The 228,025-nt window shown below is 34.2% G+C and overlaps 1 protein-coding gene and 1 long non-coding RNA gene across 2 annotated transcripts; one reads left to right on the top strand and one right to left on the bottom strand.

Moving 5' to 3' along the window:
* Nucleotides 1–52,477: 52,477 nt before the first annotated feature.
* LOC141416452 (uncharacterized) lies at nucleotides 52,478–58,175 on the bottom strand. Its single transcript, XR_012441174.1, has 3 exons — nucleotides 56,904–58,175; nucleotides 54,097–54,182; nucleotides 52,478–53,477 (listed from the first exon to the last, which is right to left on the bottom strand). It is a non-coding gene; the product is annotated as an uncharacterized lncRNA (long non-coding RNA).
* Nucleotides 58,176–58,967: 792 nt separating this feature from the next.
* On the top strand, nucleotides 58,968–171,166 carry Vegfc (vascular endothelial growth factor C). The gene is made up of 7 exons (XM_020153148.2): nucleotides 58,968–59,247; nucleotides 135,128–135,341; nucleotides 136,775–136,965; nucleotides 146,670–146,821; nucleotides 164,486–164,592; nucleotides 164,872–165,205; nucleotides 167,878–171,166. The coding sequence occupies exons 1-7, from the start codon at nucleotides 59,101–59,103 to the stop codon at nucleotides 167,990–167,992; spliced, it is 1,260 nt and encodes a 419-aa protein (XP_020008737.1). The 5' UTR covers nucleotides 58,968–59,100; the 3' UTR covers nucleotides 167,993–171,166.
* The last annotated feature ends 56,859 nt before the right edge of the window (nucleotides 171,167–228,025 follow it).

Below are 228,025 nucleotides of genomic sequence, written 5' to 3' on the forward strand. Positions count from 1 at the left end.
CTCTCCCCACTCCTATTCAACATGATCCTAGAATTCCTAGCCAAAGCAATAAGGCAATAAGAAATAAAAGGAATACAAATAGGTAAAGAAACAGTTAAAGACAAAGATTTTAATAAACTTTTTTATATAGTCAAAAGTGAAATATAATTAACTACACATACCCAAATAAACAAGTTGATATATTTTGAAAAATTTGATGCAAATTGTAGTATAGAAACAGAAGATATATGAAAATACAAGATAATATGACTTCTCAAAAAAGCTTATAATTCCTTAATAATTGAACCCAAACAAACTGAATTGGTTGGAATACCAGACAAAGAATTGAAAAAATCTAGTTTTGTAAACAGATGAATGAAGTAAGAAATTCAATTAAATGCCTGGACAATAAAGCCAGCAATATGGATGTGAAATTCAACTAAGATTCTGAAAAAAATTGGAAGTGTTGAAAATTTAAAACTCAAAACTAAAAACACAATGGTAATCATGACCTATAGACTAGATCAAGTAGCAGGAAAAAAAAATCAAGTATTCAAGAATAGGTCAAAGAACTGTTATCTTCAGATAATAATAAAGAAAAAAATATGAGTATAACTTTCAAGAACTCTGGAACATGATCCAGAGATCAAACCTAATAATCCATGGGGTAGAAGAAAAAGCTGACATATAAACTAAAGGTAAAGAAAACTTATTTAATGAAATTATAGCAAAAAATTTACCAAATCTAGGGACAGATATGATAGCCAAGTACAAGAGGCATTTAGAGCCTCAAAGAGATAAGCCTATAAAAGAATCTCTTAATGTCACATTACAGTTAAAATATCAAGACTATAGAACAAAGAAAAATATTAAAAGCAGCAAGGGAATATGCCAATTTACTTAAAAGAGATGAAGAAGGGTCACCACATACAATGAAGGGAACAATCCCTAGAAAAATATAAGTATTTATGCACAATGTTGGTGCACCAAATTTCATAAACCAAATGTTACTGGTCATAAAGTGACAGGTCCAGATGCAATAATGGTCAGTGACTTCAATACCCAGGTCATCAATACAGAGGTCATCCAGACAAAAATCTTAGCAAAGAAACTGCAGAGGTAAACTGTACCATCGATCAAATGAAATTAATAGACATCTACAAAATATTCCATCTAAGAGCTGCAAAATACACATTATTCCCAGAAGCCATTGGAACTTTCTGAAAAATAGATCTCAATTTAGGCCATAAATTAAATCTTAAATAATAAAAAAGAAATGATTTATTGCATTGTATTAGATAATAATGGAATAAAATTAGAAATCCATTGCAGGAAAAACTACATACACTATAAAAAAACATCAAGAGTAAGCAAAATACTATACCTCCAGGTCTTAGAAAAACAAGAATAAGCCAAAACTCAGATAAGTATATGGAAAGAAAATATGAATGTCAGGGCAAAAATCAATGAAAAAAGGAGAGTAAAGAATAATAAAAGAATCAAAAATACACATAGTTGATTCTTTGAAAAGATAAATACGCTTGACAAACCTTTAGTCAAACTAACTAAAAGAAAGAGAGCGGCAAAACCCAAATTAATAGAATTAGAGATGAAAAAAGACTAAGACAAATACTATTGTAATCCAGAGGATCACTAGGGTATATTTTGAAGCTTAAATTCCAATAAACTGGGAAATATAGAAGAAATGTGTTAATATCTGGGCACATGAGACCTACCAAAAATTAAAAGAAGCAGACACAAACAACATACACATATCTAGAATGAGCAGTGAGATTGAAGCACTAATAAAGGGTTCCAAACAAAGAATAACCCGGGACTGGGGTTCACACCTAAATTGTACAAGACCTTTAAGTAAGATCCAACACTGATGCCCCTCAAAATAAGTCATAGCATGAACAGGGAATAAAAAGCTACTACTCTGATACCAAAAGTGGACACGGCAATAAGAAAACTATAGACGGCTTTACTTGATGAACATTGATGCAAAAAATTCTTAGTAAATAAAGTACTTACAAACTGAATTCAACTAAATTTGAAAAGAACAGGTTCCATATTCATGTTACATTCATTCAAGAAATGCAAGTACACTTCAACATACTCAGTTCAACACATATCATACAGCACATAAATAGAATCAAGAATAAAAATCACATGGTTATCTCAATAGATGTAGAAAATTTCTGTGATGAAATTCAATATCTTGATGCAAGGTGTGGTGGTACTTAGGAAGATTAAACCAACCCTGACATAGTTAGTGTGAAATGCTATCCATAAAACAAATTAAAAGCAAAAGAGCTGAGTGCCTGGCAGAACACTTGTATAGTGAGCACAAGGGTAAGAGTTCATATAACTTCAAAAGTTCTGAAGAAAGTTTCTGTTGAAACTATTCTAGGAAGAGGAGGGGAGATAAAAGAAAATGATGGAAGGGTGAATATAACTAAGATAAATTGTAAACATTTCCATAAATGTAATAATGTACCAACATTACAACAAAAATATAATAAAAATAAAATTAAAAAGAATTCCTTCTTAAGAAAGAACAGGAATGTAAAACAGGTCATATTAAGGGGAGGGCCTTAGTGGGATGGACAGAGTAAACAAAGAGGGTAAAGGAGGATGAATATGGTTGATGTATTTTCTACACATGTATGAATATGGGATATTGAAACCTGTAGAAGTTATTTAAGAAGGGGAACGGGAATGAAACAAACTTGAGTACATCATAGGTACATGTGGAAATGTCACAATGAAACCCTCTGTACAGCTATTATATACTAATAAAAACATTTTTTAAAGCTAGGACTAAACCTAAACATACTAAAATATGAAAAGACCTCCCATGTTCATGGATCGACTGAATCAGTGTTGTGAAAATGTCTGTATCACTGAAAGTGACTACATATTTAATGCAATCCCCAACAAAATTCCAGTGATATTCTTCACAGAACCAGAAAAAAAATCCTAAAATTTATGTGGACCCACAAGAGATCACAAATAACCAAAGCAATCCTGAGCAAAGAACAGAATACCAAAGATATCATAGTACCAAATTATGCTACAGAGCCATAGTAACAAAAAGCATGGTATTGTCACAAAAATAGATATGTAGAACAATGAAATAGAACAGAAGATCCAGAAATACACCCACACAGTTACAGTCATCTGATTCTTGATAAAGATTCTGAAAAACATGTTGGCAAAAAGACTGCCTTCTAAACAAATGATGCTGTAAAAACTGGATATCCACATGTAAAAAAATGAAAGTAGATCCCTATTACCCTGGACAAAAGTCAGTTCAAAACAGAATAAAGACCTTAATGAAAGAAACAAAATTCAAAAGTACTAGAAAATATTTCAAGATACAGGCAGAGGAAATAACTTTTTGAATAAGACTCAAATAGCTCAGAAATAATAGCAATAATTGACAAATGGGATTGAATTAAATTAAAAAGCTTCCGTGCAGCAATGGAAACAATTACCAGAGTGAAGAGATAGCTTGCAGAATTGGAGAATATTTTTGTTACCTATTCGTCTGACAAGGGATTAAAATCTAGAACATATAAAGAACCTAAAAAGTAAGCATCCAAAGAACAATTAATCCAGGCAGTAAATGGAACAAAGATCTGGACAGTTCTCAAAAGATGTACAAGTGGCCAATTAATACATAAAAAAAAGTGTTCAACATCTTAGCCATCATGGAAATGGAAATCACAACTATATTGAAATTGTATCTCATCTCATTCTTCTGACTAGCCATTCTTCACTATCATCAAAGAAACAAACAATCACAAATGCTGCCAAGGATGTCAGCAAAAAGGAATCCTATATACTGCTGGTGGGAATTCAACTCAGTCCAGCCAGTTTGAGTTTTTTTTCCTCAAAAAAAGGAAACTCACAATTACCATATGATACTGCTGAACCATTCTTGGTGTAAACTTGAAGGATTTAAAGTTGTTTGAAGGAATCAAGCAATAGAAATACCTGAATACCCAAGTTTATTACAGCTTTATTCAAATAACCAAGTAATGGAATTAGCCTAAGTGCTTAGCAATGAATGAATACATAAAGAAAATATTATATATATATATAATGAAATTATGTAATTTGCAGGAAAATAGATAAAACTGGAGATCTTCATGTTAAGTGAAAGGAGCCATAGAGCCATACCCAGAAAGACAAATATAACATGTTTTTTCTCATATGCAGAATCTAGATTTTTATAAAAAGACATGAGAATAGTAGGAAGACCACTGGGGAACTGGGCACTAGCAGGAGGGGATAGGGGACAAGAGAGGGTGATGGGGTTGAATATGGTGAAATACCTTGCATACATGTATGAAAATTTCATAATGAAATCCATTGTTTTATACAAGTAATACATGCTTCTAAAAAGAATAGAATAAAAATTCTTCTTTATCTAACTGTTTCATTTAGCATCAACATTTCAACCACTTTAAGAGAAGAAAGAACACTAATTCCCATTCAATTAAACAAAAAGTAGAGCAGTTTAATACTAAATTTATGTATAATAGTTCTGATGATTTTATTATTGAAAATATTGTGTTATCTATATTGTAAGAAAAACACCTTACACATTTAAAGGAATATTCAAATAGGAGTTTCACTAATATTTTTGTTATTACTTTGTGCTGCAGTTTAATCATATTACCTGTAAAATTACTGCTCAAGCTGAGTTAGACTTCTCTGAGATGGTCATTCCCATTCTAATCGCATGTGCAATTACATCCTTTCACCCTACTGGGAATTCCTATTTGGACAGGTAAACCTCTGTTGTTTATGAAGTCTCCATTGTAAGTAATTTACTGAAAGACTTCATCAATTGTATGGAGGTCAAAGACCTTGGTAGTACTTGACCCAGAAAAATACAAATGTTTTCTTTAAAGTTATTAAATTGAATAGAAATTTCCTCCCTAATATTTTGCCTCTTATGCCTCATTTTAGCTACTTAGTATCTGAAAAACTGTAACAAATGAACCAAACAGACAAACAAACAACAACAAAGCAGGAACTAGGAAAAAATCCAGTATAAGGGAAACTAGAACTCATATGCCAAAGTGTGTTACAGTGATCAAAAGTACAACAGGAAGCAAACCTGCATCAGAATAAAATTACATGCAGAATCATCAAATTCAAGTAAAGAGGGTACCATTAGGTAAAAAGAAAGGTTACTGTGATGTTTAATCAATTTGACATTGAGACACTGTAGACTTCCTTGTACTCCTGTGACAAGTGCTACTTCGGTGGTCCTTATTTCTCCTAACTTTGAATACATACACTATAGAACTAGAAAGTTATAATAATTAGAGTAAGAAAACTAAAGTGAAAGTTATAGTTAGGACGTGTTATTTACATATGTTATCAGTCCTCATACTACATCCTCAGGTAGGTGTGTGTCATTATCTCCATTTTCTACTTGAGGAAACTGATCCTGAAAGGGGCTAGTTAATTCCCTTCTGGTTTACCCAAATGAAAACTAGAGTTAACTCCCAGGTCTGTTTAGTTTCAAAACTTTCTCTTCAGCTATACACAAAGCAATGTCAGGAAAGGATGCTTATATGCTGTTTCATGATTCATGTTGCATTCTAAAGAACTGTGGAAATTCAATAAGATGACTTTGAAAACTAATTGACTAATACTTTTTAAAAGCCTGTCTAATTTGCTGTAAAGCCATTTCATCAACGTTTACATTATTTGGATACTGGACCAATATAATGCTGTTTTTACATTGTGCATTTTGATTTCCTTGTAAATGTTTGGAATTATATACACATGGTGAGGGACTGGAGTTCCTAATTTTTGTTTCCACTTTATAAAAGACTGCATGTGGTTGAAGAAATTTTTTGATATATTCTAAAGATAAATTTTAGTTAATTAAGTCTTCATTAATCATATTCAGTGATAAACCAGAATGACCACCATACTTCTTTTTATGGGAGTATTCCCAGAACAAACTTGAGAAATTAATCTACTATAAAAGATTGAGAGTAGTTCTATTGTTGGATGTTTTGAAACTTCTGTGAATTCTGTCCTTACACTTTCTAAATATGAACTACAATGAAGTAATTGATAGTATTAGGATTTTTTTATCAGTTAGTGCTCTCCTAAGAAACAGAAATAAGGAATTGGCTCATATGATTTTGTGACTTGAAAATCTACAATTTGTAAGACAAGTGGTGATAATAATAAGAATAAATATACATATTGACATTTGCTCCCAGTCCCTGGCACAGAGCTCCTAAAACCTTTGCAATTTCCTGAGTTTTGGGGGTGCTAAGAGAATCTTTTGTTCTAATATTAAGTCTTTGGTCACTGTTTCTGACAAAAGGGCCCCTAAATCCCCAGGAATTTCCTGGGCGGTGCTGTTGGTCTAACGAAGTGACCCTTGGTGGGCTCCTGGAAGGGAGTGGTCACCAGAAATACCACAGCATGATTATAAGTTTAGAGCTTTCAGCCCCACCCCAATCTCTAGAAAGGGAGAGTGCCTGAAAATGGAGTTAATATTCCATCACACCTATTTGACAAAGCCTCCATAAAAAGCCCTGACCTGTCAGGCTCAAAAAACTTCCAGGTTGGCAAACACTTCACCATGCTGCAAAGGTTGCAAACTAACTCTACCAGGATAAAAGCTCTTCTGCTCAAGGTCTTTCTAGAAATCTCCATAAATATCTTTATCTGTCTTTTAATCTGTTCCCTTTCACATAAATAGTTTCCTTGATTTTGTGACACACTCTACCAAGTTAAACGATCAGAGGAAGGGGGTAGTAGAAGCCCCTATTTGTAGCTAGTCAGTCAGAAATATGGCTTCCTACTACTTGCAATTAACATCTAAAGTGTGGGGGGCGTGGCAGTCTATGGGACTGAATGCTAAACCTTAAGATCTGATGCTACCACCAGGTTGGTTGTACAAGGATTGAACGAATTATAAGGCATTCAGCTGGTGACCCCAGAGAAATGCCTGATATATGAGGAAATACTCCCACATATCTGATATCTAAAGTGTACTGAATATTGTGTGTATAGAAGTGGGTAAAGTTTGAGAATTTTTTTGTTTTGTAGAAAGTTAGCAGACTATAAACTCAGTCAAGAATTGATCTTGTAGTTTTGAAGTGGAATTTCTTCTTCCCCAGGAAACCTCAGTTTTTGTTGTTTAAAGCTTTAGATGATTGAATTAGGCCTATCCAAGTTACCTAGAGTAATCTCCTTTATTTTACAAATTTATTTTATTCTGCATTGGTTTTACTCCTACAAGCTGTTGGAATCAAAATGCTGAGAGGTTCTAAATTTAATTACAAGTACCAGAGGATGGGGAAGGGTAGAGATAAGGAAAGCTAATCTGTTCACAACTACAATCAAAATCAACAAAACTATTTCATATTCCCATGACATAAACCACAACCAACCTCTAGGGTCACCATACCTTGTTTATATATAAATTTCTGGTCTGTGAACACCAATTGTCCAGAAGCAGCAATTACTTCTACTTGTGGACACCCCTACTTTTTCAAGCTTTCCCTGATCTCTATTACCTCATCCCTCTTATCTACGCCCAAGATAGGTTCAAAGTAAACATTTATGCTTTCATTCCCCAAATTTTATAAAAATGCCCTGCCTTGTAGATTGGCAGACATTTTTCACCTGCTAACTGGCCTTGCTACTGGAAATTACTGGAACTTGCCCCAGGAATTGGCCCTTTTATCTGGCTAATATATATAATCACTCAATAAACTCTTTTAACTTTTAGATCCTTGGTTTCAAGAATTTTGGCTAATCAAATATATGATTTTCCTTCTTTTATTATATAAGGTCCATATATCCTCATATAAAGCCATCAAGCTTTCTCTTTTCCATGCTCTACAATGATACAATAAGATTTTTTGACATTAATTAAAAAAACGAAAAGACATCCTACTTCATGATATGTAGTCCTTTCTCAATTCTCACTATATTAGACTTAATATTCTTGTGAATATAGTTGTATTGTTTTTACATTATGTAATGTGAGCTTGAGGGGGAGAGAAAAAGAAATGTTTAATGCTGAAGTACAGTTTTCAATGAAAATCTCAGGTGTGATATGTAATACTTCATTTCCTCTTTAGGGAGAGATAAAATCTTCTTCTCCTTCTCCTTCTTCTCCTCCTCTTCTTCCTCCTCCACCACCACTTGAGCTAAAACCATAGCTTTTTACTTTGGTTATTTTTGGAATAAGTTCTCACTTTATGCCCAGGCTGGCCTGGACTGATTCTATTTATGCCTCTCACATAGCTGGGATGACAGGTTGGTTACCACCATGTCCAAGTTTTATTGATTGAGATGGGTTCTTGAGAACTTTTTGCCTTGACTGTCCGAGAACTGTGATCCTCTTGAGCTCCATAGGCTTGAGCCACCTTGCTCATTCTGGTGTTCTTTTTGAAATGTTAATTGGCCAAATACTAACAATATAGCCAAATTCAATGGCTTTGTATCTTGGTCAGTGCAAAGCCAAAACAATCAGAGCCAAGAAGTAAGAGTGGAAAAAGATTAATTACCTGAAGCAGGTAAGGAGATCTTGAGAGTATTTTCAAAAGAAATGCCCTCCCAGAACAAATGAAGCATGTGGATTTTATTCAGGAAGCCTATATATAAAGGAAAGCACTTTAGGGGCAGGCACAGCCCCAAGCATATTCATTTAAGGAGCACATTCCTAAGCATGCTCAGTTTAAGGTCATAGTTCAAGAAGGTATGCTTATTCAAGGTTATGATGCACATGTTTCAAAGGTTAAAATGGTGAATAGGAACTCCTCTGGGCATGCTCAACTTTCTCCAAAAAGTTTTAAAACAGGAAAGGGCACTTTGAAGGTGCATAATAGTAGTTGAGCCTTAAATGTGCTTGCCTTGCTTAGTGGCTAAAAACAATACTTTCATGATTACCATACGGTGTAGTCCACCTGGGAATAAAGGGTTCCCAGCAAACATTTTTGTATTTCTTGTATAAGGAATAGATCTGGTCTGTGACCTGGTTCCCAGAGTAGAACTACTAAATACCAGAGCTTCCTGAGTGCTGGGAGTATCTTCTGTGATTCATAAGCAGCCTCTTTTAATCATACCTGAGTTTATGCTGGTGAGGTGACAAATAGCCTCAGGGTGGCACTGGTCACCAGAAAGACCAAGTGATTAGAAGCTGGGGACATTTAGTCACTCCTCTGACTTCTAGGGAGGGAAGAGCATCTAGAGACTGAGCTGTATAAAACCTCGTAATGAGATGTGATCAACATAACAAGTGACCAGAGGATGGCATACCCCAACTCCTCAAAGATAAGAGCTCTTGTGATTGTGGACACCTCCAGACCTTATCTTGTGTACCCCCCTAGCTGGTTGTTCATTTATATCATCTATAATAAACCAGACAATATAAGGAAGGTGTCTTCCTGAGTTCTGTGAGCCATTCAAGCAGATTATCAAACCTTAGAAAGGGATATAAAACTCCTTAATTTTTACAGCCAGGTAGAGAGAGGCCCAGGATTTGTTACTGGCACCTAAAGTGGTGATAAACTTGTGAGACTGAGCCCTTAAGCTATGGGGTCTGCATTATCTCCAGAGAATTGAATTGAATTTTTATATATTCAGTTGGTATCCAGAAAGTCAGAAAATGGGTTGTTGATGTGGGAGAAGATCTCAAACTTCCCAAGTTTCTCTTTGTACATTTTTTAACCTGTTACTCAAACTTATGGGAAAAGAAATAGCTTCATTGATAGCAAAAATGTTGCAAACTCCTATTACTGCTCCATGTGTATCTTCAGACAACTGATTTACGTTTAGTGAATAGCATTTGGAACCTCATAAGTATAAGGCAATAGCCAAGATATGCTGGAAAATTATACATCTGACAAACAAAACAATGAATTAATCCTATATCACCTTAAGTTGGTAGTTAAGAATAGCATGACTTAGTCTACCCAAAATTCCTAGACACCATAAACAGCTATAGCAAGGTGGCAGGACACAAAATCAATTTACAGAAATCATTAGCTTTTCTATACACCAATAATGAACAAACTGAGAAAGAATATATGGAAACAATTCCATTTACAATAGCCTAAAAAAAAAATCAAATACTTAGGAATAAACTTAACAAAGGATGTGAATGACCTCTACAAGGAGAACTACAACTCCTGAAGAAAGAGATCGAGGAAGACTACAGAAGATGGAGATCTCCTGTGCTCATGGATTGGTAGAAGCAACATAGTAAAAATGGCTATACTACCAAAAGCAATCTACATGTTTAATGCAATTCTTATCAAAATCCCAATGACATTCATCACAAAGATTGAAAAATCTGCCCTAAAATTCATTTGGAAACACAAGAGACCACGAATAGCCAAGGCAATACTCAGAAAAAAGAGTGATGCTGGAGGTATCAAAATACCTGACTTCAAACTATATTACAAAGCTACAGCAATAAAACAGCATGGTACTGGCACAAGAATAGACATGAAGACCGTGAAACAGAATAGAGGACCCAGATATGAATCTACACAGCTATGCCCACCTTATTTTTGACAAAGGCACCAAAAATATCCGATGGAGAAAAGACAGCCTCTTCAACAAATGTTGCTGGGAAAAGTGGTTATCTGTCTGCAAACAACTAAAACTAGATCCATGTTTATCACCCTATACTAGTATCAACTCAAAATGGATTAAGGACTTAATATCAGACCCAAAGCTCTGAAGTTAGTACAGGACAGAGAAGAGAGTACTCTAGAAGTAATAGGTATAGGCAAGGACTTCCTCAATAGAACCACAGCAGCCCAGCAACTAAGAGAAAGGATGGACAAATAGGACTTCATAAAATTAAAAAGCTTCTGCACAACAAAAGAAATGGTGTCTAAAATGAAGAGACTACCCACAGTGGGGGAAAATATTTGCCAGCTATATATAAGAGAAAGGACTGATAACCAGAATATACAGGGAACTTAAAACACCAAACTCTCCCAAACTGAATAAAGAAATGGGCAACTGAACTAAACAGAACTTTCTCAAAAGAAGAAATTCAAATGCCCAAAAGATACATGAAAAAATGCTCACCATCTCTAGCCATAAAGGAAATGCAAATCAAAACCACACCAAGATTCCATCTCATCCCTGTTAGAATAGCCATCATCAAAAACATAACCAACAACAGGTGTTGGCGAGGATATGGAGAAAAAGGAGCACTTGCACACTGCTGGTGAGAATGCAAGCTAGTGCAACCACTCTGGAAAAAAATATGGAGGCTTTTTAAAAAATCTAAACATAGATCTTCCATATGATCCAGCAATCCCACTCCTGAGGATATACCCAAAGGAATGCGACACAGGTTACTCCAGAGGCACCTGCACACCCATGTTTATTGCAGTGCTATTCACAATAGCCAAGATGCCCCAATACTGATGAATGGACTAAGAAAATGTGGTATTTATACACAATGGAATTTTATGCAGCCATGAAGAAGAATGAAATCTTATCATTTGCTAGTAAATGGATGGAGCTGGAGAACATTATTCTGAGCAAGGTTAGTCAGCCTCAGAAGGCCAAAAATCATATGTTCTCCCTCATATGTGGACTTTAGATCTAGGGCAAATGCAGCAGTGTTGTAGGACTTGGGTCACATACTAAGGGGAGAGCACAAAGGGAAGGTATGGAGATAGGTAGGAAACAAAAAACAGAAGTGTGTTTGATGTCCCCACTCCAGAGGAGGTAATACAGAAACCTTAAAGCGATAGAGGTCAATATGGGAAGGGAATCAGGAACTAGTGAAAAGGTCAGGTAGAGATGAATCAACTTGGGTTGTAACACATTTGTACACGGAAGCAATGCTAGGAATCTCTCTGTATAGCTATCCTTAATTCAACTAACAAAAATGCTTTGTCTTTCTTATTATTGCTTATGTCTTCTCTTCAACAAAATTAGAGATAATGACAGAACAGGTTCTGCCTGGAGCAAGGAGAGTAGGAGGTAGAGAGAGGGGGTAGGGCCAGAAGGGAGGCATGGCCCAAACAATGTATGCATAAGTGAATAAATGAATAAAAAATTAAAAAAATAAAGAATAGCATGATTTTAAGGTTATTCTCTCTAGTATTGTGTTAAGTAGATTTTTCATTGACCTTGGTTTAGACACTTTTTGTACATGCCTTTTTTCCCAGGCTCTTCAGTTAAAATATTTAAGCTTTCCTTCTAAATCATTTCCTTCACTTTCTTTTTAGTGACTATTTTTTGGAATTATTTCCAGAGTTTTAGGGATCTAGTCGTGTCCAAGTTTATGTTGGTAACAATATACTACAAATCCTTCAATTCCTAGTGGGATTAGATAATTGCAAATCATTGTTGGCATGGCCTTTTAAAAATTGTAATGTTGGTAGGGCATGGAGGCACACGTCTCTGATCCCAGCTCTCTGGAGGTGGAGATAGGGGCATCATTAGAGACCTTATATGAGAAACAAACTAAAAGCAAAATGAATGGTGCATGGCTTGTGCTTGAGGCCCTGAGTTCAATTCCCAGAAATGCCAAAAAAAAAGGAAGAAATATATTATAATACTATGGTAGAATCATTCGAAAATTAATGATTGCAGTTTATTTATCATATCCTATAGATCTGAACTGGCATTGTTTTTAAATGATGATGTTACTCTTCCATTTGAAAGATAAGTAGGGAAATAACACATGCAACATGTCCTCATGGACAGAATATTTTTTTGTGAATAGAAAAGACTATTTGTTAAAAACCTCCTTTATACTAAGTATTATTAAGTAATATTCATTACTTTCTGGCTCAGCAAATCAACCCTCATACTTTGTATGACAGTCCCATAATGCCTTCTATGAATTCCCTGAGGCTAAATGTGTCCCAAATGCAGAAATCTTCAGGTTTTAGGGTTTGAGGTATCCTGTGATAAACTTGAATACTTTCTCAATGAAATGTGTGAGTATCTACACAGAATGAAATAAGCAAACTCTATAAATAGCTTCATATCAGTTGGATTCAGTTTTAGAGGCAATGAGTTCAGTCATGTCAGGTTTTTCCGCCAATTTAGAAACAAAATTGTTTCCAATGGTTTGGGGTTTCAGATTATGAATAAGAGATAGCGTGACTCTATCAACCATGTTTTATGGGAGGAAATTGGCTTTTACAGTGATTAATCTGAGTTCCAAGACCTATTTTGAGTCAGAGGTTGTGTTGCTGTTACTAACCTAAAGTAAGAATTTGAAGAATTGTATTCATTAAGTATAGTTGGAGAAGTGGGTTTTCCAAGGACTGCAAATAAAAGCTTTTGATGGTTATCCATTATTGAATAATTATTTTTGATATTTTTGGATAGTTTTTCAATGTGTTCACCAATCACAAAATCATGGGGAAGATTATTTTTCTGTTTCAGAAGTTAACTTATTCTTAATGACAGGAAAATTTATATGTTTTTTCATTTATATAAGTCAAGTGGCTGTTAAGAGATTGCTATGAGGTGGAAAGTTTGAAGCTAGATTAGATTTGAAGCACCCATAATACTATTGTTTTCATGGCAGTCCACATGGGCTGTTAATTAATTATGATTTATGTTCTTGTCTATTCCTGGCCATCAAAGACATCTCTTTTTTAAGCCTATAGAGTATGTAGGTTATTAACAGGTATTAACTAGACACCGCTGGCATGATGACAATGTAGTTTTGCTTGGGCAAAAAGAAAAAAGCTGGCAAAAGTACCACAAATACTCTGAGATGCTATTCTGCCAGAAGTTGGAGTTGGGTTTTTAGAAAAACATGATGTTATCCTGAATACCAGATGGTGCGTGCTAAAACTTTTGGACTAAGTAATTCTTTATTGGAAAGCCAAATACAGTTCCTGTGTGTTGCAATAAGCCAGAATTTTCTACACTTACCACTCTACCCTTAGGTGAACTTCCCATGATTATACCACAAACAAGCAGAGTAATTATAGTGGAATGCTTTAAACTAGAAATAAGTGATGATACTGTTACTATGCTTAATGCAAGATTGGGTGCAATTCACACTATATGTTCTAAGAAATGGACTCTTAAAAAAAATCACTAAAATTTTTACTCTCTTTTGCTGCTATCCTTAGTTATGTAAGATCATCCATTAAATAAGATTTTAATCTGCCATCAAACTTGTTTAATATCTGATAAATAAGTTTCTATCGTATCTACAAATTTTTTTCTTTTATCATTTTTACACTTACTCACATATGTATACATTGTTTGGGTCACCTCTCCCCTGCCACTTCCAGGCAAAACCTATTCCACCCTCTTGTATACAAATTTGATATAATAAATATATGCAGCCTAAAATTGCAAAAGCATCAGTACAGGGGTTTAAATTCAGAGTCTTACATTTTCTAGACAGGAGGGCTACCACTGGAACCATGCTCCCAGAATCTTTTTTGCTTTTAGTTATTTTTTTAGGCAGTGTCTCATGTTTTTGCCCACTGTTGGCCTCAGACCGTGATCATCTTACCTATGGCCTCCTTTGCACCTGGGATCACACCCAACATACTGATTGAGAGTGGTCTTGCTAACATTTTGCCTAGGCTGGTCTTGAACCATGTTTCTCTCAATCTCACATCCCAAGGAGTATCTGGGTTTATAAGTATGAACCACTGAGCCCAGCCATAAAAGTAATTTTTAATTAACCACAAAAAGTTACAACTGGAAACTGTGTAAACTGATCTAAAACTTGGCTTATCTAAGTAAGAGAATTGCTAAATTAAAAAAAGCCGGTCAATCACTTAGATTTCTTTTGGAGTAATTTATGATGTACTTATCATATTGGTTGAAAATATAAACACCATAGGATATTTAGCATAAAAAAATCCAATGATAGGTTTTAAATTAAAATAAGCAGTTCTCTACATACATTGGTGAATCAAGCTTCTAAAATAATACTTTTCACTAGATTCAGTGAAATATTTATTTTCAGTTGCTGACAAAATCACTTTGGTTAAAAATCACTGAAAACATCCTCTCATAAGCAATTAATGATACCCATGGTATTCATAGAATATTTTCATTTAATTTCCTCTTCTAATAACCAAAACAATTTATATCACTAATGACTTTTAGCCTTGTCAAATATTCTGTAAAATGTTACTCAACATGTTTTCATGGCTGCTTATGTATGGGTACTCATACAAAAAGTTTATTTAGGAACTTTTCTCACTAACAAGTTATAACTTCATTACCACATCACAAAATTTATCCTCACAAGGAAATTATATCATTGCATTTAGATATGTGTGTCCTTCTCACTGCTTATATTTATAGCTAAGACTGTTTGTTATGGTACTCAGAATAGGAAATGAAGCACAGTTGTCCCTGTGTGTCTGTGAAGGATTGGTTCCAGTACCACCTGCAGAAATCAAAATTGAAAGATGCTCATGTCTCTTATATAAAATACCTTAGTATTTCATATAGTATTTCTAGATTGCTTATAATAGTTAATACAATGTAAACTACATAAGTATTTGTTATACTGTTATTAAGGGAATCATGACAGGGAAGACATCTGTACATATTCAATATAGAAGCAATTTTTAAAAAAAATTTCATTTGTACTTGGTTGAAACCCTGGATACAGAAACCACAGATATGAGATGTCAACTGTGTAATGAGAAGAGACATCAAAATACACAAAAAGAAGTTGAAAAATGACAATTTGTCATTTGTTTTTCTGGCTGAAATAAAAGTAAAAAGAAAGATTAATCACAGATTAATCACAATAGCCCTCCTTTCCTTTCAGTTTTGTCTTGACATATAACATTTGGATGGCCAAAAAAGTTAAAGAGATGGAAATATAGTCAAATATTTTCAAAGTAAATTGAATAAAGAAGTTTTGATATTTCTTTTAAAATTACATCCTAAGTGCAAGAATGACTTTGAAGGCACTGAGAATTTATCAGAGGTTGCATTAGATAGAAAGAAAGGTATGAATGGACTGGACCCCCAATATTCCCTTCAAGGATACCTCCTCCCTCAATGACTGGAACTCTTCCCACTAGTCACCACCCCTTAAAGGTTTCACTACCTCCTAATAGTGTCACAGGCTGGTGATCAAGTCTTTAACACATGGACTTTTGAGGGATACCTACCCAAATGATAGCAGAGATCATGCATGTCAAAAGGAAGAGGATCTAGTTCCTTGTTAATATCACTCCATATATATTTATAGATTTTCATTTTAAATACATATAAATTCATAAAATGACTTTCCTCTCTATTATTCTAATTCCTTATTTCATGGAAAATTTAAAAGCATAAATATCAAAGATGTAAAGATCAGATTGTACAGCAGATATGCACCATGCATGAGCAGTCACTTTCCAAAGACAAGAAGATTATTAGTAAGAAGAAAAAAATTGAAAATTTCCTATTTGGATGACTTGTTGCTTATTGTAGAGAAGATATCTAGAGAAATCCCATACCTATGTGCAGTATTAATGTCTTGATAACTATATAGAGCCAGTATCTAGTCCTCAGATTTTCAGGTTGAGAACGTGAGTTACTTTGGTTCAACAGGAGGTAATTAAGTACTGAAAACCCTATCTTGTTATTGGAGCAATCACACCAAAAAAAAATAAATAAATATAGAAGCCAGAAGATGAATTTATTAATTTTCCAAGGGCGATTTGTAGGGATTGAGAAAACAATAGAGACTTGATCAATTACATATCAGAATATATTTTCTTTAATGATTTTCTATAGCCCTCTTAATTTATAGTTTATTTACCCTCAATTTAAGGCCAAACAACACATTTTTACTTTTTTTTGGAAGAAGTAAAATTATATTTATTACCAAATTACACCATCATATAAGGAGAAAACACAAAAAATCCACTAAAATTTTATAAATAAAAAATCAATTAAAGTTGCAGGATATAAAATCAAAATTCAGAAATCATTTATATTTCTGTACATGAATGTTACGTTATTCCAAAATGAAATCAAGAAAATAATTCCATTCACAACAGCAAAAAAAAAAAGAATGAAATACTTCAGAATTAAGTTTAAAAAAATGAAATACCTGTTGAAACTATTTCTTTTTCTTAATTTTATTTTATCGTCCTTTAAATGAATCATTTTTGTTCACTAAGCTCAAATTATTCTTTCAAGCTTGACTGACTCCATTGCTTAAGATATTTTCTTACTGAGTAAGATGTCTGACACAGTAGTCTATGTTTGATTCAAATGATCTACCTTGGGCTTTCTCTTACAGTTTAATTCAAATAAATTAAATATATGTTTGCTGCAATTCCACTGTGCAGAACAAATGAATATTATCTGGTCTGTCATTTTTAAATGTGATAGAACGGAAAGAGCAATGAGCTCTGAATCTGAAGTATCGCATTACTAGGCTGTTTCTGCTGCTCAGTGTCTGTCAGACATTGGGCAATTTACTCACCTTCTGTTTCTTCAGCTATGAATTGGAGAGCTCTATATAATATTTCTTACGGATTTGTTTCAAGGATCATGTCATATGAGTAACTCATATAAAGTGAGTTGCATAAAAATTTTTTAAAGTAAAATTTCTTGGGCAACAGAAGATCATGTAATAAAAGACAAAAGAAGAGCTTGACCTGAAAACCTGTCTAGGGGAATGTGGCTATTTTCCAGAGTCAACTTTTGATGAATGCCCTGGGTTTCATCATAGAAATGGTAATTGTAGGCTGAAATCTGCTAGTCAGGCAATATGAGACAATCTGTGTTCCTTGATCTGAAGTGACCTCATTTAAATGAGACCAAGGAATTAGAGCTTCTCTCCCTAATACTAAAGCAAAGAGAGTGGAAACCCAGAAAATAATTTCAGTTTCCTAGAAGATCAATTCTGAAGAATATTAACTTGTTAGGCTTGCCATAACAAATGCAGATAATCCCTGATTTATGATGGTTCAGCTTATAAACTTTTTGGCTTCACAATGGTGTGAAAAAGAAACACGCATAGAGTAGAAATCATATTTTGATTTTTTAATTTTGCTTTTTATTCCAGACTATTGATGTGCAGTGTGATATTTCCTTCAGATGCTGGGCACTGGCAGTGAGCCATCTGATCACAAAGATAAACAACCACACCGTCAGTGTATGGTGTAATGGGAGGCAAGGTGTATTAATTAGATATCAAACTATGATATCTTTAATTTATAATAGGATTGTAAGTCAAGGGGCATCTGTACCACAGATTAACAAGATTAGATAATATAAATTTTTTTCTCACAGTTCTAGAGGTGGGCAGTCCAGTATCAAGGTGTGGGCAGATGTAGTTTCTTCTGAGGTCCCTGCTAGGCTCTCGAATAGCCATTTTTTTCTCTGTCCTCACATGGCCCTGTGTGTGCATCCATCATGTTTTTTACTCTTCTTATAAGGATTTCTGTCATGCTCATGATTCTATACTTATTAGTGTGGTTATAAAGGTATTATAGTAAATAGTTATGTGTAAACCCAGAAAGAGAGAGCATGCTCTAAGTACTTTTTCTTTTTTTGAGACAGAGTCTCACTATGTAGCTGAGGCTGGCCTAGAACTTAAGATCTTCCTGCTTCAACTCATGGAGTTCTGGAATTATAGCTGTGTACCACCACACCTTGATATATATGTTATTGTAAATAACATTTTACTGGCTTTTTATTTAATGCCATACTCTCATATATTTACATGTAAATTAACTCACTGAAGGCTTTACTCAACATACAGTCACATTGGAAGACAAGGCACCAATATAAAATTTTTTAGGGGTATACAATTTAGTCCATAACAAGATCTTACACAAATGTTGTGTCAATGGGAATAAAGAGAAGTAAAATTTGAAAGACATTTTAAAGAGTGAATTGACAAAATTATTTGATAAAATGAGTGCAAGAAGCAAAGTGAACAGCCTAAGAAAGGAGTTTAAAAGCCTTCAGTGGGTATTTAATATATGTCAGACATTTTGTTATGTGCTGGCAATGAAAAGGCAAACATAAAAAACACAGCCCCTATATACAAAGAATAGATGCTTTTTAGAAATAAAAGAGGGAATTCTTATATTCTAGAATGATCTAAGTTAGTTAACCTGAGCCTCAAAAAACACAAATTTAATGATTTACTTTTGAAAGAATGTAATCATTGAAATTTGTCAGACTTGATTTTGAGTCATGAACTGTATCTCATTAACTTTTTGATCTTGGAACACTTAACATGTCTGAACCTTAATTTCTTCATCTGCATCACACAACTAAGACCATCCACCTTCCATGACTGTTGCAAGAATAAAATGAGCTGATTTATATAAGGTGTACAGCACATTGTTGGAACCAAAATAGATATTCAATAAATATTTTAAGTAAAAAAATGTGGGTAGCTTCCAGGAAATAAAAATCATAGTTTCCTGCTCCCCTCCCCATTAGCAGAGAGAAGATAGAGGCTACAGATGAGAGTGTGACAGATGGGACTAAAGGTTACAAGAAAGCAAAAGAAACTTTGCTTTCACCATTGAAAGTTCATTTCATCATAATTATGATCAGTCCTTTCCTTTTCCTCAGCTTATTTGTGACCTAGAGCTCCCAGTCATGATTTAGTACAGTGATTCCCAACATTTTTTAGTATAAAGATTCCTTTTTAACATTGAAAAGCAATCCAGACACAAGGTAATAATTTGATCTTTAGTAATCATTTCTTAAAATGTATAATGATAAAAATTTATTCTGACTCTAGTAACAAAATCAATTTCTTACTTTATCATAGCGAAAAATACTCATGATACCATTGCAAAATTGACTTAGTTTACAGATATATGTATGGGATATGAACCTCATTGTAATGAATCTACAGAGCCCTGAAGGTCCATGCATGACCTGATGACCTGTACATTTGGACTCACTGATCATTTGTAGATGACAAGTGTAGAAATCAGTAGATTTCTGCTACTTACCTAGTAAACTTGATTAGTTACTTAATTTAATATCTCAGAGCCTCTGTTGAAATGTTATTGATAATGCTTACTATACTTTTATGCAATTATGAGGAGTAAATGGAACAAGGTATAAAGCATTCCACAATGAAAGATTTCTCTTCTGACATATTGTGAGCAATAGAAGCTAACAGAAAAGAAACTATCTAAACAGAGGGCATTAAGAACATGTGAAATTGTAACGGCAGTAATTAGTAGTTGGTAATAGTAGTATTTTCCAGGGAAATGGCCAGGTTATTTTCTGTACCCTATCTTTTTTAGGAACTACAAACCCTGCATATCCTATCTCCAAATCGCATATGTTCTCCAGACAACAAATGAAAAACAATTCTTAAATTAACAAAAATTTTCAGAACACTTTTCTACTAGTGGGAATAACCTATTAATATTGGTGAAATGAAGTTTCTCATAAAAAATAAAGCTCATAAATGTTTAATGAAGGAGTACTGATAATACTGATCTTTCAGTAACATCAGGAAATGAATTGAAAATTCGGTGGTGGGTAGCCATGGTACTGAATGGATAGTGGAGAAAAATTTATAGTATCTTTACAATGAAGAAACAGACAATTTGAAATGTGAGTTCCTAGCTTCTTCTTTGTACTTACAAATAATTTGATAAGAAGCTATAGAAACACAAACAAGCCTTACTTAATGTTACACATTTATTTTAAGTGACTAAGTGAAATAATTTGTATTTTGGACAATAGTGTTCTCCAAGGATAGAATCAATGCTCAGGAAGGCATAGCCTTAAAAAACTTTTCAATAATGAAGACTGTGATATAAAAGTTAGTGGTTTTTTTTTTTAAATAAAAGACCTAAAGCAGCTGCAGAGTTATTTGAAACTCTCTACAGAAAAAGCCATAAGATTAAAAGGCCATAAACTATTAGACACCTTATAACAGAAGAGAAAAAGGAAGAGACAGCCTGGCTGATCCCAAGGAGAGATAACAAGACTAGAAAAGAATTCCCAGCAGGAAAGCAAAATTGGTGTCGGAAGTGGGGAAAGGCAATAATAATACTGCAGAGGAAGAGAAAGGGGGAGAAGGCTAAATATGTGTGAAAGTCTCAACAACTTTACTCACGCTTTCCAAAGCCCAAGTTGATATATCTAAGCAAGTTTTACATCTAATTTGTCTTCTTTTGAGCTTGATATTAAAGTTTTGCTTACAACGTGTTACCAAATGTTATCTTTTCAATCAATCTGGAGAGTTTTATTTTCTAAAGATTTGCTCAGCATTTTCCTCAGAGACACATTTCCAGACAGTCTGTTTCTCATTAGCTGGAATAAACAGGAGTGTGTTTACAGCACAGCGCCAGACTTAAAAGAATAACCTTGCCTAGGGATGCTGGTCAGGGAATTAGCTGTGCTGGAACTTAAAGGAGTGAATTTCAGTACCCAGCTGTGACATAACACAGAGTCCTAGTTCATTAATATAGGCTTTCAAAGCAAACTGAATAATTCTTTGTGACTCAAAGAATTTTGTTGTGAACACAGTTTTAAGCAGTTCTAACACATGAAAACCTATTTATGTCAAAAAGATGTTATGCAGTGATTATAAAATATGCAACTTCTGCTCTACAAATATTGACTGCCTACTGTTGGCAATACAAAGAATAAAAAGATGTGAAAGACATTTTCTTAATGACTGAAAATCTCATGACCAATTCATTTTATTGCAAAAATAAAATCATAGAAATCGCTTATTAGTACTATAGGAGTGGTTAGAAAATAAAGACCCTAAAATCAGTTACAAATGTATAAGGATTTATCAATGGACAGGTCAATAATTTTATCATTGATATAAGAGAATTTTGCACAACTTTTTACCATTGTAAAATGCAACTCCAATATCTTGGCTAGAAAAGTCAATAATCAAAAGCAAGGGAAAATGTACTTATACTTATGAAATAAAATTATATAATTTGATTCACCTTCCTTTTGTGTGGATAATTTTGTTGTCATTGTGGCCCCAGTCAATCAAGACCTTAAAGTACAGTAAGAGTGAGAAATTTAGACAAAAGACAATGTAGATAATTTATAGACAAATAATTGAGAGTGTGGTATTCAATAAAGAGCCAATAGAACATTACTTACTGTAGTATATATATAGGTCTTGATTTCTCCAGGTTTATACATAATTAATTACTTACTGTAATAGTCCTACAACTACAGTAGTAAGTAGAAAATATTTTAAAAATTGTCTAATGCAGCTCATTTAAATAAATCACATAGATTTTTTTAAATAATACATTTTTATTACTGGCACATTCAACATTATGTAAAATTCTACCCTCTAGATATTTTCAGCAGTATTCTGGTACGCCTGTGCATCAAGTACAAAAAATTGCTTTTGCATTAATACAAAAGAGAACATTTAATTTAGTCTAAAATGTTTACTTTTTGTAAGAGTTCACTAATTGTTTGTGGTATGCCTACATGTTCAAGTGACATTTAATATTATTATTTGTGTTACTATGTTATAAATTAAATTTTAAATAAAAACAAGCTATCTTCCTTCTCCATAAAATGATTTTTTTCTTTTCTCCTTTTATTTTATTGTTTTTACATTTACTTACTTGTGTATACATTGTTTGTACCACCTTCCCCTTCCCTCCCATAAAATGATTTTTAAAAGAATTTGCACTTGCTTTTTTTTTTCATGGTTGGAATCAGTAACAAAAAGGATGTTTGTTGTTAATGTTCAAAATTTTATATAAACTATTTCTTGATGTCTCGATATATTTCTTTCTGGGATTCAAAATATACATGCCTTTTGCATGGGGTAAAGAAACTGCTGTGGCTATACAGTTTAAGAGGAAAGATTTTATATCACCCATTTGATTTGGTGACTAAAATATTTTATACTAATCACTATAATTATCACTTTTTCTAACTATTGAGAAAACTACATTACAAATCTACATTTTTAATGGAAATCTACTTCAAATGGTGACAGTTGTAGCTCAGTGGGGAAAAAAATATCCTGCAGAATCTTTTGGTATATGAGACAGTGCAAAGAAAATAAAGAAATGACATAAAGGTAAGCCCCAGAGAGTAATTCATTTTGTTAGAACTAAAGTATCATCTCAGTGGACATGAGATGTGACTCTGGAAGCCACACAGTACAAACTGCTGACTCTCGTAGTGAATACTGTGGGAAGGGATCTACTGGCTAACGTTCAAATGGCCAACTACTTGGAATGCAACTTTTTTTTTTTTTTTTGAGGAAGGAAGATTTTGTATTTTTATTACTATTATCTGGCAAAATGTTGGTTTTAGAATTTTTTTTCATTTATTCATATGTGCATACATTGTTTGGGCCATTTCTTCCCCCCTACCCTCCTTCCCCCTCCCTCTACCCACCCCCCCCCCTTGCTTTTTTTAACATAACCACTAGAGGATGACAAGATCTCAGTGACATTCCAGAGGGGAAGGTGTGCTGGAGAAGGCACAGGCAATGCTGTTGAATGTTGTCAAGTGAAGTGCTTTGATCAAAGAATGGAAGGGGGGTGACTCACAAGAAGAAACGTTGAGAAAGTTATAGTATATAAATAGATGGTGTGACAGCCTTCACAAAGAATAGCTTATGTGGATCTCAGTTAGTAGTTCATTATTTTACCCACACATAACCAAAAACAAGGTTATTCTTTTATGTTAATTTATTCTGAATTATTCAAATTTAGTTAACCTTCATGATATATCTTAAGTTGATGAAAAGGAAAACATGAAACTGTGATTTCTGAAATTTTTAACAGAGTGATGTTTGGAAAAGTAACAGCTATTTCTCAAAAGTTATTACTAGGAAAGTGTAAAATATTGAGGAGAGAAGATGGTGGGTGTCTTGGGTAAAGGTTGCAGAGAGAATACCTTAAGCAATGGTCTTCCTTATAAGCTGAATATTTTTGAGATAAAATTCACATTCTTTGAGCATTTTAAAATATATGATTTCAGTGGTTTATGGTACATTCACAATGCACCACTCTCTTACTCCAAAAAGAAATCACATATCTATCAGCAGTCAATTCCCCCATTTCCCCTTCTCAGCCCTTCAGAATGACTATGAACTTTCTTATTTCTACATTTACCTATCTCTGGGCTTTTCTATTTTGGATGTTTCATATGAATAAAATTATGCATTACATTACCTTTTTGTATCTGCTTTCTTTTACTTAGTACAAGTAAAAGTTTTCAATGATCACTGTTATAGTGCATGCAGTACTCACCCTTTCTATGCTTAAATAGCATCCCACTGCATAGGTATATCACACTTTTTTTAGTCCATTTATGATTTGGTGACTATTTGGGTTGTTTCACCTGTCAGCTACTGTGAATAGTGCTGCTTTGAACATTCACATGTAAGTATTTGTTTTCAGTTCTCTTGGACTATACTTAGTAGTGAAATTGCTAGGTTACATGGTAACCCTTCATTTAACTTTTTAAAAAACCGCAAACTGTTTTCCATAGTCTAGCACTGTCTTTTTTTTTTAGGTTTGGTCAGTACAGGTAAGGTATACTGGAGTCACAGAGCAATATGCACTAACAGGATACAACAGTTCATAAAAACTGAGTAACTATGCACACAAATTCTTAAACATTCAGTCACCTAAAGATAAATGCACAGATGTATGGTGGAAAAACTGTATCTAACATTGAAACTACTATAGGACTCCATCAACAAGTCCAACTTTTAGTGATAAAAACTACTGTACTGGCAAACTGGTAGTCATAAACCCACATCTACTCTAACAAGTCTGAATGGTGTGTTATGTATATACATATAACAGCATGGATAAGAATACCCTCACACAGCACAGGTTCTAGATAGACACAGATATATACAGATATCATTGTTATACTTTATGGAAAGATTCCCATTTACAACTTCACACTAACGCATATAAAAATAACTTGACCCTACACAAAATGTCCTTTTAGCAACATTCAAAGTAATTAACTGTTACAATTTTCAAAGTGGCAGAGGTATTGAAGCAGGGGTGGGAAAAAAAAAAAAGAACCAAATAAAACAAAAACACACACCCACGAAAAGGCAAATTGTGACAAAAGTATGCATAAATTTTCTGGACAGTATCCTCTCTCAAACTAAAGACACTGTATAAAATTTGTTGGAAAAATATTACAAAACTGAACCCTATACATTTACACTTGAGTCCAAGCCATTCTGAACGTGGTGGGAACCAACAGTTCGGTTACCTTTCCCACTCACTGCTTTCTCCTCTTGAGGGTCAGGATTGGAGTCTGTGTCATTTGAGTGGTGTGTGAGAGAATGTTCACTGCCCGTGGGAGAGTCTACACTTTCATACCCCACACTGAGTTGGTTTATGTAACTACTACCTCCTCTGCTAGTTCTCTCCTCTGAGCTGTTGGAGGCCTTATTACCATTCCCTGGAGAAGAAGGAAAATCATCCTTGGTTGACTTTTTAAAAAACCGCAAACTGTTTTCCATAGTCTAGCACTGTCTTATATACATTCTCACCCAGCAATGTCTGAACTTTTCTACCTCTCCACTTCCTCACCAACACCAACATCTGTTGATTCCTGTAGTTTTAAGATGCATTTCTGTGATGACTAATGATGTGTGCTTTTCTGTGTGCTTATTGGCTATTTGTAGAATTTCTTAGGAGAAATATCTGTTCAAGTCTTTGCTCATTTTTCAATTTAGTTGTGTGTCTATTTGTTATTGAGTTGTAAGAATTCTTTTCATATTTTGGGTTCTAAATCCAAATGGATATAAAATTGGCAAATATTTTCATTTGTTCTGAAGGTAGCCACTTCGCTTTCTTCAAAATGTCCAATGTTGAACAAAGTATTTTATTTTTTGTCCTTAAAATACTTTTGTTATTATTATTGTGCTGGTGGTACATTGTGACATTTACAAAAGTCTTTACTATGTATCGTAGTTGAATTCACCTCCTCTACCATTCTCCTTACATCCAATTTACTTACTTCTCTTTCCTTTTGCTGTCTATAATTTTGGTATCATATTTTTATGAAAACATTGACTAATCTAAGGTCACAAAGATTTATATCTATCCTCCTTCTAATAGTTTCATGATTTTAACTCTTACATTTAGATCTTTAGTTCATTTGGGGTTAATGTTTGTAAATGATGTGAGGTAGAGGTCCAAATTCATGCTTAGGCATGTGAACAAATTATCCCAACAAAATTTTTTGAAAATACCATTTTTCCTCATTTGACAGTACCAAAGTTTGAACTCAGGGCCTTGTGTTTGTTAGGCAAGCGGTCTGCCACTTGAGCCACACCTCTGGCCCTTTTTGCTTTAGTTATTTTTTTAATAGAGTCTCCTGCTTTTTGCCCTGGCTGGCCTGAACCATGATTCTCCTACCTATGGCCTCCTTCATAAATGGAACTCACAGGACTGTACCAACACACCTGGCTTATTGGTTGAGATGGAGTCTCACTAACGTTTTGTCTGGGCTGGCCTTGAAAAGCAATCATCTCTGCCTCCCATACAGCTGGGACCTCTTTGTTCTTTATAAAGATTATTTTGTCTATTCAGAATCCCTTGGAATTCCACGTGAATTTTAGGATCAGTTTATATCTATTTCTATAAAAAATGCTGCTGGAATTTTAATAGTGACTGTAATGATTATCTAGATTAATTTGAGGAGCATTGTTATTTTAACAATATTAAGTTATCTACCAATAAACATGAGATTTCTTTTTCCTTTTTATAACTTTTAAACTTCTTGTAGCTATGTTTTATAATTATAGTATATGAACCTGAAATTTCTTGTTTAACTTTATTAAGTATTTTATTCATTTTGGTGGTATTATAAATGGAATTGGTTCTTAAGTTTATTTTCAAATTCTTAATCACTAGCATATAGGAATGCACTGAATTTTCTGTAATGGGTTTATATTCTGCAACCTCATTGGATTTATTTTTTAGCCCTGAGTGTGTGTGTGTAAAACTTTTTTTTCACTTACTCAATTATACTGGATTAAATATTTAGTACAATAAAGTGGCAAGTATTGGCATTCTTGTCTTGTGCCAAATCATAGGGGTAGGTTTTCAAATATGTTGTTAGTCTATTTTAATAGATGTTGTTGTATGTCTTTCATCAATATCCTTTTCTCAGATAGAGGAAGATTCTTCTATTCCTACTTTGAGTGTTTTTATTTTAAGAGGGCATTAGATTTTGGCAATTTGTGTGTATGTGTGTGTGTGTGTGTGTGTGTGTGTGGAGAGAGAGAGATGACCATGTTTTTTCTTCATTGTATTAATATGGTATATTACATTGGTTGCTTTTCTTATGTTGCACAACATAAATTCAAGTGATAAATTCTACTTGGCCATGATGTATGTAATCCTTTCTATATGTTGATGGATTCAGTTTGCTAGTATTTTGTTGAGGGAGTGTGCCATAATATTTCTGTAGGAAATTGATCTGTCATCTTCCTTTCTTGTGATGTCTCAACTGGCTTTGAGACCTTTCCTGAATTTATGACTTTTCATCTTTCCCTTTTTTGTTTTCCTGAGTAAGTCTAGCTGAAGGTTTGTCAATTTTGTTGATCTTTCAAAGAGCCAACTGTTGATTTCTTTCTACTGCTTTTCTTTTCTCCATTTCATTTATCACCACCATAATCTTTTTTATTTGCTTCCTTCTATTTGCTTTCTTTTTCTAGTTTCTTAAGGTAGAAAATTAGATTGCTAATATAAATTCTTTCTTTTTCTTCTTTTGTTTGGGGGTATTGTTGTTTGTTTGCTCTGAGACAATAATCTTGCTGTATAGTCCAGGTTTCCCTCAAACTCATGATTCTTCTTCTTCAGTTTCCCAAGTGCTTTGATTACAGACATGTTTCACCATATCTAGTTTCTTTCTTCTCTTTAAATAACATCAATGTTTCTGGTGAGCACAGTATACGATTCCAATAGTCTACCCCCACCAAAACTCATACTAAGGCTTGCTCCCTAATGAAACAATGAAAACAGCTGGTGAGGTCTTTAAGAAGCATTTGAGATCATGAGAATATCTGCCCTCATAAAGGGATTAATGCAGTTCTCCAAGGCTAGGTCAGTTATGAAAGTAGTTCTGGTCTGTTTAGTGAAGCTTGAGATGTAACAGGGGAAGAATATCTTCCCTACATCATAATGTTTGTTACTCAGTATCCGAGGCTAATACTATCTACCTCTGCAACTTTTCTATGTGAGTAAATTACTCTTTGTGTTGCTGTTGTTATTGCTTCTGTTTTTGCTTTTTGATATATGCAATAAAATGTGATGCTAATTAATACAGATATAGTAATAGTACTTATAGGGTTGTTGTGATGATTTCACTCACAGACATATAGAGGCAAATGAAACTACACTTACCATGTTGCACTTTTCTGTAAGTTTCAGTTATTCTATTATCAAGTTCTCTCCTTTGTTTTAGTATCTTGCATGAAGGAAAGAAGTTAGATCTTACCAGAAAAAGCAGAAGTAAAAAAGAGAGTGTTATAGTCAATTATTATAAGAAACTGTTAATAGAAATAAGATACATATTGAACCAATTTCTTCAGTTCATAGATTTTAATAGGATAAGGCTGTACTATGAGGAATTTGCTTGGTCTTTGCCTCCAGTTGCTTGGAACCTTAAATATCATTGGGGTTTCCCAAATGATAAGAGTGTCTTATGGTAGATCACTCAGATCATCTCTGATAATTTATGCTTACAAGGTGACTCCTGCTAGACCCTCCACACAGTTTGTGTTAATGATATGAATTAAGATTACCAGAATGATCAAACATGTAGTTAGAGGGTTGGGGGGTTTGAGTTGTGTGAAATTAGCATAATCTTCAAGGAGGGACAGAGGCTGGGGACTGAAGAGCAAGACCAATGACTCAGTCAACTGGGCCTGTGTGATGGAGTCCCAATAAAATCTATGAGCACTGAAGCACAGGTAAGTTTCCCTAGTTGCCGGTGCTTTTAAGTATTGCCATATATTGAAGTGCCCAGAAGAGGGAATGCCATTTAAGACTTCACAGAGGAAACATTGGAAGTTTCATGTTTGGCCACCTCCCTTTGGATGGCTCTGATTTCCCTTGGTGATAACAAAACTGTAATCATAAAGTACAGCACTTTCCTAAGTTTCGGTGAGTCATTGTAGCAAATCAAAGTGAAGGACAGTAGGAACTCTCACATTTGCAGTCAGCCAGCCAGAAATGAAGGTGTCCTAGGGAACCCTAAATTTGCAGTTCGTGCCTGAGTGAAGGAGGACTGTGTCCTCAAGTTGTGAAATTTGGTTCAACCCTGGGTAGTTGGTGTCAGAGTCATTGCAAGGACAAAGGAAATGTAATTGTTTCGCTCTTCATTTTTTCCATGACATCGGCTGTGAGCGGCAGTGATTTTGCTCTGGGCTTGAATTCTTCCTGCATTCAGCCCAAACTGGTGAGCCATGCCCACATCACATTTATCTCTTCATCTCTTTGGCATCATGTAGTAAAACTGAAAAACAAACTTGTAATAAATATCAGAATTTTGAAATTTTAAATTGGAAAGGAAATATAGCAGTAGCTTAATTTGATTTGGGATTATATTAGTTGTGTAGCAGATAAAAAAACTCATTTTAAATAGTAAGGATCTAAAATAACAATGTGAACAATCAAATGAATGATGTTAACTCAGAATAAAAATTTTGCAAGTTTTGAAACAGCTGTATTTTTGTCAACATAAATCATAATTTTCAAGAGTAAAATACTAAATTCATTTTAAGCCAAATTCTTAGTTAGGACTAAGGTGTTAGAGAATAAGACTTACAAAAAAGTAAGGTACTTGTTTGTAGAGTAAATATAGCTATGACTTGCTAACTCAGTTCAATTATTTTTGTGGATGGTTAGTTTATATATAATATTGTTTAATTTTATATAGTTAGATATACAATTAAATATATATAATATATAATAAACATATAAATATATATATTTATATATACTTTAAATATATATAATTCTATACATTATTAATTATATTAATATTAATTGTGCTTTATACATTTATCTATTTTTCTCTTATAATACATTCACATGAAAGCTTTCTTTGATCTTTAGGAAATCAAATTATTTGTATAACTTAGAAAATATTTATTAAACTGATTGCAAAATTATCTGCTAGTGAGTTTACCAGTATATAAGAATATTTATGGTCTATTTCAGATATTGCTTACATTTTACTTCCAAGTATTCTTAAGCATAATTACCACAAAACCCATTTCTCTGACAAGACATAGGTTGAGGTGTCATTAGTAATGGGAAACAAACAAGCAAGGGCAAAGTCCCTAATTGGAGGAACTTGGGTATCCTTTTCAAATTTTATCTCATACCATGGGTTCCTGCCAGGAACACCTGGTAGAGAGAGTATTGTTTGATTCACAGTTTAGGGTGACCTTTAAATCTAAAATAGGCAATGCAAGATATGAACAGCCAGGTTGTAAAATATGAGCTGCTGGACTATATTAAACCAAAACAGTTTCAAGGATCCAAACATGAAAGCAAATACAGAGCTATGGCAGGGTTCTACCTATGCTCTTATCCCAAATGCAGGAATCTGCTCAGTGGTAGCCATGCAGTTTCAGTCCCCAAGACCATGTAATCAACTTCATAAACTCTTCTTGCTCAGTTTTAAATGGTGTAGCTTTGTGTCATGTCCTGACTCTGAATTTCTCTCTGATCAGCTGATACATCCCAAATTACTGAACTATTACTGTCTATTTCACACTCAGAGTTTGGGGCCAACCCACCCTCAACACAAATCTAATCCCAGGGATCAAGGGAAAGAATTAAGACCTTTATATAAGTAAGATGGAGACTGACGGGTATTTTAAGTAAGTTATTGCCAATCTCATTATCATTTTCAAAATTTACCTTGCCTTCAGTGTGAAGAAATTTTATACATGGTCATTTAAACTGACCTAAACGTTTGATGCCCCCTCCCCACATCTTCTAAGGAGAAGAAAAAAATAACACCACAAATATACAAAGCCAGTCAGAGGCAAATCTCTGATTCATGTACATTTATGTTTTATCCAAAGCTTCTGATCTTTGATAAAAGACCTCTTAACCTTCCTTAAACTAACTGCTTATTCTACTTTTACAATTCAGTTTTAAGATAAAGGTATCATTTTATACAAGGCACTTTCCTATAATCCCAGCATTTGGAATGCCAAGGTAAGAAGATCAAGAGTTTGAGGCCAGCCTGAACCACACAGTGATAACCCTTTTAAAAAAGTAAACAAACAAACAAAAAATGGCATTTATATATTATGATAGTTCATTCCATAAGGAAATAGCAATTGTTGTGTGTGTGTATGTTGATTTTTTTCCTACTCTTAATTTGCTTATCTACTCATCTCATGAGATTTATTTATTCCCATACTTTCATGGTTATGTTTATCTTCATCTTCTGTGTGTTAGATTTCTTTGAGTATCTTCTGGAATACCAGTTTAGTGGTCATAAATTGCTTTAATTCCTGTTTATCATGTAAGGTTTTGATTTCTCCCTCAATTATGAAGATAGCTTTGCTGGGTAGAATAGTCTAGGTTTGGAATTATTTTCTTTCAGTGCTTGAAATACCTCATTCCATGCCCTCCTTGCTCTTTGCTTTTAAGGTTACAGTTGAGAAATCTGTTATTCTGATGGGTTTTCCTTTATAGGTGATTTGACATTTGTCCATTGCAGATTTCAATATTCTTCCCTTTGTTTTCTATACTTAGTGCTTTAACTATAACATGCCATGGAGAGATCCTATTTTGATCCTATCTAGTGTCCTAAAGGCCTCCTGCATTTGGAAAAGCATATCTTTCACAAGATTTGGGAAGTTTTCAGCTGTTCTTTTGTTGAATATGTTTCCTATGCATATGGGTTGCACCTCTTCCTCTTCTTTAATGCCCATGATTCATTAATTTGGTCTTTTAATGGACTCCAAGAGTTCTTGCACATTCCATTCATATTTCTTCAGTCTTCTTTCTATGTATTCACTTTTTTTCCCCCTCTTATTTCTACTTTGTCTCTAACTCCTAAAATTCTGACTTCTACGTGTTTCAGTCTACTGGAGTAACTTTTGACTGTATTTTTTATTTAACTTAGGGAGTTTTTTATTTTCAGAGTTTCAATTTGATTTTTTTTTAAAGTCTTACCTCTTTTGTGTCTTGCATTTTCTTCCTTATTTCATTTATCTTTTTGTATCTTCCTGGAATTCATTCAGATATTTGTATCATCTTTTAGTTCATTTAGTGGTTTTTTTTATTTCATTGGCTTGTTTTTGCATGTCTTCTTTCATCTCCTTAATCATTCTTATCTTCATTCTTTTCAGCTTTCACTACCCATTAGATCCTTTGTTGTATAATTGCTGACCTTTTGAGGATTATAGTCCCCTGCCTTATCATATTTCTTATGCTTCTATTTTGAGATTTGCTCATCTGTAGCCAATTAGTTGGTTGGGGGTTTTAATCACCTGAAATCTTTCCTTTGAATTAATTCCTATGTTATTGCAGGACTGGTTATTGACTAGATTATTGTGTAATTTCTGACCACTGGTTTAGGGATAGAATTGAGTAGTAATAAATTTACCTATTCAATACCAAACCAGATATTTACATGGAGTATAATACCTTTGGTGGTATTATCTACAAACAGAGCGGGGTTAGAAAAATGAAACTTGTTTGAATAGAAATTAAAACTTAGGTAGTAAAAATAATGGTTGTGGGAAAGATGGGGAAAAGGGAAGAAGGTGTGTGAAGTGTGAGGGCTGCAGATAAACAATACTTTACTGTGTAAAGATGCAATTCAGTTGTGGAGAAGTGTGCTGCTTTCAAGGATTATAGAAAGATAGAAGGTTGAGAGTAATATCAGAAGGAGATGACTAAACCACTCTATAAATTGTTAGTAAATAAGTGATAAGAAAATTGAGAAAAAGAAAAGAAGAAGAACAGTAACAACAACAAGGGAGGAGAAATGAAAAAGGAGAAAAAAACCCTGGCAATATGATAAGAATAGATAAATTAAAAGTTAAAAAAAATTGTTTTTTGTTTTTAGGTTCAAATTTCTTTCTTGTTGAGGAAAATTGTGGTTATCTTTTGTGCTCTATCAGTACACTGGATGCTCCTTTCCAATCTCTGGTCCTCATGTTTTTGTCTGTAGTTCACATGTTTTATTAACTCATGTGTTTCCCCAGGGCCCTGGATTTCCCAGGTGTAACCTTGTGGGAAAGGGAGGCTCTGCATTAGGGCAGCTGTTGGAGTGGGCTGGGGCAGCTCTGACTATATGAACTACCTATTGGGGGTCAGTTGTGGGTTCTCTGAGCACAGCTGGTGGATTAGAAAGCACTCTGCCCCTTTCAGATCCTGTGACTTTCCCTGTTCAGGGAATTCAGCAGTTACTTTGGCTTGTCCACAGTACATTTTCCAGGTTAACATTTTTGGGGGAAGTGAACCACAAAAAAGCTCTTGTCACGTGTGTGTATGCATATGAGGCTGTGCATACGCGTACAGCCTCAAACCTGAGGTTTTCTCTCAAGTTTGTGAGGACTTAGTTGTGGTGATGGTCAGTAATCCTCCTTCTTCCCTAACTCGCAAGCTGCTTTTCTTTCAACAAAAAGCCCAATTTGATGGTTATTAATCCCATGACTATATACTGTATACTATAGACTATTAATTCCTAGGTTTTTTGGTTTTTTTCCTTACATTCCTTCTTCTTTTTAAGTTCTTATCTTTGAATACTTCCTACTCCCTGGTCAGTCTTATCTCAGTGTCAGGTGGGAATCAGGACTCTATCTGGAGCTGGACTAGAGGCCATTTATGTTACATTGTGGTAAAGGATGCAGCTACACTTTGCCTGGGTCCTGAGACTGTGGGAGACTGAGTTTAAAGTGACTGACTAGTTAATCTGAGGGAGAAAATTTCAGTACAGTGCAGCACAAAGGCTGTGGCATGGTTATTGCTAGATGCTTTTACCTAATTTTACAAGGAGGAGTGTGAGGAAAATTGAAGTATGAGTTACAATTGTACGTGAAGAGTAGTGTACGTGATTGCTGCCCACGATCGTGTAATTCTGACACTCACACTGATGACCTAGTACAACCTTTAGAAAATAATCCTAAGAAAAAGAAAAGGGACATAATTTCCTTGTACTTCCTTTCCAAAGTTACTCCATAGTTTTAGATATTTTGCTCTTACTTTAATGCTAAAATATTTTATTTTGGGTGGGGGTAAGTAAGTTTGCATGCCTAGCATGCAAACACTCTGGGTTCAGTCCCAAGCACAACAAAAAAATTACTTGTGCTTGACTGTTAGGCATAAAATATGATTTGAACATTGGGCAAGTGGATTAGGGATGGGATAGACACAGATTTCTGGCCTCAGAAATATTGATTCTACACTTGGTTCGTCTCTACAACAATCTGGACCCTGGCATTGTGCCTGGTTGCCAGTATGAATTCCCTCTCTGTCAGGATAACAGGTCCCATGAGAAAACTGTAACCTTTCCTGACTTCTAATCTCTGTTGGTATTTCCTCAAAAGAAAGAGGAAATGGGGTCTTGATCACTTTCACAGTCAATTTTTTTGCTCTTTACAATTTTTCCCAGCTCTGTTCTAGCAAATCTTAAGTTGTTCTGTATGCCAGGAAGAAATGGGGTGAAACAGTCAACAACCTTTGTCAACCCCTAAAATTTGTTCCTCTGGCTAACTGGTTACAGGCACTAAAAAAGAGCAACTTTAAATCAAGGAATTTTGTTTTATATTTTCAAAATGAAATATCAGGGAAAGCAAATATGTTTTTTTAGAAAGGCTACTCCTCTACTTTTCTGTATCATTTTTTTCCAAGAACATTTCAGGAGAATTTAAACTCTTCCCCGAATAATTCTACATTCACAATCTCTCATTTTCCTTATATTAAATACATTGAACATAATTGAAACTGTTAAGAAAGATTAATAATGCTACTTAGAAATTAGCATGAATTTCCAATAAAATGTAAACCTTTAAAATATGGAAATATATATATATTTGGTTCAACCTCTATAACATATAGAGTATTTTCTTTAAGTTTTAGCTACTTGAGGATATATATTTGGACTCTTAATTTTTTATTTGAAAAGATTTCTTATTTGAATATCTTCTCTTTTAATATTTTTGAATAATTCTGCAAAGGTAAATCCTAAACTGATTATATAGCCTACTTCACAATTGTTGAGGCCATTTTAATAGTTCAGTCAGCAAAATCAATCCATTTCAGCAAAAAAGTTTAAAATATTGTGCCGAAAGATAAAAATCACACTAAATTTTTAAGAATCTGTGACTTTCCTACTCTGCATAAACTTAGAACAGCTGTTTATGAAAATGTTCTTAAAGAATAAGCAAAGCTTCAAATAATCTCACACTATTAGGAGATTAAAATCATCCTCATGATTACAAAAAAAAAAATTGAGAAATTAAACAAAAGATGGGTCCAGATTGCTCCAGTACCTGCACCTCAAGCAACTGTTCCCTATTAGCCCCAACAATCCACTTAGGAGGGAGTCATATTTTCCTTTTGCACCACAGAGTACAAAATGTCTATTTTTATGAAAATAGGTCCATGCACTGTGCACTCACCTTTTTAAATTCAGCTCCCTTTTACTCATTCCAGGATCCCTGTTGCTGCCCTCTGTTGGAAAGCAACAACAGAATACTTCCAACTGGCCAAAGACATTTTTGAGCAAAATCTGTCTGCAAAATGGTACAAGAAGATATTTTCATGAACTTACTTTCTGGTGGGGCTCCTTGTATACTCATTTTCTTTTGCATATTGAGAATCACTGCTAATTTCACTTCTAAAAATTATTCTGCTCTATGATTCACATGCAATCCTCTCATAAAGGCAAAGGAGAGCTAATTAAATGTTTTAAAGAATGATGGTAAGATAATTGCATTTATAATTTATAAAGTATGTTAGTAGTAGCATGGCAAATAGTTTGCAATCTAGACCCAGGGTGACCACTACTGATGTTATTTATAATAGTCTAGAAGAAAGAACCTGAGCTGAGAGACTATGTACAGAGAGAAGTTCAAAAGAAATTTCTAAAGTAGAATTTTCAGGATTTGATGATTGATTAGATCTATGAGGTGAAAGGATAAAGTTGGTAAAGAATAATCCCCAGTTTTCTATTTGCTGAGTTTGATAGGTTTTAGAAAGAATAGAAATGCAAGAACAAGAGGAAGAAGGCAATAACAACTGGAGAAATAAAGTAAAAGATAAGAGATGAGTGCACTAAAGAGACAGGATAGGATGAGAAATGATGGTACTGGAGCTAGCATGTTATTTAAAACTATGGAAACTGGTGCAGTCACTGAGGAAGAGTGTACAGACATGTGTAGCATTGATGATCTTTGAAACTAAGTGGACCTGCCCCTAGAATGCCTATATGTCTGAGCACCTTTGAAGTAGAGTAGTGTGGCTCAGATCTATTACAGGTCTACTGAAGGAGGAAACAAAAAGAAACTGCAAAACATCCTTTCTAAGGGAATATGCATTTTATATGGATTTCAGGATGAAACGAAAACGTTTTGGATATATTGGGTAAAATAAAACATACAATAAAAAGTAATTCCACCTGCTTTTGTTTTTTACTTTTCTTTAAGATGATTACAAGAAAATTTAAAATTTCCTTTGTGAGCTGGGAATGGTGGCACACACTCAGAACTCGGGAGACAGAAGCAAGATGGTTATAACTTTGAGTCTAGCCTGAGCTACATACAAAACAATTAACTAACTAAATTTAAAAAATTACATAAATACCTTTGTGACCTGTATTTGTGGATTATACTTCTGTGGACTAGACTACAAAGAAATTTAAAGGATTTCAGATAATCACTATTTGTCCTTCATTTTGCTTTGCAGCATTGGTGCATGAAAAAGGCAGGGCTAAGTATTGTTGTGGTTTTGATATGTAGCATTACAATACAGTACCAAAAATGAAAATATTTAAGGTAGAGAAGTTGTGGCTGGAAGAGATTATTTGGAATAAACTTTAACCCCAACTCTTCCCAGATTCTGGATTTGAGTTGACATAAAATTACAAAAATTGTAGTGAAACAAGAATTTACATTATTCTGCTACCCCCAGTTACTGTTCTCCACCTCCCCAAGTGTGTTCTAATTTAGATTCTTTCTCAAGAGGAAATGAGGGTGTCAGGCTGAGTATAGAACATGTTATAGGAAATATCACACACTAGCTTAAAATAAAAATTTTAAAAAGCTAAAAATTTAAATAATATATATTACTAAATAAACAGTCTTAAATCTACTCTGATGTAATTGAATTGACATATCAGCAATGTAGGACATGAACCAATTTAAGCAGCTACCTCCAATACATTGAGTCTTTTCAGATAACTCTCCTAATAGTTGCTAATGGCTTGCAGTCACAAGGGATAATAAAACATTTCTCCCCTTTCAATCACACAAACTTGGTTTTTGTTGTTGTTGTTGTTTTATATCCTTTCCCATATCAAAATAAAAAATTATGGTACTAAAAATAATTTCATCACATTTTCTCTGTGATCATATAAAGACTAACTAGTCTTTATGATGACTACTGATAAAAATAAAGCATACTGAATTCAGTAAAAGAAAACCTAAGTTTAAAAGCAGGCCAAGGAAGACAAGGGGCCAAAGAGAAAACATAGTAGTGAAACAGTATGAATTTAAGGAAAAACCTGGTTAAATGATACACAATTTATTTCATTCTTGCTAGAGCCAGGGCAAATATTTGGCAGTGGGCTTCATAGCAGTCAGAGGGAAAAAAAGGGAAACACATTCTGATAAAAATATTCAGAAATATTTAAGAAAAGATTAAACCAGTTACTTTGGCAAAATATATCTTTTCCTATAATGAGCCAAAAGAAAAATTCCTGTTGTGGTTCCTTAAAAAAAAAAAAAAAAAAAAAAAAACTTACTATGTGATGTTGTTTCTTCAGTTCAAGAGGGAATTTAACTTTAAAAAAAAATCTGTAATATAATATCTGCTGGCATAAAAACAGACACAAAGACCAAAGGAACAGAACAGAGAACCCAGAAATAAACTCTTGGATATATGGTCAATTAATTTTTGAATGTACAACAGGGAAACTCTCTTCAAGTATTGGTCCTGGGAAAACTGAATAGCCACATGCAAGAGAAGGAAACTGAACCCTTGTCTTACACATATACAAAATTAACTTGAAATTGAATTTTGTAAAAGAATAACATTCATAGGAAAAATAAAGAGGAAAAACTCCTTGACATTTGTTCTTGGCAAAGGTTTTTTTGGACATGGTACCAAAATCTCAGGCAAATACAGGAAAAACAGACAAATGTGAATGCATAAAGCTAAAAGACTTATTGATCACAAAGGAAACAATCAGCAACATGAAAAGGCAACCTAAGTAAAAGAGTAAAATTTTTGAAACCCTTATATCTGATAGGGAGAATTGCAAATCAAAGCCAGAATGAATTATTCCTCTGCCTGTTGGCTACAGTCAAGTGCAAAACCATAAAAAGATATTATCTCACACCTGATAGAATGCTTAAAAATGAACAAAAAATAAATAAATAAATATAAGAAGAGATAAGTGTTCGTGAGGGTGTGGAGATAAAATAACCCTTATATGAATATAAATTGTTATAACTATCATGGAAAACAGTATGGCTATACCACCAAAATATTAAAGAAAAAATAAAAATAGAACTAGCAAACAATTCAGCAAGCCCACTTTTGGTTATTTATCTGCAACCCTGTGTTCACTACCATTATTCACAATGTTCAAGATATGCAAAAAGTCTAAGTATTCATCAAGGGATAAGGTGATAAAGAAAATGTCACACACATGCACAGGAATATTGTAAGGTCATAAGATAAAGAAATTCTGCCATTTCTGACATGGATGAATCTGGAGAACATCGTGGTAGTAAGATAAGTCAGACACAGGAACATAAACATGATATGCAGAATCTAAAAATGTCAAACTCATTGAAACAGTAGAACAGTGATTGCAAAAGATTGGAAGAGGGGGCAGAAATGAAGAGGTATTGATCAGAATTGAAAGAGGAACACATTCTGAGGACCTAATATGCAGTGTGGATGGTAATAGATGTGTTCATTAATTTGATTATAACAATCATTACACAATGTATAAGAATATCAAATAAAATTAAAAATAGAAAGAGTATAATCATATATACTGTTTTTTTATTCCAAGAACGAATTTATGTTCTTTTTAACTTGTGTTAATATATCTGTATCAAACTTTATCTATATCTTTATATTGACACGTATATAAGTATATAGTCCTTTTCTGTTTGTTTGAGATAAGATCTCACTATATACCCCCAAATTATACTTGAGCTCACTATGTATATGAAGCTGGCCTTGAACTCTGAATCATCCTACCTAAGAGTCCTAAGGGCTGAAATTACAGGTATGTGACACCACACCCATCTAATAGTCTTTTTAATCAATTAGTTTCTACCATTACCGGATACCATGAATGCTTTTTTATTGTCTAAATTCCCCATTATAGTTCAGTCAGGCTAATCAAGGCTTTTGACATTAAAAAATTAGCTTTCAAATACCAATTTTTTCACACCTTCATCTCTCAAAGTAATTAATCTGATAACCGATTAACTCCCAGAAGCAATACATGAAAAAACATTATCAATTCTTCTAAATCCTTTCCAAAAATATAGAGAAGGAAACATTTTATCACTCACTCTGTGAGGCTAGTTCTACCCTGATACCAAAGGCAAACAAACTATAAGTAAAGTACAAACCAATATTCTTTATAAACTTTGGTACAAAAATCCTCAAGAGAATACTAGCAAACCCAATTAAGCACCATGTTGAAAAGATTATGTAACATGACCCAATGGAATTTATTCATGGAATTCAAGGATGTTTCAACATATGACACTGAATCAACATAATATACTTTAGTAATAAAATGAAGGAAACATAACATTATGATTGAAATTGATACAGAGAAAACATTTGAGAAAATTCAACATCTCTTCTTGTCCTCTGTTTTGGGCACAGTATACAAAGTAAGTAGGAGTTAGCTCTCTCACTAGCTTAAAAGGAACAGGAGAAGGGTGAGGAGGAGGAGGGAATGGAGCTTTGGGGAGAATGAAAAGCAAATAGTTCTGAAGAGAAAAACTATGTGAAATCTATTTAATAGACTTAAGCAAAAGAGAAAAATCAGATATGGATTATAGAAAGACCAATGATATGAATGAAGAAATTGACAAAGTAAAATCTATGGGTAAGAAGATCAGCGGCAATACTTGTACCTATTTGGGGGGTTGGAGAACAGGGCAGAAATGAGAGATGGGAAGTAGAAATTGGGAACTGATTTGGGTACTGAGACTAAATCAGGACAGCTTGACAGTATTCTTGATTCCAAGTTTGACCATTCAAAAAACCAACTTAAGTCCTAAATATATATATCTTCTAAATTTGCTGATGCAGGTATAAAGATACTAGTGTCAATTCTTGAAATACATAGCAAGAACTCCTGTCATTGGGACAGAAGATACACAATAAATAGAAGTCAGACATCACACTGATCGGAAGCCCAGAATCAGGGACTTTAGATTTTTTTTTCTAACAGAGTGGATAAGCAAAAGTATCAAAGAAGTTTTTTAAAAAATTAAAGGTTTAACTCAAGAGATCCTGACATAATTGGTCTTCGGTCTGGCTCAGTTGCTGGTAGTTTTATAGCAATGGTTCTTGAACTTTTTATGCTTCAGTATCATGAGAGTTTCTGATTTAGGAGTCCTAGGCGAGGGCCTGAGAAATTATACTTTAATTTATTTCTCTTGCTGTTGCTGGTCTGCAATCACATTTTGAGAACCAATATCCTAGAGAAAATCAGAAATTCCAACAGAAAGTTAAATATTAAATAATGACATAAGTGGCAAGATATTAGAAGTAAAGATTGTTTTGATTGATATGAAATAAAAAAGAATCAATTTTGATCCAATTGGTAACATCCTAAATGATATATAAGCCAAAAGGACAAAAAAAGTCCAACAAGGACACAGGAAGACTGACTAATGATAAATTCAAGAGACCACAATAAATGAATTTTTTAAGGTAATCTATCCAAATGCTTTAGAGAAGATTGATAAACTACTATCTTTATAAGAATAAGACTCAGTGCTTATCTTCTAAAAAGGTTAGTTCAAGGTGGAACCTGTTTTGAATGCTACATGAGTGGTTTAGACAAATGTACAATTCTTTTCAGGATGGTGGTCATCAAAGCCTGTGAAGGTTGCTTTGGAAGCAGGAAATTTTAGAATGGTTTTGATACAGACTTTCCCAGAATGTATACATCTGCCTGACATCTTCATTTTCCTCTTATATTTTTGCTCACCACTCGCTCATTTTTGTACTTAAACTACTTTGGGTGCACAGATCATATAGAAAAAGAAGTGAGGAAGACCATACTAAAAATTCATAAAGTGTACAATTCACAGCATATTTTTAATATGGAACTTTCTTTACCAGCTTAACTTTTTTTCACACTAGTTTACAGACATTCAGAATCATTAGTAGCTTTTTAGATTTGTTCACTATTTTAAAGCACTGCAGCATTGTGTGAATTTCTCTGAAAATAAATGTCATTTTTATTAAACAATAGATTACTGTAGAAAAATATAAGATAACTATTATTATTCATGTATTCTGTCAACTCTAAGTGACCTATTCAACACAAATAGCAAGCGATGTTATCTATAGAGCTTTATGGTGTTCTTTTAGAAAAGAGGCATTTCCTGTTATTTCTTTTGCAGCTTATCTGCATCCTTAAACATAATAACTATGGATGAATTCATTCTAATTTTAAAGCAAGTATATATGCATGTCATTTTGCTATAATGAAATTCTTACAAAAACCTTGTTTTCTTTAATGCTTAAAAAATAACTTGCTAAAAAGCAAATGCATCAAGCACTCAGGATTGTCTTTAAGCATGAATAACCTTTAAATTGATTATAAATGACAATATTAATAATGATAATTGACAAATTGATATTTATTTCACATATTTTATTTATTCCTTGTTAGTCATTCTTCATCTTATTTCTCTAAATTTATTTTCTTAAGGGATTTTAATTTTTATACTATATATAGAAAGTTACCATAAATTTTCTTGGTAAAAAGTGAGAAAAATAGGCAATAGATGGATAAATCTATTACCACATTGGCTGGCATACATATAGGTAAATAAGATGAGTTATACAAGAAGGAAAGAAGATGGAAGGGGAAAGGAGGGTAAGAAAGAAGAAAATGAGGAAAGATAGGAAGAAATGAAGAAGGAAAGGGAGGAAAGAAAGAATTTCCATCTGTATTTTTGAGTAATGAAATTTTTGGATTTGGTCCTGGACAAAACCATAACCAAAACAATAAAAAAGACTTAAATAAGACCCAGAAGTATTGCTGTACTATCATGTGCCACTGTACTCTGTTATGTGGTAAGTATTGAATTCAGCAGCTCCAAAACTTAACCTCTTTGCCCTATTTCCCGGTTTTTTATGCAGTTTTTCTGTCTTAATTGTCTCCTACATAATGTAGTAAGGAGAAAAATAAGACATATTTTAGAGATAGACATAAGCAGTCTGAACTCAAACAAAAGAATATTTTCCATTTTTCTCATCCATAAAAACAGGAGTAGTACCTCTTCCTCCCACCCCCAACCCCATCATTACACTGTTAGAATAAACTGATTCTTGTGAAAATGATGTTTCACACAGTAGATATCTCTTCTACATGTAGATTTCTATAAATAAAAGCAACTTCACTTACTCTCAAACTTATTAGCATATGATTTTTATGTTCAAACTTACATAATCAACTTAGCTTACTTTCTTATCACCTGTCCCCTATGTTGGAAGGGAAAAAATTTATTGTTTCTTTGCCATCAATTTCATTTTCTCTATCTGCTTACATATCTCTATTCTATTCTATACTATGATAAAAAAATTCATTCTCCAAGGACATTCCTTATCATGTTACTTTGCTGTAAAACACATCTCTGTGTTACCAAACTTACACTCAACCTCAAGTTCCTTTTCAGTTCCAGCTACCTCTAATTTGGATTCTGTTTTTGCAGCAATTTCATTTTACCTTCCTCTCATCTACACTTTTGCATGTCTACTCAAATGCACTATTAATTCTGTCTTTGTTCCTTTTCTTGATGACTCCATTCCAACCCCTTTGGCCAGAACATGTAGAATGCTTTTTTTCTGAGCTGTTGTTTTTCCAATTCCCTAAGAGACCTTCAGAACCTTGCTTTTGTGTTCTCCTTGATTGTTTCCTTCTCAATCTCCTCCAATCTTGACTGCTTCCTGCAAAATTACTATAGCTTTTATTATGTCATTGCTCATTTAGGAACTTATGTAAAACTTTACATTAATTCCTGTTCTTTTATGCTAGCAATTATATATATATATTTATTGTCTCAGAAAAAAGTTTTTATATATGTGAAAGCAATATACATTTTATACTAGTTATAATGTGAACTACATAAAAAGCAATACAAAATATGTCATACTTCACTACCTCCAAGAAATAAACTGTTAAAATCTAGTGTTTTCTTAGTTGTTTTTCTTACTTATATAATTAACAACTAGCATATTATTCATATATGTATATCTGAATTTGCCCCTATTTCTTTCTCATTTTAACTGGAGTATGTCTGTGATGTCCATATTCTTTGAAAACATAAGTTTAATGCATCCATAATATTTAATTAAAGAAAAACTTTATGATATTGACTTCATCTCCCATTCCATTTAGCCCTTAATTCTCTCTTCCCATTCATACCCAAAATTCCGAAACATTTTCTATGTTGATTGTCTCCATGTTTTGTTTTTTCCTTCTCTTCTGAAATACTGAAATATAACTTATATCTCCAACATTGTGAGAAAATACTTTAATCAGGTCAGGAAAGAAATCCAGTAAGTGTTCATTAGAGCTCATTTGTCCATATTGTATGGCTTCATTTATATAAAACTCTATAGAATGCAAACATATTCATAGGTTGGAAAACAGATCAATGCTTGGCTGGATATGGTGGCAGGGAGGAGCAGGAGAGTAATAATGGGGAACTTGTGAAAACGATGGATACATTCACAGTATTGATTGTGATGATTGTTTTCTAGGTAGGCACATATGTCAAAATCCATCAAGTTCCATAATTTAGATATGTGCAGTTTACTGTATGTAAATTATACATCAAGAAATCTGTTAAGGGCTGGTGGAGTGGCTAAAGTGTTAAGAGCACCAGGTAACAAGCATGAAGCCCTGAGTTCAAGCCCCAGTGCCACCAAAAAACCAAAAATTTGTTGAAATAATAAATGAGGCAATAAATTTTAGCTTCAAATGTCTTGCTCACTTTTAATTAAATTCAATAAACTATGAAGCTATTTGCTAAGAGGAAAATGAATGATAAGTGAGATCATATATGTACATGCATATATACATGCTGTTTATAGTTAAACACAAAGGCTAAGAAAGATAGGTACAGATATAATTTGGGGAGATGAGAGAGAGAAAAGAAAAATTGAGCTTTCACTGTTCAAGCATTTATTAGGTGCTATAGTACTATGGTTTAGTTATGGTTTTAGTGTGACACATAAGGCTTCATGTGTTGAAATTTAATCCTAATATAAGATTTTAAGGGTAGAAAAAAAACCTTTAATCTATAGTATTTAAAAGTGGGAGCCTTTAGGAAGTGATTAAGATTAGATAAGGTCCATCATAGGATGAACCTTCATGATTGATTTCTGCTGCATTTATAAGAGAAGGATAAAAAGAGAGAACAGAAAATACACAAATTAAACACTTGTGCTCCCTGTCTCCTGCCTGTGATGTCCTGCAGCACCTTGAGTCTCGGTCAGCATGAAAGCCATTACAAGATGTGGCCTCTAAACCTTGAATCTCCAGAATTATGGGCCTGAATCAACTTCTTTTCTTTAAAACAAACCCAGTCTGCAGTACCATATTATTGACAAAAGAAAAATACACTAAATATAGGATGCACGGCACTAAGCTCGTCACTGAGAAAATGCCCTTAAGAAGTGGGTGATTTACCATGGCATAAATGTACATATAAAGCATGAATCACACAAAAGTATCATACCTTGGGGGACAGTAGCAGGAAAAAATTCATTCTGATGTATTTCAAAGAGAGAATTTGATCTTGACTTAAAACTATAAAAATATGCATTTCAACAAATATGAAGACTGGAAAGGATTATTCTACTTATGAAAATGCATGAAAACTTTCCAGAAGTGAGAGTTTGTCCAGTGTGATTAGAGGGTGAAAACTGCTCTATCATGCATGGTAGATAGGACACATGGTAGAAAGTAATGTGAGATGAAGGTTGCCATCATGTTGTGAAAGAAAAACCTTGAGTACTATAGTCAACATTTTTTAATCAATTCCATAAGCACATGGATATTTACAAGAGTAATATGACTACCCATTGTTCTAATCAGTTATGAGATGGATTGAAAATAATTTGTTGATCCAGAAATGGTAGTGTATACCTATAATTCCAGATGTATGGTAAGTGGAAATAGGAGGATCATAGTCTAAGGCCAGCCCAGAGAAAGTTAGCATGAGACCCTATCTGAAACACAAACTTAAAAACAAAAGGACTGGAGCTGTGGATCAAGTTGTAAAGCATCTGAGGCCCTGAATTCAATCTCCAGAATAGCCAAAAAAAAAAAAAATTAATTATAACAATATTGCCATCCATGTTTATAAATATGCATGTAATATACTTAAAAAATTGATCAAGATCTTCCCCATAATGGCATCATGCTTAGTAACTGATTTTTCTAGTATTCTTTCTTAAAAGTGAGGGTTGGTTGTAAAATCACGATGAGTTACATAATTTCAATAATTTCTGGAATAATCACAGAAATATGTCAAAAGTGAGTTATTTACCATTATGTATTTTATGGCAGAAAATTATACATAGAGAAGAAGAAGAAGAGCAATTGATACAAGCAATGGGAAGTAAATTCAAATTAGGAGAAAAAATTCTGGAATACATTAGGTAAGGACAGACAGATGGAAAAATACACAAAAAACTTAACACCTATGAAAATAAAGGTAAAATGTCACTATACAAGGAGTTCTAGGAAAATATAATATGAAAACTAGTTTGTATAAATTATCTGAAGACATATACTAATGATTTCAAAGAAGTTACACACGTGCAGGTACACACCGACATGATCTCAGACTAAAAGGACCCAAAGTATTCCAAAGAGGTTACAAATAAATTAATATGGACATGTAACACTAAAATCAAAAAACATTAGAAGCACAGGAAATATTCTAAAATTTTCCAACAAGAAATTACAGATTAGGTAGGAAATAAAAAACATTATATTAATATTCTTCAAAAGCAAGTAGGGTGTTGTTTAATCCCTTGAATGAAGGGTTATCAAACACTGGCTCTAGAAGATTAAACAAGGTATTTAAACTCTCCAATGTTCAGTTACCTCATTTATGTAATATAGACACAATAATTTCTACACCATAAGATTTTTTAGGAGTGTTGAATACACTAGAATATATAAACCCATAAAAATATGACTAGATATGTAATGGGCACTATATGGTTATAAACTTGACAGTGATATTTGAAGGAGGAATACAAAGGAATACATTTTCAAAGGGCTTAAGAAAAAGTTGATGTTTACATTTTATATCCATTCGGAAAATCACCTAAATGTAGAACTAAAAAATAGAAGAAATAAATATAAGGAAGAAACAAAAATTAATATATGAGATATTAATAACACAATTATATATTAACTAGTAATTATTAGTAATATTCTACCTAAAATTTATTGAGAGATTGAAATATCAAGTATTATTTGAATTCATTCCCACATTAACTAAATTAGTGCTTACATAAATCCCATGTGGCAAAGAGGAGTTCACCAAAGGTCATCAGAGGGAGATCTGATAGACCATCAGTTACCTATATAGTAAGCCTACTTTGTAAGGTTTTTAAATTAACTGTGCCACTGGCCTTAAATCCAAACCATCTGTTCCTGATCCCTTTCTGAGTCTTTTCTTGTGAAAGTTTGTTTACAGATGTTATCTCTGAGCAAGGGTCCTTGAGCAAGTTTTCATTGGCAGCAGAAGCCTTTTTTCTAGAGAGCTTTGATTTTGGTTACCTGTCCTGTTGTGTCCTCTTTCGTGTAAAACATCAATTAGTGACTGATTTCAAATATGAGTGAAATCAAATAGTTTATAGCAAATAATTGACACTTGCTGTTTAGTGCTCAGGAAAATGCACACAAAACAAAGAGTTGATGGTTTGTGTTGGCCACATGGTGCACACATCTCTTCCAGTGCTTCAGTGGCATAGCAAAAAGGAAAAATATACAGAAAGTAATGCTAAAGATAGAGAGACCTTGGATTTTAACTTATGATGAAATAACAATCATTGGCCAACTACCCAGAACCTTAGGTTTACAACAATGAAAGAAAATAGGTTAAGGAGAAAAATGAAAAAAAAAAAGAAAAAGAAAAAAGAACATGTGCATTCATGTGTGACCACTGTGGCTCCAGTCTTTTAGATACAGTTGTGTAGCTGTAGGGTGGAAGCTGTCTATCTCCTGCAGGCACCCTCTTTTTGGTGGAAGCTGTCTCTATGCAAAGATCATATGCTTCTGAAGAATTCTCAAGAATTTCTAATTTTAAATCTCCTCATAGAATGTCCATCTCATTGCCAGAGAATTAAACCTTGTGTTTCTTTAGCTGGGAAATATGAGTCCAGGTATGTATACATTCAGAATTAACTTGCTCTAGTCAAAATTTCTATTTCTTCCGAATGATGTTCCCCTAGGGAGTTTTTCTGTGCTGTCTTTTCCAGATGACAAAGACTATGTTTTTCAGGTCATGTAGACACTGCTTAGAAGAATATGAAGAAAATGCAATTTGTGTCTGTTGAGGATGAAATTGTGTATGTCACATGAAATTGTGTATGTCACATGAAGACTTTGGGAAGTAATTAGGCTTGCGAGAGGTCATGAGGGTAGGAGCCCCATGATGTCATTAGTGGTATTCTAAGAAGAGGAAGAGAAAGCTGGGTTAGCAAGTTGTTCTGGCCATCTGATGGCCTCCACTATGTACTAGAAGGTGCTCACCAGATATCAGTGGTGTTATACTTTGGGCATTTCCCAGCTTCCAGAACCATGGGCTAAATATGTCTCTTTTCTTTATAAATTATCCAGTCTATGGTATTTAGCTACAGCATAGTAATAGAAAATGGACTAAGACGGATCCCAAAATTGAGGGAGAAATAAATATTCAGCTTTAACAGCAGATCTGTGACATATTCTAGTGGTAAGCATCAGTGAAAGCCAATTTGATTTTTCAAATACCATTTGCTTGCTAAGATCTCTAGTAACTATGCCAATACTGCCAAAATAGACTGGCAACAGTGACTAGATATTCAAAATTCATAGCAAGGGGATAATTGTATGAAGCAAAGACACTGTGCCCGTTAGAGGAGGTTTCTTATGAAACTTCAGAGCTTCACAAGAAATATGTTTGTGCAGATGAGGCACACCACCATAGACACTCCTATCAACCTTAGTAAATATTTCCCACCAATACTGATAAATACACAGAGATCAATTTGTCTTCTTTTGGGTAGGTAATTTCACGCAAAACATTTGCAAGATTTCAATTGAGGGCTTCTGGTGACAGCAAAAAGCCATTCTGAAAGTGATCCAAATTAATCTCATGTAATTATTTCCTTTTTTTAATTATTATTTTATTATTCATATGTGCATACAAGGCTTGGGTCATTTCTCCCCCCTGCCCCCACCCTCTCCCTTACCACCCACTCCACCCCCTCCCTCTCACCCCCACCCCCTCAATACCCAGCAGAAACTATTTTGCCCTTATCTCTAATTTTGTTGAAGAGAGAGTATAGGCAATAATAGGAAGGAACAAGTGTTCCTGGTTGAGATAAGGATAGCTATACAGGGAATTGACTCACATTAATTTCCTGTGCATTGGTGTTACCTTCTAGGTTAATTCTTTTTGATCTAACCTTTTCTCTAGTTCCTGGTCCCCTTTTCCTATTGGCCTCAGTTGCTTTTAAGGTATCTGCTTTAGTTTCTCTGTGTTAAGGGCAACAGATGCTAGCTAATTTTTTAGGTGTCTTACCTATCCTCACCCCTCCCTTGTGTGCTCTCGCTTTTATCATGTGCTCAAAGTCCAATCCCTTTGTTGTGTTTGCCCTTGATCTAATGTCCACATATGAGGGAGAACATACAATTTTTAGTCTTTGGGGCCAGGCTAACTTCACTCAGAATGATGTTCTCCAATTCCATCCATTTACCAGCGAATGATAACATTTCATTCTTCTTCATGGCTGCATAAAATTCCATTGTGTGTAGATACCACATTTTCTTAATCCATTCATCAGTGGTAGGGCGTTTGGCTGCTTCCATAACTTGGCTATTGTGAATAGTGCCGCAATAAACATGGATGTGCAGGTGCCTCTGGAGTAACAGTCTTTTGGGTATATCCCCAAGAGTGGTATTGCTGGATCAAATGGTAGATCGATGTCCAGCTTTTTAAGTAGCCTCCAAATTTTTTTCCAGAGTGGTTGTACTAGTTTACATTCCCACCAACAGTGTATGAAGGTTCCTTTATCCCCCACATCCTCGCCAACACCTGTTGTTGGTGGTGTTGCTGATGATGGCTATTCTAACAGGGGTGAGGTGGAATCTTAGCATGGTTTTAATTTGCATTTCCTTTATTGCTAGAGATGGTGAGCATTTTTTCATTTGTTTTTTGGCCATTTGAATTTCTTCTTTTGAGAAAGTTCTGTTTAGTTCACTTGCCCATTTCTTTATTGGTTCATTAGTTTTGGGAGAATTTAGTTTTTTAAGCTCCCTATATATTCTGGTTATCAGTCCTTTGTCTGATGTATAGCTGGCACATATTTTCTCCCACTCTGTGGGTGTTCTCTTCAGTTTAGAGACCATTTCTTTTGATGAGCAGAAGCTTTTTAGTTTTATGAGGTCCCTTTTATCTATGCTATCTCTTAGTTGCTGTGCTGCTGGGGTTTCATTGAGAAAGTTCTTAACTATACCTACTAACTCCAGAGTATTTCCTACTCTTTCCTGTATCAACTTTAGAGTTTGGGGTCTGATATTAAGATCCTTGATCCATTTTGAGTTAATATTAGTATAGGGTGATACACATGGATCTAGTTTCAATTTTTTGCAGATTGCTAACCAGTTTTCCCAGCAATTTTTGTTGAAGAGGCTGCTATTTCTCTATCGTATATTTTTAGCTCCTTTGTCAAAGACAAGTTGGTTATAGTTGTGTGGCTTCATATCTGGGTCCTCTATTCTGTTCCACTGGTCTTCATGTCTGTTTTTATGCCAGTACCATGCTGTTTTTATTGTTATTGCTTTGTAATATAGTTTGAAGTCAGGTATTGTGATACCTCCAGCATTGTTCTTTTGACTGAGTATTGCGTTGGCTATTCATGGCCTCTTGTGTTCCACATAAATTTCACGGTAGATTTTTCAATCTCTTTAATGAATGTCATTGGAATTTTGATGGGAATTGCATTAAACATGCAGATTACTTTTGGGAGTATAGACATTTTTACTATGTTGATTCTACCAATCCATGAGCATGGGAGATCTCTCCACTTTCTATAGTCTTCCTCAATCTCTTTCTTCAGAAGTTTATAGTTTTCCTTGTAGAGGTCATTCACATCTTTTGTTAGGTTTATACCTAGGTATTTGATTTTTTTTGAGGCTATTGTAAATGGAATTGTTTTCATACATTCTTTTTCAGTTTGCTCATTGTTAGTGTATAGAAATGCTAATGATTTTTCTATGGTGATTTTATATCCTGCTACCTTGCTGTAGCTATTGATGATATCTAGGAGCTTCTGAGTTGAGGTTTTTGGGTCTTTCAGGTATAGGATCATGTCGTCTGCAAATAGGGATATTTTGACAGTTTCTTTACCTATTTGTATTCCTTTTATTCCTTCTTCTTGCCTAATTGCTCTGGCTAGGAATTCCAGTACTATGTTGAATAGGAGTGGAGATAGTGGGCATCCTTGTCTGGTTCCTGATTTTAGAGGGAATGGTTTTAATTTTTCTCCATTAAGTATAATGCTGGCTGTAGGTTTGTCATATATAGCTTTTATAATGTTGAGGAGCTTTCCTTCTATTACTAGTTTTCTTAGAGCTTTTATCATGAAATGATGTTGGATCTTATCAAAGGCTTTTTCTGCATCTATTGAGATGATCAAGTGGTTTTTGTCTTTGCTTCTGTTAATGTGGTTTATTATGTTTATTGATTTTCGTATGTTGAACCACCCCTGCATCCCTGGGATGAAGCCTACTTGGTCATGGTGAATAATCTTTTTGATGTGTTGCTGAATTCGGTTTGCCATTATTTTGTTGAGGATTTTTGCATCAATGTTCATTAAGGAGATTGGACTATAGTTCTCCTTTTTGGAGGTGTCTTTGCCTGGTTTTGGGATAAGTGTAATACTGGCTTCATAAAATGTGTTTGGCAGTTTCCATGTAATTAAAAAAGAAAAAAACAAAACACTAAATACAGGTAGTCACACCAAAAAAAAAAAAAAAAAAAAAAACAACTGAAAAAGAAAGAAAATTTCCAGTAAGGGTTTGAAAATGGCAGATCCAAGATGAAACAGGGGAGGTCTGTGGATTATAAGACATAACTGCCACTTGAGAAGGTTAACTTTGAGGAAAAGCTCATGTGCCAGTGCAGGGGTTTTGGGTGATAGTATAGTGCCAGTATTAAACAAAAATTTGCAAGGCCACTTATTAATATTTAGATTGTCCTTGGGAGTTTAAAAGTAAATGGAAAACAGTGTTTCATACTCACCTGGAGCAACTGCATTGATTACCTGTTTCCTTTTATCAGTTTAGTTGTGCTCAATGAATGTTTGGAGATCTGGCAGTGGACTATTTTCCATTCTAACTTTTGCTTGTTTATTGAAATTAAATCCCCTGTGTCCCTTCTTTAAGTCCATTCAGAGAATGTGTAGCAAGAGCTGGATTTCATCAACTCCAATATCTACATCTGGTTGTTTTCTAATGGTATGAAATCATCTTTTGCCTAAGTTCTCCACTGTAGCTATTCCTTTGTTTGTGTGTTTGCTTTGGTATATGGCCTCCAAAAAGTTTGTCTAACATTTAAAAAATTTCTAAATTCTTCTGATTTTTCAATGGAATGTGGAGCCTCCATTGTCATAATTCAGGTATTTACACTGTCTTTTTAATTTCACTTTATTGCATATGAATGTCCTAATCAAATATAAATCAATTCATATAGACCTAGGAACCCTGAAAAACATGTTCTTAGAACCAGTGAAAATTGCTCTTTAAATTCATACCTACCCCTTATAGGCTTTGAAAATTACTCTTAGCTCAGAGAGAGGCATGGTGTATACACCAGGACTTAAAATCCACCCTAAAGGGCTTATTCTAACTTGGCTAATTTTAAAAGATGTTCGAACTTTCAGAGGTTTTGGTTGGCTGTGAGGAAAGGGAAGCTAGTCAGAAAGACTGTTGGGGCAATGACTGGCCATAACATGGAAGAAAAATTGTAAGGTTTAAGTTGAGATTTTGGGCAGATCTAAAGCAGAAAATGTCTTTTACACTTTTCATTTTTTTTTCTTTCAAGGAAGAAACATATATGCATGTGGAATCTGTTTTAAACTTTCTCAGACAAATCATAAAATATAGTATATTGGATGGATGTGTGGAATTTTACTCTTTCTATTCTAAGATACCTTTCAAATGAACAATTTGTACTTATGAAAGGTCTGAATTGGCCACTAATATTCTAAATTACTGGCAAAATTATGCCATTTAAAGAGTCATATGTATTAGTTACAGTGTAAATACATGTGGGAGGCAGGAAGCTAGCCTGAAGGAGACATGAACATGGTTTTAGATTAAGACAAATACATCAACAGCCTGGCAGTGGTTGGTCAAATGAGTTGCTTTTTCCCTCATGAGCTGGGATCCCCCAAGAAATGACTATGCACTCTCCAATGGCAAGTCTGGTAAATCTGTGGCTATTATAAGGGAGAAAGTTTAGACAAGAGGTTTCTTTCAAAATCAGTGTCCCATAAACAAAACAAGATGGCAGAAAATTTTATAAGCTTTTGACAAAGTTCATCCAGGAATGTCAGTCTGAGGAGGTAACTTCTGATCATCTAGTCCCCAGGGATGGCTCAAGGAATTAATTTAACAGAGTCTATGCTTATCTTCTCTCTTCTGAACTTCCTGTTGTTGACTCTCAAAGGAATGAAAAATGAAAAGAGTAGTGGCAAAAAGCAATGTTTTAAATAATGTGGCAGATTTCTACCAGGGATGTTTCAAATCCAATCAAGTAAATCAGAGTATCCCTGAAAGAGAATCAGAGAGGACAAATAAACTGAGCATTTCATACTTGATGAAAAGAAATGTAGACTAAAATCTAATGTAAGATGTAGCCCATTATTACAAGTCAAAGAGGTCCCAAGCAAGGACACTCAAAGGGTGTTAGTGGTTTGCATTATTTCTGAATTGAAGGCCATGGGCTTGAGCAATAAGAGAAGTATCAATAGGATCTCAGTGGGTCCATAGGTTGTAGAAAATAATAGTATAAAATTCTTCAACAAACAAAAGTTACATTTAGTATAACTTATTGTCGTGATGGAGAATACCAAGCTAACAGAGTTTTATCCGTATCTCAGAGTCAGTCCGAAGTAGAATAACTAAAGGGCTTTGGGTCTGGACTCAAGCAAATTTAAGGTGGGTCTTTCAAAGTAGTGTACTAAGTAGGAGTAGACAAAGTTTATGGTATAGCTGTTTAGGGTTGGTTGTCAAAGTTAAGTGAAGGTAATGACAAGTAAACTTATTGATAAGCAAACTGTCAGAGTGAGAATATTATTTTCATTTTACATTGATTTACTGGCATTTCTTAAAGAAAACAGTGAATTTAATTAACTGCTTGCAATCCCATCTTTCCAAGACTAAAGTTACCTAGAAGAAGCAACAAAGTCATGTTGACACAAGTGGTCCATAGTTCTATCCACGTCAAACTCATAGATGTTCTCAATTCTTAAAAACTACAATTTAAATATGAGAAAAAAAATTTTCAAAACTGTTATATTGTTGAATAACAATAAAAGTAAAATTATAAATTATCAAGGGAAACAAAATTATAATTTGAGACTTATAAAATATCAATCCCATACAAGACTTGAATATTAATTACACTGAATAAGTGTATACTCACCAAAGAGTACACACACAATGAGTTGAAATATTCAACCATGTACATAGCCACAAAGAAAACCTCAGTGTATTTCTAAAATCTACATCATTTACAGTTTAGTTAAATTAATAAAATTATACATTACTAACAAAATACCAAATCTGAAAAATAGAAAAATGTAATTAAATAACTTTTCAGATAAAGAGAAATACCATAAAGAGGTTAATACATATTTACAACTGCCTGCCAAAGAGAGCATTTTAGGGCAAACCTGACAAACACAGGTAAAGTGAGAATTTAGACCAAAACTTTTATTCCAAAATGTGTTCCTCAGATGAAACACAAATGATTTGAACATTCAACTAAAAAAGTCTGAATTACATCAACAAGGTAAAATTAAAGATGCAAGAAGGAAAAAAATAACTGAAATCAGAAATCAGTAAGAGTTGGAGGTATAGCTCAGTGGTAAAGTGCTTGCCTAGCAGGTGTGAGATGCTGGGTTTGGTTCCCAGAACTACAAAATTTAAAAAAAATCAATAAACTAAAGGAGATGGTCAGAATGGATATCAGAGAATGCAATGTGTAATAGGGACCAAAAGGGTGCTTTTGCTAAAAGAATTGACTCTTTATTTGGGCTTGTGGTTGTCTCTGTAAACTTTTCAGTTCTGCACATAGACATGTTAACAACTTAAGAGGTATTAATCTAAAACTGTTAATACATGAATGATTTGTCTTAAACTTATTTAATTTCTCTCATTCCCCTTCAAGGCCAAAGACACCAAGAAAAGATATTTCCAAGGGTCTAGGACCAGTAAGTCTTACAGGCAGATGAGAAATGTCATGACTGTCCCATGTAGGATGGCAATCTAGACTAATTCACCTGCAGCCTAGAAAAATAACTTCATGACAGGAACTGAATGGGAACCAAATTGCCCTTCAAGGAATAACCATGTTCCCAGAGCCAACAGGAGCTGACAGAACCAGACTGAGATCGTGATCAACCAGATCACAGATTGACTAAGACTGACTGCTTGACTATGCATATCCTCCCCTCCCCTTCCCCCACCCCACTCCATGGTTTGGTCTTCCTGTACATAATCCTGACATTCTTATCAGTATGCCAAATACAGGCCTTAGGATGCTGGTGCCCCATGTCTTCCCAGAGTGGCCATACTGACCACCACTAGTCTTAGATTGGACTCTTGAAGTAACAGGTAGCTGAATTTGGGTTGTTGGGTCCCAAATCTGATCTGTTGGACCCACAGACTCCATTAACAAATGAACATATTATTATTTGCTATCAAAGAAAATAGAAACCTAATAGGTAAAACAGGCAAGAGGTGTTATTTTGGCTGCTACCTAACTCTCTTTTTTCAGTTTCCACTGACTGACGAGTACTTTCTAAAAAAAAAAAAAAAATCCCCAAACTGAAAAACACTTTTTACAAAGACTTTTGTAAAATAGATCTTGCATGAATCCAGTGAAAGATTCACATCACTTTGCATATTCAAAAGTAAAAGGGGCTTTTTAACTTTCAAAACCTGTTGGTGGTACAAATAATTTTCTACAGTTTAAGGAAGAAAAAAGAAAAGTCCTGAGCAAATCCCTTACCCATTTAACTTTGAAAACATTTCTTGGCTGGGCTCTGTGGCTTGTATCTGCAATCCTAGCTACTCAGGAGGCAGATATCCAGGGGATCGTGGTTGGATGCCAGCCTAGGCCAAAAGGTAGCAAGATCCCATCTCAACAAAAAAGCTAGTCATGGTGGTGAGTGACTGTCATGCTAGCTATGTGCTAAGCATAAATTGGAGGATCATGGCCTATGCTGCCCTCAGGAAAAAAAAAAAAAAAAAAAAAAAAAAAGAGAGAGAGACCCTACCTGAAAAATAACTAAAGCAAAAAGGGCTAGGGGCATGACTCAAGTGGTAGCGCACCTGCTAGCAAGCACAAAGTCCTGAGTTCAACCCTAGTACTACACACACACACACACACACACACACACACACAGAACAAAATCTAATGCACTAATGTTTTCAAGGACTGCCAATATTATTCTTCTTGTACCTTTTGCCTGCATTTTCTTTACTTAACATAATGATAGTAGTAGTAAAATAACATTTTTAAAGGAAGTACATTAGCATGTACTTAATATTCTATTCAAATAATACAATATTTAACACATTGTGAGACATGTTCACTTTATTTTTTTTTTTTCAGTCTTCAAGCAATGCTCGGCTTCATGGGTACTGGAAATGCACGAGGTTCTCAATTTTGGCTGTCTATTTGGATTCTGATGTCCAAGTCTTACTCCAGACCAGTTAAGCCAGAATTTTAATGGTGTGTTCAAGCATCTGCTTTTGAAATCACCTTCTGTGACTCCAAGTGCAATCAAAGTTGAGAATCATTTTACTGGGACAAGGTTACAAGGGAACTCCTACTTCCACCTAAATTTTATCTCAGTCTGTCCCTAACTCATCTCTCCTCACAGCTTTGTCATGGTCTGAAGACAAATGTGGCAAACAGGTTGAATACCTTTATAGCAGGATGATGGAAAGAAGAGCAATACACTGACCTTGTGGAGATCCCAAAGTATGTGAGCAAGCTGTGAAAGACTGACTGCCAGGAGAGAATTTCATAAAGACAAATAAAAACATTCCAAACTTGGGCACAGTAAACCAACCCACAAATGCAGAGTAACCTAGATGTGACAAAATAACAGTACACATGAAAAAATTAGTGAGGAATTTAGTTTAAGAGTAGTTCGAGTTAACACACTGATTTGGCTGCCAGAAAATAAGCTTCATCCAAGGCTATATCAACAAATATGTGCTGTCTGGACAAGGAATATCCTTTTCTGCATGCTTGTTAGAACATTCTAAATATTGAGCCATTTTCTGAGCAGTATACTTTATGAACATAAACTTACAGTATGACTGATGAAGGAAACTGGTGGTGTCATATGGGGAAGAAAGACGTTTCATTGAGAGGAAAACTAGTACAGGGAGAACCTGACATTTTCTAAATATTTGATGAACTTATATGTGGAAATTAGATTAGATTCATGCTGTAAAACTCCAAAAGTCAAAAGCAAATGCTTTTGATATGGAAGGAAATGCTTTTCAGCAATGCTGACCTCAATAAAGGGACTGGGATGCCACAGAGTGGAGAGTCCCTTGTCTTTGGAGATATTTAAGCCTTCAAGTAAACATGGAGAGCTCCAATTCTTCTAAAGATCTGAATCCTATAAGAAAGTCTCTTGCCTATTTACCATTTTACAAACCTGTAAGATCAGTGTATTTAAAGTAGCTTGGGAGCAAATGTGAGACTTTTCATGTTCTGCACGCTATCCAAACTCCTTGGCTGAATCCTCTAAAACCTATTCATCCTGCCCCAAAGAGGGAGACTAGGAAGGGAGATAGCTAATGCCATCAGCAACACAACACAGCTGTTACAATGGGGGAAATGCAGTCATTTTCTGCCAGTATCACCTCATTCCTGGAATATGCTTAACAGACTTTGGTCCCTGTTTATCACCCTCTTTCTCTTGTAAACCCAACTTTTTGTGGAAACGGACCCTGACCCTAGGTTTCTTTAATCTCCGTGAAGATTTTGGCTCTTCTCTCCCTGTACTGGAAGTTCAAGGCTTCAAAAGGTCATTAGCATCTATCTCAATGGACTGCACTGCATTTTGAGAAGTCCTGTACTACCTACTTGCTTCATCAGGCAACTCCATGTTATACAGAGGGAGGGAAAGAGGTCTCCTGGAAGAGGGAGAGGGGGTGTCCACTTTTAGAACTTTTAGAACTCCCCAGCAGTTTCTAAACTGCAAGGAATAGGACAAGAGCCAGAGGCTTCCAAAGACAAAGGGTTGCCTCCCTCCTACCCACTATACCTACATTCTCCCTGCTCCAACTTTGCCAAGCTTGGAAAGGTCGCCCCTAAAGCTAGTCCTGTTAGTCCCAGGATTGAACTTGTACCTCTGGCCGCCCACTCCCTGGGGGGGGGATGGGAGCGGGAGAGGGAAGCGCGAGGGAGGTGGGGCTGCTGGGGAAGAGGCGAGGGAAGTGGGAGCTGGAGGGAGAGCTTCCGAGGGAAAGTAAGAGGGGAGGGCAGCCGGGCTCGGCACGCTCCCTCCCTCGGCCGCTTTCTCTCACATAAGCGCAGGCAGAGGGCGCATCAGTCATGCCCTGCCCCTGCGCCCGCCGCCGCTCAGCCCCGCGCGCACAGGAGGCTCCAGCGCCGCGGAGCTGCCGGGCCTCGCCTCCGCCACCACCGGGCGCCCCACCGCCCTCCTCCCGCCCCAGGCACCTCCGCCACCGCCTCTGCCGCAGCTCCCGTAGCCCGGCTCCTTTCACTTCAGGGAAGGGGAGGGAGGAGGGGACCCGGGCTCTGGTGGCTCTAGACCAGTTGAACCTAGAGGGGCATTTGGGCTTTCCCCTCCTCTTTGCAAAGAGCAAAACCAAAACCGCGAACCGTGGAGCCTTCCTCCCTCGCCCTCGCTTCACCTCGCCGGCTGCGAACCAGGGGAGCTCGGATGTCCGGTTTCCTGTAAGGCTTTTACCTGACACCGGTCGCCTTTCCCAGGCACTGGCTGGAAGGGCGACTTGCAAAGTTGGGAACGCAGAGCCCCGGACCCGCTCTCGCCGCCTCCGGCTTGCACAGGGGGGTCACCGGGAGGAAATTAGGAGTAAAAGGGACGAGGAGGGGCGCTCACGCCCCCACCCTGCCCCCTCCAGAGGACCGGCCTCCCCACTCCCGGTCCTTCCACCATGCACTTGCTGGGCTTCTTGTCTCTGGCGTGTTCCCTGCTCGCCGCTGCGCTGCTCCCGGGTCCGCGAAAGGCGCCCGCCACCGCCGCCGCCTTCGAGTCCGGACTCGGCTTCTCCGACGCAGAGCCGGACGCGGCCGAGGTCAAGGTAGGTGCCGGCATCGCGCGGTTCTAGGGACCCAGGCCAGGGCGGAGTGGGGTGGCGGGCTGGCCAGGGACTGCAGTGTGTAGGTCTACTGAAGACTTGAGCGAAGAGCGTACGTATGTCTTCGACCCTGGGTACACTGGATTCAAAGTTACTGAGCTCAGCGCTTCTTTGCAACAAAGTTTTTCTTTCTTTCTTTTTCATTCAGTACAAAGTTGTTACTAGATAGCAAAGCAAGTTACACGAGGGACGGGCCCAGAGAGGCGCCTAGTGATGCAGGCGGATCCAGTCTCTTTTGGAGTGATTCTCAGTTGGTGCAAAGAGGGGAGCTTGAACCCTGCCCTGTTAGTGTGGCTCTGGGACCATTTTATTCTGGTCGGCAAATGCTCTTTTCTTTCCCAGGCTGATTCCTGGGATTCCAAACAGTTTCTGAGGCAAGAATGATGAATCAACCCAGGCTTCTTTTCCTGAAGCTTTCATAGTGTGCAGAGCACCCGGTGCTGTGCGCTGTTCTGGAAAAAGTGTAAGGGAGTTTAATAACGGGGCTAGAGGGCTTCAGACTGCACGGTTCACTTGATGCTGGTCAAACTTAAGAGGTTAGAGTCATTTAAATCATCATCAAACAGGTTTGGTTATTTTTTCCTCCAACTTTATGAATGCTGCATTTGTAAAGTCTGATTATGGCAGACTAAAAAAAAATTAAGGTGTCTTTTTCTTGTTTATGTTACTTTGTTTTAAAATAAGAGGTGTTTAATTCTTTGCCTGAAGATGGTGTTAAGATGCATTTGAAGGCATTCTGATTTTCACAAATAAGTTTTCTACCCAGTTTATGCCTACTTCTTACTGGATTCTTCTGAAGAGTATATATTTACTTTAAAAGTTCATGCCTCACATAACAATAGAGTATGCTTAGCAAAGTTTCTGAACTCCTGGAGAAGTTTTATATTTAACACACTGTGAGGCATCTCAGTTCACACACTTGCAGGCCCCCTGGCTGCAACTAGACTGCAGTGGTTTATTTCAACTGATGGCAAGTGGAGAAGTTCCAGTGGTGTGTGACTCTACACTTTCAGTTGACTTTCTGATGAACATATACTGAATGTTTGCAAATCAAGTTGCCTTCCCAATTTTATTTTGAGATACACTCTAGGACTGAGAAGACTAAAAAACTGCTTTTGTACTTAAATTTTGGGAAATAACTCTTGGGATTTGTAGTTCAGTATAGGGGGTCAAGAAAAAAGTTCTGGTAAAAACGATGTATGTTAAGTAGTAGAAAATTGTGCATAGTACAGGGTGCCAGTGGCTCACACCTGTGATCCTAGGTTCTCAAGAGGCAGAGATCAGGAGGTTCACAAGACCCTATCTAAAAAACAAAACAACAACAAAAAACCTTCACAAAAAAGGGCTGGTGGAGTGGCTCAAGGTGTAGGCTGAGTTCAAGTCCCAGCACCACAAACCAAACAAAAACATAGCATTGTGCATAGTCGCTTTGAACCCAATACTACTTACTGTAATTTGAGTTCTTCAATTTTGTCATGCCTATTCACTTTGTGTTGCTGCGAAGTCAAACTAGTATGCCTTAGTAAGGCAACATGTCTATTATCTGTGGTAACTTACTTTGATTTACAATAAAAAAAATGTAAAGCATTAAGAAAATGAGAATCATTTCCTGATTAAGCCAATATCTTATGCAAGAGTCACTCACTGCTGGGTCAATCCTGAATGAATGTGCCCATGTGTGTGTGTGTGTATGTGTGACAGAAAGAGAGAGAGAGAGAGAGGTCATGTGTACACACCCCATGCTTTTATCATCTACAAGCATGGAATTGAAGGATTAGAAAAAAAGTTTTAGTTTTCTAAACTGTCATCACTGGTGATGTAATCAAAATTTCCCTCTGCTGTGAAAGTCTGTGAATTTTTGTTTGCAAACGTTGTTTTTCATATTTAGCTGTCTTTTCTGTATGGTGAATATGAGTTGATATTCTTTATGAGACATAGGTTATTGTCCTATGTGGCAAAATATTAAATCTCTGAGCTCCATAGACTACAAGGCAGTGTATTACTATTATATTAAACAGATCCCTAGTGGATGAATATAACTTTGACAGGGAATGTGTCAGATTCCTTCAGTAAAACTGCTGTGTCCTTGCTGTGAAACTTGCATGCAACTGACTCAAAGACTGATCCAAAGACTCCATGTCTCTCTCTAGTGGTTTATACCAGCATTTCATTTCCATGTGAGCATTTATTGGGTTCCACTTTCTAATTATTGATGGTTATATGATTTAATGAAAAATCCTAAAATGTTACTCTGAAGGATAGTGGTATAAACAAATCAATGTCAGACAAGTACAGCAGGCAAAAGTAAAATTAACTGGGCATGATGGGAAAGAAGAGAAAATATTTAAAATTGTCACCAAAGTTAACTGCAAAACTTAGGAGAAGCATTAGGTTTCTAAATCCATAATTTGCAGTACAAATTTTTGTAGTGTTCACACTGGTTGGTTGGAGTTGAAGAGTTTTATTTTAAGTGAGTACTTGATTTATGACACGAAATAAATAAAAAGGAAGAATTACTTTATATGAAATATAGTTATGAAACTTTTTTCTAAAAAGTGGGTTATGACAGGGACTATAAATACCTGGATCCTTATATAATTTAGCTTACTGGATTTTTTGTCCACCATTAATAATTCTGTATAGTTTTCTACATGATTTATTTTTTATTTGTCATTTCTACGTAATCACTAACAGTGTGTCTCAAATGTGTGTGTCAACTGCATCAAAACTCTCTAGAGGCCTTTAATTTATTTTCCCCCTAAGATCAACTACATCTCTGAACTTGGGTCTAGAATACATTTAAATTAGCATCTTACGTAAGATGAGAGTATTGGATGAACTAATCTATGATGTACACCAATGACTAATTTCCTTTGTTTTATCATCTTTTTTATATAATTGTTGAGCTTGGAGAATAATTTATTAGGCATGGAGCATTTTGAAAGACATATGCAATTTTTCCTCTCAGGAGTTTATAACTCAGTTGAAAAAGTTATGACTGATAAATAGAAATACTACAAAATTTAATTTCTCTATTGTTAAGAAGTTATAGCAAAGCATTGTGTGTTCTCAAGTTTGTGTGAGAAACTCTTTTGTGTGGCCTGTTGGATCTGAGAGCAGAGCTTGAATTGTCACTTGGATGTGAATTTCTAGCAGATGAAGTCATCAAAACCAGAAGTCCACTTACACTCTTGGATGGGAAAGGAAGATGAAAAGGCAAGAAGAACAGTCTGGAGCTGAGGGGCTATGTAGAGTAACAGTGAATTACCTTAGGCAAGAGTAAGTTTCCAGAGATAGAGTGCTACCAATTATGGCCTGAACCATTTTAAGGAGTTTAAATGTTATGCTGCTGTAGGTTTTGGAGGGTTATCATAATCCTAGCAGCTGAATAAAATAAGCAATAAGAAAACCATTGAAACTGTTCATAAGATGGGTTTAACATCTAAAGGACTTTTACCAGAGAGGGGATCCTACTTAAGAAGTTTAGATGAAAAGTGATGAATAGCCTGAGCAGAGTATTGACACTGGGAACAGATTAAGGAGATTGAGCTGTTACAGAGAAAGGACCCATGGATCTTGAGATGGAGTAATGTAAGAGTTAAGGGGAGTGGGAGTAAATCCCTGGATTCAACATTTTTTAACAATAGGAAAAATGTTGAATTTTCTTGTAGGATTAGGGTAATTCAGAGAAGAGACTGTAATTCATGGATAGTTAGTGGATGATGACAACATTTATTCCATAGGCCACTTAAGATTTTACTAGACATAGGACATCTTTGAAGAAGCAAAATAAGCTTTATGAATTTATATCCCATTAAAGTGGAATAAGTGTCTGTGGTCAACAGACTTAACCTGTGTAATATTCTTAAAATACTTAAGTTAAATGCTTAAGTGTCAGCATTTGACTGCTGACACTGCAATCCAAATGGGAAAATTTAAAGTATGTATAAACTATAACTATGAAATAAAAACTTGAATGATTTTTATTCAAATATAGTAGGCCATAAATGTGGCTATAATTTTAAATCATTTACTTGGAGTTTTCTCTGTGCTTTGTATTATAATACTCATACATGTTGGTAGGAGCTCCAACCTTAACACTCTATAGGAAGACGGTTCAAGATTAGGTAGAGGAAACCTGTAAACTCTTCTTCACTTTACCTGCATCAATTTATGTTAGCAGCTCAGAGTCTGACTTCCCAGTAACTCCTCTCTGAATGGGGCAAAGTTTGCATAACCAAAGAATTCAATCTTTATCCCCTTTTCCTGAGTTATTCAGTTCCATCATAGCAAGCCTATAACTGTTATGCTCACAGATTTCCTCAGAGAATATGACTTCTTTTGTGAACTTCCTCTCTTAAATTTCTGATATTACTCTGAGTGATTCCAGCTATCTATGGATTTTGACATGAAAAGATCAATTCATCTTTCCTTCTGGTTGCTGCTTCTTTCTTTTTTTTTTTCTACTGAACTATGATTTCCTCATTTTTTTTCTGGAGACTCTGGGGTTTGAACTCAGAGTCTTATGCTTGCTAGATAAGCATTCTACCATTTGAGCCAAGCTCCCAACTTTTTTTGCTTTATTTATTTTTCAAATAGGGTCTCATGCTTTCATCCTGGCCTGCCTGGGATCTCAATTGTCTTACCTCTGTTTCCCCCATAGCTGGGACCACAGGCATGTGCCACCATAGCAGGCTTGTTCTTTGAGACAAAGTCTCACTAGTGTTTTGCACAGGCTGGCTTCAAATGTTTTCCTTTCTTCAGTTTTTCCTTTTATTTATTTATGTTTATATTTACTCACATGTGTATACATTGTTTTGACCACCTCCCCTCCCCTCCCACTTATGAGCAGAACAACTCCTGCCCTCTTGTTCTCCAATTTTGTTGAAGAGAAAACATAAAAGATAATAAGAAAGACAAAGTGTTTTTGCTAGTTTGAGATAAAGATAGTTATACAGAGAGATTCCTAGTGTTGTTTCCATGCACTTGTGTGTTGCAACCCACATTGATTCATGTCTACCAGACTTCTTCACTACTTCCTGGTCCCCTTCCCATAGTGGCCTCTGCCAGTTTCAGATTGCTTTATTCACTCCTCCACAGTAAGCACATCAACCACACTCATGTTTTAGGTCCCCTTCCCTTTCCCTATTCTTCCTGTGTGTGTTCTCCCCTTAATGTATGACCCATGTCCAGTATTATTACTGCATTTGTTTTAAGTCTAAAATCTTCATGTGAAGGAGCACATGTGAATTTTGATCTTCTAAGCCTGGCTGACTTGACTTAAGATGATGTCAGGTACTAGAGAAAAGTTTAGATCAAAAAGAATTAACCTAGAAGGTAACACCCATGCACAGGAAATCAATGTGAGTCAATGCCCTGTATAGCTATCCTTATCTCAACCAGCAAAAACCCTTGTTCCTTCCTATTATTGCTTATACTCTCTCTACAACAAAATTAGAGATAAGGGTAAAATAGTTTCTGCTGGGTATTGGGGTGGGGAGAGGGAGGGGGCGGAGTGGGTGGTAAGGGAGTGGGTGGGGGCAGGGGGGAGAAATGAACCAAGCCTTGTATGCACATATGAATAATAAAAGAAAAATGAAAAAAAAAAAAGATGATGTTCTACAGTTCCATCTATTGTAATGACAAAATTTCATTCTTCTTTGTGGCTGAGTAAAATTCCATTGTGTATAAATACCACATTTTCTTAATCCATTTGTCAGTAGTGAGGCATCTTAGCTGTTTCCATAGCTTGGCTATTATGAATAGACCTGCAGTAAACATGGGTGTGCAGATGATTTTGTAATAACCTGAGCTGCTTTCCTTTGCATGTATCCCTAGGAGTGGTATTGTTGGATCACATGGCAGATCTATGTTTAGTTTTTTAAGAAGCCTCTGTATTGTTTTCAAAAGTGGTTGTACTAGCTTACATTCCCATCAGCAGTATGAGGGTTCCTTTTTCCCCTGCATCCTTGACAACATTTGTTGGTGGTGTTCTTGATGATGGCTATTCTAACAGGAGTGAGGTGGCATCTTAGTGTGGCTTTGATTTGCATTTCCTTTATGGCCAGGGATGATGAACATTTTTTCATGTGTTTTTTGACCATTTGGACTTCTTCCTTTGAAAAAGTTCTATTTAGTTCAGTTGCCCACTTCTTAATTGGTTCATTGATTTTTGGGGGGAGTTTAGTTTTTTGAGCGTCCTACATATTCTGATTATCAGTCCTTTCTGCTTATATACCCTTTGTCTGATATACCTAGCAAATATTTTCTCCCACTTTGTGGGTGATCTCTTTAATTTAGAGAACATTTCTTTTGTTGTGCAGAAGCTTTTTAATTTCATGTCATCCCATTTGTCAATCCTGTCTCTTAGTTGCTGGCCTCTGGAGTTCTACTAAGGATGTCCTTGCTTATTACTATCGCTTCCAGAGTATTCCCTGCGCTTTCCTGTACTAATTGCAAGGTTTGGGGACTGATATTAAGGTTCTTAATCCACTTTGAGTTGATACTAGTACAGGGTGATAGGCATGGATCTAGTTTCAGTTTTCTGCAGGCAAATAACCACTTTTCCCAGCAACATTTATTGAAGAGGTTGTTTTGTTTTGTTTTCCATCATATGTTTTTCTTGCCTTTGTCAAACATAATGTGGGTGTAGCTGTGTGGATTCACATCTGGGTCCTCTATTCTGTTCCACTAGTCTTCATATCTATTTTTGTGTTGGTACCCTGCCGTTTTTTATTGCTATGGCTCTGTAGTATAGTTTGAATTCAGCATTACTCTTTTTACTCAGTATTGTCTTGGCTATTACCTGTCTTTAGTGTTTCCAAATGAACTTTTGAGTAGATTTTTCAACTCTGTGATGAATGTCATTGGCATTTTGATGGGAATTGTGCTGAACATGTAGATTGCTCTTGGTAGTAGAGCCATTTTTACCGTGTTGATTCTGCCAATCCATGAGCACGGGAGATCTTTCCATCTTCTGTAGTCTTCTTTGATCTCTTTCTTCAGTGTTTTGTAGCTCTCCTTGCAGAGGTCATTCACATCCTTTGTTAAGTTTATTCCTAGGTATCTGACTTCTTTTAAGGCTATCGTAAATGGAATTGTTTCCCTATATTCTTTCTCAATTTATTCATTGTTGGTTTATAGAAAGGTACTGATTTTTGTAAATTGATTTTATATCCTGCTACATTGCTGTACCTGTTAATGTTGTGTAGGAGTTTTTGGGTATAGTTTTTTGGGTCTTTGAGGTATAGGATCATGTCGTCTGCAAATAGGGATACTTTTTTTCCCCTCATATCTCCCTTGTGTGCTCTTGTTTTTATCTTGTGATCAAAGTCCTATCCCCTTGCGTTTGCCCTTGATCTAATGTCTGCATATGAGGGAGAACATATGATATTTGGTCTTTTGGGCCAGGCTAACTTCACTCAGAATGATGTTCTCCAATTCCAACAGGGATACTTTGACTATTTCTTTATCTATTTGTATTCTGTTTATGTCTTCATCTTGCCTTACTGCTCTGGCTAGCAATTCCAGGACTATGTTGAATAGAAGTGGGGAGAGTGGGCATCCTTGTTTTGTTCCTGACTTTAGGGGAAATGGTTTCAGTTTTTTCACCATTAAGTATTATGTTCACTGTAGGTTTGTCATAAGTAGCTGGCTTCAAATCTTGATCCTTCTGTTTCTGCCCCGCCAAGTAGCTGAGATTACAGATGTAACCCACCATACCCGACACATGATTTCTTGATTTATAGACAATTTTTCATAAGATGGCATCAACACTGCTTTAGGAAGGAGATAATTACTGACTTGTCTCAGTGGCATTTCTTTAACACCAGAGAGTCTCTTTGTCCTTCTAAGTAGATTTGAGAAGGGTGAGAGTGATAGATTTGGGAGATTTCAAAATAATGATCCAGGACATCCTGATCATCTATGTGTGCCCTGCACTTTGTTCGAGACTTACAGTGTAATTTTATTTTAGTTTCACTACCTGCATGAGATAGGTGTTGTATTTCATTAAAGATGGTGACACCCCTGTTAGAATAGCCATCATCAGCAACACCACCAACAACAGGTGTTGGCGAGGATGTGGGGGATAAAGGAACCCTCTTACACTGTTGGTGGGAATGTAGACTAGTACAACCACTCTGGAAAAAAATTTGGAGGCTACTTAAAAAGCTGGACATCGATCTACCATTTGATCCAGCAATACCACTCTTGGGGATATACCCAAAAGACTGTTACTCCAGAGGCACCTGCACATCCATGTTTATTGCGGCACTATTCACAATAGCCAAGTTATGGAAACAGCCAAGATGCCCCAGCACTGACGAATGGATTAAGAAAATGTGGTATCTACACACAATGGAATTTTATGCAGCCATGAAGAACAAAATGTTATCATTCGCTGGTAAATGGATAGAATTGGAGAACATCATTCTGAGTGAGGTTAGCCTGGCTCAAAAAACCAAAAATCGTATTTTCTCCCTCATATGTGGACATTAGATCAAGGGCAAACACAACAAGGGGATTGGACTATGAGCACATGATAAAAGCGAGAGCACACAAGGGAGGGGTGAGGATAGGTAAGACACCTAAAAAACTAGCTAGCATTTGTTGCCCTTAATGCAGAGAAACTAAAGCAGATACCTTAAAGCAACTGAGGCCAATAGGAAAAGGGGAACAGGTACTAGAGAAAAGGTTAGATCAAAAAGAATTAACCTAGAAGGTAACACCCACGCACAGGAAATCAATGTGAGTCAATGCCCTGTATAGCTATCCTTATCTCAACCAGCAAAAACCCTTGTTCCTTCCTATTATTGCTTATACTCCCTCTACAACAAAATTAGAAATAAGGGCAAAATAGTTTCTGCTGGGTATTGAGGGGGGGGAGAGGGAGGGGGCGGAGTGGGTGGTAAGGGAGGGGGTGGGTGCAGGGGGGAGAAATGAACCAAGCCTTGTATGCACATATGAATAATAAAAGAAAAATGAAAAAAAAAAAAAAAAAAGGATGGTGAACATAAAACTCAATTGACTTAACCAGGAACAAGAATAGGGTTTTTTTCTTTAGAAAGAAAAACCTTTGTAAAATATATTTTGGAGAAATATGACAATGAGTTTGTGTCTTTTGAACTTGTGAAAGACTCATGATCAATTCTCTTTTCAGTAGTGTGCAAGAAGGCAAAGAAAAACATATTACTCTGCAGTAATTAGGCCAACTTGTTGCATTTATGTAGATCCTAATTCTCCACAATCAGACATACTGAAATAAACATAAACTGTTTTCCAAGATTTAAAGGTAAAATGAGATAAAGTTCCTTTGACTAAAGATCTGTCATGATCTGTAGGAGTATTGATCCTACAGATTAGGTCTGGGGGCCTAATGAGAACTCCTAACAGTTATTAGACAGTTTTTCTAGGTTTGTGCTAATGTAATAACTTCAGTGAAAGATTGCAACTTTTTACCTATGCCAAATGCCTTGTCACAAATAATTGAATTAGGAAAAACAAAGTTTAGCTGGCAAAGTCATTATACCACCTTTGACTTCTGAGTATAAATTATTTCATCTTTCATCAGTTAAATTGTTCCTGGCCAATAGCCACTTTATATGGGCTTACCTTTGGTTAAAAATACCTATTTATACGTTCTTATTTGTGTAAATTATGAATTACAGTATCATTGATTTTTTAAGTTGCAAAATAACAAATGGTGCAAAACTTTAAACAAAGGATGCTAATGAGTTTGATTTATAATGTAATTCTGACAATTACTCTAAATATTTTATGTTTGTCTACATAATTGTTTCTTCTGAAATTACTCTTATAAATTGTTCAGGTGTTTCCGATCCAAGATTTATTTTTCTTTCAGAGTTTAGAGTTTAAGAGAGCAGAGATTCTATTGATTTAAGTTGGTATATTGAGAATCCTTGGTAAAATTAAATAGGTACCTTAAAATACCTTTTGCTTATGGATTCTTATTGTTTCCTTATACTGATAAGTGCTTTGATTGCTTTCAAATGTTGAAGGGGATTATGATCTTTTTATTGTGATTCTGAAATCCAAAGCTCATTTTCATAAATAATTTGGTGCTATAACCCTAATATGATCTGACATATATTTATAGTTACTATTCATTCTCTAAGTTTAAATATCTCTAAACTTTATTGAAAAAATAGCAGTGTACTTTTTATGAGATGTTGCCATAGATGCTACTTATTGAGGAGTGGTGAATAATAAAGTGCAAATATACTGGGTTTCCTGAAAATTCCTGGCACCTGAGACTCATGCACTTCCAAGGGCTTAGGACATGTGAATTGTAGGACTGTTCTTTTCCAAAGGCCTTCTTCAGTTGTCCCATTGCCTCAGGAACTGTTGAGAAGAGGCTGGGAAAGGAAATTGAGGACCTCAAGAAGGAGACTCTTACTTTCTTACCCATTTGCACCAGGATTATGTCTTTCTAATCCAAATTCTCAGATGTAAATCTACCTCAACTCAGGATCATTTTAATCAATTCTCATTAGTGTTGGCTTCAGTTCTAAGCAGGGAATGAGTGCTGCAAAAAATGTGGAGTGAGTGATTCTTGCTTATAATAAATGTATAATCACTTTTGAGGGACACTAAATTTACTCATGAAAATTAAATAACAGAATTGAGTTAAACTCTAAATACAGACAATATAAGAGATTTCTGTGCAAGTCTCCTCCATTATCACTGGTTGTTGGTTGAGTTTCTGGGGGTTGCATGGGCAGGCCTGGGAGAAGAGGGGTGATAGGAGACCAAATGTGAAAAACAAGAAGATGCTAATTACAGAAATAGGAGATGGAGAGATATTTTGGAAATTGAGTAGTGATAGCAAAGCACAGAGATAGGAATGGTCAGGGAAAGTGGGAGGGGTTTTACTGAAGAGTTAAGAGTTTTAAGGGAAACAGGGTGTGAGAAGCCAAAAAGCAAGTCTGAGTTGGGAGTTTGGGTTGAAAGCAACACAAGCTGCCAGAGATTTCTGAAAGTGGGGATTTAGGAAGTTTAATCTATTCAAAAGTGTTTAAAGAAACTGATACAGAAGTCACTTCAACTGCATGGCTTTTTAAGGAGCCCATATGTGGTACTTGATCTTGTCTTATGCTTCTGATTTCCAATGACAGAGGTGACCAATTTAGAATTATGTAATCACCCACTACTGTGCAATTTGAATATATTTATAAAGTATATTAATAACAGACGAGTCTGCTATTATGGCTTGCATTACAGAGTAAGCAGTGTAAACAGTGTCATGCATATTCTCTTTCTCTTCTCTCCTTCCCTCCTTCTCTCTCTCTTCTAAATAGTTCTTTTTGTATTCTTTTTTTACTGTATAAGTATTTGTATACAACCCATTAAAGTAGATCATTAAAGAAAAATTGCATGCATGCAAGATTGAACTTTCCATACTGATTTGTAGGTCAGCTGGCAATTAAAAAAGAGAAAGAGATAATAGTAAAGTATCTTAGAAATTCCTTCCTATGGTACTGGTTCATGAATTCAGGGCCTCACACTTGCTAGGCTGGTGCTCTACCACTTGAGCCACACCCCAGCTCTTTTTGCTTTTTGTTATTTTTCAGATAGGACCTAGCATTTTTGTTCCAAGGCTGGCCTCAAACTGTGATCCTCCTACCTATGACTTCCCTTGTAGCTGGGATGACTGATGTTCACTACCACATCTAGCTTAGGTTAATATGGGGTCTCACTAATTTATTATGACTGTCCTCAAACCATGATCCTCCCAATCTTCTCCTGCTAGTAGCTGGGATTACATGCATGAGTCACTACTTCATTCTGAAATCCTCTCTTTTTAAAAAATCCTTGTAAAAGTATTCTTGCTAATTTTAAGATTAGAAAGCTTGTGAGGAGAGGGGGACAACTAAATAAATAGTATGAATACTTTGTGGCTGCTGCTATAAAAACTTTTTTAAAGTGGAAAGTTTACTCAAAGTCAAAAGATTTGAAAATGGACATACTGAAAGAGGAAATATTCAGAAGTGCAACTTCATTCAAATAGCAATTCTGATGTATTTAAAAGAAGAATTTTGAACAAGTTTAGCTTCAGTACTCTCCTTGTTTGGACAGGTGGGGAGGAAATAAATATTTTTGGATAGATCTGCAACATGTGGTTAATGACTTCTATAGTTTTAAAGATGTTTCATTAGACATTTATTTTGTGGTGTATTTTTCCTAAAAATTTAGTCCCCAAATGATCATTTTCCTTTCTGGCAGTAAGAAAGCATGCAGTTGTAAGTGTTGAGGTCTGGAGTCAAGGCTGGGCCTTCTTCTGACTGCAGAATCGCTAAATTTCCTTTGCTCTAGGTCCTCGAAGGGCTCATAGTCAATGTTTCTGCTTGTTTCAGTCACATAGCTGCCACTCAGTGCATAGCTATGACCAATGTAAACTGTTTAGGTAGAGATTTCATGTGGTGGGAAAGAGTGGAGGCTCTGAATACTTCCTGTGTTCATATCTTGGTGATGTAAATTTTACCAGTGACACGTAATGAAGATAATCATTAATGACTACTTCATAAGGTTGTATTGTCAATTAAAGAGAAAATATGTGTGTTTATATACAAACATATATAAGTAGAACTGTGACTGGCACATAGTTAGCTTTCTGTAACTTTTTAAAAACATTATTCATTTATATTATTATTATTACTGTTACTATCTTGGGGGGTAGGACCGAAGTTTGAACTAAGAGCCTCACTGTTGTTAGACAGGCACTCTAACACTTGAGCTGTTCCTCTAGCCCAGCTTTCTATAAATGCTTGTGCAGTGAGTGGTTTGGCTCCATGATTAGAAAAAAAATAATAGCATGAGCCATGTCCTAAGCATACAAAATGACTGTGATTCTATACCACCTGGAAAAACTAATTTATTACATATTTTATTATAAGCTTACTGACAATTTTCCCAATGTCTAAAACATTATAAGAACATATAATATTGGCACTTCATTTTGAGAACATTGGAGGAAATACAGGGAGTTTAGTCATCAGCGAGCAGAGGCAATGTACATTTTGTAGTTCTGTGTACCACATATTTGTACATCTTAAGGGTTTGTGCTCATTCTAGAAGGTTCCAGCCCATGCTGGCCTTGAACACCAACCCAAGAAATCTAGGATGATAGGTATCACCTATATTGTCTTACCTTAGGTTATTTGGGTTAAAGGACTTTGGTACACACAGGATCTTTATAATGCCATATAATTTCAAATGAATTCATCTTGAATACATTCAAAGCTTAAACATTTTCAAGTTCAAAATCTTTATTAATGAAACATGCTAATATTGTTTCTTCAATGTGTAAACATCTCAAGTCTTCACAAAAGGAATATATACAGTCTAAATCTAAAATGAAATCATTGCAGACTGTCTATAATTTTAAAAATGTACCTTACTGAAGAAAATGTAAGAAAAACTTAATGGTGGAGAGTTATATGCAAGAGTTAAACTTTTGTGAATTTGTTTAGAAAAATGTGTTAGCACTGCTCCTTTGGGACCCTCTTCCTGAATGGCAATGGTATGTGCCATTTGTGTTGTCATTGAGATGAAAGTGGAGCAGATACTTTCCTTCTCTGAGGGTAAGTCTGGTTTGCTTGGATGCTCTCATTTGCTCAGAATGCTGTGGTTGGTTTTGGTTGACAGTTCTATTTGCCAGTCAGTGAATGCTGTGAACTGCATGGTCTCCGTGTGTTGAATAGTGCTGGGCATTCAGGCATGTGAGCAGACAGGAAGAAGGAATTAAAATAAAAGATGTATGCAGTTCTCAGCTCTTGAAGAGCTGACAGCATATCTTTTATTAAGTAACATCTTGAAAGTTATTCACTTCCTTGGAATTCCAATATTAATCGGTATATTTAGGAACTTTTGACCAGTTACCTTTTTTTTTTGGTGGTATTATTGTCTGAACTCAGGGCCTCATGTTTTGCTATACAGGTACTCTACTACTTGAACCATGTATCCCTATTTTTTGTTCAGTTATGTTTTGGGTAGAGTCTTGCAACTTTGCCTGGAGCTGGCCTCAGTCCACAATCTTCTTATTTATGCCTCCCAAGTAGTTATGGTTACAGGAGTGCACCACCACGTCCAGGTTGTTTGTTGAGATGGAATCTTACTAACTTCATGCTTGGCTGGCCACAAACTCAGTCCTCCTGATCTTTGTCACCCCAGTAGCTGGGAATACAAGTGTGAGCCACCAAGCCAGGCCAGATTCTGTAATTTCTAAACAAAGAATTTCTTTTTCTCACTGAATCTGGAACGAAGGACTAAACACTAACGGACATGGAGACAATAATGTGAATGGACATACTGTCTTATCTATAGATATCTACATGCAGATGCTATTAATTTTCTTATTTTAACTGACCAGAACTGTGTACAATTTATGTTAGTAAACCTTTATATCGACATGCTGTTGTACTTCCCCAGTTAAATAAAATTCAGATTAAATACTTATGGAAAATAATTTTCTTCACAGTGTTTTTCCATTCTCATACTAATTTTCTTTTCTAATAAAAGTGTGCTTTTATTTTCATTTGAATTTTTAGTTTTTGCTCAGAAACAGGATTAAACTAACACCACTTACTTAATATTATTTTATATGTAGTAGAAATGTTCATGAAATTGATAATACTTTTGACTCCAACTTGCTAAGATACTAGAAAAGGACAAAACATTTATGAAAAAAAAATCCATGTTATGAGTGCATGCCATTCACAAACAGCAGCACATTTTCCCCCTGAGAATTGGCAGGGAATATAGTAAGTTTACTAAATCTATGTCTCCTCAAACAAGGAATGCTCAAAAGTTTAATGTGGACTGACTAACATAATTACCTTACTTAAAAAGATGTCTTGGTAGCAGCCTATAACCAACCTTTCAGTAGGAAAATAGTTTAAGTTCTCTTTTTTTGTTTAAATTTAAGCCAGGTTAATCCTCATCCCCAAATCCTTCCCCTACTAAAAAAAAGAATGGGCAATTTGGAAAATTAAATTAGACTGAAATCTTAAAGAAAATATCTTGATTTTCTTTTAGCTGCAGTGGCCACACATCTGCCATGAATCCTGTGATTGAATTCCTATAATCTGTAAAAAGCCATTGTGATTTCTGCTCATCCAAAGTTGCTTAGAAGTAGCCAGTTAATATCAAATACCAGATGTGGGTCTGTTTTAAACCACTATGGTTTACTTTACTACAGTATCATTGCCTGCATGGAATATTTTTAATTCTTTCTCTTTGTTTGTATCTTGTGTGTATTTAGTTACTTTATCCTTTTTAAAGTCCTCTTCCAAGTTTATGTTTTGAAAAATAGAACACTTATTTAGATTCATGTTTGCTTATGGGTCATGACATTAATGACATCCCTAAAAAACAAACTAATCCTTTTGCCCCAGAGCCAAATTTTAGTTCTGAGATGTTAGTGATTCATTGTTTGTTCTTTTGGAGTCTTCTGATTTTCTTTTAATTTTGGTGCTTATCCATGCCAAAATTATTCATGAGTCATGACTATCACACTTAAAATTGGGTAATTTGAAGCTGCCTTAGATATACAAATTAACCAAATAATGATGTCATAAATTTTAATGCAAGATTTTTCCTCCTCGTCAGTGGAAGTAGTGAGGCCTGCTCTGTTGGAGATCAATTCTTATTTTATTTAAGAAAAATGTACATTTGTGCCATGTTCACATGAGCACAGCATTATTATTATTATATTACTGTTATTAATGAATTAGAGATAAAATATTTAAATTTGGTATGACTCTTTGATGCCATACTTGATTGATATTTCAAGTTCTTCTATAGTCTTAAATTTAGGGCAATGTTTGTATGACTGCTCAAGTCACATTAAGAGAACTCTTGTGGTTTCAAACTCTTTTTATTTTTTCTTGCTTCTCAAGGTTTAACTGGATCTTAAATGTCCCTCAAAGGGCCATCCATATGCTAAAGTACTAATGGTTTGGTTCTCAGTCTGTGGACTACTAAGAGGTCATGGAATCTTTAGAATCTATGGCCAAGTCAAAGGAAGTTAGGTCATTAGGGATGTGCCCTTGAAGGAGATATTGAGACTGTGGTCTTTACTTTTTCTCTTTCTCATTGCTTCCTGACATCTATGACATAGTGAGTTTTCTTACCATGTGCTTCCTACCACAGTGCTCTGCTTCATCAGAGGCCCAAAATAACAGAATGAAGTGTCCTTGGATTGAAACCTCTGAAGCTATGATCCCAAATAAATCTTTCCTCCTTGTAAGGTGGTTATCTCAGGTATCTTGTCACAGTACGGAAAGCTGACTCACACAAGGACATACTTAGACAACCTTCAGGATTCCTGTAACAGACAACATCTGAAATTCAGTTTTGCCTCTGTGTGCCATTTTTCGAAATGAAAAGTACCCTTGGTGTTGGTTTTATCACACCCTGCAAAATGTCTGCAGTGTAGTGGGAAGTAGGAAGTCATGCATGCATATTACACATCCCTTAATACCTCCACCCCTCACATGGCTGGGCTTCCTCCCTCTATGACTGATTTAAACTAATATAAGCTTAAGTATATAAATATAATTAACTTTTCCATTCAATGACTGAAGTAATGTCTAAATTATTTATGTGCCAAAATTGAATCTGTGAATCTGAGCTGAGCTGTAGATTGTGCCATGTATTGCACAGAATTCTTAAATACTTGGCTGACTGATTTGGGTAGATGTGTTTCAATAGATACTTTTGGAAAATGCCAAGCAGTCAGTTCCCATTAATTTGAACTTTAACAAGTTCCATTTAAAGTTGGATGTGTTTAAAATCTTTCATTCTCTAACAAAACGTTAGAGAATGTCTTAAACATGAGCTTAGTATGTATGGCTATAGGTTTCATCCAACTTAATAGCACATTATCTCTGAAGCTACATGATTTCATCAGAAAGATATTGGAATATTGTTTTCTGTTCATATTTAAGTTCAGTCTTTTCCAGAACAGTTCATGGCTTTCTAAGCCTAAACTATTGTCACTTTAGTTAATTAAATCCAGAAGGACCTTTTAAAATATTTGGGTGTTTTTCTTTCCTACTGATATTAGCTGGTCCCTTTCTAAGTGTAGTAGTAATGTATAGTAATTCCAGGACCATTATTAATCTCAAGGTTAAAAAGACTCTTCATTTGGAGCACATCGTTTCACCCATGAGCAAAGTATCCTACTTGATGATGTACCTTTGGGTGCACATAGATATGGTAGCCATTTTTTCAAAAAACAAAATACAAGACATGTTATACAATCTTCTTTATAATCTTATCCTTCTTTTTATATTGCATTTTACTCTAGCATACTCCTTTGCAGTTTAATATTTTTAAGTGTCTTCAAACTATTACTAATTACATGTCCATCTCTGCCAGGAATTATTAATGACTTAAACCATCTAATATTAGAGCACAATCATAGCATCTCACCAAGCACATTAAAATTTATTTTGAGACTAGATTTTCTTATTTTTCCAGCTTACTTTTATTGTTGTGCTAGGTGGGGATACATTGTGGCATTTACAGAAGTTCTTACAATATATCAAGTATATCATAGTTGAATTCATCCCTTCCATCCTTCTCTTTTATTCCTCTCTCCTCCATTCCTGGAATAGTTTCAATAGGTATCAATTTCCATTTACATACATGTGTACATAGTATCTGCACTATATTCACTCTCCTATATATCCTTTCCCTACATCCTTCCCATCCCACTGGTACCGGTCTTCCCCTCACCACAGGATCTGTTCTACCTTCCTGTTCTCTGAGTTTTGTAAAAGAAAAAAAAGTGACATTTTTGGTGTTTAAGATAGCTATATAGGGTGTTTCCTTGTGACATTTCCATGTATATATGTATTATAACTCAGATTGGTTCATCTCCTTTGGTTTTCTTCTTTCAACCTTAGTCCCATTTTTATGGTGGTTTAAATAGGTTTAAAAATTCTGTATTCATTTTTGTACAGAGAGTACCTCAACCATATTTACCATCCTTAACTTCCTCCTTTTACCCTCCTCCTCTCATATGTGACTTCCCCTTAGTGTGACCTGTTTTTATAATATTTCTACATTTGTATTAAGTCTACTTTCCACTTATGAGAGAAAATATGTGGCTTTTCGTCTTCTGAACCTGACTAACTTCACTTACTATGATGTTCTCCGGTTCCATCCATTTACCTGCAAATGACAATATTTCATTCTTCTTTGTGGCCGAATAAAATTCCATTGTTTATAAATACATTTTCTTAATCCACTCATCAGTAATGGAGCATCTCAGCTGCTTCCAAAGCTTAGTTGTGAATTAAAGTTTGAATTTAAGTTCTTTTGGAAAACCAGGCTCCACACACTGTGTCTTTTCATCTCTAAATTATCTTTAAATCTCTATAGGTCTTTCCAGTATTTTGGTTCTACATGACACCTTTCCATTAGGTTAGCTTCAAATTTAATACACTATTAGCTGATTTGTACTATGTGTATATGGTATGTGTATGTAGTGTAAAGAACCAGAACTTTTTTCTAATCTGTGAAGCATCTGTTTATACTTCTTTTGGTGGGGGCAGGAAGGGAGTCAGCCTTTATATCTATAAATCTGTTAAAATGCTGTCAGACAGAATCATTCCATTGCTCCAAATTGTAATCAGCAATTTTTAGGGATATCTAAAACTTATAAGGATAGAAGATATTTTCAGGAAATTGAGAAGGTTTAGTTTCTATGTGTGTGTAAATCAGAGAAAATGTTTTGCAGCAGGGGTTTGAAGCCTGTTGTAATACATCTGGGTCATGTTTAGCTATCACATCTTGACTTGTGTTCAGTGAGACTGGTAATTAAGAGATAACTATAGTATACAATAATCCTTATGAGTCTTTAGTTTCTCAACAAAATAACTTGCTCTCAGAGCCAGGTTATATATCCAAATTTTTTAATTAGGTAATTAAACATTTGGCTATGATAGATGTAGTAGTGCTAAATAATTCTGGCTGTTAGAGAATTTCTTTCTTTTATTTAGGTAATGTTACAGAACAATTTTCTCTCTAATAGTGTTCTTTTCTAGAAGAGGTCCTAGATAATCATTTCCCTTTTTCCTAGATAATGTTTTTTCTTTACTTTTGGCATTGTCATTCTTGCTTCCAATTACAACTGTGAGCAATTGGCAATAGAAAATCTTTGTAATTCTTAGCACAGAATAGTCATCAGCTTGTCAGCAATTATGTCTATCATGAGAAAGCTGAGTTTGCTTCAACTAGACCATCAGCATGCGAAGTCACATTATCCTGTCTTCTGTAGGGTTTTTTTTAATATTAATTGTTTATTCTGATTAAATTTCAATACCTTGATTACTATAATTATGGACAAAGTCAGAACCCATTTAAAAGAGTTTATGAATTATTGTAGAATTTGATTGTCATTGAAAGTAAAATAAAGTAAGTAAAATAAGTAAAATCTTTAGGTACACACTTACTGTAAAATAGATAACCTACACATGGAGAGTGTAGCTTTTACATTTTTATCTGTTATTTTTAAACATTTGTTAATTTAACAAGCAGTGATTGCTTACCATGTGCTGATGTTTAAGTGTTGAGTAAAATCTGAAGAAAACAATTCTGTAAGATTCCAAGATGTAAAATATCTTGTATTTTTAAAAGTTACATATATATTTGTGTGTGCATGATTAAGTGTATGTGTGTGATTTGTTTCTTATGGGACATAAATGTAGACAAACACTAAACATAACATAACACCTGTTTTTTTGTCTGATTATAAAAGCCATGAAGTCATTTTGAAAATTCAATAAAGTTAAAATATCCCCTGTCCAGTTAATAAGTATCCTCTGTCCAAAAAATAAGTATCAAAATATAAGATATCAGAACAGAACTATGGATTATCCATAAATTAAAACATTGATCAGAGATAAGTGTATTGATAAATATAAATATTATTACTTTGATGAAACTTTATACTTAATACATCTAAGCTGTTCATTTTGATATATACAAAAAGACAAAAGCAAACAAAACTAAAAATTGCATAATAGCAATAATTTTCTATTTCTGACATAATTCTTAGGCTATAGCATCATCTTTTACTTCATGGAATACAGCTCTTGAGTTAGGGTTTAGTCTACTGGGGTCAAGGTCAGGAAGAGAGGATTCTTCTCTGTCCTTCCATTATTCTCCATCCTTTTTGCTTCAGCTTTCTTATATGGTAAGTTTGTTGGAGGCTTTGACAACATCTGTGAGATATCACCAGATATAAATTTACTGCTTTTTCTCCTTACAACGTGATCATGTATTGTGTCTTAAACCATGGCTCTCTTAAGTCCCATTAAATTTCTTAGTGTAAGTCAAAACATTGATTGGAAATTTTAAATGCAGTTGGAACCAAACTGTGATGTCATGGTACACAGTTGAAAAAAGTAATTCCTATCTTTTTTTGCAGCTAGTATTGGCATAGGATAGTTCTGGCCAATAACATGTAAGAGAAAAGTCAGTAGGGATCTATAGGAAAACTTCCACCTTTTACTTTCAAGCTAAGATGCTTTCTTCCAGATCCTTTATTTTCTTCTTTGGAGAGCAGAAAATCTTTTATAATTTTCAAAATTTACTTTTTGCTTATCAAACACTTTTAGATTTATGTGGGCTAAGCATTTTGTAATTATTAATGTAAGCCTTTGACTATGGAGTGACTTTCTTAATTTGTACACTTATGATCTAAATATGTTGACCCACAAAGTCAAAACAATTTATATCTCTACAATCTAACATTGTTTTCTTGTCAGATGGATACTTCCAAAATGGTGTGTTTAAATTTTCTACATGCTTTAAGAAACCTTAATAGTCATGTTTCAATAAATAAAGTTTCTGTCTATTGTTAAGACTATATATCCTTTGTCCATTCTAGCTGTTAAAAGTGTTAATAGCCTAGGGAATGACCCCTGACAATCTCCAGTTGTTTTGAAAATGGTAACTAGAGATGACAGAGGGGGACAATTTTCTTAGGATTTAGAGAGAGAGAAAATTGGTTTAGAAGTCTCAGAACTGACAGGTAAAAAATGCAGCAATAAGAAAATATTCATTCAGATTAGTGAATAATTAAAGACCTGGACTATTTAGAAACTCTGATAGATTCTAGGCCTTTACAGGTTTGAATTTATTATCACAGTCACCAAGATTAGAAATTAGGAAAGAATGTTAATTCAAATTGAAAACAGCTGGAAATACAATATATGGCTGGCTTACAAGCTTATCTCCTCATCTGTCAACAACTGCTTGCAGATGTCACATGCACTGTTTTAACTGCAATCGTAAAACTCCAAGGAATGTTTAGAGGTGATTCAAGAATGCAATTGGCTGGCATACAGAGTTCTCATTTTTAAGATGTGTTCTGTCCAATATAATTTTGAATGTATACACATGGGTCTACACTGATGAAGAGTTTCAAGTTAACATTTTGGAGAAAAAGTTAACATCAAACAATAAGATATATAATGTTAGCTTAAATTATTTTTTCTAATAATAGTTTATTTATAAACTCAACACATTTCTCTTTCATTTAGGTGTTTTTTCCTTAGCCATAAAACTTTGGAGCGGGAATCTGCAGAACAAGCTGTGGTATATCTGAAATGTTTAAAGATTTTATACTTGAGCCTTCTGCCTGTAGGTGTTTTCATTCTCCATTAAGCTGTGGATTTACCACTCTTTAGTGTAAGGTATATGTCTAAAATCAGTTCAGGGACATTGTTTCCCATTCAATTGATTATTACAGTACCTCTGAGTCAGCAATATTTGCATAGTGTAATCCTTTGTTCAAGGCATTTTAGCATACCAGTTATTTAAATATGATCAGTTGTACTGAAGTTTGGCCTAGTCTGAGTATGAACCAGTTGATTTCTAGGATATTCTTACCTGACAATGTAGAGGACACAAATTAAGACAAATGAAGTACAGGAAGCAATGCTGATGAAAGCATTTTTTCTGGTGTATTCCTTTAAGAAATATTCTAGATTATGAACTATATTTTTTGTTATTGAGTTTATAGAGATCAATAATTTTAATGATTAGGTTTGGTCATATTTATCCATTTCTTGATTCCTTTAAATTTTCAGTTTCAAATTCTTTTGGTTTATGTTATGTTCACTTTGTTCACATGTGAAGATAACTGTTTGCCACATAAACAAACATTCAACAAACTCCACACATATAGACTCAGTGGCATAACTAAACAGAGAGACTGAGTGACAAGAAGCAATTTTTTCACTTCACATGAGGCTTCTGCAGTTACAAACTACATCACACAATACTCTGTATCCTATTTAAGAACTAGCACCAAGTTAATTTTTATCATTATTGCTGAGTTGAATAACTCAAAATATCAGTTTTAATTTAATATACAGTTTCAGACTATTAACATCACATACTGAAATATATATTAACTTTCCACAGTTAATATATATTAACTATGCCATGCAAATAATGGCATGCCACAAATCATATATATTATTAATTCTGGTTTTACTTTGTTTCCTAGAAATTTACTATGAACAAGTACATTTTGCAAGTAGAGAATACTAACTTATAATTGATTTTTTTATGAAGTCATCTTCCTAAGTGAATACTCTGGATTTCTGAAGCTTAGAATTTTTACATGAATAATGAAATTGCTAAAGTGTTCATTCAAGTATATTAAGCATTACCTCATCCTCATGACTCAACTAAAATTACAAGAATTATTGCTAATTCTCATTTACCTTAGTGCTATCATTATTTACCACTTCTACAATTTGCCTTTATAATTTAAAAATATTGCTTTTGTTCTTTTCTCTTTCCAGTGTTTTCTTCTATACAAGTTTTCTTCTAGCAGTATTTTATTTTCTTTGATGCTAGTTTTTAAAATAGATTATTAAAAAAACATGAAGGAGAGTGGTGGAGGGGGTGAACTCAAGTATGATACATTTGATACATTGTAAGAACCTTTGTAAATGCCACAATGTACCTCCACCAAGCACAACAATAAAGAGAAAAAAAGCTCAAAAAAATAAAGTGAGAACAACAACCAAGCCAAAAAAAAAAAAAAGAAGAAGAAGAAGAAGAAGAATTGTATTTCAGACCCTGGTGATTTTACCTTCTATTTTGAGAGTGTCAGTTAAAGTGGGATTTGGCTGTATGTATGTAACAAAAATCTAACTTCGGTGGTTAAAGTAAATTGGAGATTATTTTTCTACAATAGCCCAAAGACCTTGGTGAGCAGTTAAGGATTTGTGGAACATGGAGTTCCATCATGTCATTAATGTCTCACACTGCTGTGGTTTTTGTTTTCATTTGATCATCTTTAGAGTGTGGCTTTCTTCCTAGTGCCTCTCCTGTCATGGTTGAAGCAAGGCTGACTCTTCCACAGCATTATGGCTGATTTTAAGGAAGGAAGATTTAGGAGAGGAAAGTCAGTGGTTTCACAAAAGCTTTTTCAGAAATCCTTCACTATCTTTTGGCCATCTTTAGCTGCAGGAGAAGCTGAGAAACAAAGTATATGCAATTTCAAATGGTATTCTAAATTCTTTTTGTGAAGATTAAAAGGAGAAAGAACTTCAGATAGACAGCTGGTACCGTTTGTAATACTGTGTCACTGTGATTTATAGATATTTCCCTCCATGGTTGCTTGTATCATTGATGCATTCTTTGTAGACTAACCTTAAAGGTTAATGTTATTGAAATACTGATTTTTAAGTAAGATGAATATTACTGTATATGACCTTTTGATTGTCCAAAAGATTTAAATCCTCTTTAGAGAGTTCTTGCATGAACAATTTATGAAGATGAGAATTTTAATTGCTAATTTTGTTGTGTTAGAAAAAACACCGCACCAATGGGTATGGTGGCTTGCGTCTGTAACTCTGTCTACTCTAGAGGCAGAGATCAGAAGGATTGTGGTTTGAAGCTGGCCCCCAGGAAAAATGTTAGCTAGACCTCATCTCAATCAGTAGGTTGGGCATGATAGTGTGTACCTGTCTTCCCAGCTATGAGGGAGGTATAAGAAAGAGTATGGTGGCCTGGCTGACCCTGGGAAAAGCAAGACCTTATCTGAAAAATAACTAAGGAAAAGCTTGTGGTATGGCTCAAGTGGTAGAGTGCCAGCTTAGCCATCTATGAGACCTTGAGTTCAAACCCCAGTACTACAAGAAAAGTTAATTGTGTGATAGATAAAGAAAAACTTGGGAAAGCTACTCCACTTGAAAAGTATTTAAGTAATGTAGATTTCAGTCCAAGACAAATACCAAATTAGGTAAATATAACATTACTTTTTTCTGCAACATAATGATGTTTCTTTTCCTTTTATTCTATTTTTTTGTGAGATTGCAAACAGAAAATTTTCAAATTTTACCTATTTCTATCCAAGGGTTTCCTTCCATTGCTTCGTGCATAAACTATCATCAGACTTTCTTTACCAACATGCTCATTCTTCACAAAAGTGTGTACACAAAAAGTGGGGACAGCTATTGTGATGTCACAGACTACATTGACAATGGAGAACACCACAGTCCTGGCATTAATGTGCTGATTCAGAGATCACATAACATAGGACCATGGCAAAGACTAAGTGGTCAGGAGATGGATGATTAGCATTTCTTCATACTATCTGTAACACATAGGTCCAGATTCTCCTCTTCGCAGAAGAAAAACAATGGTTCTTGCTCCCAGGTGGAGGGTATTACACCATTGATACAGAAAGGAAATGCTTCCCATGTGTGTTACAGTGTGTCTGCCTGTCCCTCTTCTTGTGTCTTACACATTCAGTCTTTACAAAGAATAATGTATTTAGTTCATTTCTAATGTTAATGGAAAACTTCAACACATTTCTATATTATTTTCTTATTTCCCTTGGTATTTTACTCTATTGATTTGATTTTTTAAATTCATAATCATATTATGCAAAACAGATTTTTCAATAAGCAGACCATGCATCAAATGTAATAGAAAGTTAACATGGGCACTCAACAACAAGCATGAAACACCTATCCTAAACTATTTGGATTTTAAATATTTTCCCCTTTTAATTTCCACAGATCATCATCTGACTCACTAGGATTTGGGCAATTTATATTATTTAAAAATTTTCCCTGCAGTTGGGTTATTTGTTGTTAATATTTTGAATAATTTCTTTAATTTTTAAAATTTTTATTAGCATATATTAGTTGTACAAAGGTGTTTCCTTGTGATATTTCCATACAATTACAATATATTCTGATCAAACTTACCTACACTATCCCTCTTCATTCTTTTCCCCTCCTTCTTTAAACAATTTCAACTTATACCTGAGTATAAAGTACTTTGACCATATTCAACCCCTCCACAACCTTCCCCTTTCACCCTTCCCCCTTCCAGGGGTACTCTCCTCCAAACAAAGCTTCTTTTATGTTCCTTTTATTCATTTTCTCAGGAGTAGATTCTTCATATGAGAGACAGGTTATATTTGTCTTTCTTAGTGTGGCTTATTTCATTTAACATGGTGATGTCCAGTTTCATCTATTTTCCTGCAAAAGACATAATTTAATTCTTTACTGATATCCAATAATACTGCATTGATATATATATTATAATATGTGTATATTATATAATATATGTATATATTATATAAATGTGATATACATGTGTGTATATATATCTATCTATCCATCAGATTTTCTTTATCCATTCATTGGTTGATAAGCACCTAGGCAGATTCCATATTTTGGCTATTGTAAATAGTGGATTTGCAGGTATCCCAACTATATGTTGACTTATATTCTTTCAGATATATTCTTCTTAATGTGCTTTATAGATAATTGTCACATATGCTGATGCTTTCAATGTAGTCTACATTAGAATTTATTTTATTTACAGCATTGATCTTTGTTCTTTAAAAATTTTAAGTAAATTTCCTGAGAGAAATAAACTTTTCATGTTTATCACTTATTTGTACCTGCATTTGGATGAAAGATGAGAGTATTTGCATTACTCTTGCGAGTACTGCAGAGGTCCAGGCATGGTTTCTCTGTGGATGGAAGGAGGCAGTGGAAAAGGAGCACATCAGACAGAAGCCAGAAGAGTGTGTAATGAGCTTCAGCTGCAGTGCTATTCTTACAAATTTATTGAACTCTAAATCCTAATCTCTTTAAACCACCTCAAGAGAGTGCCAGTTAGTAAAACAGGAGCTTGGTTATTTTTCAGGGGCAGCAGTCCATGGGACACTAATAAAAATAGATAATTTCAAAGACAAAAATGTATTACAAGCTATTATTATTCTCTTTCTGGAAAGTCTGCATTGAAATTTTATTTTGTTCTACTGCCTCAGGGAAATACCCTATTTGGCTCACCAGAAATTCCATGTCATATTGTAAAAGAGACTTCCTATGTAGTCAAATAAACCTGCTAAATATATTTAGAAAATCATTTGAGTGACTAGTATCTTAAACTATTTCCATAATAACAATTTTGGTAACGTGAGGATTTACCCTTTTGCATTGGAAGTGAGTTGCCAAACTTGAGAAGAGACTTTATGAGTAACTAAATATATTTGCTAAGTGTGTTTTGAAAAGAATTTAATTTTATAGTTTTTTTAAAAATTAGCTTATTAATTTTAAGCACTAATATTGAGTGAAGCTATTCTGCAGCTGCAGAGAATTTGACTTCAGTTTTTTGAGTTCAGTGGGAAAAGAGGATAAGTAAGATCCAGCTATAATTGGAGGTTTGAATATTAATCTGGCTGAATTTTCAAAATTAACTGTTTTTAAGATCATATGTAATTTTCAGGTATTTTGCAAGTTTCTTCCTTAGCCTTATAAGAATATGCCTTATTGATTTTTTTTATGGGTTACTATGAAAATATTATTTTTAGGTAGTGCAGGGGCCCTGACAATTCAAGAGTATTTTCTTTAATCATTCTGTTTTGTGTATTATTAGACACCATAAGATGGTTGACACAGCATGGACTTTGTAGTTAACTGATGAATTTTTTCATTCTCTATTGCTGACTTCATTTCTTCTTCTTAAACTTTTTAATATTGAAGTGTTCAGGGTTCAACTCACTATTTATTTATTTGTTTGTTTATCTAGTTTTACAACTCTACTCACACTCTTAGTGATTTAACCTAGTCCTCATATTTTAAATGTCTCTCAAATCTACTTTTAGTCCCACTCTTCTTTCTTAATCTTAGAATATTACGAACTCCCTCCTCTACTCGCTGTTTAACATTTCTACTCCAACACCCCATTTAACACATTCAAAATTGAAATTCTCTCCCTGATCCCTAGATCCAGCTTGCTCTACTCACAGCCTTTCCTAAATCAGTCAGTGGCAATAAATTACTTTGAGTTGTTTAAGTCAAAGTCTATAGACTTTCCCTTGACTTATTTCTTACCAACTCCCCACCCAAGTTATCAAAGAATCTAATCTTCTTAGCTCAGTCTTCAAAGCATATCCATAATCTAATCACTTCTCTCCTAGCCTACTGCTACCTCTCTGACCTAAGCTACCATTGTCTCTTACCTAGGTCACAGCAGCGTCTGTTCACTTGTCTTGCTAGTTTTATTTAGTCTTAATCTCTGCAGAGATTATTATACTCCCAAACCAATAGAATAATCCTTTTAGAATGTAAGTAACATTACATCCCTATCCTATTATGTATAAGGCCCTAGAGTAGCTCCCTATTTAAAAAAACTAAGTGCCAAAATTTCTACAAAGTAATAGCAGGCAGAGTTAATGGCTAGAGTTTAATTTTTTTCTCTTTACCCATTTATTCATATGTGTATACATTGTTTGGGCCATTTCTCTCCCCTTCCCCCTCCTCCCACCCCCCCTTCCCATCCACCCCGCTTTCAGGCAGAACCTGTTCTGCCCTTTTCTCCAATTTTGTTGAAGAGTAGACATAAGTAATAATAAGAAATACAAAGAGTTTTTGCTAGTTGAGATAAAGATACAGAGAGATTCCTAGCATTGCTTCTATGCACAAGTGTATCACAACCTGAAATGATTCATCTCTACCAGACCTCTTCACTACTTCCTGGTCACCTTCCCATATTGACTTATGTCATTTTAAGATTACTATATTAGCTCCTCTGCAGTGGGGACATCAAAGACTGAAGTTAGTACAGGAAAGAACAGGGAATACTCTGGAAGCCATAGGTATAGGTAAGGACTTCCTTAATAGAACCCCAGCAGTTCAGCAACTAAGAGAAAGGATGGACAAATGGGACTACATAAAATTAAAAAGCTTCTGCACAACAAAAGAAATAGTCTCTAAACTGAAGAGACCACCCACAGAGTGGGTGCCAGCTATACGTTAAAGTTTAATTTTAATGTATGGTGATTTTTTCTTTTATTCTTTGTGCTTTTTATATCTTTTTACAGAAATCTTTGTCAACCCTACATCAAGAAGGTAGCTTTCTAGGAGTCTGCTATTTTAACTTTTACATTTATATTTTAGTCAATCTATAAATGATATTTGTGTAGGGCAAAATTTGCATATCTGGTTAACCCAGAATCTTTTCTCTCCACAGTTCTGTCATAAATAATATCTCTACACAGTTTCCTTCTTGACCCTTTGTTGTATTCAATATATCTTGACTTGATGTGTTGGTCTAAATTCTTTAGTTTGCTGTTATCATGACATATTGCACAAATGCTTCCAGTTTGTTGTTCTTTGATATTGCCTTGACAGTATATGTTAGGATTGCATTGAATCTAAAAGTTGATTTGAGGGAAAACTTATATATAAGCAACAATGATTTTTTTTAAATTTAAGACTTTAAAAACTTCTCTCATTATATAAAATTTCTAAAGATTTTCTTTCTTTGTGTAGAATCCTTGCACATCCTCCTTATTATTACCAAGGTATGTGATATTTTTGAAGCAATTGCAGATGATACATGTTTTTGCATTTCATTATTTCATTCTAAACTGACTTTTGTTTTCTTTCCATATTTTAAATATTTTTCCATGTTATCTTTTTACTTTCATTGTTTTACTGTCAATCTTTTTATTGTTCCTTTGAACAAGAGATTATTTTCACTGTTAGTTTATACATTTTCATAGCTCTGTTTTGATGGTGTAGACTTTTAGGTTTAGCTTCCTTTTATATATAATCTGTTAGAAGTCCATAGCAATTCTTGAATACATAGCTTCATACTTCTTATTATTTTGGAAAATTCTAGACCATTATTTCTTCAAATATTCTTTCTGCTCTGTAGTCTCCAACTTTTGTCTAATATATATTAAAACTTTTCACTAGCTCCTGTATATCCCTTTGTCACTTTTCATATTATCTCCATCCTTTATGGTTTTTGTTGTTGTTGTTTTGTTTCTTCTGGATGTTTTCTGTTGATCTACCTTCCAGTTCATTTATCCTCTCTTCAGCTATAATGTTATTAATTCAATCTAACAGTCCTCAAATTTGTTTTGTAATATACATTACATAACATATTAGTCACATGCCTTCCAATCCTTATTTTCAATGTTTGTTTCATTGGCAGCTTTATTTGTAATGTCTATTTTCTATTTTTTCTTGTTATTGTTGTTGCTAGTCTTATTTGATTGAATGCCTGATGTTGCATATGAAAAATTATCCTTGGTTTTCCTTTTAAAGAATGTTCAATATATTCTTAGTAGTGAGCTAAAATGAGGGCATCACTTCAGTTCAATCAGAACTGCTAATTTTGTGTAGGTTCATCTGGTCTGTTTTATACATGTTGCTGGGAGTTGTCATCTAGCACACTCACTTCAGACACAGTAGGTTTATAAGATCCTCCATGGATTCCGAGCTCCAATTTTGGAATTCTCAGCACAATGAGACTGTTGAAAACATTCTTTTGCTTTTTAAAGATTTTTGCTCATCTTCTTTGCATCTTTCTTCAGATAATTTGAAAATTTACCCAGTGCCTGAAGGGGAAAGCCTTCAGTATTAGGCAGGCTTACTTCTCTAGTCTTACCTACTCTCTGTGACCAAAACCCCTTATATCTGACAGCCTGCAACATCCCAAACTCCATTAGTTTTCTTCCCAACCTTAAAAAACACTGCCAGTCACATGTTTTATTCTCTGCCTGTACTTTCAACCTCTTAACCATCCAAGGACTATCATATCAGAGAAAAAGTAGCTAACCTTTCTGGATTTTTTTATTGTTTTTTTTCCCAAGATATTTTCAACTGAAAACTTGACTGAAGATATAGCCTCTGTAGTTGTATCTTCAAATGGGTATTTGTTATTTTTAATTTCACTTCATAGTTTCTAATTGTTCTCTGTGAGAACATTGTTTTGTCACAAGCTACACCATCACTGTCAGAAGTGGAAATTACTAAATAACTCATCCCAATAATCATTACTTGGTTAATATGGCTGAGTGACTAAGGAAACAAAATTCTGGATAGGCCCTTAGCTTAAATTCTCTTACTGTGTTTGAGATAGTTTTCCAATGAACATTCTGTTTTATTGTCTGTAATCAGAAAACCAGATCTTTTATATAACACTCCTGCAAGAAATTGGAAAGTGTGTATATATGTATTTATTAAGTAACTATCACATAATAGATATACATCTAATCATACAGAAATCTCATGAAACATTTATAGCTAAATCATTCATTTATAGTTACTTTATTCCCAGTGGGTAAATATTAATGAATTCATCTGAAGATACTTCTATTGAATACTGATATATGTGAAAGAATTTTATTACATGTATTTAAAATTTATGATTGATAACAATAAAACAAATGCAAGCATACCACCACTCAAATTAGAAATGGAATATTCATTGTCAATTGCTTTGAGTTTTATATATGTGTTTTCCTGATGTTTGGTTGAATTTTGTTTCCTTTTGAATTTCATATTTAGGATGATATTCTATGCATTCCTGTGCAATTTGGTATGTTTACTTAGTGTCAAGTACCTGTGATCCATCCATGTTGATATTTGTAGCTATATTTCCTTCATTTTCCCTCATTTTCAATATAGTAAAATTATATTGTAAAAATATCACTCAAATATGCATTTAATAGGAACAGAAATGATATAATTTCTGACTTTCCACTTTGGGCCCCTTTTCCTTAGGAGTATATTTGAAAGGTTGAAGATAAATATCTCTACAGAAAATTCATGCTCATTTTTGCCAAGACCCTAGAAGCATTGTAATACAGAGAATTTTCAAAGGTATTTTTGGTTTAAAGCTTCTTGACCCACACTGGAGTGTTATTTCAGACCACAGGCCAGGATGAGAGCTCTCTTATGATGGTTTTACAGGGGATTTCTTCCTTTTTTTTTTCAACCCAGGACAAAGATTGTAACAAGCAAATTTCCCTGCTGTCTTCTATAGTGATGAGTTTTTGCTGCTGTTTGTTAGGGTTTTCCCCCCCTAGGATTCCCTTATATTGAGAGAACACTATTATAGTTTGACTCTGAAATGTCCTCCAAAGGCCCACATATTAAAGGCTTGTTTCCCAGCCTGGCACTAACTTTAAGGTGTAGCCCACTGGGAGGGTTTTAAGTACTGATGTGTGTCCGTGAAAGAGCTTGTGGGATCCTGGTCTCTTCCCATTTCTCTTTATACATTCTAACCGTGAAGTGAACTGTTGGCTTCATCATGTGCTCCTGCCACAGTGTACAGCTTCATTCCAGGTCCAAAGCATTAGAGCCAAGTGGTCATGGGCTAAAACCCCAAGACTGTGCCCAAAAAACCCTTTCATATTTATAATTTGATTGTCTCAGGTGTTTTTCTTACAGTAATGGGAAACACAAACATTGTAGACTTTGGGGAATCTAGTTTAACTCAAGTTTCCTCCATTATACTCTTCCCTTTAGGAAGTTTTGGGTTCTTTCTCTTGTTAGAGTCTGAACTTCAGAGCCAGAGCTCACCAGCCAAAATACTTGTTTCAGGATGATTTTGAATGATGACTTGATTTGACTCCAAATTACATCTTTCATTTTTGGCCCCCAGGGAATCTTTATTTTCTTCCTAGATCTTCACTTTAATATGCAGACACAGACACACACAGACACACACACACAGACACACACACACACATTTGTACATAGATACATATAGAGAGAAACATAGATCCCATTTTTGAAAGAGTGTCCTTTATAACTATTAGAAACAGAAATGTCCTTGTTTGTTTTTTGCTACTATAACAGAATACCTAGAGCTGGGTAATTTATCAGTTCTTGAATTTCTGGAGGTAAAGCCCAAAATCAAGGTAATGGCAGGTCTCTGCTTCCAAAATGGCATATCTAACACTGCATCCTCAGAGAGAAGAAACTCTGATCCTTATACTACGGAAGTGGAAAAGAGCAAAGAGAGAGAACCCACTCTTGAAATACGTTTTAAAAAAGCATTGAACCTTTCTCTTAAAAGCTCCTCTTCCTAATACCCTTATGTTAAAATTAAATTTCAAGTCAAATTTTAAAGAAGACAGACATTCAAACAATAGCAAGGAGCAACTAATTTATTTTTATAAGGTATTTTAGGATTGTCCTTAAAGCTGGGTGACATTAAAGACTAAGATTCTCTCTTTACATTTTATATCAAGTGCAGTGATGTCAGCTGAATAGATACAATCTTCTTTTGTAGCAATAGGAACAGAGTGAAATAGATTTTCACTTCTTCCCCAAGCTTAGCTGGCACAGAAGAATGGGAGGTGGCTTGGCCATGGGGAAATAATTCATTCTAAATAAAACTGTAATAGTAATGGTAATGACAGATGAACAGATGAGCTTACTTTGTACCTCTTTCTTAACCTTTCTCTGACTCTAACTAGATTTTCTTTGCAGACTGATGACTTCATCCCACTATAATTGAATTCCAGTACTCTCTGCTATTTTATTTTATACTCCATGGCTTCCTCTCCCCCTCTGACTCCCTCCAACTGCCTGGAAGAAGTTCTCTTTCTATTATTTTTGTGCCCAACATAGTATAGTTAACATAAATGCTAAGTATGTTTTTATTTTTTTCTAAAATTACATAGATATTGTGTATAACATGTGGAAACTGCCTGATAATCAGAGACAGAAAAACACACACAAATATTAATTTATTGTCCTTAATACAATATTTGACATTACGAATTCCTATAATCATAATACAATTTCAAAATAATTTTTCTTCCTTTTTTTAGAGAGCACCTAAGATAACTATGTATTTGTTCTCCAGAAAACTTACCTATATGTACATAGTCACTAAATAGTTTATGTCAGCTGTTTTTATGTCAACTGATCATAGGTTAAGAATATTTACATTAAGATCTGAGGTTGTAATTCAGTTGCCTAACATGTGGGGCCCCGGGTTTGATTCCTAGCACTGCCAAAAAAAAAAAAAAAAAAGGAATATTTACATTAGAATGTTCACTGAAAACTAAATTAGTTCTCAGTGACACTTACTTTAGATTATTCTCTTAGTGTACTTGAAAGAGAAAGGTATAGTAAGAAGTAAATACATTTATTAATTGCATTTCATTTTTAAAAAATTTTTAGAACAATTACATATAGCACCAGTAATCATATGCTATTTCTTTTAGTTTCTTAAATTGTCACTTGCTTTTGTTAGATCACTAGGAAGAAAACACAGAATATTGTACATAAGGAACTAATTTCTTCAAATTTACAAGATCTCTGACTCTTGCTCATCATTGGGCAGACTTGGAGTATGTGGAACTTCTCTGTACTCATTTTGCGTGATTTTACTATGTGCCAAACAACTGTTGCTGGTACCGTGAGTGAGTAATTTTAAGCTTAGAATCCATCCTGAGATTAATGCCATTTGAAGCTGCCTCAATCTGTGTTTGTTCAGTTCTTTGAAAAAAATTCTTTGTTTTGGAATCAGAGGATCATTAATAAATAGAGTATTTCTGGGAAATAAATAGTTCTGAGGAACACATGCATGGGAAAAAAATTGGCCAGAGAAAGAACTAATTATTTCAATCTTTGTTTCACATAGAAGTTTTAGGATGTATGCAGAAAATTCAGGGATAGATTTGTGAATAGGAGGGAATTCTTGTTAAATTTCTTTGTTTACCTGTTACTCTAAGGAGCCTTCATTTATTTGGCTGAAAAATATTTGTTAAAATGACATAGATAGACTAACCTAAGAACATCAGAAGACACTTGAAGTAGGCTTAATTGAATCAGATACATTGTCTAACCACTAAAAGATAGTTTTGCCTGGAAAAATTCTTTTATTTTTTTGTGTGGGGGTGGCATCTATAACTAAAAAACAATTGCCTAGTAAACTACTTGAAACATATGTATAAGAAGTCAATTAAAAGTAGGTGTTTATTTTAAATTGTTTTCCTAATTATAGAAACAAATTTAGGATCTTTGGATATAATTTATAAAAAGCTGAAATCCTCATCACAGGTTGCCATTCTTTGCTCTGTATTCTCTCAAGATTTATTCACAGAAAATAAAATCATGATCAAAATAGCATTGTGTAACCTATTTTTCATATCTAGAATTATTTCTCAAGAATATAATATTAATGATTGCATTACCTCATTTCTATTTATTTGTTTACTGTCCTTGATGGTAACTATATTTTATTTTTCTATGAAATAAATATTTCTTATGTATTTTCATTGATAATTTGAGAGTTACACCTTTTCCAATGATACTTGTACAGTTTAAAAATATTCTAATCTTTTTTATTCTAACAATTCCAATAATTAAATTGACTTCATTCCAAGTTAGATATGAAATATTTACTCATCTCTCCAAAAAGCATATCTGGTTCTAGTGATCTATTTGGAGATTGAAGATTATTTTATTTACTATTTTTAATTGGTAAATAAAAACTACATATAGTTGTGGTGTAAAGGATGATATTTTCATTTAGATGTACATTGTGAGATGATTAAATAAAACCAATGAACACATTCATCACTTTGCATTATTTTTTGTGATAACATTTAAAACATACTCTTAGTTATTATTTGATATACTCATCATGCTATACAATAAATTTCAAGAAATTACTCTTCTTAAATGACATTTTATACCCTTTAGCCAACATTTCCCTGCTCCATTCCCCCAAAGCCAGCCCCTGGTAACCACCATTCTACCCTTCACTTCTGTAGTTTCATTTTTTTTTTCAGATTCTGCATGTGTTATCATGTAGCTTTTGTCTTTCTTTTTGTCCTCCAGCTTCATTCATCTTTCTGTAAATGGCAGGATTGCCTTCTTTTACAAAGTTGAATAATATTTTATCATCTCTCTGCCTTTCTCTTCTTTTTGCTTGACAGATACCACATTTTCTTTATCCATACATCCATAGGTGGATATTTTTGTTGATTCCATATCTTGACTCATATGAATAATACTACAATAAACATGGGAGTGCAGTTATCACTTCAACATGTAATTGCATGTATACCCACCATCTGAATATACACTCAGAGGTAGAACTGCTGGGTCATATATAGTTCTAGATTTAATTTTTTGTTACTATTTTGTTTTTATATTGTTTTTCATAATGGCTGTACTAATTTATATTCCCACATATACAAGGTTCCATTTTCTCTGCATCCTTACGAACACTTGTTATTGTCTTTTTTGACAAAAGTCATTCATTTGGATGTGAAGTAATGTCTCTTTCTCTTTTACTTTCTTTTTTGTGGCAGCATGGTATTGGGATTTGAAGTCAGGGCTTTGCTAGGCAGACACTACTGCTTAAGCCATGTCTCCAGCTCTTTTTGCTTTTGCTCTGGTTATTTGGAAATAGGTTCTTGCTTTTTGTGCAAGCTAGCCTGGACCTCAGTTCTCCTATTTTATACTTCTTGCCATCACTGGGATGAAGGATGCACACCACTGTATGCAGTGGTTGAGATGGGGTTTCCAGGAAGTTTTTGGCCTGCTAACCTCAAAACCATAATCCTGTCAGTCTCAGTCTCCAAAGTAGTTAGTGTTACAGGTGTAAGCCACCAGCACCCAGCTTCATCTGGTTTTAATTTGCATCTCCCTGACAATTTGTGCTGTTAGGTGCCTTTGCATGAAACTTGTTGACCTTCTGAATGACTTCTTTGGATGAATGTTATTTATGTCCTTTGTCCATTTTTTCAGTCGAGCTATTCATGTTTTGCTACTGAGTTTGAATTCCTTATATATTTTGACTATTAATCCCTTTCAGATATGTGGTGTGTAAATATTTTGTATGATGCTGTAGATTGTCCCTTTCATCTGTTGATTTTCTATTCATCTGTTTATTGTTTCTTTGCTGTGTAGAAGCTTTATAGTTTAATACAATCCCATTGTCTATTTTTGGCTTTATTGATGGTGCTTTCAGGCTGATATCCAATCTTAGACGATTGCTAAGACCAATATCAAAAAGCTTTTTTCCTGTATTTTCTTCTAGTAGTTTTATAATTTCATGTCTTATATTTAAGACTTAGATTACTTGAGTTAATTACATTTTTACATCTTAAATCTCCTTCATGAAAAGATCAGTTTTATGATCACATTGGGCATATATTTTCTATGTGCACATACCTGTCTTTGGCATTACATGTAATTCATCTGCATTTTCATGTACCTGCATTTTCCAACCACACATAATCATACATGCATTTATAACTAAATTGATATGTATCATTACTCTGTGTAATGGTTTTGAGCTCAGATATTAATCATTTTATACATTCTTCATTTTGCTTCACTTTTTAGATAGCTAAATGATGTCTTTGAAACAAGTGTTTTAAGATGAGTAGGAACATATGGAATATATTTATGAATCGTTACCCAAGAGAAGATATTCTAGTCTCCTTTATTCACATAGTATTATTAAAATATTCTGTAATAGAATTTATACCATACAATATCCCCCACTGCACCCACCTTCTTCTCCAAAAACAACAAACCCAACAAACATTTTTAAATTACTCTCTGGTATTTATTTTGGAAGTAAAATATAAAGACAGAATTTATCTATGTAGTTATCCTACTGAGGATCATTTTGAGCATTTTTTTTTTACTTTTGTTTGAATACATACTGTGGAAAATTCTTACCCTTGAAGTTTATCATTAAGATATGTCTGAACATTATTCAGCTTTCAAAAATTTTGACTGGTGCTCATGACTTCCTTCATGAATGTTGAATTATTGTTGATGTTATTATTATTATTATCACTAGTATTAGTTGTTTAAATTACATTTATTATGTAACTCTTATTTCATATGGATGTTCTATCATATATTGATATTTCTAGAATTGTTTCAATATTCCTAATTTTTATTATTATTTTATAATGTTACCCATATTTCTGAATTGTGAAAAAATTTTCTAGGCTTGTCTTTTACTTTGCTAACTTTTTTACAGCACAATTTTGCTACAAGTATCTTTTTTTTTATTTTTTAGCAATTTTGACTTAACTAGTCTATACTTCAATTTTACTTTTTCTCATTTATAGGCTTTTGGGTGGCTTTTTAATAGATACGGTATGGAATTTTGAAGTAATCACCTGTGTTTTGCAGTAATTTTGTTAAAAATCATTCTAATTTTTGTAACTTATTGTGTTCTTTCACAGCTGATAATTTCTGACTGATTCACATCCTCATAAATAAATCAGAATCACCCCATAGTAGAAGTTGAGGTTGATGTTATTAGATTTGGTATGTGAGTTTGTGTTATAATCTTTTATGTCCAAATATAGTTAAAACAATTTTGAATTCCTTCAGATTTGTCTCCCTTTTTTAATGCAGTGGTAACTCACTCTTCCCTTCATTTAATTTAAGGCAAATCTTGGAGCAGTTGTTAAAAATATGCACTGAAACCACCACTAATATACGTGTAAGAAAATAAAGCAAAAAACAAAACATGGCAAAACCCTCAGATACTGACATGTACAAACTGTTTCAGTATGTTCCAGTAATATTTAAATAACATTCAAAATATCCTCATCAGTTTTTCCACAAGTACATTTTGCCCTCAATCTTCCAAATGCATTAGCTCAGCCCTAAAAATGCCAGGTCTAAGAAGTCTTTATAAATATAAAATGAATGAAATTTATCCTTACAGTGCTGACTTCCAATACACAGTATATTTTTGAATTTTTACTTAAGTAAGATATTATCTTAAGTTTTGGGTGCATTTATGTACTTCTGTAAATCACTGTGACTTTTTACTGGTTTTCCTCTTAGGAAGGTAGTCAGTTTTTATGAAAATTAATTTCTAAAGGGAGTTTCTTAGCTTTTCAGAAAGTCTTACTCCTTTTGTTAGGAAACTCTTTTAGAGAAATTAAAATATAATTCAGTAATAGTGGATTTTCAGCTGAGTGATCTTGGCCCTCTTGTCACTGGGATTGGATGGAGAGGGATACTCTCATGAATAGAGCTGAACAAATACCAGTTGAGGTTAGTTACATGGAAGAAACCAAAATTCTGTTCAAGAAATGGCCATACAATGTATGAGGGCAGGAAAGGGTTAGAATCTGAGCATATAAGAAGAAGGTCTGCTAGCATGGTATAAATAAATTCTAGTATTTGAATGTAATATGGATCAAGAGGAGATCTTATAGAAAGGTTTAAAATATAAGCTACAACCATTAATAACTAAGGCTAGAGGAGAAGTCTATTTTCTGGGAATAAGTTACCCAAACCAAGAAAAGAAGCAAGTCCACAATGGTGTTGATTTGGGAAACTACTTGTTAATGTACCTTATACCCTCCCTGACATGGATCAAGATTGATAACTAGATTTAATTCAGTTTTAGTCAGTAGGAATGAGGTTTTCTAGTAGCAGCTGCCAAGACTAAAAGGATGTTCATGCTGTAATTCTAGGAATTGACTAATGTGATGCTTGGTACTTACACAATTAAATATGAATTTACTACTGGAAAATAAATTAAACTTTTGGATATTCATTTGTTAAATCATCAAGGTAATTAAAGTGTGCCAAACCTCAGAATGATTCAACATAAACTTTATTTTAAAAAATTGAGATAATTAACTTTATTTGTCCTCCAAATGAGTCCTCAAATATATGATGGCATATTATTTGTTACTGGTAATGAATTATTCCTTCTTTCTACTAATAGCTTATTTGTGATTTGTTTTTTTGGCAGTACTGGAGTTTGAACTCAGGGCTTTGCTCTTGCTAGGCAGATGCTCCACCACTTGAGCCACGCTTCCAGCTCTTTGTTCTGGTTATTTTAGAGATAGGGTCTAGCTTTTTGCTTCAGCTAGCCTGGGCCTTGCTCTCCTATTTTACCCTTCCCACTATTGCTGAGATGATTGGCATGCTGTTCTGTTGAGATGGGCGTCTCATGAACTTGTTGCCTTGGCTGGCTTATAGTTCCACTTCTCAAGTAGATAGGGTTAGAGGCATGAGCCACCAGAGCCTGACTTCTTGTTAATATTTTTATTTTGCAGTATAACAGAACCATATCTAAATCATTTACTTCTCTTCAACGGGTTTAAAAGCAGAGTTTTTGTAATAATCAGGTAATAAATTATGTTATTGAATGAAGGAGTGTTTACAAAAGAAAGTGTTGAATACGTAAGTATAGAAAACTTCTGGTGAAATTAGGTAGTCATCTTTATGAAAATGGAGGAAAAAAGCCATATAGTAAATACAGTAAATGGCTTTCCTAAAAATATTGAATCTAGAAGTTTTCTGAATATAAATTTTCTAAAAGAAACCAAATCATTAGGTTAAGTACAATTTCATATAGGCTAAAGAGAGGTATTGCTCATTAAACTTAGGCAAAATTATATGATAATGAAATTTGTTAAAGAAGAATTAGAACCTGAGAAAGACAATGAAGAAAAGCAGTAGAATGTATATTTAATAGAAAAAAGAGACAATTTAAAAATGAACTCAAGATAATGAGTAATCATAAGATATGTTAATAACAGCACATATTTTATAGTTTTTGGTTTGGTATCCTTTCCAGTTTTTTAGTCCTGCTAATAAAAAACTTTAGAATTTAATTGCAACAGTATTATTGTGTTAGCAGTATGAACATTGCTTTCTATTACTGTGATTTTAAAACAGTTGCTAACTGATTAAGTATTCATTGTAGTTGAATTCCCTGTGCATGGCGTGGCATGACTTAAACTAAAAGAAGTAGAAAATGTTATTCTCATATTGATGTTTTAAACTTATATTACAAATCCAGAGATCCATTGTCCTCTAACTTGTATAGCAATTATTGCCTATTCCATTGAATTGGCATTCATATGTGTCACCTTAAAGAGAGGCATCATATGTGTGACACTTTTTAACCTTTAACATTCAAAATCTAGTTAAATATGTTAATAAGGAATAATTGTTCTACCCATATACTTCCCTCACTACTTAGTAACATGCTATGTCCATTTTTTTCCTCAATTGACCAGTATGTACTTAAATTTTCTTGTCAGTTCACATCTGGCTACCATTTGCTGAGTGCCAGACACTGAGAGTGGTGCTTTGTGTATAATTTACATGAGTTGACAAAACAACCTTGATTTTTCATTTTTATCTCATTGCCTAAACCCTTCAGGAATCTATCAGCAAGCAAAAGATTCTCTTCTAAAATGTATCCCAAATCCGTGAATTGAATTGCATTTCAACTGTTACTTCTTCTAGACTAAGCTGGTATCATCCCTTATTCACACGATTGCAATAGAACCTAATTGTCTTATCTTTTTTTTCTCTTTAATCCTTCAAATATAATCTACCTATGGAAGTCAGAATGTATTTCTCATTGTGAGATAACATTATCCCTAGCTTTCAACCTACCAGTGGCTTCTTCCCATCATATTTAGACAAAATTCAAATGCCCTGCCATGGCAGATGAAGACCACTCCTGATTGATATAACTTCTGAGTACCTCCTTGACTTCTTGGAAACCACACTGTTCTACATCCACTCTTTTCATTTTGTCTGCCTTATAATCACATTCTTTTCATAGAGTCTTGAAATTTCTTCCTTAGGTGAGCATGGCTGGTTCTCTTTTTTGTTGAGGTCCCACCTTCAATACCAATCTCTTAGGGGGCCTCCTTTTCTTATCTTTTCCAAAGTAGCCATTCAGCTTTTATCATGGTCCTCAGTTTATTGTTATCATCACTTTGTTTATTGGTTTATTAATTGATTTTATCTTTCAACTAGAAACTCCAAAAGCTTTGAGGTGTTTTATTCATAGTTGAATGCTCAGAACTTCTGACTTTCAAAATATGTCTACAAACATTTAGTACTTTTTATTAAGAAAATATTATCTCATATCCTAAGAATATCATTATACCTTTAATATTGTTTTTCTCATTAGATTTAAAAAGTCAACAAGTTAGAAGGTAAATACTTTGCCTAGGGTTATATAATTAATTCCATGGCAGAGTCACAATTTGAACTTAGCTCTGTCAAACATTAGGAGATGATTAGCTAGTGGATGTACCACCCTTGGAAGAAATTAATGTAGTTGTTGAAGGATGAGGCTGGTTCCCACAGAAGCAGGTTGATATGGCAGAGCAAGCTTGGCTCCAGCCCACTCTCTTTCTTTCTCTCTCCCTTGCACTGGTGTCATATGATGCCATTTGTTATATTGTGGCAAAGCCAAAAGGCCTTTATCAGAATCCCGTCTGTGCTGCTTGATCTTGGACGTTCAGTCTTCAAAACTGTGAGCTAAATAAATCTGTTTTCTTCATCTGTTACCAGTTTTAGGATTTTGGTGTAACAATACAAAGTGAACTAGAGTAATAAGAATATATATCAGTGAGATCATGTACATATTATAGTTTTAATCTGTTCATATTTTGTCATAGGTGATGAATATTATCTAATGAATATTTATGACTCTTTTAACTGGGATTTCCCTAGAAGTAGACTTTGAGGCAGAAATTTGAGACAACAGCATTTTGCAGAAGGGATTCCTGGCAGGGAAACGGTAAAGTGAGACAAGATAGGAGAACTGAGTAATAGTACATCAACAAGCAAGCTGCTACTATGGGAATCTGGAGTTTAATTCTACTGTGGATCTTGAAGAGATAGTGTAAAGCATGCATCTCAAAGTTATCACAACCAAGAGACTAAGGAACTGAGGTATTTACATTTATTGAGAAGCTCTTGTTACTCTTTGGCTAAGTGTGTTTTGGGGAGTGTGATTCTCAGCATATCCGTCTTGCCATAAGTGGGCAGTATGGCAACAAGATACCCAGGCAACAAAATGAATATGTTGGCAGATGGAAGTTAGACTGAAATTGGGAGAACACGGACATATAGTTAGGCTTTTGATTATTTCTTCTAAATTGTCAATATAATTGGTACTTTGCATGCATTTGTGAATATATGACGTCTTTGTGAATTGGGAACAACAAATGAAAAGTAGCTAAATGGAAACTAAAAAACGTGGGGGCTACTTAGATATAGTAGAGATGGAATATAGAGATAATACTCTAAATAAATAGGTTTCTATATGAATGCATATGTTGGTATAGACAGTAAATAGGCTTGGGAAATTTATGTTTTTATATAATATTTGACAGTCTTCTTCATGACTTATCAATAGATTAACTACATTTATTCATCCTCACCCAGACTAATACAAATAGTTTTGGTAACTCAAACCTACCTGTGTTAAGCACAATAATGACCCTGAAAGACATTCATGTTGTACTTCCTGGAAACTGTGAATGTGTTCTCTTACATGGCAAGAGGGAGTTTTCAGATGTGACTAGTTTAAGAATCTTGAGATGGGCAGATTATAATCTTACATTGTCTGGGTGAGCGCAATGGAATCACAAGGGTTCTTACAAGTGGAAGAGAGAGGTTGGACAGTCAGATTCAGAGTGTTGTGGTATAGAAAAGACTCATGCCATCATGGCTGACTTTGAAGATGAAAGGAGACCACAAGCCAAAGAATGGGGGCAACTTCTTGAAGCAGGAAGAGGAAAGAAAATGAATCCTTCTCTAGAGTCTCTGTAGAGGCCCTGTTGACTTTAGCCCCAAGAGAACAACTTTAAATTTCTCACCTCTAGAACTACAATGTAATATGTTTGTGGTTTTTAAGCAACAAAGTTTGTGGTAATTTATTCAAGCAGCAATAAAAAACTAATATGCTACCTAATCAAACAAAGAGATGTATGCTCACCTCAAGTTAAAAAAAAAACAGTATTTCAATTGCCTGTGTAGATGTAGGTGGTAGTAAATGCTACATTTTGTTCATTGGAAGGAATTTAAAATTTGAGTAGGCAAAAGTGGGTGTAATTCTTCCTAATTGTTCTCCATTTTGATATCAGATAATTTTTAATTTCACTTAGCCTTGGAATTGATAACAGTAATAATTTTCTTGCTTCTCTCAGGAATTTGTTGTAAATATTAATTTGGAAATTTTATGTGAAGATACATTTTAGACTACAAAGTAATCCATATAATCTTATCTGACTTTGTTATGTAATGGTGCAAAAAAGATAATCTCAACAATCAAATATTTAAAAGACATAAATTAAACTACCTAATGCTAGTCAATTTATAGGATGTCTAAGTCAAAGTAGCTCATATAGATTTACAATGAGGAAGTCATAACTCTATTAATAATTTTAACACTTTATTTATGTGGGAATAACAGCACTTTAGTGGCCTCTCAGATATTGAATTTCTCTGTATTACCCACTTTGGAGAAAATATAAAGCTATGTCCCAATTCTAGCTCTCCTAAAAGCATTGGTAAAATAGTATTCTATGTTGTCATCTGCTCTTTGCATCTGTCTTAAAATTAGCAGTGACTCTTTTGTGACACAGAAAAGAACAAGCCATATCTGACGAAAGGGTCACCCCTAGCTACCTATGACCAAAAGAGTTGCCTGCTGACAACTTTGCAGCAATACTCTAGGTGTCCTGACTCATGGGTAAGGAATCCACATGGCTAATGAATTCCAAAAGGCGGCTTCTCTTAAGCCCTAAGCATGAGGCATTGCTTCTGAACTTCTTAGCCTCTAGACTACATCATTCTTTGATACCCTCTGCCATTTCCTGCCTCTCCCAAAATAACTCTGAAACCAAACCATAAAAAACAATTTGCCATTTAACTTTAAGACAGCACCACTGTCAAACAGGCCATTAGAATGTCCCAGCTGTAGCTTTTGTATTTCAGCAGGGTCATGTTGGAGGTAGAGGAGAGAGGCAGGGAACATCATGATCCGGTGTCTCTGGCCTGTAGATTTTAGTTAATTGCTGTCAATGCCAACAAGTTGTTTTGGATCTGTTTCCATACATTTGTTTCCTGCCCTCTATCAAAATATATAGTAAGTAAACATTTATTGAACATGCCACACTATGATTTTTGGTCCTTAAAATGATAATAGCACAAGTATTGTCATTTCACAAAGAAGGAAACAGACCTCTAATAGATCTTGCTAGCAAGTGGCATAGTTGATGACCCTGTATGTGCCGGCCCTTTTGCTATATGGTTAGCCAAGCTTCAGTGCTGTTGTGGAAAGTGGTATTTCTTAGTTACGCATGAGAAACACCCTTGCTAATTATATAAAAGGTACACATTTATATCTTACATGGGGCATTTCTATTAGAGGATGTCCTTATCTCTGCGTGACTCTTGAACAGGTTAAAGATTCACAAGAAATTTCCACTTTAATGGTGAATATAAGATATGCTTCTCTTTGCATCTGCCCTTTCATATTTAAGGGACATTTTTTTCTTCCTGAGCACTGAAGGGTGGATGAGAAGCTGGGTTTTGTTGGCAGTATTGTTAGTACATTAAGAGCCAGAAGTTCTTGTCTTCATTATTTTCTGATTATGGAAAATCAAAAGGCGGTTTTGAGTGACAGTATTAAATATATAAAGGCCACACCAACAACAGAGGAGCATTTAATCTTCAGATTTCTGTTTGCTGTATAAATTGTGTCCAGTATTTCTTGGCAACTTATAAGAGTCTGGGCAATCTCTCTGACATTTTCCATTTGTTTAGGTCTTTAAAATTTCAAAATCTTGATTGGTGGAGTGGCTCAAACAGTAGAACACATGTTTAGCAAGCATGAAGCTCTGAGTTCAAACCCCAGTACGACCAAAAAAAAAAAATCAAAAACTTCTCATTAATTGTGTGGAGGCCTCCAGTATAGTATTTATTTGGAACACTGAAGAAACCATCCCAGGAAAAGTAGATACAAATTTTTAGCATAATTTAATAAAAATTTTAAATCATATTATTATATTTTAGTAATAATTTTACAATGAACTTTACAGAGTATAAATTAAATAGTGCTTATCCTGTTAGTTATGTTTTACAGATTCTGAAAGACAACATGAAATGTGTTTATTAGTCTGTTTTATTTTTCCTTTGTGACATGTTCCAAATATGAAGAGGGCAGAGATAGAAAAACCTCTCATACCCATGGTTGTAAACACGATTAAGTTCCTTACATTTTGCCTTCTGTTTCCAGGTATTGTTTTTAATTAAAGACATTACAGATGAAATTGAAGAATCTTGTGTTATCTGTATAAATCTCATTCTCCTTTCTTTACCACATTAGCAAGTATGCTTGTTTTAGTACTCTCAGCAGACATGCACATATCCTTGATCTTTCTATACAACTCTTCGTAAATTGTCACAACAAACATATCTTCTTAAGTATGTTATTTACTTTCTCAGTTAATGTTCTTTGGTTGGCTGGTTTTTGTTTTTCAAGACAAGGTCTCACTATGTAGTTCAGGCTGACCTCAAACTTATGATCCTCTTCCCTCAGCATCCGAAGTGTGGTAAATGTTTATTTTATAAAGTTGAACCCTGTTGATGCCTGTAGGTTTAAGATGTATATAGACACCTCTAGTGGATGGATATTTAGTTTGATTCAAACATGTTGCTATTGCCATTAATACTGCTGTAGATATTTTGATGTTTCTATATGAAACTAAGAATTTTTGTTTGTTTTGTGGGATTCTTTAGTCATTCTGTATAATAATCCTTTGACAATTATGTGGTTGAAATGCTTTTGATTTTATTTATTTAAATGATCTTTAACAAGTCATTGATTTTATGTTTGCAGACTTATTTTTATTCCATTGTATTTCATTACAATTTTTGCTGTCCATTTTATATATCTATTTCACTCCTAAAATTCTATTTCGTGATTTTTCTTGATTGTTTTCATTAGAAGACTGCCTATTCTGTAGTGTTTTCAAAGAACATTATTTTCTTTTTTGGTTCTGTTTTTGTGTTTGTATTTCACTATTCTATGTTTTTGCTCTGATTATACATTTCCTCTTTCAGTGTGTTCTCACTGTCTTTCTAATTTCTTGAGTTGAATAAAACTGAAATTTATTATGTTCAGTTTTATGGCTTTTAATAAATGTACTTTAGGATTTCTGTCTTAACTTTTTCTCATGTTAAAAAAAGTGAAAGACACATTGTGAATTACTCTTCTTGCCCTCTTCTTCTGTCACCTGTTTCTCCTCTTTTTCATTCCTATGAAATGTCCTCTTCAACACATGGGTCGATTTTCCACATATATAGATTTTTTGCAGTAAATTTTAATTAATAATTTTAACTGTAGTTACATTGTGTTCAAAACACTTGCTCTGCAAAATAGTAATTCTTTGAAATTGCTTGAGATTTTCAGGACCTCATAGGTGCTTAATTTTTATAAACAGTTGTGTATCTGAAGATGTCATTTTTAACTTACAGGCAGGATTATGTATCTCTATACATATATATATGAAGAACCTTGTTTAAATCTACATTAACTTTTCTCTGTCATTACTAGACTCTTCCTTCACATTAAGGTTTTAGATTTGTAATTCTTTTATATGTAAGGCAGTGATGTGTGCTTATTACTATATTGTGATCTCCTTAATTCATTATGTCCTCATTTTTTTCTTACAGGCATTCATATTGCTATATTAAGTTTTAAGTGGTTATTATCTATACAGTTTATCTTTTTCAATCTTTTTTTATTTCAATCTTTTAAAATGAATATAATTTGGCTTTAGTTGCAATTCTTGTAATCAACCACATATTTCCTTTAAATCAAACATGATCACCTCTGTCTTGAATGTATAACAAATCCATTTCATTACAATTGCTGTTATATTGGAACATAATTATGGCTGTGGCCCTCATTTATATGAACAACCTCCTAAGACTTAAGTTTCAGAGGTCAGGCCAAAATAAGTCCCTAGTGTTATCATGATGACTGCCTATAAAGATTAATTTGAACACATTCAATATTTTACCTTCCATTTTTTCAAAAGTGAAAAATTAATGTCAGAAATCAAAAATATTTAGTCTTTTCAAATTTGCCATTAAATGCTCATTGTCTTCTGATTTATTTTCTATTAATGTTGTATTTTTTACAAATGTTTGCACTGTAATTTTTAATAATTTAATGGGTTAGTTAGGGCTCTAGAGCTTTTTTTTGTTTGTGCCATTACTCAGTTATGTAACTAAAAGCAACAGTCATTTAAGAGACCAAACACAACTTATTTTTAAAAATTTTAATGGCTGGACTGTTCTTTTCTTTGAGTCTATCTTTGAGTTTTTGAAGCTTTTAGTTGTCAGTTGAGGGGAGAGGACAGAGTATTTGTGGCATTTATTAACATCAGTTCTCTTATATTTCTCTTTATTGTCAAATAAAGTAATTCAGTATCTTTCAGTCTTCCCCATTTTAGACCAACTTTACAGTCAGCTTCTTTTAACTGCTCTTTCATTTATTCTCAGATTTGAACATTTTCCAAAAGTTTAGATTACAACTCCCATATTTTTGCATTGTGTTATACACTTTTTAAAAAATGAAATAACCTTTCATCTATTTATAAAATGGCTCTCAATTACTATTTATATGATTTTATTGACCAGAGTCCATTCTTTCTAACATTATTTCTCCTGTGTTCTGTTTTAAATTTTTAAACTCTCATTCATTGGTCTTAAATTTTAAAGTAGTTTTTAAAAGAATTTTTTAAAAATGTGTGAGTCCAGTCCTTATTTTCTGGTAAAATATATCAAGAAAATACTTAACTGTGTTCAGAAATTTATACTTAAAGTTCATATCACTTAAGCTTCCTAAATATTTTTAGCAAAACTTTATGATTAACATGTGAGTGGTGCTCACAGAACATTTCTGTCCACTTTGAGATTTGGGGATTTATTCCAGGCAGTTATTTTCCTGGAAGATTTAATTTTAAACTGATGTAATTTTCTACATTTATATGTGTACAAATGCAAAATCAAGCAATCTCCCTCTCTCCTTCCCTCCTTTCTTTTCTTCTATACTTATGCCATTTATCCACTACCTAAAATATTCACAGATTGAACCAATTGCTTTTTTATGTTTACTTAACATAGTACTCAGTGTTATGGATATTATTGTTTCCATTTCATGTTTGAAGAAACTGAGACTTATGAGGTTAAGTAAGAGCCACAAGTATAACAGATTTTGTAGCAGATAGCCCTGAAAAGCACAAATTTACATTTAGATACTCATTCAAGAACCATGTTTTGTGTTTTTCTACATTGCTTCTCTTTCCTATTTATTACAGTATTCATGACCTTAACAGTTAATGATGAGCTGTATCTAAGACACAGAAAAATGTTTTATTTTAAGAGAAATTTTATGTATGTCATCACATTAAAAACAAAGCCAATGTGGGGACTATATCATGCTAGTTTAGGGCAATCTTGGTATTGCCTAAAATTTCCAGGAGTTTTAATACACAAATTAAATGCTTCAGAAATATTTAAAAGTGCTTCTGTGTGTACTTAAAAGATTTTTTCCAAGCACAAAGGCATGATTTTAGTATTTAAATTTTATATATTTAGTACATAAATTTTAAATAATCTTTTAAAAATATTAATCTAAACTAAAGGTTTATCTAAGCAAGGTATTTATTGTCTGGTCCACTTTTTCTTCTCTTCTGACCCTTACTTTGTCCTTTTTTATATGCTGCTTAATGAAGCAGAACTTGGTTGTTAGGTACATGCTGCACTTAAGGAGTCCAGTCTTTGCTTCTGCCTCAGAGTTTGCAATCACATTCCTTGTAATTTTGAAATGAAGACTGATTGTGCTATTCCTTTGAAAAAAAGCAGATTCATTTTATCTAATTTATTTCTGTCTTTATTTTACTTTTATTAATTATTAAAAATGACATTGTTCTCCTCATTTCTATATAAATAATTGAAACCAATTCATTTTAATACATAGCCCTACTAAAAAGAGCATTTTCAGTTTGTAACCTCCATTTGCATCTGTCTTGATTAGTTCATAAGCACATCTCATTTCCCTATGCTTCTGTTTTCAATACCTATATAATGACCCTGCTAAATCTTATGCATTATGTAACAGGATCCAGTCCTATGATGTATTTTCATGATGTCAAAGCTGTGAGTTATGTAAATAGAAGCATGAAGCAGAAGCCCACCACTTGTTCAAATACATTGTTGGGCAGTATTATGCATAGTCAGGTGATGCTATTTATCTCCATATCTGCATATTCTTAAAGTACATATCTCTGCAGTATCTAAGCACTCAAACAGTAAGTAAATATCTACATCTGGTTAATAAGTTCAGCAGTGTTTATCAACATCTGGCACCTGCTTTATTTTAGTGGCTCTGTATGAATACCTGATGCATGGTGACCTTTCATAATTTTTGTGATGGCTTGGAATTTCAATAGTGGTTTAATATTTTTTGTGCATTATTATGAATTTTAATATTTCAGCCAACGTCCCTGTGGTTGCTGGACCCATTGTAGAAATCACAGCATCAACCAAAACCTATTTAGTTTTTAATTTTATAGTATATAGCTCAAATTGTACAACTTGTCAAAATTTAATCACCAAGGGAGAAAATAAGTCAGGATTATGAGGAGTATTTCACAAGGACCTTTTTTCTCTTTAAAAAAAATTATATAGTTGTAGTGCAGAGAGTTAAAGTAAAAGCTTTATACCCATAGCTCTGGAAGGTTCCTGGCTGTTTCTAGAAATCAGTTGTAAAACTTTACATTTTTTCCACATTTCTCTCTCTCTCTCATCTCTAACCCTCACTCTCTCTCATATTGGTATTTAGGTATTTTAGTTCCAAAGATTTTCTTTATAAGTTTGGCATTCAAATAAGGAGAAATATTATTGGCTTACCATGGGTTGATTTTCTTTACCCACTGGGCCAATCATATATAGGTAGAGAGTCAAAAGGTAGCACAGATTTATTTGGAGTGAGGGAAACATATTTTTATGAACCAAAAGTGTACCCCACTTGTCTCATCTACAAAAATGATGAAAACAACTATGGTTACTAATAAATAAAAATGCCACATGATATTATCTTCTGATGATATAAATACTTTCTACACTACCCTAGCCAGGTATTTTCCTTACCATCTCCAGCAAGTTATTTGACTTCTGTCTGATGTTGACCTCACTTTACACTACATTATTAGAAAGCCCTAGATCTTAGAAAATTATTTCTTATAAAGCATTTGCCTAGCATGTGTAAGGCCCTGGAAAAGAAGAAAGGGAAGAAGGAAGGAAGGAAGGAAGGAAGGAAGGAAGGAAGGAAGGAAGGAAGGAAGGAAGGAAGGAAGGAAGGAAAAAAGGAAGGAAGGAAGGAGAGAGAAAACTATTTCTTACAATGGCCCAACATTTTTGCCTTTGTACCCTGGTTCTGGCTCTTCCTGCTAAGTAATTGAAAGCATGTCTTCCACATGCCAACATAAGAATCGTTAGCAAAAGATATCATATCTTCCTTTAGATTTATACTTTCCATGTTGCAAATATATCTCTAGCGTGCTAATGAAGTTTTATACAGCATGACTTTCAGTATTCTTAAGATTGCTGTTATCCTCATCTGAAACATTCACTTCTGCCTTTAAATATGGCAGTCACAGTTGAACACAATACTGAGTTTTGAGAAACTTGCAGTACAGACTCAAGCAGACCACAATAGAACATTAGAAAACATTACATTTCTGGTTTGTGATGAACTTGTAAATATTCCCATTCTTTTTTCCATGAGTTCTTGGTAGATCAGGATATTTGCACATCATTTAGGGGCACATTCTAACATAATACTGATATTTCTGTAGGCAACCAATAGAACAAACAGATAAATCCATACTTCCTAGCAGATTCAGGTGAATACGCCATATAGGGGATGCTGCTAAGTGATTAGTCCAGCGATCCATGTATCGAATGGAATACTTGCCTAACAAATGACCAAAAATTAATAAATCAAATTTACAGGAGATGGACCTGAATTAATATTTTTAGACAACAACTGTGTGTGTGTGTGTGTGTATACATATATTGAGTGTTTAACAACAGTTTTAGAGTCACTGATACAGTGAGGGTGGCAGCAAGATTGGTCAGTCAAGTAATTGGAAATAGGGTGACTCCTAACAGAACTGATAAAGCTTCCTAAGGGCTTCAAGAAAATTGTAACATTCAGAAATCTCTAAGGATAGTGGCTAGTGTTTGACTCAGGACCATCTATTGTGACAAGGTTGGTCAGAGGCACTATCACATCTCTACTTCCTATTACATGAACCAGTGGAAAGCTGGTTGTCAGAGGAGCTCATTCAGACAGAAAGAGTAAGGCTGGAATCCAGTTATCCAGGCTGCACTATACCTAAGGGTTATAAAATTGTAAAAGTCAGGGCTTTCTAGAATTATAGAAATAGTGGAATATGTTGTAAGTACTGCAGGCTCTGTAACCTAGTGCAAAATTCATAGGCATATGAATTTAAATCATCTCATTTCTACTTGCAAGATGCATATCCTTCATAAGTTATTTATCCTCTCAAGTCCTGTTTCTTCTTTTATACAACAAAGGAAATATAATCCATCTTAGACTATTGTAGAAGTTTTTAAAAAACTACCATAAACTGATTATCAAAGACAATAAAAATTTTAATAGTAGTATGATAAAATTGTATTTGTTGGTACCCTTCAGTGACTTTATTATCACTATTTGAGCCTTATGAAAATATTGGGCTAGTGATGCTGAAATCTCTGCCTCCTAGACACCATATTGGATCCAGAGGCTCTGAACGGGCATTGTCTTGCTGAACTTTGCACCTTTAGGTCCATTACACTACCTCATACTTGGACCTTCAGTTGTAAAAGGAATGGAGAGTTAGCTTTTCATTCAGAAAACAACCTTGCTATTTTATAAGGAAATGTTCGCCCTAAGCATTTTAGGGTTTCTAAGAAAACAGCATATGTCTTTCTTCTTAAGTTGTTCACATGCTGTCCTAGATTCTGTCAATGTTCTGGGCATACTGTATATTCTAACTCAAAATTTCACTTACCACAGGCCCACAGGCCCCATTAATGGTAAATTGGGTATGCTTATTAAATGGAAGCCGGCATTGTACAATCAAGTACACAAAAACAATTACATAGCCAGTGACTTCAGGGCCAGGCTGAGAGGGTGGATCCACTGAAATGTGTATCTAGGATCAATCCCTGTCAAGCATTGTCAATATAAAGTGATGTTTCATTCTTAGAATGGCATTTTTACTACATTCTAATTTTATAATGCTGTAAGCATGAAAAATTTTGAATCACGTAACAAATTTGAAAAAAGAAAGGTATTCTTTTTCAAGATAGTACGGGGTGATGGTATAGCTCAGTGGTAGAGTGTGTGCCTCGTGTGCACAAGATCCTGGCACACACAAACCAAAGTCAGACAAAACAAAACAAAACCAAACACTAGCAAAGGCCTCTTGGAACTATGATTATTTTTCTTTTCTGAATAGTGAAATCAAAATTTTGATAAGTTTATGGAATTTAAGTTTACCTAAAATTAAGTATAGGGTGGAGGGGTAGAGATTTTGAGTCATATGTTAAAACAGTAATTTGTTGCACATTAACATTGCTGGGGTATTAAAAAGAGTTTAGAAAAGTGATATTTATTTAGCATACAAAATAAATGTTTTGAATATTAAAAACTCTGGGTAGCATGTATTATTAAGTGCCTATACACACTTAGCATTCATATGAAGGAAAACTAGTAAAAACATTTGATTTTTACTAGAGAGATTTAAACCAAATACTTATAATTTCAGAAGTATCAGATATGTATGTAGACACCTACCTATAATATTATTATATTATGTTATATAATTTATAATTTATATATGTACCATCATATATTTACTTAAATAGATTACAATTTATATTATTTTATACATTATATATTTATATTTGACTTCATAGTTGTACACAATATGTCCTATCTGACTTATCATTGTAATACTTTTAATCATTTACCCTTATCTTATTAGACATTTCATTTTATTAATAAGCAAAGCACATCAAACATGTACATATGCACTTATTAAAGATTATGTTAATATGATAATAGATATTTTGAAAACAAGCTCCTATTATCTACTCCATCCTCAGTCTTTCAAATGCAAATGATCTTCCTAGGGACATCAAGAGGTTGGGATGTACAGAGAAAATTGACAGAAGTCCTCAACATGAGTGTTTACCCATGCCTACCTTTTCACTTTCCCACTTGATGCATTCTCCCTCTTCTCTTTTCCCTGGGTTGACAGTCCTTTGTTGAATATATCTGGCTTCCAGTATTTTCTTCTTCCTTTTCCATAGACCTGGCACTTAAATTCCCACTGTGCTTAACTGACCTCAGTCACTTAGAGCTGTACTCTTTCCTTATTATCAGCATCACCTGTCTCTAATTAGGAGACGTTCTCCATCTGCCATCTCTGCCATCTCCAGCACTAGCTTTAGTTCTTGCCAAGTAATTATGTGTCAAAATAAACTTACACATCATTATAGGTACTGCCAATCATGGAAGAATTTGAACAGAATTTATTGAGAATGAAGTTTATAGTACAATATTACAACTTAAAAATTAATGTAATGAAATGCATGAAAATGGTGATATGCCGTTATGAAACATGTTGAAAATTTTAATCTTCAGAATAGCCCTAAATTTTTTATTATGAGATACATTTAAACATAATAAAGTTGACACTCAGAAAGGTTATTCATAATTACTTGAGGATAACTTAAAAAGAAAGCAGAGGAACTAAGGTTTGAATCAAAATTTATGTGATCCAAACTCATGATCTTCCTCCTAAATCAGTATATAAAGAAGAGAAAGAGGCAACAATCGAAGAAGAGAATTAATTTAATAATGCATCATTTACAACTTTGCTCTCTCAATGTGGTAAATGACAAAACACTGTATAATGTGGATCTCTCTAGTTCACTTTTCCTTTCCCTTTTGTTGATCTTGGCTGCAGTCTAGATTTTTCTCCTATAATAAACAATTTTACAATCAGTAACAGTTGCTGGAAACATTTCAATTTACAATGTATATTAAATGGTTTTTCTTGTAAAGGTTGCACTTTACTTTTTCTTTGTTATCTATAGCATAATATATTTTTGATTGTGTAGGATACCACATTTCCTATTAGTTTAAAATTAAGAGCTAGAGGTCTACGGCATCACACGCACAGCATAATTTGGGAGCTATTTGGCAGTATTCTAATGCTATGATATGAAACATAAGCATACAGGATAAATCAAGCCTCCAAATGGACTCTTTAGCCTGGATCTCTCGAGTTTTAATGTACTGATGGGATGTTCCCCTACAACCTGCATCAGTGTTGATTTTCCAGCTGACACTGTCCTGGGCATGAAAGTGATCTATATAAGCAAAGTCATTATTCCAACAATTAAATTGACCAGAATTAACACAAGCATTTTTTTTTCTTACTGCAATGTTAAGACTTAAGTCAAACACACATAGTTTTTTCCCAGTGCTGTGTAATTTTCCAATATATTAAAGATGACAATTTTATAGAGAGACAAGCTATCAAAATGGAGCCTTTGGTTTAATAATAAATATCTGGACTTGTCCTTGTGGCAAAAATGGTAGAATACATAAGAGATACTGGACAATGGTGTGGTAAATTAAGATTGCAAAGTTAAATATTATTTTATGTGGCTTTTTTCCCTTTTTTTGAGGGGGTTTATCTGACTAATTTGGGGTGTTCTTATGAACCTCATTGATGAATGGACTAATAACTTTATACACAAATATTTTTGATGATTTGCTATTCATTCCTTGACCACTGAGTTATTCACTTCAATCAGTAAATGTTCACCGAGGTCCCACTATACATAAAGACCTGTCTAAGGTACAATTAAAAATAATTACCTGAACTTGGGACAAATGTGATTTTTCTTTGCTGAGGACATTTTTGGAGTATTTACTTTTGAAAATGTCTCTGTGATCTGTGTAGTTTTTTCTTCTGAAAATCCATGTGATACCAAATATATAAACAACCAAAGTCATTTGAGCCACATCTAGTAAACAATACAAGTGTTCCTTTTATTAGAAAAGGCTATTTTTGACCCAAGTGCCTAAATGACTATAAAATAATGAGGTAATTTTTTCTTTTTGTTCTGAAACAACTTCAGTGTAATGGTTTGGGCATGTTCCCAAGTCATCTTACCACCTTTGCCACAAAACTCTTGAACAACTAATCCAAGAACCACTACAACTCACTTACACCTTTTTCTGCTCTAAACGAAGTAGGATGGAGGTGGAAGTTACCAAGCCACAACTTAATTTAATATGAGTTTGTTTTATAAGGTAGTTCACAGAGTGACATTAAACTTTTTTCCTTTTTTATAAATTTGATTTTAACAACTTGCTTGAGTCAGTCTAACCCAGATCATACATATAGAATTTCTCCTGGATTACCTGTCCATTACAAGTTGCCACAGTTACAAAATTACCTGGCATTTAAAATATCTTGAAAGCATCAACCCATTACTTATTTTGTTTGATTTTATTTCTTAAAAGATTTCAAAACCACCTCTCATGATTTCACATGATAACTTATTTCTACCTTTTACCAATGTAAGCATCTTTATCTTTCATGCAGACATCAAATAGAAACTGCTCAATTTATTATCATCATAATCATTAAACCTTTATTCAGTCACCAAAGAATGTGTGTCGCACAATACCTCTCAAAGTTACAATAACATATTTTCTCATATTCTCTTTTCACTTTTATAGGCTATAAATGTATATAAATATATTTTGAGCAAGTTTGGTACTAAATATAATGGGAATTGAAAACATGAATGATTTTTAAATAGTCACAAATTAATAAAATAAATAAATTCTGAAGAATTGATTTTATTTTCCAAGGAAGATGTTATTGGGAACAGAGTCACCCTACAAAAGTTATACAACAGACTATTTTTATGATTATTCGGTTTAGAACATGAAGTTATATCATTATATGGAGCCTCTATTTTGTCAAGTGAAGAAAGGCATTTTTCCTTTTCAAATACCTTGTTCATTCATTAACACTGACTGAACACTAAACCACATAAAAATATTTTTTAAATATTGAATAAATTCAATATTAAATTCTGTATTAATCCATACTTTGTTGATCTGAAAAACATAATCAAATTTAACATTTCTCTGTTAAATTACTAATTATAAAAAGCTTTAAAATATTTTAAACAAAAACTTATTTTATAAACCCTTTTGCTTCTATTAACAATTTTGACAGTAGTTTGCATTTTTTTTCAGTGTTCATTTACATTTGACTTTAGAATGTTAATGTGACAAAGTATGTAGTCTTTTAATTAGTATCACCACTCCAGTTTGTAAATAGTACAAGTTTTGTATAACCACCTCAAATTCATACATAGACATGGTAGATATTTTGTTTAAGAGCACTTAAAATTTTGTTAATATTTATTGAAATAGAAAAATCATTACTTTAAAATACATCCTTAAAAATAAAATAAGGTATGCATTACTGAGTAGTTCATTGATTAATATTTAGTCTATAGTTTTTGTTTATCTCTATTTAGCTAAGAATTATTTTTAATTTGGTGAACAGTATGTTATTTAAGAATATGAAAAACATTGAAGAGCACTTATGAAATAGTAATTTTACAAAAGGAGAAACATTTTAAAAAGTACTACAAGAAATACTTTTCTTTGAAATAATGTTTATATCTAAGTTTTCAGTCCTTATAGTGCATCAAGTTAATCTTTAAAATACATCATTCTCTTGGCAGGCACCTGAGGAAAAAATAGTTTAATACATTATGCATACTAAGTAAATCACTGAATTCTACAAGCTCTTTTAATAATCACAAGAAACCATAATGCAAGTGCAGGTATTTTTTTCTCTTTACAGTACGACTAATTGAGACACAATGAAACTAAATGATGCATTCAGATTCCACAGCTGATTAGTGTAACAAGTGTATAAAACTCTCAGTCCAGCTCTAATAACTATAACATTTGTACAAAACATACTCATTTCATTATGAAAGTTTGCTTGAATTGTGGGTGAACTTTAACAAACATGGAAATTCAAAGATAATATTGTCTAAAAGCACGCAGTCTTTTATTTTTGTGTTAGTGATTTAGATGCAAATTATTTCCAAAATTATTCTCTTTATTCAATAAATACTTTACAGTCTTGATATCTGTTACAGCATTCTCTGCTAACAGAAATTGAGGCACGTCTCCCCTGAGATGATGGTCCAAGGTGGAGCCTTTTCTTCAGCAAAAAAACAAAACAAAACAAAAAAAATCTGGATGTAAATTTATTGGTTAATTATCGGGTACTTCTATCTTAATTTAGTTCAATTAGTTTCCAAAGCCTTTGCTATTTTAGATATTATGATGGTTATGCACATGTGCCAATTTACATGAAATACATTTCAAAGGAATTTCACATACCTCACTGAAACATTTTCACAGTCCTTTCAAATGATGATTTTGAAAATGACTCAAATAGCAGGTACCTCTCTGAAACAACAGGCAAGGTGCTGCTGGGTCCAATGTCTGCTCACACATGCAGGTCAGTGCTAAATCCTCCCAAGTCCCAGTGTAACCCTTGCTTAGAAGCCCGAATTTGTAAAGTATTAAATTTTGTGTCTACTTCCTGCTCCTCTGAATTCTTCTTGTGCACCCAGATAACAAAAATAGAAATTTAATTTCTGGGCAGATTTCTTCTAAAAGCCTCTGTCCAGAACATCCAGTGCTGAAAAAAAAAAAAAAGTTAGTAGTGACATATATCTATTCCTGCCTTATTTCCTTTCTCTTTTTTCCTGTTTTGTAATGTGTAAAGAACTGGCTAAAAGCCTCATGATGCTTTCACTTTACATAAAAAATTTGGAACAAGTTTGCACTGTAATGAATAATACACTGCTTCATACTGTCAATTTTTTATTCATAGCACTTTGAATGTATATACACAAAACATTAAATTATTTAATTTAAAATTTTAAATAGTTAAAATAAAAATTCAATCACTAATGAAAAAAGATAATTGATATTTTAAAATATCTGAAGTCTTATAATTGAAGACCTGTTTTCATTTATACTTGAAAGATTGGTTTTAAGGAATCATAATAAAACTTAGGGATTTAAAAGCTGTATTTGCATCACTTTATTGTTAGTACATGATGTGGAAATGAATTCCAAGAAAAGAGAAACCAGCACACAGCAAGAGACTGGGAATAAACAGTGAAATTCCAGGACAGAGGAGTCCACTCAAAATATATACTTTAAAAAAAAAAGCTGGAAGAAATAAAAGGAAAGAGAAGAAATAGAAAAATGCTAAATGAAAAAGAAAGAATATTAAAATAGCTAAAATACAGTATATATTTTAAAATTAAATATGTTTAAACCAGTTTATAAAGTTAGCCAAACCAATAAAAAGTTGAAAATAAAGGAAATGACATAAAAAAGAAACAGCTAATTTCTAAGTAAAGAAATAGCTATTTTATGTATAAATGTTTCATTGTAGAAATAACTTAATTCTTCATCAAGACTATCATTTAACTCATGGTGTGGAGAAATATAAATTTAGATCTTCATATTACATATTATCTCAAAATAAATTTCTCATGGATAAAAGTGAAGGCTATTTTTTAAGTACTAACTGGTTCCAGCTATAGATTACTGCTTCAGCAAAATTAGAAATAGTTGCTTTGCTAAACATGTGAAGTAAAAAGAAAAAAAAGTGAATGATTCATAGTATATTTATTAAATTTCTGCTTTACTAAAATGTCATAAAATTACCATAGCATTTAATTTTTTCTTTATTGTTTTTATAAAAACCACATCCCTTGAAAGGAGGTGAACATTTCTTCACAGACATTTCACAAAAGAAACCATAAACTGAATGAGTACATAACATATAATGAATATGCATATATATGTATTTAAACACATATATTCATCTGAAACATTTTCTTTTCAAATACTTTTACATTCCTTTAGGTTTTCTCATGGAATTTTTGCTAGTTTTATCACTTTCTTAATGACTAAAAATTCATGTACTTATCAGCTATTGGAACATAATTTTGGTAAAATATCCATTCAAATATTTTATGCTTTTAAAGTAGGATTATTTCCTTTTTTATTTGGAAAAGTTCTTCATGTATTCTAGATGTAAGTCCTTTATTATATATGTGATGTACAAACATTTTATCCACACTTTTGGCTTGACATTTAATTTTCATTTTTCCCTTTGTTTTGGTGGTACTGTGGTTTGAACTCAGGACTTGCACTTGCTAGGCAGGTGCTTTACCACTTGAGCCATCATGCTCTTGTTGTTCTTGTGTTTATGCCCAGACCAGCCTGCACCATTATCTTCCTATTTATACTTCTTGTGTAGCTGGAATGACAAGTGTGTGCCACCATGCCCAGCTTGTATTGACTGAGATGGGATTTCCTGAACTTTTTATCTGGGATGGCCTCGAACCTTTAGTCTCCCCATCTCTGCTCCCTAGTAGCTAGGAGTACAAATGTGAGCTACAGCCTCCTTCCTTTCTTCCTTCTTTCTTTCATTCTATGGTTTCCTTTGAAGAACAAACTTTAATTTTGATAAGGTGAACTTTTTTTTTCTCCAAGTTATTCTTTTGATGTTATGTCTAAGAAATTTTCTCTTAGCCCAGGGTCACAAAGATGAAATTACATTTAATCCTAACCACTTTGGAATTTTAGCACAAGCATTTAAGTATATGATCTGTTTTTGTCTTAATTTATAAATATGGTCAGAAATAAGAGTGTGTTTTGTCATTTTTTTTGTTGATTTTGTTTTGGTTTTGTTTTCTAGTAAAGATTTTTTTGGCAAATTCCTTAAAAGTGTCTATATACAAAATTATACAGAGCATGGATAAAGATAGTTTTACTTCTTTCTTTCCCTGGATGCCACTTATTAATTTACATGAGTATGCTAGCTATAGCCTCCATGTTGGATTAAAATCATGCAAGCTGACTTCTGTACCTTGGTTCATACCTCAGGAGAATGCATTCAGTCTTCTACCAAGTATGCTATTAACTGTGGGTACATCATTGATACCCTTTATTAATATTGAGTAAGTTCCATTCAATTCCTAGTTAATGATGTTTTTATCAAGATTAAATGTTAGATTTTGTTAAATACTTTTATGTGCCTTTAATGAGATGCTCACTTGTTATTTTCTTTATTCTACTAAAATGCTTTACTATATAGACTGACTTTCACATATTGAAACAACCTGGGACTTCTGAGATCAGTTCCAGTTTTCATAGTTCATAATGCCATTTTTATGTATTGTTAGATTCATTTTGCTGCTTTCTTAACAATTTTTGGCATCTATGTTTTATAAGCAATATTGGACTCTGAAAATATTTTTGCCCTCTGTGTTTCTCTAACTTCAGTATCAGCTAATTATGTCCTTATTGAATAAGATAGGGCATGTATTCATGTTGCTTAATTTTGTAGAAAGTGTTTGTGTAGGACTGGTATTATTTCTTCCTTAAATATTTTTTAAGCCTGGGCTTTTTTTTTTTTTTAAAGGAAGATGTCACTTACTTATCCAGCTCATTTATTTCTCAGGCGTAATAATTAAGTAAGTGGATAGAGACTCCACTTCCTCTCCCCTCCACACATATACCCTAGAGGAAATACCTTTGTAAGTATCTATATAACTTTTCCCTGTGTCCACAACACTGTACAGAAACCAAACATTCTCTCTTGCTTTGGTGTATAGTGCTGAGTAGAGAGTGAGGGCTGGTGGTTGAGGGAGTGGAAGTCTGGCTGCTGGCCATCATGACATCATGTAAGACATCAGGCTTGGAAATTTGCTGTTCTTAGGATAAGCTTTCTGTTAATTCTCTTTTTCCTTTTTTAAGTAAAGATCAGAATTCCCATTCTTGGCTATCACAAGGGACCTTGAGTTTGAAGCATCTGCATTGAATTCTTCTCTCAGTGAGCCTCTAAGTTTCATTTGGAACTTGGAGATATAGCTGCTTGACTGGATGGGGATGATAGATGGAGAGTCTGAAAACCAAATTGTCCTTTAAGTAAACTTTAATTAATCTTCCCAGTTTTTATCTGTCTCTTCACCTCTGTTTTGCATAGTACCTGGTGAATAAGTGTATCCATAGTTCTGGGGAAAAAGTGACTTGCTTAAAACAGCCATTCCCCTCTATAGGCACATGATTCAGCTGTCTCTCCTCTGGTAAGATTATTGATTTTTCATCTCCAAAAAATGTGCACTATCTTGTATCACTCATTACCTTCCTTTTTTTTTATCTCTATGGTTATAAAAATTACTCTTACTTTAGTTTTAGAAGGAAGCAGAGCTTTGAGCCAAGCTTAACTAGATGCTGAAAGATTATTTTTCCATTTATAGTTGACTTGGTCTTAGTTCTGAGACAGCAAATACTATGAATGAATACAAATTATGGGTAGAAACATTTGTTGTCTTACAAAAAATAAAACTAAAAATATTTTACATTATTTCTCTATATATTTTTCATCACCCATGACTGTCACTGCTCATTTACTTATGTAAGAATCAACATACTAGAAAAAAAGTGATATCAGTGATATTTACCATCACATGGTTTAGGATATACAAATTATTCCCATGGATAATGAATTCATGGTTACTACTTACCCTCCAAAAAACTTTGTGATTATTGGTTTTATTTTTTCACTTGATACCTTTTTGCATTAGATCTTTAGCAGCCATTTCTGTCTTTACATCTTTTCATCTTTATTTTCTAGTATAGCAGGATTTTCATTCAGTGGAAATGATGGTAGTTATAAACTCACATTATTCTTTAGGTAATAAGAAGTTTCAACCAAACAGGATAAGTGACAACCCAGTAAGTCTCTATGTATGAGAGACACAGAGGCAGTACAAGGAAGGTAGTTTAATGTCCTGAACTTTGGATTCCAAAGTTCAAGAAAAAGCTTAATAAATCTTTGTGATAAGTTTGATAACTTTATATAGTGTAGGGATGAAGGAATCTAGAGGCATAATGTTTCTTTTTAAAATTTTTTGACATTACTGGAGATTGAACTTAGGGCATTGTACTTGCTAGGTAACTGCCCTACTACTTCAGTCATGTCCCATCACATCAGGTCAGAGATCATGGCCTAATATTTCATTTGCAATATAATTAAATCTTTCCTACTACAGCTCTAAATTATTTTTTAGAATGCATTTCTAAGACCATCTGTTAATTTAATTCACTTTACATTAAATGGAAGAAAATGCAGTTATGTGTTTGGAAATTTTCCACTTGAAAATGAAAATGGAGTGGGGAGTCCTCATTAATATAGTTTTCATAAATTAATATTCACATGAATAAAATCTCCCTTTCTTACTTGCTATGAAGTATCTTTGAATCATTCTTTCATATATTTCTTCCTTTCATCTTTTATTTCTTGCATTTTATTTAATGACAGTTTTAAAATTTATTCTAATATCCAACTATTCATATTTGATTTTAAGTTTGAAAATAAAAAATATTCCAATTAAAGAATATAAATTTTCTGTGTTTAGCTTTTTTAGCTTGATTAGGCTAAAAGGGAAAACTTCTAAAATGAAACCTTAACTGCTTTAACAAAATAAATGTACCAGGCACCAGTGGCTCACACCTGTAATCCTAGCTGCTCTCAGGATGCAGAGATAAGGGGAATTGTGGTTTAAAGCAGCATGGGCTGCTTGAAAACCCATCACAAAAAAGGGCTGATGGAGTGGCACAGTGAAGGCCCTGAGTTGAAGCCCCAGTACCATGAAAAAGAAAAGAAAAGAAAAGAAATTTATCATAAATAATATTCTAGTGAAATTATCCTTAGATATTTTTCTAATGTTTTATGAAAGTATTATCTACAATGTTATTTAAAGACATGAAAATGAAATAGCTTATATTTACATTGTTATAATACTTTCATTTATTCTTTCTCTGAATACAATATGCCAGGAATGTTACAAGAAAGGAAGTATATAATAAGCAACAAAACAAGCATGTAGGGGAGTAAATACATAAATAAACCAATGCTTACAATGCCTACAATGTTATGAAAGAAATAAATTGGGTTTGTTCTGATTATGTAAATCAGTAATTATTTGGCATTTCACGTGAAGCCCTAATGAAGAGAAGGCTGCAGCTGTGTACAGAGCCAGGACACTAATTCTAGCAAGAGAAACAGAAAACAGATTTTCCTAAAGTGTTACGTTTAAAATAATCCTGGAGTTTATGAAACAGGAAAGTTCTGAGTAAGTGTGGGAATTATATGAGATGAATTGGAGAGAATTTGAAAATTAACAGGAGCAAGATAAGCCAGGACTTTAGTGTTGGTGGATGGCTTTTACTTGAAGTTTAATGGTAAGCCACTGAAACAGATTAAATAGGTGAGTGGCATTATTCAATGAGTGTTGATCAAAGATCCCTCTTCTGTGTGAGGAGTCAATTGGAGGGACCAACAGAGCAACTGAGAAGAAAACTATGATGGTAATGAAGTGAATCAGGTCAGAGACCATGGCAGTTTAGAGTAGGTGGCTCCCAGTGGACATGGAAAACACGTTGCTCTTTAGAAATCAGGTGGTTAAGACTTGCTGATAGATTATATTTAGGAGTTAGAGAAAGACAGGTATTAAATCTAATTCCCTGAATCTTGTGAGAAACTGGTTACTAGGTTTAAATAGATGGGGGAACTAGGGATGAAACAGATTTGGACTTGAAATTAATGAATTCTGTTTTAAATATTTTAGGTGCAAGATCTTGAGAACTCTGATGACAGATATATTTGAGGAAAAGCTTGGTCTGTAGGCCTATGTTTCAGTCCTCAGACAAAGATCATTTTGGAGTGGTGAGGAATAGATGAGGATACTCAGAAAAAAGTGTAAGATGAAAGTAAGAAAACTATTTCTGAAATGTTAGAACTCAAATTTATAATTATGTATAGGAGAAATCACTAAAATTTACTGATAATAATAGAAACTAAGGGAAAAGGGAGAGCAGAAGAGCAGAAGGAAGAGAAGAGCACGGTCTCAAGCAGACAAGTCACACATGCTTTTAACAGAACAATTAAATTCTATTTAATCATCTAGTGACCTATGCAGTAGAGGTAAACTGTGACAAGACAAAGAGCTCACATGAAAGTTGTTGAGACATTGTTGCAATGGAGTATTGGGAAAGAAACAAAGTTAGAATTTTTGACAAGAAGCTAGGAAATGGAGAATAGTGCGAACATAGACAGTCTTTTAAAAAAATGTCAGCTCTGAAGGAGAGCAAAAAATGAGAGTAGCTTAATAAGGATATCAACTTAGAGAATTTTCCTTCTGCATCTTGGTATTTTTCTGTCTGCATGTTTGTTTATTTTTTAAACTTGTGACAGCAAAAAGTTTTCATGCTAATGGAAATACTATATTTTGGAGATGGAGGGAAGAAGAGAGAAAGGAGAGAGAGAAAGAGAGAAAACACTGAAGAGAGGGCAATTACAAAAGGAGTCAAGTGTTGCTTACAGCAAGAACAAAAAGGAGCCAAGTGGCTTTGGAGAAGATGAGGAGACACACTAGATTAGTTCTCCTGAAAGGAAGAAAAAAGATTAGGAGATTGGGCGTATATAACTAGGTGTCTGTTTAATAACTTCTATTTTTTTATGAAGTATGAAGCAAGTTTGTCCACTGAAAGAAGGAATGGGAGACTAAAGCAAGTGGAGATGGTATTGGATTAGTCGGTGAATAAATTGGCATGGAATAAATTTTAAAATGGTAAGAAATGCTTTATTTAGGACTATTGTGATAGGTGCTGAAAAGATTATCATGGGGGAGAGAGATCAGTCTTAACACCAAATATTACAAGAACAAGTGATGATTTATAGCCAAGGAGCAGGCTGGGTGTAGGTGTCAGTGAATGAAAATTACTAAGAGGAGACATCAAGGCTAGGGGACTCTTATTAATGTATTTAACAGCATTCTGGCTATAGACAGGCCAGGGTGATCAGCAATCACTCTAGGGAGGGTGGAAGATATGGTATTAAACCAGATATTCAGGGTGGTCAGATTTCAAGGGTAGGATCATTCTCTCTAAACTGACTTTGCAGGATTGTTGCTAAAAGGGATGTGTTCACATTTTCATCACTATAACAAAATGCCTGGGGTAATTAACTCATAAAGAAAAGCAGATTTTTTGGGCCATGGTTTTAGTTCATGACCGAGTGGTTTCATTGCTTTTAAGTTTGTGATAAGGCAGCATATCATGGTGAGCATCATTAGTAGAGCAGAACCACTCAACTCATCATGAGCTAGGATCCCACAATTTCCTTTAAGAGTGTGTCCCCAAAGACCTAAAGACCTCTCACTATGCCCCACTTCTTAAAGGTTCCACCACCTTCTTAGAGCACAGCCTTGAGAAGCAAGCCTTTAATACATTGATCTACACCTAAACTATAGCAACTGGACTCTTTGATGATGGACTCAGAAGCCCAAAGATAAGGCCTGTCTACAGTTTATTCCATAAAAGAATCATTGTCAACATGAAGCTAGTTAAATAAATTTAAATAGATTTAGTTAAATAGATTTAAATAGATTTCTGAATCATTTTATACACACTTTTTGAAAAATAAAAATGTGGTATTTCAGAAAAAATAATTAATAATTAGAAAGTAATGGCCTATCATTTGTATGAAAATGGCCTTTTTGGTGTCTGTATTTCTACATCTTCCCTATATATGCATGATCTCTGTTGTGTTGGAGCAAGTGAGATTTCCAGAGTAAGCTTCTTCTAGAGCCTTCCCTAAATACCACAATTGAAAATAATGCCACTTCTTCAGAAATCCCAAAGAACTTTCCTATTCTTCCTTTGTGGTACCTGCTACTGTCTTGCATTTTGTACATCTCCTTTCCCTTGTGAGGATGTACTTATTCCTGTACACTTCATAGTATCTGGAAAAGTTTTTTTCTACCTAAATATACAATAAATATCGAGGGTTAATGATAATATGTGATTGGTTTGCTTTTCTGTTGGAGAGCTGGGATTTTTTTTTCTTTTTTTTTTTTTTTTTTTGGCTCTGGTTTGAACTCCGAGCTTGATACTTGCCACTTGCTAGACAGGAGCTGTACCTCTTGAGCCATTCCATCAGCCTACTGGACAGCTTACTTGTGCTTTCTGTCTCTGTCTCTCTCTGAAGCCAACTAGATGCCTTGATCTCTTGGGAATGCATTCTTTTAGGGGAAAGCAATAAGTAAACAACATTAGTTTTATTTATCTTAAACTGAAATTCAGTTTTGTAAATAAACTTGCTATGCAGAATGTACCTGACAAATATTGTTAAATATGTAATATTGAATAAACTGTGCTGGGTAATGCTTCAGTCATATTTTATGGTCAGGAAACTAATTGCAGTCAGAAGTAAAGAGAGTCAAATGTTTGAAGTTTGTCTATGTAAGTTAAATGGATAGTTTCCTTTAGTGAAATGTTAAACATGAATTCCACTTATTGATACAGAGCATGGTAGAATGTAAATATTTAACTCTAAATATGACCTTCAGAACTCAGATTTTAAACTTGGAATAAAATTTGCCCTGGAGCTATACTTTTCCATTAACTAAAATATAAGCTTTAAGTTATGAAGACTGACTGAGTAGTTCATTAATATGATATGATAATTTTCTTCCCTCATTCAGTGTGGACTTCTATTAATCCACTTAACTTTTCAGAACAAGTAGATAAGGTGTATCTGTGTTGAAAATAAACTGAGTCTTCAAAACAATACTCATTTGTGTAAATTCTCATTTGTTAGAACCAGGTAAGTTACAGCAAATTTATGTTACCACAGGCCATCCACATATGTTTTAAATTTCATCTTCTTTCAAAGTGAAATATTTCTTCCTCAATGCTCACTCTATCTGTAATATTATTTGCAATGATATACCATTGAAAATACCATAAAAGTTAAATTGCAAAGATGAAATCATTGTTAACTCAGTCATCTAAATAGCAAAAAATTGAGAAACGTATTATGGCATGAATTTTCCTAAAGTACCCTTGACACCAAACAATGGGTTGAGTGATGCTGCTAACGTCAGCAGTTAGAGATCCAGGAGAACCTGGCTTGATAAGGATGTGTCTGTGGTTTTGGAAAGCAAGTGCTTTTACCAGAGCTGACAAGGTGATACTGACCTCAGACAGAGTTTCAAAACCCTTACTGATGAATTAGACATGGTGGTAATCTTTGGCCAATTTTCAAGCTTGCTTATTTACTAAATCTATTACTGCAGCCTACTCCAACCACAACACACACACACACACACACACACAGAGTACAATTGCAGTCAAAAATTGATATCATAGGATGTAAGTAGATGAGCACATTAATTTATAAAGAAGATTCTTATAGAGGTTTTAATTATGGAGAGAATTGTAATGGCTTAAGGGGTAATAGAAATGCAAAATGGAACTTTTGTGTTTTTAGACACAGTACTTCTGGTTAAACAATTCAACTTTGTTTTACTCAACATTGTTTCATAGCAACAAATTCCCCTTCTTGTTACTTTAGTAATTAATCTGGAATCCTTTAGACAAAGAAGCACATAAGCAGCAAAAAGTTCATCTGGCATTAATTACTATTCAAAGCAGGTATGTCTTAAAATTTGCAAATTTCTTGGAAAGAACAAATTCAAGGAGCTCATAATTAGTATTCTTAGCTCTCAAAATAAACATATATAATTTCTTTCTTGTAAACAATAAAAGCAGAGTATTTCCAACTAATGTGCCTAGAACATTCCTTGGCACATAGTACTTATGCAATAAAAGTCATGAAAATCATAATACTTTCCCTCCTTAGCTATATATTTAAAATATTTTGTTAGAGGTTAGTGACTAGTATATCTACCTTCTTCCTGTGTGCTCTACAAATACCATTGTAAACATTGTAACAGCAACTTTCCAAGGCACATTTCCTGGTCTATGTTTTCTTAATGGAATAACATAAGTTTAGGGTATTATTATTATTATCGTGATTTACAGTGATAAAAACAATTTACTAGGAATTCCAGAATATAAAAGCTGGTGTGTATAAGATGCATTGGAAAGCAAAACAGAAGTAGAGAAAATGATTTTGTGTCCCCTTTAATTTCCCTCAACAAGGTAATTAAAGCAGGGACTTCAGGAGCAGCAACAGCAGGGGTACGGAGGAAAGCAAGGGTAGACTTTTTATCTCATCCACCATTGTCATTTACTTTAATTCTTGTAGCATCCCTTACTTCACTCTTGCCTACCATTGAAGTCACTCTCAGTATATCCTTAAAAGCTCCTGACAGACTCTTGCTATGTAACTGAAATGTATTGCATTTAAGTGTATGGCATGGTTATTTGCTGGCCTTGATTTAAGAAAAAGACATGTTCATTCCATTCTGTCTTCTGGATTGTAAAATGCTTAAGAATGGCTGAATTCTTGATTTAACTGATTCTTTGCCAAAATGAGACATTTTGCATAAAAATTTCCATGTAATGACCACTTTAATAATCACTAAAACATCAGGAGTTCCAGTTTTACTTTCTGAAACTTTAATGCTGTCCTTTCATTCTTTTGAGAAGTCAAGGTATGTTTTCTGGTATATTTCTCCTCCAATAATCTTTTACTATCTTTCTACTCTCTTTTCTTCATCCTCATAGGCTCAATGGGACTTAGTCACCACAAAAATAGTTCCTTTATATCTTACAAAAATTAACAGTAAGAAGACTTATGACTTCTTTTTGGAATTACCTTGCCTTTAAACACATCTTACCTGCTTGAGAAAAGGCTCAACTCTTTGGCATATTATTGGTCTTCCTTATTAATCTTCACAGCACAAAGAAATAGGTATTCCTAACTCCTCTGTATAAGTGGAAATAATGAAATAAATAAAGATAATCAAAGACAAATAAATAAAATGTTTCCTTATAAATGGAAACATCAGAGTAAGAAAAAAAATCTATGTAAAATATATATTGGCATAATAAATTCAACTCAGACTTAACAAAAAAATAAATCTAATAAAATATAACTTTATCTAGAGAACTAAAAAGAAATTTACTGTAATCAATTACTGGGCTATTTATATATCGTATTTCACAATAATTCATTTAGTTGTCATAGCAGTCCTCATATTTCAGATGTGACCTAGAGGTCACATACACAGTGAGTAGAGAAGCTGAGATACAAACACAATTACATCTATGCCCAAAATACATGTGTTAGGGGTTTTAGTGTACTATACATGTGTGTTCCTTCAAAAATTGATCTATCAGAAAACTCAAAATTCAGTAAGACATTGTATTAAGCATTTATATTTGCATATGCAGAATGTCATTTTAAGTAACATGTATGTATGATTGGGAAAATTAAGATTTCACAAGAATGTAGAATGCAAGTAAGTAAAAATTAATAATGAAGTATGTTTAGAGAACAAACTTCACATGCAGTTGAATATTTGTTGATATAATTATTCTCTGTGTTCACTATTATTTCCTCTATTGCTGACATTTAAATAACTGTGTGACTACTTGAGTATCCAGAATGCACAAGGTACTGGGCTTTTCATGACGTATATTACCAAATAGGACATGGTAACACATGCTACCACAAAGTACCTCAACTTTTTTTAAAGGATAGCTGAAATTAGTTATGAAAGAGGAAAGAAATAAAATCACAAACATTTTTTGTATGCCGATGATATTAAAATTTGAGACATCATAGTTGTAAACCAATTAATGTGCTTAATATCAAGGTGGTATTGGCATAAGTCTAGGCAAAATGATAAACTGAACAAATCTAAAAGTCCACAAATACTCGACATATGATTCACAGCAAAGAGAGCAGTTCAGTGCTATGACACAAAGGGCATTTCAACCAATGCTGCTGGATCAGATAGATAAGAGAAAAAAATGGGATCTTGACCCCCTACCTCACACTATACAGTAAACCCACTTTATTTGTAGATTTATTGCACATGGTTTTGACCAAGCATGGCCCAAAAAAATACATAAAAAAATCAAAAGAAATTTCAAAAACAAAAGATTTTAATTCTCACACATGCATTACACAGCTTAGTTGATGTGGAGAAGCTCTCAGTCAGTCCTGTGATATCACCAATTGTATTTAAATCATCCTATGATCTGCTGAGTGTTTTCCTTAATTGTTTTTGAAAAATATGCCTCTTATAATGTTCCAAAGAAAATTAAAAATAATGTGCTTAATTTAAGTGATAAAGTGAAAACTTTAGATTTGCAGGAGGCAGCATGTCTTTAGTGGAAGTTGGGTGGTAATTAAGGAGAAATGAATCAAGCATCTGTTGTATAGCACTAAACTCTATACATCCTAAACATTCATGGGTTTTCCTCAATGTCAGTCTCTTTGGAACCATAAAACTGTGGGTACCTAGGATCTATGTACCCAAACATCAATTCTAAGTTCATAGTAGACTCAAATGTGAAAAGTGAAATCATAAAGCTTCTAGAAGATCATATAGGATATACTTTCATGATCTTCAGTAGGTAAAGGTTTTTAAAAGAATATATCAAAAACATTAACCATGAGGAAAAAAAATAGAAATCACTAATAGTAAGAATTTTTTTCAGCAAAAATTATTATTGAATAAGTGAAAATACAAGTTACACAGCAGATATTTGCAATACACATGCATATTTAACAAAGAACTCATATTCAGAATGCATTAAGAACTCTTAGAAATAAATAACCAATAAGACAGCCAACAGAAATGAATAAGAAGCTTTTACTTGGTACTTCTTAAAAGAGCAAACCCCATATCCAAATAACATGAGATTGTCCAATATCTTCAGTCATGCAGAGACTAAGTATTAAACAACAATGAAATATTATCATGTACCAACTGGAATGACTGAAATTTTAAAACAAGACTACTAGTTGTTCGAAAAGTTATGGAGCAAAGGGATTTATATACAACCTTCAGGAGTATAAAGTAGGTAGAATTACTTTGGAAAAATGATTTACTATATCTATGAAGCTAATTATATGTTTATTCCCTGAGCTATCAATTCCATTTTTAGTTATATTACTCCCTGAAATGCATAGTGCTTTCACTAAAAGAAACACAGAGCATAAAGTAGACAAATTGTGGTCATTTATACAACAGAAATTCAGGGAACACCAAAATCAACAGTCTCACATACAGATCAATTTCACAAGCATGAGATATAAAAAACAAGAACCCAACTCTAATGATTATATTCCATAGGATTTCTAAATTCAGAAAAGAGTGAAGCTACTTATGAGAGAAGAAATCAGAACAACACTGGTAGTATTTGGTAGAATTATTAATAAAAAGCATAAAGAAGGCTTCCAGATGTAGTTAGTCAGTGTTCTATATCTCCACCTGGGAATTATGACAGGAATTCCATCTGTCAAATTGTGTATTTATAACTTACTCACTTTCTTAAGTGAATAACATTCACTAATTTAAAAATTTTAAATCACATTAGTAGTACTTTCAGGACTAAATAGCATTAACATCTATTGGTCTTATGGATGTCAAAGAAAAGGAATTTTACTAAAAATGAATATTTTACTATCACACTGTTTTAATTTCAAAAGAATTTTCTTATTATATATTTTTAAAAGATGTAAGATTTGTTTTCTAAAATTATAAACCATCAAAGTAAAATAATTAAAACATTTTGTACTTACCTATCTAGGCATACTATGTGTAAACTACTGTATTATCACTATGAAAGAAGGAATGTTGGGAGGAGGTGAATTCAAGTATGATATATTTGATACATTGTAAGAACTTTGGTAAATGCCACAATGTATCCATACCCAGCACAACAATAAAAAAATTTTTAAGAAGTAAAATAAGATATTTTTTGGCCAAAATATAAATCCTCCTAAGAATGTTACAGTCAGTAAGTCCAGCTGCTAGTGTTATTTTAGATTCATTCAGTTACTCTTTCTAGTGTTTCTAAAGGATTTTACAATGTGAAATTCTTGCAGGTGTTCAACCTTCTGGCATGCTCTAACGTGGCTAATAAATGCTATATATGTTTAAATTATCCAGTCTGACAAAGCCCACTCTTACTTAACTGCATGTTTTCCCAGCAGCAGCACAATTGACACATTAGCCTGGACAATTCTTTTTCTGTAGGAGATTGCCCTGTGCATTGTAGAAAGTACAGCAGCATTTTTGACTGCTATTCATTCATGCCAGTAGTACCCTCACTGTTCTGAAAACCAAAAATGTCTTTAGACATTGCCAGTGTCCCCAGGGAACACACCAATTGTTGAAACAATTGCTTTTGTTATTTTTGGCTCCTCCTCCTTGGTGCTATTTGTGCATTCACACCTGGGAAAGATTAGAATTAATATTTCTGAGGTCATGTTGTTACTGTACAAGAAAGTGGAGTCATTGGGGATTTCATTCCAGAATAAAACTTAAGCAAGTATTTTTTAGTATCTAGTACAAGACATCTGTATTTCAAGTATCTTGTTTTGATTGTGCTGATTATGCAGAAATGACTGACAAATTGTCTACTTTGGCATTTATTTTAAAGTTACCCTCAAAATAACATACTTTAAAATGAATAAAGGATTTTCTAGTAGCCTACATTATTTAAACTCCAATAAGCTAAATATTTGATTACTTATTTAATTCTTAAAAACTCAAAAAGTGACCTTTTCTTTTAATACAATAATTCATGCTATCAATAATTGGTATAAAGAATGTATTCTTTATTTGGGCATTTATTTTCAACATTTACAATGAAACATTTCAGACAAAAGGCAAATTAAGCTAAAAGTTTAGCAATACACATTTAAAGCCTCCAGTATTAAACTGCTTTCTGTGACACATCAGGTTGGTGCAGACATGGATGATTAGTGGTCTAAAGGTGAAAGAGTCTTAACTGGCACCTTCACTGAAACATTGGGTAAATGATTTTCTAAGGCTATGTAAAACATTTTCAATTTCTCTTCCTTAGCATATCATTTGACTTCCCATGAGCATTTATGGGTCTCTACCAAGGAGTAACTTTAAAAGTGAATTTTATCACATCATCACCCGCACATCAACCGCATTCAAGTTTTAGGTTTCCTTTTCTTTCCCTATTTCTCTTATGTGTGTTCTCCCCTTAGTGTGTGACCCATGTCCAATGATATTACTGCATTTGTTTTGGGTCTATAATCTACATATAAGGGAGAACATGTGGGTTTTGGTCTTCTGAGCCTGGCTAACTTTGCTTAAGGTGATGTTCTCTAGTTCCATCCATTCATTTGTGAATGACAAAATTTCATTCTTCTTTGTGCTAAGTAAAATTCTGTTGTGTATAAATACCACATATCCATTTGTTGGTTTTGGGGCATCTTGGCTGTTTCCACAGTTTGGCTATTGTAAATGGTGCTTCAATAAACATGGGTGTACAGGTGCTTTTGTAGTACCTTGAGTTGCATTCCTTCAGGTATATCCCTAAGAGTGGGATTACTGGATATGGCAGATTTATGTTTAATTTTTTAAAAAGCCTCCATATTGTTTTCCAAAGTGGTTGTACTAGCTTATATTCCCACCAGCAATGTTTGTGGGTTCCTTTTTCCCGCATCCTCACCAGCATTTCATGTTTGTTGGTGGTCTTGATGACAGCATTCTAACAGGGGTGGGGTTGGAATCTTAGTGTGGTTTTGATTTGCATTTCCTTTATGGCCAGGGATGTTGAACATTTTTTCATGTGTTTTTTGGTTATTTGGATTTTTTCCTTAGAAAAAGTTTTGTTTAGTTCAGTTGCCCACTTTATTTGTTCATTGATTTGGGAGGAGTTTAGTTTTTTGAGCTCTCCTCGTATATTCTGGTTATAAGTTCTTTGTCTGATATACCTAGAATATATTTTCTCCCACTTTGTGGGTGATCTCTTCAATTTAGAGAACATTTCTTTTGTTGTGCAGAAGTTTTTTAATTTCATGTAGTCCCATTTGTCAATCCTTTCTCTTAGTTGCTGGCCTCTGGAGTTCTACTGAGGAAGTCCTTGCTCATTCTTATTGCTTCCAGAGTATTCCCTGCTCTTTCCTGTACTAATTGCAAGGATTGGGGACTGATATTAAGGTCCTTAATCCACTTTGAATTGATACTAGTACAGGGTGACAGGCATGGATCTAGTTTCAGTTTTCTACAGGCAGATAAACACTTTTCCCGGCAACATTTGTTGAAGAGGCTGTCTTTCTTCCATCATAAGTTTTTGGCACCTTTGTCGAAAATAATGTGGGTGTAGCTGTGTGGATTCATATCTGGGTCCTCTATTCTGTTCCGCTGGTCTACATATCGGTTTTTGTGCCAGTACCATGCTGTTTTTACTGCTATGGCTCTGTTAGTATAGTTTGAAGTTAGATATCTACTTGATGATAGGTTTCATGAGACAAGGAGTTGATATATGTTTTACATTTAATTTTTATATCCACCTTTAAACAGAAGTTTTTCAGCCTAGAAATATAAATATAATAACTTATCTTTTTGCATTTTTCACATTTTGTCCATTTCAATGTTATGCTTTTGTCTTAGTGATCTATTAGAGAACTTAGCATTTTCTAAGTATATAATAATATTTATTTTTTCCAAGTTACTAAGTTACAAAAATGTGTAATATGTAATAGCTATCACAAGTTATTTTCTGTTTCTGAATTTCAAAGTACATGGGTAAATGTTTATCTTAAATCTTCAAAGGATATTTAATTGAGAATCCCTCTTAAATACCTTTCCTTTTCTTAGATTTTTGTGTGTATCTTCCACTGAATTGTGTAGCACTGTTGTTTTGAGGCTCCTCTTGGTACATGAACATTCAGCCTTACTCTGGAAAGTGGTGTGATAAGTTTAGATCACATGCTGACTTTAATCTTAGCTGAGGTACAGGGGAAAGAGCTCTAGAAACTCTCTAAACACACATTCCTCGGTTGCTCCTTGTTGCTCTGTTGCTTCTGGGACCCTGCAACAAGCAAACGCTAAACCATCTATGACATTTTACTACAAATTAATAGTATATGTGGCAGCAAATATAACTGTGTTCCCCTTAGTTTTATTGAGGTATGATTGACAAACAAAAACTATATATATTTAAAGTGTATGATGTAATGTTTTCATACTCATACACATTATGAAGTGCTTATCACAAGTTAATCAATATATCTATAAATTCATATAGTATATAATTTTTATTATATTATTGTTGTACTGGGGGTACAGTGTGACATTTACAAAAAGTTCTTACAATATATCATACTTGAATTCATCCCTTCCATGATTCTCCTTTATCCCCATTCCTGAAATAGGAAGGTAGAACAGGTCCTATCTGGGGGTAGTACCAATGGGAAGGGGAGGATATAAAGAAAGGGTGTAGAGGGTGAATGTAGTGTAAATATTATGTATTCATGTATGAAAATGGAAAAATGAGACTTGTTGATTAGCTTGTGGTAAGTACTTCATAATGTGTATGTGTACAAAAGAACATTTAGTACACCTGTTCCCAAATTCTTAATCTGGTAAGTAATTGATCTTGCACTTTTCTTTGACAGACATATGCAGGCAAAGATCTGGAAGAACAGTTGCGGTCTGTGTCGAGTGTAGATGAACTCATGACTGTCCTATACCCAGAATACTGGAAAATGTACAAGTGCCAGTTACGGAAAGGAGGCTGGCAACACAATAAAGAACAGCCCACCCTCAGCACAAGGGCAGCAGAGACTGTAAAATTTGCTGCTGCACACTATAATACAGAGATCCTGAAAAGTAAGTATGGGAAAGAAAATTTATAAGTCTCATGTATGAAACCAGTGAAAGTTGCCCTGTGGTCCTTTAATGTTAGCATTGTACCACTGAATATATCTCATGGCTTGAAGTAAAAAAGGAAGGAAGGAAGGAAGGAGGAAATAATCACTCAAAATGTAACATTTTGCGGTTTCACTGTGAGTGTTAAGATGATATCTTGAAATACAAAGATAGAAATGTACATACATATCAACACAGATTTATTTTTTAATCAAAGTAAATTTTTATTATAGAATAAAAAGTTTAAGACATATAGATATATTTTACATACTAGGTTAGTTCAACCACTTAAACTTCTGTGTTTTACAAAATATCTCTACATAAGCTTTCTATATGACTTGGATTTAGAAATTCTTAATTTCTAAGAATTTCTAAAAGGTGACCCAGGTCACTTTTTCAAGTGATTCTTGCTTTTGGTGCCCTATAGATAACTGGCTCAAAGTTGAACTTGTGTAAAACTAATGCTACATCCCAAAGCATTTGTGATGTCACATAAAAAGGCACAATATAAACTCTCACTAGTTGTTACCTGTTACTCACTAAAAAGTATTGACATTGAGAAGTATTTTGAAAGCAAAAACAAACAAAAATGACTTCACAGATGAATAACCAATAGTTTATTGTCCTTTTTCCCCAAGATTTTATTTTAGGGGAAATATGAGAAAAATAAACTAGAACATTTAGGAAATACATCATTTGTAATGCAGGAAAAAGTCAACAGTGCTATAGGTAAGCCACTAACTCATTGGAAACAGAATTCCAAGAGAAAGAATGAAGGGGATAAGAAATTAGATTTTTGAGGAAAAAAAGTTTCTTTAGGATAAAGTCCTACTGGGTGGAAAATAACCTTACATTGCACATAGCTACTTCCATGACATTGCCCAAAATTGTCAAGTAGCCTGCCTGAATATTGTTTTTGAGTTTAGTTCAAAACTATAGTTGCTTTCTCATTTACAATCTTGGTTTATATGAAAAATAAAAACATGTTGTTTACATTTGCTACAAGACCACAAAAATAACACATGCTTTACCAAATGAGTGTGACTCTATTTTTGCACATTTTGTAAACATTCATATACTAAATTCCCATTTTCTGAACAAGGAAAACTAAACATAAGTGCTGTGGAATAGTGGTGTAAATTTTAAAAAGCATAATCCTAATTTAGCTTGTTATACGGCTGTGGAAATAAGTTTTTAAAGAAAATATCCTTAGAAGTTCTATTAAATATTATTCTCCCATTCACAGGGCAATTTAGGATCTTGTAGGCTATTTCCCTAAACTTGTATATTACACTTAAAATCTGAAATCAATTGTGAGTGCTTCCATCTGCTGTGGGCTTTATTCCCCTTTGGTGGCTTCTGTGTAACTTACGGACTTCCCTATAACTCGACAGGTATTGATAATGAGTGGAGAAAGACTCAATGCATGCCACGTGAGGTGTGTATAGATGTGGGGAAGGAGTTTGGAGCAGCAACAAACACCTTCTTTAAACCTCCATGTGTGTCCGTCTACAGATGTGGAGGCTGCTGCAACAGTGAGGGGCTGCAGTGCATGAACACCAGCACAGGCTACCTCAGCAAAACGGTAGGTATTTCATGTCTCAGTTCTACCTGAGAGCCCTGTCAGGACTTTGAATAAGGGGCTTAAGCCTCTGATCTCATTTAAGTAACATAGTTTGTCAGTTTCTTACATTTGCTTTGGGGAATGAAGTAAATGCTTCAATTACTTTGTGCTTTAGATTATATAGTATCACAAGAAACAAATTAGTGCTTTATGAACTCTTTTGATATAGTGGAATCAAAGCCTAGAGAATAAGATAATAAATATATATGTGTGTATCTAAACATGTGCACATATATATATTCACACGCATATATATGTATATATATATACATATATATATATATACATATCAGCATGTAACTTCAAGAATAAGCATTTTCATTTGGCAATAAAATACCTTGAAGTGGCTAAATTCTCTGGTTATAAAGATCTAGCAAAAATTACATATTCAAAATATGTGATTACAATCCTGTGTTCTGTGAAACAGTGGTGTGATTTTGAAATAAGTCATAGCATGAAACACATTCTCTATGTTCCTTTCAAACACAAAGGAGATACTTCTGATACTAAACCTGAAACATTTTGAATAACCTGTAAAATTCATCACATTAGATGTAAAGTTTTTAATAAATAACTGAGGCACTTCCCATAAGGTTTTGTTTGGATCAGGGTTTCCAGAGCAGATGCACAGACATGTTTAATGGCCTTATGTGGAAGAGGAGGCTGGCTATCAGGGGACAGACTTATGTGCTGATGAGCATTGTGGGAGTTTGTTGAAAATCGTGTGTGCTACTGGCCTCTGCCCAAATCTTTGGAGAAATCTAATGCTTTGGACCAGCATGATGCAAACTTCTGCTCGGAAAATAAAACTGTAGTTACACTAAAGGCTTCTCCATGTATTTTGAGAGTTGGAATACTGTCTGTAATCTAGTGACATTCAGAAGTCTTCTTTGACCATTAGAATGAGAAGTGAAAGTTTTTAAAAATGTGGTGTTAGATTTGATTTCTAGGATATGAAATGACAGCATATTAACATGTTAATTTCATACACACTTTAGCTGATTTACTAAATTATTTTAGTAGATCTCTTATTTTAATATATTATAAATGAGTGTGAACGCTAAGACTACTGCTTCAGTTCTTTCAATTGCATTTTCCCATCTAGTTGAAAAATAGTCTTTAAAATTAACTTCAGGGTGTGTGTAAAGGCCCTGGAACAGAGGGAACATGGTAACGCCCAAGTATTGAAAGAAGCCTAGAGTACAGGAAGCACAAAAAGTAAGGTCAAAGGATAGTTGTGGTAAATGATGCTACAGATGAAAGTATAGGGCAATATTTGAGGCAATGATAAAATTTTTTGGCTTTAGTCTAAAAGCAATGAGGAATCACTAAAAGGCCTTTATGATGGAGACTGAAAACATCAGATTTATGAGTTTTCCAGTATCATCCTAGGGACAAACATGAGGATAGCAGGTGAACTTGAAGGTGAGAACAGAGTGGATGTTACTTCATTGATGGAAAGAGCATCAAAGGTATCTTTGAGCAGTGTAACAGTGGCAGACATGAGGATTCAAAATACTTGGTGAGAATAGTTAACATTTGTACTGAGACATTTCTGATCCAACTCTGCACACACTTCTTATGTTCCCTAATCTTTTTGTTCTTCATAATATTGACTCCCAAGTCTTTATATCCACTTGAGACTTCTCTCCTGATGTCCACACTACTCACTCATAGTTGCGATTTGACTTTCCCCCCTGACTAGTCAAAGTCAATTTTTTTGCATTGGTAGAAATCCCCAAAATAAATAAGCAAGTAAGAAAAATCTCATTTTTTCAGTGTTCTCTGAATACTAATCCACTTGGTCAAAACACATTCATCTAATTAACAGCCCAATCAATGATTCCTATAAAATAAGTATACCTTTCAAATATCTTTATAACATATCTAATATCTTCATTCTGCTGATCCCACTCTGATGTAGGCCACATTTATCTCTCACCTGGACCATTACACCTGGACCAGCCTAATGTCTGGTCTCATATATCCATTCTTATTTCCCTCTGATCTGTTGGCTACATTTTAGAAGTGAGTTTTTTTCTAAGTTTTTTTTCACTAGCATTGCATTCATGGGACTGAGCCAGCATTCAGCCACTGTACTGATAAGCTGATGTCTGCTGACTGGGTGTCTGTTCTGACTGGTATAAATGCACTAAATTGTTAAATAATTTTGAAAGGTATCTTTTTTAAGACAAAATCCCTCTATATGATTTACTGTGTCCTTCAATAATCTGGCTGTTCCTTCAGTCAGATTATTGAAGGACACAGTAAATCAAAGTCCTTCCTTTGATTTGTCACTGCTCTTCCCCTTAAAAACAGTTTCCACCAGGTTGTGTGACTATCTCTCATCTTCAAGTCATTACAGTGCTGCTCTTTGTGTTTGGAGCATCTCTTTACACACAATCCCCACATCTTTATTTACCTAGTTAATTTCTACTAATCCTTAGGATGTCATTTTCATGAGATACTGTTGTATGCGCCCATAGCATCCTGTGTGGCTCATATTTTCCCATCATTACCTCATCTGTCTGTCAGATTGTTTTACTCTCTAGGCTCCAGGTGCCATGAAAGCATAGCTTGTGTTTGGTTATTTACATTGAGCACCGTGCAATAAATGGCACAGGGTAAACACTGGGAAGAATAAAATTAAAACTTGAATAAAAGGAAACAAATTCAAGATCACAAGTAAGAGTGTTGAATATATTGATTTTGAGAGTCTGAATATTATTTGGGTGCAGATGCCAAAAGAATGTTGGACAAAGAATTCTAGCAAAGAAATTGAGTCTTTCTATGTAGATTTGGGAGGAACCATGGTATTAGTAAATATTATTTGAAGCCCTAGTGTGCTTGTGAATAGAGAATTCATTTATCAGAAAAGAAGAGCAAAAGTAAAGCCAAAATTCATCATTTATTGTCCACGTATTTCTTTCTTTGATTTTTTTAAAATATCATGCTCTTCTACTCAAAGAATCCACTCAGATGTTTTTGTTTGTAGTAAAAAAAAATTTTAACTTAAATTCAATTAGATAAGTGGTACTTCATACTACGTTTTACAGTAAGTAAACAGTGATGTATTTATCATTCCTTAATGGAGTTTACAATATGATCAAGAAAATAAACACTTCACAGGTAGTTAAATATAGTGTAAGTGTTGTGAAAGAGAAGTACAAAGATTTGGGGAAATGCGTTCAAGGAGATTTATAACTGAAGGGGCCCAAGTCATGAAACTCCTGAAGATAGTGTCAGGTTTCCCTTTCTGCTAATATTGTGACTTATACTTAAATAATAACCTTTTTCCTAAGTTTATCCAAATTATTATATTATTAATGTAATATACACAGAAAGTGTGAAGATTTCTTTTAAGTATTAAAGGGAATTATTTATTGCTAACCTTTCTGAAAGGGAAAAAAATGGTTTGATTTTGTTTGAGGTTCTAGACACATTTTTTAGTAACCAAAGTCACCAGCTGGAATTACATATATTGTAAGGATCATGTACCTTAAGTAATGTTAAACTCAAGTTGTTTTATAGAAACTTCATAGAATTAAAAAAAAATGGGGCTCAATGTAGGGCAGGTTATCAGACTGTGTGACGAAACCAGCTGTTGGTGGAAAAGTAAAACCATATGCACTGAGCATTCCAGGATGAAGTAATTGGTAACAACTGCTTCAAAGCCTTCTACAAGTATCTAAGTGACTGGAAACTTACTAGATTAAAAGCCTTCCTGACCTCTTTCATAAACATTTGCTTGAAGTATACCTTTCTATGAGAAGTTGTATGTTTAGGAAACAAAACTAAAAAATAGGAAGCAAATTTTGCAGAAGGTAAATTATTTGGTGGTGAAAGTAGAAACAGAAGAAAATCATCTGCTTTCAAGTCATGTTTTTGGATTGAAAAGTTGTCTGAGTGTTTCTATGTACATTATATAGTTTACTGAAGATATGAATGAATAATGAAAATTACTCAGTCCATGGTTTGTCTAATTGAATATCCTGGGATTAGCAATCAAGAAACCAGAGGCTTTTTGTGTAGTCAGTAGTGCTGGGCTAAAGAAATATTCATAATCTCTATGAGCTAATTCTGGTGTAGAGATATAGTTATTTAAAATTCTGTATTTCTGTCTCAAAAAGAAATTGCTATTTCTCTTTTCATTATTTTATGAAGAAATAATATAAACATAAGCATTACCAAATGAATTTTAGATAATATTTGATTAAGTAGAATAGTCTGTAATGTTTTACAGCAAAATATATTTAAGCTTCAGTAAAATTTGTAACCATATAATGAACGTAGAAGGTATTATTTTGCACTGCAATCAGGGATATTTCTTCCATTAATTAAACAGAATGCTATGGCAGTCTAAAGCATTAATTTGTTCCACTCATATGTATTCAGCTTGTAGAATGTGATTTGTATTGAATCTTTAGCAAATTATTTGGCAAGCACAGTTGTTAGGATTAAGTTTACCCTGATGTAGAAAAAGAACATTATACCAATAAGATTACCAGAAGTTTCTTTAAGAAAAATATTTGCCTTAAGAAAATCAAGAAGTCATCTGTGAAAAAAATATTACTTTTGTCCAAATAAAGATGATGACGTCCACAAATTTTATTCAGTATTTCTAAAATTCCCAGTTTGAGGTGTTAACTTTAATTATAGCTCTGTGTTTGAATTTTATGCATAACAATATATTAAAATTAATTCAGTGCCAAATGTAAACCTGTTAGGTTGCTATCTCCTATTCTTTCCAGACCCAATTCACATTTCATAAGTCCTTGATTGTCATCCATGTGGTTGGAATACTCAGTTGAATTGCTAACATGAACTCAATTTTCACTTTTCACATTTTTAGGCATTTTTCCTTTAATATTTAGTAGTTTTTAATCTGATTTTATAAATATTAATCATACTCTCTAAGAGATATATACTGTTTTTATATTTAATGGATTCAAGTTTGGAATATTTAATTTAAATTAAAAATGGCAGAAGAAAAATTGGTTGAATTTTAGGCTTAGAGATGTTTTTCAAAGGAGGAATTTGGGAATCATATTTGTAATTCATACAAACATTCTTTCTGAATTTTATAATAAATTGTAGCTCTGGTTATTTTTAGTAAGGAAGTTCCACACCTTTTTCTTGAATATCTTGTAAGATTAGTAGAAATGGGAATTGTTGCTTTACAACATTGCTATGATGAGGTGAACAACCTATTGTCTCAAATGTATTTTATTTGAAGTCTGTTCTTGCTGGTGAGGATTATCATGTAATATTCTTATTAAAGTGTACCAGTGACACCAACAGGGAAAGTAATGATCCTAACTTGTATACAAATTAATAGTACCTGTTGTTCAAGAACTGTTCACTACATTATATAAAACCATTTTAAAATACCAAATTATAATTGATTATATTAACAAATAAATTATGTTATCATTCAGTATTTACTAAATAAACATCATCCTATGGACTTATTAGCTAATGCTGAGCATAATGCATGCATTTTGAACTCTTAGAAATTAAATGTAGAATTGAAAACTCTATTATATACACATTAGCACATCATAGCCTGACAATAATATGAGGTTTCATATTTTATTAAAATATAGAAGAAAATTCTTATTGTCTCAAACACTGGTATGTTTACATGGATCTTGACTCTATTGAGAGAAAAATGGTAGTTTCTGTGGTGGGTCAGATTATCCAAGTAGGGAAGTTGCCAGTTATTTGAAAAATGTCTGCATTTATGTATTTACTTTGAAAGAGGTACATGTGAGTTTGAAAATGTACTTGTGGTTATTAGCTATTTTTTGGTTGAAAATAGTATATATTTTCTAAGCACATACTATCTGACTAGGAAAAAAGGTCTCTTGGCACATTCTTAGTAACAGTATTTAAATATATTAGTACAAATGTCAGAAGTCGGTCTGTAAACAAGAAAACAGAATTTACTATATGTATTCAAATAGCAATAGAAATTTTATTTGCAGCAATTTTTAATGGAAAAAAGTTAATCGGTATATACACATAAGACCAGTGCAGAAAAACACTGGAGAATTAAAGCAACTCCTTCAGTATAAGAGCAGCATAAGTAGTTATGTCTTATTGCACACATATGTGGTGCATTCTCGGGAGATGTTTCTAATGTTTTCGAAGTTGATAAGTGAACAAAACAAAATTATCTGAAATCTTTTCTTTTCATATTGGTCAAAGACGCCTTTCTCTAGACCCTTAAAGTTTTTCCTCACTGACATAGTCAAATAGGGAATTAAGGAAACTGCCTGAAAACCTCATGTCAAAACTTGAGGTTGTGTTTCAAGAGAAGAAAAATTATTTTAATTTTTCAGCCTATTTATTTCTGTGGACCAAATTAACTACATTCACCTGGCCAGTTGCTAACTTAGCCACAAATAAGAGAAATAGAGACGTTAGGAATTGTGATTTTTATTTCCTTTATTTTAGTTGACCTACAAGTAAAATTTTCTCTCAAATCATTTTAATGCTTATAAAAGCCCTTGAACTTACAGGGGGAAAGCTTTACAAACAGTGATTTGTTTTTAATGCCACTTTACCTGTCTCTTTATACTTTTACTCTATATTTATCAATATAAGTGTCTTCCAACCTTTGAAAGCCCTATTTATTTTTCCAGGATGATGCTTCTTAATATGTAAATAAACTATTCCCAAACTCACCAGAACATTCTTTAAAATCCTAGTTCCCAAATGCACACTGGTACTTTTGGGCAGATCCTGATTATGAATGGAAGACCAGGAATGGAAGATATTTATCCATGCTTACTGGTATTTTTATCATGGCTTCTTTCCCCTTTGGAAAACAGGTCAGAGAAAAATAGCCCTCATTGGGAGCAGGAATGATCCAGTCAAGGGTTAGAGATAGGAAAACACCAACTCTTTTGCATAACTGTTATCTCAACTAATGATTGTCCTTCACTGTCAGGCTCTGTGCTTCCTTCTGTCACAGGAGACAATGCCAAACCTTGCAATAACAAACATTCTGTAAGGAAAAGTGTTCCTGGTGGCCAGAGCAACCTGAGCCCTCTCTCTCCTCATATGGGGACTTTCCTTTTGTCGTTTTTTTCTGCTGCTGCTCCTCTCCTACAGTCACTGCCTGATCACATTCCATAGAGTTTCTTCTGGTACTTATTGTCTCCACTCAATTCTTATCATATTTGATTTCTGAGACGTTTGACTCTATGAGCACACACAGGTTTTTGAAGCTCTCCTCTCATTCTTTGGCTTTTCCTATTTTAGCAATACTTCCCTCCTAGTCCTCCAGCTTCATGTTATGTGTCTTCCCAGATATACTTCAAGTTCATTCCAAATGCTCTTTCTAAGTAATCTCACCAAAAACCCAGGATTTCAGTTACAGCTTATATATTCATGACTTCTATGTAGCTATAGCTCTAGGCTCTTGTACCTAACTGCTATTAGACATACATTCTTAAGCCATTTTTTTTTGCTGACCTGTATACATTCCCACCATTTATACTATTTATACTGTAAACAACCCAATCACAAATTGTGTAAATATAAAAATTAAAGGCTGAGGATGTAGTTCAGTGGTAAAATACTTGCTTGGCATGTGCAAGGCCCTGATTCCCATCCCCAACACCATGAAAAAATTAAATAAGTAATTTATAAGTTTACTTAAAATTTTCTATTTTATAAACCATTTCATATGTATTCTACAGTGCTGATTCTTAACATAGGATCCATAGATCTCTTTTAAAATAGAAAAATTTTAGTGTATGTAGATCCTACAGAGTTCTCTCATAAAATAGTTCTAAATAGTGCCAAGAATTTCTATCATTGCACCTAATTAAAAGTTTTGTCCATGCAACATAAACAATCACATTTTAAAGACCTATATAATGCTGAAAAAAATCATAATTTTGACAGACAATACTATATTGAGGCTGTTTATATAGAATAGACAGCATTATGGAAAATACCTATAATCTTAAGAATTTATGCATATGAATAACTCACACATGCATAAAAATATGCATACCACATTCATTATCTTATATAATCTTTGTAATTATCCCATGAAGTATTGTATCAGATGTTATCCTTAGATTATTGATTATTAGAGAAAGTACAGATTCATGAAGTTGAATCATTTTTCTAAATTCGTACAATTTAAAACTGTGGGAGCTGATGAAAGTATCCTCACTGGGTATAATCCCATGTCCATGTCTCCTGAAATATGTCCTTATGCTAAGAAAATAGTTGAATTGTTAATGAACTTATTAAAAATGCATTTCAAATGAAGAAAATGTGCATCATATAAATTAGATATTTCTTTTTTAGTAAATTTTTGATGGATGCATAAAAACACAAAAATTATGTATATGAATGATGTACATGTGATATTTTGATATAAGCATACACTGTGTAATCAGGTTAAACATACCTATCTACTCAAAACTTCATCATTTACTCTTCCTCTCCCCAGCCTCTGATAACCATCATTTTCCTCTTAATTTCAATATGTGAGATCCTCTGGTACCTGCCGTTTTGCGTATGCTTATTTCACTTAACATGATCTCCAGTTTCATCCATGCTGTTGCAAATGATAGTGTTTCATTGTTTAAAACTCATGTAAAACATTGGTGTGGACAAAAATTCTGCCCCCTCGATATTTCCAGAGCTCTTCAAAGGATGGCATGAAATTACAGGAAGTGGCCAAATTTCAAGACTGCCTAGTAGTCTACCCTTTTTAGCACTGATCAGATGCCGTAGAGTACCAAATAAATACATGGCTCAGCTATCACTATACTACTAAACATTGATCTTGCCAAACAGCGAATAGACAGGATTTCACATTTATCTTTTTTTCTGGTAATAATTTAGAGTTTAGCAACATTGGGAATTTAAATCCACTTAGTTTTACTTAATCAGTTCAGAACATTGCTTTTTGGAGGACAATAGAAGCTCTCCATACATAAGGTATTCAGAATGAGGCCTTAGTTAAACCACACTTTAAGACTCTATTCTAGAATCCTATAAAATGCTCTACCTCATTTCATACTCATTTTTATAAGACCTTTGTGTTTTTTTAAAACATAAATTCATAAGAGACCTGAGACATGTTAAACTACTTTCAGGGAGAAATTTAATTTGGAGTGAAAATTAATTACATAATCTCTGTAATTTATGTCTATGTATTCATTTTACATAAAATAGGACTATCCAAGCATTTCCAAGTTGTGCATCTAACAGCTTTGCTCTTAAATCACAAAGATGTTTACTACTGATGATCCGTTCCACTTTTTAAATCTCTGAAATATTTTAAACTTTGATGTCAAATAGTCTAGGACTCTGAAGCAATTTTTTTCTTGAATGCATTGGTCTGTCACATTTCTGCTCTGTAATCATTAGTTGGTTATCATGATTTTAATATTCCTCATAACTAGTGACATGAGATAAGCATATGAACTACTCATTATTCTGATAAAAGATAGTATTCAGGAGCAAAACAGCTTTTACTTTGTAATTATAAAAACAGTAGTGTCCTGCCTATGTTACGCAGCACCACCTAGTCATAAAAAGTTAATGTCACTCTTTTTTGGACTCCAAAATTGACCATAAAATGCTTTATAGCATCTATATAATTTTTTCTTCTTTTTGTCCCTTCTTTATAGTTGTTTGAAATTACAGTGCCTCTCTCTCAAGGCCCCAAACCAGTAACAGTCAGTTTTGCCAATCACACTTCCTGCCGATGCATGTCTAAACTGGATGTTTACAGACAAGTTCATTCAATTATTAGACGTTCTCTGCCAGCAACATTACCACAGTGAGTATGAATTAAATCTATTTTTCTGCATCCTCTATTAATATAGATTATTTTCAAGAAAACACAAGTATATTAAAAGAAGTTTGTGAAATTTTCTATGCTTTGAATCAAATACAAAACAAAGAAAAAAATGTTTAGTACAATATGAAAATAAAATTTAACAGAAACAAGGTAATCCATTTTATTAGCCAGATGTTCACAATATAAAAAATATCTCTATGGAGTAACACACCATTCTTCATCCTATCAGGCAGATAGACTGATTAGATGTTCTTGAAATTAGAGTTCTACCATATATGTTAAAATTTAAAACATTTAAGCCTTGATAATATTTAAGTCTAACATAAAAAGTAGCTAAAATAACTATCAATAAACAATATGACATCTATTAACATTCACTTGCCTTTCCTGTATGTATAATTGGTTATATGTAATATATTATAATTGAAATTATGTACATACATTCCTATTTCATCAGCAAAGATTGATTACCAAAATAGTGCTTAATTTCTTGAAAGAATTTTCTCTGCTTATTACTTCAAATTGGCAATCAAACTATCACTTATTATTCAAATTGTCTTCTCATCTCATTTTTTAATTTGGCAAGCAATAGCATTTTATTTGAGAGAAAGAGCTGGATAAAGCATCATATCCTGACCTGTGAGTCGCTTATGTGGAATCACTATGCCTTACTGTTTGAGATGTAGGAAATTTCTATCTCGCAAACACAGTCACAGCTTAGGTCTTTGTTCTTTAGCATTTCCAGTGCATATGGAATATGTAGATGAATGAAGTGTAGATAGTTCAAACACACATAAGTGTAAATAAATTGATTGACAAACATCTATATTACAACAAAATTAAGAAAACCTTGTATTTAGGAGAATTGGCAATAAGCATAATATGCAAAAAGTGGTCTTTCCCATCAAATCTCTTTATACTACTCTACTTAGTATGGCAGACCAGAGGCCCTATCTCAGGGCACTTTAGGGAAAAGTCAAGGATAGTTTAATTTGATTAACAAAGATCTGTCCACTTTGTCAAGAAGAACAGATCTTTTTTTTTATTTCCTTTATTCATATGTGCATACAATGATTGGGTCATTTCTCCCCCCTTCCTCCCACTCCCTCTCTTTTCCCCAGCCCCTCCCTCTCTCCCTCACTCCCTCACTTCCAAGCAGATACTGTTTTGTCCTTATCTCTAATTTTGTTGAAGAGAGAGTATAAACATTAATAAGGAGGACTAGGGGTTTTTGCTTAGATGAGGTAAGGATAGCTATATAGGGAGATTCCTAGCATTGCTTCCATTTACATATGTGTTACTTTCTAAATTGATTCTTCTCGAACTAACCTTTTCTCTAGTTCCTGGTCCCCTTCTCCTATTGGCCTCTGTTGCTTTTAAGTTTCTGCATTAGTTCCTTTGCATTGAAGACATCAAATGCTATATTTTTGGGGGGTGGGGGTTTACCTACCTATCCTCATACCTCCCTTGTGTGCACTCACCTTATCATGTGATCAAAGTCCATTCCCTTTGTTGTGTTTGCCCTTGATGTAAAGTCTGCATATGAGGGAGAACATACAATTGTTGGTCTTCTGGGCCTGGCTAACCTTGCTCAGAATGATGTTCTCCAGTTCCATCCATTTACTTGTGAATGATAAGATTTCATTCTTCTTCATGGCTGCGTAAAATTCCATTGTGTGTAAATACCACATTTTCTTAATCCATTCTTCAGTAGTGGGGCATCTTCGCTGTTTTCATAGCTTGGCTATTGTGAATAGTACTGCAATAAACATGGGTGTACAAGTACCTCTGGAGTAACCTGTGTTCCATTCTTTTAGGTATATCCCCAAGAGTGGTATAGAAGAACAGATCTTACAAACACTTGGGAATAAATTCATGATGATTTAAGAAAGGACAATAGCCACTTGAACCAAAAACTCTGTCATTGTATGTGCTATTTTTGTCACACAACCTAAGAGTTATAGTCACTTTTTGGGCCCAGTTTCCCTAATCAACTCATCTATTCTGACACCGTCAGCCATTATTTCTGTGGTCATGGTTTCCAAAATTACATTTGAAGATCTGATCATATTCTTGACTTGCACTACTTTATCTAAACTTATCTTATATTTCTGTGTAATCACATTAGAGATGAGTACAAAACCAAACATTTATCAAATCCCTTTTGTATCTCCCTTATTTGTAGCAGTGCTCTCTCATGTTCTTTGGGTCTTTGAAATCACATAGTTGTCATTAATTACCTCATCTTTGATCCCACCCAACCATTCTTCATTATTTGGGGAGAGAGGTAGATATCTATTCCAGCTTATGTTTCATTTTCATCACTTCCATCCTTCATCCACTTTATTCTGTGTGTATGTCTGAGGTAATTCAGCAGTGTCAAGCCAGTTTTCTAGCATCAATTCTTTCTCTCGTTCCTGTGTAATGTCATAGGTAAGCTTTTAACAGCCTCATTTCATTCATCTAACTAGAAATAGTGACTGTCTACTGCTCAAAGAATTAAGTACAAATTTCTCATCATCTTTTTCTGCTAATGATTTTAATTCTCATTTTGTCTTCCATTATTCACCAAGTCTGTTTCATAAAACCTGATTCCCTGAACACAAAGTTTATTTCCTCCTCAGTATCTTGTTTCTAGACTAGCCCTACCTTGAAATAAGCTCTTTTTCTTTTCTGCCTCTCCAAAGTCCTATCCATTTCTCAGAGTTCAGGTAAATGTCTCTCTCCTGCATTTGTCTTTTCAAAATACCACAGCCGTGTTTGCTTCATGAATTCCATAGCAGTTACTGGATTTATTTTGTCCTTGCATGGCTTTATCGGGGTCTGTAAAGGTTGCCTGTGAAACTGAATTGTAAGAATGTCTTAGGAAGGCTAATATTCCCTATAATATCCAATTAATAACACTCAAAAATAATTGAGCCATTGAAATGTTCTCACTCATATATAATTGTCTCATGGAATCTTTACAAAACTCATCTGTGGGTTCAGTAGCATTGATTTTATGCAGGAAACATACTTCAAAGCTGTGGGTAAACTATGCCCTGTACTGACTAATAAATGCTTTTAAAGTAAAAATAGCTTATTTATCTACATATATTTCAAGTATCTGGCATGCTTTATTCATGTTTCCATCATTATTCATTCATATAACTTCCATGTACTGTTTGAGGTCAAGAAAGGACAGAAGTACAACAGAAAAGAGCCTGAGCCTTAGAGTGGGCCAAGTTTGAATATGAATTCAGGTCTACCACTAATTGTCTTTTTATGATTCAGAAGGTATATCAAAACTCTGCACTTCAGTTTGCTTGTATAGAAACTAAGATGTAAAGAGCATTGACAGATACAGTGTGTTTATGCAGTGCTTAGCATAGCATTTGGCATTCAAGAGGCAGTCATTAATGAACAGATGCATGTCTGATCTCCTCATCCTTGTTTTTAGGTGTATTTTTTTATCTCCTATGTTTTTAGTGTGTTTTGTTTTACTACTACTTATAAAAAAAAGCATGCTATTTTCCAAACCATTAAATGTGTGGTGTATACATATATATATATATACATATACATATATACACACATATAGTGTATTATATGTGCATATAATATATACAAAGAGTATATAGTTTAAAAAGGAGTCATATAACTTTACGTACAAGATATATGTATAAAAATAAAACTTTTAAAGTATCACTTAAGAATATTTTTCCCTTAGTAGAGTGCTGCTTAACCATTTTCACTATCATTTCCCTAAGGATCTTTTATAAACATGTCTTCCTAATCACTATTCCCATGAAATTTTAATACTATAGATATGCTGCATATTTCCTAATGTACTGTGTGTATAGCTGTGCTTTATATATAAAAAGAAGTATAAAAAGAAGCATAATGTTTACTTTTTATTCAATATAAGATTAAAGTGACAGAATAAAAAGTTTAAGTTAAAGTTAAATATTTAAAATTTAAATCTATTAACAGTTCATATAATTTCATAACTATTATACTGAGAATCTTTTAAGGTAATTCATTTACTTATGTAAATGGTAATATATCAAATTACATATGCAAAGTAGCAATTTATGTATATTTATATATAATATAAATATACAATAACAATACAAATAAAATCATTAGTTTTCTAGCACAAGTAAAATTATTTTAAAATTAATAACTTTAAAACTATTTTTGGAGAACTTAACTTTTAGTTTTCCTTGCTATGAAGAAACAATTGTAACTGGTTGTTATTAAGTTAGATATTGTCAACTTTTTTCTTCTTAGCAGCATTTGACATAATGATGATATGAATAACTTTGTAGAATTAATAATAAAATATGAACTATTTTCATTTCATTTTCTAACCTCAAGTCACTCAAAAGCATCAAGGTCCAACCATAAGCAACCACAAGGCAACCGAAGGCAAACAATGGGCACACATAAGCACCTCTCACTATATGCCTTTGAGATTGTGCAGCTGATCAAGAGAAAGTCCTGTAACCACAGCCATCTATTTACCATAAATTTTGCAGGGTTTTCTTGCATGCCCTTTGGGTCTGATGCCAAAACTACTCATGTAATAACCAATAAAACACAATAGAAATGAAGCATTAAGAAATAAGGTTTTCTTTGGGTTTTGCAATGCTGAAATCCATTATAGTATCAGGATTTCTATTTCCTCTGTGCCCAATTATTACCCTTTTGGGGATGATATTACTCCTATTATGAGTGCATGCTTATTACTTAGGATGTACTCCTGTATTATTTCCAATCTGTTTCTTTTTGAAAATATTGGCTTTATCTGATTTTTAATTGTATACCACAATTTAATTTTTAAAAGCTACCATAATGATTTTATATATGTGCATATATATATATATGATGACTATATAATGGGTATGTTATAAAATCCTAATCTTGATTAAGAGGTACAACTACCACACTGGAAAACAACTATTGGAGAGGATTGGTATGACTAGAAAGAACTATCATAGAATTACTGATGGAAATGTAGCATGGTTCAACCATTTTGCAAAGCAGTTTAACAAATGCTTATGAAATTAATATATACACTTACTGTATCATCCATAAAACCCAGCCTAAGTATTACTTAAATCTATAAAAACATACCTTCATACAATCACTCCTACACAAATATTCACTAGACAATAACTGAAAACAAACAGAATGTCCATCAATGATGAATGGATAAACAAATGGTAGTATGTCTATACTTTTATATTACTTTGTATTATGTCCAACTTTTTATATTACTGAGCAATATAAAAATAATGAATTGTTAATACACAACAAGAGGATGACTAGGTCTCAAAAGCATTAAGCTGAGTGAAATAAGGAAGATTAAAAAGAGTAGATGCTGTACTATTTGCAAGATAGACCAAAAACACTAGAAAAGACAAATATAATCTATGCTGAGAGAAAGCAATTCAGTAGGAGCATAAAGATGCAGATAGGAGGTACTGACAGGAAGGGACATAAGAACATTTTGGGTGATTAATGAAAAAATTCTAAATTTTCATTGTGATGGTGGTTATGTGGGTGTATAAATTTATGAGAAGATAATTTAATATTGAAGCATTTTATTACATGGGAATGATTTCCCAATAAAATTGATTTTAAAAGTCAAGAGATAAATTCCCTTTTTTATTAACTGTAATTTAGAAATTAATTTAAGCTTAGAGTTATGGATTTTATAAAATCATTATGTCAAAAATATTTATGACTTTAAATGAAATCTTTAAGAGTCTTTGACTCCTGGGGCAGAAGCATTTTCAGAACATTTTTCTATAGAGATTGAAATCCCATTTAGGTGTGTCAGCCCTAGTTCTGCTCTGTCCTTCCTCTCTATCAGTCGTTGTCAGAAGGAAAACAAGATGTGCCTTTTCTAATGTGTGGCATCTTATTTACATTATTGTGAAAATTAAATAATTAGCAGATCATTAGTTTTGCATTATTTATAAAGTAAAATTCAGTAAGTAAAGGAATAATTCATAAAATATTTTCCCGAAGAAGAATGTCATATATTATATTTTAGTGACTATTACTTTTGTTTTATTTTGCTAAATATTACCAAGCACCAAGCGTCTGCCCACACATTGTCTGGGGTTCTTACAAGTCCTGTTGGGGTCTTTATCTATGCTATACATCACAGAGCATGTTTTAAGAGTATGGGCACTGTAGCTACTTCCTGTTTTGAAACTCACTCTCAGATTACTAGCTCTATATCCTTCAGTAAGTCTGTAAACTTTCTGGTAATGAATTTTCTTCATATATAAATTGTATTTAAGTAAACTCACATAATATAGAGTCATATGATTTAATCCTCACAATTTATTCAGTAACATTATATTATAATAGATAATATTAATCTAGTATTATATAACAGTATAACACATTAATAATAATGCCTATCTCTAGATGTTTATAATCATGGTGTTTATAATCACTAATCCATGCTAAATGTTGACCTGGTGCCTGATATTTTAAAACTGAGAAGTCTGAGTCTTAGACTGGATAATGAACCTGTACAATGCTAACCAGCTAAAGGAATACCAGAAAAAGATAAATCAAATCATTCTTCCTCCAAAACCTATGCTAACCCCTTCCCAAAATCTTACAGTATTTTTGGTATTGTCAGTAAAACTTTCAGATCTCAATTTCAGCAGCACAAAAAAATGTATAACAAATTCCACAGGTAGTGATAGTTATTTCTGACAGAACAGTTATATATCAATATTCATTTGGGAGTTCTCAAAGGTTATTTTTTTCTTTTCATTTATATCTTCATATTTTTCTTTGAATTAAACTGCATATATTTCTAGGACTCCTTTTGCACAGATTCTCTTTTTTATAGAGGAAGTCATTTGTGATTAAGCAGTGATATTCTAGATTTTTCTACTTGCTAACAGATATTTATGTTGTCTTCTATTTGCACAATACTGCACTAAGAAACCTGGAGTATTTAAAATGAGCAATGTAATTACTCAACTAAAGTAACTCAGGTAAAAACACAAATGTTTCTAATTTTATAAGTATATAAAACATCATTCAGCATTCGATGATGTTTGTGAACCTACCAGGGACCATCGTATGCTAAGCTATAGAGTTGGAAGACTAGAAAGCAAAAGTTGTTACTGTAGAAGAAATTCCATGTGAACATGTAACTGAGATGAGTGGAGTGGAGTAAATAAATTTGCCCAATATCGCACCACCAAAAAAGTGGCAATGCAGAGGTTCAAAGTAAATTTGTTTACATATAATCCACTCCTTTTGGAGGTAGAATCATTATTGCACATTTCCTTAAATAAAAAAATGCAGAGAAGTGCCAAAAACAAAGCAAAAATCTTGTATTTCTCTACTCCAATTTGAAATTTAACAAGTATTTTTGCATCTTTACTTGAGATACAACCCATAGTCCCAGGCTCAAGTCTTTATCCTTTATTTACAAATGCAGCCACTACTGTGGAATTCATTTATGGAATACGGATGCATTAGCTTACCATGAGGGACAATATAGTATTGATTTAAAATTTTATGTTAAAATACTGACTTTTCTCTTTTTTTTGACATTATGTTTTAGAGATATAATCATATTTGTATCTGTAAACTATGTTTAATTAACAGCAATTAATATTCTATTAGTAAATAAATATCTTTTCATGTTTTTTGCTATAACAACAAGCTATAGGGAAGTCAATTACGACAAGAAAGAGAAGAGTACAGTCAAAGGAGAAAGAGAAAGAGAGAGAGAGAGGTATCACATGAGCACAAGCATCTTGAAATTAATAGTGGTAAATTTATTAGTTGGCTAGATTGGTTAGCATAGACAAATGTCCCTAAAGATGTGAGAAAGTAAAACAATTCTGAGGAAAAAAATACATCAGAAAAATTTAAGTGGGGTTTAATATGTAAAATTAATAGGATATTAAATAAAAAGATGTAAGATTATGTTTCTGAAATGCTGGGCACCAACCTAGGAGTTTCTTTCTTTTTTTTTTGTAGCGGTATTGAGGTAGTATAAGAAGTTTTGTGGGTAGAAGGGTGACAAGACAAGGGTCACCATAACCAAGCTGTCTTGAATTGCTTTTAATGCATGATAAAAACAGAAGATATGACCAGATGATGGTGACTCGCACCTGTAACACTAGCTACTTGGAAGGCTGAGATCAGTTGGATGGCTGTTCAAAGCCAGAGGGCAAAAAGTTACTGAGACTCCATCTCAATCAATAGCTAGTCATGGTGGTGCACGCCTATCATCCCAAGCTACATCTGAGGCTGAGGTCAGGAGGATTGCAATTCCAAAAGCATGGGGAAAAAAGTTTGTAAGACCCCATCTCAATGGATAAAAAGCTGGGCCTGGTGGTACATTGCTGTCATCCCAGCAACTGATTGCAGAAAGCATAAAATAGGAAGATAACAATTTAGGCTGGTCTGGGCAGCAAATGAGACCTTATGTCCAAAACAGCCAGAGCTAAAAGGGCTGAATGTATGGCTCAAGTGGGCGAACCCCTGCCTAACAAGCATGAAGACCTGAGTTCAAACTCCAGTCCTTCCAAAAAAGGAACAAAAAAGGAATGATATGTATCATTTCAACCTGAAAAAGAGGCCATGTCAATCTTTGGGGGAGAAAGATGAGAAAAATAAATAAATCTTGACCTAAGGTTGATTTGTGTTTATTTGTTTACTATTTTCATTTTTTATAAAATGTTGACATTGTTTACTACAATACTAAAAAAAAGATGCCTGCTTGTAAGAAGTTATGCTTACTGAGGTGTAAGGAAAATTCTATTCTTGTGAGAACTGATCTCTCTTTCCAGGTCAGTGGATTCACGGCCCTGGAATCCTTTGATTTGGAACTTGTGCTCAATGTCTTTGGACTGGTAATCTGTAACAAGTCCTCAGTCCAAAAGGCTGAATATCCATAAGTTTTTCTTCTTTCCCATTTCAATTTCCTATTCTTTTCCTTTTTAATTTGAAGATCATATATTGTTGCTTTTTTAAAAAATAACAATAAACAGAATAGTATGATGAAATAATTTATTAACCTATATTAAAATAAATGTAGAAATAGCATAACTGTCAATTAAATCAAGACCTAGTCTTACATCAGTTAATGAGAAATACTTTTTTTCTAGCATTTTGAAATAAGCATTTATACTGCTCTGAAAATATCTTCTTTGCAAGTGTGGAATTCTTATGTCCATGTGCAGCTATTTTTGAAGTCTTAATTCATGTATCTATTCATCTTTTCTACAAAGCCCATTACATAAATATTGTCTGACACCTTCAAACATCCACCTGTTGATACGAATTGATTTACCAGTGAAACTCAGGCAAGAAATTTCAGACCCTGAAGCATTACTTTTTTCTAATGAGAAACTATGCTATATCATGCACTTACCTTTGGAATGTCTGGTTTCTACCTTCTAAAAGATGATCACTGAAAGCATAGCCTTTCTATTGCTTGCTGATTTACTGAGAGAAAGAATGGCAAAGTGCATATGGCTGAGGAAATTCCACTAACACACCTCTGCACTGATACTATGTCTGCGTTATTTCCCAGAGGTAGGGACTATTAGATCAAAGATCCATGTATAACTTAATGCTATGTCCAAGCAAAAATGTTAACAAATATTTTTAATTAATATCATCTTATTAGGCCACTTCCACCCATCATTTTCTAAAAACTCTCAACAGACTTTGTTTTTGAGCAGTTTTGGGTTTACAGAAAAAAACGACCAGAAAATGCAGAATGTTCTCATTAGAACCACTTATACTGCCCCCTACCTCCTTCTTCTCTTACATTAGTGTGGTACATTTCTTCATTGATGAGCCAATATTGGTATAATTAACTAAAAACCCATAGTTTTGTTAGGATTCCCTTCTTCATTGTATTTTCCATAGATTTTTCAAATGTATAATCATATGTATCCATTTTACTGTATCATAAAGCATCATTTTATTGTTCTAAAACTCCTATTCATTTCTCCTCTCATACAAATGATTCCAACCAGTTATTTTGATGTCAAGCCAACACTATAATGCCCTCAAACATTGTTTTGATTTGGTTTTGGTTTTGGTTTTCTGTTAATGTAGTGTAGCTATCACAAGGTAAGGAAAACAGTGGCTTTTGTTGAAGGACATTTTTACTGAATTTCTAGAAATTGTATCAAATCTTTGGCCTAATTCTGTTACCTTAAATTAAATGTAAAAATAAAATGTCAGGCTACAAATATAGTGATTACTAGATTTCCATTCTTTCAGCCTACTAACATTTCTCTCAACCTTGTACATCCAAGGGAAAAAAAAAAAAACAGAAAAACACAGCCTTCGGTACTTGCCCTTCACTCCTGGTTTTCCCATACTCCTACTCTGGTGGCAATCCAGTTCAAAAATCAAGAAGTCCTCTACTTAGTTTCTCAGTTGGTGACAACTTGACATGACTCGTTTTATCTGTCTCAGATGACAGATGAACTTCTGTAAATGCCAGGTTATTGCTTTTTAAACAGTCATTTAGAATCATACAAAAAGGGAAAGATTAAGCATGTCAATCAACTTTTAAAAACTAATGCAGCTATTTTATTAGCCTTTCAAATATTAAGCTAGGAAAAATAGTTAAAAAACTATTTTTTAAAATTAATCCTACCTACTCTTTCTTCTTTGTACATCCTAACATATCCCAACTCTGTCCACCATTCTTCCTGTCAGCAGACTAATGGAACATAAATAAATGGCAGCACAAACAGACACAAACACGAATTCATGTGAAATCAATGAAACCCAACAAAAAGGAAAGAATGTACATTTTATTAGGAATTTTTATATTAAAACGTGCCTTTTTTAACAATTTACATGGAACATTAATATGAATTATTTCTGATTTGTTTGCATAGAATTAAAATAGTTACTTAATAACATTGACTGTCATGGCCACTTTGGCTGTGTGTGTGTGTATGTCTGTGTGCGTGTATATCTGTGTGTGTGTCTGCGTGTGTGTGTGTGTGTCTGTGTATGTATGTCTGTGTGTGTGTGTGTCTATGTTTGTGTATCTGTCTGTGTCTGTGTGTGTGTGTGTATGTCTGTGTGTGTGTCTGTTTGTCTGTCTGTCTGTGTGTTGGGGATGAAACACAGGATCTGACTCATGTTAAATATACACTCTACCACTGAGCTATGCCCCCAATTTAAAGACTACTTTTACTTTCCATTCATTGTTAGCCATTATTACAAAAATATAGGTAAATCAATGTCTGAGTCAACAGTAAATTGTATTCAAGGACCATGCATAATGAACTTAAGATGAACAAGAAAGTTCAAGGATATTTGGAAGAAAATGTTGAAGCACTTTACCCAGGGTTCTGTGACTCTGACAATTAAAGAATATTGCTAGTATTCAGACACAGCCATATTGAGCAAGAAGGATCTGGATCTATATTCTTCTATGATATAATTACAGGTTTGAAATCCAGATAAGATCCACATTTGGTATTTAGGAAATCAAAACCATTTTGGTACTTGTCAGAGTTGTTATATAGCCAGTGTTCCCCTTATTTGTTTTCTTCATGGTTACAGAACGTCTTACTGGATAGCCCATTGAGCATTCCCATATGGAAATGCTCTGAAGGAAGCTGTGAAAGCTCATGGTTTGAAACTTTCAAACATGAGTTTCACAAATGTTAATAGCTCATATCTGCAACTTCACACAACTTAGGTTAGGGTAGCTTCTGGAGGAACTTAACTATAGATTACAGATGACACCTAGCCAGTAAAATTTTAGTTTGTTGGGTTGTTGTGAAACTACCTTATTAAAACAGCTGCCCATGACAGTAGCTGATTAATGTCAGAGTTCATATCCATAGAAATAATTTGCTTTTTGAACAGTCATTAAGTGCTAATAGTTTGAATTTGTACAAATTATGTTATCATTCATTTGGAATGATCTATGAAATATGCTAAAGAGAGATTTAGTAAAGTAGATAAATATGTAGTTTAGCATAAATCAAGTTGCAGTTAAACTTTTTTCAATAAGACATTACTAAGATTCTGCCATTTATAATATACATTAACCTTTGAAATAATCAGACACAGAGAGACAAATATTACATGATCTCACTTTTATGTGAAATCTAAAATCACAGAAGTTATATAAACAGAGAAGTAAAAAGTGATTTCTAGAGTTTGGGATAGGTGTGAGGAAATGAGATGTTCATCACAGGGTACAAACTTTTATTTTTGTGATGAATAAATTCTGAAGACCTCCAGTCACTGCAGGTGCAAAGTATAGGTAATAATAATGCATTGCTGCTAAAATTTGCTAAAGGAGTAGATACTGAGTTCATCACCGAAAATGGTAACTATGTGAGGTGATGAGTATGTTAATTGGTTTGGATGTATCAGCCATTTCACATATCAAAGCAACACTTTGTATGCCTTAAGGATATGCAATTTTATTTGTCAATTATGCTTCAATAAATCTGGAAATATATCACCGTAATTAATTTATACAAAGGAAATGTATTACAAAGATTGTAGTTACTTGAAAAAGAGTAACATTTCAGCTCATTTCTACCTTATGCCAAACAAAATGTGGTAGTATGTTTTAGTTCTTCATATGTGGATTTGGGGAGTCAAGGAATCTCCAAGTATATAAAATCACAGTGCCAAAAAATAGAGAAGATGAAAGTCTTAAGAATAGCATGCACAAAATAGCCTGCTACAATGTTCAAAGTATAAAGTGGTAACTATTACCTAACATTTAGAATATGATCTAACAAAACATATTTGGTGCACATTTATCTTTTTTAAATTTCAAAGGAGAGACAAATAGCAAAATAAGACTGACTTTATCGTTAAAGGTCTTGTTCTCTACATTGAGAAACACGTATATCCTTATATTCTTGTCCTTTGATTTTAATTAGCAAAAAACAGTAGCTACCAATCCAAAGTTGAATGAAGTTTTGAAAAAAATGAATGAAATAAGTCTTATAAAAGTAACTTTATTATTCATAAAAATTACAAGTTGTGTGGGGAGAGAATCATGCTTACATGATTCTCAACATAGATCTACTCTACCAACAACTGTGCAACCCTCTGCTTTGTAGACAAAATGTGTCTTGAGGCAATATGCTTTATAAACACAGGATCTGAAACTTTGTAAAAATTTTTATATGTATACATACATTAACAACATCTCTTGGATAAAAATTTCAACTCTGAAAATACTTTAGAGATTAAAGTAATAAGCACCATGTGCGAACTGTTAGCCACCATCATGTTTCTTTTCATTCTAAAATAACAATATTTTAGAAATTTTGTCCACCCCTCCCCCCCCCACACATGTATTTCTGTTTTGGACATGAGAAGTTTTAAATGCTAAGAAACTTTGAGCATTCTATCCAAATATGTGTTTCTTTAATTCAATAGTATCTAGCAGGATTCTAAATTTTAACTTTAAAATGTGTTAATACTGATGAGTAGTAGTTCTAGAATCAAGTAGTTGAAAAATGAAGCAGGAGCGTAGAGAATTTGAGGACAGCCTGGGGAAAGCTAAGGATACACTATCTCAAAAATAAAATATAAACAAAAGGGCTGGCATGTGGCTCAAGTGGTAAAGTATCAGCCTGACATGTCCAAGGCCTTGGGTTCAATTCCCAGTATGTGCCAAAAGCCTTTCAGATACAATATTAGTTTAAAGTGTTTTTGAGTTCTCTATTATATTCAACATGAACATGCAGAGCAAAAGAGCTAGTGAAATCAGATTATGTGAAATCATTATTTAATCCTGTAATGCTAGACATCTTGCAGTTTTGTATTACAGTTTCAGAAATATGCTCCTACATTTGTTTCTGCAATAAAGTTCATAATTTGGAATTTATATTTTGAAGATTATGAAACATTAAAGAGAAAACTATAATTTTCCTGACTATATGAGAGTTAGAAAATTATTTTGTTTTCATTCTTATTTAGGACAATTTTTATACTTATTTAAACTGAAACACAGACATAAAAAGAGATACTGCTGAAGTAGAATATTTAACCATTCCCCAATATAATGGAAGCCAGCAAGTAAGGTGGTTCTTGTCACTCTACCATTTAAATATCTTAGATCTGTGTTTTGTCAAATGTGTAGATTGCAACTAAAAACAAATATATTTCACATCACAACCAAACATACACACACACACACACACACACACATATAGCACACATGTGGAAGAGGGGATTGGATGTGTCAGGATTTGCATATGCATATTTATGTGTATACAATTTAAGCAAAATCACAAAGACTAATCGTGACCACATATACTGTAATAGTTTGTATTTTATTTATGTGCCATTCTATTATATTAGAAAATGTGTTTTCTTCCTTATGTAATTTATTTCATGATGCACTAATGGGCTGAAACCAATGGTTAGAAAGGCAATGGCTAAGGCATGATAGCATGAATTCCATACTGGCAGAATAAAACTTTTCTTTCTCCTGCTACCACCACTGTGCCCATGTAAAGTCAATGTGGTAGTGTGTCAAATAAACCATGCATAGTTAAACACAAAGACCTCATGGGCAAAGGGTTTTATCATTATTTACAGAAGAATGACAGGAGTTTCATGCAGCCAGGATTAACTGAGATACTATTAAATAATTAAACATAAGTTGCATCAAGTTTGATAGGAAGATGCTGAAATTTGGATATTATATAGATACAAAACCTTTGATACTGGTTTTGAAAGTTGATAAACACTGTCTAAATATATCAGTAACAATAGATGCTCATTAATAATGAAAATAATGATAAAATCCTGTAATGAATGCTTTCCTTTAAAGTTAGAAAGCTGTAACATGCTCTAAGAATTTTAAACAACATATATAGATTTTAAATAACATATATAGATTGTATCTTCTGTGTAACAAAATAACAAAAGTTATATACACACATGTATATCTGCATTTTCTGCATAAATACTGAAGATGTAAACCAAAAAACAGAAAGCTAACAGCTTGCTGAGGTTATGAACCAGAATGACCTCTGATTGTATATTTTCTCATAGCCTTAACTCTAGTAATTATATAAATATTTCTAAGTTTCAAAATTAAAATTAAAAACAAAAAGGCATATAGTATATACAGGTTAAGTCAAATAAATATTTCCATGAAGATTGTTAGAAGCTAAGATTTTAATGGAATTGTTAATGTAAAGTCAAACATTTACAGTTAAAATGCCAGTAATGTTGTTGGGTTTGAAAATAACAAACTGAGCTCTTTTGCTCCTAAAAATATATGCAGAGTTATTGCACTTGAAATCAATAATCTGCCCCAAAAACATATTTATTATTTCCAATGGGAAAAAAATGTGATTCATTGTAGATAAGCCCCAAACACAGCTGATTACCTGCAAAATAACAAGCAATAAGCCTGCACAAAAGTAACAAACTATTTTTTGGATTGTTTCTACTTTTTGAACTTATTGTTATTATTCTTGTACTGGGGATACATTGTGACATGTATAAAAGTTCTCGCAATATATCATAGTATTTTGATAGGATCTAAAAATGCTTAAATATTGTTACCTGGTCATCCAGCAAATTATTATTGTTAGAAAACACAGTTGCTTCATATGCATTTACATGGATTGTTTGTATGGTATATGAAAAGCTGTAGTTTATGACATGACCTAGCAAATAATGTACAGCAACAAAAAAGTCAAAATTAAAGTAAATTCAGGAAAATACCCCATGATAGACGTTTTCATCAAGCTAGAGGACACATGACCCTTAAAGTAGGTCAAGAGGGTAAAGGGCTTAAAGCAGTCACTGCCATTTGCTTAAGGCACTTATAAATAAAAGAAATTAAAAAAGGTGACTGCATGAGTAAAAGACAGGGGCCAGGTTCAGGCAAACTGCCTCATTGAAAGGAATGGTCAGAGATGCTCTGTGTCTTGGAGCTGCTGTGGAGCCCTCTGAGTAGGAGAAACTTGACGAATCCTCAGAGATGGTATTCAAACTGAAGGTAGACAGAGCTGCAAAATGAAGATTTACAAGCTGGACATGGTGGTGCATATCTGTAATTCCAGCACTTAAGAGTTTAGGTTAACCTGGGCTACATAGCAAGATCCAGTCTCCAAAAACAACAAAAAAAGAGGCCCATTTGCTTTTTATTTTGTCAAAACTCCTTCATATGGTGCTATAAATGACCTCAGGCTACTTTTAAAGACAAGCTTATCATTACATTGAGTACAATTCTTTGGGACTTTTCTTAGAACATCCAAAGCACGTGACCTGCTGTTTATACTCAGTGCATTTTTTAAGATATCTACATATGATTCTTATGTTCTACTAATTTCTAATATAACTCAACCTTCTTCAACCATGAAATGTTGTTAGTGATACTGTATTAAGATGAAAGATGTGAGAAGTGTAAATTAAGTGTTTCCATTTGACATCTACACCAACATCTGTTGACAAATCAAGTAATGAGAGTTTATATATGCTCTGTAAGTTAGGATATTAAAAGCCCAGACTCTTTCTATTGGGTAGACATTAGCTAATGAAGCAGTCAGGAATGTGCTGGCATTTTCTAGCTTGAAAAGGTCTGGAATTAACATAACGTCATGATGCTGGACTCACTTGGCTCCAAATGATAGCCTTTAAGTGTAGTTTTCCAAAAAATAAGAATAAGACTCCTCGAAGATATGTTGGTTCCGGGGATGGGGGAGATAATGAACAGGTGAGCTGGTGATGTCTGTTCATCCCAGAGGGCAGAAAAGCTGTTAAACTAGAGTACTCCTGTCAGTCCAACATGAAGGATTCCGTGTTAGTCAACAGTGGAACAATTGGAGCATCAATAGAGTAATTCCTGTGCCTGAGTGCAGCCCATATATTCTTAATTTTTAATGAAACCAGTAAGGGAAGATGGAAGGAAAGAAGGAAGGGATAAAGAGAGGGAGGGAAGAAGGAGGGAAAGTAAGAAAAAATGGGGGGGGAGATGAAAGAGATGGTCAGAACAACAAAGCATAACGTGCTCTTCAGTAGCTATTTGGTAGAATGCAAAGTAGAAACTTGACATTAAAAGAGGGTTTACAAGTATAGGAATCTATGCTTCAGAAATAAGTTGTAAACATATATATGATTGTTAACCATATCTGCAAAATTATTTAAGAAAGCCAAAATTGAAAGCACTTTAGTTTCATAAGTGATTAACAAAATAAATGCTACATTCTTTTTTATTCTGAAATATTTTGTAGCCGTTAAAAATAATGGAGAAGAACTTTGTGAAATAACATTTAAATATGTCCAAAATATGCTACTTTGTGGAAAAAAGAAATTTCAGAGCAGTATAAGAGGCTTTACACATTTTTTCACAAGGTAAAACCCTGTGGTTATACAAATAAATGTATTTAAAAGATAATAGAGTCAGATAAGACTATGCCACTAACACGGGTAACTCAGGTATTAGAATTTGACAGCAGGTGGGAATGGGTGTTTCTTGAGAGTGGACATTAATGTTTCATCAATCCATTCTTATATATTTTAAAGTTTTTTTATAAGCAAATATTGTTTTGCGATACAAACATGAGAAAGAAATTATCCTTCCTATGTACAAGTTACACTATTGCTCAGCCTTACTTGTCTGCTCCAAAGGTGTCAGGCAGCCAACAAGACTTGCCCCACAAATTACATATGGAATAATCACATCTGCAGATGCCTGGCTCAGCAGGATTTTCTTTTTTCCTCAAGTGCTGGAGATGGTAAGTAGAATAATATTTTGGTCTATAGCTGGGCTATATTTTAATTAGTACATATTTTAATATTATACCCTCATATATAATATTCTGATCATCCTTCTTTGAGATGATGTCATATTGATATCATTTTTAGCTTCCTTCTAAAGGAACATGCCCATGTTAATACACATTCCTTTAATGAAAAACATAAAAAGGGGATCCTCTAACGTGCACTTAATAATTTCACACCACACCCACAACCAAGTAAGATATAACGAAGATGTCCTGTCTGTGTTTGTCTAGACTCAACAAATGGATTTCATGACATCTGTGGACCCAACAAAGAGTTGGATGAAGAGACCTGTCAGTGTGTCTGCAAAGGGGGGGTTCAGCCTTCCAGCTGTGGACCCCACAAAGAACTAGACAGAAACTCATGCCAGTGTGTCTGTAAAAACAAACTTTTCCCCCACTCATGCGGGCCCAACAGAGAATTTGATGAAAACACATGCCAGTGTGTATGCAAAAGAACCTGCCCAAGAAATCAACCCTTAAATCCTGGAAAATGTGCCTGTGAATGTACAGAAAATCCACAGAAATGCTTCTTAAAAGGAAAGAAGTTCCAGCATCAAACGTGCAGGTAAGAAATCTTCATGAATAACATCAATTTCTCTTCCTGAATACAAAATGATCTCAACAAAAAGCAGTTTCCTAGGCAGGCGCTCTTACCACTTGAGCCACTCCACCAGCAAGAGCAAACTAACAGATGCTTGTTAGAATAAGGCCAATAAAATCCGGGAGACAAATTATGATATCTTTAAACTAATGCTAAACTTTCATTGAAATCACTTGGGCTCCCAAAAAAGCAAGACAGTGTTGGGGACCAAAACCAGATCCAAGCTCAGAATACACTCTAAATCCTTTCTTCATAGACTAAGGTAGTGGTGTTAAAAATGAGTTATAAGACTTGTGTATTATATTGTATACTTATATATATATTTCAGAATATACCCAGGCAGTCTACACTTGCATCCACCAAAAATTTTGATACCCTTAGATGTAATTTAGGACAAATCATTCCAAGTGCAAACATTTTTAATGGAAACATTGCAAATAAAATATGAAATGATACCATTCACTGCAGGATTTTTATCTAGAAATTAAAATTTTTATACTATTTGATAAACTTAGAGGCAAATTAATATGATGTTAAATGTTACTCAAGACTCCTTTCCTAAGCCTTGGTTTTGTTTCACTTTTCAAGAACTAAATAAGGTCATTAGGCTCAATGACTTTCACTTTAATGTTTGAATTTATTCTTCTTTAATCTTAGAAAATAGGATGAACTGTAATGTAAACCATTTTCTCCCATATTGTTTTCAACATTGCACCAGCAGTTAGACCTTCTCACATGAGTAACTTAGTAACTCCAGCACTATATTCCTTTGCCCTGATTGCTTTCTATTTTATCAGCATTTTTCCAAGCTGCTTAAACACTATGAAGTGTTGGGTTTCCCCTCTTCAATCTCCCATTTACTCAAGCATCCATGTTAAAGCTCCATTTAAACTATTTTTAGCTTCTTAGCTGCCAGATCCAATGGATAATTTTGTATTTATATAGTATGTCCTTTCTGTTGCCTTTTTCTTTTATCACATCTCTTCTTTGTCTCATATAAGGTTGTACTTTCCTGGTTGTCTACTAAATTTTCAGAGCATTTGTTTTAATCACTTTCACTGGATTTTCTTCCTCCATCACTCTTTATGGGTAGATAATGCCTCTTCAACAGATAAAACTCTTATCTCTCTAAGTGTATATATGCTTTAATATTCTCATTAACATTCACCTTACTTTTTTTCTCAGTAAGTGGAATCTGTCTTTTGATTCTCAGGAGTTTTGTGCTTTTGTTTTAATTTGCATTTCTGAAGATCTGTCATATTAGCTACTGTATAAAGAGACTTCATTGAGTCTAGATACCTCATCAATTATATGTTTTGATTGATTATATTTTTGATTAAATATTTGATTTGATTCTTATTGTTGCAGAGGATCTTACAGGAATCTTTATATTTCTTCTTTAAAATATTTTGAGCAATATACTGTATTCTAATTTTACTTGCATATTCCTACCCCAGTTATCAAAAGGATATTTCAAAAATGCATTAATACATCCAGAAAGATATGTATGTTGAGCAGGTGCTAAACTACTGAGCTGCAATCCTAGCTCCTGAGTTGCGCCCTTAGCTGCAAGACTTTCGATTTGCTGCAATTCTTTGTATGCTCTTTTTTCTAAGAGTATAATTCCAGGTCTTCTCATATTAAATGGAGCAAAAGAGAAAACATTATAAATTTAATTATATGCATATGATATAATATGTGAATAGTAGAGTATATATTTTTTAGTCTATTGCCTTAATTGGCAACTTTCATTGACCATTAAGAATTGTGTCCCTTTTTAGTAGTGGAACAACATTCATGATATCATTGTGAATTTATATTTAAGAAAATGTTTAGATTTTTTTATAGTGCACTTTTGATTTTCACCTCAAGCTGTCTTGCATTTTTTCCCTCCATACTCATTCCACATGTTAGGCATACTCATTCTCCAAACAGTTCTTCAAAGATACCGCCAATTATTCACTGGAGAAACAGAACTACCAACACATTGAAAGTTTAGTAATTTGTCCCTTTCCTGCCACTGGAAATTGGAAGTCTAGTGTGGAAGGGGAGGGACCCCCAATGATGAGTGCTGTATTTCTACCTCCTTTGCCTCAGACTGATCTGTTTCACACAGAGCTCAGGTGGAGAAAGGAGAGTTAGTCATCATTACGCACGCAGCTGCCAAGCAGAAATACAAGAGTGAGGGTGGGGCTGCTCTGTAAGGGCCACACTCCTGCCAAGATGACTGGGTTTAATTGCTTAGAAGTCTGGGATCCATACAAGTCCCAGACTTCACAAATGCTGCCATGTTTATGTGATCACAGTAAATCAGCAGACCTTAAATATTCACTTCCAAAATTTCTGTTTTATTTTGCTTTCATCCACAAAACAGAAAACACTTCAAAAGAACTAAAGCTTGTAAAATACCACCATTTCATTTGTTATATCAGCAAGCAAGACATATTTTTAAAGGCTTTTTTGTTTCTCTATAATTTTGTGAGTCTAAGTACAAACTTAATAAGCCTATGAACACATTTATGATAAAATTAATAATTTTTCTAGTTTAAATTTAGCAAAATATAAAAGAATATTAAGTAGCATAATGAAGCCATTGTCTCAGTCTTTAACACACATGTTCCTCTTTATTTTCTTAGTTGTTACAGACGACCATGTACAAATCGACTGAAGCATTGCGAGCCAGGATTTTCATTTAGTGAAGAAGTATGTCGCTGTGTCCCTTCATATTGGAAAAGACCACATATGAACTAATATTGTACTACTTTCCAGTTCATCATGTTCCTATCATGAAAACTGTTGCCACGTAGAACTGTCTATGAACAGAGAGACCCTATGGGGCCATGGTAACAAAGACCGAAGTCTGTGTTTCCTCCACCATAAGATAACTATAGAAATGAACTGGAACTCATCTGCAAATGGCCTATTTTAAAGACTGGTTTTCTGCCAATGACCAAGCAGCTGAGGCTTTTCCCTTGTGATTTTAAAAAAAGAAAAAATAATGACTATATAATTTATTTCCACTAAAAATATTGTTTCTGCATTCATTTTTATAGCAATAACAATTGGTAAATCTTACTGTGATCAATATTTTTATAACATGCAAAATATGTTTAAAATAAAATAAAATTGTATTATAAGCTGGTAAGTTCAATCCATTACCATCTTACATTATCAGCAAAAACTCATACCATGAAAACATTGATTTCCCCCTATTCGTTTTCTTTTTCTTTGACTAGATATTAAATATTGATCGCAATGAAAAAAGTAAGAGAAATTTTAGAAGGACACAGTGTGTCATTACATTCTATTTAAATTCATCTCAATATATTTAATGATTATAAACATTTTAGCATACAATACCTTTGAATTTATAACCAAATGAATCAGCATAGAACATTTTACGAGAGTCAACTTTGTATGTTATTTAGTGCCCTGAGAGCATTCAGACTCTTAACTTGATATAAAATTCTTCAGTATATATTAAAGTAGCTTTAAAATATTTTCTAAGAGAAATATTTTCCAAATATTTAACTTATTTTGACTAGCTAACATATTTTTGTAAGTTAAAGTACTCCTACCCAATACATTTAAATTAGAAATAACATTTAAGTTCTCATATAGGGTAAAATGGAAACATTTGATCCTCACAACTGAAGTGCATATTCCAGTTCTGAAGGGCATGAAACTCAAATGCTTTTCTCTGGGAACAAATATTTCACCTGCATAAATACAACAAAGCAAGTGGCTTGCTTGTTGTCACAGAATTAGTTATATACTTGTGTGACATAGCTACTATATATAAATAATCTTGAGAGAAGAAAATATTCTGTAAGAGTTATGTAAAGATAATTTTGTAGGAGGCCACAGATTAAATATATTCAAACCATTTTAATTGGTATAGATGAAAAATCAGTGCAATAAAAAGTATTAGTAACTATATGTTTTGCTATAAAATAAGTCATCTAATTTTTTCAAAATATAAAATTCGGAAGTTAAAGTCCTAAAAATATCCTGAGCAGTTTCAATATTGACTTTTAAAATGGGTTTTACAAACAACATTTATGGAATTTGAATTGTGTGATCTATACTACATGAACATCCAGTTTATAAAGTCAGACTTTTTCATGTTCTAGAAAGTAAAGAGAAAGCAGTCTTCCAAAATTTTCTTATCATAAAAGTCTTCTACTTTTTAAGAAAGATTAGTCAAAGCCTATAAGTAGACATGTACATTGTACATTCTGCCTACTAGATAAGGTTTCACTAGCATTCAAACTTGAGGTAAAAAAGGAAGAGAGGGAGAGGGGAGGAAGAAGTAAATGTGATAATAGCTAGGCTTCTTAAACTTTCTTCAAAAGAACAAATTTAGGGATAATTACAGAAGGAAAATTGGAATCAAAATAAATAACCTCTTTCCATCTGATGGAGAGTTATAGATCTAGTCTGGAAAAATGTCTATCCTCTTTGAAATTCAACGAAAATTCAGGTCAACCATTTTTTATCTCATTTTGAACCAAAACTGAAAGAAAATAAACATTATATAATCTGTTACTGTCAGCCTGGTAAATCATTTTTAGATTCAATATGTTTAAGCTATATTAATTCTTTCAGCTAATTTTGAAAAAAATCTTAAGTTTCAGTAAGCTTCCTGTGACCACATAAAGAATATTAGAGCCTGATTCAATGACATATTAGACTAAAACCAATCTCAACTCTGTTTTTCTCAAAATATGTTTGTAAACCAAGAACTAAGAGAGTGAGAAGGGTCAATGAACCAAAAATTAAACCAGAAGCATGCCAGAAAAATAACATTTAAATTTGTCCCTGGAGATGTAATAATTTTGGTTCCACTCAAGAGTAGCATGGACAATGGTAATATATCACCAGAGATATTTGCAGACAATTTTATGTGGACCATAAAAGTCCCACTTCAACACATTGTAATGAATATGATTTTGTATAACCAGTTACGATGTACTAGAGATAAAGTTAAACAGTTGTTTAGAGTATCAGCAAACATGATTCAGCAAAATGCTAAAAATTACACCAAGTATGTGCATAAAATCTGCAAAACAGTCCCAAGACACTAATGGTCGATCCAAAGGCTAAAGTTGAAAAAAAAATACTGGAAGCTTATAGCAGCAGTTAATATATCCAAAACTTGGAAAGTTTATAAACAGAATTTTATGTCCAGAAACCTAATAGTGTATATTCAGTTTGAAAGGCTGAAGGCAAAATTGTTTTGGTAAGCAGTTGTACAAGATTTAGTTTCCAGGTTTTTGGTTGTTTTTTGAAGGCAGTTTTAACATTGACTAACTGGTTAAGTGAAACTGATGATATTATTAGAGTTTTTTTCTTTTATTCATATGTGCATACAATGTTTGGGTGATTTCTCCCCCTTTCTCTTGCCCCGTCCCTTCTCCCACTCCCTCTCTCCCCCTACCTCCCTTACTACCAAGCAGAAACTATTTTGCCCTTATCTCTTTATTAGAATTTTTAAAGTAACCTTTGTCCTCCATATGCACACCACTTACAAGAGAATTGCAAGAAAAGTTTGAGTGGTGTAAATGTCAGACTGAATTCACTGAGAGGGCACTTTCAGGGAGAAGAGGGTCTTGAACTCACAAGCGTGCAGTCTAGACTATCTCTGGGGTTTATCTGTTCCTGAAGGAATTCACTTACTGAGGGATAAAGAAGAGGCAGAGATATCAGGTGAGATGATTCATATTGTAGCAATTGCTTTAACACAATGCCAAGTCTTATGAAACTCCTTATGCGCTTAATTTGCTGTGTTCCTCTGTTTAGGAACTGCAGAGTTCTCTTGTTCACACTTCTCTATATCACTATCCCATCTCCAAGGTCTGAGCTTTCATTAGGAGCTATTTCAAAGGATACTTTTCAAATTGTCTGATTTTTATATCGTAGATTAATTTCAGAAGGTGTTGAATAAATACATTACTTTATCCTAAAATTCAAATATTATACTCAAATAGCTATATAAGGAAGTGAGTGATACTTTAAAAAATAAAATACTTATAATTATAGGGTTATAAATTAAAAATTAATCATTTGTCCATATTTTTGAAGTTTTGCTATCTTGGATATTTTTTAAGTGGGGAGTAACTATTAACTTATGGAAATGTAATCCAAAATTTTATTCAACCTTTTCATGCCATAGCTAACAACTCATTGCTTAAAGAAGTATATACAATACAACTGTGCACTTGTTTGGAAATCATAAACTAAGTGTTTAATCTTGGCTTTCAGCTAACTGTGTCCCTGAGCAAATCACCAACCCCTCTGAGTCTCAGAGTGCTAATCTGTGAAGGGAAGGAGTTGGATTAAAATTGTATATAAAGTCCTGGTTCTAATACTGCCAAGTTTGTACTGAACTAACTACAGAGGGAAATCAAAAGCATAACATCCTTAATAACTGTGGTATCAGTTGAGATCAGGTGACCTTATTAAGAAGAGTTATTCACTACTTTTTAAAAGTGTTCCATGTAAGAAATTATAAACAAAAAAATCTCCTTTATGGTGTTATTTGAACTCTTTCTTAAAGCCTGCAAAAGTAGATAGCTCAAAGCATCATTCTTCCTGATTTGTTCTTATCAAAGGTTGCCGCATGACCTGGAACCATGGCTCAAGTGGTAGAGTTCCTGCCTAGCAAGCTGAAGGCCCTGAGTTCAAACTCCAGTCCTACAAAAAAAAGGTGGTAACACATGAAGGCTGAACTTTTTATATGTAAATATCTTTAAAAAAAAAACAAAACCATGCAAATATTCATTAAACAACAAAAATTAAGATTTCTTGTACACTCCCAGTATTTAGATTAAATACTTGTATTTAATCTAAAAAAAAGTCTTTGAGGCAGAAATTGATTTCTAATTGTTGTTATTATCTGGCTTTCTTATGATAGAATTTGGTTAGGTATTGGGCTGACATCACCAGGAGCTGGCATCTACAAATTTATAAGCACAGATGTCAAAATGCTCAGATGCTGCCATGGGCTCACCTATCAGGGTGATTATAATGTCAAACTGTAAGCATGGTTGCCCACACAGATAATGGTGACTTTTTATTTGATAGAAATAACTGAGACACCAATAAAAAATTTAAAATCCACTAAAAATGAATAGTTACCTAAGAAAGAATTCTAAGTTCTCTCAAACAGAAATACTTAATTTCAGAAAGAACATTGGTAACTTTGGGAAAAGAAGTTTTCAGGAGGTTTCAATGTGCACCATGATTTTATAACAATATGTTTAGTGTGTTGTCCCAATAATGTGCAATTTTTTCATCATTTTAAGGTAGCCATATATTCTAGTCATTCTGAAAATTAATGTTCCTTATATTGAATATATATGTAGATTCAGAAGAATTTCTTTATTGAGAATATTCTTAAACCTACAAAAAATGTCACAATGTTCATTTAATCATTCAAAAATCCATCTTTTCTTTGGAGCCAGTGACATATATTTAAGTACTCATCTATAACAAATGGAACTCCTAGTACACTTCATTCTTCATACTTCATATTTCCTTTATATTGCATTTTTTCCTAGTCACTACTTGTTTCTTTGTGTTGTCTACTTATCTTAAGCAATAACTGTTAGTCCCTGATTATTTCTTTACTTACTCATATCCTCTGTTCCCTTGTTTCCACTCCACAACCACTGCTTTCCGCTATGCTATCACAGAAAGGAAAGACACAAGGAATTAGGTGGGATTCCAAGCTTCCTTTCATTCTGTCCTAGGCTTTGGACTGACAGGCTGATAATCCATTTCAAAATAAAATTTCTTAATTTTGATGATACATTTAAATTTCATGCTCCTCAGAGAGCACAACAGTAAAAAAAAAAAGGATCATGGACTAACTCTTGAATTTGCTAATGAAAGGGAGGAAAAAGGAAAGGAGGGAGGAAATAAAGAAACTAGAAAGGAAGAAAGGACCTGGAAAAATGAGAGTGAGAAAGAAAAAGAAAAAGAAAAAAAGCAGGAATACTGGAATTTTTTGTTTGTTTGTTTGAAAAAGATGAAGATGTCTAATGCCCTATTGGGAAAGGGAAGGTGTGGGAACTTCTTGAAATGCATAGAAACCTTTATGCAGTTTGTGACCAAGATTGACAAAGGAAAAATTATTTTCTCTGTTGAGGAGTTTTTGAATTGGATTGCAGTATTTACAAAGTGAATGAAATAAATGCTATTGCTGTTTTGCAAAAATTTCAATGGTAAAGTCTGAAATAAGTTACAGAAAAACATTTGGCATGAAATAACTTCAGTCTCTGTGAACATGGATACTTTGAAATGCCACTCTATTTGTGAAAAAATTGCTTTTGAGACCATCATAGGGACGTACAGAAAATTTTCTTAACCATGGATTTAAAAACAGATATGTTTACATGAAATTTCAAATCGTGAGAATTTTCTTGTGATTTTTTTCTGACCAGTTATATGACTTGTTTGCTGTCTGTGTGAGATTACACGCTCCCTTGTTCCTGTCACATCTGGATAGGCATTCATGATTAACAACTCACTTTACAAGTCATACAGGAAAGAGAAGTCTCACTTCATCAACGCCATGTGATTATTTTTATTCCTCAGGCTGCCTAAGCCTAGAGCTTCAATAAGCTGATGCGATTTTGGAGGTTGAAGAGTTCATTTAAATAATCCAGTCTCTTGTATTCATCTGAGATAATTTTAGAAATTTTAGTTGGACCTAGAAGGGGTTTTTAAAAAGTGTACAAGTCAATCTCTCCTTTTAACAAAGACAATTTTTATAAATGTGGTATTTATATCATATAGTCCTGAGCTGTTAAAGCTGTTTAAGGTTTGTGTTAGAGCCACACAGACAGTGAGTGGCACGGTACATGAAAATAGAGGCCAAACAATAATTAGCCATATTCTTTTCCCTCTTACAATGGTATTTGGTGTGCATTTCACAAATTCCTACACTGGAAACCATATTTCCATTCCTGATCTGACCAGAGCGGTCCTGCTTTGATCTGTTTTATGTACAAGATATTGGGAGAAAAGATTTTACTCATATATTTAAAAGGCCCATTGCTAGTTCTTTTTACTTTCAAGTTACTGCTCTAAATATGATGTTTGTCTTATTGAATTGCTTCAACCACCTCATTTTCTCTGTCAGTGCTAACATCTAGCACAGGTACAGACATTCCTGCTATTGTGCCAAAATCCTGCAACATCAAAGCTCCTCTCATGCCGACACCAAATAAGGTTACTGTGCTGTCATCAAGAGAGGGAAAGAACTCTTATTTTCCCATGCAGAATGCCCTGGCCATACTCACAGCAAAGAATGTTTGGGGAACCCTCTCTAGAAGTTAAGTCAGATTTTAAAATACTTACACTTATTTTAAAGCCTTTGACCAAAATCCTATGAGAAACTGGATTTAAAATAATTCCCTCATCTTCAGCCATTACAAATTATTCATGGGCCTTAGTTCTTTCTACCCTTGTGAAGTACTGCTGCTCTAAGGATTTTAAGTTTGCATACAAATAAATGTCCCTTCATCTAGCTATTCCTAGATTTGTCGGAAGGCTGCTATAAATCATGTCATTTTTAAACACACTGTTCTTGTATTAGTCTGGTTGAATCATCATAACAGAATTCTGCAGGCTGGTGGCTAACACAACAGAAATTTTCTCACAGGTCTGGAGGCCAGAAGTCCAAGACCAAGGAGTCGTCAGGGTTGAATTCTGGTAAGTCCTCTATTCCTAGCTTGCGGAGGGCGACCTTCTCGCTATGTCCTCATGTGGCCTTTCTTTTGTGGAGAGAGATTTCTGCTGTCTCTTCCTTTACTTGGAAGGACACCAGTGCTGTTGGATTGGGGCCTCACCCTTGTGATCTTAGTTAGCAATAATTGCCTCCCCAGAGGTCCTATTTCAGAATACATTATGAGTAAGGACCTCAACAGTTGGACTGTGGAGGAATCCCAATTCAGCCCATAGAAGCCCATCTTTATATTCACATTTTTTTTTTCAGTTTCTTCATCATTTTTTTCCCCTTTATTGTTGTGCTGGCTGGGGGTACATTGTGTGGCATTTACAAAAGTTCTTATAATGTATCAAATATATCATACTTGAATTCATCCCCTCCACTCTTCTCCTTTATCTACCCTCCTCCTATTCCTGGAACAGTTTCAACAGGTATCATTTTTGCATTTACACATATGTGTACACATTTTTATATTCACATTTTAATTGGCAAGAGAGAGTCAAACATGAAGCAAACATTTTGAAAACAAAAAGGTATTCCAAAGCATATAAAAATACCTGAATTCTGTGGAATGCTGCAATAAGAGAAAAGTAAAAAGGAATTTTACAACTGGGGGTTCTGCAGAGAAAATTATTAATTCAACAACATTTATGCTATACTAGAAACTCCACCTGAGAGATCTTGTTGATTAATAGTCTACCTATTTAGTTTGTAAGTCAACATGTTTCACATTTTAATGAGCCTATATTGAACTCTGAACAATTACCTGATGCTTTCATATTGTCAATGGAATTATTAAATCAGTGGAAGAAACTTTAGAAGTGACTGTGACGATCTAAATGGTTTTCCAAGAAAAGATACAAGCAGGTGACTCCATTGAGAATTGTGATTCTACAGATGATCAAGAATCAAAGACACAGATGTTGATTTCAAAGAGCAGTCCTTTAATTCCTTGGTTTCTAGTTACAAAATTGGCAAACATGCTAACATTTAAAACAGTGACTGATTCATAATAAGCCTCAATAAACAATTTCCATAATCTTTCATAGTTTTAAATGTCAAATCCTCTTCCTAACCAGAATTAATCCAAAAATTCAGTCTTATTTGTAAGTGACAACAGAAAATTCCAAAAGGGGATATCTTGAGAAAATGTTAGTATTCAGCCAAATATCAAAATTTAGAATCTGAATTTCTGAATTTATCAATACTGTAATTTTATAAAACATTGCTGTACTGCATTTGGAATTCAATTGTACTTCTATCAATGGTATGAAATTTTGTACTTTACATGTACTAATCCCAACAACTTGTTCTTTAATATGCAAAAGCACACAGAAACTGGAGACTTGCTATGAAAGACCAAGATAAATATTTCAAGAATGAAAGTCAGTTTTGATTTAATTAAAATGTTCTTTTAAAATGAAATAAAAAGGATAAAAATGTGAAAAAACTTAAAATATCTGAAAACAATGACCTTAAGTTGGAAATAAACTTTGCATTCAAATTTCTGAATTTTGTATTAAGATTTTTTTCATACCATTTTGGTAGGAGTTTCCCTCATTTTTCCTAACATGCCCTTTGCTTACAAACCTTGGAAATGAATTTTAAATTAGAACTTTTCAGACACTACCTATGAGGGAATTCTTAGTGCCTCTTCAAAGGCAACATGTTACGGAAAATGTCACTGAGCAATGCCTAATATTCCTGTGCTTCTAACTGAACAAAGGGCCAGCACTATGTCTCTAATATACAACTTCCTTATAAAGTTAGATGTGAGTATTCCAACCACCATTGAAAAGAAGTATTAGAGCTCAGGAATTGTTATGTTAGGAATTCTCATCCACTTCTAGCATATTTGAACTTAATTTTTTATTCTTTCCGACCTGAAAGCAAAAGGAATTTCCAGAGATCCCCTGAAATCCAGTTCAACTTTCCTAAAAGCTGAACCACAAAAGCTGACTCAATATGCTTCAGAGGAGTTCATTGGAAAGGGTTACATTAAAGCTAAACTGTAGAATGATGAGAGCTTGGAGGAGGGGAGGTAATAATTTTTAATAAAACTATAAAAGTATCCAGACCAAAGAGTATGTGCATATATAATATGAAAATATCAAAAGAAAATTTATAAGTATGGCAAATATGATGGAAATACGATGTACACATGTATGTAAATGGAAAAATGAGACCTGTTGAAACTATTCCAGGATAAGGAGAATGATAGTGGGGATGAATTCAGCGATGGTAGATTGTAAGAACTTTTGAAATTGTCACAATGTAACCCCATTACAACAATAATAAAAATAAAGACAGAAAAAAAGAACAGGACTCTCATAAAAAATAGATGATATTCCATATAATGCAATAATCCCAAAAAATCTTGAATACTATAAATAGGATTAAAGTTTCAAGTGACATATTTCATTTATTATAACCATATAACTTTTCTTTAATGAGTCACTGCACACATTAGAGAAATGAGCTAGTCTTGAGATAAAACACTCATCCTTACAAATTTTCAAAATTACACATGAAGAAAAAAAAACAATTTGAAGGTGACTGTTTATACACAATTGTAAGCAATCTTACATTTTAGAGAAGTTCCTTCATGTGTTAGTAGTATTTTAATCTATGTTTAGATAATTCCCAATTAGCCAATATGCTAAACAGAATGAATTGTTCAAAGTAGACTATTCTAGCAGAAATCTATTTCATTTGGTTGAAAGAGCACAGTTTGAATCCCAGCTCTCTTGAATAGCTTTAGGGTCACTTAATCTGTCTAGGCATCAGTTCCTTAATCTATATTGAGATCAGTATTGATGTAAAGATTCAATATTACAGCATATTTAAATCCACAATGGAAGAGCTTTGTTAAATAATGCTAAATAAATATTTATTCAATATACCATTTTTTGTGCACATATATGTTAATATTTCCATTAATGTTTTGGAATTAAATATACAGCAATAACCTATTCTTTTTTGCCCGGTATTTGTTTACTTCCCTGCAGAAATGTTGATCTGAATTATTAAATTCCATGACATTTTTTCTCAGTCTTGCTTTTGGAAGGGAGAAGCAGAAAGGAAAAAAACCCCACAATTTGCAGAGTTTGAGAAGCAAATCTTACTTTGGAGGATAAAAGATATAGAACTGCAAAATAGCATGACATAGCAATGGTTTTGGAATTATCTTATGAAGTGCAGGAAATACTAGGATCACTGGTAACCTCACAGTACTCTTCTTCCTTATCCACAAAACTCAGTTGCAAGCTGGATATATCACCACCCAGATTAAAAATAAAAACAACTACATTACCCATCCTACCTTACAACTGGAGTGTTTAAATTCTACACAGTGAGATGCAAAGTGAGATTCTATATGAAATATCCTGCGTGATTATTTGAAGCGAGTTTATTTAATCAATTAGCTCCAAGAAAAGAGATTTTTTTTGCAGCATATTGAGTCATAATGCGGCCATGAAAATGGAAAATGTGCTGGAATAGAAACAAAGATTTTAAGGGAATAAATCCTTACATATTAAGCTAAAATAAACACTTTTCTTTAATCTATTAGTCATTTTATTTAGTATCTTTTTAAGTAGTATTTTTTAAAAAATGCTTACAGTAAAAAATTTCTGAAGATATATACAAAAATAAAGTGACTTTTAATCATACTATTCAAACATAACAATTATTTTAATATTGTATATATTTTATGACTATTCTATGGAACATAAAAAACTGATAATTTATACAGATTTGTTTCCTGCATTTAGTACTTTAATTTTGTGCACACATTTTTCTCTTATAATGATTCAGTTTTGCATAATACATATTACAGCGGAACAAAACTTTAATGATTCTCTTATAATTGATTGTTAATTAGCTTATAATTTTTACCCTGCTGTTTCTCATACAACAAAGACAGTAGTCAACAGATATTTCAGAATTGTGTCACTGATGGGTAAAAATGGTATCATTTATCATAGAGGAGCATCTATAAAGCAATAAAGATTGAAACTGGGATATAAACTAAACCCATACTCTGTACCCACTCTCACTGGGGGACAGGTTCTACATGGAAAGCTCTCATTTCCTGTTTTCTTTCAATTGTCTGCAAGAAAGACTTTTGATTTATTGGGCAGGTACTTGAAGGTGCTCCTTTGAAATGTAACAACGATTTTTTGCAGAACATTCTTTGTTCCTAGGATAGGAATTTCCTAGCACAGTAGAATATCTAATACAAGGGAGTAAAACTATCCAGATGAGAGAAAGAACTTACAGATTATAAGTATACCAGAGAATCTGTGATATAAACTATTAAGAGAAGGATGGACTATAGATAAGTCATCCAAACAAAAACTCAATAAAGAAATCCAAGATCTAAAATATGCAATAGATCAAGTGGACCTAGTAGATGTCTACAGAACATTTCATCCAACCTCTACACAATATACATTCTTCTCAGCAGCCCATGGAACCTTCTCCAAAATAGATCATATCCTAGGGCACAAAGCAAGCCTCAGCAAATACAAGAAAATAGAAATTATACCGTGCATACTATCTGACCACAATGCAGTAAAAGTAGAACTCAACAACAAAAGTAAAGACAAAAAACATGCAAACGCTGGAAACTAAATAACTCATTACTTAATGAAGAATGGATCATCGATGCAATAAAAGAGGAAATTAAAAGTTCCTGGAAGTCAATGAAAATGAAAACACAACCTACCGGAACCTATGGGACACAGCTAAGGCAGTCTTTTTTTTTTTTTTTTCATTTTTCTTTTATTATTCATATGTGCATACAAGGCTTGGTTCATTTCTCCCCCTTGCCCCCACCACCTCCCTTACGACCCACTCCGCCCCCTCCCACCCCCCACCAATACCCAGCAGAAACTATTTTGCCCTTATCTCTAATTTTGTTGTAGAGAGAGTATAAGCAATAATAGGAAGGAACAAGGGTTTTTGCTGGTTGAGATAAGGATAGCTATACAGGGCATTGACTCACATTGATTTCCTGTGCATGTGTGTAACCTTCTAGGTTAATTCTTCTTGATCTAACCTTTTCTCTAGTTCCTGGTCCCCTTTTCCTACTGGCCTCAGTTGCTTTAAGGTATCGGCTTTAGTTTCTCTGCGTTAAGGGCAACAAATGCTAGCTAGTTTTTTAGGTGTCTTACCTATCCTCACCCCTCCCTTGTGTGCTCTCGCTTTTATCATGTGCTCATAGTCCAATCCCCTAAGGCAGTCTTGAGAGGAAAGTTTATAGCCATGAGTGCATATATTAAAAAGACTGAAAGATCCCAAATCAATGACCTAATGATATATCTCAAACTCCTAGAAAAACAAGAACAAGCAAATCCCAAAACAAATAGAAGGAGAGAAATAATAAAAATAAGAGCTGAAATCAAAGAAATAGAAAACAAAAAAACCATACAAAGAATTAATGAAACAAAAAGTTGGTTCTTTGAAAAAATAAACAACATTGATAGACCCTTGGCAAACCTGACTAAAATGAGGAGAGAAAAAACCCAAATTAGTAGAATTAGGAATGCAAAAGGGGAGATAACAACAAACACCATGGAAGTCCAGGAGATCATCAGAGACTACTTTGAGAACCTATATTCAAATAAATTTGAAAATCTTAAAGAAATGGACAGATTTCTAGATACATATGATCATCCAAAACTGAACCAAGAGGAAATTAATCACCTGAATAGACCTATAACACAAAATGAAATTGAAGCAGCAATCAAGAGTCTCCCCAAAAAGAAAAGTCCAGGACCTGATGGATTCTCTGCTGAATTCTATCAGACCTTTAAAGAAGAACTGATACCAACCCTCCTTAAACTGTTCCATGAAATAGAAAGGGAAGGAAAACTGCCAAACACATTTTATGAAGCCTGTATTACACTTATCCCAAAACCAGGCAAAGACACCTCCAAAAAGGAGAACTATAGGCCAATCTCCTTAATGAACATTGATGCAAAAATCCTCAACAAAATAATGGCAGACCGAATTCAGCAACACATCAAAAAGATTATTCACCACGACCAAGTAAGCTTCATCCCAGGGATGCAGGGGTGATTCAACATACGAAAATCAATAAACATAATAAACCACATTAACAGAAGCAAAGACAAAAACCACTTGATCATCTCAATAGATGCAGAAAAAGCCTTTGATAAGATCCAACATCATTTCATGATAAAAGCTCTAAGAAAACTAGGAATAGAAGGAAAGTTCCTCAACATTATAAAAGCTATATATGACAAACCTACAGCCAGCATTATACTTAATGGAGAAAAATTAAAACCATTCCCTCTAAAATCAGGAACCAGACAAGGATGCCCACTATCTCCACTCCTATTCAACATAGTACTGGAATTCCTAGCCAGAGCAATTAGGCAAGAAGAAGGAATAAAAGGAATACAAATAGGTAAAGAAACTGTCAAAATATCCCTATTTGCAGACAACATGATCCTATACCTTAAAAACCCAAAAAACTCAACTCAGAAGCTTCTAGACATCATCAATAGCTACAGCAAGGTAGCAGGATATAAAATCAACATAGAAAAATCATTAGCATTTCTATACACTAACAATGAGCAAACGGAAAAAGAATGTATGAAAACAATTCCATTTACAATAGCCTCAAACAAAATCAAATACCTAGGTGTAAACCTAACAAAAGATGTGAAAGACCTCTACAAGGAAAACTATACACTTCTGAAGAAAGAGATGAGGAAGACTATAGAAAGTGGAGAGATCTCCCATGCTCATGGATCGGTAGAATCAACATAGTAAAAATGTCGATACTCCCCAAAGTAATCTACATGTTTAATGCAATTCCCATCAAAATTCCAATGACATTCATTAAAGAGATTGAAAAATCTACTGTTAAATTTATATGGAAACACAAGAGGCCACGAATAGCCAAGGCAATACTCAGTCAAAAGAACAATGCAGGAGGTATCACAATATGTGACTTCAAACTATATTACAAAGCAATAACAATAAAAACAGCATGGTACTGGCACAAAAACAGACATGAAGACCAGTGGAACAGAATAGAGGATCCAGATATGAAGCCACACAACTATAAGCCACTTATCTTTGACAAAGGAGCTAAAAATATACGATAGAGAAATAGCAGCCTCTTCAACAAAAACTGCTGGGAAAACTGGTTAGCAGTCTGCAAAAAACTGAAACTAGATCCATGTATATCACCCTATACCAAGATTAACTCAAAATGGATCAAGGATCTTAATATCAGACCTCAAACTCTTAAGTTGATACAAGAAAAAATAGGAAATACTCTTGAGTTAGTAGGTATAGGTAAGAACTTTCTCAATGAAATCCCAGCAGCACAGCAACTAAGAGATAGCATAGATAAATGGGACCTCATAAAACTAAAAAGCTTCTGTTCATCAAAAGAAATGGTCTCTAAACTGAAGAGAACACCCACAGAGTGGGAGAAAATATTTGCCAACTATACATCAAACAAAGGACTGATAACCAGAATATACAGGGAACTTAAAAAACTAAATTCTCCCAAAATTAATGAACCAATAAAGAAATGGGCACGTGAACTAAACAGAACTTTCTCAAAAGAAGAAATTCAAATGGCCAAAAAACACATGAAAAAATGCTCACCATCTCTAGCAATAAAGGAAATACAAATTAAAACCACGCTAAGATTCCACCTCACCCCTGTTAGAATAGCCATCATCAGCAACACCACCAACAACAGGTGTTGGCGAGGATGTGGGGAAAAAGGAACCCTCTTACACTGTTGGTGGGAATGTAGACTAGTACAACCACTCTGGAAAAAAATTTGGAGGCTACTTAAAAAGCTGGACATCGATCTACCATTTGATCCATCAATACCACTCTTGGGGATATACCCAAAAGAATATGACACAGGTTACTCCAGAGGCACCTGCACACCCATGTTTATTGCAGCACTATTCACAATAGCCAAGTTATGGAAACAGCCAAGATGCCCCAGCACTGACGAATGGATTAAGAAAATGTGGTATCTATACACAATGGAATTTTATGCAGCCATGAAGAAGAACGAAATGTTATCAGTCGCTGGTAAATGGATGGAATTGGAGAACATCATTCTGAGTGAGGTTAGCCTGGCTCAAAAAACCAAAAATCGTATGTTCTCCCTCATATGTGGACATTAGATCAAGGGCAAACACAACAGTGGGATTGGACTATGAGCACATGATAAAAGCGAGAGCACACAAGGGAGGGGTGAGGATAGGTAAGACACCTAAAAAACTAGCTAGCATTTGTTGCCCTTAACGCAGAGAAACTAAAGCAGATACCTTAAAGCAACTGAGGCCAATAGGAAAAGGGGAACAGGTACTAGAGAAAAGGTTAGATCAAAAAGAATTAACCTAGAAGGTAACACCCATGCACAGGAAATCAATGTGAGTCAATGCCCTGTATAGCTATCCTTATCTCAACCAGCAAAAACCTTTGTTCCTTCCTATTATTGCTTATACTCTCTCTACAACAAAATTAGAAATAAGGGCAAAATAGTTTCTGCTGGGTATTGGGGGGGGAGCAGGAGGGGGTGGAGTGGGTGGTAAGGGAGGGGGTGGGGGCAGGGGGGAGAAATGAACCAAGCCTTGTATGCACATATGAATAATAAAAGAAAAATGAAAAAAAAAAAAGAGAAGGATGGAGAGTGAATAATATTGAAATACATTGCATCTGTGTACAAAGAAGTCATGACGAAAAGCACTAAAATCTGTTGTATAGCAGGAGTTGGGAGAAAGGGTAAGGAAGAATAATAGAGAGGTGGAATATCAATTATTTCCTCCTAGAAAAAAATTTGTGAAACTTTAGAACAACAAAGTGAATAATCACTTAATGGTAGTATTTACAAAATTAAAAAACAACAAGAATTTATTTTAATGTATGGTTTCATTTAAAGTTTGCATAAACCATTTAGTCAAGTTCCCTACCAATATTTTTGAAAAATTATTTCAACTTCTGTGAGGGGGAGACATTCCTATTTTATGTGTTTACTATGTATTATTCTCTTATGTGTTGTTTCCTTCCTAGGCCATGTGCTCCTTTTTATTTATCTGGGCTTTTTTATTCTTTCATCAGTATTGTGATATTTTAGCCTTAACCATTTTTAATTTTGGATAGTCACAGCAAATGTCCCTCATGTCTCTTCTGCCTAATTTTATTAGGTCCATCAGCTCTACAATTTCCCTAGCTAGGAAATCTTAACTTCCATGGTTAAAAATGGAAAGGGGGGAGAATATTAATCTACTCACCTCAAAATCAGCACCATACAGATGAGGAAAACTGTCTGATTTTCCTTGATTGATCCAACTATCACATTACAAGAGAATGACACTGCAACTTCCTCTTTCACTCACATCTGCCTGACTGCTTTATTTCACGAGACAAACTCTGGATCCCCCATGAGCTCTTGTCTAAATCTATTTCAATACTGAAGTTTTTACAACTTCCTCCAGATGCTGCTAATCATCTGTGTCTACCAGTAAGTTTTTACTTGTCTTCATAAGAATTTCGCTACAAAGTTGAGGGACTTCTAGCCAGCCAGGTGGCATTTTATTTCCAAGTCCCACACCTCTTAAAAGTGTAATGTTTACATAATACAACTGTTGGAAAAAGTTGCATATTACACTGCCTCTTGTTGACAGAGGAAAAACTTATCTTAACTTGAGAATGTCCTCTACAATTCACTCTCTATGTGGAAGGGGCCTCCAGTGTGGTTGCAGAACTGGAACCAGGACTTGTTATTCACCAACCAGGTAACCTTTTATTTTTAATTTTTAGGATCTATTCATTATACAGGTGAGAGTCATTGTAACTATTCCAAACAGGCTTATATTGTATATTGGTTAGGTCACCCACATCATCTCTTCCCCTCAGTCAGGGCCCTCCCCACCCCACTTAGAGGAATTGTGAGATGTTTCTTTGTTCTGTTTCATGTAAGTGTATGAAGTCCATTAACCATATACTTTCACTTTAACTGTCTTCATTCACCTCCCTCCTCCCACAAGTACCCCCCCACACACTGTACCTATTTTACAGTCTTGTCTTTAGTTATTAATATTTAAGTCCATGTTCTGACAGAGTTTCTCAATGTATCCCCACTGTGAATATACTTTACCGACCAGGTAACTTTTAAGGAATTTTGGTGAAGATGTTTTCTATTGGGGAAAATATAAAATTACTTATTCCTCTTCTAAGGGCATTTTGCATTGTTGGTCTTCAAATAAAAATATAAAATCTCTCTGTTAAAGTAAAATTCAGTGTAGGTTGGGATGTTAGAGAATGACACTCTCTGAATAGAAGCAGTCATTGAATCTCAACTGAGGCTCTATGTCAAAGTATACATGTCTCTTGGCAATAATTTTAGCCATTTGGAATAGAAGGTCTGGGTTGCTTAATTTTCATTTTCAACATTTAAAGACATTGAAATAAGTGATTTTAGCCTTTAAACTGTGGGTTAAAAGACTGAAATCTATTTAAATAGAAGGAGCTCAAGGTCTGTGGCTGATTAATCTTAAAGTTAAAGTAGGGGTCATTAAGGGTGAGACCATCGTGCTAAGTATAGTTTATATTTTACACACATGCACACTGATTCACTGTGCTGTTGTTGCAAGAAGACGTCTTTGAAGTTAGGTATTGACTCTCTTGCAGATACAATTCTTCATCTGTTTTAAAATTTTTATTTCACTAAAGTGTATTAAGAAATTAAATTCACTTGCAAAAACATGAGGAAAAAAACTATTAGTTCATCCTCAAAATTAGCAGTTGGTTTTTCTAGGCCAAATTGGACAGTCTTTTTCCCTGAGTCTTCTTTACTAAGCCTGTTCAAAGCATTCATTTTTTCATAGTAATTTTTCTTTTCAGTGTTCACTAAATAGGAACAGAACATTGAGTAAATGCACATTCATGTATTTCACATAGTAACTTAAAACACTGAGATAACCAAATATTAGCTCATATAATTCTATATGCTTAGAAAAAGCCATTGTTTTGTAACTAATTTTTACATATTGAGATATGTGTTATTAAAAGTTTTCAAACTGTGGACTATGATATTTCCAAAAGTCACTCTCACTTTTCAAGAAAATAGTCCTAAATATATAAAACCAAACAAAAACATGTTTGCAAATAGAATAAGTTTGAAAGTGTTAATGGACCTTCTGTATTTTCTTATCATATATACTTCCCACAACTTTATAGTATTCAAGATATGCCACCTTCTCTGAATCTTTTAATTTCATAATCCTTTTTCTATTTCTTGTACTTGCATACTCTCATTTCACCCACTCAGTGGTAGCTCTAGGAAACTGCAATATTACACATCTTTTTTTTTCTTTTTTATTCATATGTGCATACAAGGCTTGGGTCATTTCTCTCCCCTGCCCCCACCCCCTCCCTTGCCTCCCACTCCACCCCCTCTCTCTCACCCCCACCCCCTCAATACCCAGCAGAAACTATTTTGCCCTTATTTCTAATTTTGTTGTAGAGAGAGTATAAGCAATAATAGGAAGGAACAAGGGATTTTGCTGGTTGAGATAAGGATAGCTATACAGGGCATTGACTCACATTGATTTCCTGTGCATGGGTGTTACCTTCTAGGTTAATTCTTTTTGATCTAACCTTTTCTCTAGTACCTGTTCCCCTTTTCCTATTGGCCTCAGTTGCTTTAAGGTATCTGCTTTAGTTTCTCTGCGTTAAGGGCAACAAATGCTAGCTAGTTTTTTAGGTGTCTTACCTATCCTCACCCCTCCCTTGTGTGCTCTCGCTTTTATCGTCTCAAAGTCCAATCCCACTGTTGTGTTTGCCCTTGATCTAATGTCCACGTATGAGGGAGAACATACAATTTTTGGTCTTTGGGGCCAGGCTAACTTCACTCAGAATGATGTTCTCCAATTCCATCCATTTACCAGCGAATGATAACATTTCGTTCTTCTTCATGGCTGCATAAAATTCCATTGTGTATAGATACCACATTTTCTTAATCCATTCGTCAGTGCTGGGACATCTTGGCTGTTTCCATAACTTGGCTATTGTGAATAGTGCCGCAATAAACATGGGTGTGCAGGTGCCTCTGGAGTAACCTGTGTCACAGTCTTTTGGGTATATCCCCAAGAGTGGTATTGCTGGATCAATGGTAGATCGATGTCTAGCTTTTTAAGTAGCCTCCAAATTTTTTTCCAGAGTGGTTGTACTAGTTTACATTCCCACCAACAGTGTAAGAGGGTTCCTTTTTCCCCGCATCCTTGCCAACACCTGTTGTTGGTGGTGTTGCTGATGATGGCTATTCTAACAGGATGAGGTGGAATCTTAGCGTGGTTTTAATTTGCATTTCCTTTATTGCTAGAGATGGTGAGCATTTTTTCATGTGTTTTTTGGCCATTTGAATTTCTTCTTTTGAGAAAGTTCTGTTTAGTTCACGTGCCCATTTCTTTATTGGTTCATTAATTTTGGGAGAATTTAGTTTTTTAAGTTCCCTGTATATTCTGGTTATCAGTCCTTTGTCTGATGTATAGTTGGCAAATATTTTCTCCCACTCTGTGGGTGTTCTCTTCAGTTTAGAGACCATTTCTTTTGATGAACCAGAAGCTTTTTAGTTTTATGAGGTCCCATTTATCTATGCTATCTCTTAGTTGCTGTGCTGCTGGGGTTTCATTGAGAAAGTTCTTACCTATACCTACTAACTCCAGAGTAGCTCCTACTCTTTCCTGTATCAACTTTAGAGTTTGAGGTCTGATATTAAGATCCTTGATCCATTTTGAGTTAATCTTGGTATAGGGTGATATACATGGATCTAGTTTCAGTTTTTTGCAGACTGCTAACCAGTTTTCCCAGCAGTTTTTGTTGAAGAGGCTGCTATTTCTCCATCGTATATTTTTAGCTCCTTTGTCAAAGACAAGTTGGTTGTAATTGTTTGGCTTCATATCTGGGTCCTCTATTCTGTTCCACTGGTCTTCATGTCTGTTTTTGTGCCAGTACCATGCTGTTTTTATTGTTATTGCTTTGTAATATAGTTTGAAGTCACATATTGTGATACCTCCTGCATTGTTCTTTTGACTGAGTATTGCCTTGGCTATTCGTGGCCTCTTGTGTTTCCATATAAATTTAACAGTAGATTTTTCAATCTCTTTAATGAATGTCATTGGAATTTTGATGGGAATTGCATTAAACATGTAGATTACTTTTGGGAGTATAGACATTTTTACTATGTTGAGTCTACCAATCCATGAGCATGGGAGATCTCTCCACTTTCTATAGTCTTCCTCAATCTCTTTCTTCAGAAGTGTATAATTTTCCTTGTAGAGGTCTTTCACATCTTTTGTTAGGTTTACACCTAGGTATTTGATTTTTTTGAGGCTATTGTAAATGGAATTATTTTCATGTATTCTTTTTCAGTTTGTTCATTATTAGTGTATAGAAATGCTAATGATTTTTCTATGTTGATTTTATATCCTGCTACCTTGCTATAGCTATTGATGATGTCTAGAAGCTTCTGAGTAGAGTTTTTTGGGTCTTTCAGGTATAGGATCATGTCATCTGCAAATAGGGATATTTTGACAGTTTCTTTACCTATTTGTATTCCTTTTATTCCTTCTTCTTGCCTAATTGCTCTGGCTAGGAATTCCAGTACTATGTTGAATAGGAGTGGGGATAGTGGGCATCCTTGTCTGGTTCCTGATTTTAGAGGGAATGGTTTCAGTTTTTCTCCGTTAAGTATAATGCTGGCTGTAGGTTTGTCATATATAGCTTTTATAATGTTGAGGTACTTTCCTTCTAGTCCTAGTTTTCTTAGAGCTTTTAACATGAAATGGTGTTGGATCTTTTCAAAGGCTTTTTCTGCATCTATTGAGATGATCAAGTGGTTTTTGTCTTTGCTTCTATTAATGTGGTTTATTATGTTTATTGATTTTCGTATGTTGAACCACCCCTGCATCCCTGGGATGAAGCCTACTTGGTCATGGTGAATAATCTTTTTGATGTGTTGTTGAATTCGGTCTGCCATTATTTTGTTGAGGATTTTTGCATCAATGTTCATTAAGGAGATTGGCCTATAGTTCTCCTTTTTGGAGGTGTCTTTGCCTGGTTTTGGGATAAGTGTAATACAGGCTTCATAAAATGTGTTTGGCAGTTTTCCTTCCCTTTCTATTTCATGGAACAGTTTAAGGAGGGTTGGTATCAGTTCTTCTTTAAAGGTCTGATAGAATTCAGCAGAGAATCCATCAGGTCCTGGACTTTTCTTTTTGGGGAGACTCTTGATTGCTGCTTCAATTTCATTTTGTGTTATAGGTCTATTCAGGTGATTAATTTCCTCTTGGTTCAGTTTTAGATGATCATATGTATCTAGAAATCTGTCCATTTCATTAAAATTTTCAAATTTATTTGAATGTAGGCTCTCGAAGTAGTCTCTGATGATTTCCTGGACTTCCATGGTGTTTGTTGTTATCTCCCCTTTTTCATTCCTGATTCTACTAATTTGGGTTTTTTCTCTCCTCATTTTAGTCAGGTTTGCCAAGGGTCTATTGATCTTGTTTATTTTTTCAAAGAACCAACTTTTTGTTTCATTAATTCTTTGTATGGTTTTTTTTTGTTTTCTATTTCTTTGATTTCAGCTCTTATTTTTATTATTTCTCTCCTTCTATTTGTTTTGGGATTTGCTTGTTTTTGTTTTTCTAGGAGTTTGAGATGTATCATTAGGTCATTGATTTGGGATCTTTCAGTCTTTTTAATATATGCATTCATGGCTATGAACTTTCCTCTCAGGACTGCCTTTGCTGTGTCCCATAGGTTCCGGTAGGTTGTGTTTTCATTTTCATTGACTTCCAGGAACTTTTTAATTTCCTCTTTTATTGCATCGATGATCCATTCTTCATTAAGTAATGAGTTATTTAGTTTCCAGCTGTTTGCATGTTTTTTGTCTTTACTTTTGTTGTTGAGTTCTACTTTTACTGCATTGTGATCAGATAGTATGCACAGTATAATTTCTATTTTCTTGTATTTGTTGAGACTTGCTTTGTGCCCTTGGATATGATCTATTTTGGAGAAGGTTCCATGGACTGCTGAGAAGAATGTATATTGTGTAGAAGTTGGATGAAATGTTCTGTAGATATTTACTAAGTCCATTTGATCTATTGCATATTTTAGATCTTGGATTTCTTTATTGATTTTTTGTTTGGATGACCTATCTATTGATGATAATAGGATGTTAAAGTCTCCCACAACCACTGTGTTGGCGTTTTTATATGCTTTAGGTCTTTCAGAGTATGTTTGATGAAACTGGGTGCGTTGACATTGGGTGCATACAGGTTGATAATTATTATTTCCTTTTGGTCTATTTCCCCTTTTATTAGTATGGAATGTCCTTCTTTATCTCGTTTGATCAATGTAGGTTTGAAGTCTACTTTGTCAGAGATAAGTATTGCTACTCCTGCCTGTTTTCAGGGGCCATTGGCTTGGTAAATCTTCTTCCAGCCTTTCATCCTTAGCCTATGCTTATTTCTGTTGGTGAGATGGGTCTCCTGTAAGCAACAAATTGTTGGATCTTCTTTTTTAATTCATTTTGTCAAGTGGTGTCTTTTGATGGGTGAATTAAGTCCGTTAACATTAAGTGTTAGTACTGATAGGTATGTGCCGATTCCTGTCATTTAGTTGTCTTAGTTGTTTGAAGGTTTGATTGTGTGTATCTAAGTTGAGGTTACTCTCTACTGTCTTGCTTTTTCTTTTCCTGTGATTTGGTGCTGCCTGTCTTTTCATGGTTAAGTTGGGTTTCACTTTCTGTGTGCAGAATCCCTTGAAGAATCCTTTGTAGTTGTGGCTTTGTGGTCACATATTGTTTTAGTTTCTGCTTATCATGGAAGATTTTTATTGTTCCATCTACTTTGAATGATAGTTTTGCTGAGTAGAGTATCCTGGGGTTGAAGTTATTTTCATTCAGTGCCCGGAAGATCTCACCCCACACTCTTCTTGCTTTTAATGTTTCTGTTGAGAAGTCTGCTGTGATTTTGATGGGTTTACCTTTGTATGTTACTTGTTTTTTCTCTCTTACAGCCTTAAATATTCTTTCCTTAGTTTCTGAACTTCTTGTTTTAGTGATGATATGTTGTGGGGTAGTTCTATTTTGATCTGGTCTGTTTGGTGTCCTGGAGGCCTCTTGCATCTGTATGGGAATATCTTTCTCTAGATTTGGGAAATTTTCAGTTATTATTTTGTTGAATATATTACACATTCCCTTCGCTTGCACCTCTTCTCCTTTTTCGATGCCCATGATTCTCAAGTTTGGTCTTTTGATGGAGTCGGTGAGTTCTTGCATTTTCTTTTCACAGGTCTTGAGTTGTTTAATTAATAGTGCTTCAGTTTTTCCTTTAATTACCATTTCATCTTCAAGTTCTGAGATTCTGTCTTCTGTTTGTTCTATTCTGCTGGATTGGCCTTCCGTTTTGTTTTGCAGTTCTGTTTCGTTCTTTTTTTTAGGTTTTCCATATCCTGGGTGGTTTCCTCTTTAATGTTGTCAATTTTTGTCCTGAGTTCATTTATCCATTTATTCATTGTGTTCTCTCTTTCACTTTGGTGTTTATACAGTGCTTCTATGGTTTCCTTTATTTCTTCTTCTGCTTTTTCAAATTCTCTATTTTTGTTGTCTTAGAATTTCTTGAGTGTCTCCTGTACATTTTGGTTGACCCTATCCAGTATCATCTCTATAAAATTCTCATTGAGTACCTGTAGTATGTCTTCTTTTAAGTTTTTCTTGTGGGCTTCATTGGGTCCTTTGGCATAGTTTATCTTCATTTTGTTGGAGTCTGGATCTGAGTATCTGTTTTCTTCATTCCCCTCTGGTTCCTGTACTAATTTTTTGTTGTGGGGAAACTGGTTTCCCTGTTTTTTCTGTCTTCCTGTCATTGTCTTTGGTGTTGTTACTGTCCCTATACTGTGTGCAATTAAGTATTTTCTAGCTTGTAATAATAACAATGGTAATATTTAGAATGGAAGGGTGAGCTCAGATGGAAAGCAAGAAGTTAAAGAAAGGGGGTAAACAAATACAAAGACAAGAAGGAGAGAACAGAACAAGGAATCAGACAAGAAAGTTTCAAAGGTATAAACAGGGAGCATTAGTGTACTAATTGACAGTAAGCTGAACAGACATTAGAGAGACAGAGAGAGGATTGAAAATCAAAAATAAAAAAAATAAAGATAAGAAAAACAATAAAAAATAAGTAAATGAAAGAAATATCTATATATAAAAATGAATTAAAATAAGATGAAAAATAGAAAATTAAAAAAAAAAAACAAAAAACCAAAAAACCTCCAAGTTCAAATGCAATGAAGTTTCAGTCTTAATTATTTGGGTGTTTGTCTCAGTCTCCAATCCCAGAGATGGTGCCTCTGATGTTGTTCTGTAGTTGTCTCATCAAAGGGGATGCATAACGTAGAACAAAACTATACACACACAAAAAAAATACCCCACCAAGTGTCCGAAGTTCAAATGCAGTACAGTTTCAGTAAGTTTTTCAGCATGCAGGTGTAATTCAGTTTTTCTCTCATCAAGGGTAGGGAGAAAAAGAAAAAAAAGTGTCTGGAGACAGTTCTGAGAATGGTATCTGCAGCTGTGGCTTGCCTGGCCACTGCTGTCAGCCTGCTGTTGCTGGAGGCGTTATTTATGCAGATCTCTGGGGTGAGCTTAACACTCACCTGGGCCCACAGGCTTTGTTTGCTCAGAGTTCTCCTGTGTGGGAGCCTCTGCTACAAGCTTTCCCCTTTCCAAGCACACTGGGAAAGGTGACACTGCACCCGCGTTGTCAGGCCTGCGTGTTTATTTACAGTTCATGTGGGAGTTGGTTCTTCCCCCCTCTCCTGTGGAGTTTTCCTCCCACTGCCACTTTCACAAGCTTTCCCGCTCCTGGTTGCTGGGCCCCTGCTCCCGCCAGAGGCTCTCCAGCCCACCCGGCTTGTTTATTTATAGTCCCAGGAAGGATTCCCTTCCCCCAATCTTCAGCGCTCAGGGCGCCCCACCCTCTTTCCCGCATGTCTTTATTGCTCTTATTGCTTATTAGTCAATTTCTTTTTTTTCCCCTGGTGGAGGTTGGTCTGTCCAGGGGGCTATGCTGCTCTGGCCCAGGCTTGTCTGTGGGGGTACCACGGTACCATGAAGCTCACCTGGTCCGTGTCTTCCCAAGCCGTCTGGGCACGGGCAACTGGCGGACTGGGGACCCTCCTGGTTTCTCCATTTAACACGAAGTGAAGATTCTCTGCACTGGCTAGAGGTGTGGAGGGATCAAAGTTATGCCTCTTCTCAGTGATTATGCCTGCAAAGTGCATCTCCAGCATCTCTCCAAGATTTCACTATAGGAGGCTCACTTTCTGCTTCCTCCCTCTAGCCGCCATCTTGGAATCCCCAATATTACACATCTTGTTAGGGACTGGAGATGTGGCTCCATAGTAGTATACTTACTTAGCATGCATGATGCCCAGAATTCATCTGTGGCACTGGAAAAAAAATTGGCTGAAAGATAAATAATGTTTATTCAAAGCTTATGTTACTCAGGATAAAAAATAATAAGGAAGCAGGAATATGACCTCTGACCTCATTGAACCATGAAATTACTTTTCAGGTTACAATACCATGCACATTTTCCTCCAAATAAAAATCAAATAAGTTACAAGTAACAAAGAAAATGTAAAATACTACACCCAATAGGCTTCTACATAATCTTATGAACAATAGCCATATTTTAAAAGAAGGATCTTAGGAGAAATAATCTCAAATTTTTTTTTCTATGACTGCATTGTCTTCCTCTTTACAAACATTTTAACCTTAGTTAATTTTACATCACTAGAATAAAATACCCAAGATAATCAACTTACAAAGAGAAAACATTTATTTTGGCTTAGAGTTCTGGAGTTTCCAGTCTATAATTGGTTGTCCCTGTTACTTTGGGTCTATAGTGAAGCTGTTGAAGCTGTACACCATACTAGAATATGAAGCAGATCAAACTTCCTCACCTCATGACCAGGAAGCAAAGAGGAAGATGAAAAGGCCAAGATTCCCTTGTTCTCTTCAACTGCACAAATGACCTAGGGGCCTTGCATAAGGGCCCAACCCCTCCCAATAGCACCATACTGAGGACCACTCATTAATACGTCAACCTTTGAGGGATTTTTAGGATTCAAACTATAGCAAATATTCTGAGATATCTAATACATCAGCCCCTCAGAGTACACCTGGTAGTTGCAGAGCCATGTATTTGAAATACTCTTAAGCTATCAAGCTTGATTGTTAGATTAAGTTTCTAATAAATCTCTAATCAGTACTCATTTTGGTGTCCCTTAAACAAGCTGAAAACATTCAAATCAGCTTACTCATTCAATTTTTAAATATTTAAGCTATTGTCTAGGTTTTTTGTTGTCACCAAAGAAATCTAGTATTTCTTGGCTCACAAGTTTCTTATGAATGAAATAGAATTTCAGGACTTTAGATAGCACTTTCTCATCCTAAATCCTGTCAAGCCCTGCAAAGATGTTGGAAAGTTTCAATCCTTGCATTTTCTGCCTAAATTTGTCATTTCATTCTTGAAGCCTATTGACCTATTCTGTTTCCAAAAACAAAATAACTTTCAATCTCTCATAGCCTCATAAGTTTCTATGCCACCTAGTTCTATTCATATAAAACCAGACGTGTAATTTCACAATCTCTGAAAAGTGTTCTCTGTAGCCAAGTAAACTCAACAAGTCAACTTTTGAGATAATATCTAAAAAGAAAACCCTAACTCCCTCAAACTAAGGAATGGGTTTCATTTAAATGTTTCCTGTTTTCAGTGCATTGTCTGATAGAACTATTATGTGTAAGACAAAGTCTGACTGAATTAGAAATTAAATGGTCACAACTGAATTTCAGCTCAAGCTGTGGAAAAAGTATGAGAAAGGTGAACTAGTGTAGAAAGAGGGTCAATATTATTCTTTTTTTAGAAGGCTCCAGTTTCACATTAATTTATAGAATGTTTATTTCATTGGATTGGTGAGTTAGATTAAGACACAGTTCAAAAGGCAAATAATTTAAAGTAATTAATTGTTATATTTTTCTCATTTAGCACATTATATAAATTGAAATACTGGCTGCAAGTAATCATCTATTTCTACATTGGAAATATTGCACTCTAAGTCATTTACCAAGATGGAAAACATAACACCAGAATACCAGATTTATTAGCATTAGAACATTTTCAAAAGGGGTACAATTTGAAAAGAAGCATTTAATATCATTTTGTGTCTACACTGAGCACACAACATTAATGATTATGATTTTTGACAACTTCACTAATTATATCAAAAACATTTTGCCCATTAGGATGAGGTGCTTTTTAAAAAATAGTACTTTATTTTGGCGGTACTGGGGTTTGAGTTCAGGAATTTGTGGTTGCTAGGCTGGTGTTGCTTAAGCAACACCAAATTTGATTTGTTCATATTTAATTTACTGCCTTGTATAACTTATTTTATTTTCCACCTCAAGTTATTATTTGTGTTATTTTCCCTTCCTCATTTTGTTGGTATGATCAACAAAATCCATTTTAAATGTCCACTCTGTTTAATATTGATAATTTCTCTTCTACTCTTTCATACAGATTCTACCACATTGTGAAGGTAAGATAAAACCTTTTCCTTTAATAAAACCTACGATCTTCCTGTCCAATTCAGGATCACCTTAAACTTATTCTATCCTCTAATATTCTTTTTAAAGTGTTATTTTAATTATAATTGACATAATAATAGTCCATACTTTTAGAATATTCTGGGATTTTTAAATCATTTATTTACATATTTTTATTATTATTGTTCTGGGGGGTACATTGTGACATTTACAAAAGTTCTTATACTATACCATAGCTGAATTTACCTCATCCATCATTCTTCTTTAGCTCTTCCTCCCTAATTCCTGGAATAGTTTCAACAGGTTTCATTTTTGCATTTACATATACGTGTACATAGTATTTCCATCATATTCACTCTCCTATACCCTTTTCTTACATGCAACCTCCCTCCACACTGGTACCAATCTCCAAGACAGGACTTGCTTTGGAATGTTTTGACACATTACATTGTATATTGGTCAAATCAGTCAGAGTGTTTTAGCATATCCAACACTCTTACCTCAAGTCAAGTGATTATCATTTCTTTGTGGTAAGAGCATGAAAAATCCTCTTTTCTAATTATTTTGAAATATGCAAAGTAATATTATGAACTATAGTCACTGGGCTATGCAATAGAACACTGGAAATCTTTCCTTCTAACTGCAATTTTGTTCCCTTTGGCCAGTTTCTCCTCATTTCCCCTCATTCCTACATAGCCAATCCTTTTGTTGCCACTATTTATTACACTCTGTACTTCTTTGAGATCAACATTTTTATGTCCCACAAATGAATAAAACCATGTGGCATTTGTCATCTTTCTCTGTTTGGATTATTTCATTTAATGTAATGTTTTCCAGGTTCATTCATGTTGTCACAAATGACAGGATTTTTTTTTTTGCCATATCCCATGATACCAAACTTCCTCCTATTCAACAATCTCTATGTTTGCTGATATTATCCATAGCATAGCAGATAACCCTATATCCTGTCAATGTGAAGTTCTCCCTTCTTTTCTGAATCTCTCTTCCTAGCTCCCTTGTACTCAGTTGAGGCCACATAACAAGTTCTGGCCAATGGCATGCATGTAAAAGTCATATTGGTGTTCTGGGCTGAGGCAGTGGTGAAACAACTTTTGTGCAAATATACAACCTCTCTCTTATTCTCCCAGAAAAATCTCAGAGCAGCTTTTGTCTAAAGAGCCACAAAATATAAGCCAAAAAATATAAGTGGTTTAAAATATGATAAGCTTCATGGAAGTCAGCTGTCTGGGAGTTGCACAAAGAGGATTAATATGAGCAAGCAAGAAGTAAGATTTGGTTGCAGAAAGTCACAGAAATTTGGGGACTGTTACCAAAATATAGCTAGCTACCCTTCTTTTTTTTAAGAGAACATAATACAGTTTATATTGTATATTCTCAACAATATATTTACTAGGATGCTATGTCTATTTCTGTTTTTTTTAAGTTAAGTCTTGAGCTCTGTGTAGCAGCTTATTTGATGATTGGTTAATTTTTTTCTCAATTACTTTATCATGAAGTAAATGAATGTTATATATCCTAAACTTATTTATATTATATTTAGATATATGCTATTGGCTTGATCTAGGATTCTTGGGTTCAGTCCTATTGTTTCACTAGTCCATAGGTAGTATTCCACTGTCTTCTGGCCAATATTCTTGCAGTGATATGCTTCATGCCTGTTTGATAGATTTACTTTTTGTTTGTGTGTACTGGGGCTTGAACTCAGAGCCTACACCTTTAGCCATTCCACCAACCCTTTTTTTGTGATGGGTGTTTTTCTAGATAGGGTCTCTTGAACTATTTGCCTAGGCTAGCTTCAAACTGTGATCCTCATGATCTCTGCCTCCTGAGTCACTAGGATTATAGATGTGAGCCACCAACACCCGGATATATTCACTTCTGTAGTAACAAGTGAGTTTAAACATAAGTTTCTTTGTTTTTTCATTTGACATTTAGTGTTTAAGAGTTTTTAATTTTGCTGGTGCCAAGGATCAAACCCAGGGCCACATGAATGTTAAGCAAGTGGTTAGTTACTGAGCTACATCCCCAACCCCAATTCAAGACATTTATACAGAATAAGTGTGTATGTTTTCTTATTTATCTAGCCTGGAGTTGAGTGAACCCTTTGAAAATTCAAGTTTAGTCTATTCTTCATTTTTAGGGCTGTGTTTTCTATAATATTTCTGCCAAGAAGTTATCTCCCAATGACCCCTACCTCCTGATATTCACAGGCTTGTTGAGTCTTCTCAGATGTGATACCAAGTTTGGTCTGGTGCATTGTACAACAGAAGTGATTATGTATCACTGCTAAGGTTGGGTTAGAGATTTTGGCTTCTGTCTTGACCACACTTTACATGTTTTCGTTCTTTCTCTCTTAGATCACATGGAAAGCCATGCTGTGAGCTGTTCTGCGGAGAAGCCCATGTGGTAAGGAATTGAAGCCTACTGCTAGGCACCACATGAATTAACTTGAAAGGTAATGCTTCAGCAGTGGTCAAATTGAGAGGCTATAGTGTTGGCCAACAGTTTGATTGCAGTCTCAAAAAAGACCTGGAGTCAGATCCCATATTCTTGACCCATAGAAACTATGAGATATAAAATATAGTGTGTTAAGCCTCTTAGTTTGGGGATAATTGGTCACACAGCAATAGATTTCTAATAAGATGTCATTTGTATATTTATTGTCTCTTTGCTATTTCTTTCATTTTTCTTCTAAAATTCCTACTAGTCATAAGTTTGCCTTCTTAATGATTCTCTAATGATTTTTAACTTTTAATTGTTTTGATATAGGCTTCAAACTATTTTTGCCCTTGATATTCCAAGCAAATAGGTCAAACTTCCAAGATGATTAACTTCTTTTGAAAATAATCTACTAAATTGTTTAATTGAGAAATTATGTTTTTGTTTGTTTTCAGTCCTATGGCTTATTATTAGTAGGTAGGAAATTGTCTGTTCTTCATAAACAACTGAAAGAAGTATAACTTTCTGAGGCTTAAGACAGCAGAGATTCAGCCTAGGCATCCCCTGCACCTCTCTTGGCTTTCAAGAGTCAGATCGATAACATGAGACTGATACGGACCATTGTACAGGTCTCTGCAGACTTCAGAAAGCAAAGCCATTCTCAAGATATTCTATTTTTCAGGTTTGTCCCTAAATTAGATGCTCCCATTCAATCTCTCATTCTGTTTAGTTTGTTTTTTATAGTGCTAGGGATCAAACTCAAGGCCTCAAGAATGTTAGAAAAATGATCTACCATTTCCCTACACCCTAGTCTGTTCAGTCTCTGAACACCCAATAGTTGAGGAAACCTCACCACTTCAAAAAGCGGAATTTTCAAAGAGCCAAGGTTTTCTTTATACTCTATATTATATATTCAATGCTTTTTGTCTGGTAGAGTCCGAATAGAGGTCCATTTAGAATGGGCAAAAAAAGAAGTGACTCAATCACAATATTCACAGCAAATTTTAGAGGAAAAATATTTTGTCTACTAAACTTTTCATCTTGGAAATAGAAAATGATACTACATGCAAAATATTGCATAATAAAAGACTCTGAACTATTGGTATCATGCGATCACTACATAGAGAGTAACAGGCTATTTCATACTGAAAGTAACTTTGAGTTAAAACTACAACCAGGATTTTGTTGGCTTTTCAAAGCTTAATATGTAAGAAGTTAAACAATTCTTGCATTTTACATGAATGGACCCGTACCCAATCTAGGCAACTTTTCACCTCATATGTGCAGTACATTAGGGACTTAATTTTCTTCAAAATCCTAACAAATTTATTATAATGGTTTCCATTTAGAGATTTGGATTATGTTAGTTATAATACCTTTCTGAGTCTAAGATTTTTCATCAGTTGGGTGCAGGTACTAGTCATGCATACCTCTAGGATTTTGGTAAAAATTCAAAGCAGATACCAAGGGAATGAGTGCTGCATGAAGTGATAGGAAGAATATTGTCAAAATGCACAATTTTTATAGCCCTCCCAAAGAAGGTATATTTAGAAGCAGAAAATAGCCACAGATTTATTTTAAGTAGTGAAAGAGCATACTGGGAGAGGTAAGTTATAGGATTAGGTTTAAGGTTTTGTGCCAAGTAGCAAGTCAGATCTTCTTTGGAACATTTTTCTTTAAAAGCTTAAGAGAAATAAGTAGGAGTTTTTAATGTCTCATAAGTAGTGATTGCAATGTTATATTCACATACATATTTTAGCTGCCCTGAGTGCAAACGTATTCTAAAATCAGGATAATGAAGCAGTATTTTTACTCAGAAGGGGCTTTTTTTTCTTCTAATCACTTAAAATCCAGCTCAAGAATCTGCCAAATCCTGAATAATTATGTGAGAGATCTAATCTTCCTCCCATGCCATTATAAATCACAGAAAACAATGTTCAGTCTCAGCCCCACACAGTCTTTTTTTTATTCATTTATTCACATGTGCATACATTGTTTGGGTCATTTCTTCCCCCTCCCCTCTCCCCGCACCCACCCTTCCACACAGTTTTGACTGAAAAATACACAAAGACCATTTCAATGGTCACATACCACCAAATAAAATTATGGCTATAACAGTGCTCATACATGTCAACAAAAGGAAAAAAAGCCAAGATGTTTATAGAAAGATATTCTACAAATCAAGAACACACACAGGTGACTGCCTGGGAAGTCGCCCACTGAGAAAGCCATTTCAGGGAAATAAAGGTGCCCAGACTCCTTTCTGCTGCAGAACTCCTGTCATCCACCATTAGAAGATAATAATAATAATAATAAGTTTCAGAGTTGCCTCTGGCTACAAATCTCTCAACTATTTCAGTTTGAGAGTGGCAGCCATATCTTTATCAGGTGACAAGGTGACCCATTGGTCCCCGTAGAAAAATTGGAAAACTTCCAAACAGCAAAATGCTCACATATTAAAGTCAGTGGCAGAGAAGAGTTAAGGAAGGGAGAATTATAAAACCTAGATGAAATTAATATTCCATTTTGGAAGTGTTGGAGCTGAAGTAAACCCAGTTTGCTGTGGCCAAAGGTCATGAGAAAACACAAAATTATTTAGCCCTGGATTGACAGTTCCAAAACTCCACCCAAAAAAGTTTGAGGCCAACTTCCTAGAAGGGGAAAATGCAATCTAATTATTTAGGAGTCAATCCTTGCATTTGGAAATTCTCTCACCATTTCCAATATTTCCCACACTGTACTTTTCCTTCTGTTCTATTAATATAATGGTATTCTCATATCATATTTAGTCTTCATTTTCAAAATGGATGTAAGTTTTCTTCAGATGATCAAGTGTCTAAAAGTAGTAGACTCAAATTTGCCCTAAAAACAGTAATCCAAGTAAACAATTGTCATTTATGACAGATCCCCTCTTCTCTCTACTCAAAACTATCAACATATTTTCTATAGACACAAGCAAAAACGCTAGAGAACACACTATTCGAATCCTCTTTAAATATCATACTTGAAAAACACACAGCTGATAATATCCTACTAATTGGTATCAAAGAAAAGAACTTGATTCCAAGAAAGAAATGATGGAAGGAAAATTCTTCCAGGCATCTTGAGAAGCTATTTGTAGCTTCTAAAACCCAAACTTTTAGAAAATTCTCAAGGCAGAAAAAGAAGGATGTGATTCAGGTATGACAACAATGTTTCTCTTTCTTCAGTGATTTTTAAATTTTGTGTCAAATAATGCTTTTATGGACCCTCATCCCTCAAACATTCACGACAGTACCAAACTTTTCCTTACTCTTTTATTTCACAAGGACAGTGATTTAAGGTTTCATGTATGAAGTTTGGGAAATACCTGTATGTGTGTTCTTAGCCATTTAATAGGAAAGATGAATTGAAAATAAAGTTGTTATATAAAATACTTATTGACCTTTTCTATTTCTTATTCTGTTTTCTGTGCTTCATTAATTTAATCCATTATTAATTTACTGCATTATTATACTATATGAGGTAAGTAATGTTGTCTCCATTTTGTAAATAAGTAAACTCAGGCATGGAATGCTGAAGCAAATTGCCCAAATTGTAGAGCTAATAAATGAGATAGCTGGGAATGGAACACAGAGCATTTGGCTTTAGACTTCACTCTTTTAACTACCTGACAATTGAATGTAAAGAGAGATACATTTTGGACTATTTAAATGCAGACTGAAGTTGCTTTCTCAGAAACTGCGACTCACACTGGTTTTTAGATTTACTATCACAATGGGGGTGACCACTTGTTTATTGTGCATAAGAAATGCTAGACTTAAGCTAAAGACTTAGAAACAGAAGTATATATGTATGTGTGTGTATGCAGACAAATATATATATATTTATATATCCCCAAATATATATTTTTGTATATATATAAAATCCTAAATGCAGCATCTATTATAAACATAATTGAAAAATGAGAAAAAGGGTTGTGGCAGGTACATTTTCAAAGATGGCCAAAGTAATATTGCCTGTCTGACATTCTGCAGTGAGTATGTGCTTTGCAATTGCCTCATCAAAAATCCCATCTTCTTACATCTGGGTGGGATGTGACTGGTCCAACCAAGACCAGTGGGGTTGGAGGTCCCCAAATGCTTGTTCAGGATCCTTCTTTTCATAACTCTATTTCCATGCTGTGAGAATCCTAGGCAACATGAAGAAGCCATATGTGGATACTCTGATTGACATTCCCTGCTGAGCCCAGTCACTAAGTCACCCCAGCCCAGGTGCCAGACATATGCAGGAAAAAGCCTCTGCATGACACCAAATCCCTGTTGTTCAAATCAACCCCAGCATATCATTGAAACCAGACATCTTTCTGTATTCTGTCTGAATTCTTGAATCACAGCATCTGTGAGAAAAATAAATTACTTCTCTTTTTTTGAGCAAAGTTTATGCAGTAATGGTAAATAGAATTGCATACCAAGAGATGAAATAATGACAAAACAAGTTTTTAAGACTACTGTCAGGTAAATGTCCAAAAACCTTTGTAGGACTCTGAAAGAATTGCCCCTCGAAAGATATCCACAGCTTCATCCCTGGAACTTGTGAATATTACCTTATTTAAGGTTCTTTACTGATGATTTAATTAGGCATTTTGTGATGAGATTATTCTGAATTATCCAAGTGGACCTTAAATGCCAGCACAATGTTCTTACAAGAGAAAGACAGAGGGAGATTTGATGCACCATGGCAAACAGACACTGTGAAAACACAGGCAGAGACTGGGACTGCATCCCAGAAACTGGAAGAGGCAAAGAATGTATTCTTCACTAGGGTTTTTGGAGGGAACACTTTGATTTTGCTCAATGAAACTGATTCTGGACTTGTCTTCCAGAACTATGAAAGCATGCATTTCTATTATTTTAAACTACTCAACCTGTGATGATTTGTTAAAGCATCCATATAAAAATGATATAGCCCTCTGAAAGATAGTCAGTGAAGGTTTGAGAAAGACTGAAATAGTTGTTGATAGAAGCTAGAAGAAATTAAGCTGGCATATAAATGTTTAGAAAGCTTGACAAAACAGTTACCAGCAATAATGTGGAAAGTAAGAAAAGTACTAACCAAGTCAGTAATCTAGGAAAGGAGGTTTTTTGAAGCATATGGCTTGTTCTAGCTGCCTATGTAGAAAATAAGAGAAGAGGTTAACTAAACAAGCTATTCATTTTTAATAACAACTATAGAGTTTAGACAAGAAAGGGTCCTTGGTTCAAATATCAACTCAGAGTGCAAGCAGAAAAACATGGTCTTAGAGTCAAGAGGAAACTTTAAGTGTGAATACAACACCTATTATGAAGCCCAGAAAGATTATACTTCTGTCCAGTAGACTCATTCAGAGAGACAAAAACCTTTCCAAAAGTCTTCCAGGTGTTCTTCTAAGAAAAAAGTTAGGACTTCTAAAGTTTTTCAGAATATTATTCCACAGAAGTTCCCAAAGGGGGCTAAAGTAGAACTAGACTTACCGCCAAGAGATTTGTGAGTGTAGGTTTTATCTAATGATTAGGTTAATAAATCAAAATAAAAGAAACCCACACAGTTTTTAAATATGTTCTATCAGTTGGGTCTAGAAGAAACAGACAGTACCAAATGAAAGGAGACCTTTATCTTTCAGGCAAGATACAGGATTAAAAACAAAAATAAACAAACAAAAAAATACCCATCTGCTCAGCTGTAGACCCAGGAATTGCTTTTAATAATGAAGACTGAGTAGGGAGTAGAACAAAGATCCCAAGATGATTCTAAGAGTCACAGATAACATCTCTTGGGTTGTAGGTCTGCATCTTAATCAAGGAACCAGTAACATGTTCTGGTGATTCTATTTTTGAATAGGAATGATTATGTTTGTTTGACTAATATATGTTTTATATATTGACATATCTATGCTTTATATGTTGAAAACAAATAACTTCTTTGTTGAAAACAAATATACTGACAAGTCAGATTGAGAGAAATCATACTTGAGGAACTCTACTCAAGGTGTTCTTTCTATGTCAGTCAATTTAGATGGCAAGATTCTGGACCTTGAGCCTGAAATTAAGGTCAAAATAGAATGAGATTTGGGGATAACAGGATAGAGTGCTTTTACTTATATGTAAATAATAAGTGTTACATAAATTGCTGTGGCCAAAGGGCAAATAGTGGCATACTGTGTTTTCTACAGATGATAACAAAGCATATCCCATTCAAAATACTTTTCTAAAATGTGCCTTGGTACTCTCCCATCAAGAAAGTTAGTCCATGTCCACTTCCCATAAATCTGAGGTGATCTGTGGTTGTTTCAACCAGTACACTATAGTAGAGTACTGTTGTGTAATTTTTTAAAATACAGTATGGTTTAAATACATACCATACTGCTTTTATGGTCTGATCATTTGAAATACTTACTCTTTGGACATTCTCCCTTGGTGTGTTCCTCACAGGACCCAGCCGTTATGCTGTGAGTATCCTAAACCTCATTTGTAGGTGATGAGTAGGTGCTACAGTAAATAGTCCCAGCTGAATCTAGCCTCTAAGTCATACCAACTTGGATATCAGAAATTTGAATGAAGAAGCCTGAAGATGATTTCAACCCTCAGATATTTGAGTTGCCCTCAGTTGAGGCCCCAGACATTATGAGGCAGACATAAGTCATCCCTGCTATGCCCTATCCGAATTCTTGACTCACAGAATCAGTGAATGTGACACAATTGTTGCATTCAATTGGTATTGCATTCAATACCAAGTTTAGAATGGTTTGTTACATAGCACTAGTAACCAAAACAAGAAGAGACGAAAAAACACAAAAGTGATGGAGGAAGTGACTAAAGAAATGTTGGAGAAATAAAGAGACACCAATGCTACAAATGTTATTGTTTACTTGCCTAGAGCATTTCAACAATTAGGTTTTTCATGGGACGTAGCTCCTGGAAAGGGATAATGAGACGAGTTAGTGCTACTTGCATTATAAACAGCTCTTGAGGAGGAAGGGTAGAATCAAATACGTGCATAATAGCAGTACAAAGAAAGCGTGCTGCCAACATGTTTTCCTTGTCTGATGATTAGACAGATGCTTAAGAAAATGTAAGCAAGGAGTTTGTTTTTATGTTTTCCTGATTTGCCAAAATACCAGTGATGTTTTAAGTATGGGGGTTAGAGGCAGGAAAGAGGAGGGAGAGTGGAAAGGAATTTTAAATTATCAAAGAAAGGTTCAGCCCAAAGCATTTTAATGAAAGCAAGACTTTATGGCAAAGTTGCCAGATATTCCAGTAGATTCAAAGCATTTATAATCCTTGGTACACAAGACACTTTTTCTTTAATAACTTGTTTCTTTCACAAACACAGCCATTTTGTAAAAGGCACATTACTACTATTTGTGAATATGTTTTAGACCAAATTCTATCCTCTTTAAATAGAAAAAACATTTTAAAAACCTAAAAGCTAACAGGATCACATCATTATTCTGATTTAACATAGTCAACCTGCTTGAGTAAAGGAGAATAAGACTTCCAGGTGAAGAAATGTACTGGTAATTAAGAATAATAACAAACTGATCCAATTATCCAAGTTCATGATTAAGGACTGTCAGAAGCATTATTAGCATATGCAACTATATACAAGGTTCGTTTGACCATTTATTCAATATAATAGTAAACTATTGCTGTATTTCTAAATTATAGAAATTTAGCAGCATAAAATAATATTCATGTATTAGTTGACACAAAGTCTCACAATGTTTAATTCATGATGGTGTCTAGGTTAGACACTTCTCTGGAAGTTCTGGAAAAGAATCTGCTTCCAAACCCATTCACATTACTAGGTCCTTGCAGTTGTAAAACTATTTTCTTGCCAGCCCTCGGCCAGGGACCACTTGTAGCAAACAGAGGCCACTCTCAGGTCTTACCCCACTGGTGGTTATCTTCACTCACACAGAATTCTTCTTGGACTTAGACTATCTCTGACTTACTCTTCTGCAACAGTCTGAAGACAATTTTAAAAGACTCACATGATTCAGTTAGAGTCACCTAGATTATCTTTCTATTTTATTTTGCACTGATTGGTAATCCTAACATCTGAGAAATCCCTTTATCTTGTAACATAACCAAGAGAGGAACACAAGTGGTAGAAGGTCATAGGGTCATTTTTCTCCTCCACCTCGTGCACTTATTATTATCAATGGACCCACACTGTGAACACTTCAAACAAAATCCACTAATTTACTTTCATTCTTCTGAATTTAGATAGCCAATTTTAGCTCTTAGAAACCGAAAGTGGCCTGTCAACTGGATGTGAATTTTCGAGTCACAAAAAGAACTTTGAGTTCCACTTCTGCCTATAACTACATCTGTGATTGCAGACATCCATTCATCATACTGAAACTCAAGTTCTACATTTAGAAAAATGAAGGAAATGATACACATGCCATAGGTTGTTTATGAAAATTAAATGAGCAACTAAATGTAAAATATTTAGTCCTATGCTTGGTATATAGTAGGCACTCAAAACAAATCCCCAGGCTCTGATACCATACTATAGAACTGCAGGTGGAATGTAAGCACAGGTTATATTTCAACCCCTTTCCTCAGGTATTCAACATATTTTCTTTCATTGGTATCCTTTTATTAAGTATTCACAATATCTCCACCTTTGTTTCTGTAACACTTAAATGCAGGCATAATTATAAACCATCAATAGATGAGTATTTAATATTAATTCTGAGTATACCAATACTTGAAAAGTTGGACTGACTATACCAACTAATATCAATGTACATTTAGTGGAATAATTTGGTATGGATAAGAAAAAATTAATGAATATCTGGAAATTTTAATTTCAAATGTAATGTCAATAAGTTGTGGAAATGTTCTTATCATTTTATTACAATACTGTTTCTCAGGAGAGAAGACTCCAGTATTAATTCATGCTTCTCTCTACCAATTTCTAAAGTGAATTACCAACATTATTGTGTGTCAAGGTTCAGAAAATTCCAGTGAGTAGACACATCTACTTTATCTCATTTTGCTGATGAAATTTGACATGAATTTAAGTAGTTTTTCCAGGATCTTAAATAAGTCAGTGACAAGACTGTGAAGATTTTACAATATTCTTTTCTAATGCTGACTAAGCCCCAAGTATTATACAAACCAATGGGGCCACAATGCTATCTTCAGTGTCATCCACATATCTTCCAAACGTTTCTACCGTCAAAGCATGGAAACAACTTGATGAAAGAAGATAAACGCAAACCAGATTCAAATAGCAAATTAACCTGAGTCTTAGGTTTGTAAAGAGCTGAGAACTTGCCAATCCAAAGTGTGTATCTTATAGGTTCAGAGCTAGCATATTCTCAAATTTATTTTATTTCTATTCTTCTGTAGAGAGAACTTTATAATCAGTTGTTAGTAATAACTGAGGAATGGACATGGAAAGTCAGAGAGACTTGAAGGGAAACAGATGTCACTGGGTTTGGGATTTTATTTGTTCTTTGATACTTAAAAAAAAAAAAAGCCCTTAAACAGGCTTCAGTGCATTTTCTCATAAAAATAAAAAACTACATGTCTCCTGTAAATGGGTTCAAAAGCAGCAAGTATCAAAAATTTCTACCAAGAAAATCATACTAGACAAAACTAGCAAGTTAGAATTTATATTAACACTTCTGCAACTATTCCAGAAATTTGGAAGCACAGAGCTGGTTTCTGTCACTGAAGTTTGGTAAAGAAAAAAAAAACTGAATTTTACAAGGAGAATGCTAAAATTTTATTCACCAATTAAAGCTTTCTAAACTCTTGGAAATCTTCTTTTTAAAATGTTGGTTAATTCAAATATTAGTGATTTTAAATTAGTAAGTAGTCAGTTGATAGACTGAAGAGTCATAAGTACTAAAACACAACTACAAACTTGTCAAGAAGTAAATGCAAAACTAGTTTCCTATTTAGATATTTTCTCCAAATTCTCTTTCATTCTTTGCTCATTCCTTTGATGAATTGGTCAATGTATTTTCAGTAAAAACACTCATCCTACACAACACTTCTGTGGGCTAAGAACCATATTTCTGTCGCCAAGTCACTAGTAATGCAAAGGGCCAGCCACAAAAATACCTTTCAATTAAAATGTTAATATGTAAGTTTTATGAGTTCTCAGAAACAGTTTGTGCTTCAGATAAGGAAAATCTACTAGGTAGAAACTAACTCCATTATAAATAAGATTATTTCTTTAAGATCAACAGAGAAATACAGTTCTTTGTTCAGGAAATACAGACTTCCTTGTATGATTTTTCTTCTTTAACCTCAGCAAAGCTGGCTTGATTCATTGGTCAATTTCTTTATTCTAAAAAGTAAGGCGCAAACAACTGTACATTGTTTGACCAATTCTTCTCTCCCCACATTTTCCATTATATTTTAAAGTAATCACCATGAATACAGTAGTCTTCCTGAAACACTATTCTGATTATTTTACCTACCTAAATATTTACAAAGTTTCCTTCCAGATCATAGCCGTATCCTCCCCTTAATTTTGAAAGCATGCCACAAAAATCCCTGTAGGATTTTCCACTACTATCTGGGTTTTGATAAATTGGGACTGCACTACCCATTACCTCAGAATAGCTCTTCTCTTTTACCAACACTGTACTTTCTTAGAGTTGTTTCCCTTTTTTGGATAGCCAGCCCATTCTTTCTCAACTTATTGATATCTTATGCCATATTTTTGCCTGAAATTTTTTTCACTTCAAGCTAGATTATAAAGAAAATATAACTTCATTTTAATACTCAGAAAATAAATAAGCATAGGAATAAAATCATAAATTCACCTTATATCATTGAGAATCACTGCTAAAGTTTTTGTGCAATATTTTTGCACACTTTTTAAAGTTTTCATGTTTCATAATACCTCATAATTTATATTTATCTAGTTACTATATTATAGACAAGGCAATATATTTATCTTTTCACATCTCATTCCTTGATTAGTTCCCTGTAGCTGTGTTTCACTAACCTTTGAGAGCTCCAAAGCACCCAGCACTGAGTATGAAGTGCAATCACATAGAGCAATATACAATCAGTAGTATATTGTGGTTTTGCAACTTGTATCTATTTATAACATGAGAATAAAACTAGTCACTGATGTTTAGTGCCTTTTAAATTAAATTTTATATTATATTTTGTTTCATATAAGAAAAACAGATGAGTAAATGTGTTATACAAATTATCAGCTTATACATTTAATAACATTTATATGAGCATATAAATAAATACTTAAATAAACATTTGCAAAAACAAATTGAATTGGAATCAGAAAACAAAATGGTCCCAGAGAGAGAAGACTTTCTCTAAAGCAAATTTTATTAATATCTTTAAAATGATCCGTAAGAAAAAGAGTGTGGGAGAGACATGCCAAACATCAAAGGCATGATTTTGACTATGTGGGAAAGTCTCTCCAGGAGCATCCACAAGCATGTCTTAAACTTGAGTAATGAAGGGACCCAGGTTAAAGAAGGGAATGGGAATCTTTTGGGCATGGAACTGCAGCTGTGGTCCAGTCTGTGACTTACAGTTCAAGAAACTGATTCTGATTTTTAAATGAGTATATACAAAGAAAGAACTAGTCCAAAGCATCTAGTATGTTCTTGTCACAAACTTCTTACGGAAAACAATTAGACACTGTAGATCAAATTACTTAGACTTTTTACATGACTGAGCTGTATGATTTCTACATCAATTTGGGAATAAAAGTAGCTTGTTCATTGCAAGGGACACACATAGGTGAGGAGACCATGATATACCATAATTGAAACTTGGGATGTTTGTGTAGACAGTTAGTAGTTATAGTTACCATGAATAAAGAAGATAAATTTTCTTTCATTTTTTTCTTACTCTTCAGCTTTTATTTTCTATTTTACTCACTGCACCTTTCCAGATCTCTGACCCTGTGCATAAGCATTGTATTGGAAGGTGCAGGTGAAGAATGCAGTCAGGATATCAAAATTCAACAGATTTGTAGATCTAAATTCATATATTCCTTAATCCTTTACATTTTCACATTAACATTGCTAAATAATATGAAATAAGAATAATAATAACTGCATGTATAGCAAAGGTGATGATATTATAATATTATTGTATAACTAGTACAGTCTAAAGGCTGAATCTGGTTTAAATGTTTCAGTGTTTTCTAAAGGGGCAGGCAGGGTATCCTGTGATCCCAGCACTCTGTAGATAGAGAAAGAAGGATGTCAAGGCTAGCTGGGCTACATAGAGCAATCCTGTCTCAAAAAAAAAGTTTTCTCAGTTACTGTGAAAATATTAAAGTGTTCCTTGATAGAATCAGGAAAAATCTACTCTTCCATGTAATATATTTAGGATTTTTTTAGTAGTTACAGAACAAGGATATTTCTAAATATAGTTTAGCTTAATTTGGAATTTTTTTTAATAGATTTAGTCTTTTTGTCAATTGAAACTTTATGCATAACTTAACTTTTAAAAGTATAAATATAGCATGTATTTTGCTTTTCTACATATGGTATTACAAAGACTCTAAATGCACTAATATTTTAACACCAGCAAAACATAATAATTTTTCCTTTAAGTTAGCACTACATGAATATTATGTCATAGAAAATAGTCTCATTTGAAGATAGTAAGGAAGAACTATATCAAAACCTTGTATTTCTACAAGTCATGAAATGAAATGAATTTTCAGTCACTTTTGGTAAAACTAGCCACAGATCAAGACCATGTCTTAGCTTACATTCAGTGAGAATAGGTTTTTCTGAAATCTTTAAAACTTATTATCTTAGTAACCTGAAAATAAATGCCTATGTAACTTAATTATTTTGTATTAGAATTTAAAAAGGCAGTATGTTTGCTTCAGAGAACTAGTGACACCTAATGAAAATATTCATCATTCATTTGATACTTTATATTGGATACCTCTGAAAACAGGGTCTTTAAGGATGAAAAGGACACAGCTTCATCATTTAAACAACCAAAATAATGACAGTAGTATGGAATAACCACTAAGAGAGCTATAAAATATACATTAAAAATTCTAAACATGAATTGCTATGTTTTTGCCTGTTGCCTTGTCCACTTCCCCTAACACTCACATTTTTTAAAATTTTTATTGTTTTATTATTCATATGTGCATACAATGCTTGGGTCATTTCTCCCCCCTGCCCCCATCCCCTCCCTTACCACCCAAACCGCCCCCTCCCTCTCCCCCCACCCCCTCGATACCTAGCAGAAACTATTTTGCCCTTATCTCTAGTTTTGTCGAAGACAGAGTATAAGCAGTAATAGGAAGGAACAAGGGTTTTTGATAGTTGAGATAAGGATAGCTATACAGGGAGTTGACTCACATTAATTTCCTGTGCATGTGTGTTACCTTCTAGGTTAATTCTTTTTGAGCTAACCTTTTCTCTAGTTCCTAGTCCCCTTCTCCTATTGGCCTCAGTTGCTTTTAAGGTATCTGCTTTAGTTTCTCTGTGTTGAGGGCAACAAATGCTAGCTAATTTTTTAGGTGTCTTACCTATCCTCACACCTCCCTTGTATGCTCTCGCTTTTATCATGTGCTCAAAGTCCAATCCCCTTGTTATGTTTGCCCTTGATCTAATGTCCACATATGAGGGAGAACATATGATTTTTGGTCTTTTGGGCCAGACTAACCTCACTCAGAATGATGTTCTCCAATTCCATCCATTTACCAGCGAATGATAACATTTTGTTCTTCTTCATGGCTGCATAAAATTCTATTGTGTATAGATACCACATTTTCTTGATCCATTAATCAATAGTGGGTCATCTTGGCTATTTCCATAACTTGGCTATTGTGAATAGTGCTGCAATAAACATGGGTGTGCAGGTGTAAAGACTATATTTTTAAAGGAAAGGGTTTGAAATTCTTCAAGAGAGACTTTCTAAAACAATAGATTGTCTTTCTAAATAATTTTCTGATATCTTTAGCAATTCAAGGAAGAAAGCTTCCTGCTTTCAGCTCTTCTTGAAATCCACCACTCTATCAGCTGTCTAGGGAAGACAAAAGAAGCATATGCTTCTGCACTTAATCCTTTTCTCAGAGATACTGATACATCCAGATAAATACAATAGTGTGGTATCCAATACTGTAGAAATATGACAAATTGCCCCAACAGATAGAGGAACATTTATTCTGCTCAGATTCTATGGGTCAAGAATTCAGGCTAAGCACAGGATGGCTCAATGATGTTTCAACCATAACTGGAAAACTTGAAGTCAATGTGGTTCATTGACAGAAAACTAAAGTAGCCTCTTTTTAAAGCCAGCCACATTCATAGCATCTCTCTCTATATTTCTCTGTGGCTTAGTCACATGGTCTTTCTGGCATGGTGGCTATAGAACAAGATTTCTGATATGTTTACTCATGATTCCAAAGCTTGTGTCCTGAGGAAGAGAACCACATGGAAACTATACCTCTATTTCTGATTAAGAATTGGATTAGAGTATCTCAGCAACACCTCTTCAACATTCTAATTAGAAATGAGTCATGATGGCAGCTCCATATTAACAGAAAAAAGGTTTAGATGCCACCTGTTAGGGGAGGAATGTCTAGAAAGGGATAGACACATTTCAAAACCACCTTAGAAGAGGAAGATGACATTTCCATAATGCCAACCACATAATATAATCAAAATCATAAGGATTTCTAATTAGCTGATCAGGTGCACTGGAATACGTGGTTGTACAACTACTAGAAATATTTAAAAGATAAAGAATATTCATATATTCATTCAAATATACCCTTCTTTATATAATGGTAATCCAATGTCTCAAAGACTTTCAGTGTTTTCCCAGATCTAATCTCTATGTACATAGGTGAATGATGTCTCTTCACCCACTGGTAGTTGGATGAGTTGATGTGACTGGACTGGCCACTAGTCTGTGAGGAGAAGCAGTGTATGTCACTTTTGATCCAAGGACTGAGGGACCATGGTGTGATTCTACTTACTCCAGTCTTCCAAGGTTAATCTGGACACTGGTTCCATTGGCATATGTGGTCCCATTACAGAGACCCTCACTGTGTCCATCTTCCCTCTCCAGTTTTCTTACTCTTCCCAAAACATAGAACCTTACATATGATAGGCACTAGGGGAGAAAAACCCAGATCTTACTATGCATTCTCTGTTTATTACTGAGTTTGGAAACCTTGGCTTTAGCTAATACACATGTTAAAACTCAAAAAAGTTTTTCCTGATGACATGAATTCCATCTTGAGTTTCAAAAGTCTGTTTTGAAACAACAAAAAGTTCATCAAATTCTTTGTTTTACTATGCTAAGAACTCTATCCTCAAGGCAGTAAGTATAGAACCTCATGTCCCTTTTGCTCTCTGAATTTGAGATGTGGGTGGGGAAAGGAGAAAGGTAGGTGGGAATGGTAGAAGTGAAAAATGGTATCTGAATAATTTCATTCTACTATGCATGTAAAGCCCTTAGAACAGTGCCAACTATATAATAAGCACTGATTTATTTTAAATCTGTAGAAGATTAGCAGAGCATATATTATCATGATTTTACATGATAGAGAATTTAAAACAAAAAGGTTTACTTAATAGCTAATAGTCTCAAGAGAGGGAAAAGCACAATGAAAATATTTTCTTTGATACTTTTTGTGTTTTCTTTCCAGGATACTGTGCAGCCTCAGGCAGTTGGTGAAAAGTAACAGATACTAATTTGTACTTCATGTGTGCCAAGATAGCAGTTCATATTTCTGTCTTTCTTTTAAATAAAAATTCTGCAAGTTTAAATGAAGTGAGTGCTTTTGAGATCTTTTCTCAGATATAATCTTTTCTCTAATATAGCATACTACATCCACTTCAGAAATTGATTTCTCTGCTGTATAACATAGGCATTCCATAACTGTGCAAGAGCATGAAAGCTTTTGGTATTTAAACAAGGGCATAGAAAAGTAACAGTTTGGGAATGCTTTGCACATATTTTGTGGATCTTTCTATATAAACCCATATGTCTTAGGCTTGAAAGGGTTATGTCTTTGGTAGGTTTGTGAATGTAAAAGAGAGAAAAAGTATGTGATAATGAATGACTCCATATAACTTAAACCAGCTGAAATCACCACAAGAAAGTGACTAAAGGAGAATATAGATAATTATAAAAGATAAACCATTTGGGGGTGTAACACCACAAGGAAACTCCCTATATATTTACCTTTATCTCAAACAAACAAAAATGTCATGTTTTTCTTTTTATCTTTTCTCTTTTGCAAAATCAGAGAACAGGAATGTTGAACAGGTCCTGCCTGGCACCAGTCTGAGGGGGAGAAGGGTGAATACAGTGCAAAAAAGTGTACACATGTAAGTAAACATAATAATGTTACCTGTTGTAACTAGTCTGTGAATTGGGAGAAGGGGAATAATTTGACACATTGCAAGAACCACTGTAAATGCCACAGTGTATCCCCACACAGCACAACAATAAAGGGAAAAAAAATGAATGGCTCCATATAAATATACAGGATGAGGAATAAAGTTATAAGAGAAACAGTGTGATATAGATTTTTAATTGACAAATTTATGTGGTCAGATTTAGATATTTTGTTAGCTTGGTGAAATTTCCTTATACCATTTTAAAGGGTCCAAGAAAAAATATAGTAAGTGGGATGCCAAGTAGATTTTATGCTGGCTTGCACTGATTTTTTTTTTTTTTCAGAGCATGATGAAATATCCAATTCAATTTAAGCAAAGTAGGTGGCAAAAATTTCAAGTTTTTAGTTTCCTAGGAGCTTGGTCTATATTGTACACTTGTACAATTCCACACTATGCTGTTTTATATATAGAATTTGAATATCTGTGTATTTGGTATCATGGAGGCCTTGTAACCACTCTCTTTCCCTAGATACCAAGGGACAATTGTACAGTCCATTTTGCATGCACAGTAGGAAAGTGATATGTACAATTTTTTCTCTTGCTATCTTAAAAAGACTGAGACCTGCTTCAGCAGACCATAAGTTGCTCACAAAATTGTTAGAAGGACTGGAGATCTAAGTCAAAAGCTATTGCTCCAACACTCCGAAGCCCCAGAATAACCGTATTAGCAGACGAATGAAATTACTGTCACCAACCTCTAGCTACATTGATTTTACTCTTGAATGAATGGCATCCTCTTTTGCTATTGCCTTCAAATGTGCCAGTGCCACATTTTTGCCAGAAACTTAACTCTGTAATCACTGCTGCCTCTGAAAGCTATATACTTCTATGGCAGTATTCCACCAGAAAATGATTGTATGTAAGCCTTTCAAGTTATCTAGTTTCCACTTACAGTCTCTTTCAGGTATACCTAATGCCTATGATTTAGCCAAAATGTTAGAAAGGATAAGTTTTCTGCCTTGTGCTGGCCTGCGAGGCCTGCATCTACTTCCCCATCCCTCCTCCAGCTGCACTCAGAACCCCTGGCAACTAGTAATCAGTTCTCCATTGCTATAACATTGTCATTATAAGAATGTTCTATGAACAAAATCAGATAATCTGGAAGCTTTCATCATTATTCCTTCACATAACTCTCTGAAGACTGATTCAGGGTATCTTATGTATAAATAATTCCTTTCCTGTTGTAGTTGACTAGTAGTCCACACTTTTTTAAACATTCACCCAGTGAAGGAAGTTTGTGTTGTTTCTAGTTTTAGATAACTATGAATAAAACATCAATGAACATTAGTATACAGGATTTTAGAAAATATATGTTTTCATTCCTCTGGAGACTAATTGCTGAGTTGCAAGTACTAGTATAATTTTTTTTTAAAGAAGGTGCCAAATTATTTTCCAGACTGGCTGTAGAATATCACCTTCACAGCAGCAGTGTATAAATGAGGCAGTTCCTCTGTGTCCTTGCCATCATTTGTGCAGTCGCATTTTCTAAAAAAAAATTTTTGTAATACTGAGGTTTAAACTCAGAGACTTGCACTTGCTAGGCAAGCACTCTACCATTTGACTTATGCCACCTAACCCTTACTGCTTTAGTTTCTTTTTCAGATAGGGTCTCTTCATGATTTTTCCCAGAGCTGGCCATGAACCAGGATCCTTCCTTCTCCACCTCCTGAGTAGTAAAATTGCAGGCGTGAATCACTAAGCCAGGTATACAGTTTTTTAATGTAAGCCATTTAGATTGGTGTGTGGCAGTACCTCATTGTTTTAATATACATTTCAATGACAAATGACGTTGAGTTTTTTTCAGGTGTCTGTTTGCTATCTCACTGTTAAACATTATAACTATTTCTGATTTTCTTAGAATTGTTTGTGGTTTTTTACTGTTGAATACTGGAGTCCTTTATTTAGTCTATGTATAGGTCTTTTGTCAGATATGTAGTTAGCAAAGGTTTTCTCCTCATCTTCAGTTTGTGTTCCAATCCTCATCACAAGGGCTTTCCTAGTGCAATTTTAATGAGTTACAATTTATTGGTTTCTTTTTATGGATTATGCTTTTGGTGTCAAATACAGTAATTTATTTTTTGCCTCACCTTGAATCTCAAATATTTCTCCCATTTTTTAAATGTTCCTTAGTTTTGTGTTTACTTTTAAATCTTTGATCCATTTTTATTTAATTTTCATATGGTATTAAGATACTTTTTTCTTTTTTCTCCCTTTGCCAATGAATATCCTCTAGTACCATTTGTTTAAAAGGCCATCATTCCTCCAATGAATTCATTTCATATCTTTGGGACATATCAGTTGAGCATATGCATTTGTGTCTATCTCTTAGTCTGTTTCTTGTCTGTCTATCCCTATACTATGTAGCACACAGAAAAGATTATTTTAACTATATACTGATTGAGATAACATCTCAATAAATAACCCAGTATGGTGGTGTGTACCTATGATCCCAGCTACATGAGATCACATAGAAAAGAGGATGAGATCTTTATCCTAGGCAAAAATACCAGACTCTCCCTGAAAAATAACTAAAAACAAAAAGTTCTGACTGCATGGCTCAAGGGGTAGAGTGCCTGCTGGACAAGGGCAAGGCCCTATGTTCAAACCCCAGTACTGCCAAAATAAATAAGTGAATGAAGAAGTAAATAAACAAACAAGGTAGAGTAATTCCATCCAATTCATTCTTGGTGTCTTTTTATTTATTTTAAAAATTTCAACTATAGTTTCTTTAACTGCTTTTGAAGTCTTCTGTTTGCCTCCTATCCTTCCAGGACTTTGATGACTCAAATGTTACATCTTTTGTGATAGTCCCTCAGATTGCTTAGATTCTGTTCAATTTTTTCCAATCTTGGTTTCTCTGTCTTTCTAATTTGGTATTTGCTGTTGTTCTATCTTTCAGTAGACTGAGTTTTTCTTCTCTCTCCTCTGTTTTGCTGTTGGGACCATACAATGAGCATTTTATCTTTCCCTTTTATTAATTTCTAAGTTTTCCATTTGGTTCTTCTTCATAGCTTCTATTATTTGCTGATACTTTCAGTTTTTTGATGAGCCTTACTATTTTTTAATATTTCAAGTGTGTGTTCATAAACATTGAAATATTTTTATGAGATCTACATTAAAAATCATGGTCAGACAATTATAACATCTCTGCCATCTCAGTATAGGTGTCTATAATTGCCTTTTAAAATTCAGTTTGTAGTTTTGTTATATCTTGGTAGAACAAACAATTTACAGTTAAAACTTGAACATTTAGGATCCTATGTTGAATCTCTGGTCTTATTTAAACCTTCTCTTTTCACACCTCTTCAGTAAGAGAAATGGGAGTGCCATATTTTAAATAGGTGATGGTAGAAATCCAGATTCCCCATTTGAGACCAGAAAGGTCAGAGGTACCTGTTCTTCCTGGGTAGAAGTGATGTTCTGTCTTCCTTCTAGCCTTCTTCTGATACCACCCTGACTTAATAGGGCAGAAATTTCTTCTTCACTACTCTCCATTTGTCCTCCACTGACACCGTGGCATGCTATTTTATTGCTCCATGAGGCATGACTAACATTCACCCAGCATGGAAGACAAATTTGCCTCATTATGAATGGATGATGTCAGAAGTCATGGATCCTCATGAGGTTTATGCTGACCCTGCCTAGAGGAGGGATGTTTCACTAGCACTCAGCAGCTCCCTACCCAGACCCCTCTGTTGCTATCCTGGTGCCTGGGGAGAAAGACATTCTAAAACTCACCACTCAGCCTTCTTAGCACTGGTGGGCCACTATTTGCTCTCTGTTGTTTAGCTATAGTAGAGGAGTTATGGTCCAGAGCCTTTCTTGTTAGACTGCCCTTTTTGGTCTTTTGATGATGAAGAAAGAGAGAGAGCATGCAAGCTTTTGTTGCAGATTTTTGTTTGCATCTGTTGGTGGGTCTGGGTTGCTGGCCTTTTCATCTGCAAGTATGGGACATGTGAAGCTAATAGAAAACCCAGGGAAATAACTGATGTGTTATTTCTTGAGTCCTGAGGTTCCTAGCCATTCTTCTTTCTTCTTTCTGATTTGCAGAGTTTGGTTTTCCTTTTAATAATAGCTGTATTTTTAAATTGTTCTTAGAAGAAGAAATCCAGAAAACGTGCCTACTCATTCCCAGAATTTAATCTCTATGGTGTTACAGTTTAATGGTACTATCTCAAAGGCAAAAGTAGAAAAATACATTATATTTGTGATTCTACTACACAGTATTGGCTCCTGATTTAAATTACTGTTGCAGGACCTTGATGTGAAATTGCTTTTCAAAACCTCATATAGAAAATACTGTTAATAGTATTCTTATAATTAAAGGCATGTTAACATATATCGTAACCCCATATGTGAATATTCCTAATTCCTTAAAATTTATTTACAGAACAGAATACTGTTGGCAGACTACTCCAAGATGATCCTTCTCTCTCTTTCATGTTTTTTATGGGAAAAGAGAAAAGTGTATGATATGAAGAATGCTTTTGCATCATGAGCTTGACCTAAGTGACTTTTCCCATGGTTTATTCAGTGTGTGCTTATCGTTATTGCCTGACTACGTCACTCCAGTTATCAAGGTGAAAGTCATCCAGAAAACTGCCCTAGGGAAAGAAAGATGCTGAGCAGAGCAGTGATGTACACAAGAAAGTTCACAATTTGCACCATACCACTGCTTCTTGTAACTATCTGAATTCCAGATGAGTAACTAATTTTAATTCATGCTATTCTCTTTCAGTTAGGAAGTTATTATGTCATGAAGAAAATTTTATTTAAAAGGTTGTGAGTGGTGAAAAGGAAAGTCCATTATATAGACTGGTATTTGGTAGAAGAAATATGAAAAGAGGTATGATCTGTTTAAAGGTCATATCTAGAGCTACATTTACTTGAGATGAAGATCCTGAAATATATCTGAACAGTCAGACACATGGTGGTTTCTAATTATCCCAGTTTTGACTTTATGTAAGCAATGCCTTGAGTTTAACATCAATTTTGGTATGCAATACACAATGCATAAAAATTCACTGACACGTTAAAGAGGAAACAAAAAATGGAAATGAGAAAGATAACATTAAAAGAGCTCAAATATTTTCTAAAAATATGACTGAGAACCAAACTTTGGGTAAAGATTGCATATGCTTTACAATCTATAGCTTTGGAGATGAACAGAGTTGTACTCATGCTCTTTCACCATCTGTTTGCAGTCACAAATCTAATGGTGAAAAAAATTCCAGTCATGACATTTTCATATTGATTGTGTCTTTTTAAAAGTAATTTAACATTTCAGGACAACCAAAAGGAGTAACTGAAGTAAGAATGCATTTTACATTCAAAGAGGTAGCAGTGAAGTTTTAAATAATTTCCACTTTCTATAAACCAAAATCAACATAAAGGTCCTCAATTTACATATTGACTCATTTAGAAACTGTCCTTTCTAATGCATCAATTATCAAGTTATCCATATCAAGTTTATTTTAACAATTTCTGTGAATTCTTTTCCCAAAAGTTTTAATAACTGCACTTCCTGGGCGAAGGCTTTCTTTATATAGTCAAATAAATTTACTATTCCATCCTTTCAAGATTTCTTACATATGCAGACTGTCCCCACGTTAAGATTGTTCAACTTGTGATTTTTCAAGTTTATTTTGGTACAAAAGCAATGGTACATTTAGTAGAAACCAAAGTTCAAATTTTGAATTTTGATCACTCCCTGGGCTATGGAGATGCTGTAAGAAAACTGTTCATGATGCTGGATATCAAGCCACAGCTGCCAGTCAAGTTACATGACCACAGAGATAAATAACTGATAGTCTACAGTGTACTCTGCTAGTAGTGGGGTTTTTCTTTGGGGGGGAATATTAGGATTTGTGTTTTCATATCCATTATGTCTAAAAAATGTCCTTTCTGTGTTTCCTGTACCATACAAATGTTCTGGTATGTTCACTTTCAGTATAGTACTGAATAAGTGAGATCTACTTTATTATAAAGTAGATTTTCTCTTACATGATTTTGCACAACTATTGGCTAATGTAAGTGCTTTAGAAAATTTAAGGTAAGTTAGGAGAAGCTGTGATGTGTTTGTAGGTTAGGTGCATTAAATAAAATTTCAACTTGATACTTTCTACTTAGGATAAATTTATGGGACATAATCCCATTGTAAGTCAAGGTACATCTGTACTTAGATTGATGGGTTTCAACTGGAGGTGATTTTGTCCTCCTACAACCATTAGGCAATGTCTAATATTGTATCATAAGTGAGGATGCTATTAGAAACTAATGGAGGCCAGAGATGTTGATACATAATTTACAACTCATAGGAAAGCCCTCATAACAGAGAGTTACTCAACCAAAAAGTTCAGTAGTAACAAGATGGAGAAAACCCAATATGGAATAAATCACTTTGAAGGCTGCATCTGACCTGGAATTTCCGCTAATGAGGATATGACTTTATGTCAAACCCCACTTTGTCTGCTGTCTTTTGTAGCAGCTGGTTCATCTGCTATTCCCCATGCCACATCAGCAGAGACCAGCAGAATCTCTGGAGCTCTTTCTTTGTATTTTAAAAGTTGTTCTTGGCTTCTACATCATCACTATCAAGAGTGAAGAGGACTCCCCAGAACTCTACACCCTCCTGATGAGAGTGACAAATAAAGTAACCCAATTCTCCCTAAGGGTATTTGCTAGTAGTGTAAGCACTGTTAAATACTGTTAAGAAGGTCTTATTGTAAGCGTCCATTTAATGTTTGCTTTTCCTTTTAAAAAGTTAAATTAGGGGCCTGATTTGAGGCTGACAGTTGTCGGACACTTCCCTTGTGCCCTGTGCCTTTGTACCTGGGGGGAGAGCTGTCAACCAACCAGCTCTTCTTTTGGCAGCCAGTCAAACTGTCATTAAGCCAGCTGTTTTGAATATTCCACAGACACCTTGAGAAAGCTATACTCCATCTACAAGGAATACTGCAACTGAAGCCATGAGCCCTGCTCCGCCATGCATGCTTCAACCAACTTGCACTAGCTTCAGCCAACTTACACTAGCTTCAGCCATCATAAGCCCAAGTGAAATCTAGATGATGCTGGTTCCACTATAGCTATTCTCACTCAGGCAGAGAGAAGCAGTTATCCTAATAACTCAACAGAAAACTTGTCCTGATGTGAGGCTTATGATTGGTGGCACTGGAAACTATGCTGTGATTGGTGCAAAATATAATTCTACATTTGCATACCACACCCATGCCACACACTCTGACTATATAAGTAGGCTGTTTGGTTCACTTTTTGAGCCACCCTGAAGACATTCCCCTTTGCTACCACCTGATGCTGCAACATTAGACCTAACAAAAGGTTTCTCCTGAGAGGTCTTTCCTGTCTACTCATAATCTTTACCATGGGTCAAAAAGTCAGAGCAGCAGTAAGCAGGGCAGCATGAGACAGCAGCTGAAGAGTTCCAGAGAGCAACCTAGTGCAGAAATGATAAGGAGTAGAGGGACCAGAAATGGCAAAGGATTGCAAAATCATCTTATTAATGCTCTTAATCTTTGCTCTCAATAAGAATTCAAGGACTTGGGCTAGTGGAGTGGCTCAAGTGGTAGAACACTTGCCTAGCAACTGTAAGGGCCTGAGTTCAAACCTCATACTGTCAAAAAAAAAAAAGTATTCAAGGACTCCCCAGTAATCTTTAATTCCTCAGACTCTAATCTATATTACCATTCCTAACCCCTTTCCATTCTTCCAAAATGCCTCAAATTCTTTAGATATTTAGCATTTAAATTCAGAAATCAGGAAAAACCATTGACCAGCAACAGCAACAGCAACAACAACAACAACAAACTACTTCTAGTCTTTCTCCTCAGAGCATGGCTTCTTTATCAGCCTTTTCAGGAGGTGACTGTTTTCCACATTCCTAGCAATTCCAGACTGAGAGGAAACTTCCTCTTCAGACATTTTTTCTCTCCTATTTCCCTTAATTCCTCAGGTTTCAGATTGTATATCTCCAGACTCTCCTTACTCTTCCCTTTCTATGGACTGTCAGCCACTAACCTGTTATTAAAGGGTTTATGATTTTGTTTTCTGGATGATGCTCATTCTTTTCAACTCCATATTCCAAGTCCAAAAGACGCATAGGTTATCTAAATACTCTCTGTCCTCTCGGTTCCTTGATCTTTCCTTCAATACTTTGCTGATAAATGAACGAATGATTTCTCTACCTTACCCCATCCCTTCACCCTCGCCATGCCATAAGCAAGGCCTTGTCATTACCTATAACTGAAATTACTCTTTACTCTCAACTGCATGTGTCCTATTCTGTGAGATCTTTCTAAATCATTCCCTCTGATTGTAACTATCTTTCAGCTTCTTTGAAAATTCCTAGTCATTAACCAGCCTCCTCATGATATTCTGCCCTCTGATGTAATTTAAATTTCATAGTTGTTAATTACAAACCCTTATTTTTTTCTCATCATTGTCTCATGCAAAACCTCAAACCCTGGTTACACCCAAGTTTCTACCCACTCTTCATCTGCACACAGCACCTCTTCAAAGTGAGAGTATTTACACTTTGTAAAATGCTAAATGTTACAAATGTGGGCAGAGCTAGTTGTTAAACATTTGTCAACACACCATTAGTTTATCTACTCCTGACATCAATCACCTTGCTTGAATTTCTGAGAAATAGATACTATGATAGAGATTTGTCTCTAGACAGTTTATTGGCCTTTTGAAAACAACACCTGTGAGGGAGTGAAGGAAACAAGATTGGACCTATGAAGAAGTTCAAATATGATATAGTCTTCTAAAAGATCTCCGACAGTCCCATGATGAGTTCCAGAGTTGGATGGCTATACAAATTGGTCCAGAATTGAAACTGGGGAGCTGAACTTTTTGTACCTGCATTGATAAGCCAAAGGATGATGGCTGCTTCCCTTACACTGAGTAAATTTGGTTGAGGCAGTTCCCTTAGCTAAGAAAATACCTAGAAAGGAACACACCTATAAACCATAAACAGACAAGTATTGTTTCTGTAAACTGAATGCCATGGTACACATGTGTAATTATCCCATCACTCAGGAGGCTGAGGGAAGATGATCATGAGTAGAAGTCAGTCTGAACTACATAGCAAGTTTCAGGGCAATCTAGGTTGCATAACAAGGCCATGTCTCAAAACAACAAAATGTTTTCCTATATATCTGGAGTACTGAGTAGTTTGACCCTAAAAGCAGAACATGAACAATTGTGGTCATCTCTGTGCCAATAAATACCTTTCATTTTATTTTTTAAATATGTTATTTTGTATTAAATGAATCTATTTTCCTTATTATTAGATCTTCTAAGGAATTTCCTTATGGTTATATATTTGTATACATTTATACTTATTTTAATGTGGAAATTCCTAAGAAATATGGTTTTCAAGTGGGTTGCATTAATTTCTGGTTCCATCAGCTAAGATGCTCATTTCCTTGCACTTTTATCACTCTAGCTATTACTAATATTTGTGAATATGATAGTTGTAAAATAAGCTAGCATATTTTTATTATTAACTTGAAAAAATTGCATATACTTAGTGATTACTGTAGTTCTAAAATTGCAAATTATATTGTCATGATAGTTTTCCTCTTTGTCTACTCTGATAGTTTTCCTCATTGGTTTGAAAGGGCTTTTAAAGATACGTTCAGATCCTAGGGCTGGAGGTGTGGTTCAAATGGTAGAGTGTCTGCCTAGTAAATGTGAAGCCCTGAGTTCAAATCCCAGTATCCCCATATAAATATACACACATACACATATATACATATATATTCAGATACATATTCAGATTTCTAACTTTTTTCAGTCTTACACTTGAAAATAATTCCCTATTTGTTTTATTTATTTATTTTTATTACAATAGAAAATTTTTTACTATATATGCAATATGTGATAAAACATTTATTATTCCTTTAGATCAACAAGTATGGTGATAATTACACAGGAGATTTTCAACAAATATCAGTTTATTAACATATAGAAAAGGATTGTAGAGTGTAAGAAATAAAGCATGCTTAGTTATATAAAATTAGGCATGAAACAAAACTATCATGAAAAGAAATTACAAAACATCAATTTTTTAAAAGTGTATAAAACTTCATCCTTTAAATGTCTAATGGTTTTTGTAGTAAAAGTCATCACTTCGGGGCATTCTTGCTCACTAATTTTATAACGATTACAACTCACTTGCATTTTATTACAATTCACTAGCATTTGTTCATTTAAAACTGTATTATAATTACTAGGTTACCAAATGGAAATGAATGTATGACTACTGTGCTGCATTACTGGCTCTTTAAATATGTTATAATATCAAGTGCTTCTGAATTTTCTTCTTATCTTTAATGATTGTCAATTACCTACTTGTCCTATCCCAAGATAAACTCAGTGAGGGCAAGAACTAGATCTTATCCAGCTGCCTCTGGTACTTAACCAAGTATTTTGTTGCATGTTGCTATTGTTATTGCTGTCAATAGAGCTAATATTTATTGAGTTCTTACCATAAATTAAGCATGACTCTAAGTGCTCTCAATATTAAATTACATAATCTTCACAATTATCCTATGAAGTAGGTATACTAATATTCATACTCTGTCAGATGAAAAAGTAAGGCATGGAAAAGTTAAATATTACGCCAGAGTATACACAGCTTCATAGCTTTTGAAGAAACCAAAAGTCTGATCAAGCAACTTCATTCTAGTGCTTGTACTCAGCATAAATTGTATAAATTATCCATTGTAATCTCACACCAAACACATTCAATGGGTTGAGGATGTGCCACTCAATGTGTATTTATGGAATTGACTAGGGTTTATTTTCATAACAAAGTTTGACAACATCAAATCAAAATTTCAGGATACTTCGCTTTTTACTTTGATCATTCCCTATCTTCTAAATATTCTAAAATATTCTTAAACAGTATGGATAAGAAAAAAGCAATGAAATAACATTTGATCTGGTAGGAGAAAAAATATAAACCTTTAGTATCAAAGTCAGCCAAAACTTTGGGCAAGAAGGAAATAAGAACTTTTTTTTCTGCCCCTTTTCTTTTGCTATTTTTCTCCCTCTATAAGTGCTTAAAAGATCACATTGATTTGAGCACTTACAAAATAAGTGTTTTATAAACTCATACTAATAATTATTCCAATAATGTTGCCATTTTAGGTAGACCCACTGAATCTTCAAGATAATTTATACTTAAGTTTTTGGGGGCTTTACCTGATCGCTTCTTAATTATGACTAAATCCCTGAAATTTGAGTGTTAGGAAAATTTAGTAAGTTACCAGAACCAATGATTTGGTATTCATTTACAAAATGAGCAATGGATTATTATTGAAGCAAATAGCAATCTAAGTGATTGTCAATTTATATTTTCTTATTTCAGGACTGGAAGCAATTGAATGATGATCATCCCACACTTCTGAGAAATTGTCTTTTGCATAATCACTCAATCATTTTGAGTGGGCAGCAATACGGCTTCAGTACCTTTGCTTGTTTCTTTTTCATATGCACTCAAATCTAATTGCAATTCATAGTACTGAAGACAATCATCTTTCAGAAACATTCATTGTTTCTGAAAGATACTTATGCAATTAATGGCTTTTGTTAGATCTCAGAGCTATCTGCACATTCTATTGAAAGTCATGGTGTCCTCATTCTCTTCAGAAGTAACCAAGCCTCTTTATTCTGCAGATGATACTACACAAGTCAAATGTGCTAAAAGACCATATCAACAGAATCAAGCATCTTCTACCATTTTCTGTGGTAACTCCATTGGGTGGTTTCTTTAGTTCCAGAAAATTCCCTTGTAGAGAATCCCAGTCTCCATGCTGATACTATAAATAACCTTGCCTGGGTTTTCAATGTGACTGGTGTACATAAGGGAATGACACAGTCATAACTTCAGTAATTTGGAAAGTAATTTGGATATCCCAGATATCCCCAGGGAGCTATCAGAACAATCAGCCCCTCCTTCAGGAAATGAGAGGAAGTGCCAACTCACTGGAAACTGATTTATTCCATGTTTGATGGCTGCTGAAATAACAAAACATCTTTAATAGGCAAACCTATTTTACATAAGGAAACAGAAGATTCTCAGGTCAGGGCAGTGAATGTCATTTCTGTGAGTGTGGAGGAGTAGTTTGTTAACAGCTCTCCCAAGAAGGAAGAAGGCAATGTGGTGATACAAAATAAGTCATATATCAGTGAAAAACTTTCCTTGACCCAGTTCCTTGCAGGAAATCTGCTCAAAGTAGGCCTTGGCGCCAACCAGGTCAACAACTCCTGCATCAGAGGGAATGCTTTGTCACATTTGTATGGTGCAGGGAAATCCCTTTTCTCAGATTCAAAGAGTTAAAATAAGATGTGGTACAGAAAGCAGTTACTCCCAAAATCAAGGGTTGAGGTGGAGGGTCGTGATCTTCATTTACCAGGCTTGCAGGAAATCTAAGGACTGAAAATCTTAGTCATGTCCTCTCCTTTGTCATTCAGAGCTCGACAGCCCTGAGATATTTGTGTGCTGTCCCTGCGGCAGGGTGCAAGGGACAGTGTGTTCATGATAGAGTCCTAAGTAATTGACAAGTAGGCTCTAAATCTGAGTGTGCTAGAGAGATAATAGGAGAATAAGATGTGGGTTGAGTAAGTAAAAGGGTAAATTTAGTTGAAAGAAGACTTGCTCTCTCCACAGAGTCAGATTTCTGACTTCCTGTTTGTTCCGTGAGTAGAGAATATTAAAGAGCACTGTTTTACAGAACATGGCTGACCTCCCTATCTCCCACTGGTTCAACTGGTTGTCTGTCCTGCTTGCCAGGCATGCACTTTAAAGACGCAATTCTCTACAAGGTTCTATGCAGTCGATTATGGCCTTCAAAATGCTGGGACTCAGAGGTAGAGTTGTGGGCCTTTTGGAGCCACATGGAACCTACTTATCATCTCAAAAGTATCTTCTAGCTGGCCCTGGAGCAGTTGTGGGGTATTTTGTTGGTATGAGGCTAATGTTTGTGATATATTCCAGGTTTGTTTGACTTTCCCTAGAAAATCTTCGTATGTCCTGCTATGCTTGTTTTTGTTGAAATGAACCAATGTATTTTAAGGATGGAAGTGCTAGCCAATTTTCTGCTCAGGTTGAAGACTATCATAAAGTTAGTGAAAAGACTGGAATAGTTACAGAAGCCCTTAAGTAACCCATAGAGGCCAGTTCTCTAAAGTTACAGACTCAATGTTTGGAAGCACTTAATAAAAATTTCCACAAGGTTTCACTTGCGGAAACCTTGAAGCTGACTGTCTTGAAGAAGGACAGAAAAGTGAGTCCCCTAAACTTTCATTTCATGTGCTGCTGCTGCTGGCTCACATTCAATAACACTGCTACTCAAAGAGGCTTCAAGATCCTTCCAGTCTAAGTGACATGCAAAAAAGATCTTCAAAGCATCTCCAAAGAATATAAAACAACTTCAGAGGAAATAATGCATGGTTTCA

This window comes from Castor canadensis, chromosome 14 (assembly GCF_047511655.1).
Source record: "Castor canadensis chromosome 14, mCasCan1.hap1v2, whole genome shotgun sequence".
In the NCBI taxonomy this organism is placed as follows: domain Eukaryota; kingdom Metazoa; phylum Chordata; class Mammalia; order Rodentia; family Castoridae; genus Castor; species Castor canadensis.

What these genes read in the sequence shown, in the direction of transcription:
- Vegfc (XM_020153148.2), top strand. Translation starts at nt 59,101, where the DNA reads ATGCACTTGCTGGGCTTCTTGTCTCTGGCGTGTTCCCTGCTCGCCGCT. An exon ending in TTCCTCAAGTGCTGGAGATG is followed by an intron (nt 164,593 to 164,871) that starts GTAAGTAGAATA and finishes GTGTTTGTCTAG; the next exon opens with ACTCAACAAATGGATTTCAT. An exon ending in TTCCAGCATCAAACGTGCAG is followed by an intron (nt 165,206 to 167,877) that starts GTAAGAAATCTT and finishes TTATTTTCTTAG; the next exon opens with TTGTTACAGACGACCATGTA.